This window comes from Phocoena phocoena, chromosome 20 (assembly GCF_963924675.1).
Source record: "Phocoena phocoena chromosome 20, mPhoPho1.1, whole genome shotgun sequence".
Lineage (NCBI taxonomy): Eukaryota > Metazoa > Chordata > Mammalia > Artiodactyla > Phocoenidae > Phocoena > Phocoena phocoena.
This window is the reverse complement of record NC_089238.1, coordinates 43,816,207-44,104,564: the sequence shown is the minus strand read 5'-3', so window position 1 is coordinate 44,104,564 and position 288,358 is coordinate 43,816,207. Positions and strand designations below refer to the sequence as shown.

At 45.4% G+C, this 288,358-nt stretch overlaps 1 protein-coding gene across 1 annotated transcript; it reads right to left on the bottom strand.

Annotated features, from left to right (window-relative positions):
• Positions 1-83,650: 83,650 nt before the first annotated feature.
• Positions 83,651-249,128, bottom strand: ZFHX3 (zinc finger homeobox 3). The gene is made up of 9 exons (XM_065898718.1): positions 246,440-249,128; positions 240,346-240,842; positions 186,016-186,247; positions 133,385-133,465; positions 106,336-106,469; positions 105,982-106,182; positions 96,059-96,161; positions 89,354-94,768; positions 83,651-85,408 (listed from the first exon to the last, which is right to left on the bottom strand). The coding sequence occupies exons 1-9, from the start codon at positions 249,126-249,128 to the stop codon at positions 83,772-83,774; spliced, it is 10,989 nt and encodes a 3,662-aa protein (XP_065754790.1). The 3' UTR covers positions 83,651-83,771.
• Positions 249,129-288,358: the final 39,230 nt, after the last annotated feature.

The following is a 288,358-nucleotide window of genomic DNA, read 5'->3' as shown; positions in this document are numbered from 1 at the left end:
AACCCTTAGCCAGACTCTTCAAGAAAAAAAGGGAGAAGACACAAATTAATAAAATTAGAAATGAAGAAGGAGAAATCACAACTGACACTGCAGAAATAAAAAAGATTATAAGAGGCTCCTACAGGCAACTATATGCCAATAAAATGGACAACCACGAAGAAATGGGCAAATTCTTGGAAAGGTACAATTTTCCAAGACTGAACCAGGAAGAATTAACAAATGTAAACAGACCCATCACAAGTAATGAAATTGAAACCATAATTAAAAATCTTCCAACTAACAAATCCAGGACCAGATGAGATGACACCAATCCTTCTCAAACTCTTCCAAAATATTGCAGAGGGAGAAAACTCCCAAATGTATTCTACGAAGCCACCATCACCCTGATACCAAAATCCAAAAAAGACATCACAAAAAAAGAAAATTATACACCAATATCAGTGATGAACATAGATGCAAAAGTCCTGAACAAAATACTAGCAAACAGAATCTGACAACATGTTAAAAGTGTCATACACCATGATTAAGTGGGATTTATCATAGGGATGCAAGGATTCTTCAGTATACGCAAATCAATCAATGTGATACACCACATTAAGAAATTAAGGAATAAAAACCATATGATCATCTATGTAGATGCAGAAAAAGCTTTTAAGAAAATTCAACACCCATTTATGATAAAAACTCTCCAGAAAGTGTGCACAGAGGAAACTTACCTCAACATAATAAAGGCCGTATATGACAAACCCACAGCAAGCATCATACACAATGGTGAAAAATTGAAAGCATTTCCACTAAGATCAGAAAAAAGACAAGAATGTCCACTCTCTCCACTATTATTTGACATAGTGTTGGAAGTCCTAGCCACAGCAGTCAGAGAAGAAAAAGAAGTAAAAAGAATACAAATTGGAAAAGAATAAGTAAAACTGTCACTGTTTGTAGATGACATGATACTATACATAGAAAATCCTAAAGGTGACACCAGAAAATTACTAGAGCTAAACAATGACTTTGGTAAAGTTACAGGATACAAAATTAATGCACAGAAATCTCTTGCATTCCTACACACTAACAACAAAGGATCAGACAGAGTAATTAAAGAAACAATCCCATTCAGCATTACAATAAAAAGAATAAAATACCTAGGAATAAACCTACCTAAGGAAGTAAAAGACCTGTAGTCAGAAAACTATAAAAAACTGATGAAATAAATCAAAGATGACATAAATAGATGGAGAAATATACCACATTCTTGGATTGGAAGGATCAGTACTGTTAAAATGACGATACTACCGAAAGCAATCTGCAGATTGACTGCAATCCCTATCAAATTACCAATGGCATTTTCCACAGAACTGGAACAAAAAAATCTTAAAACTTGTATGGAGACACAAAAGACCCCAAATAGCCAAAGCAATCTTGAGAAAGAAAAATGGATTTGGAGGAATCAGTCTCCTCAACTTCAAACTATACCAGAAAGCTGCAGTAATCAAAACAGTATGGTACTGGCACAAAAACAGAAATGTGGATCAGTGGTACAGGATAGAATGCCCAGAGATAAACCCACGCACATATGGTCACCTAATTTACAACAGAGGAGGCAAGAACATACAATGGAGAATAGACAGCCTCTTCAATAAGTGGTGGTGGGAAAACTGGACAGGTACATGTAAAAGAATGAAATTAGAACACTACCTAACACCATACACAAAAGTAAACTCCAGATGGATTAAAGACCTAAATGTAAGACTGGACACTATAAAACTCTTGGAGGATAACATAGGAAAAACACTCTTTGACATAAAGCACAGCAGGATCTTTTTTGACCCACCTCCTAGAGTAACGGAAATAAAAAGAAAAATAAACAAATGGGACTTAATGTAACTTAAAAGCTTTTGCACAGCAAAGGAAACCATAAAGAAGACAAAAAAGACAACCCTCAAATTGGGAGAAAATATTTGCAAATGAAACAACAGACAAAGGATTAGTCTCTAAAATATACAAACAGCTCATGGAGCTCAATATCAAAAAAACCAACAATCTAATTAAAAAATGAGTGGAAGACCTAAATAGACATTTCACCAAGGAAGACATACAGATGGCCAAGAACCACATGAAAAAATGCTCAACATCACTGATAATTAGAGAAATGCAAATCAAAACTACAATGAGGTATAACCTCACGCCTGCCAGAATGGCCATATCAGAAAATCTAGAAACAAAAAATGCTGGAAAGGGTGTGTTGAAAAGGGAACCCTCCTGCACTGTTGGTGGGAATGTAAATTGATACAACCACTATGGAAAACAGTATGGAGTTTCCTTAAAAAACTAAAAATAGAACTACCATATGACCCAACAATCCCACTACTGGGCATATACCCTAAGAAAACCATAATTCAAAAAGAGACATCTACCACAATGTTCATTGCAGCACTATTCACAATAGCCAGGACATGGAACCAACCTAAATGTCCATCGACAGATGAATGGACAAAGAAGATGTTGCACATATATACAATGGAATATTACTCAGCCATAAAAAGAAATGAAATTGAGTTATTTGTAGTGATATGGATGGACCTAGAGTCTGTCATACAGAGTGAAGTAAGTCAGAAAGAGAAAAACGAATACCATATGCTAACACATATATATGGAATCTTAAAAAAAAAAAATGGTACTGATGAACCTAGTTGCATGGCAGGGATAAAGATGTAGACATAAAGAATGGACTTGAGGACACAGGGTGGGAAGGGGAAGCTGGCGTGAAGTGAGAGTATCATGAACATATATACACTACTGAATGTAAAATAGGTAGTGAGAAGCAGCATCACAGCACAGGGAGATCAGCTCGGTGCTTTTCGATGACCTAGAGGGGTGGGATAGGGATGATGGGAGGGAGGCTCAAGAGGGAGGGGATATGAGGACATGTGTATACATATGGCTGATTCTCTTTGGTGTACAGGAGAAACTAATACAGTATTCTGAAGCAATTATACTCCAATAAAGATGTATTAAGAAGAAAGAGTAATTTAAAAAAGACAACAACAGAACAAAATGAAAAAAGAATAATTGTAGTAATTATGTTTTCCTGTGGCCTCAGCTGTCAGTGTCCTTGCCCCCACAGGGAGCCACAGCCAATCCCTGCCTCCCCAGGAAGTCCTCCAGTACTTCTAGGCAGGTCCCTGGATCTGCTGTGGGCACTCTGGGGCCAGCTCAGACTCTGACCTGGCCTTACTGCAGCATGTACTTGCCTCCAAAGTCCACAGCCTCAGTTGTGGGAACACTCGTTGTCCATTCAGATATTTCACAGATGCACGGTTTACCAAGCCGATTGTAGATTTAACAGGCTGCTCCTGAGGCTCCACAGAGAGATTTCCCTTTCTCCTCTTTGTTCGCACTGCCCCTGGAGCTCAGCTTTGGTTTTGGCCCCACCTCTGTGCTTTAGGTGGAAGGTTACGTTGTTTATTTGAGATTTTTCTCGGTTCCCGAGGTAAGATTGTATTGCTGTCAACGTCCCTCTTAGAACTGCTTTTGCTGTCTCCCACAGGTTCTGGACCATTGTGTTTTTGTTGTCACTTGTATCTAGGTATTTTTTGATTTCCTCTTTGATATCTTCAGTGATCCATTGACTATTTAGTAACATATTGTTTAGCCTGTATGTGTTTGTTTTTTACAGTTATTTTTTTCTTGTAGTTGATTTCTAATCTAGTAGCATTGATGTTGGAAAAGGTGCTTGATATGATTTCAGTTTTCTTACATTTACCGAGGCTTGTTTTGAGGCCCAAGATGTAATCAGTCCTGGAGAATGTTCTGTGTGCACTTGAGAAGAAAGTGTATTCTGCTGCTTTCGGATGGAATGCCCTATAAATATCAAGTCCATCTCTTATAATGTGTCATTTAAGGCCTGTGTTTCCTTATTGATTTTCTGTCTGGATGATCTGTCCATTGGTGTAAGTGGGGTGTTAAAATCCCCCACCATTTTTGTCCCCCACTGTCGATTTCCCCTTTTATGGCTGTTAGCATTTGCCTTATATATTGAAGTGCTCTTATGTTGGGTGCATATATATTTACAATTGTTATATCTTCTTCTTGGATTGATCCAAGTGTCCCTCCTCTCTTGTAACAGTCTTTATTTTAAAGTCTATTTTGTCTGATATAAGTATTGCTACTCTAGCTTTCTTTTGATTTCCATTTGCATGGAATATCTTTTTCTCTCCCTTCACTTTCAGTCTGTATGTGTCCCTGAGTCTGAAGTGGGTCTCTTGTAGATAACATATATACAGGTCTTGTTTTTGTATTCATGCACTCAGTCTTTGTCTTTTGTTTGGAGCATTTAATTCATTTACATTCTAGGTAATTATTGATGTGTATGTTCCTGTTGCCATTTTCTTAATTTTTTCGGATGAGCTTTTTCTGGTCTTTTCTTTTTCTTCCCTTCTTCTTTTGTTCTGTTATGGTTTGACTCTCTTTAGGGTTGTGTTTGAGTTGCTTTTTCTTTTTTGTTTGTGTATCTATTTAAGTTTTTGGTTTGCAGTTCCCTTGAGTTTAAATATAGCAGTCTGTATATGTACAATGTTGCTTTAAGTTGCTGTTCTCTTAAATTCAAATGCAGTTGCCATTTCCTGCATTTGTGCTCTCCTATTCTGATGGTTGCCTCTTTTGATATCATATTTGTGTGTGGATGATTTCCTCCTTTTACTGTATGTTTGCCTCTACCAGTGAGCTTTCCCCACCTAGAGAAGTTCCTTTAGTATTTGTTGTAAGGCTGGTTTGGTGGTGCTGAAGTCTCTTAGCTTTTGCTTGTCTGTAAAGCTTCTGATTTCTTCTTCAAATCTGAATGATAGCCTTACTGGGTAGAGTAGTCTTGTTTGTAGGTTTCCCTTTCATCACTTTAAATATATTGTGTCACTCCCTTCTGGCCTGCAGAGTTTCTGCTCAAAAATCAGCTGATAACCTTATAGGGATTCCCTTATATATTATTTGTTGCTTTTCCCTTGTTGCTTTTAATATGTTTTATGTATTAATTTTTTTCGTTATGTGTCTCAGGTTCCTCATTGGGTTTATCGTGTATGGGACTCTCTGTGCTTCCTGGACTTGGATGACTCTTTCCTTTTCCATGTTAGGGAAGTTTTTGGCTTAATCTCTTCAAATATTTTCTCAGGCCCTTTCCCTTTCTCTTCTTCTTCTGTGACCCCTATGATGCGAATGCTGGTGTGTTTAATGTCCCAAAGATCTCTTAAACTGTCCTCATTTCCTTTCATTCTTTTTTCTTTATTCTGCTCTGTGGGGATGATTTCCATAAATCTGTCTTCCAGCTCACTTATTCGTTCTTCTAGCTCAGTGATTCTGTTATTGATTCCTTCTAGCGTGTGTTTCATTTCGGTTATTTTGTTGGTCATCTCTGTTTGTTTGTTATTTAAATCTTCTAGCTCTTTGTTAAACATCTCTTGTATCTTCTCGGTCTATTCCTCCATTCCTTTTCTGAGATCTTGGATCATCTTTATTATCATTACTCTGAATTCTTTTTCAGGTAGATCGCTTATCTCCTCTTCATTTAGTTGTTCTTGTGCGTTTTTATCTTGTTTCTTCATCTGTAACATATTTCTCTGTCCTCTCATTTTATCTAACTTTCTGTGTTTGTGGTCTCCTTTCCACAGGCTACAGGATCGTAGTTCCTCTTGCTTCTAGTGTCTACCTCTTGGTGGGTGAGGTTGGTCCAGGGGACTGTGCAGTCTTCCTGGTGGGAGGCACTGGTGCTTGCCCTCTGGTGGGTAGAGCTGGGTCTTCTGCCTCTGGTGGGCAGGGCTGTGCCAAGGGGTGTGTTTTGCAGTGACTGTGAGCTCAGTATGACTTTTGGCAGCCTGTCTGCTGATGGATGGGACTGCGCTCCTATCATGTTGGTTGTTTGGCCTGAGGCATTCCAGCACTAGAACCTGCAGGCTGTTGGGTGGGTCTGGGTCTTGGTGCCAAAATTGGGACCTGTGGAAGAGCTGATGTCAATCAGTATTCCCTGGAGCCTCTCCTACCAGTGTCCTTGCCCCCAAAGTGAGCTGTAACTGACCCTCGCTTCCCCAGGAAACCCTCCAAGACCCCTAGGTAGGTCTAGCCCAGTTTTCTATGGAGATACTCCTTTGTGGTGGGTCTTTATGCACATGAGACCTTGTGTGTGTCCTTCAAGAGTGGAGTCTGTTTCCCCAAGCCCTGTGGAGCTCCTGCACTCCAGCCCTGCTGGCCTTCAAGGCTAAATGCTATGGAGGTTCTTCCTCTCAATACCAGACACTCAGACTGTCTTGGAGGGCTATTTTTATTTGAGAACGTCCCTGTGTAACTTGCATGGGTTTAACATTTTTTGGTGCAAGGGCTGTTTTTAGTATGGATATCTGCCACTTCTTTTCTCAGTGTATGCTGGCCATTATCCCCTTGATAAGGGGGTGTGACATGTTGTGGTGTCCAGAGCCTGTACTGGATATTGAGCAGGGCCTCCCATTTGCTCTGTGGTCGTCACTGACCTGGCAGGGACAGGGTGTGCTCCCTAGTTGCTGGAGTAGAAGCCCCCAGATTTGTTTCTTAGCTGTGTTTCTGATCTGCAGTACAAGGTAGGTGGGATTGGAGCCCTCCCACTGGGAGAGAAGCCACTGAGTATTCTTCCTCTGGAGGTGTTTACCTGTAAGTGTGCTCTGTTGTGTCCCCTTTCACCCGTTGTTTGAGCTCTCAGATTACACTGTTGTTGGCACTGCTCTCAGCCCCGTCTTAACTGTGAGTATGCCTGCAGTTGGCCCTGGCATCTCTCCGGCATAGCTCTCAACAGTCCACCAGTGTAGATCCGCTGAAGTCAGGTCCCAGGATTGCAATAATCATGGATCTGGACCTGCTATGGGCACTTTGGAGGCAGCTCAGACTCTGACCTGGCCCAATCCCCACGTGTACATGCCCACAAAGTCCACAGCTGCTAAAGCTAGATCTGTCTCAGCCGTGGGAGCACTCATTGTCCATTCAGATGTTCTGCAGGCGCTGAGTTTACAAAGCCCGTCTTAGGGGTGTGAATCCGCAGTTCACTCAGCCACAAGAGAGATTTCAGTCCTTCTTTCTTAGTTGCACCGCCCCTGGGGCTCAGCTGTGGTTTCAGTCCCACATGTGCTTGTGGGCCAGCCACAGGCGTCTGCTCCCGAGGGTGCTCCAGAGTGCATGAGCCTGCCTGAACAGGAGTGGGCAGAGTAGGTGGCGCCTGGGGGCATGTGAGCCTGCCCTGGGAGGGTGGGGGTGGAGAAGGCAGTAGCTGGGGGCTTGTGAGCGCCCCTGCCCCAGCGGAAGCCCTTCCTAATGCCCACAGAGGCAGGGGCTGGCGCGTGGGGAGAGAGCCTGCATTGGTGGCCTCGCCCTTTGTCTCTCAACAATGGCGCTTCACTTCTATGGCAGTCCAGGCTTCCTCCACGAGAATTCCCAGTTGTGGAGCTCCTCACTCCTGTCCTGTCAGGCTGTCTCCTTGCAGCCAACAGCAGTCCTCTCCCTGAGACTGCTCTCAAAATCCCACGTTCCAGCACCTAGCTCCCATCCGCGATGGTGGACACATGTCTCAGGCTGGGGCATGCAGAGCTGTGGCACAGACCCTCCTCTGTGTAGGTCTCACTCTGTCCTGCTTGCCATAGACTGGTCGCTGCACTCTCATCTGAGCCCCTGAAGCTCCCATTCTTCCCCAGCTGATCTCCATGCTGGTGATGGGACTCCCCTGGGTGTGGGAACCTCTCCTTCAGCTCCCTGCCAGGGGCACAGATCCTGTCCTGCTTCCTCTCTCTTTTCCCTTCTTTCTTTCATCCTACCCAGTTACATGGGGATCTTTCTTGTCCTTTTAGGTGCCTAAGGTCCTCTGTTAGTGTTCAGCAGGTGCTCTGTGAGAATTATTCTATTTGTAGATGTATTCCTGATGCATTTGTGGGGAGAAGTGAATTCCATGTCCTCCTACACCTCCACCATCTTGACTCTAGAAATGAATTTTCTAGAAGAAAAAACTATGATGAATTCCAGGTAACTGATTTCAGATGAGATCCTTAAGTAATAAAATACCATTAGGTTTAGTAGACTCACAAACATGAGACTACAAAGGACTCTGAGATAATAAGCAGATGACATCAGAAACAGAAATACTAGGCAAGACCATGACCTTGAATTTTGGTTAGGGGAAGAAGGTGAGGACATTCTAGACACTGAGGGCTACAACCGAGACAAATAGTAGCAAGACAAAACAGTTTTTAAAAATAATTCTGATGTATATTGGGAGGGACAGTAGTAAACTTACCATCAGGAAATAACAATTTCTAAGATTTTATTTGTTGCTTCTGATCTTGATCTAGTACTTGAGTTCTACGCTTCTGTTAAGGTGCTTAGTAAACCCCCACAATCAACCAAGGGCCAGGCTATGATAAGGGTTTCCATTTTAAACAGATTCAAGTAACATTGAACCAGAAAAAGAAATAAAGTTCATTTAAGGCACTGCTGTGTTTTTAGAAGGACCTGGGTTATGGTGGAAGAGCAGAGTAGCAGTAAAGAACAAAGGCTCAGATATCAAATAGACATCATTTCCTCCGCTTCCTTACTATGTGACTTTGGCTGGGGCTATGACTTCACCGATACGACCTTTGATAGACCTACAGTTAGCTTTAGTAGATATCACCAGTTTTCGAAAGCCGTTTTACTATCCTATACCCCCACCAGCAAAGTCTTAGAGTTCCAGTTCCTCCACACCCTCACCAGCATTCTGGTGAGTCTGTTTTATCCTTTATATTTAGCACTTTCTGTGTCCTCTTTAAGAAATATTTTATAACTCAGTGGCTTTATTTTAAAGTTTTTATCTTTAATTCACCAAAAATTTATTTTAATAAGAGATATGAGGTAAGGATCCAAGTCAGTTTTTTCCCAAGTGCTCTTTCACTTGTCCAAAAACGTTTCTTAAAGACTTCCTATTTTAAATGCCACCTTTAGGGAATTTCCAGTCACAATGACTTCTTAAGTTTATGATATGAAACGCTCCAACACTTGGCGATGTTCAATAAAATATTAAAGCATCAAAAGACAGAGGTAAGCTTCGAAACAAATCAATATCTCTGTGGACCAAACATAGAATAGAAAAGCAGAATGGTAAGTGGAGCTGAAGTCAATGTCCTTCTGTGTTGTGGGTTTAAAAAACAAAAGAGCAGTATTTGCCATGAGTGTAGCTCCTGTGAGATAAGGAGTACTTCAGGTGCTCCATCTGAACCAGGGATGTGAATCCCAGACGACAACGTGAATTGAGGGGCTGGAGTAAGCGATCTTTTCATGAAAGAAGTCTGGGGGGAAAAGTTTCTGGCCACTATGTTGGGCTGTGCCTTTCAGGAAAACTCAGGATACATTTGGAAGAAGATAAATTCTCATAACCAGAGCAGAACCAAGCTTCCTGTGAGCTTTGTGACAGCATCAGGGATGTTCCCCATATCAACTTCCTGGGGTAGAAATCCTAACATGCCGTTATCAGACATCATTCTCAGCTGGGGGATCAGGATTTGGGTGGAGGTAAACATAAGCCTACCTGATTAGGGATTGGATTGAACACTGAAAGAAGAGAGGTGGTGTGGAAATAAACCTCAAAATAGCTAAAAATTCCAAACAGAGGAACACGTTTACTCATCTGAAAGAAACCAACCAAATTAGCAATCACAATATGAATTCACTCTAAACAGAATTGATTTCTTAAGGTAAATATATTTAAGGTGCTCAAGGAGGTAAATAAGGAATAATTTCAATAAAAAACAAAAGATGAAGAATGAAGAAATCACTTCTAGAATGAAGACAACCACAAAGCATAAATACAAGAATGCAGTGAAGTGATTGTGAAACAACAGAAGGAAATAAAATATTGTTTATAATTAAAGAAGTAGAAGAAAAGAACTGGATGAAGATAACATTGAAAGGAACACAGAGTGAGTTAACATTCATAAAAGCAAATAGAAGATAGAAATGAGAAGATTAAACATTAAATAAAAATGAAAAATTAGTTTAAAAGAGTTTGAAGGAGAAAGAGGGAGATACAAGGTAAAGGAGTTCTAACACATGCATGACTGTAGTCCCAGATAAGAAAGCAAAAAGAAAATAGAACAAATATTTAAAGATATAATTTAAGAAACCTCTCAAAATGAAAGTTCTTAATCTATTTCGTATTGAGAGGGCCACACTCTTTATGTTGGACAAAATTGACCCAAAATGAATTTTATCCTAGTAAAGTTATCAGATTCCAAAAAATAATGAACGTGTCCTTCAGATAGTCAGGCATAAAGTTTATGTCACTTGTAAGGAGAAAAAATATCAGGCTTACATCAATGACTTAGGTTGTGTTCCCTGAGAAGCAGTTGCTAAGATGGAGTTAGGAGTGCAAATAACACCTTGGAAAGGAAGAGGAAGAAGCTCAACTGGGCAGGGAGAGAGAGGGGATTAGTCTATGATATTGACCTGACTGAGTCTTTGTCAGCCCTATGAGGGGCTCCAGAGCAAAGATCTCCTATTAGAGGATTCCTGCATTTGTCAGGCATTGGCTAGGCACTGGTACCACCACCTAGTCCAGTCATTGCTGGGAGTGCCCTGAGAAGAATATGCATTCAGCTACTGCTGCTTTGCTCAGTCATTCCCCAGGCACTGCGCTGGGAAAAGCATGACCTTGATTCAAAAGCTGAAGCAGACCCTGCTGAAATTAACAGCTGGCAGTTGTCAGCTGACCTCACTGGGCAGCAGATTCTTTCATAAACAAGAATCTGAGCAGTGCATCTCCATGCCCGCCACGGTTCACCTTTTGTATTATGCCCATGAAAAATACAAAGCAGCTCCCCCAGGGCTCCGGTGGGCCTCTATTCCTAAGGGGAAACTTAGAATAGGGAAATTAGCAGGATGAACTACAACCTCACTGTTACAAGTTGGTCTCAGTATTACAACGGGTACACATTGTCTCCAAATTTCACTTTCATTCTAAGTTCCTTTCACCTTCAGCTACCAGCTCTGCTTGTTTCACTGACTTGCCTGGTAGGGTGACCTCAAACAAATCCTCATTGCTGAGGGGCCTGGGTCCTTGCTAACCATACTCATCTCAGGCTAAGGATTGCCCTTGACAATTAAGTCACATTTGGGCAAGAAAATACCAAGAGATGCCCAATTGTGTCACCAGAATTTCACACATGTTCCTTTTTGCCCCACTGTGTAGCAGACACCCTATTTTCTTTTGTTGTTCAAGGGATCATTATCCCCTGACAAGGTGGTGACTCCTCTTACAAGGAGCCTAAAGTACTCATGTTGCAGCTGTAGCTTGTAGCTCCAGAATACCAATTTGAAGGAGTTCTTGCTATATCTCCTGATGAGAGTGTTCTCTCTTTGAGGACCAGGACCTCTAACTCTGTGGAGCCCAGATTTGTGGAGCTGGGAAACACAAGATCCCCTGGATTCGTGAAAAGTGATGGTAAGTGGGAGCCCCTCCTGCTTCCATTCTTTGTCTCCTGGATGCTGTGTCCTACTGAGGACACAGGCACCACATAAAGGTCTCTGATTCAGTGTGTATACCATGATCTAGAGGGTGACTCCCCATCCTTGAAGGGTATTGCCTTTGAGGTATTGCTTTAGCTTTACCATTCAGCAGTCTTTTCCAATGATCTATATTAGGTTGGCAGCTTCTAGATGGTACAATAAATGATACAAGAGGTGGATCCCATGGACCTACTTCTACACTCCCTTTATTGTAAAGTGGCTTCCCTGGCTGGATGCTATGTTGTGTGGGATTCCATGCCTATGGAATAGGTATTGCTTAAGCCCTTAGATAGTAGTGCTGACTGAGGCCCTGAGAGAAGTAAAGGCAAACCCACATGTGGAATAGGTATCATCAATTCCTATGAGAAAAAACAAAAACCAGCCCACCCTTCCAGGATGAAATGTACTCAACATTACATCCAGTGGCTGGTCACCATGTTGAAGGCTCAGTATTGGTGTCTGTTGCTTGCAACTTGCACATTTAGAGGCAACAGTAGCTATATCAGCCTTGGTTAGAGTCTGGGATGCTGGCCCCATGAATAGCCTCCATCTCTGCCACTCTGGTAACTTTATTCATAGGCCCATTGAACTGCATGGCTTATGACAAAAATGGAGTAATATTAACTCACCAAGTCATTTTGTTTACTTGGTGGTTTAATGCTCTTTCCATGATTGATGCTTCCTGATGAATGCTACTGTGTGATACAAAGATCTTTACACTTCATGTCTACTCTCATAGGCCTATCCATATGCCTTGTCCTAGGGCTCCTTGTCTTTCATTCTTACCTTTCAGATCCCTGACCAATAGGCCAGGCCATTAGTCACTGCCCATTAGTCCATACATATTCTTACCACAAGCCACTTCTTCCATACAGAGTGGATGACCACTGCCTGAAGCTCTGACCATTGGGAAGATTGTCTCTCTCCACTGTCTTTAAAGGTTGCCCTTGAATGAGGCTGTAATGCAACTACCATCCATTTTGGGCTTGAGTCTAACCATTAATTACCTCAAAGTTCAGGCTTTATCCACCTCCTTCACATGCTTTACATAGGTGTATTGTATATGGGTGTATTGGACATGGGTTGTACATATGCCATAGATATAAGCAAGGGAGGGCGCTGGTGAACTATAGTGGATGATATGGGGGTCTGGTCTACCTGCTCATGCAACTTAAGTGTATCCTTTGGTACTGCTCATGATTATCCTTTATGTCCTATTTATATCTTATAATGGATTACTAGTAGGCCAAGTTAACTTTATGACTTGGGTTCAGCAGTTCTGGATATACAGTCACTAGGTATCCTGTGGTCATATATTCGATCTGTCAGGTTCCAGTATCATGCCAGAAGGTGTTTTTTAAATATCATGTAATTTTATGCTACAGCAGTCATGGTTGCTCTAGGACCTCAGGGTCTACGTTGTGATTCTTCCCCTAGATCTTGCTACAAACACACTGCACCCTTTATCACAACTGATACCTACAACACCCTATGGTCTACTGGACTGTATGACTCAAGTGGCTGAGCCACTTGCACTACAGCCTGTACCTTCTACAGAGCTCTTTCCTGTTCCTGGACTCATTCAAAACTGGCAGCCTTCTTTATTACCTAATATGTGGGCCAGAGCACTATTTCTAGTCATAGAATATGTTACCTGTAGAACCTGAAAAGGTCTAATAGGCATTGTACTTCCTACAAAGAATGACAGCTTTTCCTTTTCCTTTCCAGCTTTTAAGACCTATTTCTTTCTCTCACCTAATTGCATCAGCTACTCTATAATACTGCAATATAATAGTGGTGAAAAGTGAACTGCTGAAAACTTCTTGGCTTGGTACATTTTTAGGGGGAAGAGTGGCTCTTTGATAATTAAAAATTTTTTTTCTTTTTCTGTGGTACTTAATCCATTTAGATTTGCTCTCTCCTCTGGAGGTACATTTTCATGATTTTTTCCTAAAAATTCATCTGTTTCAATAATATTTTAAATATATAGAGTTAAACAAAGTAATTTGCTTTATATTTCCTCTGAATCTGTTATTTCCCCATTGTTGTTCTTTCAGTTTATTGAGATACAATTGACATACAGTACTGCATATTTTAAGGTGTATAGCATAATGACTAATATTTATTATAAAATATTATTTCCCCATCCTAATTTTTATATTTATGATTTCTACCTTTTTTCTTGTTTAGACAACTTATTAGCTAAATGGTTTGTTGGTGCCCCCTAATTTCTTGAATTGGGAACTTGAACTTTTATTCTTCTTTGAATAACTTATAAATTAACATAAATATTTAAGGTTACATTTTTTTTTCTGAGCTCTGTGGTTATCCTATATGAACTGATATGTGCTCTTTTGTTATTTTTAAGAAAGAAATTGTGTAATTTTGGTTTTGATCTCCTTTTTGTTCCAAGAGTTGTTAAGAAAGTTGTAAAAATATCCTAGGGTGTTTTTCCCCTTTTGATCAGAGAATTTTATCTGTATTATTTCTATATCTTGGGATTTGTTGATTTTTTTTTTTTGAGGGCTTAATAACTTTTGTGAATGTTCCAAGATTCTTAAAAAGACAGTATAGTCACCTGAAACTTATATAATATTGTAAATAAACTATCCCTTAAGAAAAAAGAAAAAAGACTATATTATGTATGTATATATGTAGTATAAGTATAATATGTATATTGAATACACATTGAACATGAATATTACTGATTGTTAGATCTTCATTATGGGTGTATTAGTTATCTATTGCTATATAACAAATTACCACCAAATTTAACAGTATTAAACAACAAACATTTATTATTTCACAGTTTCTCTGGATCAGGAATCTAGGCACAGTTTGAGTCCTCTGGGTCAGGGTCTCTCACAAGACTGCAGTTAAGGTGTCAACCAAGACTGCAGTGATCTTAAGTCTCAACTGTGAGAGATCAGCTTCCAGCTTTACTTACCTGGCTATTATGAGGACTCAGGTCCTCATTGGCTATTGGCTAGAAATATCAGCGCCTTGCCACGTATGCCTCTCTACAGGACAAATTACAACATGGTAGTAGGTGTCCTCAGGGTGAGTGAGGGAAGAAGCAAGAGAGAGAATGACCAAGGTGGAAGCAAGAGTTCTTTTGTAGCTTAATCTCGGATGACATCATCACTTTGCCACATTCTTTTGGTTAGAAGAGGGTCACTAGGTACAGCCTACAATCAAAGGGAGGGGATTGCACAAGGGCATAAATATTACAAAGCAGGGATCATTGGGGACTATTTTAGAGGCTGTTTATTATAGTCTTCCTTATGTCCAGTGACTCCTGTCCTTCGCACATTCAAAATATATTCAGCCCCACTCCCAGATCCCCCAAAGTCTCACCAAGTTAAAGCATCAGCTCATAGTTCAGAACCTTATCATCAAATCACACCCTGTTGTAGATGAGGCTCTTCAGGCATATTTCTTTTTTTTTTTTAACATCTTTATTGGAGTATAATTGCTTTACAGTGGTATGTTAGTTTCTGCTTTATAACAAAGTGAATCAGCTATACATATACATATATCCGCATGTCTCTTCCCTCTTGCATCTCCCTCCCTCCCACCTTCCCTATCCCACCCCTCTAGGTGGTCACAAAGCACCGAGCTGATCTCCCTATGCTATGTGACTTCTTCCCACTAGCTATCTGTTCTACATTTGGTAGTGTATATATGTCCATGCCAGTCTCTCACTTTGTCCCAGCTTACCCTTCCCCCTCCCCGTGTCCTCAAGTCCATTCTCTACATCTGCATCTTTATTCCTGTCCTGCCCCTAGGTTCTTCAGAACCATTTTTTTTAAATCTTCCATATATATGTGTTAGCATACGGTATTTGTTTTTCTCTTTGTGACTTCCTTCACTCTGTATGACAGACTCTAGGTCCGTCCACCTCACTACAAATAACTCAATTTCGTTTCTTTTTATGGCTGAGTGATATTCCATTGTATATATGTGCCACATCTTCTTTATCCATTCATCTGTCGATGGACACTTAGGTTGCTTCCATGTCCTGGCTATCGTAAATAGAGCTGCAGTGAACATTGTGGTACATGACTCTTTTAGAATTATGGTTTTCTCAGGGTATATGCTGAGCAGTGGGATTGCTGGATCATTTGATAGTTCTATTTTTAGTTTTTTAAGGAACCTCCATACTGTTCTCCATAGTGGCTGAACCAATTTACATTCCCACCAACAGTCAGGCATATTTCATAAGTACAACTCTTACAGTTCCTCTCAATCTATAAAGTTCCTTCCCATCCACATGACACAATAGTGAGGGAGGCATAGGAAAACCACTATGGACATTTTTTGTTCAAAAAAGGGGGTTATGGGAGACACAAAAGAGTCTCTGGTCCATTGCAATTTTGAGATCCAGTTAGACCAATGTTGGAAGTTCCTTGATTAGGTCTCAAGACCTAATGATTCTCCATAGGTTTTGACTTTGCTCTCTGGGCTTCTTGGTTTCACCCTGAGAGTCATCCTTCCTTTTTCAAGAAAAGTACCACTGGTTACAGTCAAGAAGTTGTTTCAGTCTGCTTTTCCTGCCAGTAGAGTTTGGTGGTGGGGGGAAGGGTGGGTCTAATAGTCTCTTTTATTTCTTACTGTACTTTTCATTTGGTCCCTTTTAGATCAAGCTGGCCAAGTTCTTGCTGATAATAATTCTTGAAAAAAAGTGTGGGGCCCCTGTGAATATCATTAGGGTTCACTTCATTTAACAAAAGTCACAGCCAGAAAACTCTTCTAGATAAGCTCTTCTTTATCTCCTAGGAATCTGTAGGACAAAGCTCTTCAGCTTCCTAGAGATCCTATTGTTTGAGAGGATCGTGAAGCACACCGTTAATCTTTCTAAAAAGGCCCTTTGTGTGACTCTTCATAGTCCTCTGAAGGTACCACCTTTGATCTTTCATAGCCTAAGAAAGGTTTTTACATTCACACCTTGGTGTCACCTTTAGGCCAGGGCTCTCCTTGCAGTGCTACAGTATGAACTTTTCTTGGAGGCTATTTCTTAATGTTAGTTTCTTTTAAATCTGGGGAGGCTACAGTTTTCAAAACCATCAAGTTCTGATTCCTTAAAAAACGTTTTTTTAATTGTGGTAAAACACACTTAACAAAATACTATAGACTTGGTGGCTTAAAAAATAGAGATTTATTTTCTCACAGTTTTGGAGGATGGAAATCCAAGATCAGGGTGCCCACATAGTCAGATTCTGGTGAGAGCTCTCTTCTTGACTTTCAGATCCCAGCCTTCTTGCTGTGCCCTCACGTGGAAGAGAGAGTGCTCTGGTACTTCCTCTTCTTTTAAGGGTACCGGTTCTATCTGATTAGGGCTCCACATTTATGACCTCATTTAACCTTAGTCACCCCTTTAGAGGCCCTATTTCCAATTCACTTATATGAAAGGGTAGGGCTTCAACATATGAATTTGGGAAGGGGACACAATCCAGTCTATGACAGCCATATATGTGAGGGTTTATTTCTGGACTTTCTATTCCATTTCTTTGGTCTATATGTCTGGCTTTCTATTCTATTTCTTTGGTCTATATGTATGTCTTTATGTCTGTACCACAGTATTTTGATTACTATAGCTTTATAGTAAATTTTGAAATCATAAGTGTGAGTCCTCGAACTTTATTGTAGTATTTCAAGATTTTTTATAGCTAGTCTGAGTCCCATGAGATTCCATATGAATTTTAGGTTTCTTTTTCTCCAAAAAATCTTTGGGATTTTGATGAAATCTGTAGATCACTTTGACATCTTAAGAACATTGTCTTCCAATCTATGAGCTTGGGATGTGTTTCCATTTATTTATGTCTTCTTTAATTTCTATTTTTTTCTAGATATAAATGACATATAACATTGTGTAAATTCAAGGTATACATGCAATGACTTGATCTATGTATATATTGCAAAGTGACTACCACAATAAGGTAGTTAACACACCCATCACCCCACGTAGTTACCACTGTGTGTATGCGTGTGTAGTGAGAACTTTTAAGATTTACTCTCTTAGCCGTTTTCAAGTATATGGTATTGTGAACTATAGCCACCATGATGTACTAGATCCCCAGAACTTATAAATGGAAGTTTGTACCTTTTACAACCTTCAATCATTTTCCCTGCCCCTGGAAAACACCAGTCTGTTCTCTGTTTCTACGAGTTTGGTTCCTGTAGATTCTATACATGAGTGAGATTATGCAGTGTCTTTCTTTGTCTGATTTATTTCATCTAGCATAGTGGCCTCACATGGTAGGATTTCCTTCTGTTTTTGTTTTTTTTTTTTTAATAAATAAATTTATTTATTTATTTTTGGCTGCGTTGGGTCATCGTTGCTGTGTGCGGGGTTTCTCTAGTTGCGGCAAGTGGGGGCTACTTCATTGTGGTGCGTGGTCTTCTCATTGCGGTGGCTACTCTTGTTGCGGAGCATGGGCTCTAGGCGAGCAGGCTTCAGTAGTTGTGGCTCGCGGGCTCTAGAGTGCAGGCTCATTAGTTGTGGTGCACAGGCTTAGTTGCTCCGCAGTGTGTGGGATCTTCCCAGACCAGGGATTGAACCCATGTACCCTGCATTGGCAGGCGGATTTTTAACCACTGCACCACCAGGGATGTCCCTCCTTCTTTTTTATGACTGAATAATATTCCATTGTGTGTGTGTATCACATTTTCTTTATCCATTCATCTGTTGATGGACACAGGTTATTTCCATATCTTGCCTATTGTAAATAATACTGCAGTGAACATGGGGGTGCAAAATATCTCTTTGAGATAGTGATTATATTTCCTTCAGATAAATACCCAGATGCAGAATTGCTGGATCGTACGGTAGTCCTATTTTCAATTTTTTGAGCAAACTTCATACTTTTTTCCCATAGTTTCTGCACTAATTTACATTACCACCAACAGTGTACAAGGGTTCCCTTTTCTCCACATCCTCGTCAACACTTGTTATTTCTTGTCTTTTTGATAGTAGCCATTTTAAAGGTGTGAGGTGATATCTCCATGTGGTTTTGAGTTCCATTTCCCTCATGATTAGTAATGCTGAGAATCTTTTGATGTACCTGTTGTCCGTCTGTATATCTTCTTTTGAAGAATGTCTATTCAGGTCCTTTGCCCATTTCTAATCAGATTATTTGTTTCTTTGCTATTGAATTGTATGAGTTCTTTGTATATTTTGGATATTATCTTCTTATCAGATATATGGTTTGTAAATCTTTCCTCCCATTCTGTAGGTTTCCTTTTCATTTTGTTATTTCTTTTGCTGCACAAAGCCTTTTATTTTGATGTAGTCTCACTTGTTTACTTTTGCTTTTGTTGCTTGTGCTTTTGATGTTATGTCCAAACAATGATTGCCAAGACCAATGCTGAGGAACTTTTCCTCTGTGTTTTCTTCCGGGTGTTTTATGGTTTCAGGTCTTACATTTATGTCTTTAATCCATTGTGAGTTAATTTTTGTGAGCTCTATAAGATATGAGTCAAAGTTCTTTTATGTGTGAATATTCAGTTTTCCCAGTATCTTTACTGAAGCAGTTATCCTTTCCCCATTGAATATTCTTGGTTCCCTTGTCAATCATTAGTTGACCATATATACATGGGTTTATTTCTGGCTCTCAATTCTGTCTCATTGGTCTGTGTCTGTCTTTTTGCCAGTACTATGCTGTTTTGATTGCTGTAGCTTTGTAATATAGTTGGAAATCAGGAAGTATGATGCCTCCAGCTTTGTTCTTCTTAAGATTGCTTCAGCTATTTAGGATCTTTTGTAGTTCTGTATGAGTTTTAGGATTGGTTTTTCTATTTCTATGAAAAATGTCATTAGAATTTTCATAGGGATTGCATTGAATCTATAAATGGCTTTGGGTACTTTGGACATTTAAAAAATATTAATTCTTCCTCTCAATGAACATAGAGTATCTTTTCATTTATTTATGTCTACTTCAGTTGCTTTCCACAGTGTCTCATAGTTTTCAGGAAATTCTTTACTTTCAGCAACGTTTTGTAGTTTTCATTGTACAAGTGTTTAACCTCCTCGGTTAAGTTAATTGCCCGGTATTTTATTCTTTTTGATGCTATTGTAAATGGAATTGTTTTCTTAATTTCCTTTTCAAATTCTTCACTGTTAAACTGTGGAAACACAACTGGTTTTTGAGTATTGATTTGATATCCTTCTATTTTGCTGAATTTGTTTATTACTTCTAACAGTTTTTTTGGTGGAATATTTTGGGCTTTCTACATATATGATTATGTCTCCTGTGAACAGAAATACTTTTACTTCTGCCTTTTAAATCTGGATAGCTCTTATTTCTTTTTCTTGTTTAATTGCTCTGGCTACAACTTTCAGTACTATATTTAACAGAGGTGCCCAAAGCAGGCATTTTTGCTTTGTTCCTGATTTTAGAGGAAAATCTTTGTTTTCCATGATTGAGTATAATGTATGCTTTGGGTTTTTCATGCATGACTTTTATTATGTTGAGGTAGTTTCTTTCTGCTCCTAGTTTGCTGAATATTTTTTAACATTAAAAGGTGTTGAATTTTGTCAAATGTTTTTTCTGTATCAATTGAGATTATCATGTGGGTCTTTTCCCTTTATTCTGTTAATGTGGTATATTACATTAATCAGTTTTCATATTAAATTAGATTCCAGGAATAATTTCCACTTGGTCATGGGGTATATGCTGAATTAATATGCTGAATTAGGGTTGCTGGTATTTTGTTGAGGATTTTGCATCAGTGTTCATAGGGAACATTAGTTTTTAATTTTCTTGAAGTGCCCTTCTTTGGCTTTGGTATCAGGGCAATGTTGGCCTCTTAGAATGTGTTAGGACATGTTCCTTCCTCTTCCATTTTTTGTAAAAGTTTGAGAAGGATCGTATTAGATCTTTTTTAAAAGTGTGGATGAATTCACTGGTGAAGTAATCAGATAAAGGGCTTTTCTTTCTCTGGAGGTTTTGATTACTGATTGAATCTCCTTAATAGTTATAGGTCTATTCAGATATTCTATTTATTCATGACTTATTCTTGATAGGTTGTGTGTTTTTAAGAATTTGTCCTTTTCATTTAGGTTATCCAATATGTTGGCATCCAATTGTTCATAGTATTCTCTTATAATCCTTTTTATTTCTGTAGAATTGGTAGTGATATCCCCACATACATATCTGATTTTAGTCATTTGAATCTTCTCTCTCTCTCTCTTTTTATTACTCTCTCTAGCTAAAGGTTGGTCTATTTTGTTAGTCTCTTCAAAGGACCAACTTTTCAATGATTTTCTCTATTGTTTTTCTATTCTGTTTTGTTTATCTCTGTACTAATCTTTATTATTTCCCTCCTTCTGCTAGCTTTGGGTTTACTTTGTTCTTCTTTTTGTTCTCATTTAAGCCATAAAGTTAGGTTGTTGATTTGAGATCTTCTTTTTAAATATAAGTATTTATAGCTATCAATTACCTCCTTTAGCATTGCTTTCATTCTGTGACATAAATTTTGGTATGTTGTATTTGGGTTTTCATTCATTTCTAAGTATTTCATAATTTCCCTTGTAATTTCTTTTTTGACCCATTGGTTTTTTAAGAGTGTGTTGTTTAGTTTCCACAAATTTGTGAATTTTCCAGTTTTCCTTTGCCTACTGATTTCTAAATCTTCCTGTTGTGGTTAGAGAAGATACTTTCTATGATACCCATCTTCTGTCATTTTGTTATCAGTATGCCTTACAGGTATGTCATTCCTCATTTCCTCCATTACTGTCTTCTTTTGTGTATTTTTTTTAAGTAAAATTTCCTTCTCATTTCTTTCTGTATTCTATAGCTGTTTTATTTGTGGTTACCGTGGGAGTTACATTTAACATCCTTAAGTTATAACACTCTAATTTGAATTTATACCAGCCTAACTTCAATAACACACAAAAACTGTAGTCCTGGGGCTTCCCTGGTGGCGCAGTGGTTGAGGGTCCGCCTGCTGATGCAGGGGACACAGGTTCGTGCCCCAGTCTGGGAAGATCCCACGTGCCGCGGAGCAGCTAGGCCCGTGAGCCATGGCCGCTGAGCCTGCGTGTCCGGAGCCTGTGCTCCTCAACGGGAGAGGCCACAACAATGAGAGGCGTGCGTACCGCAAAAAAAAAAACAAAACTGTAGTCCTGTACAGCTTTGTCCCCACCTCCTTTCACTTCCTGGCGTTACAGTATTATATGTTTATATATTCTTTGAAAACATAGGCTAATAATTAATCGCGCATTAGTTTCTTAAACTGTGTAGAAGACAAAAAGTGGAGTTACAAACCAAAATTACAGTAATGCTAACTTGTAGACTAGTGACTGTTTTCTTAAAATAGATGAACTATTTTTGTCCTTTGTTTTAAATTAATTGAATAAAAAATTAATATTAAAAAGTATCAGTCTCTTACATAGAAAATAAAAAAGTGGAATTTCAAACCAAAGTTAAAATAATGCTAGATTTTGGGCTTCCCTGGTGGCGCAGTGGTTGAGAGTCCACCTGCCAATGCAGGGGACATGGGTTCGTGCCCCGGTCCGGGAAGATCCCACATGCTGCGGAGCAGCTAGACCCATGAGCCATGGCCGCTGAGCCTGCATGTCTGGAGCCTGTGCTCCGCAATGGGAGAGGCCACAACAGTGGGAGGCCCGTGTACAGCAAAAAAAAAATAATGCTAGATTTTGTAATTGCCTGTGTATTCACCATTATAGAGATATGTATTTCTTCATACTGCTTCATGTTTCTGTCTAGTGTCATTTCATTTAAAACTGAAAGAGTCCCTTTAGCATTTCTTGTAGGGCAGATTTAGTCGTAATAAACTCCCTATTGTTTATTTAGGAATGTCTTAATTTCTCTCTCACTTTTGAAGGACAGTTTTGCTGGACATAGGGTTCTTGGTTGACAGTTTTTTTCTTACAGACCTTTGAATATATCAGTCCTGGCCTCCAAAGTTTCTGATCATAAGTGTGCTTATAATCTTACTGAGGATCCTTTATGTGTGATGAGTTGCTTCTTTCTTGCTGCTTTCAAGATTTTCTCTTAGTCTTTGGATTTTAACAATTTGATTACATTGTGTCTTGCTCTGATCCTCTTTCAGTTTTTCCTACTTGGAGTTAGTTGAGCCTTTTGGGTGTTTATATTCATTTATTTCATCAAATTTGGGACATTTTCAACGTTAACTCTTCAAATACTTTCTCTGCCCCTTTCTCTGTCTTTTTTCCTTCTGGGACTCCTATCATGATAGTGTATGTTTTTCCAGTTGATGGTGTCCCACAGGTACCTTAAGCCATGTTCACTTTTCTTCAGCCATTTTTCTTTTCCTCATAGTCAATAATTTCAGCTGTCCTATCTTCAAGCTCACTGATTTCTGTGTTCTGCCTGTTCAGATCTGTTTTTGAATGCTTCTAGCGTATTCTTCATTTCAGTTATTGTACTTTGAAGCCCAGAGTTTCTTTTTCATTTCTTTTGCATTTTCTTTCTCTTCGTTGATAGTTCCGCTTTGTTCATATATCATTTTCTTGACTTTAAAATCTTTGTCTGGATTGAAGATGGTGGAAGAGCAAGACGCAGAGATCACCTTCCTCCCCACACATACATCAGGAATACATCTACTTGTGGAACAGCTCCTATAGAACACCTACTGAACGCTGGCAGAAGACCTCAGACCTCCCAAAAGGCAATAAACTCCCCACGTACCTGAGTAGGGCAAAAGAAAAAAGAAAAAACAGAGACAAAGAATAGGGATGGGACCTGCACCAGTGGGAGGGAGCTGTGAAGGAGGAAAGGTTTCCATACACAAGGAAGGCCAACCCTTCGTGGGCGGACACTGCGGGTGGCAGAATGGGGAAGCTTTGGAGCGATGGAGGAGAGCACAGCAACAGGGGTGCAGAGGGCAAAGCGGAGAGATACCCGCACAGAGGATCAGTGCCGACCAGCACTCACCAGCACCAGAGGCTTGTCTGCTCACCCGCTGGGGTGGGCGGGGGCTGGGAGCTGAGGCTCGGGCTTTGGAGGTCAGATCCCAGGGAGAGGACTGGGATTGGCTGCGTGAACACAGCCTGAAGGGGTTAGTGCTCCACGGCTAGCCGGGAGGGAGTCTGGAAAAATGTCTGGAACTGCCTAAGAGGCAAGAGACTTTTTCTTGCCTGTTTGTTTCCTGGTGCATGAGGAGAAGGGATTAAGAGTGCAGCTTAAAGGAGCTCCAGAGACGGGCGTGAGCTGCAGCTATCACCGTGGCCCCCAGAGATGGGCATGAGACACTAAGGCTGCTGCTGCCGCCACCAAGAAGCCTGTGTGCAAGCACAGGTCACTGTCCACACCTCCCCTCCCGGGAGCCTGTGTAGCCCGCCACTGCCAGGGTCCCGGGATCCAGGGACAACTTCCCCAGGAGACCACATGGCGGCCTCAGGCTGATGCAGCGTCACGCTGGCCTCTGCCGCCGCAGGCTCGCCCCACATCCATACCCCTCCCTCACCCCGGCCTGAGTGAGCCAGAGCCCCCGAAGCAGCTGCTCTTTTAATCCCGTCCTGTCTGAGCGAAGAACAGATGCCCTTAGGCGACATACACGCAGAGGCGGGTCCAAATCCAAAGCTGAACCCCGAGAGCTGTGCAAACAAAGAAGAGAAAGGGAAATTTCTCCCAGCAGCCTCAGGAGCAGTGGATTAAATCTCCACAATCAACTTGATGTACCCTGCCTCTGTGGAATACCTGAATAGACAACGAATCATCCCAAATTGAGGAGGTGGACTTAGGGAGCAAAGATATATTATTTTTTCCCCCTTTTCTCTTTTTGTGAGTATTTATGTGTATGCTCCTGTGTGTGATTTTGTCTGTATAGCTTTGCTTTCACCATTTGTCCTAGGGTTCTGTCTGTCCATTTTTTGTTGTTTTTTTTTTACTTAAAAAAAATTTTTTTAATAATTATTTTTTATTTTAATAACTTTATTTTATTTTACTTTATTTTATTTTATTTTATCCCCTTTCTTTCTTTTCTTTCTTTCTTATTTTTTCTCCCTTTTATTCTGAGCCATGTGGATGAAAGGCTCTTGGTGCTGCAGCCAGGAGTCAGTGCTTTGCCTCTGAGGTGGGAGAGCCAACTTCAGGACACTGGTCCACAAGAGACCTCCCAGATCCATGTAATATCAAATGGCGAAAACCTCCCAGAGATCTCCATCTCAACGCCAAGACCCAACTCCACTCAACGGCCAGCAAGCTACAGTGCTGGACACCCTATGCCAAACAACTAGCAAGACAGGAACACAGCCCCATCCATTAGCAGAGAGGCTGCCTAAAATCATAATAAGGCCACAGACACCCCAAAACACACCACCAGACGTGGACCTGCCCACCAGAAAGACAAGATCCAGCCTCATCCACCAGAACACAGGCACTAGTCCCCTCCACCAGGAAGCCTACACAACCCACTGAACCAACCTTAGCCACTGGGGACAGACACCAAAAACAACGGGAACTAAGAACCTGCAGCCTGTGAAAAGGAGACCCCAAACACAGTAAGTTAACCAAAATGAGAAGACAGAGAAACACACCGCAGATGAAGGAGCAAGGTAAAAACCCACCAGACATAATAAATGAAGAGGAAATAGGCAGTCTACCTGAAAAATAATTCAGAGTAATGATAGTAAAGATGATCCAAAATCTTGGAAATAGAATAGAGAAAATACAAAAATGTTTAACAAGGACCTTGAAGAATTAAAGAGCAAACAAACAATGATGAGCAACACAATAAATGAAATTTAAAATTCTCTAGAAGGGATCAATAGCAGAATAACTGAGGCAGAAGAACGGATAAGTGACCTGGAAAATAAAATAGTGGAAATAACTACGGCAGAGCAGAATAAAGAAAAAAGAATGAGAAGAACTGAGGACAGTCTCAGACACCTCTGGGACAACATTAAACGCACCAACATTCGAATTATAGGGGTCCCAGAAGAAGAAGAGAAAAGGAAAGGGACAGGAGAAAATATTTGAAGAGATTATAGTTGAAAACTTCCCTAATATGGGAAAGGAAATAGTTAATCAAGTCCAGGAAGCACAGAGAGTCCCATACAGGATAAATCCAAGGAGAAACATGCTAAGACACATATTAATCAAACTGTCAAAAATTAAATACAAAGAAAACATATTAAAAGCAGCAAGAGAAAAACAACAAATAACACACAAGGGAATCCCCATAAGGTTAACAGCTGATCTTTCAGCAGAAACTCTGCAAGCCAGAAGGGACTGGCAGGACATATTTAAAGTGATGAAGGAAAAAAACCTACAACCAAGATTACTCTACCCAGCAAGGATCCTATTCAGATTTGATGGAGAAATTAAAACCTTTACAGATAAGCAAAAGCTGAGAGAGTTCAGCACCACCAAACCAGCTTTACAACAAATGCTAATTACCTTAAATGTAAATGGATTAAATGCTCCCACCAAAAGACACAGACTGGCTGAATGGATACAAAAACAAGACCTGTATATATGCTGTCTACAAGAGAACCACTTCAGACCTAGGGACACATACAGACTGAAAGTGAGGGGATGGAAAAAGGTATTCCATGCAAATGGAAATCAAAAGAAAGCTCGAGTAGCAATTCTCATATCAGACAAAATAGACTTTAAAATAAAGTCTATTACAAGAGACAGAATCTTTGTCTGGTTAACCTGTCATCTTTGTCAGAGACAGTTTCTGTTGATTCAGTGGACAGTCTGTTGACTTAATTAAAAAGAGTCTTTCTGTTTCCCAGGGTTTGCTTTTTTTTTTTTAACCTCTTTATTGGGGTATAATTGCTTTACAATGGTGTGTTAGTTTCTGCTTTATAACAAAGTGAATCAGTTATACATATAACATATGTTCCCATATCTCTTCCCTCTTGCATCTCACTCCCTCCCACCCTCCCTATCCCACCCCTCCAGGCGGTCACAAAGCACCGAGCCAATATCCCTGTGCCATACGGCTGCTTCCTACTAGCTATCTACCTTACGTTTGTTAGTGTATATATGTCCATGCCTCTCTCTCGCCCTGTCACAGCTCACCCTTCCCCCTCCCCATATCCTCAAGTCCGTTCTCCAGTAGGTCTGTGTCTTTATTCCTGTCTTACCCCTAGGTTCTTCATGACATTTCTTTTCTTAAATTCCATATATATGTGTTAGCATACGGTATTTGTCTTTCTCTTTCTGACTTACTTCACTCTGTATGACAGACTCTAGGTCTATCCACCTCATTACAAATAGCCCAATTTCGTTTTTTTTTATGGCTGAGTAATATTCCATTGTATATATGTGCCACATTTTCTTTATCCATTCATCCGATGATGGGCACTTAGGTTGTTTCCATCTCCGGGCTATTGTAAATAGAGCTGCAGTGAACATTGTGGTACATGACTGTTTCTGAATTTTGGTTTTCTCAGGGTATATGCCCAGTAGTGGGATTGCTGGGTCATATGGTAGTTCTATTTGTAGTTTTTTAAGGAACCTCCATACTGTTCTCCATAGTGGCTGAACCAATTCACATTCCCACCAGCAGTGCAAGAGTGTTCCCTTTTCTCCACACCCTCTCCAGCATTTATTGTTTCTAGATTTTTTGATGATGGCCATTCTGACTGGTGTGAGATGATATCTCATTGTAGTTTTGATTTGCATTTCTCTAATGATTAATGATGTTGAGCATTCTTTCATGTGTTTGTTGGCAGTCTGTATATCTTCTTTGGAGAAATTTCTATTTAGGTCTTCTGCCCATTTTTGGATTGGGTTGTTTGGTTTTTTGTTATTGAGCTGCATGAGCTGCTTGTAAATTTTGGAGATTAATCCTTTGTCAGTTGCTTCATTTGCAAATATTTTCTCCCATTCTGAGGGTTGTCTTTTGGTCTTGTTTCTGGTTTCCTTTGCTGTGCAAAAGCTTTGAAGTTTCATTAGGTCCTATTTGTTTATTTTTGTTTTTATTTTCCATTTCTCTAGGAGGTGGGTCAAAAAGGATCTTGCTGTGATTTATGCCATAGAGTGTTCTGCCTATGTTTTCCTCTAAGAGTTTGATAGTTTCTGGCCTTACATTTAGGTCTTGAATCTATTTTGAGCTTATTTTTGTGTATGGTGTTAGGGAGTGATCTAATCTCATACTTCTACATGTAGCTGTCCAGTTTTCCCAGCACCACTTATTGAAGAGGCTGTCCTTTCTCCACTGTACATTCCTGCCTCCTTTATCAAAGATAAGGTGACCATATGTGCATGGTCACCTTATCTCTGAGCTTTCTATCCTGTTCCATTGATGTGTCTTTCTGTTTTTGTGCCAGTACCATACTGTCTTGATTACTGTAGCTTTGTAGTATAGTCTGAAATCAGGGAGCCTGATTGTGAAATTAGGGAGCCTGATTGTGAAATTGTGAAATTATTTGTTCTAGTTCTGTGAAAAATGCCAGTGGTAGTTTGATGGGGATTGCATTGAATCTATAGATTGCTTTGGGTAGTAGAGTCATTTTTACAATGTTGATTCTTCCAATCTAAGAACATGGTATATCTCTCCATCTATTTGTGTCATCTTTAATTTCTTTCATCAGTGTCTTATAATTTTCTGCATACAGGTCTTTTGTCTCCTTAGGTAGGTTTATTCATAGATATTTTATTCTTTTTGTTGCAGTGGTAAATGGGAGTGTCTTCTTGATTTCACTTTCAGATTTTTCATCATTAGTGTATAAGAATGCCAGAGATTTCTGTGCATTAATTTTGTATCCTGCTACTTTACCAAATTCATTGACTAGCTCTAGTAGTTTTCTGGTAGCATCTTTAGGATTCTCTATGTATAGTATCATGTCATCTGCAAACAGTGACAGCTTTACTTCTTCTTTTCCGATTTGGATTCCTTTTATTTCCTTTTCTTCTCTGATTGCTGTGGCTAAAACTTCCAAAACTATGTTGAATAAGAGTGGGTTGAGTGGGCAACCTTGTCTTGTTCCTGATCTTAGTGGAAATGCTTTCAGTTTTTCACCATTGAGGATGATGTTGGCTGTGGGCTTGTCATATATGGCCTTTATTATGTTAAGGAAAGTTGCCTCTATGCCTACTTTCTGCAGGGTTTTTATCATAAATGGGTGTTGAATTTTGTCAAAAGCTTTCTGTGTATCTATTGAGATGATCATATGGTTTTTCTCCTTCAATTTGTTTATATGGTTTATCACATTGATAGATTTGTTTATATTGAAGAATCCTTGCATTCCTGGAATAAAGCCAACTTGATCATGGTGTATGATCCTTTTAATGTGTTGTTGGCTTCTGTTTGCTAGTATTTTGTTGAGGATTTTTGCATCTATGTTCATCAGTGATATTGGCCTGTAGTTTTCTTTGTTTCCTACCTCTGTGTAAGCAATCAGCCTGAATTATAAACTTCATAAAATCCTCTCAAGGCTTTTCTGAGTCTGTACCTTTCCCTTGGTCTGTACAGTGACTTTCTAAATTCCCCTTTATATGTGGTTGCTCCTGAATATTCTAGTCGTTAAATGTCTGGCTCCACAAGGGGGGAGAGGCAAAAATGAAAGGGGGGAAATGGACCCACCCTTTATATCTCCTAGAAGCCACTTAGCTGAAAGGGATGGGCTTGCAGCAGTGGTAGTGAGGGTTGCAACAGTGGCTCCCCATCTCTTTGTCTATATCTTTGCAATCAGAAGCAGAAATCAGCAATCAGAGCATAGATCCTTGATACTGGAGGACAGGGTTTTTATTGCCTACATTGGCTCTGGCAAGTTACCTGCAAGCTGTTCCTTGAACATGTACATGGCTGCCTGCCACTGGTTTAGGGGGTGGGCAATGGGTAGCTGCTACTGAGCTAAGTGCTGAAATTGGCCTAAATTATTGTAATTTAGTGTCCAAGTCTTTCCATGGAAGCTGCAAGCCTTTTAATTGACTCCAGAGTTCCAAAATTTATATCAAGCAGATTCTTCCAGGACAAATGTTGTCTAGATATGGAGATGAATTCCTGGTGCTTCCTACTCCACCATCTTACCATAACTCTCCAGTTCTGATTCATTTTTGTTTAACTATTCTTCTTTACATCTATCTCTCTATTCTCTCATTTTTATTATAAACAGCAAGAAAAAATTAAGTAGTAATCTCAGCAGATTGTTTGGGAATCTCAGGTAGGTCACCCAGTTCATTCAACACATATCCTGCTTTCCATGTTAATGAAGGCAACAGTGTTGCTAAGCTTTCTGCCACTCATTAACAAGGATCCCTCTTTTTATAACCACTAACATGTTCTTCACTTCTTTTGTGCCCTTAATGGCAGCATCCTCAAAGTCCATATTTCTACTAAGAGTCTATTCAAGGCAATTTAAGCTTTCACTAACATGCTCCTCAAAACCTTTCCAGCCTCTGCCCACTGTCTGCTTCCAAAGCCAAGGCAGCACCCCAGTTCCACAGTTATGAAAATCTGTATTATTTATCTATTGCTATGTAACAGATTGTCCCAAAGCTGTGTCTTTTTAACAATCATTTATCATGCAGTTTTTGTGGGTGAGGAATCTGGTGTGGCTGAGCTAACTCCTCAGGCTCAGAAACTCTCATAAGGCTGCAATCAAATTGTTGGCTGCTGCTGCAGTCATCTTAAGGCTCAAATGTGGGAAGATCCACTTCCAAACTCACTCACATGCTGTTGGCAGGCCTCAGGTTCTCTCACTAGCTATTGGCTAGAAAGAATCAGCTCCTTGCCATGTGGGCCTCTGCAAAAAGCAGCTTACAGTGCAGCAGTTGGTGTCCCTCAGAGTAAGTGAGGGAGAAAGCAAGAGAGTGAATATGATGGAAGCTAGAATTATTTGTAATTAAATCTTGGAAATAATATCTCATCACTTTTGCCATATTCTTTTGGTTAGAAGAGAGTCACTAGGTCCAGCACACACTTAAGTGGAGAGGATTACACAGGGGCATCAATACCAGGAAGCAGGGATTATTGGGAGCTATTTTAGAGTCTGTTTACCTTTTTTTATTATAAAGTAGTCCTTTTACTTTAATCCTTTTTTGCTCTGAGTGCTTGTTTCCCACGATCTTCACCAGTAAGGTGTATAAGCAACTTTGGATGTAATATGTCAAGTTTTTATTTTAATTTCTTTTAGGAGAGGTTGTGCATATTTCGTGTAGCAGACTACTAATGAATAAATACCATTAGTAATTTATTTTTTCTGTTCATATCTTTGGGTAATTTTCTCTTGTGTTATTGTTTTTTAGATTGTTTTATTATTATTATCATTATTATTATTATTATATGAGGAAATTAGCCCCTTGTCTGTCTTGCGTGTGGTTAATATCTTTCTCACGTTGTCATTCATCTTTTGATTTTGTTCATGATGTTGGTGCCAAGTAGATTTTTTTAAAGTATTGTTGATTTACAATGTTGTGACAGTCTCTGTTGTACAGCACAGTGACTCAGTTATACACATGTATACCTTTTTTTTAAACATATTCTTTTCCATTATGGTTTATTTCAGGGATTGGATATAGTTCCATGTGCTGTACAGTAGGACCTTGTTGTTTATCCATTCTAAATGTAGTAGTTTGCATCTACTAACCCCAAACTGCCAGTCCATTCCTCTCCATCTCCCCGTCCCCCTCGGCAACCACAACTGTGTTCTCTATGTCTGTGAGTCTGTTTCTGTTTTGTAGATAGGGTCATTTGTGCCATATTTTAGATTCCGCATATAAGTGATATCATATGGTATTTGTCTTTCTCTTTCTGATTTACTTCACTTAATATGATAATCTCTAGTTGCATCCATGTTGCTGCAAATGGCATTATTTTGTTTTTTTATGGCTGAGTAGTATTCCATTGTATATATGTACCATATCTTCTTTATCCATTCATCTGTCGATGGACATTAGGTTGTTTCCATGTCTTGGCTATTGTGAATAGTGCTGCTATGAACATAGTGGTGCACATATCTTTTTGAATTATAGTTTGTCCAGGTATATGCCCAGGAATGGGATTGCTGGATCATATGGTAGTTCTATTTTTAGTTTTCTGAGGAACCTCCATACTGTTTTTCATAGTGACTGCACCAACTTACATCACCACCAACAGTATAAGAGGGTTTCCTTTTCTACACACCCTCTCCAGCATTTGTCATTTGTAGACTTTTTAATGATGGCTATTCTGACCAGTGTGAGGTGGTACCTCATTGTTGTTTTGATTTCCATTTCTCTAATAATTAGTGTTGTTGAGCATCTTTTCATGTGGCTCCTGGCCATCTGTATGTCTTCTTTGGAGCAATGTCTGTTTAGGTCTTCTGCCCATTTTTTGATTGGGTTGTTTGTGGGTTTTTTGTTGAGTTGTATGAGATATTTGTATATTTTGGAGATTAAGCCCTTGTCTGTGACATCATTTGCAAATATTTTCTCCCATCCTGTAGGTTGTATTTTTGGGGTTTTTTGTTTGTACATTTGTTTTTTATGGTTTGCTTTGCTGTGCAAAAGCTTGTAAGTTTGATTAAGTCCCACTTGTTTATTTTTGTTTTTATTTCTATTGCCTTGGGAGACTGACCTAAGAAAACGTTGCTTCAATTTATGTCAGAATGTTTTGCCTGTGTTCTCTTCTAGGAATTTTATGGTGTCATGTCTTATGTTTAAGTCTTTAAGCCATTTTGAGTTTATTTTTGTGCATGGTGTGAGGGTGTGTTTTAACTTCATTGACTTACATGCAACTGTCCAATTTTCCCAGCACCACTTGCTGAAGAGACTGTCTTTTTCCCATTTTATATTCTTACCTCCTTTGTTGAAGATTAATTGACCATAGGTGTGTGGGGTTATTTCTGGGCTCTCTATTGTTTTCTGTTGATCTGTATGTCTGTTTTTGTGCCAATACTATAATGTTTTGATTACTGTAGCTGTATAGTATTGTCTGAACTCTGGGAGTGTTATGCCTCCTGCTTTGTTTTTTTCCCCCTCAGTATTGCTTTGGCAATTCTGGGTCTTTCATAGTTCCATATAAATTTTTGGATTATTTGTTCTAGTTTTGTGAAAAATGTCATGGGTGATCTGATAGGGATTGCATTAAACCTGTAGACTGCTTTAGGTAGTATTTCTATTTTAATAATATTAATTCTTCTAATCCAAGAACTTGGGATATCTTTCCATTTATTTGAATCCTCTTTAATTTCCTTTATTAATGTTTTATAGTTCTCAATGTATAAGTCTCTCACCTCCTTGCTCAGGTTTATTCCTAAGTATTTTGTTCTTGTTGTTGCAATTTTTTTTTCTTTTTTTTTTTTTTTTTTTTTTGCAGTACGCGGGCCTCTCACTTCCGCGGCCTCTCCTGCTGCAGAGCACAGGCTCCAGACGCGCAGGCCCAGCGGCCATGGCTCACGGGCCCAGCCACTCCGCGGCATGTGGGATCATCCCACACGGGGGCACGAACCTGTGTCCCCCGCATCGGCAGGAGGACTCTCAACCACTGCGCCACCAGGGAAGCCCCATTGCAATTTTAAAAGGTATAGTTGTTTTTACATTCTCTTTCTGATATTTCTTTGTTAGTATAAAGAAATGCATCTGATTTCTGAATGTTAATTTTGTATCCTGCTACTTTGATAAATTCATTTATTATATCTAGTAGTTTTTGTGTGGAGTCCTTAGGGTTTTCTGTGTATAGTATTATGTCATCTGCATATAGTGACAGTTTTACCTCTTCTCTTCCAATTTGGATACCTTTTCCTGTATGATTTCCTTTTCTTGTCTGATTGCTGTGGCTAGGACTTCCAATACTATGTTGAATAGACGTGGTGAGAGTGGGCATTCTTGTCTTGTTCCAGATTTTAGTGGGAAGGCTTTCAGCTTTTCACCATTGAGTGTTATATTGGCTGTGGGTTTGTCATAAATGGCTTTTATTATGTTGAGATATGTTCCCTCTGTACCCACTTTGGTAAGAGTTTTTATCATGAATGGATGTTGAATTTCGTCAAATGCTTTTTCTACATCTATTGAGATGGTCATGTGATTTTTGACTTTTGTTAATGTGGTGTATTACATTGATTGATTTGTGTACATTGAACCATCCTTATGAACTTGGGATGAATCCCACCTGGTCATGATGTATGATCGTTTTTATGTGTTGTTGGATTTGGTTTGCTTATATTTTCTTGAGAATTTTTGCATCTATATTCATCAAAGATATTGGCCTATAATTTTCTTTTTTGGTGGTATCTTTGTCTGGTTTTGGTATCAGAGTGATAGTGGTTTTATAGAATGTCTTTGGGAGTGTTCCCTCCTCTTTGATCTTTTGGAAGAGTTTGAAAAGGATTGGTATAAGTTCTTCTTTGTATATTTGGTAGAATTTGCCTGTGAAGCCATCTGGTCCTGGATTTTTGTTTGTAGGGAGTTCTTTTTTTATTTATTTTTTATTACAGATTCTATTTCATTTCTAGTGATTGATCTGTTCAGATTATCTATTTCTTCTTGATTCAATTTTGGTGGGCTTATGTTTATAGAAAGTTGTCCATTTCTTTGAGGTTATCAAATTTGTTGGCATATAATTGTTCATAGTATCCTCTTATGATTTTTTAAAATTTCTATGGTATCAGTTGAGATTTCTCCTTTTTCATTTCTTATTTTGTTTATTTGGGTTGTCTTTCTATTCTTGTTGGTGACTTTGGCCAGAGGTTTGTCAAATTCATTTACCCTTTCAAAGAACCAGCTCTTGGTTTTATTGATTTTTTTCCTATTTTTAAAAATCTCTTTATAATATTTTTTCTCCCTGATTTTTATTATTTCCTTCTTTCTGCTGACTTTAGGTTTTGTTTGTTCTTCTTTTCCTAATTCTTTTTTAAATATAATTCAATGATTTTTACTTTATTTATAGAGTTGGCCAAAAGCTAAATGTTATTTTATTTTTTAAAAGTTTTTATTTAATATTGGAGTACAGTTGATTAACAGTGTTGTATTAGTTTCAGACACACAGCAAAGTGATTCAGCCACACATACACGTGTATCCACTCCTTTTCAAACTGCCCTCCCATTTAGGTCATCACATAATATTGAGCAGAGTTCCCTGTGTTATACAGTAGGTCCCCTTTGGTTATCCACCTTAAACATAGCAGTATGTACATGTCAATCCCTAACTCCCTAACTATGTAATTCTTTTAGGTGGTATGTTAGGTTGTTTATTTGAGATTTTTCTTGTTTTTTGAGGAAGGCCTGTATTGCTGTGAACTTCCCTCTTAAGAACTGCTTTTGCTGCATCCCATAGATTTTGTATGGTTGTGTTATCATTGTCTGTTGTCCCAAGGTACTTTTAAATTTCCTTTTTGACTTACTGGTTTTTTAGTAGCATTGTTTAGTCTCCATGTAATCATTTTTTTTTTTCTCATTTCTTTTTGTATGGTTGATTTCTACTTTCATGCCACTGTGGTCAGAGAAGATGCTTGAAATAATTTCTACACTCTTAAATTTGTTGAGGTTAGTTTTGTGCCCTAGGATGTGATCAATCCTAGAGAATGTTCCATGAAAAGAATGTGTATTCTGGTTTTTATTTTGGATGTGATGTCCTGAAAATATACAACTCTGTTGTATCACTTAGGATCTCTGTTGCCTTATTGATTTTCAGTCTAGAAAATCTGTCCACTGATGTGAGTGGGGTGTTAACATCTCCTAGTATTATTGTACTCCCATCAGTTTCTCCCTTTATGTCTGTTAGTATTTGTTTTATGTATTTGGGTGCTCCTATATTAGGTGCATATATGTTTACAAGTGTAAAACAGTCTTCTTGTATTGATTCTTTTACCATTATATAGTGTCCTTCTTTATCTTTCTTTAAGGCCTTTGTCTTATTTTATTGTTTTGATTCAGTATTTGTCATTTGTTTTAAATTTTTAAAATTTTTTAAACTTTTTATTTTATACTGGAGTATAGCTGATTAACAATGTTGTGATAGTTTCAGGTGCACAGCAAAGTGACTCAGCCATACATATATATGTATCCATTCTCCCCCAGACTCCCCTCCCATCCAGGCTGCCCCATAACATTGAGCATAGTTCCCTGTACTATACAGTAGTTCCTTGTTGGTTATCCTTTTTAACTCTAGCGGTGTGTACATGTCAATCCCAAACTCCCTAACTATCCCTTCCATTCACCGTTCCCCACCCCTGCCAGTAACCATAAGTTCATTCTCTAATTCTGTGTGTCCATTTCTGTTTTGTAAATACGTTCATTTGTATAATTTCTTTTTGGATTCTACATATAAGTGATGTCATATGATATTTCTCTTTCTCTGAATTACTTCACTCAGTATGATAATCTCTAGGTGCATCCATGTTGCTGCAAATGGCATTATTTCATTCTTTTTTTAAGGCTGAGTAATATTCCCTTGTATATATTTACCACATCTTTCTGCATTCCTCTGTAGATGGGCATTTAGGTTACTTTCATGTCTTGGTGGTTGTAAACAACACTGCAACGAACTTTGGGGTGCATGTATCCTTTCGGACCATGTTTTTCTCTGGATATATGCCCAGGAGTGGGATTGCAGGGCCATATGATAACTCTATTTTTATTTTTTAAAGGAACCTCCATACTGTTCTCCACAGTGGCTGTACCAATTTACATTCCCACCAACAGTGTAGGAGGAGTCCCTTCTCTCCACTCCCTCTCCAGCATTTATTGTTTGTGGATTTTTTGATGATAGCTATTTTGACTGGTGTGATGTGATATCTCACTGTAGTTTTGATTTGCATTTCTCTAATCATTAGTGATGTTGAGCATCTTTTCATGAGCTTCTTGGCCATCTGTATGTCTTTAGAGAAATGTCTATTTAGGTCTTTTGCCAATTTTTCGATTGGGCTTTTTGTTTTGATGATATTAAGCTGCATGAGCTGTTTGTAAATTTTGGAGACTAATCCCTTGTTGGTCACATCATTTGCAAATATTTTCTCCCTATCTGTGGGTTGTCTTTTCCTTTTATTTATGGTTTCTTTGCTGTGCAAAAGCTTTTGAGTTTTATTAGGTCCCATTTGTTTATTTTTCTTTTTATTTCCATTAATCTGGGAGACGGATCAGAAAAGATATGGCTGTGATTTGTGTCAGAGTGTTGTGCCTGTGTTTTCCTCTAGGAGTTTTATAGTGTCCAGTCTCACATTTAGGACTTTAACCCATCTTGAGGTTATTTTTGTGTATGGTGTTAAAGATAGTCTAATTTCAAAAACTAAAAATAAATAAATAAATAAAGGGCTTCCCTGGTGGTGCAATGGTTGAGAGTCTGCCTGTCAATGCAGGGGACGCGGGTTCGTGCCCCGGTCCGCAAGGCTCCCACGTGCCGCAGAGCGGCTGGGCTCGTGAGCCATGGCCGCTGAGCCTGTGCGTCCGGAGCCTATGCTCTGCAACAGGAGGGGCCACAACGGTGAGAGGCCTGCGTACCACAAAAAAAAAAAAAGGTCTAATTTCATTTTTTTTATATGTAGCTGTCCAGTTTTCTGAGCACCGTTTGTTGAAGAGACTGTCTTTCCGCCATTGTATAGTCTTGCCTCGTTTGTCATAGATTAATTGACCATAGGTGTGTGGGTTTATTTCTGGGCTTTCTATCCTTTTCCATTGATCTATAGTTATATTTTTGTGTGAGCACCATACTATTTTGATGACTGTAGCTTTGTAGTATAGTCTGAGGTCAGCGAGCCTGATTATTCCAGCTCCATTTTTCTTTCTCAAGATTGCTTTGGCTCTTCGGGGTCTTTTGTGTCTCCTTACAATTTTAAGATTTTTTGTTCTAGTTCTGTGAAAAATGCCATTGGTAATTTTATAGGGATTGCATTGAATCTGTAGATTGCCTTGGGTAGTATACTCAGTTTGACAATATTGATTCTTTCAATCCAGGAACATGGTATATCTTTCCATCTGTTTGTGTCATCTTCAATTTCTTCCATTAGCATCTTATACTTTTCGGAGTACAGTTCTTTTGTCTCCATAGGTAGGTTTATTCCTAGGCATTTTATTCTTTTTGATGCAATGGTAAATGGGATTGTTTCTTTAACTTCTCTTTCTGATCTTTCATTGTTAGTATATAGAAATGCAACAGATTTCTGTGTATTAATTTTTTAGCCTGCAACTTTACCAGATTCATTGATGAGCTCCAGTAGTTTTCTGGTAGCATCTTTAGGATTTTCTATGTATAGTATCATGTCATCTGCAAACAGTGATGGTTTAACTTCTTCTTTTCCAATTCCTTTTCATTCTTTTTCTTCTCTAATTGCCATAGCTAGGACTTCCAAAACTATGTTGAATAAAAGTGGTGATAGTGGGCATCCTTGTCTTATTCCTGATCTTAGAGGAAATGCTTTCAGCTTTCCACCTTTGAATATGAAGCTAACTGTAGGTTTGTCATATATGGCCTTTATTATGTTGAGGTAGATTCCCTCTATGCCCACTTTCTGGAGAGTTTTTATTATAAATGGGTGTTGCATTTTGTCAAAGCTTTTTCTGCATCTATTGAGATGATTATATGGTTTTTCTTCTTCAGTTTGTCCATGTGGTTTATCACACTGATTGATTTGAGGATACTGAAAAACCCTTGCATCCTTGGGATAAGCCCCACTTGATCATGGTGTATGATCCTTTTAATGTATTGTTAGATTCGAATTGCTAGTATCTTGTTGAGGATTTTTGCATCTATGTTCATTGGTGATATTGGTCTGTAATTTTCTTTTTTTGTAATATCTTTGTTGTGTCTATGGTATGGTATGATATCTATGTTATCAGGGTGATCATGGCCTCATAGAGTGAGTTTGGGAGTTTTCCTTCCTCTGCAATTTTTTGGAACAGTTTCAGAAGAATAGCTGTTAGCTCTTCCCTGTTTGATAGAATTCACCTGTGAAGCCATCAGGTCCTGGAGTTTTGTTTGTTGGGAGTTTTTTAATTACAGTTTCAATTTCAGTGCTTGTGATTGGTCTATTCATATTTTCTAATTCTTCCTGGTTCAATCTTGTGAGATTGTACTTTTCTAAGAATTTGTCCATTTCTTCCAGGTTGTCCATTTTATTGGCATATCGTTTCATATAGTAGTCTCTTATGATCCTTTGTATTTCTGTGGTGTCAGTTGTAAATTCTCCTTTTTCATTTCTAATTTTATTGATTTGAGTCCCTTACCTTTTTTTCTTTATGAGTCTGGCTAAAGGTTTATCAATTTCGTTTATCTTTTCAAAGAACCAGCTTTTAGTTTGATTGATCTTTGCTATTGTCTTCTTTGTCTCTATTTCATTTATTTCTGCTCTGATCTTTATGACTTGTTTCCTTCTGCTAACTTTGAGTTTTGTTTGTTCTTCTTTCTCTAGTTGGTTTAGGTGTAAGGTTAGGTTGTTTATTTGAGATTTTTATTTCCTGGTGTAAGATTGTATTGCTGTAAACTTCTCTCTTAGAACTGCTTTTGTTGTAGTCCATAGATGCTTTCATTTTCATTTGTCTCTAGGAACTTTTCGATTTCCTCTTTGATTTCTTCAGTGATCCATTGGTTGTTTAGTATCTTATTGTTTAGCTCCCACGTCTTTATATTTTTTATAGTTTTTTTTTTCTTGTAGTTTATTTCTAATCTCATCATATTGTGTTTGGAAAAGATGCTTGATATGATTTCAATTTTCTTAAATTTTCTGAGGCTCACTTTGTGGCCCAGGATGTGGTCAATCTTGGAGAATATTCTGTGTGCTGTTGAGAAGAATGTATTTTCTTCTGCTTTTGGATGGAGTGCCCTATAAATATCAATTAAGTCCATCTGGTCGAATGTGTCATTTAAGGCCAGTGTTTCCTTACTGATTTTCTGTCTGGATGGTGTGTCCATTGTTGCAAGTGGGGTGTTAAGGTCCCCCACTATTATTGTGTTACTATCGACTTCTCCCTTTATGGCTGTTAGTATTTGCCTTATATATTGAGGTGCTCCCATGTTCGGTGCATATATGTTTACAATTGTTATATCATCTTCTTGAATTGATTCCTTGATCATTATGTAGTGTCCTTATTAGTCTATTATAATAGTCTTTATTTTTAAGTCTATTTTGTCTGATATGAATATTGCTACTCCAGCTTTCTTTTAATTTCCATTTGCATGGAATACCTTCTTCTATCCCCTCACTTTCAGTCTGTATGTGTTCCTAGGTCTGAGGTGGGTCTCTTGTAGACAGCATATATACAGGTCTTGTTTTTGTATACATTCAGCCATTCTGTGTCTTTTGGTTGGTGCATTTAATCCATTTACATTTAAGGTAATTATTGATATGTGTGTTCCTATTGCCATTTTCTTATTTGTTTTGGGTTTGTTTTTGTAGCTCTGTTTTCCTTCCTTCCTCTTTTGTTCTCTTGTGGTTTGATGACCATCGTTAATGTTGTGTTTGGGTTGTTTTTTCTTTTTGTGTGTACCTATTGTAGTTTTTGGGTTTGCTGTTCCCATGAGGCTTTTACTTTTTATTTTTTAACATTTTTATTAGAATATAATTCCTTTACAATGGTGTGTTAGTTTCTGCTGTATAACAAAGTGAATCAGCTATACATATACATATATCCCCATATCCCCTCCCTTTTGCATCTCCCTCGCATCCTCCCTATCCCACCCCCTAGGAGGACAATAACCACCAAGCTGATCTTCCTGTGCTATGCAGCTGCTTCCCACTAGCTGTTACATATTTGATAGTGTATATATGTCCATGCGTCTCTCTCACTTCGACCCAGCTTACCCTTCCCCCTCCCTGTGTCCTCAAGTTCATTCTCCACATCTGCATCTAATTCCTGTCCTGCCCCTAGGTCTTCAGAGCCATTTTTTCTTTTTATTCTATATATATGTGTTAGCATATGGTATTTGTTTTTCCCTTTCTGACTTACTTCACTCTGTATAACAGTTTCTACGTCCATCCACTTCACTACAAATAACTGAATTTTGATTCTTTTTATGGCTGAGTAATACTCCATTGTATGTGCCACATCTTTATCCATTCATCTGTTGATGGATGCTTTGGTTGTTTCCATGTCCTGGCTATTGTAAATAGAGCTGCAACGAACATTGTGGTACATGACTCTTTTTGAATTATGGTTTTCTCAGGGTATATGCCCAGTAGTGGGATTGCTGGGTCGTATGGTAGTTCCATTTTTAGTTTCTTAAGGAACCTCCATACTGTTCTCCATAGTGGCTGTATCAATTGACATTCCCACCAACAGTGCAAGGCGGTTCCCTTTTCTCCACACCCTTTCCAGCATTTCTTGTTTGTAGATTTTTTTTTCTTTTTTTTTTTTGCGGTATGTGGGCCCCTCACTGTTGTGACCTCTCCCGTTGCGGAGCACAGGCTCCGGACGCGCAGGCCCAGCGGCCATGGCTCACGGGCCCAGCCGCTCGGCAGCACGCGGGATCCTCCCGGACCAGGGCACGAACCCACGCTCCCCGCATCGGCAGGCGGACTCTCAACCACTGCGCCACCAGGGAAGCCCTTGTTTGTAGATTTTTTGATGGTGGCCATTCTGACTGGAGTGAGGTGATACCTCATTGTACTTTTGATTTGCATTTCTCTAATGATTAATGATGTTGAACATTCTTTCATGTGTTTGTTGGCAATCTGTATATCTTCTTTGGAGAAATGTCTATTTAGGTCTTCTGCCTATTTTGTGATTGGGTTGTTTGTTTTTTGATATTGAGCTGCATGAGCTGCTTGTATATTTTGGAGATTAATCCTTTGTCAGTTGCTTCATTTGCAAATATTTTCTCCCATTCTGAGGGTTGTCTTTTCGTCTTGTTTATGGTTTCCTTTGCTGTTCCAAAGCTTTAGAATTCGTTAGGTTCCATTTTTTAATTTTTGTTTTTATTTCCATTTCTCTAGGAGGTGGGTCAAAAAGGATCTTGCTGTGATTTACGTCATAGAGTGTTTTCCCTACGTTTTCCTCTAAGAGTTTGATAGTGTCTGACCTTACATTTAAGTCTCTAATCCATTTTGAGTTTATTTTTGTGTATGGTGTTAGGCAGTGTTCTAATTTCATTCTTTTACATGTAGCTGTCCAGTTTTCACAACAGCACTTATGGAAGAGGCTGTCCCTTCTCCTTTGTGTATTCTTGCCTCCTTTATCAAGGATAAGGTGACTACATGTGCATGGGTTTATCTCTGGGCTTTCTATCCTGTTCCATTGCATTAATCTATATTTCTGTCTTTGTGCCAGTACCATACTGTTTTGATGACTATAGCTTTGTAGTATAGTCTGAAGTCAGGGAGCCTGATACCTCCAGCTCCATTTTTCTTTCTCAAGGTTGCTTTGGCTATTCAGTGTCTTTTGTGTTTCCATACCAATTCTGAAATTTTTTGTTCTAGTTCTGTGAAAAATGCCACTGGTAGTTTGATAGAGATTGCATTGAATCTATAGATTGCTTTGGGTAGTAGAGTCATTTTCACAACGTTGATTCTTCCAATCAAAGAACGTGGTGTATCTCTCCATCTCTTTGTATCATATTTAATTTCTTTCATCAGTGTCTTTTAGTTTTCTGCATACAGGACTTTTGTCTTCTTAGGTAGATTTATTCCTAGGTTTTTTATTCTTTTTGTTGCTATGGTAAATGAGAGTCTTTCCTTAATTTCTCTTTCAGATTATCATCATTAGCATATAGGAATGCAAGAGATTACTGTGCATTAATTTTGTATCCTGCTGCTTTACCAACTTCATTGATTAGTTCTAGTAGTTTTCTGGTAACATCTTTAGGATTCTCTGTGTATAGTATCATGTCATCTGCAAACAGTGATGGTTTTACTTCTTCTTTTCCGATATGGATTCCTTTTATTCCTTTTCCTTCTCTGATTGCTGTGGCTAAAACTTCCAAAACTATGTTGAATAATAGTGGTGAGAGTGGGCAAGCTTGTCTTTTTCCTGATCTTAGTGGAAATGGTTTCAGTTTTTCACCATTGACAACGATGTTGACTGTGGGTTTGTCATATATGGCCTTTATTATGTTGAGGTAAGTTTCCTCTATGCCTACTTCCTGGAGGGATTTTTTTGTTTGTTTTTGCGGTACATGGGCCTCTCACTGTTGTGGCCTCTCCTGTTGTGGAGCACAGGCTCTGGACGTGCAGGCTCAGCGGCCATGGCTCACGGGCCCAGCCGCTCTGCGGCACATGGGATCATCCCGGACCGGGGCACAAACCCACGTCCCCTGCATCAACAGGCGGACTCTCAACCACTGCGCCACCAGGGAAGCTCCCTGGACGGTTTTTATCATAAACGGATGTTGAATGTTTTCAAATGCTTTTTCTGCATCTATTGACATGATCATATGGTTTTTCTCCTTCACTTTGTTAATATGATGTATCACATTGATTGATTTGCATACAATAAAAATTCTTGCATTCCTGGGGTAAAACCCACTTGATGATGGCGTATGATCCTTTTAATGTGCTGTTGGATTCTGTTGGCTATTATTTTGTTGAGGATTTTTGCATCTATGTTCATTATTGATATTGGTCTGTAGTTTTCTTTTTTTGTGACATCTTTGTCTGGTTTCAGTATCAGGGTGATGGTGGCCTCGTAGAATGAGTTTGGGAGTGTTCCTTCCTCCACTATATTTTGGAAGAGTGAGAAGAATAGGTGTTAGCTCTTCTCTAAATGATTGATAGAATTCACCTGTGAAGCCATCTGGTCCTGGGCTTTTGTTTTTTGGAAGATGTTTAATCACAGTTTCAATTTCAGTGCTTGTGATTGGTCTGTTTATATTTTCTATTTCTTCCTGGTTCATTCTCGGAAGGTTATGCTTTTCTAAGAATTTGTCCATCTCTTCCAGCTTGTCCATTTTATTGGAATATAGTTGCTTGTAGTAATCTCTCATGATCCTTTGTATTTCTGCAGTGTCAGTTGTTACTTCTCCTTTTTCATTTCTAATTCTGTTGATTTGAGTCTTCTCTCTTTATTGATGAGTCTGGCTAATGGTTTATCAACTTTATTTATTGATCTTTGATATCATTTCCTTCATTTCTTTTTATCTCTGATCTTATCTGTATGATTTCTTTCCTTCTGCTAACTTTGTGGGTTTTTTGTTCTTCTTTCTCTAATTACTTTAGCTGTAAAGTTAGGTTGTTTATTTGAGATGTTTTTGGTTTCTTGCCATAGGATTGTATTGCTATAAACTTCCCTCTTAGTACTGCTTTTGCTGCATCCCACAGGTTTTGGGTCATCACGTTTTGTTGTTATTTATTTCTAGGTATATTTTGATTTCCTGTTTGATTTTTTCAGTGATCTCTTGGTTATTTAGTAGTGTATTGTCTACCCTCCATGTTTTTTTATTGTTTATAGCTTTTTTCCTATAATTGATATCTAGTCTCATAGCATTGTGGCCAGAAAAGATAATTGATATGATTTCATTTTTCTTAAATTTACCAAGGTTTTATTTGTGACCCAAGATATGATCTATTCTGGAGACTGTTCCATGAGTACTTGAGAAGAAAGTCTATTCTGTTTTTTTGGATGGAATGTCCTTTAAATATCAGTTAAGTCTATTTTGTTTACTGTATCATTTAAAGCTTGTGTTTCCTTATTTTCATTTTGGATTATCTGTCCATTGGTGAAAGTGGTGTGTTAAAGTCCCCTACTATGATTGTGTTACTGTCGATTTCCCCTTTTATGGTTGTTAGCATTTGCCTTATGTATTCAGGTGTTCCTATGTTGGGTGCATAAATATTTACAATTGTTGTATCTTCTTCTTGGATTGATCCCTTCATCATTATGTGGCGTCTTTATTTGTCTCTTATAATAGTCTTTATTTGAAAGTCTATGAGAAATGCTACTCCAGCTTTCTTTTGATTTCCATTTGCATGGAATATCTTTTTCCATCCCCTCACTTTCAGTCTATATATGTTTGTAGGTTTGAAGTGGGTCTGTTGTAGACAGCAAAGATACGGGTCTTGTTTTTGTATCCATTCAGCCAGTCTGTGTCTTTTGGTTGGAGCATTTAATCCATTTACATTTAAGTAGTTATTGATATATATGTTCCTATTACCATTTTCTTAATTGTTCTGTGTTTTTTATCGTAGGTCTTTTCCTTCTCTTGTGTTTCATGGCTAGTGAAGTTCCTTTGGCATTTGTTGAAAAGCTGGTTTGGTGGTGCTGAATTCTGTTAGCTTTTGCTTGTCTGTGAACGTTTTAATTTCTCCGTTAAATCTGAATAAGATCCTTGCTGGGTAATATTTGTTGTAGATTTTTCTCTTTGATCACTTTAAAAATGTCCTGCCACACCCTTCTGGCTTGCAGAGTTTCTGCTGACAAATCACCTGTTACTCTTATGGGGATTCCCTTGTATGTTATTTGTTGCTTTTCCCTTGCTTCTTTTAATATTTTTCTTTGTATTTAGTTTTTGATAGTTTGATTAATATGTGTCTTGGCGTGTTTCTCCTTGTATTTATCTGGTATGGGGTTCTCTGTGCTTCCTGCACTTGATTGACTATTTCCTTTCCCATAATAGGGAAGTTTTCAACTACAATCTCTTCAAATATTTTTTCAGTCCCTTTCTTTTTCTCTTCTTCTTCTGGGACCCCTATAATTTGAATGTTGGTGCATTTAATGTTGTCCCAGAGGTCTCTGAGACTGTCCTCAATTCTTTTTTTTTTTTAACATCTTATTGAAGTATAATTGCTTTGCAATGGTGCATTAGTTTCTACTGTGTAACAGTGATTCAGCTATACATATACATATATCCCTATATCTCCTCCCTCTAGCGTCTCCCTCCCACCCTCCCTATACCATCCCTCCCTATACCACAGGTGGTCACAAAGCACCGAGCTGATCTCCGTGTGCTATGTGGCTGCTTCCCCCTAACTATTTATTTTACATTTGGTAGTGTATATATGTCCATGCCGCTCTCTCACTTTGACCCAGCTTTCCCTTACCCCTCTCCATGTCCTCAAGTCCATTCTGTACATCTGCATCTTTATCATGTCTTGCCCCTAGGTTCTTCAGAACCATTTTTTTATTCCATATATATGTGTTAGCATATGGTATTAGTTTTTCTGAAACAGTGCCATTTACCATTGCAACAAAAAGAATAAAATACCTAGGAATAAACCCACCTAAGGAGACAATAGACCTGTATGCAGAAAACTGTAAGACACTGATTAAAGAAACTAAAGATGATACAAACAAATGGAGAGATATAGCATGTTCTTGGATTGGAAGAATCAACCTTGTGAAAATGACTGTACTACCCAAAGCAATCTTCACATTCACTGCAATCCCTATCAAAATACCAATGGCGTTTTTTATGGAACTGAGACAAAAAATTTCCGAATTTTCATGGAAACTCAATTCTTTTCATTCTTTTTTTTGTATTCTGCTCTGCGGTAGTTATTTCCACTATTTTATCTTCCAGGTCACTTATCCGTTCTTCTGCCTCAGTTATTCTGCTATTGATTCCTTCTAGAAAAGTTTATTTCATTTATTGTGTTGTTCATCATTGTTTGTTTGTTCTTTAATTCTTCGAAGTCCTTGTTAAACATTTCTTGTATTTTCTCTATTCTATTTCCAGGATTTTGGATCATCTTTACTGTCATTACTCTGAATTCTTTTTCAGCTCGACTGCCTGTTTCCTCTTCATTTGTTTGGTCTGGCGGGTTCTTACCTTGCTCCTTCATCTGCTGTGTATTTCCCTGTTTTCTTATTTTGCTTAACTTACTGCATTTGGGGTCTCCTTTTCGCAGGCTGCAGTTTCGTAGTTCCTGTTGTTTTTGGTGTCTGCCCCCAGTGGGTAAGGTTGGTTCAGTAGGTTGTGTAGGCTTCTTGGTGGAGGGGACTGACGTCTGTGTTCTGGTGGCTGAGGCTGGAACTTGTCTTTCTGTAGGGCCAGACTGCTTCCAGTGGTGTGTTTTGGGGTGTCTGTGAACTTATTATGATTTTAGGCAGCCTCTCTGCTAATGGGCGGGGTTGTGTTCCTGTATTGCTTGTTGTTTGTTATGGGGTGTCCAGCACTGTAACTCGCTGGTCATTGAGTGGAGCTGGGTCTTAGCGTTGAGATGGAGATCTCTGGGAGAGCTTTTGCCATTTGCTATTATGTGGGGCCGGGAGGTCTCTGGTGGTCCAGTGTCCTGAACTTGGCTTTCCCCTCCAAGAGGCTCAGGCCTGGCACCTGGTTGGAGCACCAAGACCCTGTCAGTCTCACGGCTGTGTTTTATGCCTGGATGGACATTGAGACTTTTACTGCTGTGGGTGTTGGGTTCCCTTTTTATTCCTAAACCTTTATGTCTTCTGGTCCCTTGAAGGCTGAAGCATAAGGAGGGGGTGAATTTCCTAAAGCAGAGGCTGGTGGAGGCTGTTTGGGCTGAGCAGGAGCTGGAGCTGCAGCTGGAGGAGGAGCAGGAGTGGGAGCTGGAGCTGGAGCTGGAGCTGGAGCTGGAGCTGGAGCTGGAGCTGGAGCCGGAGCCGGAGCTGGAGCTGGAGCTGGAGCCCGGATGGGAGCTTTAGCTGGCGTGAGAATATCTACTTCTGGTGTTGCGGCTGCCCCACAAGGTCACCGAATTTCCCAGGAGGTTTTGATATAGCAGTCTATATATGTACAAGGTTGTTTTAAGTTGCTAATCTCTTTCCTGCTTAGAGGAGTTCCTTTAGCATTTGTTGCAAAGCTGGTCTGGTGGTGGTGAATTCTCTTAGCTTTTGCTTGTCTGGAAAGCTTTTGATTTCTCTGTCGAATCCGAATGGGATTCTTGCTGGGTAGAATATTGTTGGTTGTAAGTTCTTCCCTTTCATCACTTTAAATATATCGTGCCACTCCCTTCTGGCTTACAGAGTTTCTGCTGAGAAATCAGCTCTTAACCTTATGGGAGTTCCCTTGTATGTTATTTGTCGTTTTTCCCTTGTCGCTTTTAATAATTATTCTTTGTCTTTAATTTTTGTCAATTTGATTACTATGTGTCTTGGCGTGTTTCTCCTTGAGTTTATCCTGCCTGGGACTCTCTGCACTTCCTGGACTTGGGTGCCTATTTCTTTTCCCATGTTAGGGAAGTTTTCAACTACAACATCTTCAAATATTCTCTCGGGTCGGTCCTTTCTCTCTCTTCTTCTGGGACCCCTATAATGCGAATGTTGGTGCGTTTAATGTTGTCCTAGAGGTCTCTTAGGCTGTCTTCATTTCTTTTCAATTTTTTTTTTTCTTTATTCTGTTCCATGTCAGTGATTTCCACTATTCTGTCTTCCAGGTCACTTATCCCTTCTTCTGCCTCAGTTATTCTGGTATTGATTCCTTCTAATGTATTTTTCATTGTAGTTATTGTATTGTTCATCTCTGTTCTTAATTCTTCTAGGTCTTTGTTAAACATTTCTTGCATCTTTTTGATCCTTGCCTCCATTCTTTTTCCAAGGTCCTGGATCATCTTCACTATCATTATTCTAAATTCTTTTTCTGGAAGGTGTTCAACTTCATTTAGTTGGTTTTCTGCAGTTTTATCTTGTTACTTCATCTGGGACATAACCCTCTGCCTTTTCATCTTGTCTATCTTTCTGTGATTGTGGTTTTCATTCTGCAGGTTGCAGGATTGTAGTTCTTCTTGCTTCTGCTGTCTGTCCTTTGGTGGATGAGGCTAAATAAGAGGCTTGTGCAAGTTTCCTCATGGGAGGGATTGGTGGGTAGAGCTGGGTGTTGCTTTGGTGGGCAGAGCTCAGTAAAACTTTAATCTGCTTGTCTGCTGATGGGTTGGGCTGTGTTCCCTCCCTGTTGGTTGTTTGGTCTGAGCCAACCCAGCACTGGAGCCTACAGGCTCTTTGGTGGGGCTAATTCCAGACTCCAGAAGGGCTCATGCCAATGAGTACTTCCCAGAACTTCTGCTGCCAGTGTGCTCGTCCTCCAGTGAGGCACAGCCACCCCCTGCCTCTGCAGGAGATCCTCCAACACTAGCAGGTTAGTCTGGTTCAGTCTCCTATGGGGTCAGTGCTCCTTCCCACTGGATCCTGGTGCACACAAGACTTTTTGTGTGTCCTCTAAGAGTGAAGTCTCTGTTTCCCCCAGTCCTGTTGAAGTCGTGCAATCAAATCCCACTGGCCTTCAAAGTCCGATTCTCTGGGGATTCCTCCTCCCGTTGCTGGAGCCCAGATTGGGAAGCCTGACGTGGGGCTCAGAACCTTCACTCCATTGGGTGGACTTCTGTGGTATAAGTGTTCTCCAGTTTGTGAGTCTCCCACCCAGTGGTTATGGGATTTGATTTTATCATGATTGCGCCCCTCTACCGTCTCATTGCGGCTTCTCCTTTGTCTTTGGATGTGGGGTATCTTATTTGGTGAGTTCCAGGGTCTTCCTGTTGATGATTGTTCAGCAGTTCGTTGTGATTCCAGTGCCCTCACAAGAAGGAGAAGCCCTTCATTTTAAAGTCTATTTTGTCTGATATGAGTATTGCAATGCCCACTTTCTTGTCATTTCCGTTTGCATGAGATATCTTTTTCCATCCCCTCACTTTGAATCTGTGTGTGTCCTAGGATTTTGTTTTTTTATCCAATCTGCTACTCTGTGTCATTTGATTGGAACATTCTGTCCATTGACATTTAAGGTAATTATTGATGCATCTGTATTTATTGCCATTTAAACGTTTTGTAGTTGAATCTGTGTTTCTTCTTTGTTCCTTTTTCTTTTTGCTTTTCTTTTTGTGGTTTGATGATTTTCTTTTATTTGATGCTTGTGTTGTCTTCTTTTTGGCTTTTGTGGATCTGTTGTATGTTTTTGATTTGTGGTTTCTCTGTTTTTCAAGTATATTAACCCCTTCCTATATCTGCTTGCTTTGGACTGATAGGGTCAAACACATTCTAAAAAAAACAAAGGAATCTACAGTTTCTTACTCTCCTTCCCCATATTTTATGATTTTCATGTCCTTTCACATCTTCATGTTTATCCTTTTGCAGTTCTTTGTGTTCTTCATCGCTTTCACAAATAGGTTTTTCTTTCTTTTTGATCTGTATGCTGGCTAATTTAAGTGATTTACTTTCCAGTTGTGATTTCCTGCTTCCTATATCTTCTTGCTTCTTTTCTATTTAGAGGAGAAATATTTCTTTCAATATTTCTTTTAGGGTAGTTTCAATATTTCTTTTAGGGTAGTTTTAGTATTGCCGTATTCTTTTACTTTTTTGCTTGTCTGAGAAATTCTTTATTTCTCCTCCTATTCTAAATGATAATCTTGCTTGTTAGAGTATTCTGTGTTGCAGATTTTTCCCTTTCAAGACTTAGAATACATCTTGCCACGCCCTTCTGGCCTGCAGCACTTCTGTAGAGAAATCAGATGACAGCCTTATGGGGGGTTCCCTTGTAATTAACTCTTTGTTTTTCTCTTGCTGCTTTTAGAATCCTCTCTTTAACTTTTGCCATTTTTATTATAATATGTCTTGTTATAGTTCCGTTTGGGTTCACCTTGTTTGGGACACTCTGTGCTTCCTGTATCTGGATATCTGTTTCCTTCTTTAGGTTTGGGAAGTTTTCCGCCATAATTTCTTCAAATATATTTTCAATCCCCTTTTCTCTTTCTTCTCCTTCTGGAACCCCTATTATGTGTATATTGGCATGCTTTATATAACCCCATAAGTCTCTTACATTGGTTTCATTGTTTTTATTTGATTTTCTGTCTGCTTTTTTTTTTTTTTTTTTTTGTGGTACATGGGCCTCTCACTTCTGTGGCCTCTTCCGTTGTGGAGCACCGGCTCCAGACGCACAGACTCAGCGGCCATGGCTCATGGGCCCAGCCGCTCCGCGGCATGTGGGATCCTCCCGGACCGGGGCACAAACCCATGTCCCCTGCATCAGCAGGCGGACCCTCAACCATTGCGCCACCAGGGAAGCCCTGTCTGCTTTTTTGATTGGGTAATTTCCATTATTGTATCTTCCAGATCACTTATACTTTCTTATGTATTATTCATTCTGCTATTTATTGCCTTTAGCTCAGCTTTCATCTTGGCAAATGAATTTTCTAAGTTTTCTTGGCTCCTCCTTATAGTTTCTAGTTCCTTTTCACACTAATGCATTTCTTTCAATAGCCTTTCTTAATTCCTTCAGTATCTTCATTACCTCTGTTTTGAACTTTGGTGTTTATTAGACTGAAGAGGTCTGTTTCACTGTTCCTTCAGTGGAATTCTCTTGGTCTTTTTTTTTTTTTGGCCATGTTGGATCTTTGTTGCTGCACGCAGGCTCTCTAGTTGCAATGAGTGGGGGCTACCCTTCGTTGTGGTGTGCAGGCTTCTCCTTGCGGTGGCTTCTCTTGTTGCGGAGCATGGGCTCTAGGCACGCGGGCTTCAGTAGTTGTGGCACGTGGGCTCAGTAGTTGTGGCGCACTGGCTTAGTTGCTCCACAGCATGTGGGATCTCCTGGACCAGGCTCGAACCCACGTCCCCTGCATTGGCCGGCGGATTCTTAACCACTGCGCCATCAGGGAAGTCCCTTTCTTGTTCTTTTAACTGGGAGTGGTTCCTTTGCTTCTTCATTTTGGTTTTATTTCTCTTCCTCTGTGAGTTTAGGAGAAATAATTATCTACTGTAGTTTTGGAGGGCTATTTATACGTGGGAATGTCTCTGTGTAGCTTGTGTGGGTTTAGTATTTTTTTGGTTTGTGAGCTGTTTTTGGTTTGGATGCTTGCCATCTCTTTCCTCAGCTTATGCTGGCTGTTATCCCCTTGATAGGGGGTGAGCAGGTGCACGGCGCATGCATGCTCCTGGGGAGGCAGGGGCAGTGGTTGCCACCCTGTCACAGGACCCTCGGTGGTGGAAGCATTCTGCACCCACCTGTGGAGTCTGAGATGGCATCAGTGCCTCATGCCTGCCCCTGGAACTCATGTAGGTGGTGCCCTGTTGCCTGAGAGAGGGCACAGAGAAAGAAGCTCCTATGGTGGTCCCGCTCCTCTCCTCCCACGACCCCCCACAATGGCGCCTTGCCTCTCTGGTGGGCCCAGCCACTTCCCTTACTCCCTCAGTCGTGCCACACCTCACCCTCACCCCTTCAGGCTGTCTCCAGGCAACCAACCCCAGTCCTCTCACTGGGTCTGACCTCCGAATCCCAAGCCTCAGCACCCAGCCCCCGTCCGCCTCAGCCGAGGAGCGTCTCAGGCTGGGGGGTGCCAGGCAGCAGCACCAACCATCTGCGCAGGTCTTTCTCTGCTTTGCCCTCTGCGGACTGGTTGCTGCAGTCTCCTCTGAGGCTCCGAAGCTCCCCCTCTGTCCTGGTTCATTTCCCTCCCAGTGAGTGGACTTCCCAGGGTGTGGAAAGCTTTCCTCTTTCATAGCTCCCTCCCAGGGGCATAGGTCCCATCCCGATTCCTCTCTTTTTTTTCCCTTTTTTCTTTTGTCCTACCCAGTTATGTGGAGATTTTCTTACCCTTTGGAAATCTGAGGTCTTCTGCCAGTGTTCAGTAGATGCTCCTTGAGAATCGATGCACATGTTGATGTATTTTTGATGTATTTGTGGGAGAAGGTTAGCTCCACGTCTTGCTCCTCTGCCATCTTGATCTAATCTATTCGCCAAGTAGATTTTTTTTTTATTTTTCAGGTAATCAAATCGATAAAGTAACTCTGTTTTAGTAGAATCATACCCTTGAAAGTGCAATCTATTCATGTTATTTCTTGGTAATTTATCTTTGGTATTTCACTATCGCCTTTTACTGGATAAATTTGAATCTTCTTATTCTGGCATATAAGATTTTTAAATTATCCCACTCCTACTTAACTTTTTTCCTTTTATCTGCTGAACAAACTCCTTTTGAAAGTCCCCCTGAAGTTCCATGTTCATGCACATCGGTGTTTTTGTCTGACTGCTTTACCTGGGCAGATACATAAAGGCAAGTCCTCTGTTAAAGGCAATTTTGTAAGCCCAGGGTCTTGTACAGTATCTGACATGCTTACTTTGTTGATTGAATAAATGATTGAGGTGACCAGAGAACAGTAGTTCAAAAACAAGCAAAGCATAACCATCATACTATTACCTGTTCTTTTCTTCTAATTTTCACGTTTTCCAAGAGGACAGCATAGTGTGCTGGGCAGTTTATAACTTTCACAGTTTCACAATGCCCATAGTTATCTGAACCAAAATGCTAAGCAAGTTTCTGTGGCAAAGAAAACCAGCAGCTGAAGAATTCATGTCCCAATCTCCCTGACAGCTAAGTGTGGCCAGGTGGTTAGGTTCTGGACGGTAGAATATAAGAGGTAGTAAGTACAACTTAATACTTTTAAAATGGAAGGAGCATGCCCTCCCCCACTTTTCTCCTTTCCTGCTGTGAGGACAGGAACTGGAGAAGCAATCCTACACTATATGATGGAAGCTGTGTGTTGAGAATAAGAAAGCAACAGGAGAGAAGGAGTCAGGGTATCTGAGACGATGGCGCCACCTTTTCAGCCCCACTGCTGCTCGTGCTTGGACTGTTACGTGACACAAAAAGTAACTGCTACCTTGTTTAAACCATTGTTATTTTGGCCTTTTTTACAGACATCATATTTGTATCCTAGGTAATACAGTGCGCTTGGGTATCACATCCCATTCCTGGGATCATTCCCTGCTAATCTTCTGTGACAAGTTGGTATCAGACGGTTAGGGAATTAGAAATGTGGAAAATGTGGATCAAGGAAATGGTAAGGATATAATAAAATTGAAGGAGGAAGAGGAGGAGAGAGAGGGAACAAGAGATAAATGTCAACTGAGTTCATTTTTTGAAAAGCCACTTGTGATGAGCTAAGCCTGCTCTCCATGACTATGGTATAGAGTCACTCAGGAACCTTTTGAGGACCAGACAGGGATACATGGCAAATGAACATCCCAGAAGGAGAAAATGAAAGGAAGATGGTATGAAATAATACAAGGAAACACACACTGAAAGAGCAGGCTGGGCTCTAGTCTGTGGCAGTAATTTAATGAGGCCTAAAGCCTATGATTGTTAAAATAAAACAGTCAAAAATACCAATGCAGGGGGGAAAGGGCAAAAGATACAGTCCTGGCAAAATGGACCCTGGACTCCCATTTCAGGCACCTGGTTCCCATTAATCTCTTATCCCAACAGACTCTTACAGAGCCTCCTGCCTCTCCCTAACCTTGCCTGAGCCAGTATGTAAATTAAACCAACAGCTTTAATCTTTATAACATTATAGCAGAAGGAATGAAGATAGTAAAAGTCTAGGATGGAGCCAGAGTCCATAGGATCCAAATATGTAGTAGCAGAATGCCCGAAGTAGGGAACCGGGACAAAAGAAAGAACTACCATAAAACCAGATTTTATTTCTTCTTTGAACCCCTATCTTCCCTTTACCCCTTTCCAAAATATGCATACATAGGTCACGTTAAGAAAACCCTTTCCAGTTGGCCTTTTTCCAAGACAAGGGTACAGCTGGGCCGAAGGGCCACATGTTGAAGTTATTAATATGCCTATGCCCTTCTCCCCCACCGAGTTTACTGATCAAAGGCCCTGCCAGAGCAGCAATGGATAGCCTCGAATAATGGGAACTGAAATTCTGCTGAAGAAACCAGCTTTGCCAAAACACACTACCTTTTAAAGTGAAACATTCCATGCACATATTAACCTGATTACAGAAAGGAAGGGGGATCCTTTTTCCTTCTGTACCCTGCTAATAATTTTCTGTCAAGTCTGATTTGGCTTTAGCTGCACTCCAAGTTCTTGTGATGTGCCCCGATCACCAGTAAACTAAAAACAGAAGGTGCTGCGCTAACTGAGACAGGATACTCTGTCCATGAATTCAGACGCTGCAGAATTCAGTTCCTTGCCAACAAGGAAGGCCAGTGAATTTGCAGTCTCTGACAACCAGCAGCCTGCCTCTGATTCACACAGTCGGCAAAGGAAACACATGGAGAAAATGGTGGAAATAATTAAGGGTTCTTAGAGTTAACAGAAGCATCAACTCATTACATGGGGCCCCTGCCTCCAAAGGGAGTAAACCATTGTGCTTATTAGAAAAAACAACCAGTAACAAAGCGTTTTAAAGTCTCAATCACTTCCAGCTCCAGGTTGAAGAACTGGTTAGGTAACAGAAAAGGGAAACAAACCAGATTTTAACAAAGCAATATCATTTTTCTGCCCGACAGACAAAAAGAAATGTTTTATTTTTATTTCACTGTATTCCAGGATAACCTGGTACCTGCACAGCTGAGAAAATTTTGTCCCCAGACAGGGTATCAGAGATCTCGATATTATGCAGCTGTCCAAATAGAGAGCCAGTCCATGAAGAGTCTGCACATGATGGTCACCTTTCTTTCAGACACATCAGAGGACAGTTCTTGTTGGAGGATAGTCAGATGCACTACATGGCTACTTTGGGAGCCTTAAGTACTAGAATGTGGCAGATTGCAAACTCTTTTTCATGTTTTTACAATCTCTCAAATTCCAAGCTCCTTTGCATACAGTTATAAACATAAAGAAACACACAGACTTCTCTGGGAAGAAATATGTCTTATAAGGAGGATCTCCTCTGTTGCTCTAGGCCTCATCTTTGCACGAACTAGAAGGTGTGGAGCAGTTGCCATATCCTTGAGAGGGTCCAGAAATGCCCCAGGCAAATAAGAAGTAAATAAAGGGCAGCAATGGTCTAAGCTAGTCATTTTCCATTTGTATTTGGCAACTATGAAAATTATTTGCTAATAAAGACCAAGGAAGATCCTTTTCAGTGATGTCCTGCAAGACTTCAGGCAGGTGTCCTGTCAAAACACGTTAAAAACTCAAGGAGATTTTATCTGAAGGGGCCACTGGATAAGCAAAGCTCTCCTGATATTCCACTGTCCCTAGTATACCTGCTGGCTTCCTTTTCTTTTTCTTTTTTTGATATGTTCTCCTATTGTGAAAGCTAAGAGATTAACCCAGAGTGGATGTCCTAGATGTCTTGCCTGGGTTTGGTGCTCCTATTGACAGCCCTCCGGCTATTTCCTAGAGTCCTGAAAGATCTGTTGCTTTATAGATTAGAATATCATATTAGCACTGGGGTTTACATTCTCTTCTTCTTGGGCAATCAGAGGAGGCCATATTCTAGATTGACACTGTTCATAATTTCTTACAGTTATGGTAGAAAAGACAAGAACATGGTGGTTACTTAAAAAATTTACACTTGACCTTTGAATCTCACTTGTATCTAAACAAGGAACGACCTCTGATGGAATTCACAAACCATATTAGTCAAGAATCTGCAGTGATTCACTTCTCGGCATTCAGTAAATAAGAACATGGCTTTAAAGTGCTGAGTCCAAACCTAAAACTGAATAAATTCCACCTATGGGATGCTTTGATCTGTGTGCTTATCTTTATAAATTTTAGCTGTAATGGTTATAATTAGATACCAAAATGTAGGAAATCATTTGTAAATTCTTGCTAGAGAATCACAGTTTCTTGTATGTTAATATAGGCAGTCTTTATATCTAATGGACCTTTAAATTAAGGTCATAAAAATTACTCTTTAAAAAGAAAGTTAAGAAGTGAAGTTTCAGAAGATATTTCCTTCAGTAGATTTCTTTCATTTATCTTTATCACACTATGCTATGGTATGTTTTACCAAAAGAACGTCTACCAAAAGGCTTGAGCAGCATGACTACCTTACTTGAACTTTTAACTGTAAAAATATATAGAAGAAGAAAAGTATATTCCTCAGTGTATTGTAAGGAAGGGTATTTATAACCAGTCACTGGAAGTGGGATCCCAAACCACATACTTGGAAGGAAGGGAGGAAGGAAAGAAGGAAGCAAGGGAGGGAGGGAGAGAAAGAGAAGATGGAGGGGGTAAGGGGAGAGAGGGAGGGGAGAGGAGAAGAAAGAAAAGAAAAAAAAACAGGCAAGCAAGCTGAGGAGTGTGTACCTGTAGTCCTCATCATAAAAGGATTTGATACAGCAAGCTGAGGAGGAGGCAAGAGATTGGAACTGGATGAAAACAAAAGATATCATAATGGGCCTTTAGGAAAGAGGATTAAGTGAAGTATTCTCAGCTATATCGGTTTTAACTATTGTATAAAATGTTCTTTCCTTCATATTCCTAGCATTAAAACATTACTGAAATTATTAAATTTTTACTAAATTACTAAACATATTACTAAATAGGAGCTTCCTTCTGATTGTCTCAATTTTTCCTCCTATGAGTATTGCCATCCAGAAAAGATTTTCTGAGTGTTTTCTAAAAAGCACATTGTAAGTCACTTATAGCAATCTGAAAGAACAAAACACTTTAAGAAAAACCTTGGAACTCTTTTTAAGTTCTATAAGTGTGCCAGCCACCTCATGATTCTGGGCACTTGTCACTGGATTTACTTTGCCATTATATCCAAGTGATATGGGTGGGAGTAAATTGTCAGGTTTATGGGAGAGAGATGCCTTCATCACCAGTAAACATCAAGATCAAACCCAAAGTAGGTCAGTGACACACTTTTAAGCCTCATCAAGTCACCTGTTTAGGTTCTGTTTTTCCCAGAACCATAGTGACTTTTTCATCACTAGTTTGTGATGAAACTCATTATGGTGTCACTGTACCAAAATACTTAAAACCAGGGATGTGAGCTGGTACTACACATCCCAAAGAGGTAAACAGTGGCTACAAAAGAAGCAGCATTTGCATCTAAATCTCTTCTTCACTGGAGTAAACCTGAGATGAACCCACTTTCTCGGCCCACTGTAATATTAGGCTCATTTAGTATAAGATGTAATTTTTCTTTTGTTGTTTGTTGTGTTTTAAATAACATTTAAAACACATTTTGTAAAAGTAATATACTTTGTATAAAATTCAAACAGTAAAAAGGAAATAAAATGAAAATTCAGTCTCTCCCATCTTTGACCTCCCAGTTCCTCAAAAGCAACCACTGTTACTGGTATCTTTTGAATCCATCAGAGATACTCATTGCACACACACACACACTCTTATACATTTATATGTATAAAATAAATATATTTGTTATTTATTTCTATATATAAACTCTAGTTTATTATGCAACCTGTATTGCATCTTGTATATGTAAAAATCCATTTTACTGTGGAAAACATACACATATTACAGAGAAGGGCTTAAAATACTTAAAAGTACAGTTTAACCGAATCATATAAAGGAAAAACTTATCACCCAGGTTAAGAAATAGAACCCCAGAACTCCAGAAACACCTTCCTGTTTCCACATGCCCCTTTCTCATCACCACCTTTAGAGTAGAGGTAACCACTGTCCTGGCTTTCATGGAAATTACATTCTTGCTTTTCTTTAAAGTTTTACTTTGTAAGTCTTGATCTATGAATAAAAGAGTTTCCGGTATGGGGTCTTCCCAAAAAGGGCTGCTAGAATAATGTTTTTGTACCATAAGCGAGTACCTGTTGGTGAGTTTCTTTAGGGTATACAAATAGGAGTGGAATTGCTGTGTCATATGTCATGCATATCTCTGTCTTTACTGTATAATGCCAGAGTGTTGTCCAATTTACAGCCCACATTAGTTTTTAAGAGTTTTCAAAATCAATATCAACACTCGGTATTGTCAGATTTTTAGCTAATCTTGTGGATATGTAATAGTATCACGTTGTGCTTTTAATCTGTATTCCCCTGATTACTGATGAGATTATCTTTTCAGATGTTAATCGGCCTTTTGAATTTCTTCTTTTGTGAAGTGCCTGTTGAGGTTTTCTGCCCATTTATCCACTTGTCTGTTGTTTTCTTAATGACTTTAGTAGGAGTTCTTTGTATATGGGAATACTAGTACTTTGTTTAGTTATACATGTTGCAAATGCTTTCTCCTCCTCTGTGGCTTACATTTCATATTGTACCTAGTGTCTTTTGATATGCTGAAGAAGTTCTTAATACAGTCAAATTTATCAGCATCTCCCTTTCTCATAAATGATTTTTTAAAAAGAAATTTCTACCCTAAGTTCATGAAAATATTCTTCTATATTATCCTCTAAAAATTTTATATTGTTTTGCTGAAAGAGATTTTAGGTCTATAATCCATCTGTAGAAAATGATGCTACAGAGGGGTCCAGATTCATATTTTTTCACCCATGGATACCCAGTTTTTCTAGTATCTTTTATTGAAAGGACCATTGTTACCCTACTGCTCTGAATGTTGTCATAAGTTAAGCATCCATATATGTGTGGGTCTATTTCTGGGCTCTCTATGTTGTTTGTCCATCTATGCATCTATTGACACTGTTTTAATTACTCTATTACAAGTCTTTATCTCTGATAGAACAAGATATTCTACGTGTTTATTCTTCAAGAGTGTTATGGTTCATTTTGGTCTTTTGTATTTCCATGTCTTAGACTGTTCAGGCTGCTATAAAAAAATTCCACAGACTGGGTAACTTACAAACAGAAACTTATTTCTCCCAGAAGTCCAAGATCAGGAGGCCACCACGGTCAGGGGAGGGCCCTCTTCCAGGTTGTAGACTTCTTGTTGTATCCACATGTGGCAAATGAGTGAACTAGCCCTCTGGAGCCTCTTTTATAAGGGTACTAATACGATTCATGAGGGCTCTGCTCTTATGACCTAATCACTTCCCAAAGACCCCCACTGGCTAATACCACCACCTTGGACATTAGGTTTTCCACCTATGAATATTGAGGGGAGACAAAGATTTAGACCATAACACAATATAAATTTTAGAATTAGCTTATTGAATTGGCTACAGTACAGCCTATTGAGTTTTTGATGGGTATGATATTGAACCATATACATCAAATTAGAGGGAATTGACAATTTTGATAAAGAAGAACAAAGTTAGAGGACTTACAGTACCTGATCTCAAGACTTACTAAGAAGCTATAGTAATCAAGACAATGCAGTGTCGATTTGGATAGATATAGAGATCAGTGATACAGAATAGAGTCCAGAAATAGTACCACACATATATGGTTAATTGATTTTCAATAAAGATGCAAAGGTAATTCAATGGAGGAATGACAGTCTTTCCAACAAATGGTACTGGAACAATTCAACATCTATATGCAAAAAAAAAAAAAAAAAAAAATAGAACCCCAAAACCCATGCTTCACATACTATACAAAAATAATAACTCAGAATGAATCATAGATTTAAATGTAAAATCTAAAATTCTAAGACTTCTAGAAGAAGATGTAGGAGAAAGTCTTTAAAAGTCTAAAGTGACCTTAGATTAGCACAGGTTTCTTGGATCACAGAAAGTACATACCACAGAAGAAAAATTGACAAATTGTCTTGAAATTTAAAGCTCTGGTCTTCAAAATACAATGTTAGTCAAATAAAAAGATGGATGGCAAATAAGCACATGAATAGATAGTCCAAGTTATTAGTCATAAGGGAAACACAAAATTGCAGTGAGATACCAGTTCACACATTTTAGAATGGTTGTAATTTAGAAAAACTGACACTACCAAGTACTAGTGAGTGTGCAAAGCAAGTGGAACTCCCATTGCTGATGGGAATGTAAATTGGTATTATCATTTTAGAAAACCGGCAGTGTATTAATTATCAATTTGCCACATAAATTATATACACTTAGCTGTTTAAAACAACACACGTGTGATATCAGAGTTTCTATGACTCAAGATTCTGGGCTGAGCTTTACTGAGTTCTCTGTTTAGGGTCTCTAACAAGACTGCAGTCAAGGTGTCAGTCATGCTTGGAGTCTCATCTGAGGCTCAAATGGGGAAAGATCTGATTTCAAGCTCATGTGGTTGTTGGCAGGATTTGATTCCTTGTGAGCCATCAGATTGAGAGCCTCAGTTCATTGTTGGCTGTTGGTTGCCCTCAGTTTCTTGCTAATGGGCTAATTCATATGACATCTTACTTCATCAGAACCAAGAAGAAAGAGAATAAATAGAGGAAGTCTGCTAGCAAGACAAAAGTTAAAATTTTATGTAATATAATCATGGAAGTGACATCCTTTCACTTTTGCCATATTCTATTGGTTAGAAGCAGGTTCCACCTACACTCAAGGGAATCGTATTACACAGGGCATAAATACTAGGAGGCTGGGATAATTGCCCGTGTCTTAGAGTCTGTCTACCAGAGGTATCTTCTTATAAAGTTATATTTTACATTTACCATATAGCCCAGCAATCCCATGCCTAGGTATTTACTCAAGAGAAAATAAAACATATGTCCACACAAAGATCTGCACATGAATGTTTATGGCAGCTTTATTAAAAATTGTCCCAAACTGGAAAAGACCCAAATATCCATCAGCTGGTGAATGGATAACTAAATCAGGGTATAGCCACACAGTGGAACACTATTCCATGAAAAAAAAAAGGAACTGTTGACATATTTAACAACATAAATGAATCTCCAAAGCCTTATCCTTTAGTGAAAGAAACCAGACACAAAAGGCTACCTACTGTATACTTCTGTTTATATTACATTCCTCTCTAAAAGGTAAAGCTATAGGGAAAGAAAACAGATCAGTGGTGCTTGAGATGGGGATTGGGAGAGGACTGACAACAAAGGAGGGAACTTTTCAGGGGTAATGGAAATATCCTATATGTTGATTTTTGGTGGTGATCCAACATATACATTTGTCAAAACTCATAAAACTGTACACCTAAAAAGGATGATTTTTACTGTGTGTAGATTATACCTCAGTAGATCTGACTTAAAACTAAGTCTGTAGTACTCGAGGATTTTTTTTTTGAAGGCACTAGAGTTTGAGGTTTGGCTAGTGGGTGTATATTATTTTGCTAACGAAGTTATGAAAATTAAAAACTTAAATGTTTGTTTCTCTTTCTGAATGCTGATTTTCTCCTCTATGGCAAGAATGCCTTCTCAATTTATAGACCATTTATTGAACTGATTGAACATTCAGCTCTTCCTGTGTCCTATTTTGAATATTGACTACAAATGCATAAATACATGAAACTTAAACAAAGAAATTAAAACCATTCTTAACACACAAAAGCCTAATGGGGATCAGTACTTTCACTTGCTTCATGGACAATACAAGAAGTATAAAGGATTTTAACTCCATTTACCCTCTTCTGACCTAAATGCTAATGTTGTGTATTTAAACTCTATGTATTTTAAAAAATTACACAGCTACTTTTTATACCATCAGTATTCATTTATTGTTATTATTAAGAAGTAATTGAGGGGGGACCTTGAAGATGGCGGAAGAGTAAGACGCGGAGATCGCCTTCCTCCCCACGGATACACCAGAAATACATCCACACGTGGAACAACTCCTACAGAACTCCTACTGAAGGCTGGCAGAAGACCTCAGACCTCCCAAAAGGCAAGAAACTCCCCACGTAACTGGGTAGGGCAAAAGAAAAAACAGAGACAAAAGAATAAGGACGGCACCTGCACCAGTGGGAGGGAGCTGTGAAGGAGGAAAAGTTTCCACACACTAGGAAGCCCCTCCGCGGGCGGAGACTGCGGGAGGCAGAGGGGGAAGTTTCGGGACTGCGGAGTAGTGCACAGCGACGGGTGCGGAGGGCAAAGCGGGGAGATTCCTGCACAGACGATCGGTGCCGACCGGCACTCACCAACCCGAGAGGCTTGTCTGCTCACCCGCCGGGGCGGGCGGGGCTGCGAGCTGAGGCTCGGGTTTCGGACAGAGCTCAGGGAGAGGACTGGGGTTGGCGGCTTGAACATAGCCTGAAGGGGTTAGTGCACCACGACTAGCCGGGAGGGAGTTCGGGGAAAAGCCTGCACTGGCCGAAGAGGCAAGAGACTTTTTCTTCCCTCTTTGTTTCCTGGTGCGCGAGGAGAGGGGTTTAAGAGCGCTGCTTAAAGGAACTCCAGAGACGGGCGCGAGCCGCGGCTGAGGGCGCGAGCCCCCGAGACGGGCGCGAGCCGCGGCTGAAAGCGCGAACCCCAGAGACGGGCGCGAGCCGCGGCTAAAAGCGCGAACCCCAGAGACGGGCGCGAGCCGCGGCTAAAACCGCGGAGCCCAGAGACGGGCGGGAGACGCTAAGGCTGCTGCTGCCGCCACCAAGGGGCCTGTGTGCGAGCACAGGTCCCTCTCCACACCCCTCTTCCGCGGAGCCTGTGCAGCCCGCCACTGCCAGGTTCCCGGGATCCAGGGACAACTTCCCCGGGACAGCGCACGGCGGGCCTCAGGCTGGTGCAACGTCACGCCGGCCTCTGCCGCATCGTCACGCCGCCTCTGCCGCCGCAGGCCCGCCCCGCACGCAGTGCCCCTCCTTCCCCCATCCCCCAACCCCCGGCCTGAGTGAGCCGGAGGCCCCGAATCAGCGGCTCCTTTAACCCCGTCCTGTCTGAGCGAAAAAACAGACGCCCTCCAGCGACCTACACGCAGAGGCAGGGCCAAATCCAAAGCTGAGCTCCTGTGAGCTGTGAGAACAAAGAAGAGAAAGGGAAATCTCTCCCAGCAGCCACAGAAGCAGCGGATTAAAGCTCCACAATCAACTTGATATACCCTGCATCTGTGGAATACCTGAATAGACAAGGAATGATCCCAAATTGAAGAGGTGGAATTTAGGAGCGAGATCTATGATTTTTTTCCCTTTTCCTCTTTTGGTGAATGTGTACGTGTATGCTTCTGTGTGACATCTAGTCTGTATACTCTAGCTCCCACCATTTGTCCTAGGGCTCTATCCGTCCATGACTTTTTTTTAAAAATTCCTTTTCTTAATAATTAAGTTTAATTGTAATAACTTTATTATACTTTACCTTCGTTCTTTCTTTCTTTCCTTCCTTCCCTCCCTCCTTTAGACAACGAATCACCCCAAACTGAGGAGGTGGTCTCAGGGAGCAGGATTTATGATTTTTCCCCCTTTACCTCTTTTTGTGAAGGTGTATGTGTATGCTTCTGTGTAAGATTTTCTCTGTATAGCTTTGCTTCCAACATTTGTCCTAAGGTTCTATCCATCCCTTTTTTTTTTTCTAAATATTTTTTAATTCAATAACTATATTATATTTTATTTTTACTGTATCATCTTTCTTTCTGTCTTTTTTTTCCTTCTTTCCCTCCTTCCTTCCTTCCTCCCTCCCTCCCTCCCTCCTTTCTTTCCTTCTTTGCTTCTTTCTTCCTTCCTTCCTTTCCTCCTTTCCCTCTTTCTTTACTCATACTTCTACTAATTCTCCCTACTTTTTCTCCCTTTTCTTCTGAGCTGTGTGGATGAAAGGCTCTTGGTGCTCCAGCCAGGAGTCAGGGCTCTGCCTCTGAGGTAGGAGAGCCAACTTCAGGACACTGGTCAACAAGAGACCTCCCAGCTCCACATAATATTAAACGGTGGAAATATCCCAGAGACCTCCATCTTAACACCAGCACCCAGCTTCACTCAACGACCAGCAAGCCACAGTGCTGGACAACCTATGCCAAACAACTAGCAAAACAGGAACACAACCCCACCCATTAGCAGAGAGGCTGCCTAAAATCATAATAAGGCCACAGACACCCCAAAACACACCACCAGACGTGAACCTGCCCACTAGAGAGACAAGATCCAGCCTCATCCAGCACAACACAGGCACTAGTCCCCTCCACCAGGAAGCCTACACAACCCACTGAAACAACCTTAGCCACTGGAGACAGACATCAAAAACAACGGGAACTACGAAAGTGCAGCCTGCAAAAAGGAGACCCCAAACACAGTAAGATAAGCAAAATGAGAAGACAAAAAAACACACAGCAGATGAAGGAGCAAGATAAAAACCCACCAGACCTAACAAATGAAGAGGAAATAGGCAATCTACCTGAAAAAGAATTCAGAATAATGATAGTAAGGATGATCCAAAATCTTGGAAGTAGAATGGACAAAATGCAAGAAACAGTTAACAAGGACCTACAAGAACTAAAGATGAAACAAGCAACGATGAACAATGCAATAAATGAAATTAAAATCACTCTAGATAGGATCAATAGCAGAATAACTGAGGCAGAAGAACGGATAAGTGACCTGGAAGATAAAGTAGTGGAAATAACTACTGCAGAGCAGAATAAAGAAAAAAGAATGAAAAGAACTGAGGACAGTCTCAGAGACCTCTGGGACAACATGAAACGCACCAACATTCGAATTATAGGGGTTCCAGAAGAAGAAGAAAGAAAGAAAGGGACTGAGAAAATATTTGAAGAGATTATAGTTGAAAACTTCCCTAATATGGGAAAGGAAATAGTTAATCAAGTCCAGGAAGCACAGAGGGTCCCATACAGGATAAATACAAGGAGAAACACGCCAAGACACATATTAATCAAACTGTCAAAAATTAAATACAAAGAAAGCATATTAAAAGCAGCAAGGGAAAAACAACAAATAACACACAAGGGAATCCCCATAAGGTTAACAGCTGATCTCTCAGCAGAAACCCTACAAGCCAGAAGGGAGTGGCAGGACATACTGAAAGTGATGAAGGAGAATAGCCTGAAACCAAGACTACTCTACCCAGCAAGGATCTCATTCACATTTGATGGAGAAAATAAAACCTTTACAGACAAGCAAAAGCTGAGAGAGTTCAGCACCACCAAACCAGCTTTACAACAAATGCTAAAGGAACTTCTCTAGACACGAAACACAAGAGAAGGAAATGACCTATAGTAGCGAACCCAAAACAATATATAAAATGGAAATAGGAACATACATATCGATAATTACCTTAAATGTAAATGGACTAAATGCTCCCACCAAAAGACACAGATTGGCTGAATGGATACAAAAACAAGACCCTTATATATGCTGTCTACAAGAGACCCACTTCAGAACTAGAGACACATACAGACTGAAAGTAAGGGGATGGAAAAAGATATTCCATGCAAATGGAAACCAAAAGAAAGCTGGAGTAGCAATTCTCATATCAGACAAAATAGACTTTAAAATAAGGACTATTAAAAGGGACAAAGAAGGACACTACATAATGATCAAGGGATCGATCCAAGAAGAAGATATAACAATTGTAAATATTTATGCACCCAACATAGGAGCACCTCAATACATAAGGCAAATACTAACAACCATAAAAGGGGAGATCAACAGTAACACATTCATAGTAGGGGACTTTAACACCCCACTTTCACCCATGGACAGATCATCCAAAATGAAAATAAATAAGGAAACACAAGCTTTAAATGATACATTAAACAAGATGGACTTAATTGATATTTATAGGACACTCCATCCAAAAACAACAGAATACACATTTTTCTCAAGTGCTCATGGAACATTCTCCAGGATAGATCATATCTTGGGTCACAAATCAAGCCTTGGTAAATTTAAGAAAACTGAAATTGTATCAAGTATCTTTTCCGACCACAACGCCATGAGACTAGATATCAATTACAGGAAAAGATCTGTAAAAAATACAAACACATGGAGGCTAAACAATACACTACTTAATAATGAAGTGATCACTGAAGAAATCAAAGAGGAAATAAAAAAATACCTAGAAACAAATGACAATGGAGACACAACGACCCAAAACCTATGGGATGCAGCAAAAGCAGTCCTAAGGGGGAAGTTTATAGCAATACAAGCCCACCTTAAGAAGCAGGAAACATCTCGAATAAACAACCTAACCTTGCACCTCAAGCAATTAGAGAAAGAAGAACAAAAAAACCCCAAAGCTAGCAGAAGGAAAGAAATCATAAAAATCAGATCAGAAATAAATGAAAAAGAAATGAAGGAAACAATAGCAAAGATCAATAAAACTAAAAGCTGGTTCTTTGAGAAGAGAAACAAAATAGATAAACCACTAGCCAGACTCATCAAGAAAAAAAGGGAGAAGACTCAAATCAATAGAATTAGAAATGAAAAAGGAGAAGTAACAACTGACACTGCAGAAATAAAAAAAATCATGAGAGATTACTACAAGCAACTCTATGCCAATAAAATGGACAATCTGGAAGAAATGGACAAATTCTTAGAAATGCACAACCTGCCAAGACTGAATCAGGAAGAAATAGAAAATATGAACAGACCAATCACAAGCACTGAAATTGAAACTGTGATTAAAAACCTTCCAACAAACAAAAGCCCAGGACCAGATGGCTTCACAGGTGAATTCTATCAAACGTTTAGAGAAGAGCTAACACCTATCCTTCTCAAACTCTTCCAAAATATAGCAGAGGGAGGAACACTCCCAAATTCCTTCTACGAAGCCACCATCACCTTGATACCAAAACCAGACAAGGATGTCACAAAGAAAGAAAACTACAGGCCAATATCACTGATGAACATAGATGCAAAAATCCTCAACAAAATACTAGCAAACAGAATCCAACAGCACATTAAAAGGATCATACACCATGATCAAGTGGGGTTTATTCCAGGAATGCAAGGATTCTTCAATATACGCAAATCTATCAATGTGATAAACCATATTAACAAATTGAAGGAGAAAAACCATATGATCATCTCAATAGATGCAGAGAAAGCTTTCGACAAAATTCAACACCCATTTATGATAAAAACCCTCCAGAAAGTAGGCATAGAGGGAACTTTCCTAAACATAATAAAAGCCATATATGACAAGCCCACAGCAAACATCATCCTCAATGGTGAAAAACTGAAAGCATTTCCACTAAGATCAGGAACAAGACAAGGTTGCCCACTCTCACCACTCTTGTTCAACATAGTTTTGGAAGTTTTAGCCACAGCAATCAGAGAAGAAAAGGAAATAAAAGGAATCCAAATCGGAAAAGAAGAAGTAAAGCTGTCACTGTTTGCAGATGACATGATACTATACATAGAGAATCCTAAAGATGCTACCAGAAAACTACTAGAGCTAATCAATGAATTTGGTAAAGTAGCAGGATACAAAATTAATGCACAGAAATCTCTGGCATTCCTATATACTAATGATGAAAAATCTGAAAGTGAAATCAAGAAAACACTCCCATTTACCATTGCAACAAAAAGAATAAAATATCTAGGAATAAACCTACCTAAGGATACGAAAGACCTGTATGCAGAAAATTATAAGACACTGATGAAAGAAATTAAAGATGATACAAATAGATGGAGAGATATACCATGTTCTTGGATGGGAAGAATCAACATTGTGAAAATGACTCTACTACCCAAAGCAATCTACAGATTCAATGCAATCCCTATCAAACTACCACTGGCATTTTTCACAGAACTAGAACAAAAAATTTCGCAATTTGTATGGAAACACAAAAGACCCCGAATAGCCAAAGCAATCTTTAGAACGAAAAAAGGAGCTGGAGGAATAAGGCTCCCTGACTTCAGACTATATTACAAAGCAACAGTAATCAAGACAGTATGGTACTGGCACAAAAACAGAAAGATAGATCAGTGGAACAGGATAGAAAGCCCAGAGATAAACCCACGCACATATGGACACCTCATCTTTGATAAAGGAGGCAGGAATGTACAGTGGAGAAAGGACAGCCTCTTCAATAAATGGTGCTGGGAAAACTGGACAGGTACATGTAAAAGTATGAGATTAGATCACTCCCTAACACCATACACAAAAATAAGCTCAAAATGGATTAAAGACCTAAATGTAAGGCCAGAAACTATCAAACTCTTAGAAGAAAACATAGGAAGAACACTCTATGACATAAATCACAGCAAGATCCTTTCTGACCCACCTCCTAGAGGAATGGAAATAAAAACAAAAATAAACAAATGGGACCTAATGAAACTTCAAAGCTTTTGCACAGCAAAGGAAACGATAACCAAGACCAAAAGACAACCCTCAGAATGGGAGAAAACATTTGCAAATGAAGCAACTGACAAAGGATTAATCTCCAAAATTTACAAGCAGCTCATGCAGCTCAATAACAAAAAAACAAACAACCCCATCCAAAAATGGGCAGAAGACCTAAATAGACATTTCTCCAAAGAAGATATACAGAATGCCAACAAACACATGAAAGAATGCTCAACATCATTAATCATTAGAGAAATGCAAATCAAAACTACAATGAGATATCATCTCACACCAGTCAGAATGGCCATCATCAAAAAATCTAGAAACAATAAATGCTGGAGAGGGTGTGGAGAAAAGGGGACACTCTTGCACTGCTGGTGGGAATGTGAATTGGTTCAGCCACTGTGGAGAACAGTATGGAGGTTCCTTAAAAAACTACAAATAGAATTACCATATGACCCAGCAATCCCACTACTTGGCATATACCCTGAGAAAACCAAAATTCAAAGAGAGTCATGTACCAAAATGTTCATTGCAGCTCTATTTACAATAGCCAGGACATGGAAACAACCTAAGCGCCCATCATCGGATGAATGGATAAAGAAGATGTGGCACATATACACAATGGAATATTACTCAGCCTTAAAAAGAAATGAAATTGAGCTATTTGTAATGAGATGGATAGACCTAGAATCTGTCATACAGAGTGAAGTAAGTCAGAAAGAAAAAGACAAATACCGCATGCTAACACATATATATGGAATTTAAGGGAAAAAAATGTCATGAAGAACCTAGGTGTAAGATAGGAATAAAGACGCAGACCTACTGGAGAACGGACTTAAGGATATGGGGAGGGGGAAGGGTGAGTTTTGACAGGGCGAGAGAGAGTCATGGACATATACACACTAACAAACGTAGTAAGGTAGATAGCTGGGGGGAAGCAGCCGCAAGGCACAGGGATATTAGCTCGGGGCTTTGTGACAGCCTGGAAGGGTGGGATGGGGAGAGTGGGAGGGAGGGAGACGCAAGAGGGAAGACATATGGGAACATATGTATATGTATAGCTGATTCACTTTGTTGTAAAGCAGAAACTAACACACGATTGTAAAGCAATTATACCCCAATAAAGATGTTTAAAAAAAAAAAAAAAAAAAAAAAAAAAAGAAGTAATTGACATACTTTTTAGGTGTGCAACATAATTGTTAGTTTTTAGGTGTGCAACATAATGATTTCATATATGGGTATATTGCAGAATGACTACCAGGGTAAGTTTAGTTAAAATCCATTACCACGCATTGTTACAGTTTTTTGTCTTGTGTAAGAACTTTTAAGATCTACTATCTTAGCAACTTTCAAATTTACAATACAGTATTGTTAACAGAACTATAGTCACCATGCTATACATTACACCCCTGGGACTTAATTATCTTCTAACTGGAAGATTGTACCTTTTGACCACCTTCACTCATTTCACCCACTCCTCCAGCCTCTAGCAACCACCAATCTGTTTGCTATATCTTTAAGTTTGGTTTTCTGATTCCACATATAAGTAGGATCTTATGATATTTGTCCTTCTTTGACTTATTTTACTTAGTATAATGCCCTAAAGGTTACCATCCATGTTGTTGCAAATAGCAGGATTTCCTTCTTTCTTATAGCTGTATAATATTCCATTGTATATATACATAACATTTTCGCTATCCATTCATCTGTTGATGGACATTTAGATTGTTTTCATGTCTTGGCTATTGTAAATAATGTTGCAGTGAATAGGGGATGCAGATATCTTTGTGAGATAGTGATTTCACTTCCTTTGGATTAATACCTAGAACTGGAATTGCTGAATCATATGGTAGTTATATTTTTAATTTTTTGAGGAACTTCTATACTGTTTTCCATAGTGGCTGCACCAATTTTTAAAAAACTTTTATTGGAGTATACTTGATTTACAGTGTTGTGTTAGTTTCAGGTGTAAGGCAAAGTGACTCAGTTATACATATACACATTCTTTTTCAGATTCTTTTCTCATATAGGTTATCACAGAATATTGAGTAGGGTTCCCTGTGATATACAGTAAGTCCTTGTTGATTATCTGTCTTATATATAGTAGTGTGTGTGTGTTAATCCCAAACTCCTGACTTTACCCTCCCCCCACATTTCCCCTTTGGTAATTTTGTTTTCGATATCTGAAAGTCTGTTTCTGTTTTGTAAATAAGTTCATTTGTATCATTTTTAAAAATTAGATTCCACATACGAGTGATGTCATATGATATTTTTCTTTCTCTGTCTGACTTACTTAGCATGATAATCTCTAGGTCCAGTCATGTTGCTACAAATGGCATTATTTCATTCTTTTTTATGGCTGAGTAATATTCCATTGTATATATGTACCACATCTTCTTTATCCATTCCTCTGTCGATGGACATTTAGGTTGCTTCCATGTCTTGGCTCTTGTAAATAATGCTGCAATGAACATTGAGGTGCATATATTATTTCTACTTATAGTTTTCTCCAGATATATGCCCAGGAGTGGGATTGCTGGATCATATGGTAGTTCTATTTTTAGGTTTTTAAGGAACCTCCATACTGTTCCCCATAATGGTTGTACCAATTTACATTCTCACTAACAATATAGGAAGGTTCTCTTTTCTCCACACCCTCTCCAGCATTTATTTTTTGTAGACTTCTTGACTGGTGTGAGGTGATACCTCTTTGTAGTTTTGATTTGCATTTCTCTGATACTGATGTTGAGCATCTTTTCATGTGCTTTTTGGCCATTTGTATGTCTTCTTTGGAGAAATGTCTATTTAGAGCTTCTGCCCATTTTCTGTTCAGGTTGTTTGGTTTTTTGACATAGAGCTGTGTGAGCTATTTGTATATTTTGGGCATAAATCCCTTGTCAGTCACTTCATCTGCAAATATTTTCTAGCATTCTGTGTTTTGTCTTCTCGTTTGCTTATGGCTTCTTTCACTGTGCAGAACCTTTTAAGTTTAATTAGGTCCCTTTTATTTTTGGTTTTATTTTCATCACTCTAGGAGGTGGGTCAGAAAAGATCTTGCTGCGATTTATGTCAAAGAGTGTTCTACCTATGTTTTCCTCTAAGAGTTGTATAGTGTCCAATTTACATTTAGGTCTTTAATCCACTTTGAGTTTATTATTGTGTATGGTGTTAGAGAATGTTCTAGTTTCATTCTTTTACATGTAGCTGTCCAGTTTTCCCAGCACCACTTATTGAAGAGACTGTCTTTTCTCCAGTGTATATTCTGGCCTCCTTTGTAATAGATTAATTGACCATAGGTGTGTGGTTTTATTTCTGGGCTTTTTATCCTGTTCCATTGATGTATATTTCTGTTTTTGTGCCAGTACCATACTGTCTTGATTACTGTAGCTTTGTAGTATAGTCTGAAGTCAGGGAGCCTGATTCCTCCAGCTGTATTTTTCTTTCTCAAGATTGCTTTGGCTATTTGAGATCTTTTGTGTTTCCATACAAATTTTAAAATTCTTTTGTTCTAGTTCTGTGAAAAATGCCATTGGTAATTTAATAAAGATTGCACTGAATCTGTAGATTGCCTTAAGTAGTATAGTCATTTTGACAGTATTGATTTTTGCAATTCAAGAACATGGTATATCTCTTCATCTTTTGGTGTCATCGATTTCTTATCTTACAGTTTTCAGAGTACAGGTCTTTTGCCTCCTTAGGTAGGTTTATTCCTAGGTATTTTATTCTTTTTGATGTGATGGTAAATGGGATTATTTCCTTAATTTGTCTTTATGATCTTTTGTTGTTAGTGTATAGCAATGCAAGAGATATCTGTGCATTAATTTTGTATCCTGCAACCTTACCGAATTCATTGATGAGCTCTAGTAGTTTCTGGTAGCATCTTTAGGATTTTCTATATAGTATAGTATCATGTCATCTGCCAACAACGACAGTTTGACTTCTTTTCCAGTTTGGATTCCTTCTATTTCATTTTCTTCTCTGATTGCCATGGCAAGGACTTCCAAAACTATGTTGAATGAAAGTGGCAAGCATGTGCATCCCTGTCTTGTTCCTCATCTTTGAGGAAATGCTTTCAGCTTTTCACTGTTGAGTATGATATTAGCTGTGGGTTTGTCATATATGGCCTTTATTATGTTGAGGTAGATTCCCTCTATACCCACTTTCTGGAGAGTTTTTATCATAAATTGGTGTTGAATTTTGTCAGAAGCTTTTTCTGCATCTACTAAGATGATCATGTGGTTTTTCTTCTTCAATTTGTTAACATGGTGTATCACACTGATTTGCAGATATTGAGGAATCCCTGCGCCCCTTGGGTAAATCCCACTTGATCATGGTGTATGATCCTTTTAATGTATTGTTGGATTTGGTTTGCTACTATTTTGTTGAGAATTTTTGTGTGTATGTTCATCAGTGATATTGCCCTGTAATTTTCTTTCTCTTATTTTGTGGTATCTTTGGTTTTGGTTATCAGGGTGATGGTGGCCTCATAGAGTGAGTTTGGGAGTGTTCCTTCCTCTGCAATTTTTGGAAGAGTTTCAGAAGGATAGGTGTTAACTCTTCTCTGAATGTTTGATAGAATTCACCTGTGAAGCCATCTGGTCCTGGACCTTTTGTTTGTTGGGAGTTTTTTAATCACAGTGTCAGTTTCAGTGCTTGTGAATGGTTTGTTCATATTTTCTATTTCTTCCTGGTTCAGTCTTGGAAGATTGTACCTTTCTAAGAATTTGTCCATTTCTTCTAGGTTGTCTGTTTTATTGGCATATGGTTGCTTGTAGCAGTCTCTTATGATCCTGTGTATTTCTGTGGTGTCCATTATAATTTCTCCTTTTCCATTCTAATCCTATTGATCTGAGTCCTCTCCCTTCTTTTCTTGATGAGTCTGGCTAAAGGTTTATGAATTTTGTTTATCTTCTTAAAGAACCAGCTTTTAGTTTCATTGATCTTTTCAGAAAAGAGACTGGACAGATATGATGAGATAGATGTCATCTAGTGAATGACATTAGTTAAGGCTTTAAATATAGAGGGAAAAGTACAGGGTGTGTTTGGAAGGTAGACTGGTGTTAGTGGAGCAGATTATCTGCAGATAAGCATAGTGGGAAGGGTACCCTGGAACAAATCTTGAGAATTTTGAAAGCAGGTAATGAGTTAACACTTAAGTTTTTCACTGATCATGGATGTATTATTATATTACCAATTTAAAGTAGGATCAAATTTCTACCAAAATAATAAACATAACAAACAAATATAAGTTGACTTTCACACGAATGACTAGTGTCTGCTGAGGCCAGATTTTTAGCATTCTTCTGTGTTACTTATAAGGTAAGCCCTTTGAATGCAATGAATTCATCTCAGACTGCCACACTTCCAAGTTATTGGATTTCCTTGAGCCACATTTAGTTAGCCTGAAAAATGGTCTGCGTGAAGGACGTCACTGAAATAAAAGTGTTTCTTTTTTACTTGAATTACCTTTATGAACAGTGATAACCCTTATATCAAGGGGGAAGAGCTGAAATAGTGTTTTACTGTCAGTCATACCTCTGCTTCATGGGCTGACTTACAACTTCAAAACCTAACAACTGGTTTTTCCATTCTATGTGGCATTATGGCAAGGCAAAAACTGGCCAGAATTATGCATTTACGTACATTTCTTTCACTGCTCATCACTGTGATTAAGCAAAAGGGTGAAGCAGTTTCAAACTTTGATCCTAAGAGTGAGTCAGCATCTGTCATGTTCAGGGAAGTGTGTTGGGGAAATCAGGCTCCTAAGTTAATCACACCTTTTGGGAAATTTCATAAGCATAGGTAGTGACTTAGAAAGGTATGCAGGACTCTTACCATATATATCTAAAAACTATATTTGACTTCTACTTTCAGCTGAGATGGAGCAATAGAGACCAGATGTACCTTTCCCAGCTGAAACAACTAAAAACACAAGACAAAATGTATTAAAGAATGGTTCTTGAGACACTGGACACTACACGGTGAAGAACAGTGATCCCTGAGAGATGAGAAACAAATAAGGTAAGCCCTTTAATTATCCCACCCTACTGCCTTAAAGAGAGTTTCCAGGTTACAACTTGGGGTGAGGAACCTAGGTGGAATCCAGCAGACTCCCTGAGCTGAGGAGATAAAGGTGAGTCTGCGGAAAGCAAGGCAGCTAGAATTTGCAGGACAGAGTACCAGAGAAGAGAGACCTCTGGAGATCTTCACAGGGTCCTCCATGATTATTCAGAAAAGTGCTGACCAGTGCATGCATCATGCATGTTAGGAAACTACTTGAGGCTGAGAAAGAACCAGCCCAAAAGGTAAGAGGGAACAGCACCTGATGCACATACAGGGTCAGAAAAAGTTCATGGAACATTTGAGTAGAGTTCTCAGAAGTTTTGTTCTTCAGTAATGGGGAATAATTAGCCCTTGGTTAGTGTGCTGGTCCTGCCCAACAAAACCTAAAAATAAGATATGAAGGGGTCAAACAGTTTTTAAGTAGCTTAAGCACATCCCAGAATAAACTGGAAATTTTTAGGAATACAAAAATATCCAGCCCTCAACAAGGTAAAATTCACAATAACTGGTATCCAATCAAAGATTAGTAGACTTTTAAAGAGGCAAGAAAACACAATTCATAATGAGGAAAATAATCAAACCAACCTAGAACTTACATAGATTAGCAGAGGATGACAGTAAAGCAGTTATTTTAACTGTATGTGATATGTTCAAAAATAAAGTGGAGACATGGAAGGTCAAAAATGAAACACACTCATTCCCTGTATGGGCTACCAAAAAAAAAAAAGAAGCACACAGAGTAAAGAGTGCCCTGCCTCTGAAAAAGAAACCTCACCAAACCAGAGCATCAGTAAGCTATGAGTTAACTTAAAATGGTCTAATACATATATAATTGGAATCCCTGAAGGTGAAGGGGAGAAGAAGTGAAGCAGACAGAAAAAAAAAAAAAAGATTTGAAGAAATAATGGTTGAAGGATTTCCGATTTTGACAAAAAGTAGTACCTCACAGATCCATGAAGCTCCACAGATCCCAAACACAAGAAACATAAATGAAACTACACCAAGGCACATCATAACATGATGTGATAAAACTAGTGATAAAGAGAAAAAATCTTAAAAGAGGAAAAAAGTACAGTAAAAAATAAGGATGGCAGCAGACTTCTTATTAGAAACAATTCGAATGAGACAACAGTGGAGCAACATCTTTACACTACTAAAAGAAGCAAGTTCAGCTGAATGCAAATCAGACTTTGAAAAGTATTCAAACAACATCAAACTTAGAACCATATAACAAAGAAATCAAAGGCAGGTACTGTATGATAATATCCTATCTACAGGCAATATGCCAAAACTTCATTTATATGTTATTATCCTCAGAGAAAAGGAAAAATGACTCACCAGTCATACTGCATAGCCTTTACCAGCCCTCTCATACCAGTATCAGCAATCTTATTTCCAGTACCATCACCGTTTCTGATTAAAAATGGAGACAGTTCACAGAGCCATAGCTTCCTAAAGCCTGTGTCACTGATGAGTTCATATATGCAGAGGCTATACTCAAGCCCTTTCTCTGGGCTAATGTAGTTTTTACTCAGTTGTTCCCATGCCTCTTCCTGATGTTTATTTTGCAGGTTACTAGAACAATAGTATTTTTAAAAGCTCTTCCCATGTTTTGGGGTAAAACGATCCTCTTGCTGCATTCCTTTGGTGATTTCCTCTTTCAATTTTGTTTCACGTACAATTCATTCACTCTCACAGTCTCATTTTAGATACTGCTGCTCCCAACCTGTGTATTCAAACCACCTCAAAACAGGCAATGGCAGTGAGCAGATTGTCACAACCTACTCCATTTACTCTATTATGTAAACCCAGACATTTAAGTGCTCACCCGCCAAGGCATGGTGAGGTAGGAATGTCTATTCTTGCAAACAAAAGCAAACTAAGCCATCCTTTTCTCTGACCAAATTAATCACTAGAAGTTGGACATGGGAAGACTGAAGCAGAGATTCAGTACAGTCCTCCTGTACAACTCATGAGCAGAAACACCCTGAAAAATCTCTACACCCTCTGAGATATGTACAGACAGGTAAACATCAGCTATAAACATATGGCAAAGGCTTGATGGGACTGACTTATATAACTTATGTAAGTCCCCAAACCCTCTGTGAAGTAAAGCAAGGGTTAGAAAGCTGTGATTCCAGGACTTCCCTGGTGGCGCAGTGGTTGAGAATCCGCCTGCCAATGCAGGGGACACGGGTTCGAGCCCTGGTCCAGGAAGTTCCCACATGCTGCAGAGCAACTAAGCCCATGCGCCACAACTACTGAGCCTGCACTCTAGAGCCCCTAAGCCACAACTACTGAGCCCACGTGCCACAACTACTGAAGCCCGTGTGCCTAGAGCCCATGCTTCATAACAAGAGAAGCCACTGCAATGAGAAGCCTGCACACAATGAAGAGTAGCCCCCGCTCACCACAACTAGAGAAAGCCCACGCGCAGCAACAGAGACCCAATGCAGCCAAAAATTAATTAATTAATTAATTTAAAAACAAAAAAAAAGCTGCGATTCCAAGAGACCTACAGCAAAGAAGTGGAGAGTTAATACTGACAATAATAGGAGCAATAGATATTCAATACTCAGTATGTACCAGAAAGTGTTTGAAACATTTTACAGATATTAACTTATTTAATCTTTAAAAGAAACCTGTGAAGCAGGTACCCTTATCCTCATGTTACAGTGGGAGTAATAATGCAATCCATGTTACAGTGGTGGAGCCCCGTCAGTCTGACTCGAGCCCACTCTCTTGACCACTCTCCTAATGCTGTGTGGGGAGAAGGAACACTGGACAGAGGCTGAATGCACGGTCAGTGCCTTCTCCCCTCACTCATTACCTCACTCTCCTGACCACCTGGGATCAATGTCACCTACTCTGCCTACTTTATAGATCATTTTGAGCAGCAAGAAGTAATTTTACAAAACTTCACAAAATATTTTAAGTGTCAAGCCAATAGAAAGCATTACAGAGGGGGTCTAAAAGACAGCAGCAATGCATAAGGGGGCTTTTGGAAAGAGCAGTGTGTTGCGCATAGGAAGGCAAGGCAGAGTGAGTGTCCAAAGCAGCTTTTGGTGTTACGGAAGCAGAGAATGTCTACTGATGCCTTTGTCACTTGCTACTCTTTGTTGTTTCTTAGCACTCATTTCTCAGGCCAAGGGATCTTGCCCCAAGAGTTAAACAGTTCATCTGAAAGCTTGCATTCTTATATTAATAAGGGATCCCTAAATTGGATTAAACAGTCTCTTTGGTCCATATAGATAAGAAATGAAGCAATCATAAAGGATAAAGAACAAATTTATTTTTCATCTGGAATTTAAAAACTCGAGAAGATAGCTTGAGAGGAATCTAAGCTAAATGATAAGACATTTAAAAAATATATGCCCCTAGTTAAGAAAAGAATGAAAGAGGGAAGGAGGAGAGGAAAAAAAGGAAGAAGGGAAGAAGGAAGGAAGGAAGGAAAGGAGGGAGGAGGGAAGGGAAGGAGGAAGGGAAATACCCACCATCTTTGCTGTGAAATAAAGGTAATGGAAAGCTTTGTCTATTATAATGGCCCTGAGAGCACTAATTTTGCAAGTTTTGCCAGAGCCTTGGCTGGTCCACCCCCAGCAGAAATGTACAGAGACTGAGCAAGCACATCTGTCCTACTGTAATTAAGGCTGCAGAGCAGCAGGTGCAAACTTCTCATCCTTCAGCTTGACTCTTAAACTGCTTGGGTTCTTGTAACTTAAAGTCAAAACTTGTTAAAAGTGAGATTTGTAAGGTCATTAGTCTATAACAGGAGCTAGGCACTCCAGACATTTCTTTAAATCAAAATTAGAAACAGCTACCCTACTAACACATATCAGCCAGCCGTACTAAGATGTTGCCGTTTCACATTTTCCGGCGGGCGGGGGGGAACTATTAATTCCAAGGAGACTAATAGCCACATGAACATGATATTGAAGCCAGACTGGAAGACTTCTTTTCCCTTTAGTATAAAGCTTTTTCAGTAACAGAAAGAGTCCCTTACCCAGCCCTCTCTCGATGTAATTTAGGTACTTATTTTCTTGTTAAAAATTTATCTTAAGAAGAATTTGAATTGTAGTCACCTTCTTCCAAAGAGCTGAAGCAGCAAAACCTTGCTGCAAAACTAGTTCCATTTAAAATATTTCAGTGTGATCCTGCCAGACCCTAAAATAATTATAGCCTAGAAAGGCAGATGTGGCTTTGGGTCTGAACAAGTTTTACCATACTGTACCTTTTCATGGGGTCAGAAGAAAGATCAGTGATATAAGTGTATGCCAAGAAAGGTAGAAGCCATCTGCTTCTGCAGGAACACCCAAAAGAAAGGTGCAATGCCTGGGGAAAGAGCAGGGTTTCATTAGGGACAGTGATACTACCTGTTTGGCATAGAGGTTCCAGCTACCAGTGAGGGAACCAACTTTTCCTTTCTGAGCTCTAGTAATGCCTGTACCAGTTGTAGAATTCTTTGAAATGTTGAGTTAATAGGGTCACTGCTGCTTCTTGAATGCCTGCTGCAGGAACTAAGAAAAAAGACTTGGTGGACAATGGCTGTCTAAGCCAATAGAAGAGGGTTTCAGAGCTCAACCTCTGGGGTAGAAAAGACCCCTGTTGGCTGAGGACAGATGCTGCAGACCTTGCAAGAACACAGCTAGCTTGCAGTGCCATCCAGGCCTACTGCTAGAGTTGTGTAAATTATTTATGGGCTTTGGCTATAAATTAGAGATGAATGGAAGGCCTTTGGGCCTGATCTTGAATGTACTATTAATGAATGTCATGCATTTTCTGCTGTAAGGGAGGGTTTTTGATAAGAGGACCAAGTCCTCTTGTATATAGGAATTACTAATGCTATTACTGTTTTGAAGACTGGTCTTATCTCAAATTCTGCTCTAACAGGGGTTTAAAAAATCCTTTGGTAGGAAAGGTAAATGTAGTCAATCATCCATTTAATTCAACTCACCTTTCATATCCTTCCGTCATAAACACTGGATCTAATTCCCATTTCAGAGAAGTTAAACTTACCTCTTTCCTCATCATCAGCAAAACTTCCTTGCTTGTGGTTGTCCCAGGTATCTAAAATTCTCATATAAACATTTGAATTAAAAGTAGAAATGCTATTAGGGCTCTTTGGGGCCAAACATCATCCAAGCTGTCAGGCTTACCCTTCTCAAATAAGCTAGTCAGCACCATCACCAAAACTTCCTGCACTTTCATGAGTACCAGGAGATACAAGGACACTTAGAATTACCAAAGAGCTTGTGTACCTCAGAATAAGTGTCCCTGGCCACACAACCTCAGATTACTGTTCAGACTTACACCTTGCCAGCCATCAACCTCTTTCTCACACATGTACACACAAACTCTGGTGACAGAAACAAGAACTTTTGCTCATATTTTTTTTAATGTATCACAATGAGCAGGAAACATACTTGATGAAATATTTTCAAAGGAGTATATTCAATTACCATCTACAATCAACTTAACTATGACAACAAAGTTTTTGTGACAAATTTTTTCAGTTTGAAAGTTCCATGTGGTTCTGTTAGTCTCCATGTATTTTGGTACAGTTCGAGATCAGCATTGTTACAGTAACAAAAAAGCTAACAAGACTACATTATAGAAAAACACCAAGAACATCATTTTTGGTTTCACTTGCTCTATTTTTTTTTTTGTTTTTTTTTTTTTTGTTTGTTTTTTTGTTTTTTTGTACACTGCAAAGGCTGTTCATATACCTCTTCACCTCAGGGTCACGTTCATGTATGCTTTCTTTCCTACCCAAACTTGCCCCCCTCCCCTCCGAAGAAAGTAAACAAACAAACAAAAAAACTAGTCAAAGCTTTGTTTCACAGTGGGCAGTATCTCAGCGCCAACAAACAACCAACTCAATTTATGCTTCTATTTAAAATGTTTTAATTTAATTTATTATTTAAAAAAAAATATATGTCCATGAACATCAAGTGCACTGGCTTGGGTCTCTGCCTCTCTCTCCTGCAACTTCCTGCCATGCCTGATAAGCTCAGGTTTAAACACGTGCTGTCTGTGTTACCTTATTTTCAATTGTGTAAAACTTTGGCCACATTCATCTCTTTAAATAGCTTTTAATTAAAAATAGAACTTCCTAAACTTTTCCGTGTGTGTGTGTGTGTGTGTGTGCACGCACGCATGTGTAGGTGTGTGAATGTGTTTCCTTCTTAAGTTTCTTTTTGGAGGATGGAGGAACTAACTCCCATTCTGTGGGCCCATTTGGTGCTATGACTGATTGGTGTCTGGCACCAACCCACACTGTGGAGATTCAGAAAAAAAACAACCAACCAAAAACACGAAGTATCAATGGAGGTGAAGAACTAATTCAAAAAGAAATTTGAGATATCCTATTCAGCTACGGACTATGCAGCAGACAGGAGTAAATTCTCCGAGTGGGACCGATCTAAACAGTCGAGCATTGTAGTGAATTCATGCTTTGTAAATGATACTGGTCACAGCCATGGTGGATGCCAGCCCACAGACATCTAACTAGCTCATGTTTGACCTCTAAGCTTTACCATCACCGACTGCTTTGCTACTTCTAGGTTAACGCTGAGAAGAATTTTTTTTTTGAATGAACGTATATGTGGGCGGTATACTTGTAGAGGAAAGCATTAAGCGTGCAACCCACTCCAGGTTGAAACACTCACATAACCCCACTGAGGAACACTGGTGGGTGGAAGCATGCTTAGTCAGTCTACCCAACCACCTTGCTATTGCCGAACACACCCACAGGTCGAGGCATGGCATAACAAAAACACTGACAGTCACTCTGCCTCACAGAGGGAGGATGGCATGGTAGCTCAAAAAAAAAAGAAAAGAAAAGAAATGAAAAAGAAAACACTTTGGGGAGGGGTGGCAAAATTACAAGGAAATGAACTTAAAGTTGAGGGGGGGAGGGAAAGGGATAGAAATTGCACTATTACCAAACAGTTACCATTTTTAAAAACAAAGTTTTCAGAAAAGACCTAGCAGAATTTGACAGATAAAACTAGTGTTAAATTGTTAATTGGTATCACATAGAGAACCAAAAACAAAAACAATTTTTTTCTATATGATACAGACACAGAGTAACATACAACAGTTAAATGGCAAAAAATATATATATATATATTTCATAGAGTTACAAACAAGATAAAATAATGGAAAACAAAAAACTGTACAACTTCAAAATTTAAAAATGTTCATCTCAAACACAGGGAGAAATACAAGAATTCTTGTTAAAAGAAATAGCTTGTTAAAACAGCAAATGTTTTGCGTACTTGTTTTTGACACCTTATGCTATGACTGGATACTGGTATGAATAGTTAGATGGTATTCTTTAGTACTTCTACTTAAAAAAAAAAAAATTAAAAAAGGAATTTGCACTGTGCATCAGTCAGCCTAGTTAGAAATATATACAACAGTTCAGGATCTACTCTTTCATTAAACTAAAAACAAATTCATAAAAATAAAATAGTCCCGGCTAAAAAAGAAAAAGAGAAAAAAAAGAAATTCATTTTCAGATCTTGGAATGCTCCAGTCTTTTTGCAAAGTCGATGAGTGGCTTCAGCACTGGGGAAGAAGCCCGAAAGGTGACCAGATGGAACCTGCATTCACAGTCTTCAAAGTTCCCTTTTGAAACATAAGGAAGAGAATGAAGGGGAGAAGGATTTCACACTTTCGGGGTAAGGGGAGATTTTTTTCTGTTGATGTTTGGCTATGAAGGTGAAACAGCAAAGCATCTATTTGTCTCCAAAATCTACCTTATAGCAGCACAAAGGTTTCCTTTCAAAGTTCAGACCGCTTTTTTAAGATGAGAAAGGGTGTATGTTGCGTTGTGTTGTGTGTTACAGGAATACGGATATTAACATAAACACAAGTGCCTCACACACAGTTCCTTTTTTGCTCTCTGTACGTACATTGCTATCTGCTTCTTTGTTGGCTGCGCTCTGGATCACTCGCTGCTCAGACTGCCTAACACAAGGACAAAAGTTTGAAGTAAAAAGTGTGTCTTTTGGTATATGGAATTGTCTTTAACAGCTGCCTCTCTGCTTGCAGAAGAAGCACGTAACAACCTGGGAATCTTCTGTTTTACTCTTTCTTTTATTAAACTAAGTCTTGTTTATTTAAATCAGAAACAAATTCTCAAGTAACAAGAACCCTTTCCCTTTTTTCTGCCTCAGCAGTGAAAGGGTGTGTCTTTGGATTTTATTTAAAGCATGAAATTTCTTTTTCTGAGAGAGGAAAGAAAACAAAACAAAAACACAGAAACCAAACCCCTAACCAAAAACTTTTTTAGAAAAGAAAAGCACACAGCCCAATTACACAAACTGAAACAAATGCTTTAGTTTAGGAAAAGAATATTTGAAGCATCTACCAAACAAGGAGGGGACAAAAAGGGTGAAAAGAAAAACCAAAGGAAGGATAAATAAAAAATAAATGTACAAGGCTAACAGACATAGGTAACTAGAATTATATGCCTTTAAAAAGTTTCAACTCCCCAACCAAAAATAATCTGTGAGGATCCTAATGACCCCTAGAACCCTTTGAAATTCTTTCTTTAGTTTTATAAAATAATTCTGCAGCTACCCTCTAAGAAACGAAGGCAGCTACCTTAAGTGGGAGATTATAGGGTGGGAGGAGGAAAGAGAAAGTGGAATTAAGGGACAAAGGGGAGAAAAGCTTAGGTGAATCAACGGATTGCAATCTATCTGCTAGGAATGAACAAGACAACATCAAGTGAGGAGCTGTCAGCTGGACCATACAAAAAGCTAAATGTACACAAAAGGGTTTTTTTTTTTTCCTTTTAAATCTACCATACTGCTTCAGTTCATTTCCAATGCAACAATCTACTCAACACCAAAAATGGTCATATCTATCATAAATACAGAAAGTCAGTTTTTAAAACTTATTTTTTTAAGCTACAAGTCCTCAACACTCTGTGTGTGGGTTGTTTTTTTTTTTTTTTTTTCTGAAAGTGGGAGTGCTTAACTTTTCCCCTTGAAATTGGCTTCGGCAGAAAAGCTATTCTTAAAATCCCCAGAAAGCTAAAGCAGTTCACATTGTTTTTCTCAAATACTTTCTGCCCGTTTTTAAATTAACAAAACAAATAATCTTTTCTGGAACGAAAACAAAAACCAAAAAAAAAAAAAAACCCCAAAAAAATAATATATATAAAACAATGATTCTGAAAACAGAACAAAGTGTGAGCCATTGACCTGAGAATAAAAAGACATTACATTTCTTTTTTTCTTTTAGCAAGCCATTGGTATCTGAATGCTAAGATAGCAAGAAATTTAAAACTGTAACAAGGTGGACTGCTTTCCCATACAGTGCATGCCGGGCTCCTCTGTGCTATCAACGTGGGGCATTTATTGAAAAGGGGCAAATATACAAGGGGTTTAAGCTCCAAAGACATAGGGAGGCCCTGTGGACTTGTTTCCCAGACCAATAGTACCTTCAAAAGGACACAATGTAACAGGGTTAAGTTTTTTCTTTTTTCTTTTTAATATTAGAAAAGAAAAGACAAGAATGTAAAATCACCGGCATAGATAGGTATATGGGAAAACAACCCACGCTTTTTCTTCCTTTTTTTTTCCTTTTTTTTTTTTTTTTTTTTTTTTTTTGGTTAGAAGCTTTGGAATTGCAGTTAGTCTATTTTTGAAATTGGTTTGTTATTAATTTTTTTATTTAAATTCATTTGTTTGTATTGTTCATCTTCAAAGCTTACAATCTGAAGGTGTCCGTTCCTACACTGGTCAGACCACTGTCCTTGGGGCAGCTGGGGTCTTTGGGACCCTCCACCGGGCTCGCCGGTCCGTCGGACTTTTGGCTGAGATCCGTGTCAGACTCCTCCGAATAGTCGTCTGTTGGCATCGAGGGCTGAACCCCTGAGGTGCTGCATGAACTTGAGGTAACCGTTGAAGATGAGGAGAGAGGAGGAAAAGAAGGGGGCTTCGCGGCCGAAGCCCGGGAGACCACTTGCGGCCAAGACTTCCTGGAGGCGTGGGGGGAAGCGGAGGACGAGGAGGGGGCGGCGGCTGACAGGGGAGGGGGGCTGTCGTTTGAGTGAGCGGCAGACTGCGAGGTAGATGCGGTGCTAGGATCGGGGAAGCAGGCAGAGTGAGGTAATAAACTAGGGTGCTCTTTGGCGTTTCTTGCTGCTCTCGTGATTGTTCTGTGTTTGTGCAAGGCCGACTCGAGATGTTGACTCAGAGCTTCCTCCCCACAGAGCGCGCTCTCGCACGCCAGGCAGTGGTACGAGCCGCCGCCACCACCGCCGCCGCTGCCGCCGCCGCCCGTGGGGACGTGAAGCACCATCTCTTGCAGGTTCACCACAGACTGGCCGAAGAAGCAGAGGGACTTCAGGTGGCTCCTCGCCGCCTCCTCGTCACTGAAGCCCGCCTGGCACTTGCGGCAGACCAACTTGTACTGCACCTTTGGAACAATGAAGGGGTCGTAGAGGGAGTCCGCACTTTTGCTTTCTGCTTCTGGCTCTTCGGGGGGTTTCGGCAGGAGGGGGGACACCTCACGGGGTGCGTTTTTCTGCTCTTCTGGTCTGGGGGATTCTTTGGCAGGGTCTTTGTCTGGGGAAGCAGCCCCCTGGGGGACTGGGGTTTGGCTTGCTTTGGGCTGCTGCACTTTTTGCTGCTGCTGCTGCTGCTGCCGCTGCTGCTGGATGGCCTCCTGCAGACTCTGCTGGTATTGCTGGTACTGCTGCAGTAGGGAGCCCGGGGACAGCCCCATCAGGGCCTGCGACAGCGCAGGGCTGTAGGGGAACAGGCCTTCCATGCCGTACATAGGCTGCAGGTACCCGCTCTGCAGGGCGCCGGGGATCTGGGGGGCGTAATAAGGAGAGAAGCCTGGTACAAAGTAAGGGAGGAACTGGCTCGTGAGCAACGCTGTGGGGTCCGAAGTCAAGGCTGCCTGCAGGGCCTGCAGCTGCGCAGGGTCCACTGCATACTCCATGGCGGGCAGAGGTGCTGAGATCGTGGCTGCGGCCGCCGTGGGGGCCTCTCCTTTCTCCTTCTTGGGGACGGGCAGGGGTTCCCCTTTCCCTTTGTGTGCCTTTTCCTTCTCCTTTCCCTTCTCACCATCTCTGTCCTTGCGTTGCTGTTGCTGCTGCTGCGGCGGGAGCTGCGGCGCGGGTGGCGGCTGGGCTGCTGGCGGCGGCGGCGGCTGCGCCTGCGGCGGCTGCGGTTGGGGACTTGGCAGAGGGGCCGTCGCCGCGGAGGCCTGTGCTGGCGTGGGGGAGCTCAGCGACGCTGAGGGTGGTTTATTTGGTAATCCAGACGTGGGGAGGCCGGGGGAAGGAACTGTTGTGCTGGGCAGACCCATCAAGTTCGGTTTAGGAGACGTTAAAGCTGAAAGGAGTGGAGACAGAGAAATCACGTGTCAGTCTGGGGTGCTGAGGCTAGTGCTAAAGATGTTTCACCTGTGTCACTGGCACAGGGTCTAAGAGCTCAAGGTTTGAACTTGGAGGATCCTGTTGATCCAACGGCTTTCCCGCCAGGCCCCGGTTGGGTAGCCTGTATTCTAATCCGGACCCAGCCCTGGGTCAGCTCCCATACCAGCTAAACAACTTCCAACACCTTCCTGCCCAACGTGCCACACCCATCCCACTCGGTCACGTTTTCTCTGCTGCGTTCCCAACTCTGCCCAAGGCAATTTAGTCTGGAGGCCCCCAGACAAGCTGCTGCCAGCCGGGACCCATCGGAACCGATGGCCTTCATCAAAAGCCCCACAGAAATAGTACAGTCAAGAGGCCCCACCAGAAGCTGTCTGCAGAAGACAGCAAAAGCAAGAAACCCGGCCAGACACCAAGACCACCTGAACAAACACAACAGGCTCTACACATGTGCCTCTCTGACCGCCACTGTTGAAGGTGAATGGATGTGTTAGGAGGGCACAGAGAGGAGGAGCAATGGGAAGAAATGGAAACAATCCATTCAAGGTAAACAGCGGCACTGCTTTGGCTCAGCTGATCTGCTTTAACAAATCTGCTGAAAAATGTAACCACCTAGGAATAGGATTCTGTAGTCCACTGGAAAAATGAGCATTTTCTTCTCCTGCCCCTCTCTGAATGACATACGGGAGGATTAGGACTGCAGATGTGTGAGAAAGCAGCCACAGGAAGAGGAGAAGAGCAATGTCAAAGTGCTGGCACCAGCAATTCCTAAGACATCACAACCTACCCCAGGCACCACTGCTTACGGGTGGCAGACCATGTCACCAGGCGCACGCAGGACATCCTCAGCCCCATCCTCAGTCACACTCAGGCCTAATCTACCACTACCTGTAAAGCCTTCACCCAGCCCCAGAGCCTGACCTCCTCCCTGAGCCATATCTCCTGGGTTAAATCTTTTGTTTCAGGGTGATGGAGGGCTGCTGCTGGTTCATGAAGACTAGCAAGGTAGCGGTGAAGGACAGCACTGACCACATCCAAGACACTAGATGGTATGCATCCCTCCTCTTCAGAGGACACCAAAATGTACTACTTTATCTGGACCACCTTCAGCAAGAAAGCTGGGGTGGGGTTCCAAACAAGTCACTGTCTTCATGAGAAAAAACACTCTGAAGCCCAAGCCAGGTGAAGACAATGTTGATTTCTAGCTCCAGTGGTGGTGCAGTATTCCCTGGGCTATCACGCTGCATTAAAAAAAAACCTCAGATTTCGGGTGAAGAGAACAAGGTTGCCTCACGTTGCCAGTCCCAGCAGAAACAGGCATTAACTTTTTCATAGCCAAGGAGGATGCCTCCCTCAGCATCACATAGTATCATTAATTGACTCTTCCAAAATGGCAGAAAGGGACCACTGAAATTAAGTCATCCAATTTCCTGAATGTACTTACGGGACTGAAATCAGAGGAGAAGATGTGTCTGACTTACTTAGAAAAACTCAGTAAAGGCTTGTTGGTTAAAGTGGCACAAAGCAGATTATGAATTCCAACTCGGGACATGGCTTTGTCTATTTCTAGGCAACAGGCTTGCTCCAAGTGTTAGGCTGGAGCTGTAGGCAGAGCCCAATGACCAGTGGGGGCAGAGAAGGAAGCGCCTATTGATCTCCCCATCCCTCTGGCATCAGGCTTCCAGAGAAGAACTGACTTCCTCTACCTTGAACTGACAGACAGTGCACAAGACAGCTTCAGTTTTAAGAAACATGTACTGAACGTCTGCTATTTACCAGGCTCTGCACTAGCCACGTGAGATAAAGTAGCTCAATACATTCTCACAATAATTCCGTGGCTTTGGTTTTCTTATCTGTAAGATCAGAACCACACAGGCCACTTCATCCCCCTGAGGCTGAGAGTCACGTACTCCTGGAGTCGGACTGACGAGGTATGGACTGTGGCTGACACACATCTGCCGTGTGATATCGGGCCTATTAGTTGACTGCTTGGAACCTCAGCTTTCCACAACAGATGGATGTAGGGTTTAAATGGAAGCTCATATGGAAAGAGCTTACCATCGGGCCTGACGTATTAAACACAAGTTCTTTCTTTCTTTCCTAATTCCAGATGCAGTGCTCCTGGGAGCTGCGGTACAGTCAGACGGTGGTAACTGGGGCGGGCCTGGCTGCTTTGAATGATTAAGAGCTGATCTGTCTTCCTACCTGGAGTCCACTCTAAGTGCTCAGAACCTGAGTAGCACTAAACATATACCTGTTGACTGACTGGCTCGTATTGGGTGCTGTGGAAGGAGTACATAGCACTGGGAGCCCGGCTCCTACCCTAGCTTGTTGAATGGTCTTGACCTCTCTGGGCCTCAGTTTTCTCATCTGTAAAACAAGGGGAATAGATCAGACATTTTGACTCTAATATTTTCACATTATTATGAAATGTTGGGCTTTCCCAAGCCCCTCTTCCAAGGTCCTGGGCTGCAAGTGAAGTTCAGTGCCCAGCCACTTTCCATAGTCTCTTTCTTGGCTTATGTCTAGCTGACTTTAACATCATTCTGTGACATTACTTGCCAACACATGTAAGCAACGACTTCTCCATCTTAATGCTTTCTTTTCTTGTTCTTCTCTTTGGATAAGAAACTGGGATCTGGAATGAGGTAGCCCTCACGTTCTGTAAAACACTGCTAAAATTATAAAACTTGGATTTAATTCAACCAGAAACCAGGGCTGCTCGGGGAAGCAGCAGAACCACTTCCACCCTGGGAAGAGGGCCATGTTTTGAAGGTAAGGAGGCACTCTGAGGGGCTCTCCTTTGGTGAATGTGTACTGGTCAACACAGGCTGTGGAGGGACCCGCTAACTTGTGCCTCAGTCTCACAGGATCCTGGAGGTGAAAGTCCAATTTAGGGAAGACAGCTGGATTCAGAGAAGACGGGTGAGGGCAGAGGAGGAGGAACAAGAGAGGTACACAGAAAGAACTGCGGCACTCCCTACGAAGTGGAAAAATAACTACCAAGTACGTGACTCTGAATTAGAAAGGGAAACGGGCAGAAGAAAACGAAGGGGTGTTACCATTAACATTTTTGTCTGTCTGGAGGACTAAAACATGTCAGTCATAATTCAGAACCACAGTGCCCAATACGAGTTCCTGGTCACTGCATTCCAGTACAAAGGCAGTCTATTTAGAAACCAGGGACTTCCCTGACGGTCCAGTGGTTAAGACTCCGAGCTTCCACTGCAGGGGGCACAGGTTCGATCCCTGGTCGGAGGACTAAAATCCCACGTGCCCCGTGATGCAGCCAAAAACCAACCAACCAACAAAAAACACCAACGTAACACTCTATTTCTGACTCGAAGAGAACCCCAGGAGTAAGGCTCTACCATATGAGAGCATCTTCCTGGTAGCATCTCTCCTGCCAGAGCACGTCTCTGAAGGTGGGACCACAGGGGAAGGCAAAGAGTTGACTTAAATTTTCTTGAACCAAAATGTTTTATATTTTCAACAGATATCGAGATGGGATCTGCATTTCCCCACAAGGACTGAATGGAAGGGTCTATAATGGAAACTGCTGTCTTGAAAATACCCCAGGATCTAGTACGCCAGAACCCTGAAGTTCATGCCTGTAACACACACCCTGCTGGTGTTACTGAACACCAGGCACGAGAATGGTTTCAGGAGACTGTTCCAACCACAAGATCCCCATCCTTGAACTGGCAAGTCAAAGAGTCGTGTACACTACAGCTCTAGGGAGACTCAGCGGAAGGGACCTGAGGTTTTATTGCTGTTAGAGAACTTGAAAAGGGAAGCTTCCTATCAGGCCAACACTCGGAGGTTTTGTGTGACAGCCATAGAAGAAGCGCTAATTGGGCGGCTATTTAATACTGGGAGAATCACCAAGAGCAGAACCCACCTGTGTTGGATGGAGTAAAGCCTGGCAAGGAGGGGCTGTTGAGGCCGGGGAGCAACATGGGAGGAATGCCCTGGATTGCCGGATATGCCGTAGGAAGGTTGAGAGCCTGAAGAGGGGCGTTGTCAAACATCCCTTGCTGCTGAGCTGCCAGTCCGAGGACCTCATTGGCCTTTTTAATCCGGTCCAACTCTTGTTGAGCCATCAACTGACGTACAGTGGCTGGGTCAAAGTATTCTTTCTCCTTGTCCAGCTGGCTTCCAATGGTGTCTTTAACTTTGGAGATATGCTGTTGGGAAAAGATATGGTCACGTACAGACAGCCGAGCGCTGTACTTGATGCCACACAAAGTGCACTCAGTTTTGGGTCCCTCGTAACTTGTTTGGTTTATACCAAAATGCTTGGCCATGCTTAACTTGGACTTCTTTTCTTTTGCCCGGGCATTCTGGAACCAGACCTGAACCACTCTCTTTGGCAGTCCAATGTCATTGCCCAGGACTTCACACTCTAGCATGGTGGGTGTCCTGTAGTCATTAAAGCATGACTTGAGGACCTTCAGCTGCAGGTTGGTCATCTGAGTGCGAAAACGTTTCTGCCCGGGCCTATCCCCACTGTCTCCAGATTTGCCTGCTGACCCACTTGCACCAGGGCTTGGGGAGCAGGGGTCTGCAAGGCTCGAGGTTTCACTGTAGTCCACTGTACCTTCATTGTCATATTCCTTGCTGTAAAAGCTCGGGGCTGGGCTGACCAGACCGGATGACAACCGATCTTCATACTCGGACATTGCCATCATGGCCGCTTTGGTCAACCCTTCACTGGGTGCGGAAGAGGATTTGGTTTCCGTTGCTATTCCCGTCGCACTGTCGTTATCCGCATTGCCCTCGTCTCCAGTAGTGGTGTCTGTGATCGCTGTGTTGACTGAGGAACAGTCGTCGTTGTCCAGCTTAGTTTGGTCAAAGTTTAGATTAACTGAGGACATGGAAGGGCTTTCAAAGTCTTCAATCCCTTCCACCTTGATGGAAGAGGGGCTAAGAAGAGTTCTAGGAGACAACTCCATGGTTTTGCTCACAGGTGAGAGGGGAACACCTTGGCCATCACTACTGCTTGGGGGTAGGTGGGAAAAGCTAGTTCCATCAAAAATATCTCCTTTCATCTGGAGTCCCCCGTCGCAGTCTAAGAGCATTGCAGACAGAGTTAGGTTGTAGCCGGCTCTCTTGGCTTCATGCCAATGACGGGACCGGATATGAGCCTCCAGGGCAGTCTTGGCTTTGAAGAGCGCTCTGCAAAAAGGGCATCTCCTGTGGGCCTGCGCTGGGCCCACAGCCCTGAACTGTCCTTTCCTTTCCCGGGCTCGGGTGTTCTGAAACCAGACTTGTACCACGCGTTTCTTCAGACCCACCTCATGCGCAATGTGATCCAACATCTTTCGAGTTGGATTGGAGTCCAAGAGATACTTTTGGTAGAGGATTTCTAGCTGTTCTGGTGTAATAGTTGTCCTCAAACGCTTGTCTCTCTGAGGTTCTTCTCCTCCCGTCCCACTGTCGTTTTCTCCAGGGCTGGCACTGGCCTTTTCCTCCAGCTTCCTCTTGAGAGTGTTCATTGTGGAGGTGGGAGTTGAAGGGGAAGTGGCCGAGCTTGCCGGAATCTGAGGTATGGCCCCAGAGAGCAGCTGGCTTGCCAGCAGTGGGTTACTCGGGTCAAACAGCATGAAAGGCATATCCAGTGACCTGTCCAAAAACTGGGGGTGGATGAACTGGTTCTGTGCGCTCAGAAAGTGAAGCTGCTGGTGCTCCTGCCAGTGCTCAAACGACGGGAACGCCAGCTTGCACTGCTCACACTGGTAGGGGATTAGCTGCGGAGGTAGGTTGGCCAGCTGCTGAGGAGTTGACGTGTGGAGGGGCTTAAGGGGCAGGTGGGAGAGCTGGGAGGGACTGGGGCTCGACTGGGCTAAGGGGCACTGAGGGGGGGGCACTTGGGGAGGAGGCTGGGGCAACGAAGCGGGGGGCGTCAGCTGCGGGAGCTTTTGCTGGGCTGCATTTGTCTTCTGCTCGGGCTGGTCTTGCTGCTGCAGCTCTGCCTTTGGTTGTCCTTGCTTTTCTTGGGTCTGGTTTGGCTGTGCACTGGGAGGTTCAGCCTGCTTTGGTTTCTCATCACTCGCCTCTGGTTTTGAACTGAAGGTGGCCAGTTCGTCAGCCTCTGATGTAAGCTGCAAGAAAGCAGTGGAAGCTGTACTGGCCGTTGGTGCTGGGGTGCTGTAAGCCTGGGAGGGCATCGGGGTGCTGCACGAGGAGCTGGTGGGTGTCAGGATTTCCATGGCATCCATGGAATCCTCGTTTTGGCTGTCATCCTGCCCCTCCTCGTCCTCATCCTTGTAACACAGCTTCTTCTGGTGCTTGATGAGATCAAAGATGCGCTGAAACACCAGGCTGCATTTTTTGCACTGGTAGTTCAAGTTGCTCGTTCGAATATACCTATCATTTGTAAGTTCCCGCCGCTCTCCATCTTTGCCCTCTCCCTGATTCTCGTAGTTTTTCCTGGCCTTCTGTCGGGCGTTTTGAAACCAGACCACTATGACTCGGGTTGGAAGGTTCAGTAAATTAGAGAGTTGCTCAAATTCATCATCCTTGGGGTAAGCGTTGGCGTCAAAGAAGTCCTGCAGGACCCTCAGCTGGTAGTCAGTAAATCTTGTTCTTGAAGACCTCTTGCTCCCCCAGTACTCCTGCTTCTGAGGTTCTGGTGAAGGGGGCCGAGAGTCGATCTTGAGCTCCTCCAGGCTGGTGATAGGAGGATTGCTGAAGTTGTAAGGGGAGTCCTTGTTACGCTGCCGCTCTTTGAAGAGAGTGTTTCTGAACCAGTGCTTGATCACTTTCTGGGGCAGCCCAGACTTGTCTGCCATCTCTTTGATCTGCTCTTCACTGGGGGAGTTGTTAATGTCAAAATACTGCCGCAAGACTCGCAGCTGGTCATCGGTGATCCTAGTGCGAGGCCTCTTGTTCTGCTGCTGGAGGAGACTTGGATTGAGCTGATGCTGGTAGAGCTGGGCCAGGTCCGCAGGCAGAGGCTCCACAGGTCCAAGCTGAGGGGGCAGCTGGGCCGGCAGGGTCTGCAGCGGCATCGTCTGCATCATCAGTGGTGAGAAGATGGGCAGCTCCATGGGCATGGAGAGCTGGGTCAGCGGCACGGATGGCTGGGCCGGTGCAATCGTGGGCGAGGTGATGGGTGGCGCTGACACGGGAATGGCTGGGGTGGAGGCCGGCGGGGGCGGCGCTGCCGGAAGCGGGGGCGGCGGCGGGGGTGGGGGCGGAGGCGGCGGCTCGGGGGTCTGAGGCCTCAAGGGGTACAGCTTGTCGTAGTGCTCTCGGTACTGTTTGGCAAATCTCTCCAGCTGTTTAAAGGGAAAGTAATTCTGGTGAACATGCTCCTGGTGACTCTTTAAAATCAAGATGTTCGAGAACAACTTGCCACAGGAGTCGCACTCGAGCTTTTCCGGATTCTCCCCCTGCTCGGTCTTCCCGTTCTTCTTCTGTACCTTCTGCTTGTTCTCGTTGTACTGAATGACCAGCTCAAAGCCGAAGTTCTCCAGCAAGGCCTTGGTGGCGTTCCCTCTGGCGTCCGAGGCGATGCGTGGAGGGAGCATGGAAGGCTCACAACTACCCCCTGGGGCCAGTTCTTTCTTCTCTTTGGCCTTCAAGGCATCAGGAAGTGACTCCTTTGGTCCCGAGTTGCCCTCTCCCCCCTCGGTACCATCCCTCTCTCTCTGGCTTTCTTTTTCCTTTTCTTTGATGACCAATTTGTTTTTCTTCTCGATGTGCTGGCTGGGCTGTAGGAGTGCAGAGTGACTCTGGGGCAGAGAGAGCTGGCTCTGCTGCTGCAGGACCTGCTGATGGCCCTGCTGCGGGACCTGAACCTGAGCCTTCAGCTCTTCCAGCAAGCCCGGGCCCGCCCCCGTCAGCGTCAGCGCCCCGCTCGTCCCTGGCAGGCTCACCTCGGGGCTGAGCTGGAACTCGGCGCTGGGGATGTAGAAGGGGAAGAGGAGATGCTGCTGCTGCTGCAGCTGCAGCAGGGTCTCCGTGGCCATGGGGAAGTGAGGAAGGAGGGTGGGGCTAAACAGCTGGGACTGGATCAGGGCCGCCTGCTGCTGCAGCTCCTGCTGCAGGTGAGCTTGAACTTGGGCCTGGGCCTGGGCCTGGGCCAGGGTCTGTGCTTGCTGCTGCTGCTGCCTGGACGTGATCATATCTGCCAGCTTCTTCCGATTGGCTTCCTTGGGCTCTGAAGGGGAAGCAGTGTTGGCACCGCTGGGATTCCCCAGGGGTGGCATGCCTACACTTTCAGCGGACACTTGGCTCAGTAAGCTGGAGCTTGGAGCAGTGCCAGCACTGCTTGGATTGGTGGTGGTAAAGGTGTTACTGCCACTGGTGCTCACAGGACTTGGGGTGGAGGAGCTCAGGGAGACACTGCTGCTGTTCCCGGTGCCATTGCTGCTGCCACTTGCAGCCTCCAGCTTGGCTGCCCGGGCCTTGGTTTGATGCAACACAGACCTCATATGGATCTCCAGCGTGGAACTCTGGCTATAGGCCACGTTACAAGTGTTACACTTGAAAGGTTTGTTGTCAGGGCTGCTGGTGGGTTCTGGCTGGCCAGCTGCCGATTCTTGAAGGGCTCTCTTCAACTTATGCAGGTGGGAGACAGAATTGTAGTGCACTAGCAGGATGTTCTTCTGAGTGAAAGATTCCTTGCAGACGGTACACTTGTAAGGGCGAGAAGGGTCTAGAAATTTTTCCATGGTGAAGTTGGGGCCTTTTCTGAAAGGGAGAGCTCTCTTTGGCTCTGAGCCCGAGTCTTCTTGTACCGACCCAGAGTCACTGCCCGTCGGGCTCTGTTTATCCTCCAAGTCACTCTCTTCTTCCTTGTCTTCCTCAACGATTATGGTATGGTCCTCGGCCAGGGTGGGGTCTCCCATTGCCAGGAGGTCTCCATTGGCCAGAAGGCCACCATAAAGCTGTTGGATGTCGGCCTCACTCAACTCCAGGTGGCTCGTCTCGAGGTGTTTTTTCAGAGCCTGGAAAGTTCGGAAACTGCGCTGACAGAGACAGCACATGGTGGCAGCTCTGATCACGTGGTACTGAGAGTGGAGCTGCAGCTTTTCCACGGTCTTGAAAGCTAGGCTGCACTGGTTGCAGCGGTACTTGTACACGTGGCGATCCGACACGGGCAGCTGAGGCCTCTTGGCGTGAACCTCGTTGAAGTGCGTCTGGAGAGTGGCGGAAGTTTTAAAAACCTGGTTGCACCCCTTCTTCCAGCACAGGAAGCCTGAATCTTCTCTCACAGAGCCTGGGTCAGCAGGAGAGGGTTTCACATCTCCACTGTGTTCGGTGCTGGCAGAGGGCAAGATGTTCTTTCCCAGATCATCTGAGGTTTCTGAAAAAAAAAACAAAAAAGCCCAATGATAAAGAAGGCTTAGAGCTGTCTACCCAGCAAGGCCTCATGAACAGCTCATGATGAGGGACATACCCAACCTGCAGACACACACACTCTCCACAGAGCCCCACACCGCTGAGAGCACGTGTTATACAAGCAGGTGCACAGGAACAGAGAGGAAGGAAAAAGGAAATACAAAAAGTCTCAACTGCTGGTAGGCCTATACCATAGCCCAAATCTGTCTTTTAAACAAACAATATTTGTTTGTTTCAATTTCTCAAGAACTGGCTTGAAGGGATACCCCCTTTGATCTGAATTATAGAATGGAGCTGAATTATAGAATATGTGAATTAATGCTGTCCTAGGCTGTGGGGAATTTGCAAGAACCGCTATCCACTGTAATATAAGAAATTTGGGGATATATATTTTTTTAGGCATTAAATTTCTTGTTATAATGTGACTTTGGACTGTCCTCTCTATTCAATAAGCAAAGAACATTCAAGTGGCCAATTATGAAAACACATTAAAACTTTTCTCTACAGTGAGATCATCACCCATAAATATTCTGACCCTTTTTTGGGTCAGCTGTATGCTGCCTAATATGGAAAAATCACAAGGGAGACACGGTGGGGCAGTAGTGTGGCGTAACTCTTCCCAGCTTAAACCTTAGCTGCTGACAAGGTGTCAAAGATGTAGGAGAGAGACTCATCATAAACAGAGGTCTAAGGCCCCATCCAGCTAGGACCCACCGTGGGGCACCAGCAGCAGCTATGCCTACAACAGTGTTCTTTCCAAATGCACCTCTCCGCTGCCTCCCATAAGGCGCTCCTGGAAGTCTCAGAGAAGAGCTCTGTGCAGAGATGACTGACAGCACCTAGAAGGACAACTAATCCAGTGCCCTGAGATCACCCATGTGCTCCACAGGTCCCTAATAATTAAGTCCTCAGAGAGGGTGTATTTGATGGCTTAGGGTGGTAAGTCATGGGTCTACTGGCTGACTCTCTGGTTAGTCACTTCCTCACTGTACAGTCTAAGGGGACAGGTGTCCACCAAAACCCCACTGGTTCTCACCTGGTTTTCTCACTTCAAACCATATGAAGTGTGTACACAAATACATGCCAAGAACCAGAGTATCAAGTAGCTGACAACGGTGCCCCTCATCCCCTGAAAAGTTACATTCAGCTTTTAGGAGTATCGTAAAGGATTCTTGGCACGCTTGCTCCATGAAAATTTTGGCCCCAGGTTTCATTTTGTTTACTCTTCTCAGGGGTCAAGAATAATGACACTAACCAGGCTGCTTTCCTGCCTCCTCCAAACTGGAGTTCCCGTCCCGATCTGGAACAGCCGCTGGGAGGAACAGGCTGCTGGGCATCACCATCTCAGGGGTAGTCACCTGAAGAGCAAGCGGTAGAGAAGCGAGGAGAGTCAAAGGGCGAGGAAAGAGACACAAAATAGGGAGATGTGTCAAAATTATTTAATAAGCAAAATTAGCCTTCACCAGTGTAAAGCTGGAGGTGTCACTTTTCATAGCTCACTGAAGATTCATGTTTATTAGACAAAGCTCACATCAGTCAAAAGCGTTTCTACGGTTACATTCTGGACATAATTAGCAGTGCACACTTGAAGAATAATCTTATTATTAATATTTTTCCTTTATGCAGAATTTTGACTTTGATCACTGACAATGTTTTGTCATGGGCTGTGAAACTTCTTGTGCAACCAATTAGGTAGATAAGTTGAAAGGCCCACCTTAAGCTGCTGAAAACATAATAAGGGCCCTAATTAAATCACACCTAGTAAAGTACACTGTAATCTTGAAGCAGGGAGCATTGTAGTACTGTTTTCAGAATGTATTCAGGCAAGAAGAGGAGGGGAATAAGAGCGAAGGAAAGGGTGAGAAGAAGAGAAGGGAACAAAAGGAAGGCTAAGGACACGCAGACACACTGGCAGATTTTTCCAGGAAACAACATTTTGTAACCCTTTACAAGCTGAGATCAAGTGCAAATGAGCATTTCTTATGACTCACTTCAGTCAGGGTTTCTCCTGGGGTCTTTGCCTGAGGTACACAGCATCAGAGGGGACTTCTGGCCAGTGTCCCAGCTGCAGAGCGTGCCCCGCACCCTACATTCTACAACAGGGCAGCCCCACCTTGGCCATGGCTGTTGTTTCCCAATACAGCAACTCCAGAATTAGCCTGGGTCAAAAGAGCTACAATTTAAGGTCAGATCTTTCGGCATTTATTTCTCCAGGCTTTCCTGCCATCTGGCCGCAAGCGTGTCCAAACAAGTTATCATCTGCCCTCCATTAACGTGATAGGAGGTTCTCAACATCCAACGTAAGGCTAAAAGGTTCTTCATTTAAGAAGAAGCAATATCCCTTTGCCTACTATAGGATGGGAAGGTAGTTGGCGATGATATTCCCAAATGAATTAGAAATCGTTCCCTGTTAGATGACAGCCTGAGAAGCAAACTGACCCTGAGGTTACAGTCACCACTAGCCTTTCTACATGGCGCGCAGCCCCACCTGGAGGCATTACTTTCCCATCAAACACAACTATTGAGATAGTATCTTCACTTGCTGTTACAAAGATTGGAACGCCTAGATTACTGTTCAAAATTAAATATTTAAAATAAATTACTATTAAATTTTTAACGGTTCGAGGATCCTGGCCTTGCTCAAAATCACTGCTGACGTGTCCACTAGAATCATCAGTGGTAGGTTCCACTCCTAGAGGAAACTCAGACAGCTGTCCCCATAAACCCAGAAAGGTAACTAACTCCTCAATACATTTCAGGGTGTTAGGATAATCTCAGCAACCCAGATGCCCGTAGGTGCAAAAATGAAGCAACAGGCACTACGGAGAAGGGCTCTGAGAAACCCTGCGTTTACGAAGAGCAGGTGCGTGGCAGGTGAATGTGACACAGAATCCCTGCTCTCACAGAATCTGCACCCTCACACAAAGCTCGCCAGCAGCTGCGTACGGCTAGCTGTGGATGAATAGTTCGGAACGGAGCGGAGATGGCCAAACTCATTCCATCTATTTTCTTTTTAATAGAAAGCATTTCTGACCAGTGTGGTTGGGGAGTCCAGCGGGAATCCAAGAAGTGAAAGGTCACCGATTAATTTATAGTCCTCAACCGAGGGGGAGCACGAGGTTGGGGGCAAGAGGGGGAGAAAGGGAAAGGAAAAAAGACTCCCCCGCACACCTCCTTTCTCAGCTGTAGCTGCAGGATCAGTCCTTTCCTGGGATCTTTAGGAATTATGAAAAATGAATCATGAGAAGTGAAAAAAAAAAAGCCCTACAGAGTAAAAAAGAATAAAATTATCTAACAGCTCAGCTGCACACCATTATAGAGAGCTGTGGGCTTTTTACACCCATTACAGTAAGGCAGACATCCCCTCTAACAGACTCGGTACGACGGATCAGTAATTGTTTTCATACACTTTAATTAGAAAAACTCAGATGGCTATGAATAATAATGGAAAAGAGAGACTTTTGCACTTGAAAGGTTGAAGTCAATCAAGTGTGAATGACGGCAAAAGAGAAAGAAAAAAAAAGACACCAATTCATCAGCCCTCTGTTGTCTCGCCGCGACTTTAATCATAATTCCTGATTGGGATTCAAGAAGGCAGTAAGCAGCGGTTCTTTGTCTGCCTTCACCTTCCATCAATTAACTCTCTCCAAAATATAATCATCAACCTCACATGCTCCTCTGCATCTTAATCTGGGCCCCCAAACCTGTAAGTCTTGCCTCATACGTGTTTACGTAATTACTTCTATCTACCTGCATCTCCTCATCTATAGTGTACCCAACCTCTCCCTGAAAACAAACAAAAAATGTTGGGTATATAAATTTTTTTTTTTTTTTTTTTTTTTTTTTTTTTTTTTTTTTTTTTTTTTGCTGTACGCGGGCCCCTCACTGTTGTGGCCTCTCCCGTTGCGGAGCACAGGCTCCGGACGCACAGGCTCAGCAGCCATGGCTCACGGGCCCAGCCGCTCCGCGGCATGTGGGATCCTCCCGGACCGGGGCACGAACCCGTGTCCCCTGTATCGGCAGGCGGACTCTCAACCACTGCGCCACCAGGGAAGCCCTGTAAAATCTTAATGGGCAAGAAATTCCCAGAAAGCAAAGAAGAAGACCCCTAAAGAGAATCCTAAGGATCTAGAAATTCTGGTGCGGTCTGTCTGCGCATGGGTCTGAAGAGAGAGGTTGCGATGGAAGCCTCTTTGCTGTGCAGGACGCTGGAGGGCCCCACGTCAGCTCTCGGACACTAATGTTCCCGTGTCCGTGTCCACTACTCCCTCTCCTACCAGCTTCTCAAGCTCATCACTCAAAGTTACCACGCTTTTTTGTAAAGAGCCAAAAATACGGTCCTGCCAATGGCTCACTGAGGAATTCTGCTCACGGAAGAAAATGAAAGTTGGCCAAAGGCTGAGTTCCTTCAATACTTGCCTTGGCACTCCTTGTTTCCCAATCATATCTGGCTGCCACACAGTGTGGAAGGTTGAGTCTATCCCAGCCAGCCTCTGATGGACGGCTGAAAGTCCGTGGGAAAGGTGGTCACTCAACAGTGCTGGGCAGAGTTCTGTAAAAACCTTCCCTTTCTCTAGGAGCGTCGGAGCATGCCAGTGTGTGAGAGGACAAAACCTGGCCACAGCGTCGTAAGCAGAGCCGCCCCAAACGTGTCCAAACCACAGAGACCCTCGGAGGACTAGATGTCGCCAGCAGCTCCCCTGTACCGACAGCGTACGCGGCATTACACATTCACTCTCTCTGCCCCAAATCCTCCCATCCACACACTCAAAAGCCAAACAAAAAGTTTTAGGTTTGGCCAGACAACAGTACACAATCAGTCTAAACACCTATACTTCCTACACTGACACCCACGTAGACTGATTCTTCCAATAATCTTACACCCATAAACACTGAGTATGTTAAGTTACATTCCCCCATAGTCTACTCATTAATGTATAGAGGGGACCTCAGACTACTAAAACAGACTTTTAACCAAAAGTCAAAGTTTTTCTGGTAAGAAAATTCAATTGCTTAGAGCCATTACTGCCTCAGAACTTGAGTCTCTCAAAGATCGGCGGCCATGACCACGCAAAGCAGCTCTGTGGTGACGATCTGGATACCACATGTGCATGTGCTCCTCTCAGCCATCGGAGCCAAGTCAAGCATGCAGAGTGACGGAAACGTAGGAAGAAAATATCATCCAAACAGGCGCAGTACCTTCCTAACAAGTAAACAAGTCTCACCTATAACAAGGGAAATGTGGAGTTCTGCTCTGATGCTGAAAACCTTCAAGTTCAAGCAATTCTCACATCTGACGACAGAAACAGAAGAGCTCCAAGCCGGTACGAAGAATCTTCACGCTTAAGCCATTCCAAAACAACTTAGTTGATGAGATGGAAGGGCCTCAAATGACTCTGCTCATCCATTCATTTGACCATCATTCCCTAAACTTTGTACAAGGTCCCCATGCTGCACGCTTGTGAGAGCAAGACCGGGTCCCTGTGTCCAAGAAGCTCACGTCCAGAATAATTAACCTTCTAGAGATCACAAACTCATTAGAAAATCTGATGAAAGTTGCAGCCTCCTAGAGAAAATACTTTGAAAACAAACTATCGTAGATAATTTCAGGAAATCACAGGCTCCCTCCAGGGAAATTCCGGGATTCAAGTTAATTGCCCTTGAACTACCAGGAAAGGTGACGTGGGTTTGTAAATACCTAGTTCCTACCTCCTGTTCAGTTCACCATTATTTTGGATTATGACTTAACGCCTTTCAAGTTTCTATGAGGTGAGTGGGCCCGAAAGCCCCAAGGACACACCTTATAAAACCCAGAGTCTTAGATGTGGGTCTGGTCCCCACTGTGACATCTGGGCGGGGCCGCTGATGTTGACTCTTTTTCGATAGGAGAAGCTAGAATTATAAGGAGCCCTCCCCACTCCTTGCTTTCTCTGGGTCATGGATATGAAATGGCCAAATACCACAACTTGAGCAGCCAAGGGGTATATACACTTTGCTACATTCTGAACGGGACTGCTCATGCAAATTCACCTCTCAAGGCCACCCTGTCTGAGGTTAGATCAATGCAACCAACAAGTTCCACATGCTGGAAAGCAAAGGTACTTTCTTAGAGCGAGTACTGAACTTGGTTTCTCTGAGACCTTCATCCCCACAGCCTTGGCATTGCTCGCCTGAGTAGAGCTTTCTGAAAGGCTCTCTATTCCAAGTGAAAGTACAGGTTTGCCAAAACCTAGACTCCCAAGGAGACTCAAATCCTTCATATTTCAGTAAAAAAATCAAGAGAATGAAGAACCTCAGGTGGAGGGAAAAAAAGAGGGAAAAAGCCTCAGACACAGGCCTTCCTGGCACAGACCTGGCCGGTCTCTACACCTTGTGAATGAGGCATTGGTCCTGTTCAAAAAACAAGCATGGAGTTAAAAGACAACCGCTTCCAGAACTGAGCATTCTAGCTAGTGGGGGACCCAAAGTCGACGGCGCCAGTGAGGGTCTGGCTGCTCACTTCCTCCCCTGACCTCGATGGCTGCCAGCTGGTCTCTGCACATCTGCAGCCAGCAGGCCCGGCAACTCACGGCAGCAGAGAGAGCTTCAGAGGTTTTTCCCTCCTTTCCTTTTACTACCTTCCAAATGTGCCAGGCTGGGCGCTGGACCATGGAGTTGAGAGGGCTGTTTCTCTCTTTGTCTCGTTTCCCTTCTAAAATGTCTTCCTATGTCGCTATCTTTTTTGTTGTTTTTTTTAAACCTAAAACCCAAGAGGAAGAATTGTAGGGCCATATTAACAATTCATATGGGCCAGAAACAAATGCAGCCCTGAACCAGATTTTAAAATCTAAGAATGAGAAAGACTGAAAAAGGAGGTAGGTGGGAGAACAGGAAACATATGAACAGTTCACACACACATGCACGTACACACACACACACACACACACACACACACACAGTGAGTGAGGGAGAAAAAAGCTGAGAAGGGGACTGAATTGGAGAGAAAAGCTTCATTAGACTTGGAGAGAGGCAAGCAGTGGCAGTATACCAAGGTCACTTTTAATTTAGACCATCTAATTGGCAAACAGGCTCCAAATGGCTATCACCTCACAGGGCTTGGAATTAATGAAGCCCGATTATTTTCATTACCCTCCTCTGAGATGGAGACAAAGTGAGAGCTGGTACCCAAGTGGGTGCCATAGCCTCAGGGCCGCTGGCCACCCGAGAGCCCCCAGTGCAGGGGGGCCAAGCAGCCAGCCTGATCTGGAGACTCGGATGCACAGGCACACGACGAGCAGAGACAGATGCTGACCGAAAACATCACAGGAGACAGACAGCTGGGGCGGGCTGGGGGTGGAGGGGACCTGCAGGCAGTGCAGGTCCAGGGGCAGCCAAGGGGAATCTGTGCGTGGACAAAACGTACAGAATAACTAAGGACTAGCAGAGGGAGTGAAGATGAAGGGCTAGAGAAAGAGGTGCTCCTGGGCTGCTCCAGAGCCAACCCCCTTCTCTGCCATGAGGTCATACTCTGTTAAGTGACTGGGGAACAAAGACAGTTTCCCCGTATTAGTGCTCCGGGATCCCAGTGGTGTGTCCTGCCACTTAGAAGGACAGTGATCAATTAGAATAATTTAAGACTACTGATATGCATTGTAGGTGGTCTTTCCCATTCTCATTTAGGGGCCAGAAACCTGTCCCCTATGCCCTCAACCCTCCTCGCCTAAAACTGTGAGACAAAGGAGGGCACGAGCAGCAGCTCCTATATCCCCACCACCAGTTCGGAATCTCGGACTTCTCGGTAAATAGGTGAGAATTCTATGGAACTGACATCGGGGGCGGGTCGCTCAGTTGGGTCTGGAGGGGCACTTGTCTCACCGCCTTGAGCTTTATAGATTTCCGTCTTTCCTATGACGTGTGTAAAGACACCGTTTGGAGCTCTGTTTCCAATAGGCCGAGCAGAATGAAGTGGTATGGGTGCAGTTTCCACAGCGGAGGGCCAGAGCTGCAATTGTTCCCAGTGGAGAATATTTTTCAAGCCCCTTCATCGGTAAAAAGAAGGGGGCCCATTGAAGACACAGATATGAGATGCAGAGCATAAGCAAGCAGCTGTTACCATAGCAACAGACATATTAGACACTGCAGGTTCCTGAAAGCTGTCTGATAAGGTATTATTAAATGAAGCCTCCTCAAAACACTCTCCATTTACAACTGAACGGAAAGGCATTGTACAGAAAGTAATCTATTTCCATTTATCAGGGTGGAATTTACTTTTAGAGAGACTGAAACCCAATTCAAGCCAGATCCTGGGACCTTGGACCCAAACAGCAAAAAGTATTTACCAGAATTTATAGCTTTAGATACCCTGGACATACCCCCTGTCTGCCAGGAGCTGTCTGTTTGGTGGATTTTGCCAGGCTTTCCTAGTTTGCAGCCAAAGGCAGTGAACTCAGTCAAACAATCTGGCAAGGAAGAAGATTCACTCCTCTCACTGCCATTCATCCTAGCCACTCAAGGATAAAGCAGACATAACTTTCTCCTCTTGGAGGATGAATGACTGAACACTGACCATTCCTTAATGATATGGTTTAGGAAATGGAGCTCTGATTTGAGGGGCATTTCTCAGAGTTTCCTGCTCTAGTTGGCCAGGAACAAACAGACGTATCGTCAGAAAGCCTAACCAATACTTTCCCTTGGCCAATTTTCTAATAAAATTGCTGTAAAATATCCTCCAGGGGCATGATTCTAACCACAGGTTCATTATAAACACTTAGTTGTAAAACAATTGCAAATTTCATATTAACACCAAACTTTTCAGAGGAAGGACAATGGCAACTATTTAATTTGTCAGGGCAGAGACCAAGATCAGCAGTCCAGTCCTCAAATAGCATGCTGGGCTCACCCCAAGGTATGGCCACGAACGCCCCTCTAACCCTGGTTGCTCATCTTTTCCTGCTGATGCTGCTAAAGGGTCGAGGTGGAATTGCTTCATTTAGCTCAATGCAAACCATCCTCATGACTTGGGAAACCAGTTCAATACTGACAGCCATGCAGTAACTCCATCTTCTCATGCAAAGACAGGGTACCAAATCATCCTTATATACGCCTTTAAATCAAGTGTAAAACCCTTATGATTACATTTCCCACAACTTTCAACTTTATTTCTGAATCCATTAACTTTCTCTTGTTGCTAGCAAATGAACTTCCTATAGTCAGCACATTTCCCACAATTGGCACATTTTTTTCAGAAATATTTAGAAAACATCTCCATTGTCTGCTCCGGGCAAATGAGGTAGGTACACAGGGGTTCCTGTACAAGGTGCCAAGCACAGCCCCTTTAGGGAGTGTGTTTCTCCTCCGTAATTATGTTCTTAGGGAGTCTTCTCAAATAGGGTTTATTAACCTGTTTCCATGGTTGGATTTTAGGGTATCCTTATGCTCTCTGGCACTGTGCACACAATTTTGCACATGGAGAATATTTGAAAGAGTTCTTAATAGTAGTTGTCACACTTTAGTTTGCACAGAATACCCAGTAAGGCTACTGAACCGTTTTCACCAGCGTCTCCAAAAAAAAGGTTGAGAATCACTGCTTGAGTGGGTAACACCCAGAAATATCTTAGGGATTGGTACCCAAGCAAACACAGCAGTAACATCCTCCTCTCAAAGACCCTGTTGATAAATGAAGAAGATTCATAATGACCGCCAGACTTGCTACTTTGAATGTACCATACTGTTGCTGTTATAAAAGTATGACAAACAATGGATATTTGAAATATAATTTGTATAGTAGTCCCTAGGGATGTATAAATGAAACTTACTGTCTGATGTAAACCAATCATACAGATTACTACAGGCTCACATTTCCTAGACCAGACTGATATTAAACAGGAGAAATAATCACCAGAGCAGAAGGACGATGTATTGAAAATGCCACCCTCCCCACATCTCTTCCTGTTTCTTCAGGCTCCCATGGTTCCAGGCCATCTGTGGGAAGTATGATGAGGCCTGAGGAAAATCCCCCTTGTTATTTCCAAGGCTGGAGAGAATTCCAGGGGAATTTGTAACAGAAACCCACCCATCCACAAAAGGAAGTTTCCACTTAGAACCTTTCAACGATGTTCACCAGTCTGTCTATTTGAAAATACCCATGGAAAGTGCATTTATACTTGAAATGAAACTCCTGCTAGGTCACCTTAGAGCTTGCCATTGGCTGCTAAGGTTCTCTTGATGCATCATCAAATGTACGTTCCTCACGACTAAACATCATTTACAATGTTATTCATTAATTTTGCGTAACCAAGTGGAATGGGAAATGCCTAGAGGTTATACGTCTGTGACCTGCATGGGAATCTTCACACGAAAAGGCAATCAAATTGACTTATTACTCCACTGTTGAAGGAAGTTAGAGGTGAGAATTTTTCTCTTTGGGGGTTTTTCCTCTAGTGATCAGGAAAGGGCTTTCCAGCAGCCCAAGCATACACAGAATGCAGGATATTGGTATCGCCTGTAGACGTTTGAAAAGTTTTCACATTACATTAGATTCAAATCCTTATACTACTCTTTTGGGCCATGTTTACAGTGGCCACTTAGAGCCATGCCCCGCAGGAGTAGCACCACCATGCTCAAAATGCAAAGCCCTCGTTCATGACTCGCCACGTGCTACCCAACTGAGCACCTTCCTGCTTTGAGAATGAAAGCATCCACTTGAAAAACTCCCACGTCACAGGGCTACATTCTGCGAGTTTGCCACTTGCAGGGGCATCAAGTCAGTTAACCTCTCTGAGCCTCAGTTTCCTCAGCCGTCAATGTAAACGTGTCAAACTTTTTAAATAAAACAGAGTGGTTGTGAGGATGAAATGAGACATAATGAATTTAAGAGCAACCTAGAAGATGACCTGCTCAGTAAAGGTTTGGAGAATCTGAATAACAACTTCTTCATGTAAATGGTTAGCTACTCTAGGCCTCTGCGTCCTGAGGGGAGAGAGGAATGATAAGGCATGTTGAGAAATGCATACGTATTCAGCCCTTTAGGCCACAGTCAGGCCAAGTCTAAGGTGAACAAAGGTCACAGAACTATCTTTGACATTTCCAACTCTGCACTGCCTCTCGCATCCAGCAACACAGCGTCCTGTCCATGTTGCTGCATCACCTTTGACCGCTGGGGAAAGAAAAGCCCCGCGGTCCTGCTCCCAGCTGCCTTACCGTCATGATGAGCTTCTCCACGCAGTCGGGCGCCACGCTGTGGAGGTGGGTGAGGTGCAGCTGGAGGTGGATCTTGTTGTTGAGCATGTCCTGGCACAGGGGGCAGCGGAGCATGGGCTGTACCGAGTGCTGCGTCATGGCGTGCACCCGCAGCCGGTTGACATCGGCGTTGCTGTACTTGCAGTAGGGACACTGGTACATCTGTGGGGAACACACAGCCACCCCTCCGGCTGAATCTTCAGTTCCCACCGCAACTGTGTCCGCCCCAAGCCCGCCCACCCGAGACTCCACTCCCCCCCTTCCCCCCAGTTATGTGAAACACTCCCCCACCAGCACAGCCCCTTCTGGCCTCACCTGCTCCGGTTTGGTCTCCTCTGATGTTTTTGGTCGCTTTGAAGAGAGAGGAGACTCTGAGCTACCTGGGAAGGAGATGCGTTTGGAGGTTGCAGGAGAATCTGTCAGCTCCTTCTCTGCTTGGCTTGATGATGCTGGAAGAAAAAGCAGAAGATGTAATACAGCAGCCAGACCAGGCCAGCTCCCAGAGGGTTTGCGTTGGGTGAAAATCAACATTCATTTATAGCACAGGATTTTCTTGAAACACCAAAATTAAAGTAGGATGAGCATCCGGACTGATTTATCAGGCATGCTAGAAAAGAAGCAAGTGTTTCTTTTTGTCCCCCATGAATTTCTGTCACTACACAACTTTAACAACTGAACACTAAGAAAAAAAGGTACAGAAATGGACTAAAAGGCTCTGAGTTGGATTAAGCTACATTCAGTCTATTCTGACCTCCCCCAATCAAGACACAATCTGCTGGCTTATGAGGGTGGGTGGGAAAGTCTCACCAATTGCTTTGCCAACCACGAGTCAACCCAAGTACCAGACACACTCTGCTTTCATGGATGTAATAGATGATGTGCTTCCAACTTTATCGTCACAGCTCTTGAAATCACAGCACAGCACAGCACAGCACAGCACAGGAGACATGATAAATGGGACGGACCCGAGAAAGGTTTACACGGATATCTGCATACAAATGCGTGCAAAAAATGTCAAGTGTGGCTTCAGCAACTTGCTTCTGGGGAAGAAGTAACTGAAGAGTGGAACTAGCTAGGGCGTGACTCCAACTTCTAATCGAGCCAGTGCTCCAGACACAAGAGTTTATTCGGAGTGGGTGGTTCAGAGGGAAAGTGTCCTCTCTGCTTGCCAGAAACATGCCCTCTGCACCCCACTCCACCAGAACAACAAAACACCAACGAGGACGAGAGTCACATAAGAGTGAAGCAGCAAGCAGTGAGCGTGGAAGTGTTGGCGGAAGGAGTTCTCTGAAGCATGGAAAGGGATCTGGAAGATTGTGATGAGAAAACAGCTGGGCTGAAAGGGTTTTAACAAGGATAAATAAGCAGGGCTCCTCCAGTATAAACACAAATCTCCAAATGGTCAGATGTGGTCATTCCAAAACCTGGTCAGTATCTTAAGGCTGGCTCTCTCACTTGTTTTGGACGGGAACTCCATTTTTCAGCATTTTGCTACAAGTGGTAAGAAGAAAAGTCCTGAAAATGGTAGTGAGACAGTACATACCCACTGCCCTCCCTACCTCACTGAAAAATCATTTGACTCAGCACTGAGGTCACTGGTTTAGAAAGCCTCATGTTTACTCTTTGGTCAAACTGTTTTCTGTCTCATCCAGCCTAGTTCCCTAGCGTGTGTTTCCAGCCTTGAAATCTGTTCTGACGTGGATACCCAAGATGCTGTCGTTACAGATGTGTGCTTTAATAAACAGTTGTAAAAAATCAATTTTATTCATTAAAATCGTAAGGCCACACAATAATTTTGGAAAATAAAAATGCAAAATGCAGGAAATATTCCAGGAAGTGGATGCTCTTCCCAGAATGCACATCTTCTGATCTTTAACCCCAGTATCTTGGTAACCTGGTCTACATAGGTTTGTAGAACATCTATTATTTAAAAAGTACAAGGACAAGCATATTACACACGGACCCCTCCTCCTCCCAGCACACATTCATAACAGTACTTTAATCTGTCTCGAATCGACTTCAAACCCATTTTCTTCTTAATGGGAGTTATTCATTTTCACTTGAAAGGTAATACATGACGGCTGGATATTTAATGTGATGGGCTGGCTGCCGATTAACTAGGTGCTGTATGTGACATTCTAGTCTGGTTCCCACGGCCCACTTCCCATCTCCCAGCCCCCCGCAGACCTGATCCCGCGAAACCTTGCGTCGCGGGTTTTAGACCTCGGAGTGTGATGGGCCCCCTGCCTGAACACTCCCACAATAGGAGTCTTTTAATTAATGTTTTGGGGATGTAAGATCTTCCTGCCCCCAGAAGGTTTCTTATTCTCCATCGTTTTTCATTTTTGCTTATTGGTTGTCTTCTATGTTAGCTCTTCTATAGCTTTTCAAAGGCATTCTAAAGATGGGGTGGGTGGAGACGTTAGATGATACTTCAGATGCTTATCTGGTAGAACCATCCTCCACCTTCCCCATTTCCACCTCCAATCTGTAGGATAGGTTAGGTTCAGGGCTTACAGTTAGGAAAGAGCTGCTCTCTGCTCCCCCTTCCCCTAGGGGCAAGCCAAGACGCAGATCCTATTCTAAACACCCATCCCCGTCTTTTTGTTAGTCTGCCTGACCTGAAACAACACTTGCTTTTACAGGACCGTGACACTGCCTTGTCAATGCCCTCAACCTGCCTGCTACCCACCCTCTTCAGAATGATTTTCAACCGTGCAGTTGCTCAGCAGTGTGGATGAACAAGCGCGGAGGCTGAGACCGCCCGACTCATCCACTCCCTGCAAAGCAAACCCAGTGTAACCCAGTGCAGCATTAGCGTCCTCACAGGACCGGAGTCCACCCTCGTCCTTCAAGGCTGAACGCATGATGAATGGTGACGAGGTTGCAGAGGTGAGAATTCTCGTTTCAGAAGCCACGATTCTTCCCCCCTGCATGGAGAGGGGGACTTCTATTACCTTTGTTTTGTTTTTCATACTCTCAAATTGCTCTGTAACTCTACAGCTTCCTTTGTGAGCTCAAGCTAAGGAGCTGTTCTAAAGTGTTTTAAAAAATAAAATCGTCACTTGCTCACTCATTCCTCTTTCTCTGGAGTAACACAGCAGCTCTGCTGTGATATGAAATACTGCATCCACTGGTGTAAAAACCTCCGGGGCTCATCTCCCTTCTATGTGGGGCAGTCTGCATTTTTATTAGATCAGATCTGTCTAGAAGTGGACATGAGCCACCTGCAGCTCGCTAGGCTTCTTTTCTAAAGATAAGGCCATGCCTTGCCTATATCGGAGTCTGTTAACACCCAGCTACAATCCCATTGTGCTTCCCTGGGTGATGTGAGGACTGCTCCAAAGAGTTAGGTTAACGAGGCTGACAGGCCCCTCCTAGCTTGACCCCAGACATTAAAACGTCAATCCCTATGAAAACATGGTACCAGAGATTTTATAAAATTTCTGTAGGTGGGTAAACAGTTGCGCAAGTTCTCCATCAGCGGGCTGGAAGAGGGTTCACTACTGACAATGACAGTCTAAGGTTTTCTCAAGCTTCTTCTCTCTGAACAACTTCAAAAGGGCCAGAGTCCCAAAATCAGTTCCTACTTTAGTTCTGTCACTAGCATACATTGTAGGCATAAGTAAATGACGTTGTACGAATACCAAGAGGGAAAGTACTGTGGTTTTCTTTTTTGAAGACTTTTCGAAACTCTGACTTAAATTCCAAGAGCAATGTCACAGTCTAGAAAACATTATTACTTTTTAAAATTAATTACTGATCAGTTTAAGGCCATTATGACGTCACAGTAGTGAAACACAAATAGATGCGCTCCAGAGACAAGCCATAGTTTAAACAGTGCCTGGAACCACTGGATTATACTGGTAACAACTTCAAGGGTAACTACCTGTAGTGGCTTTTACAATAATGACAAAATGAACTGGAAACAATCTAGATATTTTACAACAGGGCACGGTTAAGTAGACAATGGCACAGCCACTCTACTGAGTATTAGATGACATTACATATGATAGCTATGAAGCAATATGGGAAAATCCTTGAGAAGGTTCATCAGAAAAAAATAAGATAACATATGCATTAGAACATGATACAGCTTTGTAAAAAATAGGTATTAGGAAAAAAGACTGGAAGAAAATGACTGCTGTATTTAGGTGATTGGCATCACGGACCATCTCCCCATTCTCTACGTTTGTCATGTAGTTATATTATTTTTAATACTATAATTAAAGAGTTTAGCGTTTAAATTCAACTGTCCATGAAAAGGTTGATATTTGGATCCATACTGTGCAAAACATCAGGTGGTATTTTTACTTTGCTGGTTAAAGCAATTTTTCCTCCTTTTGGCAGCTATGCCACATGAAAATATGTGTTAAATCTCAATGAATCTTCCACAGGCAACATGCTGGGCTCCTGGCACTTCAAAGGGTTTAAAAACGTGGCAAGGAATCATGCGAGTGCCATCGATTACATACTCTGTAAAGCGAGGCAAGAGGGATACTGGGACAATATCGGGGAAATGCAGGGTCAAACCCCAAGCGCAGTCCGACAGGATGTTAGCTGCGGACTCCTCGCCACGCAAACTTTCTAAGGAGTGGACAAACACTTGCTCGACTTGTTAGAAGTTAAGGTTGCCCCACTGAACTCGCTGGTGAGGCACGAAAAGGACCGGCATGGCCTGGCTATGGAGTACAGAAAATTCGAAGTCAACTTTCTGGGCCAAAAGCCACCATTCCACCTTAAACTGTGATGGGTTGGTCACTATATCCGACGAATGCAAGTACTGAGAGGCAGACCTGATTCATGACTCTCCATTTCATTGTTCCTCTACATTCCAAGCAAAAGAAATTTCATTTCAAAGGGAAAGACACAGTAGTCAGTGCATGGCTTCCTCAGGAAAAACAAAAATCATTTCTGTGACATCAACTTCCAGATATCCTTTGTTTTTAACATATTTGCTTGGGGGTATTTAACCTCTAAAAATAATTACTTAAAAATTTACCCCTCTTGTCATATTAATTAGAGGGAGTAGGGAAGAGAAGAGAGCCAATATGAATTCATGCAAGTTTTGTTTACAATTTTCAAGAAGAGGTTTTATTATGTTCTAAACATATAGAATAATTAAAACAAGCCTAGTAAGGTTTCAGGTAAGAGGTGACTAACTGTAAAGAACAGGTTAAGGGGGCTTCCCTGGTGGCGCAGTGGTTACGAATACGTCTGCCAGTGCAGGGGACACAGGTTCAATCCCTGGTCCAGGAAGATCCCACATGCCACAGAGCAGCTAAGCCCGTGTGCCACAACTACTGAGCCTGCACTCTACAGCCTGCGAGCCACAACTACTGAGCCCACGTGCCACAACTACTAAAGCCCGTGCGCCTACAGCCCGTGCTCTGCAACAAGAGAAGCCACTGCCATGAGAAGCCCACGCGCCACAACAAAAAGTAGCCCCCGCTCGCCGCAATTAGAGAAAGCCCATGTGCTGCAACAAAGACCCAACGCAGCCAAAAATAAATAAATAAAAAGTAAATTAAAAAAAAGAAGAATAGGTAAGAACAGTATAATTTAGGGGGCTTATCAAGCGGTCAAGTATGGTAGAAACACAGTCTCTTTAACTTCACCTGATAAAACCACTTTTCCTAGAACAAATTCTCACCCAATCCCAATCCTCACTAATAGACTAAAATCTGACTCACTGAAATTTTGGTGACAGAAAACTTGAGAGCTGTACTTGCAATACCATGTACTGCCAGCAGACTTAATGCCAACACGTGCCTCATTTCTCACCTAGTGATGTGGTCACACAACTCTGAAGCGAGGGAAGGCAGGGAGTTGCTGCCTCCTGAAAAAGAAACCTGAAGAAAAATTGGAAGTGAAGTAGAAATGGAACCTTAAGGTACACAGTTTTTGGCTTTCCCTAATCATTTGCCAAGACATCAACTTGCCCTCCATGACAATCAAAAGTACTGGAAGTTTCAGTTCCATGAGCAAAACTGACTTTCTCATCACTCAACACACCATTGGTGCTGTTGGCATGGTGGACATTCTCTGCCACAGGCCCGCCTTTGGCCAGAGTCCTCCCTTGGGGAGATCCTGGGCATGCGCTGAGCTGTCCACGTTACTGGGAAGTTTCTTCTGCGTTTCTTCTCTTCATGGCATAGTGGCACTCGGAAGTGGTGTTCACCAAGATGCTGACCCCCCTTCCTTCTGGGGACCCCAAGGTGAGCCCACTGAAGGCCTGGGATGCTGCCTGACATGTCATCCTTGTGGAGCGGCCAAAGGCAGCCTCCAGCCCCACTTCTCAACCATCAGACTCTGAGCTAAAGTACCACTGACAGCCCCTCCATCTAAACTTCCATCTCCCAAACCAGCAACATAATGGAGGAGCCAATTAAATGATTATTAATTCATGCTACTTTCCGTAAGCCAGAGGTTCTCATCGCCTTGTGTTCCGTAAACCAGCTTGCCACCTGCCCCAGAAATTTACAGCCATCTTTTATCTCCATTGACTAAGGAGAAAAAAAAAAACGTTCACACAGCTCCATACTCAGTGCTTGAGTTGGGATAATGACCCCAGCACGATAGTCACAGAAGCTTCACCATATTGGAAAGTGGTCATTCAGCTCATAATGAAAATGAGATGAAAGGGGCAGTGAGCCCTCTCCATAGCCCCTTCCCCTCAGCTTCTCAGAGGCCCGACACTCCCCTCTAGAAAGCAGAAATGCACAGTTTCCAGAGGGTCAATCTGTGCTCTGGACTTGTGATCCTCTGTGATACTGTCACTGAATGTGGAGCTGCTCTTGGCATCTGCTTGCAATTCCCTCCCCAGAGGAGAGGCTAAGATTTCGTACTCGCCATCTCCTGCAGAGCTACTGCACTTCAGAAGCGGCCAGAGAGCTGGCTAAATTCTCTCCCTCCCTACGGAGAGAAACAGTTCCTTTAAAGGGTCTGCTCGGCTGCCAACTTGGTCGCTAAACATGCACGGCTCTGCCTCTCACCAAGCACTTAAAGATGATCAAAGAGGAATCGGGGAGTCTGTGCACGGCAAAGGCGCACCCAACGGGGTCTCTACACCCTTACACACCCAGAGTCCAGCCCCATGAGGGTAAGAACCTTCTATTCAAAACACAGTCCTGGTTTCAGTTAAGTGCAGGCTACACTGCTCCTGCATGTCTCTTGAAAGCATTTTAGAGAAGTACTCAAAAAGGAGAAGAACATGCCTAGGTAGGTAGAGCGAGACACACAGGCCTCATCCACTTACCAGACATGTCTTCCTGTTTCCATGAAGGATTTCAAAGAAAACTTGATTTATACTACAGATGGGTATTACTGATGCTCGGGGAATGGCTCATTATTTTTCTCCTCCAACTCAAAGATGAACCAGATAGGTCAGCACTTTGAAAATCCAGAAGCTCTTCAGTGTTGTTTCTGTTGTTGTTATTTGTTTGCTTTTTATTTGGAAATATAGATTCACAGGAAGTTGCAAGATTAGTACAGAGAGGTCCGTTTCCCCTTCACCTAGGTGTTTCTTTTTAACCAGGGTTTAGATAAAGATTGCTGGGTTTCTCAGATGGAGAGATATACCATGTTCTTGGAGTGGAAGGATCAACACTGTGAAAATGACTATAATACCCAAAGGAATCTACAGATTCAATGCAATCCCTATCAAACTACCAATGGCATTTTTCACAGAGCTAGAACAAAAGAATTTCACAATTTGTATGGAAACACAAAAGACCCCGAATAGCCAAAGCAATCTTGAGAAAGAAAAACGGAGCTGGAGGAATCAGGTTCCTGGACTACAGACTATACTACAAAGCTACAGTCATCAAGACAGTATGGCACTGGCACAAAAACAGAAATACAGATCAATGGAACAGGATAGAAAGCCCAGAGATAAACCCACATACATATGGTCACCTCATTTTTGATAAATGAGGCAAGAATGTACAATGGAGAAAAGACAGCCTCTTCAATAAGTGATGCTGGGAAAACTGGACAGCTACAGGTAAAAGAATGAAATCAGAACACTCCCTAACACCATACACACAAAAAAACTCAAAATGGATTAAAGACCTAAATGTAAGGCCAAGACACTACAAAACTCTTAGAGGAAAATACAGGCAGAACACTCTATGACATAAATCACAGCAAGACCTTTTTTGACCCATCTCCTAGAGAAATGGAAATGAAAACAAAAAAAAAGAAATGGGACCTAATGAAACTTAAAAGCTTTTGCACAGCAAAGGAAAATATAAACAAGACAAAAAGACAACCCTCAGAATGGGGGAAAATATTTGCAAACAAAGCAACAGACAAAGGATTAATCTCCAAAATATATAAGCAGCTCATGCAGCTAAATATCAGAAAAGCAAACAACCCAATCCAAAAATGGGCAGAAGACCTAAATAGACATTTCTCCAAAGAAGATACACAGATTGCCAACAAACACATGAAAGAATGCTCAACATCACTAATTATTAGAGAAATGCAAATCAAACCTACAATGAGGTATCACCTCACACCGGTCAGAATGGCCATCATCAAAAAATCTACAAACAATAAATGCTGGAGAGGGTATGGAGAAAAGGGAACCCTCTTGCACTGTTGGTGGGAATGTAAATTGATACAGCTACTGTGGAGAACAGTATGGAGGCTCCTTAAGAAACTAAAAATAGAACTACCATATGACCCAGCAATCCCCACTACTGGGCATATACCTTGAGAAAACCATAATTCAAAAAGAGTCATGTACCACAATGTTCACTGCAGCTCTATTTACAATAGCCAGGACATGGAAGCAACCTAAGTGTCCATCAACAGATGAATGGATAAAGATGATGTGGCACATATATATATAATGGAATATTACTCAGCCATGAAAAGAAGTGAAACTGAGTTATTTGTAGTCAGGGGGATGAACCCAGAATCTGTCATACAGAGTGAAGTAAGTCACAAAGAGAAAAACAAATACCGTATGCTAGCACATATATATGGAATCTAAAAAAAGAAAAATGGTTATGAAGAACCTAGGGGCAGGACAGGAATAGAGACACAGATGTAGAGAATGGACTTGAGGACACGGGGAGGGGGAAGGGTAAGCTGGGACCGAAGTGAAAGAGCGTCAAGGACATATATACACTACCAAATTTAAAATAGACAGCTAGTGGCAAGCAGCCACATAGCACAGGGAGATCCGTTTGGTGCTTTGTGACCACCTAGAGGGGTGGTATAGGGAGGGTGGGAGGGAGATGCAAGAGGGAGGAGACACGAGGATGTATGTATACGTATAGCTGATTCACTTTGTTATAAAGCAGAAACTAACACACCATTGTAAAGCAATTATACTCCAATAAAGATGTTTTAAAAAAAAAAATCCACCTTCCAATGCAGGAGATGCGAGTTCGATCCCTGGTCAGGGAACTAAGATCCCACATGCCACAGGAAAACTAAGCCCGTGCGCTACAACTAGAGAGGAGCCTGCAGGCCCAACAAAAGATCCCGCATGCCGCAACTAAGACCCGATGTAGCCGAAAATAAATAAAATAAAATAAAATAAAACAGGGAGTTTCATACAAAGCAGAAGGACAAGGACCTCCAGATAAGTGGAAAAATCTGGCAACCGGATCTTCATTCCTATGCAGTAGCCATGGGCTGGAGCCGATGCCCCGTGCCCTCTGGATTGCCCCACCCTCCCGATACTGGGCATTCCTTCATTCCGTCTGCCAGCCTCTATGTGTGACACTTAATTTGGGAGATGGGGCTCGAGGAGGAGACAGGAGCGAAAAGAAGAATCTTAGAAAGGGCAGACAGACTGAAGAGGAGGCTGAGGAAAAGGGAGTAGGAGAAGGAGAGGCATCCACAGGGGCCCAGAGGCTGGAAGCTGATCCCAGGAAGGCTGCCCCAGGAGGAGGCAGGGGCTGTCATCCCAAGAAGAATCAGTAGCTGAACCTGGGAAAGGAAATCCTTGTTTCATTGCCTGAGTTCATTGTCTGCTCCCTGACACAGAGCCCCTAAATCCCTTGAAATTTCCTGGGTGACAGGAGTATCTTTTGTTCCAATGAGGTGACTCTGAGTGGTCACCAGAAAGACCAAGCCGTGGTGAGAAGCTTGGGATCTTCATTCTCACCTCCCACCCTTCAGGAAGGGGAGGGGGTTGGAGACTGAGTTAATGATCCATCATCCCTACTTGATGAAGCCTCCATAAAAATCCCAAAATTTTTAAAAAGTCCAGGTTGGCACACCCTAACTCCGTGGGGACAGAAACTCCTGCGCTCAGGACCCTTCGAGACCTTGCCCTATGTATCTCTTCATCTGACTGCTCATCTGTTATCTTTTATCATACCATTCATTAAATCATAAGCTGGTAAAAAAAAAAAAAAACAGAACAAAAAAAGATTGCTGGGTTTTTGATCACTCTTCATCATGACCACATGTCTCCTCCTCTCCCACTCCTGCAATCCGGGATTCCATCAGCCAAGACCAGGACTCGTGCCTCTTCTACACACTTCTGTCTTTTAGGAAAGCTCAGTTCCTTCCTCACGCGGCGGGGGCTCAGGGCCTTGCCATCCGGTTAAAGGAGACGTAAGTCTCAAACTTCACGCACGTCACAGAGGTCAGAGCCCCAACATTCTCAAACTCAGCTGTGAGTCAGAAATCCCCTGGAAGGCTTGCTAACACACAGAAGGCAGGCCCCACCCTCCTAGCATAGGTCTGATTCAGAGAATCTGCATTTCCAGTGAGTTCCCAGGTGATGCCGGTGGTCTGACCACATTTTAAGAACCGCTGTCAGAGCCAAAGCTTTCTGTAATTGGTAGGAACCATACCACCTTGTGGCTGGACTAGAATTAAATAAGGGGGCCTGCAGGCGTGGGCGGATCTGGCCGTCCACTTTCAAATGACTCTTGCTGAAAATGCTATTCTCATCATCTACACTCGGGGACAAAAGCCAGGCCTGGTCTCAAAGCCCGATGTTTTCCCCCTCAGGCCAAAGGTGAAAGATTAAATATGGCTGTCCCTCAGGGAACCTTCCTGCTCTAAACCAACACAGACACATTTTCAAAGCCAGAAATTCAGAAGGAATAACCTCTACGTGTTCTGTTCGCAGTGTAATCCAGAATAATGACAGACTGCCTTGCTTATGAAAGTCTCGGTCTTTCCACGTGCCCTGGAGAACCTCTGTGAAAAGGACAAACACCTCTGGGCTCTTTCCACTTTGCAGGAAGAGGAAGCCTCTTTTTGGTGCTGGCTTCCCAGGTCTTGGCACCTGCAGGCCACACCAGCCCGAGGCGCCCTTTGCTTCGCCCCTGGGAAGAATGCAGAGACCCACACCGGCCCCTGTGCCCGCGAGTCGGCACTCTGGGAATGGGGGGTCAGGCCGTGCTTTCCCAGCGAGCGGCCAGGGTGCGACGGCGGGCCCATGCTGAGTGCTGGCTGCCGCTGCTTGTCTGCAGCTTCGGGGAAAAAAGTAGTGCTAAGTCCCACATCAGAGGCATCAATCTGTTGTACTAATTCCTTGTTGAAATATGCATAAGGCTGCTTAACTACACTGATTTGCGCTCCCAAAAGGCCATCCCGCAATTCAGTTTCAAGATACCTTACTCCCTCTGTGTCAGGTTTATGAATGAACCACCAGTCACAACAGAGCCACCAGCCACCACTTCGTTTAGACCAACATCAGCTGTCGGAGTACTCGTGACTTCTAAACGTTGGGCTGCCACCCTGAGCCTAGCTTGTGCCAGAAGCCAGGGACCAAAGGGGCCAAGACCCAATTCTTCACTTTGAGGTATCAAATCAGCCTGCCTGCCTGTGGCCTCTTGTCAGCTTCCCCAGAGTGTCCTGTCTTCCCCTGCAGAGCCCCTGAGCTGTGCACAGATGCCATCTGCAGCTGTGGTCACAGTGCCCGGTGAGGATGGGGCGCGGTTGGCGGGCACCTCGGAGTCTGCATTATCACTCTGCCCTCTGGCTTCATTACAGGATTGTGACAACCGTGGACTTGGAAAAAGCTAGAACAGGGAGAACCTTAGAGACACTTGAATTAACAGAAAAAAGTCCAGAGGTGCGAGATGTAGGTCAAAACAAGAGGTGATGTGGGTCATGCTGGGACCAGGTTGCAGTTAATTAACAGAAGCTCATCCATGAAATCCAATATTAATTAGGTTAGTCAGAGCCTCTGAGCCCCAACACAGCACAGACTCCCAGAGACTAGACTAGAAGGACACTCTTCCAGTTTTTCTTCCATTCCAAACCTATCTTCATAAGATACTTAACTAAATTTTAAGAGTCAAATGGAACTTGTGACAATAAAAACATACAATCTGGGTCCAGCATGGTGACAGACACAAAGAGCCCTGCCCTTCACTTCTCTGCAACCTTACAAATCAGCTCTTCCCACGACCCACCGAGGATTTCTCCTCGCTCATTCAGGTTAGCGGGAGTGTGAGAATCTGTAATGGGCGAGAAAAACGTCACTCAGGTCCCCGGAAGGGCTGGAAAATGGGAATGACTCTCCACTTTCCCCCTGCAGGTTTCAAGTACCAAGCAGAATGGAAAGGTCTCCTCTTGGAGTTTGGGAAGCACAGAGGGGAAGCCCCACACCGTGTAATGTTTACGTCAGCATTTCTCTCACCACCACGCTCCAAAGGCTGTGTTTGCTCACAGCCTGCAAAGGCCCAGGACGGCCCATGTGTGTGAAGGGGCGGGGGAGGCAGTTCGGGGGCACCACTCCTCCATAACTCCTGTGTTTCCCTGGCCAAGTTCTCTTTACACAGAGGCATCGCACCCCCTCCCCCCACTAAGGAACACAGCACATGGCTTGCAGGGCTGCCACAACCTGGCTCAAGTCCCAGCTGTGTGACCTTGAGCGTTTCAGTTGACTACACTGGACTTTCAGCTTCCATGTCTGTCAGCGGGAGGACCGCGTCTACTCACAGGGCTTCTGGGAGGCTAGCAAGAGAGATTAGGCACACGAAGCCCACCAGGGTCAAGCACACAGCGAGAGCTCAAACATTTGTTGCTATGGTTTCATTTTTAGAAGTGTCTCTGGGAAATAATACAGGTGCATGTGCGGCCGCGTAACCACAGAGTGAGGGGAGAGGCCTGGTTTCAAGGACACGCAAAGACACCCTAAATTTGCCTTTTCTGTAAATCAACGCGGAAGCATTCTACTCACCCCATGGGTTTAATATCTAAAGAGCAGAAAGTTGAATAACTTGCACTTGAAAGTGTTTATGGTTATGCTGTTTTACCAACTGATTGCTAATGAAACATCCAAACAGTATTAAGCACTTGCTAGATGCTAGCGATTACAAAAATGCATGCACATGGGGTTGGGGAGAGATGCAGAGGCAGAGCACAGGAGATTTTTAGGGAAATAAAAATCCTCTGTATGACATTATAGTGATGGTTCTATGTCATTATACACATGCCCAAGCCCACAGAATGCACATCAGGAGTGAATCGTGAGGTAAACTTTGGACTCTGGATGATTATGATGGATCAATGTAGGTTCATCATTGGTTAAAAAAAAAAAAGTACCATCCTGGTAGGTGATGTTGATCATGGGGGAGCTATGCGTGTCGGGGGCTGGGGAGCAGGGCAGAGGGTATAGGGGAAATCCCTGTGCCTCCCTCTCAAGTTCGTTGTAAACCTAAAACAGCTCTAAAAAAAAACCAGTCTTTTAAAAAAACAAAAACAAAAATGTATGAATGCCACATGGTCCTGACCATAAAGAGGTGACAATTCTGTTTGACAACTGGAGAAACAGGATCTTCAAGTCTTCTCCAATCTTTGTATAGTAAGAGAAAGCTACTAGGTCATGTGTTCTTCAGCTTTATAATCGGGGTGGGGCAGGGTGGGGGGGGCAGAGATATATCCCTGACCCAGAGGGCAAATTGCACTTTGATCACAAATCTGACACCTAGGCGTTCCATGAGTTTTAGTTCTCTAGCTGCTAGAGAAAGATAATGTTGGACCCAGGAAGAATGTGAGAGCCTAACAAAAGTGCTCTGACAGCCCCCCACCCCCAGAACGGCACCATAGTATTGTTTTAGACCCACGATCATGATTCTGATAACAGAGGTGCTTCCCCCAACAGCACAAAAGCTAAAACTGAAACAAAGCAAGAAGATTAACATGGCCGTGTAGCAAGAATAATATGCAAATCTGTAAGTTATTTTCTACAGCGATGAAAACTAATTTGCTCCTTAATCTACATTTTCACTGCTCTCTATCTATACCTGGATGATAATTCTCATTCCACTGTTACCATAGTTATATGATTGCATATAGCATCCTTTCTAGAAAGTGAGTTCCAATTACTTTTTTTTTGTATAACCCGTATCTGCATTAGATATCTGCACAAAAAATATTTGCTCAACTGATGTGGTGCCTATGTCTCTTATGACTTAAATATAAATTCTCAAGGCCAAGATGGCTGAATTACTGGAATTCGGGCAAGTCCAGATACACGCCATACCCTGTATCTATTTTTGCTTCTCAACATAAAAATAGTTCAGATGGTTTGTTTTCAATTGTGAGACAGAATTCCGCCTGCAGTGACTTAAGCAGCCAAGTTATACTGAAAGTGGCCTGGAACCAAAAGAGCGTGGGGAGTGGAAGTGGGGGAAGGGAACAAGTGGACTCTGGAAAAGCCGACTTAGCCACACACTTCCCATCTGTGTGTGAAAACGTAAAACCAAAAATGCATTCCGCTGGCAAGAACGGGAACCACAGAGGGGCCATGCAGGCCAGGCTACCAGCATTCCCTCACACATACCCTACTGCAAAGACAAATCTACCTTTGGGTGAGGTGGAGAGATGGAACCAAGTCCGAAAGGACACAGAATTAGGCCAAAATGATTTTCGTAGAGGCAGTGAATGGCCTGGTTTCCAGCAAACAACGGGGCTGGGACATGGAGAGCCACTCAGAGACGCCCTCATGAGTCTCCAAAGATTGATGTCCTCATCACCGGGTTCTGACAGCTCAGTGAGATGGGGCCCAGTGACAGTGGACCAGGTGAGAGCTTCGGTGTTCTGATGCCCCAGCAAGAAAGGCCGTGTGGTACTATCTAACCTTCACGGAAGAAGGCTAGGGGGCCCACGGGAACTCTGTCCAGGCTCCTGGCCCACGCTCTCTCCACCAGCCAGAGACCAGGAACATCCTCGCAAGCTATGAGCATTCTGGCCTCAGAAATTAATGTTTTCCAAGATTCTACACTACTGTACAACTGTCCCTCCTCCAATCATATTTTTAAGAAGTTCCAGAACTGCAAGAACACATTTAGTCCAAACCTGCCACTTGACAGATTGTGAAACTGAGGTCCAGAGACCAAGTTCGCGTGGCTTATCTCAGTGGCAGGACTGGGCCCTGAGCCCCGGGCTTCTGCCTTCTCATAGTGCAGAGTGCTTCCTCTCAGCACATGCCTTGTCTTGTCTTTATGGACTCAGTCCTTTCAAAAAAGTATTGTTTCAGCTCCTTTCCTTTCTCCAACACGGATTACATTTCAGGCACTCAGTTCCCCATACAATGGCATCGCTATTTATACAAAGCTGTAAACAACAGGGAGAAGAGGGGGAGGGGCTGGTAATAGATTTCCACCAGGATGTTCCTGACCTGCTTTTTTTCAACCTCAGTAATTAGAAAGGCGGTGGGTCTGCAGGAATTATTCATACGCAGCAAGAGCCATACACTATACATTTATGTTAAACATGTCAAACCCGATTGAAATCATGCCTGCCAGCACCATATTCCATAAACACACTTTTCCCTAACAGTTGCCCAGACCTTGCCGGCCCATTAAGACGTCCTTTAACAGCAGTCTTCCACAGATTCGGATCAGGCATGCTCCGCCGCACTAACTGCTGTGTGTTAGGTGAGCATCATGGATTTTAAAAAATTAATAAAGTAAAATCCCTTCAAGCTATTCCCCTTGAAAAGCAGTGCTCAAACTACAATTCCAAACCAAAATTTTACAAAAATACAAACATGGACGTCAGTTAGGGGTTTCTGAAGCATTATGTTGTCATTTTAAGTTGGAGCGTTGCCCCATCTTTGTTTGTTTTTTAAAATCCCAATATCCCCCAGGTCATCTTGTCTCAAATTAGCTTAACTAGACCCAGCCTAGTGCTCCGTGGCTAGAAACCATGGCAGCTACAGGATTTACATAACCATCTTGCTATGATTATTTGCCAAGGGTTCAATTTTTTCCCCTAATTATTGGTGATAAAGCATTACATTAATTGTATATCACTTAATTTATAGCAATTAATGATTGATTGGATAATCACTGCATTAATTATTGTTCAGTTGCTGACACTGGGGGCTCTTCAATCTACAACACACACTTTCAAATCCACACTGCTAAACGAGAACAAGCGATCGCTTTCACATTTTAAAAGAGAAAACCGCAAAGTTGGATGGTGGAAATGGCTGTGCATTAAGAAAGAGGCTTTGAATCAAAGACCCTTTCCACACCCTCTGGTGGCCCACAGGAGCACTTTACAGTTGCCTTGAGTCGACGTGACCCGAGGTGTCTACTAAGGACTCGTCCATGTGCCACCACGTCCCGTCATGGAACCCAGGCTGCGGCTGGTGGGGGTCACTTGTCTGTGTTCCAAGGCTCCCAGGGGCCAAGGTCATTGGCTAACTGGTGGGCTTCCTGATTCCAAATATAGAGAGTTCTTTCCACTTCACCAACCTGCTTTCAGACTGAGCATGACACTGCCTTACTACGAGTCATGTTCGTGGCTGACAGTCCCACTCGTTTCGAACATACAGGTGGCAGTCGTGTTACTGTTTTCCACTGCACAACTTTAGGAGGGTGCTGTTCTCTACACTCAGAATGGGGGTGAAAATGGGATCAAATGATTAGACTGAAAAAGTCCGTTCTTGGAGAGATGTATAATGAACTCCTAAGAGCTTGGGCTCTGTCCTAAGAGCACGTGGAAGAGCCAGTACGCAAAGCCGAACCTGCTCGTATGCCTTTTGGCAACTTGCTCGAGCTCTCCCAGGCTCCATTCACTTATCTACAAAATGGCGGGAGGGGGGGCAAGGGGGTGGTTCCTTCCGGTATCTATCTCATGGCACCGGGGGTGAGAATCAAGTGAAATAGTCGTATATAAAGCAGTGCTGCCCAACTCTTCTTCATATGGCAGCACACACAGAAAACCACAGCTAATTAGTACCAACAGATGAAGCTGCACTTGCCCCTGGCTGGAGCAGCCCCTGGCCTCCGCAGGCCAGCCCACGGGCTATGGAGATCGGTATCTGTGAGCATTCATGGCACGTTGGCTGGGCAGGACAGGTGTAATCTGGCACGCAGTTACAGCTCGATGTAGCCGGAATAATAACTGGAAAGTACAATGAGAGCTGCAGACACGTTCTTTCCAAGTTGGTTTTGCTCCTGCTGAGTATCTCTAGCTGCACTGGCCAATATGGTGGCTGCTAGCCACAGGCTACTGGACTTTAAATTCACTGAAATTAAGTAAAATTTCAAATCGAGCTCCTCAGTGATGCTAGCTACACGTCAAGTGCTGAATAGCCCCGTGCGGCTAGTGGCTGCTGTACTGAGCAGTGCAGGTGCAGAACATTTCTATCAGCACAGCACTGACCTACAGTAACACTGTGTGATGACCATGGGTGCTCCTGAAACACCCAGTAGAGGTGTACGCTCCCTGAAGGCAAGGCCGGTCATCTCAAGGAACTTGTGACCAGTGGAACTCTGCCCGCTGCCCCGCATGTGGCAGGGACCGGACCACCGACCATGGGATTGATGCTCTCTGCATCAAATCACTATCCTGCTGGCCTTGCTGCCGCTCGAGGTAAAGGACCTGACTCCTAAATAAAAGGAGCCCAAAGAGGGTCCACTGCCAACAGACGTAACAAAGGAAATCAGGATAACTAGGGCACCTACCAGGCACCAGTGGGGGACCACGGACACCTAAGGGGACAGGAGGAATCCCCAGTGACCAGCTTGCGGGATCTTGGTTCCCAGGCTGGAGGTCAGGCCCGAGCTCCTGTGGTGGGAGCTCCGAGTCTAAACCGCTAGACTAACGGAGAACCTCAGACCCCAGGGAATATTAATCGGAGTGAGTGCTCCCAGAGGTCCTCATCTCAGCACCGAGACCCAGCTCTACCTAACTGCCTACAAACTCCAGTGCCAGATGCCTGAGGCCAAAGAACCACTAAACAGGAATACAGCCCCACCCATCAAAAAGTAAATAAAATGACAAAAAATTATGTTACAAAGGAGCAAGATAAAAACCTACAAGACCAAATAAATGAAAATGAAATAGACAAACTACCTGAAAAAGAATTCAGAGTAATGAGAGTAAAGATGATCCAAAATCTTGGACAAAATGGAGAAAATACAAGAAATATTTAACAAGGATCTAGAAGAACTAAACAGCAAACAGTGAAGAACAACACAATAACTGAAATTAAAAATACTCTAGAAGGAATCAATAGCAGAATAACTGACGCAGAAGAAGGGAAAAGTGAGCCGGAAGATAAAGTGGTAGAAATAACTGCCAGGGAGCAGAATAAAGAAAAAAGAATGAAAAGAACTGAGGACAGTCTCTGCGCCTCTGGGACAGCATTACATGCACCAACATTCAAATTACAGGGGTCCCAGAAAAAGAAGAGAAAAAGAAAGGGACTGAGAAAGTATTTGAAGACATTATAGCTGAAAACTTCCCTAACATGGGAAAGGAAATAGTCAAGTCCAGAGAGTCCCATACAGGATAAACCCAAAGAGAAACACACCAAGACACATATTAAACAAACTGTCAAAAACTAAATACTAAGAAAAAATATTAAAAGCAGCAAGGGAAAAGCAGCAAGTAACATACAAGGGAATCCCCATAAAGTTAACAGCTGATCTTTCATCAGAAATTCAGCAAACCAGAAGGGAGTGGCAGGACATATTTAAAGTGATGAAAGGGAAAAACCTACAACCAAGATTACTCTATCCAGCACAGATCTCATTCAGATTCAACGGAGAAATGAAAAACTTTACAGACAAGCAAAAGCTAAGAGAATTCAGCACCAGCAAACCAGCTTTATATCAAATCCTAAAGGAACTTCTCTAGGCAGGAAACACAAGAGAAGGAAAGGACCTACAATAACAAACCCAAAACAATTAAGAAAATGGTAATAGGAACATACATATCGATAATAACCTTAGATGTAAATGGATTACAATGCTCCAACCCAAAGACATAGACTGGCTGAATGGATACAAAAACAAGACTTGTATACATGCTGTCTACAAGAGACCCACTTCAGACCTAGGGACACATACAGACTGAAAGTGAGGGGATGTAAAAATACATACCATGCATGTGGAAATAAGAAGAAAGCTGGAGTAGCAGTTTTCGTATCAGACAAAGCAGACTTTGAAATAAAGACTATTACAAGAGACAAAGAAGGACACTACATAATGATCAAGGGGTCACTACAAGAACAAGTTATAACAATGGTAAATATTTATGCACTCAACATAGGAGCACCTCAATACATAAGGCAAATGCTAACAGCCCTAAAAGGGGAAATGGACAGTAATACAATCATAGTAGGGGACTTTAACACCCCACTTTCACCAATGGACAGATCATCCAAAATGAAAATAAATAAGGAAACACAAGCTTTAAGTGACACATTAGACAAGATGAACTTAATTGATATTTATAGGACATTCTATCCAAAAACAACAGAATACACTTTCTTCTCAAGTGCTCATGGAACATTCTCCAGGATAGACCATATCTTGGGTCACAAATCAAGCCTTGGTAAATTTAAGAAAATTGAAATCGTATCAAGTATCTTTTCCAACCACAACGCTATAAGACTAGATAGCAATTACTGTAAAAAATACAAACACATGGAGGCTAAACAATACAGTACTAAATAACCAAGAGATCACTGAAGAAATCAAAGAGGAAATCAAAATATACCTAGAAACAAATGACAATGAAAACACAACAACCCAAAACCTATGGGATGCAGCAAAAGCAGTTCTAAGAGGGAAGGTTATAGCAATACAATCCTACCTCAAGAAACAAGAAACATCTCAAATAAACAACCTAACCTTACACCTAAAGCAATTAGAGAAAGAAGAACAAAATAAAACCCAAGGTTAGCAGAACAAAAGAAATCATAAAGATCAGATCAGGGCTTCCCTGGTGGCGCAGCAGTTGAGAGTCCGCCTGCTGATGCAGGGGACACGGGTTCGTGCCCCGGTCCGGGAAGATCCCACATGCCGCGGAGCAGCTAGGCCCGTGAGCCATGGCCGCTGAGCCTGAGTGTCCAGAGCCATGGCCACTGAGCCTGAGCGTCCAGAGCCTGTGCTCTGCAACGGGAGAGGCCACAACATTGAGAGGCCCGCGTACCGCAAAAAAAAAAAAAAAAAAAAAAAAAAAGATCAGATCAGAAATAAATGAAATAGAAACAAAGAAAACAATAGCAAAGATCAATAAAACTAAAAGCTGGTTCTTTGAGAAGATAAACAAAATGGATATACCATTAGCCAGACTCATCAAGAAAAAAAGGGAGAAGACTCAAATCAATAGAATTAGAAATGAGAAAGGAGAAGTAACAACTGACACTGCAGAAATACAAAGGATCATGAGAGATTACTACAAGCAACTATATGCCAATAAAATGGACAACCTGGAAGAAATGGACAAATTCTTAGAAAAGCACAACTTTCTGAGACTGAACCAGGAAGAAATAGAAAATATAAACAGACCAATCACAAGCACTGAAATTGAAATTGTGATTAAAAATCTTCCAACAAGGGATTCCCTGATGGCGCAGTGGTTGAGAGTCCGCCTGCCGATGCAGGGGATGCGGGTTCGTGCCCCGGTCCGGGAAGATCCCACGTGCCGCGGAGCTGCTGGGCCCGTGAGCCATGGCCGCTGAGCCTGCGTGTCCGGAGCCTGTGCTCCGCAACGGGAGAGGCCACAACAGTGAGAGGCCCGCGTACCACAAAAAAAAAAAAAAAAAAAAAATCTTCCAACAAACAAAAGCCCAGGACCAGATGGCTTCACAGGTGAATTCTATCAAACATTTAGAGAAGAGCTAACACCTATCCTTCTCAAACTCTTCCAAAATATAGCAGACGGAGGTACACTCCCAAACTCATTCAACGAGGCCACCATCACCCTGACACCAAAACCAGACAAAGATGTCACAAAAATAGAAAACTACAGGCCAATATCTCTGATGAACATAGATACAAAACTCCTCAACAAAATACTAGCAAACAGAATCCAACAGCACATTCACAGGATCATACACCATGATCAAGTGGGGTTTATCCCAGGAATGCAAGGATTCTTCAATATACACAAATCAATCAACGTGATACACCATATTAACAAAATGAAGGAGAAAAACCATATGGTCATCTCAACAGATGCAGAGAAAGCTTTCGACAAAATTCAACACCCATTTATGATAAAAACTCTCCAGAAAGTAGGCACAGAGGGAACCTACCTCAACACAATAAAGGCCATATATGACAAACCCACAGCCAACGTCGTTCTCAATGATGAAAAACTGGAACCATTTCCTCTAAGATCAGGAACAACACAAGGTTGCCCACCCTCACCACTATTATTCAACATAGTTTTGGAAGTTTTAGCCACAGCAATGAGAGAAGAAAAAGAAATTAAAGGAATCCAAATCGGAAAAGAAGAGGTAACACACTGTCACTGTTTGAGATGCCATGATACTAAACATGGAGAATCCTAAAGATGCTACCAGAAAACGACTAGAGCTAATCGGTGAATTTGGTAGAGTAGCAGGATACAAAATTAATGCAGAGATCTCTTGCATTCCTATACACTAATGATGAAAAATCTGAAAGAGAAATTAAGGAAACACTCCCAATTTACCATTTCAACAAAAAGAATAAAATACCTAGGAATAAACCTACCTAAGGAAACAAAAGACCTGTATGCAGAAAACTATAAGACACTGATGAAAGAAATTAAAGATGATACAAACAGATGGAGAGATATACCATGTTCTTGGACTGGAAGAATCAACACTGTGAAAATGACTCTACTACCCAAAGCAATCTACAGATTCAATGCAATCCCTATCAAACTACCAATGGCATTTTTCACAGAACTAGAACAAAAGAATTTCACAATTTGTATGGAAACACAAAAGACCTCGAATAGCCAAAGCAATCTTGAGAAAGAAAAACGGAGCTGAAGGAGTCAGGCTCCCTGACTTCAGACTATACTACAAAGCTACAGTCATCAAGACAGTATGGTACTGGCACAAAAACAGAAATATAGGTCAATGGAACAGGATAGAAAGCCCAGAGATAAACCCATGCACATATGGTCACCTTATCTTTGATAAAGGAGGCAAGAGTATACAATGGAGAAAAGATAGCCTCTTCAATAAGTGGTGCATGGATGGACAGCTATATGTAAAAGAATGAAATTAGAACACTCCCTAACACCATACACAAAAATAAACTCAAAATGGATTAAAGACCTAAATGTAAGGCCAGACACTATAAAACTCTTAGAGGAAAACATAGGCAGAACACTCTGTGACATAAATGACAGCAAGATCCTTTGTAACCCACCTCCTAGAGAAATGGAAATAAAAATAAACAAATGGAACCTAATGAAACTTAAAAGCTTTTGCACAGCAAAGGAAACCATAAACAAGACGAAAAGACAACCCTCAGAATGGGAGAAAATATTTGCAAATGAAGCAACTGACAAAGGATTAATGTCCAAAATTTACAAGCAGCTCATGTAGCTCAATATCAAAATAACAAACAACCCAATCCAAAAAATGGGCAGAAGACCTAAATAGACATTTCTCCAAAGAAGATATACAGATTGCCACCAAACACATGAAAGAATGCTCAACGTCATTAATCATTAGACAAATGCAAATCAAAACTACAATGAGATATCATCTCACACCGGTCAGAATGGCCATCATCAAAAAAATCTACAAACAAGAAATGCTGGAGAGGGTGTGGAGAAAACGAACTCTCCTACACTGTTGGTGGGAATGTAAATTGATACAGCCACTATGGAGAGTGGTACGAAGGTTCCTTAAAAGACTACAAATAGAACTACCATATGACCCAGGAATCCCACTACTGGGCATATACCCTGAGAAAACCATAATTCAAAAAGAGTCATATACCACAATGTTCACTGCAGCTCTATTTACAATAGCCAGGACATGGAAGCAACCTACGTTTCCATCGACAGATGAATGGATAAAGAAGATGTGGCACATATATACAATGGAATATTACTCAGCCATAAAAAGAAATGAAATTGAGTTATTTGTAGTGAGGTGGATGGACCTAGAGTCTGCCATACTGAGTGAAGGAAGTCACAAAGAGAAGAACAAATACCGTATGCTAACACATATATATGGAATCTAAAAAAAAAATGGTTCTGATGAACCGAGGGGCAGGACAGGAATAAAGATGCAGACGTGCAGAATGGACTTGAGGACACGGGGAGGGGGAAGGGTAAGCTGGGAGGAAGTGAGAGAGAGCATTGACATATATACATTACCAAATGTAAAATAGATAGCTAGTGGGAAGCAGCTGCATAGCACAGGGAGATCAGCTCGGTGCTTTGTGACCACCTAGAGGGGTGGGATAGGGAGGGTGGGGGGGAGGTTCAAGAGGGAGGAGATATGGGGATATATGTATATGTATAGCTGATTCACTTTGTTATACAGCAGGAACTAACACATCATTGTAAAGCAATTATACTCCAATAAAGATGTTTAAAAAAAGAATAAAATAAATGTTAGGAATGAATGAATGAATGAATGAGTAAATAAATAAATAAATAAATAAATGGAAACCAGGAATCCCATTCCAATGTAAAAATAAATAACAAAAAATATTTTAGTAAAGCTTATCCATTCTTGCACCAAACCCCAAAGTATATAATCAATAGCTGAGAAAATGCCAATTATCCAGGTCCATTTGAAATATTATTAATCTGCATCCTGAGCAGCCACTAATCAACAGAACAAATTGTGAAATCACTATTTATTTATTTGCCGGGAGGAAGCACTCCCCAACACGTTTAATCAGATAGGAACAGCTCAATTTAGGGAGTGAATGGAACAAACGCAGACATGTTTTATAAAATACTAAGGATCCCAAAGAAAGCTCAGGAGAGGTTGCTGGCACCTAAATCGATTCCAAGATCAAATCGGCCCAAGTACCTTAATAAAGGCTGTCATTACACACTCAGACAATATAGACAAAATTATGCTTCAGGTCAAAAGAGGATCGCTAGCAGAAGTCAGGGAAGAATTTTCCCCTCGCCCTTTGCTACTGTGAACTGGCAAGATGCATCTCTGAGTTATTCACTCCCCCCCTCTCTCTCATACAGATAAAGATTAAGTATGTTCCTTGAATGACTGAATGAGAACGTGGAGCCTTATTAAAGACACTGGATTTTTGGGGTGCTCACTTTAAGTCTTCATGTAGTCTCCTGACTGCCCGGCATGTCTGCCAGTGCTGTGAGGACACATTCCCACTGAATTATAAACACTTTGAAAGAGATTTAATTGAACCACCCCCAACAAAGCTTGCTGTAACCTGGTGTAAGGATTAGAGTAACACATACCAAGTGCCCGGCACAGAGCCTGGCACACAGTAAGAGCTCCGCAGACGGCTGCTACTTCTTGTTGTTCTCTCCGTGTCCTCAGCACACAGAATGCAGGACACGCGCCACGTGCCACCTGCACAATCCCATGAAATCCTTCTATGTTGGTCCCCTCAGCTGCTCAAAAACACTGCCTGGCAACAGTTTTACATTCAAATGGGAGGACCCGAAGAGAAACTGCCACTAGGTTTCCTCATTTTATTCAACTACACTGAAAACCAAACCAAAAAATCCCTCCTGATACAGAGTTACTATATGCCAGGCACTGTTCCAAGCTTCCCATATTCAAATAACCCTCACAGCAATGCCACGGAAGTGGGGGCTGTTCTTAATTCCCATCTCACGGGAGAAAACTGAGGCACGGAAAGGTACCTGCAGTGAGGTCTCAGAGCTAGTACATATAGCAGAGGCAGGATTAGAAACCAGGCACCTGTGGGCTTCCCTGGTGGCACAGTGGTTAAGAATCCGCCTGCCAGTGCAGGGAACACGGGTTCGAGCCCTGGTCCGGGAAGATCCCACATGCCACGGAGCAACTAAGCCCGTGTGTCACAACTACTGAACCCGTGTGCCACAACGACTGAAGCCCGCATGCCTAGAGCCCGTGCTCCGCAACGAGAAAAGCCACTGCAATGAGAAGCCCGTGCACCACAACGAAGCGCAGACCCCGCTCGCCACAACTAGAGAAAGCCCGCGTGCAGCAACGAAGACCCAAAGCAGCCAAAATATAAATAAATAAAATAAAATAAAAGAAAAGAAAAAGAAACCAGGCACCCAAATTGTGAAAACAAAGGACGGATTGGCCTGGAAGGTGACTCAGTCTTCAAACCGTGTCTGTGAAATCCTCTTCCCCAGCTCACTTCCTCCAGGCAGATGTGTATTTAAACACTGCTGCCTGCAAAGTCTGTTTAGATCTCGCCATCTTAATATTACAGCGAAGTCTGGGATCCTGATCCATGCGAAGCAACACAGGACAATCCTCCCCACACACTGAACGGCCTTCGAGCGCGGACCTCCATCCCCTACTCACTGGTCTCACCTTCCAGATCTTCCTAGGGAGCTAGCTCACCGTGGCCCTCAGTAGTAGCTCAAGCAAAGGCCTCTGGACACCACAGAGCCCAGTTCAAAAGGGGGCCATGAGCAGCACAGATGGTAAAATTCGTCCAGTGTGCCCGCCAGTCACTCAGCTACCAGGATGCCCAGGAAATGCAGGACAGCGACACATCACCTGCGGGGCCGGATCCCTACCAATACTTAGAAGCTGTTACACTCAAATTTCTCTTTTCTAGGCTGAACAGCCCCAATTTCTTTCAGTGTCTTCTCAGAGGCAGCATTTCTCAGCCTTCAGTCATTTTCATTGCTCTCCCCTAGCCTCTCTCCAAGATTCTGTATCTTGTTTAAATAGTAAAGGCCAACAGTGAACATGATTTAAGAACAGTCATGCCTGGAAAAGTAACAAAGGTCCAACCAGTATGGACTCCAGAAAGGAAATATTTCCTCAAAAAACAACAACAACAAAGTATTACAATATTAATAATGGAAGGCAGTAAGAATTCGGTTGACCAAATAAAATAAATTCTGTTGCTTGTCATATCATTTCCTCTAATTATAGTCGTGGTTTCTGGGAGACTTCTCTGTCCCAGTAAGTCTTCTCAGAAATGGCCCTGCTAGCACTGACATATATACACTACCAAACGTAAAATAGATAGCTAGTGGGAAGCAGCCACATAGCACAGGGAGATCAGCTCGGTGCTTTGTGACCACCTAGAGGGGTGGGATAGGGAGGGTGGGAGGGAGGGAGACACAAGAGGGAGGGGATGTGGGAACATATGTATACGTATAACTGATTCACTTTGTTATACAGCAGAAACTAACACAACATCGTAAAGCAATTATTCTCCAATAAAGATGTTAGAAAAAAAGACTTTGCTCCTCCTCAAAAAAGACCTAAGCTTTTCTTCTCAGTCTCAGCAATTCCTTCCCTTGATACAGAAATCCTATCATCTTGTGAGAAGGTCATTCGCCCCTTCTCTCAACACCAGCTTTTCCAGAAATAGCACTTCCTTTCCTGACTTCTTCAATTTCTCCTGCTTTTGGTAAGACATCCTCCTGCCTGGCTGTGCCGCCTGCCTCCGCTTTGAGGCCAAGGTAGGACACCATGAACACGCAGAGCTGCCCAGGCCCCCAAATGCAGGATGAAGCCCACCCTGCACTGCTGACTCCTTAGAGATTCAGGGGTGACACTGATCCAGTTCCACACAGCAGACCCCTCCATGGGGCTTGGGAGCAGGTGGGACAGGGCCCTGGACCTTCCATGGAGGAAGAATCGCATCAAGGGCAAAACAACAACGGGGAGGAGGTGCTAAAGAAATGTGACCTCAACACCAGCAGCCTCTAGGACAGGGCCAAACACCTGGATGCTCGCTCGATAAACAAGCTGGTTTGGGGGCCATTTCAAACAACTTAAAAAATTCCTTAATATAACATAATAGGAGAAGGAAGGTGACTAATGAAAAAAAGCGAAAATGAAGTCCATCTCCCACCGACACAGAAGCAGCCTAGCCGTTCTGGGTAGATTAAGGATGCTGCGGCCCCCTGACCTGTTGGCCTCACTCCGCCAGGGGAGAAACGCCGGGGGCCGGAGGGCAGCCACACAGCCTACCTATCCACTTGCTCTGGTCCTTCTCGCCTCCACTCTCCTGGTCTTTAGCAAGCTCCTCGGGGTCAGCAGCCGCTTCACCGGGCCCTTCAACATCTTCAATGGCTTCTTCTGAAAGAGAAGAAAAACCAAATGTCAAGGATTAAAAGTAGACAGAAGATGAAGGACTCTTGCCTCCTACTGCAAAGAAGTACCAACCACAAAACACAGGCAGCCAATGAGTGTCCCGCCTCCCCTCCCAGTGACCCCTGAGAGGCCGACCGCACTACGGACATGCGAGGTCTGGGTAAGCGGCGGGGGCTTTCCTTCCCCACTCGTTGGCGTGAGACCACAACTTGCTCTAGATGTGCAGAAACTAGGTATTTCCAGATGGGTTCTCAATGCCCCATTTGAGCTTTTCTCATTGAAAAGCCAATCCCGTTGAGGAAATAACTCCATCTGATTACCTGAAATCGCATGCAAGTCTTTTACACTTGCAAACGCAAAGAAGGAGCCACAGGTTTGCTTCTTGCCTAGCTCCTACCACGCTGCGAACTGGCATTGAACTAGACTAGACCCAATCTTTGACCCCTCATAAGGCCTCTCGGTGCCTGTGCACCTGCCAGACCGTGGCGGGAGGTTTCTACAGTCATTCATATTCTGAAGAGTCACAGGGTATCAGCGATATGATTTCATCAATGTGAAGAGGTCTAGAAAACAAACATCTGTGGGCACGCCAGGCATCCGTGGCGAGAAGCTAGATTTGTAGAGAAAGGGGAAAAAGTTTATATCAGAATCATACACCTCCCTTTGAAGTCATTCCATTCTTTACCCACCACTGGCTTAAAACGAACCAAGGAAATTCTCTCCAGCTCAGCACACAGTACTTTAGTGAAGGGAGAAGAATGGTCATTTCCAACATCAGGTTACTCACGACGTAAAATGCCACTTGCTTGCCGGAGTGGGAACGAAGAGGGTGAGATTCTCTGGATGCTGAGGGAAAGGAAGTGAGACGTTTCTCCCCTGATCTACCGGCCTCTGGATCACTATCTACAACATTCATTAAGAATGGGCTAAATGAATGAATAAGGCAGGCAAACCAAGGTGGGTTGATGATTAAATTATCAGGAGACTTTGAAGAGCTCAACTTCCTGAGTGTAGAGACACTGAAACCCAGCCACCCACGTCTGTCACCCGAGGCCAGCGCTAGACCAGATCCACGGGACCAGAGGTGATGGTCCAATCTAGGTCCATGAACTTGGAGTTACTCCAACATCGCCCTAGGTCCCTCTAGCCCCAACTCTACTTTTCAACATTTCAAGGTGTAATACCCTCTGACCCTCCAGAAAATAATTTCTAAATCTCATCTCACAAAGGAAGTAAAAAGAGTTCAAAGTAAATTGACCTCAGAGGGTATATAAAACACTTGAGGAAGAAAGTATCTATTTAGACCCAGATTTTCCTAACTCTTCCCCAAAAGACACTGGAAGACCAAGAGCTGGAAAACGGAACTAGGGATTAGGGAACATGTCTTCATTACCACCAAGAGGGGATGTATGAGGCAGTCATGGGGAACATGGGTGAGAGGAGATACTGCTTATTTTCCTCTCCAACTAAGAGCCTTCCACAAATAATTTCTATGTTGCCTTTCTGTCTCACTGCACAGTCAAGTTAACATCAAGTCTCCCCACGCCCACCCCTAGTTCAAACAGAGAAGAATCAGGCAACCTGGTTTGAAGTCAGTCAGATATACAGCACCATATTAACACGGTACATCCTTTAGTGGAGGAAAAAAATATATACGAGGTGTTAGTTGAGCTATAATAAGCAAGTTACACAATATGCTATACGTACTGTCTTAATTATGTCCAGGCAGGATGTTCAATGCACATCTTTAGGCTTTTGATAAAACTATTCAACACTGTAATTACAAAATCCATCTTTGAAAGGTTATACCAGCATTCAGTCAATCAATATCAAATTGGGTCTACCCAAAGTAGCCAGGTCTCTTAAAACATACTCAACTGCCCCAACATATCCTATGACACAAAATATCTGTATGTATCCATACATTAATCAAATGTGATTACACAAAGAGATGAGTCAACGGGCCCTCCTCTCCAGGACACACACACATTATCACCCTAGATGGAGAGTCTGACACCTACGAGACAGGGAACACCCTGATGCGATGAACAGTGTCTGAGGGCGCTGCTCTGCAGAGGACGGAAAAAACTTACCCACTGGGAGGCTAGCTCCAAGGCCGGTGCCTCTCTCCTATGTATTATGTGGGCTGCAGCCACCCAAGCCGAGAGTTAAGAACTCATGGTCATTCTGGCACTGACCTCAGTTCTTTGAACCTTCCTGAACAAAACTATCCAGAGACAGAGACTGAAGAATGAGCATATGATTCATGCAATGAGCAAGGAAACCGCACGGCCCGTTGTGACTATTCCCAGAGCCCTCGTCCTATGAGCCTAGTTGGGTCTTTGCTTTCTTCCCTCCCTGCCCTGCTATAAGCAGAAAAGTGAAGGCAGCTGAGCTCCAGTGAGAGGGCAGAGGATAGAGGCTGACTCAGGAACTTCTTTTGCTTCTCTCTTTTTCTCCTTTTTTTCTTAAAGATTTAAAAATAAAGTCCTCTTCTCTTTAAGTTTTTAGATTTAGTATTATCATTTATGATATATTAAACACCAAAAAGCTGTTATATGCCTTGTGGAAGAAGAAATGATTGAGAAACTCCTGGACAAGCCAGCTTCCTTCACAAGCAGATCAGTGTCCTCACCCCCAGCTAGAAAACCAGGTCCCCTTCAGCCAAGCAGGTGCTCCCCTGCAGTTCCACACGGGACCTACAGGTGTCGCCCTCTGCATGGCGAGGCCTGGAAGGGCAGCTAGCTGCAGGAGGCAGACACCGTCTGGGCCGCCTAACCTGAGCACGTGGAAATAATACACGTCTTCAAGTGAACTGTCTAGTCCCGGGGAAATAAAATAGGACAGTCATAAGCAGTTACACCATCTGTCTTGATACCATCATCATCAACAGCAAGAGGAAAAAAACAGCTCTTTAAAATGGATGAAAGCCCAGGCTGACAGTAACCAGAAAACTGTGAGCTCTGAATACCAATAAAGGTAGAGATACGATTCAAAAACAGAGATATAAACTATGAATTCGTCTGGACAGCTTGGGCCCACAGTGCTCTGTAGGTGGGGTATGTTTTATTGGTTCCCAAAGCCTCCTGTAACCTCACTAAGACCAGGGCCTTGGGCACCCACGGGCAGGGCCTGAGTCTCCCCACGCCAGAACACGTGGGAACCAGGGGCAGGATGGCATCCAGCTCTGAAACACTCTGAGCTCCCACGGCTGGTTAGGTGGCCCACGTCCCCTTTAGGAATGTAGATTTGATACCCACGCACTCACAGAGCACAGAGTAGAGGGGAGGCTTTCTCCCTGCCGACCACAGAATACATTTTCTCCCCCTGTGAAGTCAATGGCAACTGGCTGGGGTCATTACAGAAGTCTGGGGGTTTTTTTCCCCTATAATATCAGCTACTGACAGATGGTGGGAACAAGTGAAGACCTGATGGACGACAATCCGGTTTTATCTGGAAGATCCTGTTTTTCCCTCAGAAGACAAAGTGACTTCCCTTCCCCAAGACAGACAACAGCCACTGTGCCAGTTTTCAGGCCAAAAAAAAAAAAAATCAAAACCCTCTTCTCCCCAAAGAATTGAACACTATTTCAGAACCCAACCGGAACACACAAGGAATGCGTTCTCAGGGGCGCAGCCAGGGCCGGGGTGAGGAGGTCATCTCTGCTCCCCACGCCCGGCCGGTTCTAGCAGGAAGCAGCAGGGCCTGCACCTCTCCGGCCGAAGGTCTGTTCTTCAGGACACTCCAGACGAGGCGCCTCACACCACCCCCACCGCAGACGCCTGCTTCGTGGCTACACCCCACAGGAGCCCTCAAACTCGGGCACCCCTCCTGTTGGGCTATACTTTCATGGTAAAGGGTTAGGGAAATAGAAGCACATCTTGAATAATTGTGAAGTCTGGTGTCCCTTCTGCCTTCAACTTCCATGTAAAAGACCGGCTGAAGGCCTTTAAAAAATCTATTTCCGTCACCACCTCTTTTTTTTACAACTGCTTCTCCCATACAGCGCTCACTAGCACTCGCTCGTGTCTCCTGGTTAAGGGCAGAGCCCTCAGGTGTAAGAATTTCAGCAGATAATACAATTCTAAAAGGGAAGGGTTCCTAGGACAGCTTAGGTTTCGGGGGTGATGATACCACAGCTCCAGAAAATTTCCCTTCAGTCAAGGTGGTTTTGCTTACCCCAAACGCAAACTGTTCTCTTAACATACCTTACACTTAGCACGTTGGTGAAGGTGACTGCATGACTTCCCAATTTGTGGTGACGTCGGCTCCGGAAGGAGGTGTGTGCGCCAACTGGCAACCCCATAGGGATTTGCAATGATTTTTATGAACAACCTGGAAATTGGTCTGTGGAAGGAGCACGAGGCAGAAGCAAAAACAGAGGTGGCATCAGTGCAAAGTCAGCACCCGCCACCACCGCGCACACTCCGAGTGCGGCACCCAGAAAAAAACGCGACAGTTGCTAAAAAAGGATACTGTTCACCAAATAACTAGGGCTGAGGTCCGTGTCCGCTGGGCATACTTTACAAGTCACTTACAGACGTGAAGGAAGGGGAGTCCATCAGTGACTGAGATTAGTCCTAACTGTTCCTAACTCTTAACGGGATAATGTGGACTAAGTTAAACCTTCCCCCACACCTGGCAAAGCCCCCCCACTGGGCTTCGAGGGCAGAAATTTGGAAATTCTCCTAAGAACCAGGGTGTCCGTACCCAGGGCTCAGGCGACCGCGTTACTTAAATAATACGCCAGTCTGGGATCCCTGAAGAATGAAATTCTTCTTTCCCTTTTCTTTGCGGGGAGCAATGTTTGAGGGCGGGGGGCGGTAAGCTAAAGTGCGTTTGCCTGTCGGCAGGCTCAAGAGCTGAGAAACATTAGCTGTCATGAACCACAATCAAATCAGGTTTGAAATATTTAGCAGTGGCTTGGAAAATGCGGCAGTGCAGCTCTGACAGGCGAGATGTGCACAGACACCCACTTTCCATTATAATGGAAATATCAGGCCTGTTCTGAATATGTATAACCCAGAAAAATGTATTGATTTTTCATTCGGCATTAAAAAAAATGAAATAGCCTGCAGCTGTCAAAAGCCTTTTGTTAAAAGCTCATCTTTCCTGGAATGAGGTTTACCAGAAACAAGTTTTAATTGTGTATCGGACTTCTTCTTTGAAAAACAAAATAACAAATCTGCTTACTTTGAAGATAGGGTTAAAGCTCTTCCTTTCCCCATTTTCAACCTAATTAACCAAGGACAACCGCCCAAGTGGGCGGGAAAGGCCCGGCACACTCTGACCAGCAGGGACACGGAGGGTGGCGGCTACTTTTGCAGGAGCCTCCATGGTGGTGGCGGAGGGATTCCACGACCGTGTCTTGTTTCCTTGTTCCTGTAACTAGAGACTCACTGTAGGACACCTTGGCCTACATCGGCTGTCCTCTTGCAGTGCTGACCCTAACAACTGGAGAACGAAGGCCGAACAGTCCAGCTTGTCCAACCCTCTTGGCCTCTTGTTATCCATAGGAAACCTCTAATGGCTGGACGTACTTCTACAAAGTATGTATGCTTTACTTTGCAAATAGAGGTCAAATCAAATCCTACAATATGAAAGATGACAGCTAAGGTCTAGATCACTTATTTTGAATAAGATCCAGTGCATTAGAATTCTGCTACAAGAGTAACGTGTAACAGGATGTGATCTGCCATGGTGACAGAAAGACAGCTCTGCTGCCCCCAGCTCGTCACCCTAGTTCTCCTTCCCTCTCCAGGCCGCAGAGGGAGAGGTGAATGCGCTTGTGGCCACACCCACGGGGGTGGGCCGCTAACTGTGCTGGTCTCCCTCGTGACACTTTGGCAAGTGTGGTCTCACTGAACGGTGACTGCAGGTCCTATCAGTAGGTGACACTCCATGTGCTCTGGACTATACCGCAAACACACAGCGGCTCCCAGACTCAGGACGCAATAATTTACTCCGCAACATTCTCAAACACACTTTCTCACGTGTTAATGCCGCGGTTTTGCTCCACGGTGTCTTTCCAGCCCCGATGACGTGGCTGGAAACTGCCTGAGACGTAGCTTCGAGCCATTAGGTTTTCTGAGTGACACTACCACAGCCCCAGAAATTCTCCCTTAAATCAAGGTACTTTTTGCCTACCACAAATGCAAACTGTTCTTTTAACACACCAGTCCTCAGCCTTAGCATCTTGGTGGAGATGACTGCATGTTCTCACCATGCACATAAAATAGGGAACTTATACACCTCCCTGGGAGTCCTTTATGGGTAATCCTCTGAATATTATTTTTAATTGCTGGCAAACACTGCCCATTCCGTTTCCTACATCTGAACAGGGTATAGATTAATTGAAGAAATAGTCAAATCACAACATGAAGGGCCCAGGATCCGAGTCAACACTGGTGAGCGGAACACTATGAGATACAACTCTCACAGTCCCGGCAGGAATCCTTGCAGGGGTGAAGGATGAGGGCAGGAAGGTGGGGCACTGCTTTATGCATCAGAAGTGTAATATTTTCCTACCTTCTCAGGATAAGATGCCATTTCTTCCCCAGCAGACATGAGAACTCCAGTGCACTAACAGAGTCCAAGGCATTCGGTGAAAAGTATGCTGTCCAGGTAGATGACAGGCACTCTGACCTCCTGCACTCCCGCCTGCCTGGCCTCTCCAAACCCTCCCACAGGTCTGGGGCACAGAGCACGGGACAGGCAGAGGTGGGTCTCCCCCTCCAGGTCGCCCTCGTCTCCGGCGTTTCCCACTTCCTCACCCGTCTAAGCTCTCCACCAGGCCAGGCCATCTTGCTGGGGACTCTTCTCCACCAGCTGGAGTGAACGGTCAGGGGTTAGCCTGGTAGCCCCACAGGGATCTCCCCACCCCAGGGGATGTTTGTTTGTTTTTTAACGTGACCAAAGTGCTAACCAGCTGTTTGAAACATAACTGCCCTCTTGAAGATGTCATGCATAAAGAATTTCAGTCCTCTGAGAGGCAAGAGGGTGTGGGCGGGAGAGGAACAGGGGACTTGGAAAAGATCAGACCCACTCCCACCCTCCACTGACATGTTCTTTTCTCACGTGGATCCCTTCAGTGATCATTTTACCACAAGAATTCTTTTCACCGCTAGGTGTTCATTTACCAAATACACCTGGGGCCGCCATGCCTGGAGTTTCTGGACAGAGCGTGCGAGGCGGTGGAGGCCCGCCAGCCTCGCTGGCACGGGGCCGGGGCGAAGGCTCTGCAGGCACACGGGGCAAAGCCAGGAAAGTGAGGGGGGGCGGGGGGGGCGGGAAGCGGCCCCTCGCGCCCGCCATGCCCCTCTCTCCCGCCCCCACCCCACTGCCCCTGGCTTTGGCGCCAGGCTAAAAGAATCAACACTCTGAAGGCAAGGCCGGGTATTATTAAAATGACTAATTGGAGAATAGAGAACATTTATGCTTTTGTATATTTGAAGATCTTGCCACTGTTGATAGAAACAAGAAAAATGGGGCTTGTGCAGCCTGAGGGGGCCTGGGAAGCTGCAGCCGGTGTGCGCAGCCCTGCCGGAGAAAGAGCGGACCACGAGGCACGCCTGGGAGAGCCTCTGCATCTGCCTGCCGCTCAGCTCACCTCTGCCGTGAGCGTGGGCACCAGAGAGCGCTCTGCGGGTCCACAGCCCGCCTGGGCCTCCCGGAGAAAACCGCCCTGCTCTGAGCTGTCCTCCTGCGTGCCGTTTCTCCTCTTCCGGGCAAAGCCACTGGGTCATTTGAACAGCTTGTCAAAACCGTGCTAGAATTAAGGGGGTGGGTGGGGTCACGAGAGGAGAAAAAGGGAGGAAACACCTAGAGCCGGTATTGCAAACGGTTCCATTTATCTGTGTTCTCAGCAAAAGCACCTGGGCTGCCCCCTGCAGAAGTGCAGAAAGGATGAAAGCCAATGTGCGGTGACAAAGCACAACGGAAGGAAATATGTCGCTGACTCGCCTGGTGGCTATTCCCGGGAAGATTTTTTTTTTTTTTTTTTAAATAACTGAAAGATGGGAGTTCCAGTTTGTAAAATACAAACCCAAGCCCTGAAATGGTTTCAGAATCCACACTAAACCAGAAATCCAGCTATGTCCCAAGAATCTGAAGAGCACTGGGTTCAGCGGGGATTAATTCCCTTGGATTTCTACAAAGCCGTGATTGCTGCTACTTCCACACATGAAATGTAAAAAAGGCAAATTCCCCGAGCATGTTTGTAGCGGAGCGTGATGTGATTGTGTTGTCATTTATGGGAAATAATCGCAGGCCCATCTCTCCCCTTCCCCCCCCCCCCATTTTCCAGTCCAAATAACCATGAAAAATTACACTTCAATGTCAGGGCGACGACAAAGGAGGTGCGCTCTCTGGGAGCTCAGCGGATTTGCAGGGGTTTTTCCTTTCTTTGGACAAAAACTACCTTCAATTGTACTTCATTTAAATCGTGATCTAACAAATGCATTTTGACAAGTCCTTTTCTCTTTTTCTCCTTTCTTTCAAACAGTATTTTGCACAGTTTAACCTCACAGCAAACTGGAATGTTCTGGAAAGAAGAGGCGAGCAAAATAGAAGGTCCTTGAAACCAAGAAGGGTGGTTCCCCACTCCCCCATCCGTTAAAAACAAAGTCATGGAGAAAAGTACTGATTCTAACTCAGTGTGCTACTGAGAGAGAATGGAAGACACCAGAGAGTAAATGGTGACGTCTTAACGGCAGAATATTTGATGGGCAAAGGCGAAAAAGCCAGGGCAAGCAGAAGGAGGGTCCTGAAGGAGGAAGAATGGCCTCTTAAGTTTGCTCATCAGAATAAACCGCTTTGTGGATTTGAAAGCATCATCTAAGGTGTCTGGATGTACAGTCAGAACTGGGGGGTCACGACCACATGGGGGTGACGAAGGGAAGCCTCTCTGGTGGGGTACCGCTTCCCCCCTCGTCCCCCCTCCTCTACAGAAAGGGACGTTTTTCAACCCAACAGATCTGCCTGAAAGCTTTTTAGCATTCCAGGTGTGAGGACTGAGCAGTCCCTACAAGCATCCATCTTTCAGTAACACCCGGTTTGAAATAAACACTGCCAGGCTTCCATGGTTAGAGGGGAGAAGACAAGAGAGATAAACACACATGAGTGATAGAAAAAGTGTAAATTAAAAAAATTAACAGTTTCCATTAAAGAAGGCTGGTATCACCTTCCGAGTCAAAACTGACTGGGCTTGTCAGAGAGAGATCTTATGCTTAATGCAAAACAAAACAAAACAAAATCTATGATGTGTTCCCTAATTTATTTATTTTTACTCGGAAAATGTTGGAAGTACATAGATGAAAAAAAAAAGTCAAGGCAGGCCTATAAGTGTACTTAAGCATCTGTATACAAATGAAGGTGTATGGGAAATGAACGGGATGTACCAGAAGTGATATTAGATGATGGTGATTAGAACCTAATGGGTATAAGTGAAACCTTGTGGGAGGGCTCTGGTAACGGGAACGCCAATGCTGATGGACGCAATCTATACGGGAATGATAGCAAGGAGGGGGGTAGGGGGTGGCCGTGCAGACCCGAGGTGTCACAATGCGGGGGAGACACGATATGACAGCACCGAAGGGAAAGATGGAATATTTGGGGACAGGACATGCAAAAAAGCAAACTGAAAGAGAAACAGGTAAACATTCTGTAACAGGTAAACATTTCGCCAAATGATTAGCACTCAACAGAGAAAGATAAAATCATGACACCAGGGGTTTGAGTCACAGGACACACAAATGAGGGACTCGAGTTTCTAGCCCCTCTGTGGCCTCACTGATGGCCACACCGTCCAAAGGGTCTGTAGCCTATTAAGAAAAGAGCTTTGCCCTGTGAAGCACAGGGATGCATGCAGAAATATTAGTCCGCTCCCATCCATGGGCCGCAGTGTGAGGGGTGGCTGTCAATGAGCTTCATTCTGCATGATCATAGGCCACTTTATGCACAGCTGGTAAAACCAGCTGATTCATAAAAACAAAGCACAAACAAAGGCTTACACTCTCCAAACCAAATCTGGGAAACAGACATCAGGCTGACTTCAGGCAATGCTGTACCCAGAAAAGCACTGGCTAACCCTGCCCTCCCTTGGCCAGACCCAAGCTACACAAAGGTCACCGCAAACGTTAACAGCCTCACACATCCCAGAATGCAGCGCTAGAAACGCACATGAACCTGGTGGTGGCCCAGAGCAGTATTACACCTCCAAGCACGCTGGGGAGTCCTCAGGTGACTACCACGTGTTCACGTTCACCACCTGGTACAAGCGGCAAAGAACCTGCCTCTGACTCGAGCATTTACGGTCACACCCAAGACACTGAAGGATGCACCTTCACGTGGAGAGTCAAAAACTGGGCCAGTGCCCAAAACCATCAAGTCCCCAAATGCGGGCAGCAGAAGCAACATGTTTTACTTGACACTTCCTAGGAAACTGCAGAGAAAGTGAAGCAGGAAGCTGAGGTAAAGAGAAAACCCAAAGGCTTGTGTGTTCAAGAGCTTTCCCACATTAATGGTAGAAAGAGCAGATGGAATTGTGGTCATTTTTAACATGCACCTTATATAGCTCTTTTGTGCCCAAAGGGAGAAAGAAAATTCTTGGATCTTCTTCCGCCTTTTTAGAAACTTCCAAAGTTATGCCAATGGTTGAATATAAAGACTATATTTTAAAAATCTGGATCCTGTACAATGAAATGGTCCTTTTCTACGGTTTAACAAAATGATACCACCCCTCCCCGCCACCACACCTGCCCTCTCGCAGGGATCTCAGCTGCAGCAGCCCATCCTCAAACCTGCCAGAGCTGCTAACTGTATTTCAGTCTCGGCCTTAAGACCCTGTAAGCAACTATTCAGCTTTTCCTCCCATAAGGTGTTTCTTAGACCTAAGAACAGCCTGGTATCCTTTGAAAAGCAAAGCATCCATCACACACCCCCAAGTTTATCCTGCAATATATCTCAAGGCAAAAACAAAAAACAAAAAAACCACAGTCACAATCAAGGCAAACAAAGAACTGAAATTCTAGACTCACACCCATTCTCTTTAATGGTGGGAACATTTGTTAACAACTAAAACATGAAACCAAAGAGAAAGAAAATGTTGCCATGAAATGAGAAAGTCATCGAGGACCTGGGCAGAAAGCGCGATTCTGTGACAAAGAGTTGGTTCTTGGGACAGGTAGGAATAAGGGAGATATACAAGTTTGTAGCCCACATTTACATTTTAAAGAAACAACTTTGGAGGTTTAAGTTCTTCTGTGTGCACACCGCAACTGAGCAAAGTACCAGAAACCTCTCACAGGGAAATCCTTAAGTTAGAATCCTCCTCAAACTTTCAAAAGTGGACAATTTTTTCTAAGTGAATATGGACCCTAAGTAGAGCAGATAAGGAAAAGGAACCCTCACCAAGCAAAATTTTTTGCTTCATTTTGTAAGGCCACTATTTACAGCAAGAAAAGCAGTCAAATAAGCCAAAGGTGTGAATGAAAAGTAGCTAAAATGCAACGCAATATTAAAGATTAGATCGTCCAATGATTAGGAAGAAAAAGTGAATGATTCCTCACTTACGGAGCAACATCTTTAAACATAAGAAGGAGGAAGAGGGCTTCCCTGGTGGTGCAGTGGTTAAGAATCCGCCTGCCAATGGAGGGGACACGGGTTCGAGCCCTGGTCCAGGAAGAAGCCCTCAGACCACGTAACAACTAAGCCCATGCGCCACAACTACTGAGCCTGCGCTCTAGAGCCCACGAGCCACAACTACTGACCCACGTGCCACAACTACTGAAGCCCGTGTGCCTAGAGCCGGTGCTCCGCAACAAGAGAAGCCACCGCAGTGAGAAGCCCGCGCACCGCAACGAAGAGTCGCCCCCACTCGCCACAACTAGAGAAAGCCCGTGCGCAGCAACGAAGACCCAACACAGCCAAAAATAAATAAATTTAAAAAAAAAAAAAGGAGGAAGAGGAGGCGGAATAAAGAGGAGGATTTAGACAGTAACCAATGAGGTACTTTCCAAAAAAAAGAAAAAAAAAAAAAAACCCTAGGTAAGAGTGTATCTTAAATACACATTATGGCAGAAAAAATTCAATTTTTGAAAAGAGTCTGTGAACTGACTCAACTACTAAAACACTTTGGTGACAGGTTGGAAAGAACAGGAATTGTTCTAGGAGAAACGAAATGACAGAAACTGGGCCTTAAAGAAAAAGAAGTTGAAGAACGGAGACAAAAATGGGTCAATGGACTAAAAAATCGAGCTGTATAAAATTTAGCTTGATACAATTAAGGTAGTGAAATCAAAAATTTGTGTGCTTTGGAAATTCTAAAATGATATAAATGTAAATATATAAAATATAAAATAGGTAGGGTAGTCCAGACAAGGAGAAGGCATAAAAGCATGAACACGAGTAAAACAGATTTGGGAAAGAGAAATAATGGCTGTTTGCAGCAACCCGGTCATCAGAGGGATCTGCCTTTATTTTGAGAGATTTGGCGGAGCGGAAGCACCTCAATTCTACAAACTAGGAGACCAGGGCCTAAAGAAGGGAAGGGCTCCAAGGCCACACAGTGAGAAAGCCCAAAGGAGGGTCTCCAAAGGCGGCCAAGGGGCACCAGCCATGGAGGGAACAAGCGGTCATGGTGACACTCACGCAGGCAGACAAGCACTGAAAGGTGAGGCCTGGCACCCTGCTCCCTGGACGCGGGCTCCTCAGGAATCTTCCTCAATGAAAGCTGTGATATTGAGGCAAATGGATTCTAATAGTGGTACCATAGTTGTTCAAAGCGACTTCTGGTTTTGCTTTATATTTTGAGACAAAAGGCACAGCATGGATAAAAATGGCCTCACCCAAACCAAAATGAACCAAAAATCAGCCCCTAAGAACACAGATATGCATGCTTCTAAGCAAACAGTCCCCTGTTAACTTCCTGCCACTGGCAACGTGGTACCCAAAGGAAAACCATCACGTTAAAGACAGGACAAGCCTGCCTCTCTCCCTCTCCCTCTCATTCTCTCCCTCTCTCTCTCCACCCCCTGCCTCCACACTCTTTCCGGAAGAGGGGGAATCCCAGAAGTACTGCCCCCAAATGGCTTGGGGTGGTGCCCATTAGAGATACTCTGGATCCAGGGTGAGGTCCAAGGGGCTGCTGCAGCCCTGAATCCCTGCCACAGAGAACTAGCAAAAGCCAAGTAATTGCTTTTTCCCCTTCCATTAATAAGCTTTTCAGCAGAGGAAGAATTCAGCTTCCTGTAGTCAACAGACCCTTTTTTCCCTGCCTCTCCTCACTCCAAATAATCTAAAGTGACTGCAATTTCAGTCCCAGCTCTCCAGCATTCAGCTCCACTGGCCGAGGTCAGAGGGTGTCAAGTGAGGGCTCTCCATTTCTCTCTGCTCTGCCTTCACGCCACCCGTGCTTCTTTGTAACTGAGGCAACCTGCTACCCCAGGCCAGCCATTATGCGAATCACCAGCCCACTGCACACACTGACTTCAGTCAGGATTCCAGGAAATGTCTTTTCAGGCCCAGAAAACACTGGAGGAGAAGAAACTATCTCTTTGCTGTAAACAACTGATTAGTAATGACCAGCTTCAGAGGCTCTGGTGACTGAGCCACTAATTTCCTGGTACTGAGAAAATGCATCACAGTAGGACTTGCGTGTGCGTGCGTGTGTGTGTGTGGTGGTTAAAATCATGTGGCTGGTTATGTGGTTTTCAGTTTAGTTTTATGCAAATGGCTTTGGTTCCTAAATTCTTTCTTAAGATCGTGCTATGTCTTCCTGGAGCTGGTATCTTCAAGCCTGGCCTCGTGTAGAATCAGCTGCCGATGGAAGATGGCTCCACCCCCTCCTCTGCCTCATTTCCCAGATGAATGAAATGCGATTTCAATTAAGAAGGGCAGCACCAGAGCTCCCCCCTCTCCGTCTTCATGGAGATCTAAGCAGAGGGCGCAGACAGGACTGAAGGTGAACAAACAGACGAAAGGAGATGGATTGAACAAGAGAAAGAACAGGTGTGTGAACAGGTGCGCCACCCCCAGCCCCCAGCAGGTTCCCGTCCCTCAGGGTGAGGAAAAGACTGCGCTGCGGAATGCAAGAGGCTCCAAGCAGGGGAAACAGAGGCAGGTCTGGAAGGATGCTGCTCACTGGGCCTGCGGCCAGTGCCCAGGAGGCTCTGGAAGGGAAGGAAGGCAGGGGAGGTGCACCCAGGGAAGAACAGGAACACCTGGCCACCCACCCGCGCGCGCGCGCGCACACACACGTGGACACTCACTTCTGGCCGCAGCCGGGCCTGTGATGGGAATTTATCTCCCGCAATTATGTGCTCTTGTCCCCAGTCTCATCAGCACAGTGCAGCCAAGCCAATGAGAGGCCACCCGTAATGAAGTAATCACATGCACGGGACGGCCCGGCACCTGCCCACTGGCCCAGAATCGAGCTGACAGGGGCTCTCCGGCCTCCCCCAGCTCTCCACCCCACCCCCACCTGCATGTGCTCCCACACTCCACGTCAGGTCACCCCCATCCTGCCCCAGGAGCTTTCGGCCTGCATGACATTTTCTTTGACATAATCACAAGTGCCCTGAATGGAAAGAGAAGAAGGAAGGGACTAGCAAAGTGGGACTGAGAGGCACAAAAATGCCGGCTACCTTCCTCTTCTCCTGCCTGGGTAAAATCCTTCACTGCAAAGAACTTTATCGTGAGAACCAACAACAGGCACCTTGAAAGCCTCCATTTGCTAAGTCGTTATTATCTAATGATGGTAGTAGTACAGTCATCACTCAACTGAAGCAGATACTATTATTACCCTCATTTCACAGACGAGGAAACTGAGGCTCAGAGAGGTTAAAGTACTGGCAAAGGCCACAGAGCTGATGCCAAGGCCCGTGCTCTTAACTGGCTCCCTTTAGAGCTGCCATTGTGGGCTCCCCTGGAGAAGCTACGCTTCTGCTTGTGCCATCCGTGCACTCACCCGCCCATCGCACATCCATGGAGCACCTATTCTGGGCACTGAATACGGCTGTGAACAGGACAGGAGGAGTCCCTGCTCTCCAGGAGCAGGGGTAGGAAGAAGCCTGGGGACAAGATAGACAAAAAGCAGCTAGACAAGTGGACGTATTATGAGACACTGATGAGGGAGGATAAGAGAGCAGGGACAGGGGACAAAAGGAATCCCAGGGGTTATTTCATAGAGGAAGTTCAGAGAGGGAGACACTCAAACCCAGACCTGAAAGAAGTGAGGGTGTGAGCACAAGAGGCCTTCCAGGCTAAGAGGAACAGCAAGCGCAATGGCCCAAGGAGGGGGGCGGGCTGGGCTGCTGGAAGGATAGCGAGCACGGAGGCGGGAGGGGCTCAGAGATGAGCTCAGCTGGGTCTTGGGGGCAAGTTCCTGCAGGCCTTATCAGCCATCCTTGGGCCAGAGGCACTGCTAACATGTAGGTACTTGTGTGAAAATCGGAACAAGGGCTCCCCTTCCTCACCCCTCCCTCTGGGCAGATATAGCCCCGGACTTGCCGCCCTGTTTGTTAGGTCAGATCTGGGGTGGCCTGGGTCCTCGCTCAACCCCTTCAGCAGAGCAGGGTGCCGTGCACGTGGGGACAACCTACACAGCTTGCACAGTTGCCCTGGGAGCGCTTCCCAGGGGAAAGGCTACCGTATTTCTCGAAGTATGAGTACAAGTAATATATAAATGCAGAGACAGAAAAAATCTCCTTGAGCCTTTCCCTTTACTGGCGGGTGGGGAGGAGCAGACCTTGAGGTGATGAAACGCCAAGAGGAGAAAGGGAACATGGACCATCCTTTGATGCCGCAGCACGTGGACAGGCTAGACAGCCATACACCAGAAGTACCCACCAGACCACCAAGGTCCAAAGCTGTGAAGGTGAAGGGACAGCGCCAGGACGGGGTGAAGGACTCAAGGTGCAGAAGGGCTGCAGTTCCAACCTAGAAATTCATCCACCAACCATTCTGCACGTCCCTTCCCTGAAACCGTATTGCCCTTTCACACCAATGAATTTCAACACACTTTGCAAACTTAATAACCATCTAAAGCGACGTGACCTTGACAGGGCTGCTATTATAACACTAGCTCTTCTTAGGACAAGATGAATTTGGGTGGGGGCGGGGTGCGGGTGGGAGCTGTGCTGTTGCGGAAGAAAGTCCGCTCTCCTCACCACTACCTAAGAGGTGTCTCCCCCTAGCGACCACCACCGGCAACCACCCTCCACTGTCGGGGCTGGAGCCAGGTAGTCAGGCATCACCTGTCTCTTCAGGCTGCCTTTGGCCCCGATCCTCAGACCAGCCATCTCAAGGTACCCTGGGAGCATGAAGACAGAATCAGTAGTCAGGTCCTCAAGTGTTCTGGGCTTTGTTGTAAACATGAATGGGGGAATCCAGAGCAACTACAGGGTAGCTGGTCCACACACTGCTTCTATGGCCAGGAGACAAGAGGAGCCGATCTGGGCCAGAGGGAGAAAGGGAGGAAAACAAGAGAAGCGAACAGGGGGCAGGTGAAGGGGGCCACCTGGAAGAGCACCTTCCAGGCCTGCTGGGGATCCACGGGAGCACCTGGGAATGGACCAGAAAGGTAAGACCTGATGCCAGAGCAGGACATGAAGGCACACAGCAGGGGAGGGTGAGTGATGGGCCAGGAGCCCAAAGCCAGAAACTGGGAGGTGAATGGAACAGGATGCAAAACGGGGCCAAACCCATCACAGCTTAAAGCGAACACGAGCTCGGGATTCCAGTGACGGGAAGCCTGAGGACGAGGCTGGGTAAAGGGAGCTGCTGCCCTGTCCTCATTTCACTCCATTCAAGCCACCGGGAGAACTGTGTTTTGGGGAAGGGGCCAGAATAATTACTGGAGCCTTAACTTGGCCGCGGCCTTTCACAGCACACTTCCCAGAATAAACTGCCCCAAGACTTCATCCACCACCAAAAAAGGCAACTATAAAAACACTCAGGGCCAGCCCTTGTCTCACAGCAGCTCAGCCATCCTCCCCTCTGCTGGGGACGGGTGGCTGCGGGGGGCGGTTCGGGCCCCACACTAACTGCTCTCGCTGACGCCGTGCGGTACGGGGACCGTTCCCTGCGCTGAGCGGTTAGGAACTTCCCAAATCATTAACCTTTCTCGGAGTGCATTGTACTAGGAGGTGCTCCCTCTGCAGCCTGTTCAGGAGCCCTATTGATCTGCCGCGCACACTTGGTGCCTTCAAAGTTGTTTATGATCAATATGCAAATTGCCCATGGCATTGATCTAGTATTAATTTTCAATTAGGGAACCCACAAGGGGTCTCTGAGGGTCAATACCTAACAATGCAAAGGAAACTCCGCTGAGGAGTATTGGGCCTGATGCTGATAAAAGCTCCTCTAAGCCTTCTCAACAGCTCCAGGCCCTCGGGGCTGTCACCTTCGCTTGGGCTTATTTGGTTCCCTCCCAGGTCAGACCCCTTTGACCAGCACCCAGGCTGAATCTGTGGCTGCTGCCCTGCACCCCCCGCTTCCCTGCCCCCACCCGGTGCCACAGGGACACTCCCCGGCCCGCCAGTGCGTCCCGACGCCCGCCCTCTTCCTCGGATGACCCGGACGTGCCTCCACGCCTCCCCACGCCACGCCCAGCCCCGGGACCGCTCTCTCCCGCAGCTCCCCAACCGCACATACCTTCTTCCTCCCTCTCCCTCTCCCTCGTTTCTGCTTAATCACTGAACGTCACCTCGGCACGCTGCCACGGCTGGAGCTGGCGAGCCGCACGGTCCCCAGAAATCTCAGGCAGCCAGGCAGAGCCGCCAGGCTGCCAGGTTATGCTTGGCAAACAACCCACTGATGTCATTTCAAAAAACCAGGGGGAAGGAAAAAGGCACGGCTTCAAATCATCTGTTTCTCCTTTCTTTCTTTCCTCTAGCGAAATGTTTCTTCCTGGTGAAACACGGAGGCAGGGGGCTGGGGCAGGGTGGGGGGGATGTTAGTTACTTCACCGTTTGTTCACGGTTCCCAGAGGAGGCCACGGCCCACCCTCCAGGGGCTCAGGGCAGTGCGTGTGAGCCACTGAGGGGGGCTGTCCCTGGGGAGAGCGTGCCCAGCTGGGACCGGAGTGACCCGGGGACTCAGTCATTCCATCACGCCCCTAAGAGCCCCGAGAGACTCGCGTGGGAAAGCTTTGCAGCCAAAGGGGCTGCAAGAGAAAAGTGCGTCCCGCTCTCCTCCCAGCAGGTATGGGGGACGAGGCGGGCACAGCCGCGCTGCGGCCTGGGGCCCAGCCAGGACTCCATCGGCCTCCTCGGCCAGGGCTCTGAACGCTCCAGGCTCTCCTTCCTTGCTCCACTTGGAATAAACCCTCCAGAGTCTGAGGCTCTCTCACAGCCCATGATGCCCGCCTGAAGGCCCAACTCCGCCCCGAGTGGGGTGGCTGCCCGGCCACTTCCGGTAGCCAGCCAGGCTGCTGGCTTATGGGTGACATTAATTACCACGTTGCTCATTAATGGAGGAAACCTTTATTGGTGCCATTGATCAGCAGGCTTGTTAGCTGGCCTCCTAACCAATGGCGGATGTAACAAGCTCTCTTATTGGCATATCAATTAATGCAATCAATTCCTGGCCAGCGGCTGCCGTCCGCTCCCCAGGCTGTTCAGAGATAGGAGACAAAGCCACACCAGGCACCCCTTCACTCAGAGCTCCTGGTTCTCAACTCCCCTTCAGGTCGTCTCTCTGCCACTTGGGGCTCAGCTATCAAGACAACAAACAAACGAACAAAATCACACCTACCCCCGGCCTCCACTTTCATTCGAAAATCACCTTTCCATGTTCTCTGGTGACAAAAGTGCTGCTCTCCGTCCGGATACATAAGCTAGAAGGACAGGAGGGAGGGGCTGGGGACTGTCACAGCAAACAGGAGGACTGCAGGAATCAGGAGAAGTTTCTAGACTAGGCACCGACGATAGAGGCGATGGGGTCTCCAGGCTGGACACTGCACAATACTCCAGGCAATGATGGGACCAGCCTGAAAATACAAACCACCGTCATCCGCCCTCAGCACACCTGGGGAAGCCTCCCCAGACCCCCGGTCCGCAATCACACCTGCCGACCACACCTAACGGCACCCCACCTCACTCAGCGCCTCCAACGGACGGACTCTGTATGAAACCACTGCCTGCGCATCTTAAATCCCAAGCTCCAGGACGGAAAGGGCTTGTCACGTAGGAGCCACCGCCCCACCATCACCACCAGTAAATTTACACACACAAGTGGCATTCTGATGTTTGCTGAAATGTGCTCAATAAATCCTGTGAACAGCACTGGGATCACTGTCAAGTCACAGCTGGGGGAAAAAATTTCCCTGGGCAGCAACCTGTCTTCAGGTAGGTTGTTTTGGAAAAGGCTCCGGGATAGGGGTGTCAGGTGAATCCACAGAGCCACGGATTTAGAGCTGGACCTCACCGATGACTAGCAACCACCGGGGCATTTACGCCACTTCAAAGGGGATGAGCTGATGTGCCTATGGCTTTGGGAGAGTACATGGGGGATACCTGACCCCCCAAGACGTGCTTTAAAAGGATTAACTGGAGTTCACCTCAAAAGGGAGCAGCTTGAAATATTCTTCCAGATTTGTTTCTGAAAGCCAAAATTAAATTAAAAAGGGGAAGCAAATCACTATTCCACTCAGCGGTGCTAGTGCTATTAATAAGCTTTGCAAGCACAAACATTTAACTCAAGGAGAGAGGGTACAAGCTACAAGAAGTGGTGAAAAGCAGACGGGGGGTGAGGAAGAAAGCAGCTTTGGGTAGAGCAGTGACAGAGCACAGGAGGCCAACGAGGTCACACTGAGGGACATAATTCTCAGAGTTTGAAAGCATGGCTTGGGGCTTCTAGCATAAACAGTAGAAATATTTCCTCTCATTTATAAACATAAAGTGACATTTTTCCACGTGGACCAGCAGTTCTTCCATGCTCACAGGACAGAGGCGAGTCCTGAACAGACCAAGGCAGGGGCCAGAGAGAGATGCCCCAGCTGGGTGACACCCTCTCAGGATGGAGACTGACAGAGAGCAGAGAGGAGGGGCACGAGGCTGCAGAGCAAAGGCCGAGACCTCTTCCACCTGTAAAGCCACTCTTCACGTGGAGCAGAAGGCTGCATTCCACGTGGCAGCAGTCATCTGATTCAAGTGACAGGCGGACACCCAGACGAGGGGCCCTTCATCAGCCGTTCCACACCACAGTGAATTTTCTTCGGCAAGAACACCCTTAGGCTCTTCCAATGGCAAGAGTCCCAGTGTACTTCTAGGGTAGATGGTGTCCTGTAGTGCAAGGGTGCCCGAACTGTTCTCTGGGGGACCCCACGATGCTGCAAGGGTTCTGCAAATTCGGAATCTAGTTCCTTTTTAACTTGGTTATTAAGCTACTGGCTATTATTTATTTTTTTATTGGAGTATAATTGCTTTGCAATGGTGTGTTAGTTTCTGCCGTACAGTGAAGTGAATCAGCTACATGTATACATATATCCCCTCCCTCTTGGACCTCCCTCCCCCTCCCCGCAATCCCACCCATCCAGGTCATCACAGAGCACCAAGCCAAGCTCCCTGTGCTATACGGCAGGTTCCCACTAGCTATCTATTTTACACATGGTAGTGTATTTATGTCAAACCTAATCTTGCAATTCACCCTCCCCTCCCCTTCCCCCCCGTGTCCACACGTCCGTTCTCCACATCTACGTTTCTACTCCTGCCCTGCTCAATATCAAAAAAACCAACAACCCAATCAAAAAATGGGCGGAAGGGCTTCCCTGGTGGCGCAGTGGTTGAGAGTCCGCCTGCCGATGCAGGGGACACGGGTTCGTGCCCCGGTCCGGGAAGATCCCACATGCCACGGAGCGGCTGGGCCCGTGAGCCACGGCCGCTGAGCCTGCGCGTCCGGAGCCTGTGCTCCGCAACGGGAGAGGCCACAACGGTGAGAGGCCCGCGTACAGCAAAAAAAAAAAAAAAAAAAAAAAAAGGCAGAAGACCTAAATAGACATTTCACCAAAGGAGACATACAGATGGCCAAGAGGCACGTGAAAAGATGCTCAACGTCACTAATTATTAGAGAAATGCAAATCAAAACTACCACCTCACACTGGTCAGAATGGCCATCATCAAAAACTCTACTGGTTCTTATTAAACACTGTGATGATAAACACAGTCAAATGTGATGTGCGCCGAAGCACAACGCGCTGCAGGCCAGGGCACTAACTTGCGTGGCTAAGCGAACTCGTTGTCGTGTAGACCTCCGAGTAAAACAGCTTCTGCCATTTAGATTACCAGGCACACTGCTGAAAACCGTTACCATTTGGAACTATTCCTCCACACGAATGAAGATTTGTAAAATAATGGAACCAAAACAAACTACATAACAAAACAGAAGCTTAGTGCAGACTATTTAACTACCTTCCATAACTCTCAATTTTGATCAAAATGCTCATCGGCTCTGCTTTATTCTTGTTCGTTTGGTTTTTTTTGACACACAAATATTACAAATCTAAACTCCTAAAATAACTATAGTTATAAAGCTTTTTAAAAAAACATTATTCAGTGGGTTCAAATTAGTTTTCATTTTTTAAGAAAGGGGGCTCCACTAATAAAAGTTTACAAACCACTGTTCCATCTTACATATGATACTAGATCAACAGTGGAGGGCCCTCTTCAGAGAACCTCTCTGGGAAAGAATGCGGAAAACGTGACATTTCTAGTAAGAATTTAAAAACTCACAGCTCTGAGTTGATAACGCACTGTGATGTACATTTAACCCACTAGTCATACCACCCTGGCAGGAGAAAGATACTGCGGCAAAATGGAGCGAGCTACGCCTCGGTGTAAGATCATAGTTGACGTAAAAGTACCGTTTCGTGTCGTGTATTTTCTTTACAATAAAAACATAAAGGAGTAGAATGACCTCTTGATGACCTTCCATGGAAGCAAAAACCCAGTCCCTTTAAGAAAGGGCCATTTGCTTGGTCTGCAAGAGTGAGTGACCTGCTCAGAGAGGCAGCTGATAACCTAACCAGAAAGAAGCTTCCGTGGCAGTTCCCCCCCCACAAAGACAAGGGCTTAGGAGCTCTCTCTCTAAGAGAAGACTTGTCTGTTCATTTAGTTATTTGCCAAGTCATGAAACATATCCATTAGTTTGCACCTACCAAGTCCCAGACATTGTGGATCCAACTGGACAAGGAGACATTCCTGCCCTCATGGAACTTACCCTCCAGCAGACCTGCCTTGGGTGACAGAGGATGGCTGTGTTATGCCCCACCAGGTCACTGAACCTTCATGTCAACATGCATTCTGACAAGAAAATCACCTCTCTCTACTAAGGTTTCTGCTTGCTCACCAGAGGGACGGCAAGGTTGGCCAAGACTGGTGTAACTGGGCTCCCATGTTAGAGTCAAATTAGTTTGGCCATATTCAATACTCTCAGTGAACAGCCGGAATCTTGAAAGAATCAAACCCCACCTACTCCAAAAAGCCTCTTCGTCCCCAAGACTCTGATCCACACTTTCCTGAATCTTCACCTGGGTGATTTTGTATCAAGGTTCTTCCACACCAAACACAATAATAAATCAAATCTTATCAGAATTGAGCTATAAATCTGTGAAGACTCCAATAATTTCTAGCCAAGGGAATAACACCACAAAAGTACTTTTTAAACTAATTACTCAGATTCCAAAGTGCTGCCCTAATGAGCCTTCTTTCTGCCCAGAACTTACTAAGAGGAAAAGCTACCTTCTGGTGCAGTAATTACTGCTTTCCCCTTCAAACTTCTAACTGGAGATCGATGCTGCATTTTAAGACCCATTGATTTACAATTAGCCTGGCTTTCCTGCTAAAGTGTTTTTTAAGCAGAGTTTACTTTTATTTTATTTTGAAATCTCTGAGATCTGGTTCTTGGATTTTACATCCTCATGAGAGGGGACTGGAAGTCTCAAAGAGGAAGATACACATCAGAAGAGAGAGAAGTAGAGGGATGCAAATCAGATTCAGGAGAGTGGTAAGGGGGAAAGGGAAACTGGTGTGTTCACAGGATAAATTCAGAAGCAAAAATTAAAAAAAATTTTTTTTCTTTTTTTAAGCCAGAACTCAGACCAAATGGGAGGGAAAGAAGAAATCCAGAGAGAGGAAGCAGAAAGCAGGGTGGCAGGGAGAAAGAGCTAGGCACGCAGCCTAGTAAGCGTAGCTGGTGTCAGGGTGGCTGGAGCAGCTCTTTATTGCCTCTGCTGTTCATTAGCATCCTTGGGAAGAAAAAAAAAAGAAAGAAAGGAAAAGCTCTGTGCATCTTTGCAAAACAAAGCACTAGTTAAAAATAGTGCGTGCAGCAGGGACAGTGTGCTAACCTGAGGGTCCTGGCAGCTCCGGCATTTGCACAGTCTGTCCCATGAGGAGAGCAGAAGTAAGTGAAGCAATTACGAATTTCATGCTGATTGCTTCAAGCATGTTTTTCTACGCCATAAAGATGATAGCATAAAGGCTATGGCCTTGCTTCTCTGCCCCTCCCCTGCCTGGAGACTCCTGCCTTCTGTCTTTTAGGACTCTTTCTTTCCTCCACCTCCCATGGTTGAAGAATCAAGATGCTGGTTAGCTGGCCTGGCACCACTGGATGGAATCTGTCACTTCCGGGCCTAAAGAAACAGCGGTTGTGCCTCTCCCGGTCCCTGACCCAGAGCAGACCCAGAAGCGGAGACATAAGCTGAGCTGCATTTATCAAAGTCCCAAAGACAGAAGCCGAAGAAATGGGGAAATCGCCTGTGAGGCCTGGAGTTCAGGCTCTGTGGCCTCTGGGGGCCCTTCCTGCCACTCCATTCTGGGCTCTTCACTACTGCTAGCCCCCAAGAGTGACCGGCCAGAAGATGGTCCTGAGAGATGAAAGTGAAAAAGTAAAATTCCCAGCAACAATAAAAGGGGGGAAACAAAAGCTACTAACTTTTTGCTTTAAAAAAAATGTTATTTTATAGCAAGATTGTATAGGCCAATTTCAAAGACTAATACGAAAAAAAGTGCAATTAAACCCTTGAAAAACTGACAGATCAGCAAAACAAAACCACCCGGAGGAGAGCCCGATTGAGCCTCATTAAGAAAGAGTTCAGCCTGTTTTTAAAACCCTTCTTAACACTTAGCTGGGTACCTCCCAGCAGTGAGGGCTCCCAGTGCGGCTGGCATAATTAGTGTCAGAATGGAAAGGAAAGGAAAAAAAAAAAAAAAATCAACCTAGGAAATAGAAATTAAAACACAAATTTAAGGAGTAGGGGGAGGTCCAAATGGAAAAACCATCCCCAATTCCAACAACAAACTTCCATCAGTCCATCTGAGAGCAACAGGGAGATAGCAAAGTACTCCACCATACACAGAGATAAACATCCAATTAAACAGAGAAAGGGCTGGGGCAGAGTGAGAAGATTTATGCTGCAAACCTCCATCTTCAACCTCTCTCTCTTCCCCCCAAAATACATTCTACATTGTGGTCACATCAACTCCAGGAGGCTGGGTTAATGGCAGACGAACGACAAAACCGCACCGACCTCTACATCAATTATAAACCATCACGCCTGACAATGGGGAAAATGAGGTCTGGTGACAAATTTCTGCATCTTTAGCCATCAGGATCCCCCAAAGCTGGCGTGTGCACACATGTGTGACACGGTGCCTGCGCGAGAGTGCAAGGGAAAGCATTACATATGAAACCACTATCCTGGAATAAGGAGATACGGCGCTGAGATCCATTATAGAAGAGCAGGCCACTGCAGAAGGAATACTCTGGAGATAGCGAAGACGGCAGGGAGATGAAGCCATTTTATTAAATCAGGCAAATTCTAATTTATTCTGCAGAGACAGGGGAAAGAAAATGGATTCATTCTCAGCATATCCTCTGAGCCAGCTCCTATCACCTCAGCGGGGGGGGGGGGGCGGAGGAGGTACCAAGATTCATCTGGGAATCAAGGGAAGGTTTCTCCTTTAAAGAGCAAACGTGAAAATGTATCTGTTCCAACCGCTGCACCAGGAATACGGAAAATAATGCTTACGCCACAGAAACTTGGTGGTTTTTCTCTCTGGCTTTCTGATTATTCCAGCAGGTGAAGGGGCTTTCAAATTTGATTCACGGCAATATGAAATCAGAAAGGCAACCACAGCCGAGATAAGGTGCTGACGAGGACTGACAAAAGGAACTGTGGAACATCTCCCCCAGTGCTGAGCAACGCCACGTGCCAGCTCCCCACGGTGGGAACTTAACTGGCGATTTTCAAGTTGGAAAAAAAAGTGGGGGTGGGGGTGGGGGGAGAGAGACGCTGTGCACAAAAGCACCAAGCACGGAGGTTGCCTTTCATTAACAAAAGGCACTTGTGTTTAGGCTGCAATCAGAAAACCAAGGTTTTAATTAAACAATTACATAAAGTTAGTGTGGCTCCCCATACGGGCCAACACTTCCCCAGCGTCGTGGCGTTAGCTTGGCAACAAGCATTTAGAGCTCCGGCTGTTATGAAGGGGAAGAAACTCATGACACAGTGTACGTGTGACTATAAAGCTAGACCCTGGACCTGTCTGCCCGTGGGTTCCCTGCTTCGCTCTAGAACGAAGAAGCCGGTGAGACTGACACGAGCATCTGCGCTGGGCGGAACGACCGCAAGCCATCAGCAGCCTGGACGACCCCCGGCTGAACAGGTGAGATCACTCAAAGTGTCTGTGGGGCGTCATGGGGGCCTTCCGGTGCCCACAAGTGAAGAAGCGCCTCTCTACCAAAGCACAGGCCAGGTGCAGCTAGCTCACCGGCAGGCTCCTTTTAACTAGGAGGGATTCTCAGGGGCTTAGAAACCTTCAAACTCCCAAACCACTTCTGGGAGGGGAAAAACAGCAAACTACTTTTTCGCCCGGCGCTTTTACACTCCGGGGTCGTGGCTGCGCAGGCTGAGGGAAGGTGCATATGGGTCCCAGGGCCCAGATTCCCAGGGAAGACTGAGGTGTCGATGCTCCCTAAGCCCAGAGAAAAGTCCCCTGTGGCTCCCAGCCATCAACACTCTCCAAGGTCAAGAGCTGCGCGAACTAACCTAAAACTGGTTCTTCCAGCACCTGCAGGAGCCTTGAGAGAAAGGGTGGCCGCCTTCTGCCGGGTCCTGTGAATGAACAGCCTGGGCCTGGTAAGGGAGATTTCGCCAACGGCACGGGGCCTGGCTTAGAAGAACAGACGTGCAGACTGACCACTGTTCACGCCCTGCCTTAGCAGCTGATACGGGAACTCCACACTGGCACCTGCAGGCCATGCCTCAGACCGCACCTCCCCGGGAGCTCAGTGCAGCCAGTGTTCCAGAATTCCACCTTCCCCTGGCTTCCCAGCCTCCACTGTTTGGAAATGCTTCCAGCTCTGAAAATGGTTATGTCAAATGCTGAAGAATCCGAGATGGCCAGTCAGCTGACACTGATGGATGTCCTCAGACGTGCCCGGTGCGGGGCTATCTTCCGGGCCCTTCTCATCAAGTCATTGAAAGAAGCCTTAGTAACGGAGCCCATTATTGGCAAAATGCTCTACCCCATATAATACCCAAGGCTCACCGAATTACAGGGGAATCAGTACGCTCTGGGTTTCAGAATCCACCAACCCCATTTTGGTTTTTCAAGAACAGGGAAGTCTCCAGACTGCCTGCATAATGGAAAAATTAAAATAACAACAACTGTAACTAACCACACTTCATTTGAGGTTAAAACAAAAAGCTGAGGAGTTCTTTTTCCCCAGCTTTAGGCTACTGCCCTGCTAGGTTTTTAAAGAACGAGGAAATTTAGGATGACTCTCACGACTGGGTAACTGACTCATTCCATCAAAGCTGAGAAGCCAAGTCGCCTTCCAGAATCCTTCATTTTCCAGACAAAGGAAGGTCTTTCTTGCTGTTTGCATCACCTGATTGTGTGAACTGCCTAGGACGGCAGGGAAGGGGACCACAGCGCTTCAGCCTGAATGCAAGGCAGCCAATCAGAACTAATCTCTACCCTGGAATTAAATTCTGCCTCTGTTCCCTGATCTGGTGCCCAGTAGGGCTCAGGCAGGGCGGGAGTGGGCTCGCTTCCCTTTATTCCCACCCCAGCCTGTACCCCCAAAACGAACAGGGAACTTTCTGGGCAATGCCCTTCAACCCAATCAGCCACGGAGGAAATTATTTTAGAACAGTTCCAAAACTAAATCCAAAGCAACGAACTTCACTTTATGACTTATTTATTTCTTCCTTCACGAACAGAAGGTTAATATAAGAGCAACTCCTTGGCAAACCTTTAAGGGTAATTCAAGCGACACTGATGTGAATCAATGTTCCCTTTGTGAACACATTACTTGGCAGAAACTGGCTTTCTGTAACCCCCTTAAACCTAGCCGGCCACACGAGGAGGGGAAAAAAATGTCCTTCAAACAAAAGGATGAGGTGAAAATAAAGAGAGAGTCGACTGCACTTTATTCGCTTTCATAGAAGCAAATGGATCTGGTGCTTTTATACATTAATCAATCAATATCACTGACCGTACGTCAGCAGGGTAGCCAAGTTATGAATGACCTTTCTGGCAAAGAGGACACTTTTAACGCTTGTAAGACTGCTCATGGCTTAGCAACTTTCCGAATTTATGCCTGCGTGATTACCCCTTAGAGGCGAGTGGCCGTGAGTGCTGCGCTAAATATGGCAAGGTTTAGTCCTTTCCAATTTGTGCCGAGGAGAGGAGAGACGCGGACGCGCTGCCCCGTTTAGGCACCAGCTGCGGCAACCTGAGCGAGGCAGAGGGCAGAGGCGCGGGCAGCACGGCCCCTGACCGGCAGGCAGGTCTGGCTCCCCTTCCAGAAAGCTGGACGGGCCTCCCGCTCAGCTGCAGGCCAATCCCAGCAGGGCAGTTCCAGGGAGCTAATCTAGAAAGCTACGCCCAGCTCAGCTCCGGCCTCTGCCTGCTTCTCACGCTCGGCTCCCGAGGCCACCTCACTGGCAGGCAGGCAAGGCTGGCCACTCGGGGACCATTCCCAGGCTGCCCCCACGTGCTCTCTCCGCTGGCTTCTACCTGCACCCCTGCAAGCCCTCCACGTGCTGACTGGATGCCTCCAACCAGGCGAAATAACTTCACGTTTCCAAAAAGAGAACTAACTTGCACCTTAAGGTTGCTTTAAAAAAAAAAAAAAAAAAGCAATCCACAGAAAGGCATTTCTACCAAAAAGATGATGCTGACTTACTCTCCCTAGAAATATCCAACTCAGATGAATAAACAGTTGGACCAATCCTCTGTTTCTCCCTCTCACCAACTCAGCCATTCCCTCCATGTCCAGCAGGCAGGGGAGTTCTCTGCATTCCATTCCTTGTGGGTGGAAATGGGGCAAAGGCCTGTCTGTGGGTGTGGGTTTCCATGACAACCATCATCGGCTCAGTGAGGCCACATGGGGGCATGAGACGAAAGCCCACCGCCCATCACCACCTCAGCTGTCTTCCTGCGACTTCCCTTCTGCACTTGTGGTGGGAATCTTTGGAAATCTGCTGGTCCATCGACAAGGCTCCACTTTTTTCTGTCTCCCATTGAGGGAAATATAGACGCAGAGGGAAGTTAAAATAGAGCTTTAACGTCACGTGAATTGCAGCAGACAAGACCACAGGCTGAAGCTCCCCATCTTCCCGAGAACACAGGCAGAGTCCAGGGCAGGAGTGAGTTTTACCGACACCATTCTGCAGTCTACAGAGAGTTGCCCGGCCACACAAGAACCCGCAGGACACTGGTCAGGGACAGTTTGATTATGGCCACTTCCGGTCAGGGACATAAGAGCACATCTGTCTGGCTGCTGCTTGTTCACGGTCTTGAAGTCAGGAGAGTTTATTTCAGGAGGACCCAAGCCCAGAGGTGGGACCTGCTCCCAGACAAGAGGTTCAGAGGCCGGTGTACAGAAATGGGTGACAAATAACAACACCAACAAGGAGGAGAGAAGCTTACTTTTGCTAAGTTCACTCTTGTTTTCCCTTTTCATCACTTAATCAATATTAAAAACTCGTCCCTTTCCGCCTCCTTCATAATTTATAAACTTTTAAGTCACCTTTGGAGCTGCCACCTTGTGGGTCTCCCTGCCCCCGTAGGACAGCCTTTGGCTAAACCCTCGGTCACCCTTGCTTTTCAGATCTTTATCCAAGCCTGTCTGTTCCTCCGACATCTCTCAAGTTGCCTTTACAGCCTCGCAGTGTTTTCCCAAGTTACAAACCCCGCTTCCACCACTTTTCTTCACCTTCTTCTTACCTGGCCAACAGCAACTAGCCAGTGTACAGCTTGCTCTTCACGTTCCCATTCAAACGGCGCAAACCCACGTCCGGCTGGCAGACACCTACGTCCCCTGTGCTGTGAACATCTACATGGCTCTTCTGGAAGTGCCTTGGTACCTACTGGTCCCTCCAGCTACAGGGCTGTCTTGTCACAGACTGTTCGTCCTACAGCACCTCCCCCTTCTCCATATTTAAATCTCTCTATAGAGAGTAACTGCAGCAAAGATAAAGGGACGTTAGGTCTTTCCTCTAAGCATGTGGTGGAAACACTCACATTAGTAACAGAGCAAAGTGAACGTAAGCCCCAGGACGAGGGCAGGCAGCAACTCAGACGCAGACAGGCCCCCTCACTGTGGCTGAGCACAGCATGGCCACGCGGGCACCCCTGCAGCTCCAGACGAGAGAACGGGTCCCAAGTGGGACCTCAGGTTAGTCCTCTGAGTCTGTAAAACAAGACCATTCCCTACTCACATACACATTTCCTTACACCAGTGAATCCTTACACTTCAGGAATTTCAGTCTCACGAAAGCAAGAGAACAACGTGACACCCGTGAGGAAGCCCCAAATGCTTCCCTGCAAACCAGAGTCTGGGACTGGAAGATCACATCAGAGAAAAATCCTATCTGAAAAAAGTGAAGTCACCAAGGGGCAAAAGATGCAAGAACGCAAAGTCCATGTGTTTTAAAAATTTGGCACAAGAACAGATGTAACTAGTTTCTGTCTAGTTTTCTGTCTTTCACTCCTTGAAACAGTAAGCTCTATGAGGACAGGAATGTGTGACAAACTGCATACCAGGCAACCTACGGGGAAGTCCCATCACATCAGGTGGATGACTGACCTTGCAAATGGCTCCAGTGTCAGTGAGTCACATTGCTGGTGTCCATTAGGACCGCTAGTTCCAACAACTGTGGCCTAAATCAGATCCTGAATCAAGAATGAAAGCCATCGATCATCCACACGGCAAGCTTTTTGGAAATATCCAGACGCTACAGTTGAGGTCAGCGTCACCTCTCACCCACAACAAACGAGTGTTCCCACCGCCAGGGCCGGCTCTGCCCAATTCCACCAATGGCCCCGGTATCTCCATCCCTTGGCGGAGCCGTGTGCCCTGCGGGTCAAGGTCACAGTTATGCCATTCATGCTTGTTTGAAGCATGAAATGTGGAGCAGGGCTCCCACTGCCCTCGAGGGTAAAGGAAATGCCACCATGAAGATCCTGCGTGACTCCAGAGCAACGTGAGTAGAAGAAACAGACACGAAGCTTCTCCGAGCTCAACCCCCTCCTACAGGAAAGACATGGGTGTGTGAAAGCTGCAGACCAAAAAGATAATGCGACGCTTCCGGCCATGAGATGCCCTAGGAGGAGGGAGGAAAAAGGGAACAAAGAAATCATTGTGGACAGAAAAAAATGAAAATCTGGCAGGGCTCTATCCTAACAAATGATCCCCAAATGAAATGAGACTAACTTTTCTCCCTTGGCAAATGTACTATAGGCCAAGGCACAGCCGTTTTGGGGAGAGAGGAGGAGAGTGAGAGTGAATGAGAGACAGAAAGAATGTGCATCAGCTCTGTGCCAGACTTCATGTTAAGGATGAAACTTTTATGTATCTTCTCTCACTTAACTGTCACATGAGAATTACTGAGACAGACCCCAAATTGTGCCCGAGTGCCCCTTTTACAGATAAAACAACTGATGCTTTAGAGGTGTGCTATTGGGGGTCCCTGAAGTAGACACGCGGGACTTTTTGTATCCATGCAGTTTTTGGGGGGTGAGGGACCATCTTGTGTATCAGATTACCTGGAAAGGTCAAGAATCCCTGGATTATGTAACTTGACCGAAGTCAGCCAGCACAGAAAAGCCGGGATCTAAACTACCATGTGATTTTTAAATGGTCTCGAAACCAGGTCTGACCCTAAAGTCCCCCAAGGTTTGCTGCAAGAGAAAGGTTAGAGAACCTAGACGTTTCCTTGGAGTTGAGGAGATGCAGAAGCAGAGGACGTGGGCGCTGGGTCACAGCAGAAGGTCTGAGCACATTCACGGGGCTTTTTCACTCTAACCCAGAGGTTCTTCAAAGCGATTTCAGCTCTTGGAAACGTTCAGTGTACAAGAGCGACCTTTCTTCGTGGAACCCCCCCTAGTCCCCTCCTCCCTGTCTGCATCTTTGATACAAGCACAGACCCGCCGACCTGAAGCCCAGCTCTCCCTGAAGTCAGAAAATGACCTGGGGATGACAGGAGAAACATTAAATACCCAGATTCCCTAAATTACAGTCTTTCTGGAAGGAAGTTCTGCAGAATATGAATCGCCATTGTCTTTGGGGAGGGGGAAGTCCCATCCTTACAGGCTGTGGGATTTCCCAACCCCTCATACACATTGCCATTTTACAAACAGGAAGCATGTCTTGCTTTCCTTAGTTTGGAGGGTCTGGTTTGTCAAGTCTCACTAACCCAGCGTAAGACTATCCGGTCGGCGTCCTTAGCCCCAGCCCTAAATGTTCCGGAAACCTGTCATCTGTGACTCTGCTGAGAAAAGCACACCCTTAGTTCTACTCCACACAGCGAATGACAGCAGGGTAGCATGTTATGTGATAACCCTGAGTAGTTTCACTAAATTTAGAAAGACCAGAACTTCTTAAGCAGGGTCGGGGAAGGTCGAGAATAGCATCACCCAGATAAGAGAACAAAGGAAAGGTGCACTTTATCAAATGAGAGAGGCGCGTTCTGGGTCACCCTGAGTCGGAAGACACGTACTGGCTCTGGAGTGTGTCCCCCTTCTATCCAGAGGATGGAGAGACACACGGAAAACCTTTTGGAAGACAAAACACGCCCAGCTCTGAGGGCCGTAGGAGCAGTACTGTACGTAACGCTGCTGTGAGCTAGTGCCCCCTTGGAGCCAATGAGCAGGCAGCTCCACTCTTCCTCCATTTGTTGCTGATAGCAGTTTAAACCCGTAATCCACATTTGTTTCGGATGGACCATCTGTTTTTGCGCCTGTCATCATTTCCTGTCCAATTTCTAGCCAAGGTGAAAAGCAGCGGACCCAGGGAGAGTACGATCTTTCGCAGAAACGAAAGAGAAATGATGTACGTGACCAGGCACTTTTTTGTCAAGGTGGCAGCTTTCCTCTTCTGATGGTGCCCCCGGTCAGTGCACAAACCTGCTTAGGTGGCTCTTCTGGCGAGTTCTCACTAAAGGTCGCAAGGGGGTGAACGTTCAGAGACGCAGGAAAAAGACAGCAGCCGTGGGGACACAGCAGAGTAAGTGCGAGGGGCAGGGCAGGCTCAGAGCTGACCGCAGGACCCACAGGGATCCAGCAAGAGGACACTGGCTGAGCTGCTCGCCAGTGGCACCGATCCTGGACCGGGTGCCACGCAAGCAGCATAGGACGTGGTCCCTGCTCCACAGAGGTTTACAATTTTAGGGATGAACAGTCAGCAGATATTAAATAACCAGCCAGACAAGGCCGTCAAATCTTTTCGGAATATGAGATAAATAAACAGTACGTAATTATAATTATGTGTAAGACTCTGTGGTACAGATTAAGCAGTATATTCATTAAGAAAACTGGGAGATGAGGCCGATAAAGTGCTTTCAACGATAACTTCCCTTCCTACCCACACCTCCATCTTGATTTGCTCTCTCCTACTTATAGCGCCAGCACCCACCTAGGGACCCATGCCAGACACCATACAATCATCCTTAGCTGCTTTCTCTCCATGTCTCCCAGATGGAACTGCCTAAACAGAACTAAGTATCTCACTCGTACCACCATCCGCCCTCCCCAATTCCATTAGCACAGATCCTCACCTGTCACCACACATGAGCTTCACCTTCAAACCCTTCCATCTTCCACCCAGGAGCCAGTACTGCTTGCCTAAAACAGGGTGAGGTCACGTGACTCTGCTAAGTACAAGCATCTCGTGGTTCCCGGTTCCGAGAGGGAAGTCCAAACTCCCTCTCTCATGGAGAACGTGGGTCGCCCCAGTCCCCCTGGGGAATTACTTCCACCCTATCCACCGGCTCACACGCCACGCACTGGCCACAGAGAACATCCCATGCCCTTTACATGCTGGCATATCAGCAGTGTTCCGAGTCCGTGTCAGTGGTCTTTTTAGGAATCTTTTCCTGTTAGACAGTGAGCCCCCTTGGGCACAGAGCATGTCCCGTTCCCCTTCGGCTTCTCCGTCTCCTTTGCTCCACCAAGGGCTCACTAGACCTCTGTTCACCTAAGGAGTCAGGGAGACAGGGCCCTACTGTATGTACAGCCTTGAAGATGAAGGGAGGAATAAGCCCCTCCAGAAAGGAAGACAGGTAAGCATGGGGCAGGAATTCTAAGAATGGACAGGAGAAACAGCTGACCACAATTTGATGCAAGAAGAAGAAAAATGAGGAGGCCGTATTTCCACCAGAGCCAGTAAGAGGAAGGAGTGGAAGGTGAAGAGGAAAGAGGCTGTGCCTTCCGAGACATCCCAGGGCAAAGAGGGGCCTTCTCCCCTGCGCCCCTCAGAGACAGGGCAGAAGACGGAGAGTAAAGGAACAAGGACAGAGAACTGTATTCGATTTAGCAGAGAGGAAAGGAAAGCTCACCAAATGCCCTCACTAGGGCTTACGCTAAAGTACTGCGGGACCGGAGGAGGGAACCAGACACACCGCACGGCAGGGTGCACGCCAGAGGCCCCACGTTCCCTTCTGCGCTCTGCACTCGGATACCGACCCATCCTGCTGGAGCGTTCCACAACCAGAGGCCCACTTACATCCGAGCACACCGACGAGATCAAGAGGTGCTTGTTTTCCAAAAATAATGGAATTAGAAATGAATCAAGAGTTACCCTAGTCCCAACTTTCACATTCCTAAGACCCTGCTCTTCAGGCTCTGTCCAAGCTGACGCTTATCTTCCTTCTTATACTAGAACCACTTCTTTGGTTCCTTTCAGTGTTCCTCATTCACTCTACCATCAGGGGCATTTTTGAAAATTCTTTTCACTCTTTCAATATTCTGGATTGTCAAATTACTTAATCCTCTAGAAACTGGTAAATAATACATAAGCTTTAAAAATCAACTTTAATGACTATACTTCTTTCTTTTTGCCAAATATTTCTACCTATTGATTTTTTATTACCATACATTTTTCCAAATAATCCCATTTAAAAATTCAATTCCTTATTGAATACACTCAATGTATCCTTCCACTAGATTCTCATTAGTTACAAAGGGGAAAACAGTGACTTTACAATGGATAACTAATCACCGTAACTACTGACTCTTCACTAACATAACAAAGTAATCACTATCTGTCACCATATCTAACTGATCAAAGTTGACATCACCAATAAAGAGACAAATCGATACCATGTCCCTTCTGATACAATGTACTGGGAAGAACAACAACACTTTTTGGGAATTTCTACCAAAACGCGAAGCCTGATTCTAATCATAAGGAAACATCAGACACACTCAATTTGAGGACACTCTACAAATTAACTAACCTATACTCATCAAATACGTGGAGGCTGTAAAAGACAAAGGAAAGAATGAGAAACTGTTCTACATTACAAGACTTTAAAAAGAGATGGACATCCAAATACAACTTGTGATCTGGGATTTTTTTCATATAAATGGTATAACTGGGAAAATTTGAAGAAGATCTGTAGATTACCTAGTAGTTTTGTATCAGTGTTAATTTTTTGATTTTGACCATTTTTCTGTGGTTATGTAACTTGTTCTTAGGAAATATACATTAACATATTTGGAGATCAAATGGCACCATGTCTGAAATTTACTCTGAAATGGGCAGAAAAAAATTAAAATGTGTATACCTCCGTGTGTGTGTGTGTGTGTGTGTGTGTGTGTGTGTGTGTGTGTGTATCCGACCTACATAGGTATGTAGACAGTAAGTGTGTGTGAGAGAGCAAGAGAGCTTGAGAAAGCAAATGTGCTAAAATGTTAACATTTGGGGAATCTGGGTAAAGATATATGGGAATTCTTTTTACTCTTTACTTTTCTGTAAGTCTGCAATTACATCAAAATAAAAACATTTAAAAAGTCCAAATTGAGAGGTGGAGACAAGATGGCAGAGTAGAAGGACGTGAGCTCACCCGCTCTCACAAAAACACCAAAATCACAACTACCTGCTGAACAACCATGGACGAAACAAACCTACAAATTGAAAATAAAATACAGTAAGATTCCTAACATCTCTAGTCCAATTATATATATTTTTGTGTTAAGTATTGGCAATTATACACATTACTGCATAAATATTTTAGATTGTATGCAAATTTCATTTACTATTTGTTTTCAAGTTACTAATGAAAATGTTAAATAAAAACAAAACTTTCACCAGCATTTGCAGTTCCCCTCAACACATATAGCCCAGAAATCAATATATTATCCCTGCTTATTAGTCTTTCTTTTAGTCAGGGTTCAACACATGTGAACATTTCTCTTTAGGCTCAGAATCTGATAAGGAGGTTATGGAAAAGACAGTAGTTTTGATGTATTTGTTTTTAATATACCTATGATATTCACACTTGCAATCCTGTCTGTCTCTCAAAGGGGCAGATTGGCGTGGTGGAGGGGAGAGCGGAGGAAGCTAGATACAAATGATGGAAGGAAATGGGTCTACAGCTGGTGGTCCTTGCCCAGGGTCCTTTGTCTGGCTGAATGGCCTGGCTCCCTGGCCCCCGACCAAACTCCTGAACTCGCCCAGAAGGCCGAGAATCTTACTCTACCGGGAACAGGTTTGCTTGCTTCTTGGAGCTTCCCTAGTCGTTCAACCCAAGAATTCCCCACACCTCAGAAGGCCCAGGATCTTCAATTGCCCTGCCCTACTATCTAGTGATTACCACGGATCATCTTGAACTGTGTTAATCGTGTGTGTGTGTGCGTGTGTGTGTGTGTGTGTGTGTGTGTGTGAAATCCTCCCGAAGACAATAGGCAGGGGTCATTTCTCCTATTCTTTCACACTTTTCCACAGAAACTAGTGTTTACACTAACAGGGGCTTAAACAACTGAAAAGCTCAACACGCCCCAGTATTTCCAGAGTAAAAATGGGGGAAAGAATGGCCCCTGAGTCACCTTGAAACGATGCTTGGAGAGGATGTTGAATGTTACTGAAGTACATTTAAAGCCTCCAGAATATAAGTTTGCATCTGTACTATACAACTTCCCTTTGCAATGAGAATTGACGTACATTATTTCCTTTTATCTTATTAGTATGACGGGATTTGCTCTTGATGAATCCATAGCACTACAGTTACTCATCATCATTCCATCATCACTACAGGTTTATAGATTTTCCCCTTTATTACTCATCTTATTTTTTCCATCAAGTATATTTCATACACGAGATAGTAATTACCAACTTCTCTATTCCTTACACTTAAAGTTTGCCTTTTTTTCCCCGATCATAAAAGCAATAAGTGCCTCCTGTTGAAAATCCTGAAAATACAAAAAGTGTGAAGGAAGTAAAAATCGCCCACAATCAGTGATAACACCTCAATATATTTATATATACTTTAAAGGAAACTAGGACAATTATATATGATTTGGGGTCTTGCTTCCCTGTCTATTGAACTTTCTTTGATATCCTTAAATATTAATCAAGAACATTATTCCTAGTGGCTACCCAGATTTCCACCACATTTTCATAACAGTTGACTTAATCCCCTCCTTATCTTTTAAAAGATGTGTGGCAGAGGCTCCTATCTGCCTTCCTAATAACTGCTCTTCCTTGTGACAGAGCACTCCTTTTATTCGGGGCAGCAATACCCCCAGTTAAAATCTGCGTCTCCCAGTTTCTTCTGTGCCCACAGAGTGTCATGGGACCAAGTTCCAGCCAATGAGATGCAGGAGGAAGTAACTGGGTGATGCTTTGGGGAAAGCTTTTGGAAGAATCGAATTCAGGTGGTGCCTGTGCTTTCCCCTTCCCGCTTCCTCCCGCCCAGAGCACAGACGGAGCGGCCATCCTGAGACGATGAGGACAGCTGTGTGGAAAGATGGAAGGAAGCAGGGTCCCTGCTGGCCCTGTGCGGCCTTCACTCCTGCACTTGACTGCTCTCCTCCCAAGTCTGCTTGTGTGAGGGAAAATGAAGCCCCTAATTCATGTCAGCACTCTTGGGGTGCCTCCGCAACTCACAGCCGAATGCTGTGAGATCAAAGAAGAGATGTATTTTTGTTTCCCCACCTTCTGCCGTCTTCAGAGTCTACACAGCTTTGAAAATATGAGACTAAGACCTCACATACAAATTAGAAATTCTGTGGAATAGCCAGGTCTCTCCTCCTCTCATGGAGGGCTGCCTAAACTGTGGGTAAGAGCCTGCACGGAACGACATGGGCCTGCGTTTGTGCATTTCTACTGTTCACACAACCCCAGCTGACAGTGACCACGAAAGCTGCCCCTCACTGGTTCAAGTCACTCTCATAAGACAGTTCCAAAGTGACAGGCTGCTGCGCTGTCACTGGTACACTCTCCTGCCTGGACACAGCCTGCTGGGCACAACAGGTGCCTGCAAACCTAGGACAGTCTCTGGCTCTGGCTTTCCTTCTCAGAAGACACACTTGGTTTGGGAAGCCTTCCACCCAACACAGCTCCTCATGGAAGCCCGCAGACCCCAAGGGAACCTGTATGGAGCACGTGACAGCCCACACGGCCTGCCAGGGGCCGGGTCATTCACTCACGCTAGCGGCTGGGTCGAACCCTCCTCAGTGCGGTTTCTGCTTGGTTCGAGGAACCGGAGTCTCAGCCACCACTAGGAAAGCTGCTTCTCTACTGATGAACCACCCACCACCCAACAACGGCAGAGAAAGTACTGTAAAGCCTGAACGTCTCCCAGAACTTCAAGACTGGTATGTATTAAGGTTAAGTGAGCTACCTGCTTAAGTCAGGTTTAAGGAGATGACAGTGCTTTCATCCCACTGCTTTAAAAAAATGGCTGAAGTGTGCAAGTCCAATTTCCAGCCTGATGAGAACACAGGCGTGAACACAACTTCATCATTCCCAGGCCATGCAACATCCCACCTGGTCCAGGTGATGGGATTCCAAACAGTCATGCCTCCATGGGGTTTTCCAGTCACGGGGCGAGGGAAGACTGAGCTGAGGCCAGGGGTGACTCCAGTCCACACCCAGGTGATTTGGGACAATTCACTTTGAAACAAGCTTCTTTTATTGCCCTAAACGGAAAATTAGCCAACAGTCCCGTTCCTCTAGGATCCTACCTGCTCTGTTTCACCATCATGTATATAGGACAGTTTTCCTACCCCCAAAACTAAAGACTATTTTTATCCCAACTTTGCTGTTTCATAAAACACACACAGCCCCTCAGGGATTTTGACCTAAAGTAAGTCTTCAGAATATCCAGGTTCATACATTTCATTGTTATGATAAGGGGTAGAAGAATCTAGGCAAATTCTATTATTCTCTATAAATTTAGGCTTCTTTATAGCTAGAAATGGCTTGGGGATCCAGTCCATTTGAGAACCATGATAAAGTAAGACAAGAGTTGAAGCTTCCTCTCTCTCTCTCTTTAATGAACACCAAGAGCTCCCCATGGCAAGTGTCTGCTGGAGGGGGCCGGGAAGCTTGGGAGATGCCGGCCACGTTTCAGGGTTGTCACGGCATGCCCCGGTCAGACCACTGTCCCCAGCCATGCAGCCACTTCCTCCCCACGTGGGCCGTCCCCTTAGAGAGTTTATTAACCAAGTGCTTGGGGGTTTGTGTATATTTATATTACCTCCTCTTCTCTCCCCTCCGTTCTACCAGGGCACGTTGGGGGAAAAAGTTATGATAAACTTTAATAAAAACAAAATTAAAATGATTAAACCTTTCATATCCGTTAGAGATAATCTCTCTTCTGCTGGCTGGTCAAATCTGGAAGAAAACAAATGCAAACCATAGCCTGCTGCTGCTTTTCAACCCAGGTCCCCCCTCCCCGCCCAAAAGAAACAGACAGAAAAGGCTGCCTGTGGCCAAATTTTTAAAATAAATTAGATTTGTCCTCACACACGGCAGCCAGGTGCGGCTGAAACTTTCTTTCCAAATATCCATGATATATACCAACATCCTTCCCTCCAGGGCCCTTTCAATGCGAGCCTGACAATCCCAAAGGGACCAGGACCGCGAGCGGGCAGGAGTGACCCCCGTTATTGAAAAAGAATCACTCTTGCCCATTTTAAATTTACTTAGCCGTGTAATACTGCCTCATAGAAGGGAATGAAGGCCCTGCACCTGCACACCATCTACTGGAAATACACACACGCATACACACACACCCCAGTCTGCATTCCTGATTAAAGCAAGCCCAGGAAAAAACAGTATAGTAGGGCACAAATCTTCCTGGTCTTATGGGTTCTAAGGAAGTCTTCAGATCTGCCTGGGGTCTGGACACATGTCCACGGAGAGAAAAAATGGCTGCAGAATTAGGTCAGGCCTGTCTGTCAAAGGCTGGATAGACACGCAAGTCAGAGCGAGGTCATCAGCCACCCAGAACGGGATAATGACCTCTGGACACGCAGCACCAGGGAAACCAAGAGAACACAGGTGTTAGGGCACTGCACACTTTCTGGATTATGACACTAAGTAGTGAAAAGGAATTCTTGTCCAGGAAATACACATCACCCTCTGACACACCGAGACGCTGTGTGGAATGTGAACGCCTATCAGAAGGTAGAGGGCAGGAGGAGATGGAAGGTTATTACTTCGCTCTAGTCATTCTAACACATACCCTGGCCAGAGCCAGTTTCTCACTCTTCACATATGGTGTTTATGTTGTAGTAGAGACAGCTCATCCTCGAGTCTAAAGGACACGAGTCTGTCCTGTGCTTCACGCTTGCGTGATGACTCACCAGAAATGGATTTTGTTTTATGAAAAAACCGCTGACCCCTGGGCTAAACCAGAGAACTCCAAAGAGCTACTCTGATCCCAGAAAGTGGCTTCTAAGCAGTTCAAGGTCAACGTAGCCCCTTCCACTTGCGGTCATCCTGGCTCACAAGCACCCTGCAGAGACTGCACCCTGTGGTACCCCCTCTCCTCCCTGCCTGAGGGGCTCCTTTACTTGGGGGTGATGGGGAGGGAGACAATTCACATCTGTACGACAGTGGACATGCAAATCAAGTTTCCATGGTAACCAGAATAGTGGAAGTTGCACCGTCACTCCCCTGCTTTGACCTTTCCCATCTAGATGGGAGCAAATTCCAAATCCCCCTGCATCCTGCCAGGGTCCACAGGACCGGGCTGCTTGGACCACAGCTCCCAGCCCGCCAGCCCTCTGCCCGCTGCTCCTCCAATCAGCCGAGGGGCTGCGCACTTGCTGGGCCCTCTGTCAGGGCCGCTCCCGCTCAGCTCCGATGTCACCTGTCGCCTCCCCAGAGCGCCTTATATAACACCCTGCCCCGCCTGGCTCTATATTTATAGCACCTTGCACACCTGACATCATCTACTTGTTTATCTGCTGTCTGTCTCCCCCTTACTAGAGGGCAAAGTCCGGACTTTGCATTCTCTCCCTGCCGGCGGCTTTCCCAGAGCCTAGAGTGGCGTGTGGCCATACTAAGGACACGCCCATGCATGCAGGATTAAAGAGCTCCACTTCTGGACTCAAACCAGTCGCTTCTTCCCCTGCCGTGGTTCTCTTCTAAAGCAAGGCAGGGCTTCCCTGGTGGCGCAGTGGTTGAGAGTCCACCTGCCGGTGCAGGGGACATGGGTTCATGCCCCGGTCCGGGAAGATCCCACATGCCGCGGAGCGGCTGGGCCCGTGAGCCATGGCCGCTGAGCCTGCGCGTCCGGAGCCTGTGCTCCGCAATGGGAGAGGCCACAACAGTGAGAGGCCCGCGTACCGCAAAAAAAAAAAAAAAGAAGCAAGGCAAGTCAGATACTGTCTTTTCCCTACTTGTGCCTCATCTTCGCCTCTTCATTTCCAAACTCTTCAGCATTTCCCCATCCTCCTTATACCTTCTTGCCCTCCCTTTGTCAAAAATCACGGTCCCAATTTTGATTTTGTTCTAAATTTAACTGCCTACACAGACTTCATTGTTCTGTTAATAATTCAAGACCCACCAACCCAAATTCCAGCTCACATCCACCGCAATATCGGCATGAACATGTCTGGGGTGGACACAAGCTTGCCTGGTCCATGGCCGGGCCACACCCTCACCACTTAAGTGCCTCACACAGTTCCCGGTACAGACTCCCACCCAAGCCCACCGGGGCAGGGCTGCCCTCTCCATTCTGCGCGGTTTCTCAGTCCTTCTTGGGTTGACTCACACAAGAAAATCACGAAAGGGTTTTGAATATTAGGAAAACCGCGCGAACCATTTCCAGTTCTCGGAGAAAACCAAGGCTTAAACTCTGCTGGCTGGAGAGTCACAGATGACTGCTGCCCCTTCTCTCACCTGTCTGACGGGTTTCTCCATTTCTACCCTGAGAGGATCCGGCAGTGGATTATATTCCCTTCTGGATACGAAGAAGCCTGTCCCTGGGACAAAGCACTGCTCGTCCCTTGGATGAGGTCGGCAGCCCACAGGACGGAGGCAGGACACAACGGGAAGAGCGCTGCCCTGAGCCTCTGTCTACAGCAGCACCACCCATGAGAACGTCCCGAAGGACGTTCTTCCTTCTGTCTGCACTAACACGGCAGCTCCTAGTCACACGTGGCACTGAGCACACAGTCTGGAACGGGGGGAACCTGGAGACTTGAGACCTACGATGGCTGAGAAGCAGTGAACATGCCTTGCTTTACACTCTTGCAGAGGGAGGCCCTTCTGGAGGTCAGTCGTGAAACCTGCATCCCAGATTCGCATCTGGGAAAGATGAGGGTTGGGGAAGAGGATGTACCTGCCCTATGGACACATGTGAGGGGTGGGCCCGAAATGAAAAGGGTGCAAACTCACACCCTGGGGCCTTTATCCTGGAGGATTTGACACAGATAAGGTAAAAACCACATGGAGTCAGAGTCCTTCAGGCACTTCCGGCAACCGACAAAATGCTTTGGATGGAAGCCCAACCAATAGACACCATGTAGAATTCTCCAGCAAAGCAGGTCGTAGACGGCGGAGAGGTCTAGGGGGCGGGGGTGGGCACTCACTCCAGCCAGGCCAAAAACCAAACAGGGCCACTAAACACCATCCACAGATCTACAAGGGAGCTGTGCTTGTCCTTGAAAGCACCCGTGGGTGAGAGAGAGGAGTCGCTACTGCTATAGATCCTCCCACAAGAGCCTCATACGTGACAGCCTACTGGAGAACCCTCGACAAGGGCAAGGAGCAGTCCCCAGGAGCAGACTGCCAAGTTTCACAGGCACGAGACTATCCCTACATGGGGCTGGCTGTGCCCCTGGGGCCCATCCGTGGAAGGTTTGAGCAGAGGCTGTGTCAGGACAGGTGAGAAAAGCCTCCTGGTTCAACGAGCTCAGTGGGCACAGCACTCTGACCCCTTTCCTGATCTAACAAGGGGACTCCTCTGGAGTCCTCTGCCAAGAAGCTTGCTCTGTTTTTCTTCACAGGCCAAGGCCCTCACCGAGGACCAAGGGCTGGGAGCAGGAAGCTACGGAGGGACCAGCAGGTCCTGACAATGCTGCGGGAGGGCTGCGTCCAGGGTCTCACCACCGCCCTCCGCCTCTGAGCCCATCTCCACCTCCTGCCCTCCTTCCACATCCAAAAGGACCACAGATAAAGAAACAAGACACTGGCCTCAGAGGTCAGAGAGTCAATGTTACGGCCTGAAATGTGTTCCCCAAATTCATATGTTGAAGCTCTAACCCCCAACACCTCAGCTATGACTGTATTTGGAGAAAGATCTTTAAGGCAGTGAATAAGTTAAAAATGAGTGTTAGATTGGATTAGGGCCCACCCCGACTTATCCCTATAAGAAGAGGACATTATGACACACAGAGAGACACAGGGCTGAGCACAGAGCAAAGACCATGGAAGAAGAGAAGCAGCCGTCTGTATGCCAAGGAAAGTGGCCTCAGGAGAAACAAAACCTGCCAACACCTTGGACTTCCAGCCTCCAGAACTGGGAGTAAATTAAGTTCTGTTGTTTAAGGCACTCGGCCTATGGTATTTTGTTAGGGCAGCTCTAAACAAACTAAGGCAGTCTGAAAGGACAAACTCCGTCCTAAGTAGAGGATTTTAACCCAAGGAAAATGGTGAGAGCAAAGCACATAGATTCTTTTTGTGTCTTCATGAGAGGGCAACAGATCTGGATAAAACTGCGTTAAAACAACAGACAGGCCTGTTCCAAGAAAAATCACATACTGTCCAATTTTTAATATTCTAATTAGAGCAGAAGTCAAGGGTCTTTTAAAAGCAATAAATAGCTCTTTTTATTAACAAACACACAAAAGGTCTCAAGATATAGTCTTGAGGTATAAAACTATAAAAAAAAAAACTATACAAAGCCCTTTAACAACCACTCTGAAGGATACATCCTTACAAAGTCCTTCCCAACTCCCTCAGAACTGCTAATGGATTGGGCTAAAGTGGCAAAACCCAAAGTAAAAGCCTATTTGAAAACATATTTCTCCCATACTGAGAAAAACTGAGGGGGGAAAAAAAAAGCAAAAAGAGAAATGGGAAAGCAATAAAGAACACAGCCTACGCAGCCCGGCAGAAAGCAGGTGGCAGGTAGGCACCATATTCTTTAACACGGAAACCGAAGAGTTTTATGGCAAGTGCAGCCCAAACCCAGCCTGGACCTGCAGGATCCCAGGGAGGAACCCAAAGCCAGGGTAAGTGTGTCACGCGCCCTCAGAGCCGCCCAGCGCTGTCCGTCAGAACCTTCTGAACTGTTCTAGAAATCTGTTCTGTCCACCAAGGCAGCCATGAACCACATGTGACCAAGAAGCACTTCAAGTTTGGCTAGTATGACAAGAGAGACTGAATTTTAAATTTTTATTTAACCTTAATTAATTTAAACTTAAATAGCCACAGGGGGCTTGTGGCTGCCGTGCAGAACGGGCAGACAGACAATCTGGAGAAGCTTCCTTGCTGCTCTCAAGGGATCTAGAAACCCAACGGCCAGGGGACTCCGGACAGCACTTATTCTGATTTGGGAGGCCAGAAAGCTTTCCACTGCCAGTCAATGTTTGAAAAAATCATGTGGGACTATTATAATTCTCCTAATTGGGTCACAGTTTGAAGGGGCTTCTTCCTTAACATCTGTAACTCTGAGAAGAAGGCTTTGAGCTATTTCTGTAAGCAAAGAGACACACGCATGTTCTATTTCCCTGGCCCCCTGCCAAGGTCAGGAACAAGTTTAATATAACTAGCCCAAGAAATGGATTCTTTAGACATTCCTAAAGGCAAAACGAGCACAAATCTTCCTTTCTCTTGAAAAATTACATTTGGGCAACACAGGAGGCGTGAAGTGCTGGGATGAGGCTCTGCCCACGTGGCGGACGACAGTAGATGATGACCGCCCCATCCTGCTACCGCCATCCCCAACCCACATGAAATCCAGGTGCACAGCCCTAACCCCAGCCCAGCGCAAACACCGACTCACTGGCTAGCTACCCATGTTCCTCTGTCAAGATGCAAACTTTCAAGCTCCTTGGATACCCCTTTCAAAGGTGACTTGGCAGAAAAGTTTCACTGAAGTGATACTTGGTGTGTCATGACATTCTCTGTCTCCCTTGGGGATCCCTGTGTTTCTGGGCTCTCTGACATGCTCACAGCCCTAAAGGGGAGACCCCTAATGCTCACCCTCAATATCCCCCCTCCAGAAGGACCCCCAGTCTCTCCTAATTCCAGTTACCATCAGCAGGCGCCTTTTTTTCTTTTATCTTTTTGCTGTGCCCCTTGGTATCAGCCTCCCTGGAAGGGAGCAGCCACAGTGCCGCTACCTCTCAGAGTGGACAGCGCAGGGTGGCGATAAGGGCACACACCACTACCTACCCAAGGGGACAGCATGCAAGACAACTAGAGCCCCCAGCTGAGGACAGGGCTAACCGGGCAGGCAATGTCTAGCCATACATACAGCCCAATATATAGGCAATGTATGCTCCAGGGCTATATACTGAAATAAAACCAAAAATCCTCGACAGCTTTGAACCTCCCATGAAAATAAAGCAACTAGTAAATGGTGGATCCAGAGTATCAAAGGGCGAATAAATGATAATCATTGCAACTCAGGCTACTGCAGCCAGATCTCAGATAATTTCTAAAAGGTGGAATGTCTTGGTGCAGACGCTCGTCTCTTCTGGAGAAGACAGAAGGGAAACAGAGTAGGTGGGAGGTCGTAGACCCTGGACCCACTGCCCAAGGACTATCCTGGTGATGTCACATCCTCTCCAGAGGGACCCCTCCAGACCGGGGGCACGGGACAGCAGTGAACCAGCACCCCGCACGTGTCCGCCTTCCCACACACCAGGTCATTAGCACACTTTGCAGAGAGCAAGCAGAAAACCTTAATTGTCCTTAATTACCCAGTTCAAGAAAGCTCCTAGATAACGGCTCTTGGACTTCTTGCCTGGTATCCACGTCATTTCCCTGACTCTGGCTTCATTATATTCCTAGCTTAGAAGCAACAGCCTCTCCAAGATGCCTCTTCATAACAGACTCTGGCGTTTCAGGAAGACGGTGCCATCACTACAAAGCTGTTTCGTATGGAGAGACAGATCCTTAGCTTCTACACTGGCCTGGGGTGTGGGTGCCTGTGTGTGTGTGTGTGCATGCACGCCTAGGCATGCACACACGTGTGGGAGGAGGGGAGGACACACTAGCATATACGTAGAGGAAGGACTAAAACAAGGAATGTGTAATCAGAAGCCATCACAATTACAAATGTAAATGAACAGGCAACTGGCGCTGACCTTTGTAGATTGTTAGAGGACTAATTAAGGCAAATCAGGAACTCTGTTCCAACAAAAAAACAAGGCAGTATACACCCTAAGAAGTACTCCTGTGCTCTTCATGTAGATGCAAAATGCAAGCAAATCAGACAGTAATCAAACGACGTATACTTTATGTCGGCAAACGGAAAACTATCTCCATGAACAAAAGACAACCAAGGTTCACCCCTTGGTTTCTTGTGAGCAATTTTGCTAATAGCTCTGTCAATGAGCTCCACCACTATCTGAGCTCTTGCCATGCGCCTGACACTCTATTAGATCCCACCCATGAAACAGCCAGATATGCCAATTACAAACTATGCTTAGAATGGTTAGTTCAAAAGCTTTAAAAAAAATTAGAGTCAAAACTATACCCTATTCTGTAAACTCCATTTTTCATTTAACACTATTATATTCTCTTCTCATGTCGATACATAATGATGTCCCTTTATCTAAAAAAGCACACTGAAATTCACAATCCTATCCCAATAGTCCTTCATCAGGGAACGGATTTAAAACAGATAAAGTCCTATTTTCTCTACTCCTCCATGAGTGCTTAAATTTTCAGTCACCCCAATTTGTTCTGACATTCTTTTTACATTTAACTTTTCTAGCTAGAAATACTTTATCCTACTTTTTCCCAAACCCCATGGACAAGACACATAGTCAAAAGGAAAAAGGAAAGAGCGTAACTGTGCTGGCTTTATGAAAATAGTGCTTCAGAACTGGCCACAACGTATTTTAGTGCTATAAGAAAAATGACACTGAAATTGCATATAATTTAGCCATTTACCAAAAAAAAAAAATGCACTTCATATTCAGAGGGCAGCCTTATGCCAATTTTGAAAAATCAAAACAAAAACAAATGAGAAAGTGGAAAACAGGACATTTTCTTATTCTCTTAAACTGTATGAGTTAAGCAGAACTCCCTGGAAGTTGGTTCAAAACAATAACCCATCAAGTGAAGCCGGTGAGTGTTCCAGTAAAGGTTGTCACCAAAACCACATCATCACTTGGCCAGCTGTGTCTGCCTCCCTGACCCCAGGAATTCACTACCTTGAGCGCCAAAGACGTGTCAGTGAAGGAGGCCGCCGTCTTCCACTCCAAGCAAAATACTCCCCTAAACTCTGAATGAGCGCGCCCTCTGTAAACTGAGCTACCGTCCAGTTGCCCCGGATGCCTGGGCGGGCATATTATGCAGTGTACCCACACCAAGAGCTGAGAGGAGAGCAGCAGCTGTGCCCCCAACTCAAAGTCTCGCACATAGTAGGTGCTCAATGAAGAATCATTAAATTACTTCTGTGCAATGTTCAGAGGTTGACGTCTCCGTGAAAGAAGTAGTTAAGGCTAGGGTAAGAGAAACAGGAGGAGGAAAACGAGAGGAAGGCTGAGGACAGAAACACAAAGCACCTCTTGTCTTCTGGAAGCCCAGGGCACTGATAGAGTGAAATTAACTACAGTTTCACCCGGGAGCCAGAAATGCCTTTTTAATAAGCAAACAGGGAAGCTGATCCTACACACGATCCACCTACGAGAGCTTTCCATCTTTCAAGAGCTTCTGGTCAACTAAGGGGAAGCAAACAGCCGAAGCCAGCAACTGGGAGATATAACCCAGGGTGTGGCCACAACAACAGGCTTTCTCTTCCTTTATCTGTGTGTGGGGATGAAACAGAAAGGCTAAATCCCAACAAAGTCAGGAGAACACTTGCTCTTGCAGAAAATACACTCAAGCCACAAACTGAAAGACCAGGTCACACACAAAAAATGTGGGGATGCAGTGAACCTCATCTAGTTTGGTCACTTTCTTTTCTCTGAGATGTATAATTCCAAGACATGCTTTTTTAAATGGGAAGGCCGTGTGTGTGTGTGTGCGTGTGTGTGTGTGTGCACGCGTGCGTGCGCACATGTATGTCTGTAGCATGGACGAAGCCCATCACACTCGGTTAAAGACAATATAATACAGGACTCAGCCTGCCCACTGATGTAAGGGTGAAGCTTGCCCACAAGCAGGACCATGTAAGGGAGGGTGGACTTCTTATTAGCACATGGTCAGCAACCAAGCCTCAGTCCTTTGGTGCAGCAGGGCAGGACCTAGATGCTTTACGTCTGGTCATGAGGCCTCTCAAGGGGTTAGAGGGCCCATGGTGGGTGTAAGTCCTGGCCACTGCCACAAAGTTCTGAAGCGCAGAGGAGACCTTCACAATTTTTCCTTCTCTACACTTCCACGTGGGCTGGCAGGCTACGTGGTAAGCCTGACTGATTGGAAAACACGTGGGCTTAAGTTAACAAGTAAGATTTGAAGAAGTGATATTTCTGTCACCCACTGGGAAGAATCCATGGTAGAGCCCACTCCATCAGTCTCAGCAAGGGAAGCCCTGCCACCTGCAGAAGGCAACAGGAGACTGGGGTCTGAGGTCCTGGGCTCAGAGAAGGAAAGGAAGTTATTTCTGATGGCTTTTGTGTAAAGCTTTCTGGTATGTGGACAAGACAGGAGGAAAGAAAAGGAAGGAAAGGAGAGAGAACACCATCGTTTAACCAGATGATGACAGAATACCAGGAACGAAAACCCTAGACAGCGCCACCGTTTATACGCGGCTTACAGTCAGAACAGGCAGGGCTCCTGAAAGGTGCCCAAAGGTTCCCTGAGGCCGCCTTATGCTACATGAACGATGTCTCCAGCTGAAGATTAGTGACCCAATCCTTACGTTCCAGAGGAGAAAACTGGGAATACAGGCATACCTCAGAGATATTGCAGGTTCGGCTCCAGACCATTGCGATAAATCGAGTATTACAATAAAGCGAATCACACGAATTTTGTGGTTTCTCAGGGTGCATAAAAGTTACATTTACACTATACTGTAGTCTAGTAAGTGTTCAACAGCATTATGTCTAAAAAATGTACATACCTTAATTAAAAATACTTTATCGCTAGAAAATGTTAACCATCCTCTGAGCCTTCAGGGGGTTGTCATATTTTTTTGCTGGTGGAGGGTTTAAAATATTACGAGAATTGCCAGAACGTGACACAGAGACACAAAGTGAGCAAATGCTGTTGGAAGAATGGGGCCCACAGACTTGCTCCATGCAGGTCAGCCACAAACCTTCTATTTGGAAAAGAACGAAGCACGTGGAGCACAGTGAAACGAGGTATGCCTGTATTTTATAAAATCTGTGTTTACAAAACCTGAAGCTGATGACTTTCAATGTCTTAACTCTACTAGGCCCACCATGTCCCTTTTCTTGAAGACGTTCTTCCAAGAAGTTTTTAACAGTCAGTTCCCGGCGGGAGGGAAAAGGATATATTAAAATATATAAGATGAGTTATCTTAAATGAGTTTCTAAAACGGAACCGAGTTACTGTTAATGCCAATATGAGTATTGTCTAATAATCTGTCCCTTTTGTCATTAGTAAAGAGTATAAATAAACGTAGCTAGAGCGTATGAGTGGGAGGGGCGCAGGGTTGGGAGGGAGGTGGGTGGAGAGCAAAAACATGACTCCAGGCCAAAGACAATACAAAAGGATTTTGAAATACAGAAAGGAAGTCTATCATCTAGACTAAAGTTGCTCATACACTTTGGGAGGAGGAAAAAAAAAAACCCTAATACGCATTAAATGAGAGAAACCCAGAAGGCAATGGTGTAAGAAAGCAATTCCAGAGCGACTGCATAAATAGAAGTATTACATTATAAAACAGGGAACTGTTTGTTCCAGTCCATAGACCCCGGGTGAAATGGCAGCTGTACACTATTTAGTTTGGGGCACCTCATTAATAAAAAGGGAATTCTGAGCAGAGTGAAAGAAAGAATTGAGGGGCGAAAGGGACCAGCTTTTAGCAGAAGATTGAAACAATGACGTGTGCAGAGCTCGCAAAAAAAAAATTTTTAAACCCTGAAATAAATAGGTCTGAGTGTATTGGCAGAGGAAGGAGAATCCTGTGAAATGACTTAATAGCAGAATAATGGGGAATGGCAGGCTCAAACAGGCCAAAATGCCCCAGTGGGGAGCAGGGACTCCCACAGCCAGATGGCACTGGCACGTCTGTGGGTGCTGGGCCCCGTCCCTGGCTCACATGCAGAGCCATGGGGTCAGACACGAAGCACAAGCCCCAGAGATTAAGACTGAACTTTAACCCAAAGGGGCATTTACCATACACATGGAAGACACAGTCAGTCTTGCAGCGGCCTGGAGGTGACAAAAATCATCCTGGTACCCACACAGTACTTTCCCGAAGCAACATTTCAGACTGACTGCCGGGAGGACTGGCCCTTCCTCTGTGATAATCCTAGCAGGGGGGAAGCATTCTCCAATTTTGGTCTATCCCACCACTGAAGAATCCGGTTTCGTTTATATGGAAAAAGGGAGCAAAGCTACAGCCAGGTGACGGAGACAAGAGCCATGGGCAGAGGGGTCCATAAGGGCTCGGGAGGGATGTCTCCAGGAGGAAATGAAGCTAACAAAGACACTGATACAGCAGAGCCTTCGGAGATGAGAAAATGTCTACGCTGGCAGAGGGTCAGCCATGAATTAATCGTAGGTACCTAGAAAACCAGGGAAAACAAAAAAGTTGTACAAGAAGGTAAATGAAATGATAAAACTCGACATGGCTCAGCTGTGATTAATATTTATAGAGTCAGAATAATGAAAACACTGAATATTAATACACCCCCAAATTACTATTTAATCATAATGGAAGGTGAAGGGCGGGGAAGACTGAGTGTGCAGGGCGCTGGAGTGTGTGGGCGCCGTGTCTGTGTGTGTGTGTGTGTGAGAGAGTGTGTATGGACTATGGGAGGGTGTGTGTGTGAGTGCTAGGAGTGTGTGAGCTTGCACAATGGCATACCAGTAAAACCCCCATCTTCTGGAGTAGAAAGCCAACAGATAATGTGTACAACTTACCAAAAAAAAAAGTTTTTTAATCAAGAAATAGTAGAAGCTCGTTAAGAAATATGGAAATAAGTAACAAAAGGAACAATTAAACTTGAAAGGCGGTGCACTGGGGAATGGGACTGGCGGGGGCTATGCCATTTTTCACAGTAAGGTTTATATAACTTCTTGCCTTTAAAAACTTCATAAAAACGTGAATGATAATATTAGGATTAAAGTCCCCACATGGCCACGACACGTGAGAGGCCGAGAGGATGCGGCAGGCGATGGAGAGACCAAAAGGCCTGAGTCTGCAGCCCGGCTAGGTCATTCGACAGCATGCCATCGGAAGGAGAAAGAGGTCTGCAGGGGAAGTTGTGAGCCCAGCGTGTATGAGCTGGCGCCCGTGAGAGGTCCAGGAAGCTGTCTGAAGGGCACACGTGCCAACACCAGGAGACAAAGTTTCAAGAGGCTGGGAGCCAAGGGCCAGGCCTAGTGCCCAGGTGATGACGGCACGTAGGGCAGCCTGAGGGCCACGAGCCGGGGTGTGGGGCGGGGGCGTGGCGTGGGGGGTGGCGTGGAGGACAGTCCAGAGCAACAGGAGGACAGGAGAGAAACACGTCCAGGGAGGGGCGCTTCCAGAAGGGAATGGGCAGCAATTTCAAAGACCACAGAAAGAAAAAGACTCAGCACGTAGCCACTGGGCTCAGAAAATCCGAAGTCAGCGGTGACCTTCTCAAGGATGGTTTGATGACGGGAGGAAACGGGCTACGATAGGCTGACGTGTGAACAGGAGATGGACCAACACAGAGTGCTCTTTCAAGAATCTGAAGATGCTGTCGGAGAGAGAGAGTGGGACACAGGATTAAGGGAGGGCTTTAACCATAAATGGTTTTTAAAGAGACAGGTGACTGTCCTGTGCTCCCGACCAGAGAGAAAGGGACTGGAAGGCTAAAAAGATAAGAAAGAGGGGAGATTCTACTGAGCGAGGTCCCAGTGGGAGTGAGAGTCACACGGGGAAGGAAGGAGAAGGGGACGGCGGGTGAGAGGACAGGGTGGGAGGCGGAAGCGCGGGGTGAGCTCCCCTGGAAGGTCTCCACCCTCTTTGTGAAGTAACAGCCAGCACTGAGCCAGGAACAACTGGGTCGCTCGCTCTCCAATACAGTCGCAACATTTATAGCAAACACATGTTCCGATCTTCTCTGAAGTTCATTCTTACCGACCAGACTCGAGGTCACACACCGCCCATTCTCAATACCGAGCAAGACACAGCTTAGCGTTTGCTTTATGTCGATCTGAACCAAAAAACTGAATCTAGAGCGCGCTCCAGAAGAATGTGGGGAGAGGGGACAAAACATGGTCTGTTGGCTTTTGCTCCCTGGGCAGCGGCTTGTGACACCTGAAGAAAAGTGTGGTGCTAAGTTCCTTTAAAAAATGGGAAAAGCAACAATCCCTGCGTGTCCCTTCAGAACACCATGGTCAGCTGTGAGGCTGGTCATGGACGTGACGGCCAGCTGCACCGAGCCGAAGCCCTCGGGAGGCCACTGCCCGGGCGGCCGCGGGCCGCCCATGCCCACGAGACCACTCACCGGGGTCGGTGGAGGGGCACCTACGGATGGTGAAGATCTGCCCCAGGTCTTCATCCTCCTCCGGAAGGCCCTTCTGCAGCCGCTGCAGCTTGCGCAGGCTCTCGCTGCGCTGATGCTTCATGGAGCGCACGTGCTGGATGAGGTTGAGCTTGGCCTTGGTGGAGTAGTTGCACAGGATGCAGTGGTAGTAGCAGCTCTCGCCCTCCACGCCGCTCTCGTGCTGCTGCAGGTGCTACAGGGGCGAAAGAGAGGGACACGCCTCAGGTAAGCCACTCCAAGCCCACCATGCCCTGGCAGCAGCCCGAGGATCCCTTATGGGGGCTGCTTGGTTCTCCCAGCGGGTCCTTCCCCCGCAGCTCTGTGAGGACAGGGGAGCAAGCTGACCCTCGTTCCCGTCTCCCTCACACGTGTCAGAGTGCTGAAAACGCTGACGGGTCCGACCCTCCCAGTATAAAACTGGTCTTCCTGGCACAATAATTAAAGGTTCCTCCTTCCACTCTCCCAAGTGTCCTGCTTTATTTAGAACAGGGGTCGGCAAGCTATGGCCCACAGGCCAAATCCACCCTGCTGCCTATTTCTATAAATAGGGTTTTATGGGAACACAGCCACATCTGTTAATTTGTGTATTGTCTACGGCTGCTCTCTCAACACCAGAGCTCCATAGTTGCGATAGAGACTGTTTGGCCTGCAAAGCCTAAAATCTTATTATTATCTGGCCCCTTACGGAAAAAGTGACCAGCCCCTGTTTCAGGGGATGGCCCACATAGTCACCTTACCTGTACAGAATCTCAGGTAACACAGAGGCAAAGCTGCCGTTTGGCTACTTCACAAGGAAGCTGACTCAAGTTTTTGTATTTAGAACTACAGACTATTAGGAGAACCCAAAATTAGGTTTTCCCCTGGCTTAAAAAAAAAAAAAAGACAGAAAAGTAAACTTCTCCAGAAGAGTTTCCCTGTCAACACCTCAAGGTCATTTGGCTTAGTGCTCAGATGGTCAAAATTACAGTCGGTGTTGTGTTTGTGTCAACACAGTACTCTGATTTCAGAACACGGAAGCCCCAGAGCTGGCAGAAAGCAGGCACACACAGGACTAAAGTCCGGGGTACAAGACAGTGGAGGCCATGGACCCAGTTAGCAGACCCCAGACTTCTGCATTTAGGAGAAGGCTTCAAGGTTATCCAAGCACAACGTTCACATCCTTTCGGGGCCTCTTTGAGAATATGCTGAAAGCTATGGACCCTTTTTATTAGCAATTAGGGAATTGACACGCTCCTGGTATAGGAAGGCCGCCTCCTTCATTTCAAATGATTCATTTTAGGGGAAGAGGGAACCTTTCTATTGGGTACACATAAAGCAGGAGAAACAATTCCAAAAAGTTTAAGTGGTTGACCCAAGGTAACCCAGCTAGTTAGTGGGAGAGAGAACTAGAAGCTGGGTCTCACATCCCCCAGCATCCTTTTGGAGGAGGAAATTCAGATCATGTATTTTATGGGCTCATGTTTCCACCTGTCCTTCCTTCCTCCTCCTCACCCTCAGCACCACCTCTAATCCCCAGAGCCTGGCCCAAGGGACTAACTACACAGAGCACACGATAAATGCCTCGGCACTTCTTTGTCCGGCCCCTCTCATTTCTGCCCACACTTGTTCTATTTGATGCCCATGCCTGATAACTGTTTCTGGTCCTCCTTGGTTATCTTTCTCGTCCACGTTATGCGGTGAGACACTCAGAAAGCACAAGAGTCAGAACGTCCTGCACTCTGCCTCATACTGAAAATACCACAGTGGCCCTAGCAGCACTTCCCATTGGACGACATGGCTCTGAGGCTCACGTGCTCATATGCACACATCTTACGTTCACGGAAAAAGTGTGAACATTCCAGAAGCACGTTTGGACCTTGCTGGAAGAGGAAATAGGAACGCAACAATAGAGTGCTGTAGAAAAACTACACTACTGTAATCACTTTTGCTCTGGGGCCAACTTGCAGATAACAGAGTGAAGGGCTTCACCGGTACCAAGAGAGAACAATCCCTTCTGTCCTCGAAATGGGTGATGTAACACACTCAAGTGCAGAGCCTTGGAACAAAGCAATATCCTCCCTCCCTGCCCCGACCCCGTAATAGCTGCCCTAGAACACTCACAACCAGAAGGAGTCTGAAGAACTAGCAAGCTCAGTGTTAACTGTCAAATTATAACAACTGAAAATATAAAGCGACTTTTCTTGAAATAAATTGGAGCTGATTTTTTTTTTAATCGTTTATCTTCAATTTACTGCCTCTGACATAAGGCTCCGTACAGAGGGTTTCAGGAGAATGGAAAGCACCAAAGCAAGGTTTTCTGGAGGCTGCAACCTTGGGAAGGAGGAGAGTCTGATGGGCTAGGTGGAAAGGAAAATGATGAGCCCGTCCATGTTCCTTCTCCCCGACTTCTCCACAGGGGCCCCCGAAAGCCAAAAACTGCACCAGGATATTCCTGGGAGCAAGGGTTTGGCTTGGGATTGAGTAAGAGGAAACTTGTACAGGAGCCAGACACTGCTGCCTTGGATCACTAAGACCAAAAGAATGACATTTATTAAAGTTTCAACAAAAACTGACTGAATGAAAGATAACAGGGAAAATACCCATGGCATCTACAGCAGTAAGTTCTGTCGAGGGGTTTTGGTGGTATCATAAACTATGAAATCAGAGCAAGTACCATTAAAGCCCTAACCCCAAATTCTCATTACTTTCCCATGAAACAGGACTTCCTTGCACTAAAGCTCTGAATCTTAAACATAAAATTTTAATATGGATGTGAGGGTTCTTTTCCAAACAGCTGGGGTTTCTAGTCTCTGAGCCAGAAGAGACGATAACATGGCCAAAAAGTGTTGGATGGGAGTTGTCAGATGTCAGATGTATTTTGTCCTCAAATCCGTGGGTTCCTGGGTGACAGGGCTGTATAAACCCTGAACTAAAATAAACATGATACTGGGGACTCCTGTTTAAAAAATAATTGTATAAGGATGATGTCCCCAAACCACTACACTTGACTCATGGTGGCCAGCGGCAATCTCTACTGCCACCAGGAATTCTTCCGTCTGCCATGTGAGAACCATTTTGGAAGGGAAATGGTTACATGCTACAAATGGTAGAGAAAAGAATAAAAGGAAATGCGGAAAACAGAGCCACGGCCTTTCCCACTGATCCCAGTGCAGGGAACATTTAGGGTCCTCTCTCAGAGACTTGCACAGAAACGTGATTCAAACTTCCAAGCTTGCTTTTGCACTCCAAGTTCATTCTCCAAGACATACACACAAAAATCCAGAATAAACTATTTCTCCATCCTAGGAAACACCTGCTTATAAAGGTTATACCCAACCCAAACTTCCACTCACAACTGGAGTCTCTTGAGGTCTACCTGCATGTGACAGCTCCTGTTCTCACCACATCTCGTAAGCTCGGTACTTCTCAGGCTGTCCCATCTCCAGCAAACGGGGGCCCAAAGCGAGCAGCAGCGTCCTGGGTCCTGACTTCTATGACCTCCACACCATCTGGTCATTTCCCAGGCCTTGAGTGGGTCAATGCCCTGACGTTGTTGGCCAGGCACCCTCTCCCTCCCAAGATGCCCTGGCCCATCCCCAGAATTCCACCCTTGGAACCTGCCTAATAAGACACAGCAGGAGGGGATGGGGCTGCAGAGGCCAACGAGGACTCCACGGGGCAAGCCAGTCAGCCAAGGACATGCTTTCCCTGCAGAAGAGAGTAGATGTTTTCATTCGGAGAAAGAGGGAGAATGATTTTTCCTGTCCCAGCTAATTAGAATACCGTCAATTGGGATCACAATGTATTTAATTAAATTCACTGTAATATATGGAGAATCCACCAAGGCACAAATCCCAGTGGAAGACTCAGCAGAGGAGCTGTCTGCCTCCTTTCAGAGTTCTTGCTCTCCTCTGCAGGCAGGAAATTCTTCTCCCACGCAGAGACTGGACTCCCCCAACACTCTCCCCCTCACAAAGGGTGCCCATCCTTGGGAAGGAGGACCCAGGTCTTGTTTGCCTTTTCCCATTTATTTCTTTACTCTGTGCTCAAGACTCTTAACTGTTCACCTCTATCAGGTCAGGTGTGTAGTTGAAAAAAGAAAACAGAGCAATAACTTCAACTGTGGTTAGTGTGCTACCCGTGGACCCAAAGAAAACTGGCCACTGAGCCCATCAGGCGGGGTTTGGTTTTGGTTCAATTCTAAGCATCTACAACACATGAGACACTATGTAAACACACGCGCGCGCACACACACACACACACACATATAGACTATGCCCTACCCTAGGGCATGACCCTGCAGGTAACAAGGCAGTGATGGTGGTGACTTGGCAGACAGGCCAAGGGACATAAGGAGGGCACCCCTTTAGTGTGAATACCATTGTGAGAATACACCCTCCAGCTGGACCGGTGAAAATCACTGGCTCACTCAAGAAAAGTCAACACCTACCTACCAATGAATAATGAAGAAGCAGGACCAACTAGTAAATCAAGAAAGGGAGAACTACCCAGCTAAAGAAGACTGGCAACCGAGGTCCAACCAAAGTCACTCGGCCCAGCCAGCCTCTCCTATAACCTCGAACACTGAACCACCTAGGGTTTCCTTGTTTTCCCCCAATCTCACTGCTGTTTTTTAAAGCGCCTGCAAAACGCCGGGTTATATGAACTGCAAGGGTACCGTTGTTTCCACCAAAAGAAACTTCTACGCGTGGCAAGAGGATTCATTTCCTGGAAGCTCAGAGAAGTACGAGGACCCACAAGAAGGGAATAAGTATCCAGTGTGACTCATAAATGGAAACAGAGAAAGAGCCCAACAAACTCCAACTTCTCCAACTGACCGCTATGTGGCAGAAAACACACTGTCCTCACAGCAATCGAGTAGGAGCTGGATTCGCACACACTAGGTGGGCAGCACCTGTGCTGGAAATGAGCAAGTGGGGCTCCCTCGCACTGGTCAGGGGCCTTTCCTGTGCATCTGTCTGATCCTGTCGGAGCATTTATAGTTTAAAATGCTAGTCCTGTCCTGGTTTAGCTGGCAGGCGACACTTCCTGTGCGCCTGACACGGAAACATCCAATGTCCCACGTCTTCCCCTCTGGGTCTGGTTCCGAGGGAAGAACTTGGAAAAGAAAAGACCTCAATACAACAAGAGGCGCCTTGAATAACAGGCCTGGCACGTGAGGCCGAGTGCAAAAAGCAAATTGATAATTAAAAAAGAAAGGAAAGGCGCCAGCCCACGTTATTTGTGGGATCCCACCCCATTGACATGTTGGGCTCGTCCACCCTGGCCAACGAATGAAAGTCAAAGAGACAAAAAGAGGGCTCTTGTTAGAAAATAATTCATCGTGAAAATCAAAAAAATGTGTTCCTGTTACTTGTTTCCCAGGAAGACTAACCAAGTTCTGTCAGAGGACATCGATTTCTATAAATCTGGAGGGGCCCCGGCTCCCTCCTCCTCAACAATAGGAAACTTCTAACATCTGGTTCTTCATGCATGGAATGCAAAATATTGATCAGGCTTTGTCAAAGCCTCCCCTTTAAAGGAGAAATGGACAAAGTACACTCTGACACACACACACACCCACACTCACAAATGAAAACACACGATTCACAAATGAAGGTTCCTCGGGAAATAATAACTGCTACAATGAACACACAAACGCCCAGCCCGCTCACCACATTCCCCCATGGGTACAACGCAACTGTACTTGGAGGACAAAGCAAACGCTGAAGCTCCCTGATGGGGTAAAGCAGCTCCCAGGCATCCCTCGGGGCAAGTGGCAGACCAGACACCTCCTGCATCACAGAGAAGAAGCCCCACGGCGGGCGTCCAAAAAGGCCCCTGACACACCTGTGGTGCTCGGAAGTGCAACCCGGCACGGGCAGGTAGAAGAGCCTCTCAATCCATAAAACAGAGGTCCCCAATGGAACAGGCTGCTGTTGCATCAGGCCTCTGGAGGGAAAAAACTTAACCACAGCAAACCCGGGGCTTGGGGTAGGACTATGAAAGTCTCACCAACACTTCCAGTGAGAAGAAACAGGAAGATGAGGGTCCAGAGTGAATCTGCTAATTACCCAGCAAGATGAAATAAGGAAGAAGTAAGCAGGTGTTAATTCACCATCACACCCGTGCACGGCATTTACTGCTGAGGAAGCACCTTCACACCTTTAATTTTCTCATGACACCCCGACGTGGGCAGCGTTTGGCTCCTTTCCTTGGAGAAACCCAGAGCTCCAAGAAGTCATGTGACTCCTTGCCCCCAAGGTCCCACAGAGCATGGAAGAAACGCGACTGGAACCCAGGGCTGGAGGCCAGGTCCACAGTTGTCCAGCTACACTGCAATGACCATGGGGTGCTGGAACACGAGACTCCCCAGACCCGGGTATTCACTTTGAATGCCTAAAAAAGAAATTGTTTCAGGTGTAATGCAATCCAGAATGGGGGTGGTTAATTTTTTTAATCAGGGGTTGTGTTACAGTTCCAAATTTAATGTCGCATTCTTAGGAAAGCTTCCGGAAGGTCAACCTAAATATATATGTATTCTCTGTTTCATGTTGGCTTTTCACCCACTCATGCCCTCATCCTCGGCACCTGTTAATTTAGTCCTATTTCACGGCAGGAGCCCAGCAGACGGCGTTAAGATATAAGCCCCAACCACCATTTACAAGAGAACGTGAAAGGAAGTAAAAATATTCCCTTAGATCAATCCATTTGCGTTGCTCTGACCTATTTTCCAGTTTCTAGGCCAGTCTCCTCACGCCCTGGAACAAGCCATGACTGTTTGCTCTCAGCACCCGAGCTCCAAGGCCACAGTCAAGACTTTCTAACCCTGCCTCTCTTCGCTGGCACGAATGATATTTCCTCATTCAAAAGTCTCAAGATGAATGTTCCTTGAGAGAAGTATAGTAAATTCTAGAAAAAAAACAAAAGCATAAATCTGCAATCTATAGGTTGTAGCGGCCTTGGCTTTGAACTCTTTTCTAGAAAAGTCCAAGCATGGACTCTTGCAGAATGTTGATGCCATCCCTAACAGATTTCGTTTCCCTCTGTTGGGAAACCTCCAGAAAGGAGTGTGGCATAACTATACATAAAGAGGAAGCTGATAACGGGTATAGGAGTCCTCCCTAAGGAAAGGGCCCATCGGAGCCTGAGGTCTCAAGCCAAACAAGGGCTAGTTTCCACGACGGTCAAATGAGCATCTACGTAAACTTGGAAGCAACGGAGGTATGTGGTGGGGAAGACAATCAAGCGGGTCCCACAAGGCTAACATCAAACTGACTAATCCTCCAGGAACTACCCACAGCTCCCTGGATCTGAAGATCAGCCCTTCACTAAGGGCACGGGCAACAGTGAGTCCATTAAGATGTCCTTCTTCCCTCACGCTCCTTTCCAGCTCTCACAGGTGTAAGTCCCCACACACAACAAAGGCCGCCATATATATGCTACTCAAGCTGGTCCTCATTCAGCTCCATGTCACACTGCTGTCATAACGGTGGTTTAAGGCGAACTCTGGATTAGGGCAGGCCAGGGAAAACCCTCCCTCTGTGCTACCTTCAGCAAATTACACGCACGGGGTGGGCCTCAGGTGCCCCACCTGCAATGCTGGAACAATAACAGAGCCCCCTCATAGCACCACTGGGAGAGGTCAGTGTTCAATACAGCGCCTGATGCGTGGTGTGCCTTCATAATCGACGAGACCATTATTATTACCACCGTTATCTTTCAAACTAGTTAAGCTTTTGGGATTCGGAATAGAAATGAATGTCTACTGAATTTACCAATTTGACACATCCCTCCTTATGACCAAACTATCCCGCCCCCTCCCTGGGAACCACCACCCCACACCACCCCCCAGGGCCAAAGAAGAATCCCTTGTTGACAATAAAGAAACTGCGACGCACAGAAATGATAAAATAGAGGGGAAACTGCACACACACGGGCCCGACTTCTTCCTTACAAGAGGTGCTTAGTTTTTATTTTAAGTCCCTCGCTCAAGTGGTGCAGCTGGTGCAGGCAGAGCCAGGATCACACCCCAGGTCCATGTCCTTGCCACGGAACCCCATCTGTTCTCTCTGGATCTCTCTGCCCATGAGGTGTCAATACATAATGAAAATCAGAACCCTTGCTCTTTTATCACATCTGCCAACATCCCAGGTGAGAACCAGGAAAGGAGAACTTTGCTGGAAAGGCTGCAGACATGGCGCTGATTCCCCAAATCCGCTCTGAAGGATTTGCTTATTTGTATCTCCAACCCCACGACAGTCAACACAGCAGGAAAAACATACTTGTCGGGTGGTCAAAACAGGTGCATTACTTCATCTGTAAAATATAGATGTTTATACTTGCCCTGTCTTCCTTGGAGGCAATTTTAAAAACCACATGAGCAAACAAATGTGAAGATCACTCAGAAGGTATGAAGGACGACCTGAATATCTGGCACAGGCATCATCTCTTTACCTCGAGACCAGATTTTGCTTCCTCTCCTCTGATTGGCAGGTACACCACCGTGGGCTTGCTGGTTAATGATGCAGATGTGTTCCAGCTCAGCGGTCCTCTAACTGGAGCGTGCATCAGAAGCACCCGGGGGGGTGCGTCATGCCGCAGAGTTTCGGGCCCACCCCAGGGGTTTCTGATTCACCGGGTCTGGGGTAAGGATGGAGAATTTGCACTTCTAACCATCTTCCTGGCGGGATGCTGACGCTCCTGGTCTGGGATCACCCTCTGAGAACAGCTGCTTTGGACAGCAACTGCCACAGAACAGAGACCTAAGTCAGAATACATGGAGACATTCCCCTGTAAAAAGGAAAATTTCCAAGGCCTAACATTTCCGAACGGCCCGCCTTTTCCCAAAGAGTATTTCAGATTCTAGAGAACTGCACTCGATAAATCACGCAATGCCTGCACACAAGAATTTACCCCTTCAATGAAAAAGTCACTCGGAAGCAGCTGCCTGCTACTGGCCTGCTCCAGATACTTCATAAAAGTCGGAACTGGCTCTATTCATCTTCCTCTCCCCTTTCGCACCTGCAGTCTAAAATTTCGTGGGGCTGTGGCTGAAAGCGTGACTCTTGATGGCGAGGCGTGAGGCATCACTTTTTCCTCGCGAGCCCTGCACCCTGCTGAGTGCACCTGTCCAGATGTCTTGCTGGAACCGAGCCCACGGGAGAGCTTCCACCAAATATGAGAAAAATAAAACGGTCTTTACAATTCCTCCCACGCTCTTGAACTTTCTGGCTGCCGCTGAGAGCATGAATTTGGTGCTCAAACCTGGAGGCTTCCCTTGAGCTCCCACGGTCTGCTGACAAATACCCTCATCACCTTCATTATGAGAGAAGAACACGGGCCGCCAGCATGAGATGGGCCGGGGGCAGTGAGCACACACACGGCTGATTTCTTCCTCATAAGAGGGGCTTAATTTTTTTTTTTTTTTTTTTTTGCGGTACGCGGGCCTCTCACTGTTGTGGCCTCTCCCGTTGCGGAGCACAGGCTCCGGACGCGCAGGCTCAGCGGCCACGGCTCACGGGCCCAGCCGCTCCGCGGCATGTGGGATCCTTCCGGACCGGGGCACGAACCCGCGTCCCCTGCATCGGCCGGCGGACTCTCAACCACTGCGCCACCAGGGAAGCCCGGGGGCTTAATTTTTATTTCATTTTTTTCCCTTGAAACAGAAAATGGGAAAGTGACCAGGCACGAGAGAAAAATTCCCTCTAAACAAATGCCTTTGATGTCACTCATTCTGGCTGCTAAGACATTTCACCCTTTCTCCTTAAATTATGTGGATTTTGTGGAAGGTTGAGGAAGATAAGTTACACTTGTGGGAGGGGGACAAGGGACCGAGAGAGGAAAGAGAAAAATGCTGCTTTGAGGAAGTGGAGCTGAGAGACCAGGAGACGGCTGGCGGCAGAGTGGACGGCCACGTGGTGAGACGGGACACAGTTTTGCGAAAGATGACACGGCTAGTTTCTCTGCCCTGCTTTCAGGTTTCCACCCCCCCCATAAATAAGCCAGACAAACACCCTGTACACTAGGTTTTGCTCTCCTTCCCCCTCTTTTTAAGTCTCATTAAAAGCCGATATTGTTCGCCCTCAAGATGGAGAGTTCAGCATGGATTTTACTGAACGTTAAATCAACCAGCAAGCGTAGCCAGCAAACTCTGTGGCACTTTAACTTTAAATAATGCAATAATTATTGAATTTCCTTTTTATAACTGAAGTGCTGGAATGTAAACAATGGGGCTGTAATTGCAGGAAGGGGGGATCAATAGAGGCAATCGTTTTCAGCCATGTTAATTGTAAATACAATTGCTCCAAGATGTCAGACTTGTTCTCCCTGCTCCCAGAATCATCCTAACGGATGACAGAGTCCAACTTTCCCATTACAGCTGTTCGTTCCTTTAAGAGGTTCTCAATCAGGTCTGATCAATCTGTCAAGATAATGCATGGAGTAAGTAAGACTCTTCCAAACACAGGCTCCCAATCAATAGCCCGAACCAGCTTAATGAGGTGGGGCTAAGGCCCAGAGGGAGGTAACAGCCCCCCGCTTGCACCTAGGTCTGGCAGGCTGGCTTCCTCGCATGGCCCTGATAAACAGATCAGCCCTTAATGAGGACATTAGTTATGCATGCTTCAGCAAGCAGCAAGGCACCCGTCCCTGGGGACAGACGGACAGAAAACAAAATAGATTAACAGAAAACAATATGGTGCCAAATTAGGTCCAACTGAAGACTTTTCCCTCCTTCTCCTGCTTTTCTTAATTGTCCAGCAGAGTGGAGGACATCAATTAATCATTCCTATGGGTGTGAGCTCGAAGCATGGGAGCATCCGTTGAGCTGGGGGATCTCTGGGTGTCTGCCCGTTTCCCGTGGGCCCTCATCCCCTCCACCCCGTTTCCAGACTACAAGAGGGGCCTCTCACAGAAGGAGAGAAGGGAGACCAGGCTGAATCTTGATTCCTGACAGCCACAATGGGGGGCCACGGACTGACGCCGGACAAGAACAAATCTGCTACTCTTCACAGGCGATGCCAGTGTTTGAGATCGAGTTTTGGTCCTGAGAATGGGTGAGCCCTCACAGACAAGGAGGAGGAAAGTCAAGAGTCTAGAATCCCAGGGCTTTCCCGGTGGCGCAGAGGTTAAGAATCCGCCTGCCAACGCAGGGGACACGGGTTTGAGCCCCGGCCTGGGAAGATCCCACATGCTGCGGAGCAACTAAGCCAGTGCACCACAACTACTGAGCCTGAGCTCTGGAGCCCGTGAGCCACAACTACTGAGCCCACCCACCTAGAGCCCGTGCTCCGCAACAAGAGAAGCCGCCGCCGTGAGAAGCCCGTGTTCCTCAACGAAGGGTAGCCCCTGCTCGCCACAACTAGAGAAAGCCTGTGCGCAGCAACAAAGACCCAATGCATCCAAAGATAAAAAAATTAATTAAAGAAAAAAGAGTCTAGAATCCCACTTCACCTGTCCCAGCATCTTTGCAATTGGCACAGGCTCTGCAGGAGTTTGAATTCCCACGAGGATAACCTGGAGGGTTCCTGGGGAGTCTGGAGAGCCATCTTTTCTCCCTTGGAGGGCACTGTGTGTCTGCACCCTTGCTCCTGCTATGACTGGCTAGGGAGACAGCCCACTGGGGAAGTCCTTAAGAAAGGGCCATGTAAAGGAACATTCCACCAAGAATACAGCAGTACCTCTTCCCAGTGGCTGCAGGGCTTAGATAGAGCAGGGGTTCCCAAAGTGTGGCCCCTGGACCAACAGCGTCAGCACTTCGTAGGAACCCTTCAGACCCTGTCCAGGTCTGCGGGAGCCTCGAGGGTGCAGGCCGAGCTCATCTGATGCTTCCGATGCAAGCTCATTTGACAACCACCATCTTAGAGGATGAGTAAGTTAGCAAGTTGGTCCTTTCTGGATCAGAAACAGTTCAGTGCCCAAGATATACCTATAAAACCTCTATTTTCCCTGAGGTTTGGATCAGGGCCCACCACCCATCTGCTCCAGAATGCAAGACCTCTGGGAATAATGAAACCAAAGGAATGAGACCCATCTGAAAACTCCATTTTATTAGTGGGAAAAGATCACGGAGTGGGTCACACTACTGAATTTCAAAAGTTAACCGTTTCATATTGTGAATGAAGTAAAATGAGAATAACAGTCTTTTTAAAGGTCTGCGGAGGAGCAGAATAAAAGGAAATAAATATACAGCTAGAGAGAGCAGATCTCTCCTTTGTGCAAAGTCCCGGCTCCCAGGCCACTCCTTCTCCGAAGCCCTTCCCAGCCCCCAGCTCCACCTCTCCCTCCTCTGGGCCGGCAAACCGCCAGGAGCATGGTCCACACTGTAGTCATCCCACTGTGTTTCAAACCGCTGCTCCTCTACCACACTGTCGACAGCAGCTCACAGGTGGGGAGAACTTTCTACCTCCGTACCGCTCAGTGCTCTCAACCCACAGCAGGTACTGAAAGATGGCCGGCTGAAAGTCTAAACAAACAATCTCCTCTAAGGCTCCACTGTGGCTCTCAGTCTTCAGCTGGCCACTCAAGACCTAGCTGAGTCCAATTCCCTCCCTCCATCTCAGATTTCAATCCTCCACTCCACGCCACACCCCACACACAACTAGACGGCTGGCAGTCGTCACCCTCATCCACCAACCCTCATCCTTCTGGTCCCGGCGCCTCTCCTGCTTGGAAACTCTCCCCAACACCCTCTCCACCTGCTAAAGGGCTGCACAGCCACCGGAGCAGGCAGATAGCACCTCGGCCTGAAGTCTTTCCCCATCACACCTGAGCCAGAACCCCATCTCCTCGCCTCTGGGATGTCAGAGCACAGGTGACCCCACCCAAGCCCACCGTGAGTCATTCTTCCCTGGACTTCCACACGGGGCTCTGCAGTCCTTGGTGACCCAGACGGGACGCTGGGGCTGAGGGAATAAATATGTTTGCTAATATACGCTGCTCGTTTAAATAAGGGTTTTTGGCAGGAGATAATGACTATAAATGGCTGCATTTAGTGACTTCATTATTTCAGTATATGGATCACAAAAGGGCTGTCCTCCCTCCAAATCAGTCAAATGCCTCCCAGCCAGAGGCCAGCTCAGTCGGTCACTGTCATTCTATCCTCCATTTCGTCTACACCCCTAGCCGTATTTACATGGGTTTAATATCGCTATCCTCTTTTACGAGAGCTCTTTTACTATTAAACTGACAAATAACTGCAAGACTTGGAGATACTGAGAAACAGCTAGAATGTCTAGACGATCACAGAAACCGCGAGTAGAGAGCACAGAGCGCAGATGCCTCCCAGGGGGAGTAACTTGGCCATGAGAACTCCGAGGATGAGTTCACAAGTGTCCACTGCGCCTCTGTAGATAAAAACAACTTAGTACATAGTTTAGTTCTAAACATAAGATCCTACGAGAGACAACGGAGTGAGGTGACAGTGCTCAAACATCTGGAAGGAGGTGGCCGAGTGAGCACCCCCAGAATGCACGACGGGGCAGCCAGACTGTCTCCAGATTTGAAGAATCAGAATAAGGACTTTTTTTTTTTTTTTTAAAACATACACATACATCTTTACTTTCTTCCCGAGTTTCCTGTCCTCCTATATGCTGAGAACTGCTGCTATCTGGACCCCAAGGAACTGGTTACGTCTTACACGTTCATCAATTTTCAAGTTCTGGGACCTGCGAGGAGGGAACCATTCTCCACACGGGCTCAGAAGCTGAACGCTTAGCTGTGCCCCCCTCCCCTCCCAGTTTATGCCCAACCTCTGGGCTCGTCAGCCTGCTGACTGGCTGGTCTCACTTACAACAGACCCTCCCCAGGGTCTTCCAAGCAACTTGGTCCAGAGATGCCATCTCCCAGTTCTGCTCTCAACCTCCCAACAGAATGTGGCTGTGAGGGCAGTCAGTGAGATATATTTTTTTAACCGTATTTTTAAATGGTGAAATACACGGAGGGTTTTCATCAACCAGCCCACACTAACCAACGCATCCTTTCCCCATTTTCATCCAAGTTCACTCTGGTCCGGCAGGTCCAAGAACCACTGTGAGGTGGGAAGGACCCAGAGTAGAAGACCTGCTGGAGGCACAGTTTCATCCTGGACAGACCGATGGTTTACAAAACCTGCTGGAGAACCGTGAGGGATCTTCCTCAGTGAAATCCAAGTTTCAGAAAACTGCATCTGTAAGACTGGAAACTGGGGAAATTTCTTTGAGCAGCATGATGGGGTTTGAGGTGGGGCTAGAGGATGTTGGAGAAAGGCAGGACCAGGGAGAGGATGGCTGAAATCCTGCCAGCCCTGGGGCACCAGGATGCTCTGGCACGCACTGTGCATGTTAGTAGGGACCGTGTGACTGGGGCACGGTGACATCTGGACAGAAACCGGCCTGCAGCTGCTTCCCGGAGCTACAGTATTAAGATATGGCCACTCATTCCCACCTGAATTTGTTAGGTGGCAGCTTTGTGGAATCTCAAATCCAGGAGGCTACTCTGTATTCATACAGAATATAGATACTTTTTTTTAGCAGGTGCTTTAAAGGCTGAGAGTATTAAAATACAGATTTTTCAATGACCTTTCCAGATTACTCTATGATAACATGAGGCCAGAGGAACCAACAGCCGGTCTGGTTTCTGGTGACACATATTTTTACGGCGGTCTTTCTTCCACCTTTGGACTCATTCATTTCCCGTTTGTCTATCCACATTCCTGCTTCCTGTTTCCCTCACGACAATGAGAGAGACTATAAATCTTCTCTAAACGTTGTTTCCGTCATTCTCTGTAGGTGAGAAAGGTCCTCCACTAGAGCATCTTTTCACCCTCTCCTCTACTGCACCACACCCACCTCCAGCCAGCTCTGCTGTCTACTGACTCAGTCTCTCAGTGGCTGCTCAGGCGCACGTGCGTGTGTGTGTGCGTGCGTGTGTGTGACACTGGGTCACGCCACTCCCTCCCGTGCATACTTCCCTCCCAGCTCAGCCAAACCCTACTTCCCTTTCTGAGCATCACATCTCCGCCCCTCTTTCTGTCCACGGTGATTCTTTCTCCTCTGAACTCAAAGCCTCCATCTCACAGCACGTCTGAAACCCTGAGCGACGGTTATCAGCTTTACGTACGTGGCACATTCCCCAAGAGACTGGAAGGCTCCCGAGGGCAGGGACCGTGTGTCCCCGTACTGGGCGCACAGCAGTCAGGTCATTCCGCAGCGAGAACACAGGCTTAGGAGTTGGGAGCCACGCGAGGGAGAGGGGGCTCTGACACCGCGCTCCCTCCTCAAGTGTAACGTGGAATAAGGTTGCCACACGATGCGGGGCCGTGAGGATCCAGAGAGTAAATCAATGTGAATGTACTTCATAAATGGTCAGGCAGGATTAAAAGAAAAAACGTTGGGTGATGAGAATCGGTTGGAGGGGGCACCTGAAGACTCAGCAAGCCTTCCCCACCATCTGATTTCATTGGGGTCCTAAGTCTAGACAACGACGAATTAATTACTGGATCACCCGTTCACTTACCTCGCTAATGAAATCATCGGTTCTGCCGGGGAGAAACCGGTTAGGAGGACTGGCTAGCCCCTGGGTGTGAGTCCCACTGGTGCCAGCTGCATTCCCAGCGCCAACATGACTCACGAGATGACACGAATCGCCAGTGGGCTTTGTTACTATGTGACCTTCAGCAAGTCACCCTTTCCCGCTTCGGTGATGAAATCTGGATGGCAACACGAAGAACCTACTTCATAGCGTTTCGGTGAGGAACGACGATGTCGCACGGCCTGTAATGACTGGGAAGCACTCTGTCTCTGTGGAGAGCTGTGTTACTTAACATTTAGAATAATGCCCACTGTTTCGGGTTGAGAAAGCATCCAGATTTTAGCTAAACTGAAGGCTGAACATATCCGTTAGTGAGCAGTGTCCTTCCCGTAGAAACACTGAAAGCCACTCAGTCTACTGAACAAAATGACTAGCAGTACATTAGCAGGAAGCTGATGCAGGTTTAGTTACCATGAAACCAGGGTCATTGCATCCTGATAAGCAACTTCTTAAGATCACAGAAATACACCACAGCCGACAGAGCTGACAACTGCATTTTTAAGGGTGGATTGGGGCGAGAATAATTTGTTAGTCCACAATTTTCCCAGAATTCATAAAAATACAGCCTCTTAAAAGACATATTTCTAAAATCTAGACCAGCTGTCGGCCAACTTTTTCTCTAAATATCTGGACAGTAAATATTTTAGGCTGAGGGCCATCTGGTCTCTGTCACCACTGCCTAACCCTGCCACCAGAGCACAGAAGCAATGATGGACTGTGTTCCAATAAAACTTTATTTATAAAAACAAATAACTGGCTGGATTTTTTCCATCTAGTAGCCATGTGCTAAACCCGGACGTAAAACCTTGAGAAAAATTTACCCAATCATTCAGAATATCAGTGAAGAGGGGAGGACGGACACACACACACACACACACACACACACACACACACACACATATACACACACATACTTTGTTAATCAAAATAAGTTCCTTGCAACTTGTCAAAACTCAGTAAGAGCCAGACATGCAAACTTGTTATAAAAGTAAACTGTTTCAAACTGAAGGTCAATAGTAATTCAAGTACCATTTAACTCGGAATTATGAAATCACTCCAGAACAGTTAAGCTTCATCCTTGTGTTCAGGCGTTCGAACGTAAGAACTTGCGTGTAAATGTGCTCTGTAGTTGGCGGCACCCCTTCTCAAGTTCCACATCTCAGTCTATAACCACCGTGAACAATGCCGCATGAGAGTTAAGGTTATACATTTATTCAGAGCTAAACAATACCTGTAACTGATTCAACTTTTAACCAACCTAATGACGGAATTACTAATGACAATAAAAATGTAGGTGTCCTCTGTGCCCTCTAGCAGATGAAAGAATCCATGTTTAAAGAGCCAGGGAGCAAAACGAAAAGGTGAAAACTTAGGTCATGATGGCTCCTGTGTATCACCCTGCACACCACACTTCTCTTTCCTAAGCATCTCTTAAAAGGAGAAAGCCAGCAATGATTCTGACATCCAACAATGAGTGATCAAGGAGTCTTGGTTTAGAGAAATAAAATATTTAAACATTCTCTCAATAACACCGTCTATGTTTATACAGCCCTATAGAGACTTCAAAGGGTTTGGTCCTTCATTAGTTCAACTGATTCCCCCAACTACCTTGTGAAATTAAGGGGATACAGATGCCTTTCTTCACTGTCTTGTGGACAGAGGAGAGAGTTAAGTCGAAGATGTCAAACTGGCAGCAACTGGGGAGACTGTGGGTATGAGCTGCAAAATTCTCAGAGTTTTAAAAAATTCTTGATTCACGACTAACACTTTAAAATCTGTGACTTTCCCATGCAGCTGAGATTTTCAGACTCTGTTTTACAATTATCTGGATAAGATGGGGCAGGTGCTGTCCAACCAGCACTAGCACCCATGTCTGATGCCTGCACGGCCCCCGTGGGCACCTGGGTTGGTCTCCACTGGGCTGTGCCAAGTGTAAAAGAGAATGGGACTTGTGAGTGGGGGCCACGCACGTCGACCCCGGGTCTTCTCATCCTGGATTGGCGTTGGTGACGCCGCACTGTGCTACACTGTGAATAACCCAGTGCAAAGACCCCCCTGAAAACCAGCACCTCTGCTGGAGCAGCAGACCACAAAACCGAAGGCGAAAAGCTGAGCTACACCACGCTCGGGCGATAAGGGTGCTCGGGACGAATGTGGCTTCGTGAGGGAAGCCAACTTAGTTCTGCCACAGGAGTTAATATTTGCTAATTAGTAGGAAAAGGTAAAATTAATGAGGACATTAACATAGCTATTTAAAAACAGCTCCATGTTCCTCCCATTGTAACACATGGAACTATCAGGAAGTAATTGAGGGAAAAGGACACTGTCAATTCTCAATTAACTGCATGAATGAAGTGCTCAGTGACACGGATAATCCAAGTCATTTACATTTGGATTTAGAAAGTAACATCTTTTTCCCTCGGAAAACTTACCTTCCTAATCACGGCTTGCCGAATGTGATGGAGGAATCAGTTTACCTTCTCTGCCAGAGAAAAAAGCTGCTTGGGAGACTACAGAAACTGCCAGGAATTTCAGACCTGCCACAGATAACCCCAGGCAGATGGAAGAGTGGTGGTCCGATATGGTAGCCATTAGCCGCTTGTGATGACACACATTTGAATTAATTTCAATAAAATTTAAAGTTCCATTCCTCAGCCACACAGGCCACGTTTCAAGTGCTCATAGCCACACGTGGCTAGTGGCTACCACGTGAGAGAACATATAGAACACTTCCATCGTCCTGGAAGTTTCCAAGGACAGCACTGAATTCTAGGTGGAGGATAACCTCTTCCTTCATGGATTAAAGAGAAAGTTGGGGGAAGGGAGATGCTATGCTGGCACCTTGACAGAAACAAAAGGGAACTGTAACACTTGACTCTCTCAGCTAGTTTAATTTCAAGCCCAATAATGTAGACTCTTGTCTAGGGAATAACACACAAAAATAAGCATTCCATTCTAAGTAAAATGAGGCTTTTTTTAATTAACAAGGCAGAAAAACGGGTGGATAAAAGGTGAGGCAGGAAAGCCTGGTTTTGAGCAAACATTTGCCATCTGTACCTACACCTAGTGTGGCCACGCAGCTAAAGGTAAACAAGAGGGAGATGGCCACCCCGCGGGGCCCGCCCGAGTAGCTGCCACCGGGAGCAGCGTCGGACCCAGTGTCACTTCACATCCTCATTAATTATCTTGAAAGGAGAGGGTTAGTAAACAGCAAGTTAATTAAATTCTCCGATGATGCTAATTTGGGAGGCTTTCGTATGACTGGCAAGGGCAGAGGCAATATAAAAGGGACCTGGATAGGTGAGAAGTCTGAGTGGAAAATAGAATTAAGCGCCGGCTAAACAAACACCGCTCTAAATAGGTCTTATGGAAGAGCCAAAATGTGTCCAAAAAGGAATCTGGAAAATTGACGCACTAAAATGAAAAAGGTTTGCAATGTCTAAGGCATACAAGCAGAACAGGAGTAAAAGAAGGCTTTTTACAGATGTTTAATACAAACGTTTACGTGCCCTTAGAAGGAGGTCTGGGAGGAACACCAACTGCTCACAGTCGCTGCCCTTGAGAGGCGTGGCCACAGAGAACAGGAGGCGGGGAAGGGCCTTCCACTTTAACTCCACATTCTTTAAAACTGATGACTCATTTTTCAAACAAGCACGTAGGATGCGTTATTTAGTTGTTTTCTGTTTGGTTTTTTAAAAAAACTTCTTAGTTTGAAATAATTTTAGATGGACAGAAGAGCAGGATAGTACAGAGTTCCCACGTGTCCTCACCTAGCTTCCCCTGCTGTTAACATCTGGTGTCCTAACATCTGGGACGTTTGTCAAAACCAAGAAACAGACGTTGGTACGATACTGTTACCGAAGAATAGACTTTATGTATTTACATCGTTTTTCCACTCACGCCCTTTTTCTGTGCCAGGTTCCAAAGCAGGATCCCACACAGAGTTTAGATGTTAATCTCCAATCTGTGCCAGTTCCTTGGTCTCTGGTGACCTCGTCACCTTTGAAGAGTGCTGGTCAGGTGTCTGTAGAGCATCCCTCAATTTTGATTTGTCAGATGTTTTCTCAAGATTTGACTGAGGTTACTGCATCGCATGGTGGGGGCGGGGGCGGGGGAGGATATGGCCATCAACGTGACTAATCACTGGTCAGGTTAACCTTCATCACTCAGAGAAGGTGATCCTGCCAGGCTCCTCCATTGGCAAGTTACTTTCTTTCCCTTTCCATACTTGATTCACCAGAAGTGAGTCGCTAAGTCCAGCCCACAGTCAAGAGGAGGGGAATGAAGCTCCACCTTCTGGTTACTATGCTGTTAAATAAGATTAAAATATCCCTTAAAAGAGATCACCTTCTCTTCATGCAAACAGAAGTATCTAAGGAAGATGTCTGTCTAGAAGGTCAGAGTTGTCGTCTTTGTTTTCAATACGTGGATTGTCAACAACACAGACAGACAAATGTCCACAACTGCAGAGCCCTCACTCTATGACAGGCAGCGTCCTGCCCACTTAGATATATTAACTCATTTAGTCCTCAGAACAGCCTGATGAAAGTGAGGCTGCAACATTATACTGACCGACTCCAAATTACAAGTGGGGAAACATGGCACAAAGAGGGTCAGTCGCTTGCTCCTGTTAACACAGTTATTAAATGGTGGGGCAGGATTCGAACTCTGGCCTCCTGGCTCTAGACATCATGCTGTCTAGACAGCTCTCTGTGATCCTGCTTCTCAGTATACAACTCCCAAATTTCAGGACAGTCAAATGCAGCAGCAAAGTGTAATTCATGGAGAAGAGTGACTTGGGGAAAGATGTCAAGACCCAAATGGGGACTTCCCTGGTCGTGCAGTGGTTAAGAATCCACCTCCCAATGCAGGGGACATGGGCTTGAGCCCTGGTCCGGGAAGACCGCAGATGCCGCAGAGCAACTAAGCCCGTGCACCACAACTACAGAGCCTGTGCTCTAGAGCCTGTGAGCCACAACTACTGAGCCCACGTGCCACAGCTACTGAGCCCACGTGCCACAGCTACTGAGCCCGTGAGCCACAACTACTGAGCCCGCCTGCCTAGAGCCCGTGTTCCGCAATAAGAGAAGCCATTGCAATGAGAAGCACGCACACCACAACGAAGAGTAGCCCCCGCTCGCCACAACTAGAGAAAGCCCGCATGCAACAACAAAGACCCAATGCAGCCAAAAATAAATAAATGAATGAATAAATTAATTAATTAATTTTTAAAAAAGACCCAAATGGAACAGAGGCTTCTCTGGAGAGAAGCACACCCACAGTGGCATTCCTAGGATCAACACTGCAGGGCTAAGTAGGCCCAACAAAACCAAGACGCTCTGGGGCGGGGGGTGGGGGCAGGGTTTCAACAGAAGACAGTCCTCCTTTACTTTTAGAGAGAGGCAGGGAATACAGGACACCTGAGCTCGTCAAACGACCTCTCCGTCCATGGGCATAAAAGACGCTCAAAATCCATGGACCACAATGCTTACTGATATCCCAGCCCATGTGTCACAGACACCAGCTTGGAACTGTCTCCCGCAATAACAATGACTAGTCCTACGCTTCTGAGGGTTCACTGTAACACCCTCAGAAGACACTTCTGGAGTCAGCAACAGAGCACAGAGGTCAAGGCTGGAGCAAGCCTGTCTGGCTGGGGAGAGAGAGGATATAAGACAGAAAGAGACCAACCGCCCAGACGGGGGAAGACACTTGGCCCATGACCTGTCCCATCTGCAACGTGGGCTTGTTTAATCGCAACCATTAACTCTTTGATATACTGACATCAGAAAGCAACAAGGAAACGAGCTGTTTCTAGAAAAACAAGAAAGGAACCAGGAACGTGTGGGCAGCTGCCGCCTTCCCCAGTAGCCCACGTTACTCAGTTCCCACGCTGAACTTTACCATTATCCTTCGCCACAGAGAAAAACGATGAAGAATCAAGCAGGGAGCGATGAATGTCCCTTTCCTGGATGCCCGCTCCACACCACTGTCCTCTCTAAATATCCCGTTCATTTCTCCTCCATTTAACTCTTGCTTGTACTGTTCTCCAATTGTTTCACCTGCAAAAATGTGCCTTTAAAATGCCACTAATACAGAACTATGTCAATTCTAACACCACCCCGATCCCACCTCACAAGTGGACAGAGGGCAGGTCTTCTGTCAATACCTAGAATTACAGAACAGGGAACAGAAGGTACAGCCTCTGGTGCTTGTCTCCATGTAAGTTTCCCAGATCAGCGCAGTCGGCCTCTGTTTAAACACATCCATCGAGCTAGGTCTTAAGAGGAAAAGAGAAACACCTCCCCTCAAGACGGAGTCTCAGTGTGCATTTTAAAAGCGCCTAGACATATTTTATTAAATGCGGAGGAGTGCTGGGACTTCCCTGGTGGCGCAGTGGATAAGACTCCACGCTTCCAATGCAGGGGGCCTGGGTTCCACCCCTGATCAGGGAACTAGATCCCACGTGCCACAACTAAGGAGGTGGCGAGCTGCAACTAAGGAGCCCGCCTGCTGCAACTGAGACCTGGTGCAACCAAATAAACAAATAAAACAAATGCAGAGGAGTGCTGTGAACAGCGGATATCTGAATGCCTACTATGTGCCAGGCACAGTTCTCAGGGCTGTTCAAAAAAGAAAAAAGACATTCATCACCAGCCACCCTAGAGGTAACTGCATAACATTTCAACGTATTCTTTCTCATGCATTTCAAGGTTTTACCTCAGTCGGAAACAATAAAATAATATTCAAGAGGGGTACATTTCCCAGTTTTTCATGGCACCAAAACCTGAAACTTATGGACTGGAGCATGATGTGTGGCAAAAAACCTAAAATCACTTAAGCAGATATTTGTAAGCGCCTAGAAAAGTAATGAATCGCTAGAAGTAAACATACGTTCAACTGTATTTACAAAACAGAAATGGACTCACAGACTTAGAGAATAATCTTATGGTTACCGGTGGGGGAAGGGTGGAGGGATGGGATAGTTAGGGAGTTTGGGACTGACATGTACGCGCTGCTATATTTAAAAAGGATAACCAACAAGGACCTACTGTACAGCACAGGGAACTCTGCTCAATGTTACGTGGCAGCCTGGATGGGGGGGGAGTCTGGGGGGAGAACGGACACATGTGTATGGACGGCTGAGTCGCTCTGCTCTGCACCTGAAACTATCACGACACTGTTAATCGGCTCTACTCCAATATAAAATAAAAAGTTAAAAAATAAATTAAAAAATAAACACACGTTCACCAAGTGCAGAACAAGAGGCTAATATCTTTCTTTCCTTAACTCTCCCCTTTATTTCCCCCCCAAACAATACCACGACTGCTCTTATTACTAATACTGAACTGGTGGATCAGCAAATTATTAGAGATTAATGACATCTGATTTTGTCTCCCCTGATATCCTTGTGAACAATCTGGAAACAGGAGGATCTGGTTCTAGTATGGTAGGTAGTATGGTAGTATTTACTATGCTGAAAGGACATGAATGTGGCTGAAAGGACACTGATCCTGAATGAAAGTCCACCTGGAGGAAAATGTCTACAGGACAACACAGTGGTCTCACTGGACCTCTCTTGTCTAACAGTTCCAGTAAGGTGCGAATAGAGACAGAAGTCCTGCCTATCAAAAAAAACGCCACAACCATGAGTCTAAAAGTCATAGAGAACAATAAACAGGTGAAATTTAAAACACTTTAAAAAGATGATTGATGAAAATCATAATACTTTAATACTAGGCAGTACAAAACTAAAGTAATTAAAACAGTCCTGTATGGGCCCAAGTTAAGGCAAATTAATGAAACAAAAGAAAGTGTAGGAACGGATCCAAATAAGAATTTAGTGTGCGATATGGTGGCATGTGTAAGCGCTGCAGGAAAGGATGGGTGGGTTGCATAGTAAGTGGGGCTGGGGAGGATAACTAATTGAGAAAAAAATAAACATGGAGGGATCCATGCCTCACAACATACACCAAAATAAACTCCAGATGGATTACGGAGTTTAGTGTCAAAACATGAAACCATAGAAGAACTAACAGCGAACATAAGTGAACACGATCTTGGCAGGGGAAAGGGATTTCTAAGCTTAACAAAGGGGAAGGAAGCAGAAATGAAAAGACTTCACTACATAAAAATTTGTAACTTGGGAATCTCAAAACACATAAACAGTAAAAGATAATGATAAATGGACGGATGAAACTGTAACAGAGAACAAACACGTGTTTAGCAGTTTTTATACAGAAAGAGCTCTTCTAATTTGTTTATTTACAAGATATATTTACCAAAATATTATTTATAATAGTAAAATACTGGAAACAACATGAATGTTAAGTGGAGCGACATCTAAATAAATCACGGCGTCTTCATGCAGTGGTGCCCTGTGCACTTATTATCATGCAGTATAAACACATTTAGTGACATCAGAAAAAATCAAACATCGTTAAGTTAAAAGCCAGTTACAAGATACAGCATCGTTCAAATTCTAAAAAATAATAATATCCCATCTGTACAGAAAAGGCTAAAATTACATATGCCAAAATGTTTAAAATTAAAACCATCTTTGGGTGGTGAGATTAGGGATGAGTTTCTCTTCTGTGCTTCTCTGCATTTCTAGAAGTTTTTTTTTAAAAAAAACAATAGACAAGAAATACTTTTGAACTAAAAAATAAAAATAAATAAATGAAAAAATATATATACACAGAAAGAGGACAACTTTACAGTCACATTTCCAGCTATTATACACACGGGACGGTGGCCAGCACTGAGACAACACAATCAACAGGATGAAGGAAAACAGCAATAAATGTCAAGTCCTGTCCTCAGGTTTAGGGGACAGAGAGGCCTGGTTTAATTGTCAACTCCGTGAAAACAAAAACCCTGCTCATTTCAGGGGACCACAAGTTCCACAGAAGCCAAGGGTTTGATTTGGTTTCTTAATAAAAGAACAGAAAGTTAGTGATTCGGTGTCTATACCAAGGAAGGAGAGAGACTCTGTAACCAACCAGTGAGGTTCAACCAAGAAGACCACATCCCACAATAAGCATCGTCACCCAGGAGACGCATCCACAGGCAAACACGTCAGAGGCGGGTGACAGGGATGATAAGGACCTTGGAAACCATTTCATAGGAAAAATTAGAAACACCAGAGATGTGTACTCAGTTGAATGGAAAGGGACACGCACAGGGACAAGTGACAAAAAGAGGTGGGAGCACAAAGCTAAACTACAGCACCTTCACGCCGGGTTGCCCTGTACAAAAAAATCAAGTGACAGAGAAATATTTAGGGGTATCAAAGAAGCACACATGGCAAAGTTTAAAGCAGCCTGTTACGTAATGCACACAGTATCATTTACGTTCTACAATGAATAACAGCAGGAAGATGCTCTTTTGGGAGTGGAACAAGAAACAACTGTCTCTACCCTTGCAGGCAACCAAGTAGACAGTATCGCAACAGAAAGGATTCTAACAATTCGGGGTGCCCCTAGACTCCTGTATGTAAAGAAAGTGGAAACACTCTGAGAACTCGATGACTACTGATTAGAGGTATTTCTCGAGGCTATTCCTTCATCAGGGTCAGTACTTCCTAAATGCGCTTCAAGGACCAGGAGCTTGTCAGAAACATAGATCCCTCGTCTTTCCCCAGCCCAGACTCAGAGTCAAACTCATAGGCAAAACTCCAGAAACTGTACTTTAAAGGATTCACCAGCCGATTCTCATGCACGATCAGGTTCAGAAACCCTTGGAAAGGGGACATCTTTAATAGGTTTTTAAGAAATATCTTGTTTTTTAAGGCAATATTGAAAGAAACAAAAGAAGTCAAAATCACCAAATTCTGTCACTAAGATGAACATTTCTGGCCAATATCCATCTTGACCATCTCTAATCTATATGCAGAATACATCACAATTTCACATAAATGGAATAACCTATATATGTAACATTTTTATACTATGTTGAGACCATTTTCCAACTAAAGGATACATACGCACCACCGTTTTTAACAGCTGCATAGTAACGCACAGCAGGAACTTGCAGTAATGATTGTGCGGTCCAAATGACCGCTTTACCAACTTAAAAAGAAAAGAAAAGAAAAAAACCCTTGAATTAAACAACGCTGTAATGAGGAGCATTTCAAACATATCAACGACCATAAGTCGGAGTGCCTCATAAGAGACTAAGGCCGCTTTACATTTGGATACACATCGGCAGAAAATCACACTCAACTACATGCTCACCAACAGGACACAGTGGCCCCTGGATTCCCTCACAATTAGCAAGATGATAAACATTTAAGGGGAAGACTGCCAGTCTATGAGGAACCTGCGGAGCAGTTTCCCCAAATGGAAGAGGACGACCTTCTTAAGTTTTAAAGAAAATCCAACAAAGATCAGGAGAAAACCTCCTTGCAGAACGCACAGGCATTCTTCGCCTCTTCACTCCACAGCCCAGTTCTGAAGTACATACCCGGCCCTCTCCTACTCCCCCCACACCCAGCACCGGGCTCCGACACAGGAAGGTAACAGGGCGACAACCAGCAGAGCCTCCAGGAGATGCGGTTTCTAGGGACTTGGACGAGCCCGTAACAGAAGTGAGACCGGTTACTTCCCTCCAGGACTCCATGGCCCAAATGCATCCAGCTTCTCTTTCCTTCAGAAGGCACGAGGCATTGCTGGAGAAGCAGGAGATACAGGGGGCTCTTCCAGGAGACCATGGGGCAGTAGACAGAGGGGGACAGAGAGCTGAGGGGGTTTGGGCTACACAGGTGTGACCTGAGAAAGGCCTTAGAAAAATCATCAGAGGGAGTCTCGCTGTCATTTGGATTTAGGACTACCCTCAACCCCTGATCAAGGCATCTGAATACCAAGGTGACAGGCATGACAGAGACAGCTGATGTGGCCTGGCTTCCCCTGAATGCTACCATGCTGCAAATGGCCACCATGTGGCAAAAGGAGGCAAGGCGTCTTGAAGAAAAGGGCCAAGGCAGAGAGAAGCCAGTGTATCTAGATTGGCTCTTGTGTGCTTGTGATTCATGCCGGTTCCAGGCCCTGGGAAGCTGGTAGGGCCTTGTCCTAAGGAAGAAGATAGGCCTCTGCCGGTTTCCTAGCAACCCTTGCAGGCAGCAGGCAGCATGCAGGGGAAAATTTAAATGGCCACAGGCACAGATGCAAAACTGAAGCAGGCCCAGCTCCCAGTTAGGCGTGGCAGGACCCAGGGCCCCTGGCAACTAGCCCCCAAACCAAGCTCCACCGAAAGGCATTTGGGGTACCACCTACGGAAGAGGTCTCACTTCCTTCTCCTTGGCCCTGCAGCACCTGCAGAACACATTCACACCGGCGACCTCACACCCTGCCACCGTGGGATAGAAACAGCAGACTTCCTTTCCACATTTCAGGGGTGTGAAAACCAGAAGGGCACACCCCATTGTCCTTAGAACTTTAATCCCAGGCAGTGATATCCAAGGCACCCACGTCTTGACTCTTCTCTTTGCACCCCAATTCTTTCCTCTGCAGTTACTTTCACAAGCCCGCTCCATTTGGCATCACCCTCTGCTAAACAGGCTTAGTTCCCCCTCATCTCCCAACCGTGGCACCAGCTCGGGCCCACCTGTTCCAGACATAGGACCTTCCCTTTGTGTACTTTCAACCGTTCCTTCTCTACCAGCCTAAGTTCACCACATTCTACTCAACCCATTATGCCAACGAAAGCCAAGTGGGAGGAGTGATGACTGACATGAGGACTTAGCCTAACTCTACAGCACGTATAGGAAAGGGCCAACATCTGGGCCAGCCCTGGAGTCACAGCAAGGAGGTCCATCAGGTCGTCACCTTCAACAAAGGGACTGGAGTAAAAGCTAGTGCCAGAGAAGCACGGGCGCAGCCAAGCACACTTTACGGCACATACGGCCATAGCACACTGTTACTCCAGGTGCTTTTCCATTACCTGGTCTTCATCTATGAAATTATCTTGTGTGATCAGATATTAATCATAAGAAATTTGCTTTCAATTGCTACGTGCTGTACTGTTTTTGGAACTCCTTCACATCTCTCAGAATATCCAATCCTAGTAACTCTGGGAGGCAAACAGGTCCATTTTACAGATGCTATTAAGGTACCTGGGCAGGGTCCGAGGCTGGTACATGCCAGAGCTAGGAACAAACCAGAATCCCACTCCCCAATCCAGCTTCCTGCTCTGTCCATACCAAGTCCCTTAGGTATGAGTATTAAGCCCATATATGGTAAAGACACTGTAAGGACTGATGAAATTAGGAGTATCTAAGGCACTATATCATCCATAAACATTACAGCAAATATATACACATTATGTGTGTGTATTTATATGTATATCTATTTATATGTTACATACATATATGTAACTGGCATCCATTATCTATCCATCCATCTATCCATCCATCTGTCCATCCATCTGGGTATCAGGGATGGAAGGGATATACTGTATCCTTGGTACAGGCAAACTCCTCACTTCATTTACAAAATCAAGTCTTTTGTCAATGATTTTTCTAGGGTGCCCATTTCTATGGCCCTGATTTAGGCCGGGCAGTCAGTCTCGGGCTGTTTTAGACACGCAATAAGAAGAAGCACCGGCACACCCAGGAATTAACACTATCCCACAGCCAGCAACACTGCTTCCCAGATCTCTGTCCTGGTCTCATCCATCTCAAGTCCCTTCTCCCTGGTAGTAGATGAAGTGGGAGCTAATGAAAAACCTAAGGAAATCAGCACCGCTAAGAAAATGCCAATACTCATTCGAAATCAACATAAACAGTCGACTGTTTCTATCCTAGTTTGAATTGCCTCGTCCTTTCTGGAATACCTCCCAGGCAGGATCATGTCCTTACGTTCCATATAACGCCTGCTTCACGATGCTATTACTCATTAAGTGTCAAAATAATAATTATCCCAGATGGCGAATTCACAAGTGGGTTAGTCATCAGCGCTAACAGGGCTGGATCCCACTTGCCCTGGGCACTCAAGTTCAGCCTCAGAATGTTCTGAAACAGACTGTTCCTTCTTCTGGTTGGTTATTTATTGTGTAACATCGGGAGGCTCCCATTTTCTCCTTTAGAGTTGGTTTCAATAGGTTAAACCTCTTGGAAGCCACATAAGACGATCTTCACTTTGCAGCTCGTAACAAAAAACTGTTGATAGAATGACTTTAGATTTGACCAGGCCCTGAACTCAACTCTCCAACCCAAGGTGTCTCATATGAAGGCATCTCCAAAGCAACACGACAGTAGCTTCCTAGGAGTGTTTCAAGAAAATTACCTCTGCTTTCCTACAAGGGTAGTCACTGCTGGGAAAACTATGGTGGAGGTAAGAACCAAAGAGCTCCTAACCAACACTTGTTTTATTCCTGACTCTGCTCCCTCCGTGAGAAGCAAACAGTTACAACGGCTGATGGGTTTTGCCATAAGTTGTTTCAAGTTAGCGGAGGGGATGTCGCTTCGGTTCCACCAAGTTGCACTGGGTATTCTCAGGTAGAATGGGGGGCGGGGGGTGGGCAGCGATGCAGCAGACTGTGGGCTGCAGCCAGAGGGTGTAACTACAATGCCAGCCTTAAAAAGCCAACAGGCTGTTGAATGCCAAGCCTGCAATATTAATTTGCATATGACATCAATTTTGCTGTCAGTGTGTTAATGTGTGATTAATTCTGTCATGGGTTAGAGCAAGGAGAATTAGTTAATTGTCAGAAACCCTTCTCATTCACTCTCTCATTCATCCCCCGCCTTCCTCGAACGTCCCTTTTTTTTCTCTTCTTATTAAACTAACCTCCTGGGCTTTCTTCCTTGGGGTACTTCTTTCCTGCAGGATTTTAATCCCATCTCCTCCTACCCTTTCTATAAATGCATTTTCAGAAGTGAGAACACAGATGGGTTGGGTACCACCCTCCCCCCACCCCCCAGCAAGTCTGAACTCTGTCCAGGAAGTAGCGGGGGTGGTTTGGGAAGGTCTTACAACAGGGACACACAGATCCCATTCATGTTCGTGGTCCATTGCCAATGCCGGCGATACCTGTATGCATTGTACAATCCGCTGTTTGTGTGCTATGCAAATAACCTGTGGGGCTGGGACAAGCTGGAATGTGGAGTGAACACAAAGCCATTGCTGTGCTATAGAAATGGGTCAGTCGCTGCCCATTTTCTCCGGCTGCCCAGCGCCTGGCCGGCTTCTTCCTTCTGAGCAAGCCTCGGCCACCATCAATGCAGCTCCGAGTTCAGCTTGGTCACTGCGAGTCCCGTGCATTTTTACTCAACCATTATTCCTTCAGCTAGCTAGCTAGACCTTAAAAAAAAAAAAAAAAAAAAAAAGGCCAAAAAAAGAATCTCGGGGGACTTCCCTGGCCATCCATTGTTAAAGAATCCACCTTCCAATGCAGGGGGCATGGGTTCGAGCCCTGGTCAGGGAACTAAGATCTCACATGCCGCGGGGCAACTAAGTCCACAAGCCACAACTGCTGAGCTCGCACGCCTCAACGAGAGAGCCTGCGTGCCGCAAACTACAGAGCCCACGCACTCTGGGGCCCGTGCACCACAACTAGAGACGAGCCCCCGCGCTGCAACAAAGAACCCGCACACCACAACGAAAGATCCCGCACGCCTCAACGAAGATCCCACGTGCTGCAATTAAGACCCGACGCAGCCAAAAGGAAATAAATAAATAAATAAATAAAATATTTTAAAAAAAGAATCTCGGGGCTCCTAACTCTGTAAAGGGCAAGAGAGTCCTAGAGCCCAGGGGTGTCAGAAAATTTCATGGTGTATGAGCATGTCACAGGTCAGATTGAACAGCTCCAACCACGGTGGCAATGGCGAGGACACACAGCGCTGGTGAAGGATGGATGTTCTGAGGATGCCGGTCCCCACCTGTGCCAAAATACAGCCCACAACTCTTACCCCCTTCCTGGGTCCTTCTGTTACCTTCCGCAACACCTTGAGTTGCCTTGATTTTTGAAGAACTAAAACTGAGGAAGAAGGAAGAAAGGACCCAAAGCAAATTCGCGGATACCCTCATCTGCAACGCTACCATCACCCAGGATTCTTCTCATTTGCAGGCTGAGAAACCAACTATCACCTTGTGGCCCGATCCATCCCAGACCAATTTTCTAGGGCGCTGGAAGGGGCACCAGCCACGGGCGGGCAGGGATCACAAGTTTTACATCTGGAAGACAAGAATGAAATGAAAAGACGCACAGGCTCCCACTCCCAAGCAAGCTACAGAATACATGTCAGGTTATTGAAATGGGCCCTAAATTTGTGTCTGAAAGCATGTTTCCAACTGTTACCATATAAACAGATGACTACAGTACAGAGGAGGCAGGTAACCAAGACCTATGTACCTGTTGCAAGCAATATTTTATGATCTTTTCACAAAGCACAGGGCTCATTTTAAAGGCTGGAAGCCACTGTTGTTGTTTTTTTTAATTTGGAAAAAAACATCGATTGGAACTTTCTGATTAGCAAGGAGTAATGTTCTTATGGGCCACGATGCTTATAATGCCTTGTCATTTTACTTCACATATACTCTTACAGCTAAACTCTAACTAGATGTTGGACAGGGACCAAGTATAATTTCTCATGATAACCAACTAAACAGTGCTCCTAAGCGGTCTCTCTCTCTCTCTCATACACACACACACACACACACACACACACACACACACACACGCACTCCCTCTTCCTGTCTCTCTCACTCCATCCCACCCTCTTACTCACTTCCTTCCCCAAGTAATAAAAGCCAGATAAATCCATGGAGGCGGCAAAAGAAGGGATCTCGGCAGCAACTGTACTTTCCAAACACTTGTTTGTATTACAACTTTTGAAAAACAAATTAAGATCTAGAATCCATCAAAAAAAAAAAAACTTTTCCCAGCCCTCATGGAAGTTACTGGAGAAATCAATGAGCTGCAAGTGTCTGTGATCAACAAGAATTTGGGTCCCTTCTTCCTTTTCAGATTATCTGTAGCTCAAACTGCTTTAATATGGGCATTATTCGCACGTGAAACTGGAATTACTCAGCACGTGGGAAATAGGTCCCGACCACCCATGGCCATTAAAGACCCCATGACATATTTCTAAGTCAGCCAAAATGCAACACAGACAGCAGGCCCAGCAGTTGCTGGATTCAGAGGAGGAATGATTTCATGCCCCTTGTGGACAAAGCAGAAACCAATGTTCCTACTTCTGGTCCATCTTTAAGGCCTATCGATGATGCCATCCCGGCCAACCACCTCCAGGCACAACACATCCCATCTCAAAGTGGCTAATTCTAACTTTTCTGAGCACTGACATTCCACAGACGAGGCATCGCCAAGGAGTCAGCTCCTCCAGGCTATTTAATTTTAAAGGAAAGTCTCAAATGAGAAGAGATCAGAAGCTGGAAAATAGGGTGTTAAGAACAGTGAGCCAGGGCTTCCCTGGTGGCGCAGTGGTTGAGAGTCCGCCTGCCGATGCAGGGGACGCGGGTTCGTGCCCCGGTCCGGGAAGATCCCACATGCCGCGGAGCGGCTGGGCCCGTGAGCCATGGCCGCTGAGCCTGCGCGTCCGGAGTGTGTGCTCCTCAATGGGAGAGGCCACAACAGTAAGAGGCCCGCGTACCGCGAGAACAGTGAGCTGGAGCAGAGTCCTAGTACAGGGTTTCTGGACTATTCTCACTGGAGAATTGCCTCTTAAAACCTACTTCAATATTTCTCCCCTTAGTTTCACTTTGGGGAGCTGAACATTCAGAATCTTCCATTCCTTTCCTGCACAAATGGCGAGTCTTCCTCTTTCCTCTCTACATCTTAATCATCCTTACCTTCCTTCTTCCTCAACTTCTCAATCTGCATCAATCATTTCCTTAAAAAGCCTTGTGGAATCATTTCTCCAGGGAAACACCTGCTGTGGGTAATGCTCCCTTGCCCTCCTGGTTTGCTCTCTTATCTAGAATGAGTCAGTTCTTCTCCAGGTGCTGGGGGTGGGGTGAGGTGACACGCTTCACAAAAGGAGGAGCAGAGCTGCACAGGAACTTTGGGGAGACGCTCAGCCATCAATGCATCCGATAGAAATACCCTGTGATTTGGTACCAAAGGCAGTGGTGGCCTTCCTGGCGCCCCGGAAGGCCAGCAGCATGGCGCTGGGGCTCCCAGCAGGGCCCGTGCACAGCCCGCCCGCCTGCCCTCCAAGCCGCCCGGGGTAGCTGCGAAAGGCTTTCCACGCCAGGCACACTCCCAGCACTGCGCGCTCCGCAGCGCTCTCTCCCCCACCAAAAACCCCGAGGCCTCCGGAGTGTAGAGTAACCACAAGCCTTTCAGTGGCTCATGTATTTACAAACTGAGGCATGTCGAAATCAAAGGGGATACCACATGACATAATTCGCATTAAAATGTCAACAGGCTGACAATTTATAGAGTCAATCCACGGAAGGTGGGGAGGACTAAGACTTAGTAATTGTTTAATTCCTGCTGAAACCCACGGCTGCTGTGCCTTCTGGGGGCCTCGAGCCGGCGCAGCACCCCATGGGGATGGCACCACGCCAAGGCCAGGGGACAGGTTTAACCATTTAGGGTGCTCCACGCTGAGAGAGAGAGAGGGAAAGGAAAGGACTTCAGTGAAACATGGCAGGAGAGGGCGTCGGAGGCACGAGAGCGTGTCCTTCCACAAAGTGGCTCAGGGTGGTTCCAAAGAGGGAAAGGTCCCCTCTGCTGTACCCCTGCCCCCTTCACGCCCCCTTTATTTCCCACATGTCCAGAAGCTGGAGATCTGAATGCATGCAAAAGGCCCACCAGCCTCGGTTTCCTGGCTGCCCTGAAGCAGCGACCTGCTCACCAAGCAGCTTGAAGAAGGGGGTGGGGGAGGGAGGGAGGGAGGGAGGGAGGGAGGGCGGCAGCATCTGTACCTCGATTACACCAGCCTCCAACCTCCGGTGCCCCACCTCCCGAAGAAGCAAGAGCCACGTCATGACCCAGACCAGACCCCTGCTCACAGAAAACCACCCTGGAAGTTTCTTCCACCTCTTCCGCCATCCCTACCAATAACACTGTTCTGACCCATAGCTCATAAAATACAAATTCTCAGTGCCTATTTCAGACTCTCAGCATTCCCCACTCCCAGGTATGGTTGCTCTTAGACTTCTGAAAATGGTCTCACTTGAGTTACTTCAAATGTACTGACTGTTAGTGGGGAAGGGTCCACCTAGGGGCCTGGGGCTGGGGGATGGAACCTGGAGTTTAACGAAGCTTTTTGGCGGGGGTGGGGGGGGTGGGGGGGTTTTGATCAATGCACTCAACTGCACCCTGAGCTCTGAGACACCTTTTAACTTCTCATCATGACACACGAGAGACACACTGAGAAGAGAGAAGTATTAAGAAGACTATCTGGTGGGACTTCCCTGGTGGCGCAGTGGTTGCAAGTCTGCCTGCCGACGCGGGGGACACGGGTTCGTGTCCCAGTCCTGGAAGATCCCACATGCCGCGGAGCAGCTGGGCCCGTGAGCCATGGCCGCTGAGCCTGCGCGTCCGGAGCCTGTGCTCCGCAACGGGAGAGGCCACAGCAGTGAGAGACCCACGTACCGCAAAAAAAAAAAAAAAAAAAAGAAGACTATCTGGCAAAGCTTACGGCTAATGATCATTATCTTTAGCTACAAAAAAAACATGTTCCAAAAAGGTGGCTTGGCTCTGTGGGACCCGCCCCCGAGGACGCCCAGGGCCACGTGGGCTGTAGCAGGGCTCTCCACACAAGCTCACTGTCTGTGTATAAACAGTAACACCTCGTTCTCTCTTCTACCTCATTAGCTGAAACACATTAAAACAAGTGTGCACTGGGAGCAGAAAATGAGACTGTTAAACCAAGCTGATATAATCCTCATCAGCTGTGGGAAATGAGAGCGCATCAATTATGCTGAATCAACTACAGTCACAGGGATGCGCTGGGCTCCGAGACCCCCAACGTGAAAAGGGGGAGACGATGAAAAGAAAGCGTCACTTAGAATATATATATACACATATATATTATATAACATACTTCACACCCACTCCCCTTACGGACACAGCTTCCTGTCCACTCTTCATATTACTCCATGAGAGAGGAGTGGTCTCTGATAAAGTACTCCTTTAAGATTCTTCTTAAAAATCTTTGCCAAACTATTTAGAATTGGAGGAGAACAAAGAAAACAAAAGTAAATTTATTTTTTAAATTGGGGGTGGGTGGGCGGGGAGGGTAATGAACTCTGTGTGATCTATGCTTATAGACAGGCTTTCTAAGTCCAAAGTATATCTGGAAGACAACGTAAGTCCTAACACCCAAAAGGACCAGGACACAAGGTGCGAAAGCCCTAACGCCCAAAATGACCAGGACACGCTTCAAACCTGAAATAGCTAGGAAGACAACAGTAAGTCAAGCTCTCCAGCAACAAAACCAAACTAGCGTTTGCCTTCACCTGCCACCGTCAACTGGGAGAAACCGCTCAGTGTCGATAACATGTAGAAATGCCCATAAAACCTACCAGGAAAGAAAACAAAGATAATGCCTGTACGCTTCCAAAATAAGGAAGGTTATGATTATACTGAAGATAAATGACAGAATCGTTACCCACATCCGAGTGTGTGAGAAATGCAAAAGACTCGCATACGATAGTTGTAAAATGTAAAATTTCACCCAAGGAGTAATAGTTGTGTGGCATAACGATGCCCCACATCCTGCACATCAGAATATCATGGTTAGTGGTAATAAGCACATGTGAAGTGAGTGTTGCTATGCAAAACGTCCTTTTGCATTTCCTCATCTGTGTCCAAATGTGCAGCCTTAGCATGTTACTGCCGTTGATTTGCATTTCATTCCGTAGGTGTTTCCAAACGTCAACGGTGGATACATTCCTTACAGGCCTCTGGACACCAGCGTGAAACTTACATTGCCCGAAACGCAGTCCTCAAGAGTAGCCATTAGATTCACCATTCGAATGACAGAAAGCTGCTCTGTTTCCCAAGTATACTTGCCAGATCCGCTCATGCTGATCTAATCATCAGGCAGGCAATGAACTTGGTGAGATTTTTCTGTCGCACATCGTTTCAGATGTTAAAGATTGTTTCACATTAAGTCTTGTTTCTTTCAAATCAAGGAGGGAGGCCTCTCTTCCCACTTACTGACTCAGAGCTGTAATCAGAGATCCCAGGTTTAGCCATTTAGTTCATAAAACCAAAAAAAAAAAAAAAAAAAAAAAATCAGCTTTCAAAAGAGGTGGGGTAGGGAGAAAACATCCATAACTTGAGTAGCCAAGGAGATTAACTTCCAATGTACAAATAAAGGAATGCACAGTTTAAAGAAAATAAGTTTCAGCTGAAGAAAAATTTTGGAATATTGTAAATTAATGGATAACAAACAGTTGCCATGGAAACGTTTTACGTACTTGACTGCAGGTGTTCGCTACAGTGAATGTAAACACTGAAAGAAGAGTCCCAAGGCAATGTTAAGCCATCCATGCCACCAACACTGTGGTTTTCAACATAAATGAATTCACTTAGGCAAGGTGGGTAAGGCAGCTTTGCAGCTCTGGCTAATACTTCATTTGTGTTCAGAGGCTGTTCCCCCTTTACGATAGTCTGTGGCATTGCCAAGGTTACAAAACGTAAACAGGCACAAATACAAGACATTAAAGAGACGCCAAAGCCAAATACATTCCCGTTTAACTAGAATGTAACCTTCACTTTTCAATCTTTGCCCTCCATGCTGTGCATTTCTGGATTATAATTTCTTTAGAGTGAACCTGCATTAGCTTTAATCAGAAAATAATGTATATAAGGGAAGGGGAAAAACAGAGACTACAGTTCTGAGTATGCCGTGTACTCTGAACCAGTTTCCAAGCCTCAATTCTTACTTGCACCTAGTTTTGGTCACGCCAGGGAAATATGGGTGTACTGGGGCTTGCGGGGTAGGCCTGCTTAAAAAAATCAAGCTCTGAAGTCCCCAAGGTCCCCCAGGTTAGGCAGGACAACACTATAAAATCATGTCGGTAAAAGTAACTTCACTGCTCTTTCCTCTCACAGCTGAAGACCTGTTAGGCACGTCACAGAGAAGGAGTCAAAGAAGGAGTAGCCAAAATCAAGCTGGACTTGGATCACTTTCTAACTTTCCTAAGTACTTCACTAGATCACTTCTCGCTGCATTACATAGAAGAGGCTGATGTATTCCCTTAAAAAAAAAAAAATCCTGCAGACACACACTCTTAGTGTTGAAAGGGAACCTAGTGGTCCCTCCCAGCCCCTCATTCCTCCGATGGGACCACAGCTGACTGACCGAGGTTAAATTATTGCCCAAAGTCTTCACTACACATTGGTCACATCGCTCAAGGGAAATTCTTTCTCCCTCCTGCAAACCAAAAAACCCCACCAGCCTTTCTGTCCCCTAAACAAAAAGTGTGCCAAGTTCAAAACTGATGAAAACCAAATTATAAAGTAACTTCAATTACGTGGTCTACGTAAGACAACAGAAAATCTAACGCAGGAAAGTGGCACTGTTAGAGAAGAGCAAATTGTTCTGTGCCGTGTGCCGACTGCACTGCAGGCACGTCCCAGGTAGGATCACATTTAATTGGCTCAATAGTCCTACCAGGCAGGTCGTTTCAGGAGCCCGTTTCACAGTGGAAGAACACAGAGGGATTACGTTTCACGTCCAAAGCCACACATCTGTGAAGGGCAGGAGCTAAGATTCAAACGCAGGCAGCCTGACACCAGGAAGCCTCTCCCTCTTTAAAACCCCAAGAGCTACCTGGCTTTCCCCTAAGATACACAGGCAGCCTATCTTGAAGTTTTCTAGCGCCTGGCATCTAGTGAGCATCTGAAACTTCTGGAATGACCAACAGCCTCTTCAATTCCCACTGCCTCTCCTGCAGTGGTTGGAGACCTCTCAGTTGGGGAGGGTTTCTGCCTCCAGCGAAATATATGCACTTGCCTGAAAAAGAGAGAAGTATCTGGGCCCAACCTTCAGAGACACAACAGAACATCTGCGTGGGAGCAGAGGGGAGGACAGTGTGGGTGGAGAAGACACCTCACAGTGAACCTGCAGCTTCCACGTGTGGACTTCAGAGTAGAAATACCACCTAACCATCAGGTTTTAGAATTCTACACTCATGTTATATTATGAAAATGTTCAGTAATAGGGAAGAATTGAAAAAAAATCGTAGAGTAGACACTTATCTATCACCCAGATGCTAAAATACTTTGCTATATATATATATATATATGTACACACACACACATTAGTCTGTATATATATTAGTTTGTATATGTATATGTACATATATATGTACATATATATTAGCTTGCTATATATAAATATAATATCCATTTATCAATGAAGCTTCCATTTTTGATGCATTTCAAAGTTAACTGCAGACAAATACTTTGCACCACTCCCCCAGCCCCCACAAATACTTTAGCACACATGGTGTTAACTATAGTTCAATATTTGTTTATGGGGTGCTTTTAAAAAATATTTTGTATTATTTTAACCGATTATTTGAGCAGACTTCCTTACTAATACAATACTGAAGAGGCCCCAATTCCAGTGTGTTACTAGTATGAAATGTGTGGGTCACAATGATTTCTTCTGAGAAGTTATAGTGACCACCACAGTGCATGAAAGGAAGCACCAGTTACAAAAATCAGTTTAGAATTACGGCCTCGGGTTTAGTATGTAGAAGAGATGAATCTGCCTTTGTCCGCTGTCCAGCTTGCCCGTCTATGTGATCATTCCCTCTTCAAAGCTTGCCCAAACAAACTCCAGCTTCCCTCCTTCCAGGAGGTCTGTTCTGATCTAACCAACTGGCTGTGATTTCTCTGTCCCTCTAACTCCTTCCAGACTTGGATAACTTTGGCACCGATCAACCCTTCTTTGTATCCTGCGTGACAATGTTTTTCAAACTGCAGTTCCTGATCCTTCAGTGCAGTGGTTCTGAACCTGGAGCTATTAGAAACCCACAGTCTGGGAAATCAGAATCTCTGAGGGTTGGGCCAGGCAGGCCCCTCCTCCCTGGGTAGAGAGTCATTGCATTGGTGAATCATAAAAAAAAAAGGAATAGGATAGAAAAGAAAGTATCAGAATGCAGCACATGTAGTAAGGATAAAATGATTTTGTAAGACTTTTGTTTCAGCTATATATATAAAATATCTCTCTATATGTATGTGCTAGGTCACCAATTAAAACGTATCTCTTTTTGTATTCTAGTCAACAAAGTTTACAAAGTTTAAGAGCACAGCCCTAAAGAAGCCAGTATTAAAGGTGTTTAGAACTTCCCTGGTGGCGCAGTGGTTGAGAATCCGCCTGCCGATGCAGGGGACACGGGTTCAAGCCCTGGTCTGGGAAGATGCCACATGCCGCGGAGCAACTGGGCCCGTGAGCCACAGTTACTGAGCCTGCACGTCTGGAGCCCGTGCTCCGCAACAAGAGAGGCCGTGATGGTGAGAGGCCCGCGCACAGCGATGAAGAGTGGCCCCCACTTGCCGCAACTAGAGAAAGCCCTCGCACAGAAACGAAGACCCAACACAGCCAAAATAAATAAATTTATTTTTTAAAAAAAGGTGTTCATAGATGTGCAGCTTGAACGTGGGGCAGGAGGAGAGAAGGAGATTGGAGCTCCTCTCTTACTGGGAATACATTCTGCCAAGTGGTTCTCCTGGAGAAAACCAGATATGGGGCTAACCAGCATCATTTAGACACAAAGAGCTGGAGGGTGAACAGAGAAGATTCTAAGGAAACAGAAGGAGTAGACTTTTCAGGACTGAACCTAATCTTTAAGTTTCTGTATTTAAGATTTTTGTCTTTGGTATCAAATCTTCAATTGACACTGACTGACTATCTAATACCTGCAGGACTGGGAAGGATACAAAGTTGGATAAGACTAAACAAATCCTGCTGTAAAGGGTCTTGTAATTGAGTAGAGGAGAAAGACCACTGTAAAAATAGACTATCATAGGAAGTAGGAGGAAAGTGTCATCACTTTTTCTACCTCAACATCAATCTCTATGACTGCTGAGTGAAAAGAGGTGTGATTTGAGCTGGAAGAGTTTAGGGACACAGAGCCAAGGCCAGCTGCATGTAGGAATTTTCAAAATACTTGGACACAAGCTGCCCAACAGTCCCAGGACTGTTTCTCAGTGGGTCAGTACAGAAAAAAGCTGTACAGAATTGATGGTAAATAACATGGTCATAAACAGCTCTGGAAAGCTCTGGTCCACACATGACGTCCAGTTTGCTCTGACATGTGCTTCTGGACTCTGAATTATGTGAAGCCAAGCGTTCAGACTACACTGCTATACTAGATCCTAGAGCGGAGGAGAAACCGCGGGCACGTTCTGCTAGTACGTTTGTCATTCAGTAAGTATTTACTGAGCTTGGTGTCAGACACTGTTCTAAATGCCAGGGATATAGCCATTAATAAGGCCACCGAGGTAGCCGATCTTTTGGTAGACAAATAAATAAATGAACGAATAAGAAGAATACATAGTAACTGTCAATGCAGAGAAGTAAACTCAGATGGAGCTACTCTCGGTAACTAGTTGAGAGTGGGTGGTCAGGGGAAGCCTCTCTGAGGACTAGAGCTGGATGTCGAGGTCAAGGAAGCACATTCCAGACAGTGGAACCCCAAGTGCAAAGGCCCAGCAGGAGGTACCCAGCTTGGCCCACTGAAGGAACAGTCAGGAGGCCAGTGCGGCAGAAGTGTCATGGGAAGGGGAGGGGGTGTTATAAGATGAGGTTGGTATGGTGGGTGGAGTCCAGGTCACAAGGAGGTTTGTTAGCCAAGGTAGAAAGGTTGGCTTCTATTTTAAGTGGGATGGAAAGCCACTGTTGGGTCTTTGCAGGGGAGTGATATGACCTGATTTTCCTCTTCATGAAATCACTGCATGGAGAGTGGATTCTAAGGGGCAAGAGGAGCGGCCAGGAGAGAGCTGACACAGTGAGAGACAACGGGGAAGGTGGCAGAAACATACCTTGAAGGTGGGGTCAGCAGGATGTAGTGATGATTTGGCTGCAGGGGAGTGAAAGGAGGAGGTGGCCACGATAACTCCCAGCTGTCAGGCTTGAGCAAATGGTAGACTGACATGGCCCCGACCAAGGGAGCCCGGGGGAGAAAGGGGCTTGGGAGTCACATGGCCAGCAAGACTTCTCTTCAGGCCATGCTGAGTCTGAGGAGTCAACTGTCAGACATTCAGCAGAAGGGCCCAGTACAGAGGCAGATAAAAGGAGAGCCCAGGCTTCAAGACCGTGATTCCAGTGTCACCAGAAGGGAGATGTTGTTTAAAAGCTGAACATGACACTTGGGGAGAATTACAAACAGAAAAAAGAAGAGGGCCTGCGCCAAGCCCTGGGGACTCTAGCATTTACTGTGAGTAACAAGCCAGCGAGGGGACCAAGGAGACGGGCCAGAGAGGGACAAGACAAACCAGAAGACTGGTGTCACAGAAGCCAGGGGGGGACACTGTGACTTCACTCACAGGCGGGCATGACCAAGGGAGGCCAAGGGGACGTCAGCAAACAGAACTCAGTCATCACGGCCTTGGGCGGGTGGCAATACCCCCAACTAGGAACTATGCAGCTTCTGCAGGCACAGGCTGCCAGCCTGCGGCCCAGGACCACCAGCGATGGTGCACAGCGCCCCCAGGCCGCCTGCAGAAAGCAGAGCCTTGCATCCTGTCTGTTCCACTCATATCCCTGAGCAGGGAGGAAACAAAATCACCACCTCCCTCCTGCTTCCTGACACCCCTCCCCCACCTCCAAGAACCCTGTGGTTGTTCCATCTGTGAGTTTTTCGATTTCACTAACCAAATCACAGGTGTTCTAGGCTTCTTCACCATCTGACATCAAAATGGTCCCTTTCAAACACTCTTCTGCTGCATTCATCACAAACAAACTTGCTTGCAGGAAAGACAAGGAAGCAAAGGGAAAGAAACTGGTGACCATCTCTGGGTGTCTGCTTGTCTTGTGTCGTGGTGCATTCTCGAGAGATGAACACTGGTTAAGGCAGCTGACATTCTGAAGAGGTTTACAAACCAGGTGGAGAAACAAACTAACAACGTGAGACAAGAGACGAGCCTGGTGGCAAATGGTGTGACATGCACTCAGGGCAGGGACACCATCTGTGGCTGCTGTAGCGGGGGAGAGCTTTCTGGAAAACCAGGGATGTGTCACAAGAGCATAAAGGTGAGGCCGGAAATATGCTCTTCCTTAAAGTCTGATAAAAAGGACATTTCCAGTGGGGCCCAAAGCCTATCTCGGCGATGTAGATCCAAATTACAAAGAAACGAGCATTTACAGTGACATCTGTTGGATTAATTGGCTGTGTAATTAGTCTCCCCTCAGCGGAGCTGGGCTTTGTTGCTGCTGTCTGAGACTTCCCCAGGTGAGATTTTATTCCAAATGCCATGTACAAAGAGGAATAAAGAGCAGACCAGGCAAAGGAGAAAAGCATGTGACAGTGTTTGTGGGAGGCACTGAGAACGCGGAAGGCGTGTCTCGGTGACTTTTGGGGTCCTCTGGGTGCTAGAACGTCAGAGGGGAAAAAGTCAGAGAGGAAGAATGACCCAAGAACTCGCCACCTCAGAACAAACCCACAGATGCCCCGAGCCTGAACTCTGGATAAACTCAAAGTGGCGAAGGCCCGGAAATGCAAACGATCGCAGCAAGATGACGGAGATGGAGAGGTGGGATACGGATTCAAAGTTGGACACGACGAGACTGGACTACTTTACAGAACTCTTGTCCCTGGAGAAATGGTTTGGTCTTCCCACACTGGCAGCTGTGGCCATCACTACCAGAAACCCAGACTGGACAAAAAAATAATAATAATGAAAAATGCTTGGATCCTAATCTGAGAACCAGAAGTGAAAGAAACACACACAAGCAGATGCCTCCGGCCAAATCGCTCCCCACAGCGCTTCCTAAACCACAGCTGGCTGCAGAGTCACACTCACTGACTCATGTCTAGGACACTGAGGAAATCACAGTCCTGGGACCCACGCCTCCTGGCTTGGCTGACTGGAAGAACCTAGGAATGCTCCCCAGGCTCCATCATCTTTAATGATTTTAGAAAGCGAGAGAGCTGGTGGGAGAAGGGAAATACAGAAATGGGAAGGCCGAGCAGAGGTGGGAAGGTTACCCTGAAAACCACCCTGGCATGGGGGTGACCATCTGGGGTGACCCTTTATCTCCCGCCACACATACGCGGAGTGCCGGAGAAACATGCGATGCTCATCAGAGAACCTTCCTGGCCCACGATACTCAAAGGTTCACGAAGAGTCAGGAACTCAAATGAGTCCTATTTTAAATCAGCAAAACATGTTCTAAAGAGAGACGGGGTCATGCCACCAGGACAGTCTCTGCCGTAAATAAAATCAAAGCCTCTCCTAGATCTCCAGGAGCACCGACATCCACATCTCATCTGCAGGTTCTCTGCAGGGACCCAGCCCTCCCTCGCAAGGGCCAAAGGGAACCCGGGAGCAAACACCAAATCCCAACATTATTGCTCCCACTGTCCCAAAAGCCCTAAGATACATTAACATAAAAGCCAAAAAGAGGAACTGAGTACAGTCCACATGTGTGCGCAAGACCACAAGACCAACCCCCAGCCTGGGGACACCGGTGCTCCTCCAACAGTTAAGGGGGACAGAATCCTGCTGGAAAAGCCTTGAGGTCATTTGGGATTCTGTCCTCCCTACTTGTCACAGGAGGGCAGGTATCAGCAAGGCTGTGGTTGGTTGTGGGATCTTTCCAGATTTTTGGCTGGAAGAAGAGAGAAAGGAAGTAAGGGTAGACCAGAAAAAAGTTCCAGCCCCACACAGGTATGACCTGTGTGCCACAGGTTTTGGGAAAGTGATTTTCTCCTAACTCAGAACTACACCTGGTGTCTGCTCACGTCGCCCTGGGCACTCTTCCAAAAGGACGAAGATTCAGACGCAAGATCAACGTGAAAAGGCAGACAGACAGATGCAGGGACTGGGGTCCCTGTCACAGAGCACAGACGCTGGAGGTAAAACACACTCCCAGCGCATGCCACTCACTATGAGCTCCCTACACAAAAGATGTTTTTAAGTAACGTGTTACAAGACTTATCAGCCCGAGTCAAAAATCCTACTTCAGGGCTCAGCACAAAATCAGACTCAATAAATGCCGTTGACCCAGAGGGAGAAATCCCCTTCCCATTTATTGGTGTCCCATAGACCAAACCAGGGAATGGCGTCCTAAGTGCTGGGGTCCAAACCAGCAGCAGGAGAGCAAATCAAGGTGACAGGTGCAGGGACACTCCCATCCCAGAACCAGGGGTCCCAGGGCCCTGTCTTCCGTAGGAAAAGAAGGACAACCTGGTATGATACGTCACCCAGGGAAGTCCAGAGGTTGGCTCAGAAGCGGCTATAAGGGCCCAACAATCCTCAAGAAGGAGCCTGTGGTCAGAGAGAGAAAGAGAAGACTCAACGGAGACAGCAAGGACATGAGAAATCCTCCCCGCAATTCCAAAACACAGGCTGACCCAGCAAACGAAATGGTGGTTAAAACTGTTGACCTAAGAGACCAGATATGCTTTGGAGGCCCTCGTCCTGGGACTGGGAACCTGCCCTGCTAATTAACATGTTACAACTCAAATACTATCAGTAGATAAACATTTCTAACCTTCTAACTAGTCTCCCTCTTACAAAATGAGGATACAGACCCTAGAGAAGGTTCCTTAATCATTCTTGATGATTAGTCCTGATTCAAACCCACTTTCAGCGTCTCCTCGGAGAGTCCTACCTGTGGAAGGGCAGAGCCGTGCCATCGACAACAGCCGATGCTCAAGGGCTGTGAATTTCTACCACTTACATACAAATAACAATGTTGGTAGGACACTAGGAAAGAATTTCTTCACCATCCAGAGGAAGAGTTACCAGAGATAACACAGGACGCCCAGGTAAACGTGAATTTCAGATAAGTAAATATAATTATATTTTATGGTGCATACTTATAACAAAAAATTACTTGTTGTCTGTCTGAAATTTACATTCGACTGGGTACTTCACAGTTTTATTTGCTAAATTTGGCAACTTGACCCTGAGGTCCCTGCTGTGGGATTTTCAGTCCTCCTCAGGGTCACCAGCCTGATGTTGCTGGTTTCAATAACCTCCAACATCTCTGTGAGCAACAGATTTTTTTTTTTGTCTTTTAACATTTTTAACGTTCACCCTACAACATGGCTGCTTAAAAAAAAAAAGTGCTGGAAACCTAATTTTATTAAATATTAAAGTATTAAATGACTCAGTTAGCGCTACCGAAAGGGTTTTCATAGCAACAGCCTTTCCCACCCTGCACCTAAATAGCATTTAGCGTTTCAAGTTATGTTGAAAAAGGAATGAAGACTATGGTTCAGGTGTATTATGTAATTCTTTAAAAACTCTTGCCTTCTGACAGTGTTCCTGACAATGCGTAATTGTTCCCTTACAATTTCCCTTTCAAAACAAAAAACCAGAAACACCTGTTGGGGCTAAATGTATGCAAATTTGTCCTTTTAGTCCAAGCCCTGAGCAAGTTGAAAGGACTCAAAATTGGGTTTAGGTCTTTGCCCCCTGCTAGCTGGCACCGCTTTCCCCCAGACAGGGTTTACCTGGAGCAACTGTAACACACAGGATTATTCTGGAATGTGGAGGCAATGGAATACTTGCAGCAAAATTCTTAGGGTTACAGACCACCCTAAGACGGCAGGTGGCATTCGTGCAAAGAACTCCACAAGTAGTATGGCTTACTCCTCTCCACGGGGCTGGGCTGGAGGGGATGGATACTTTGTGAGACTTTTCTTTCCCAAGAAGGCCTAGGGCTTTGAGCTTAAGGATTTCTGGGGCGGGGAAGAGCCGACGTGGTAGGGTTTCAAGTATTTCGACAAAGCGGTAGTTACTAGATTTTCTGAAATTAGACGACCCCGCTCCTGAGTCGGGGCCATGGCACACCTTCTCCGGAATCCAAAAGACTTGTCACCAGTAGCTGAAAACAGCTCCTCCTGGAAATAAGCGGACACAGCCACACTATCCCCCTGCTATCCAAGTAAGAGCTTCAGAAAAGGGAAATTCTCAGACTTTCAGTATTTGTTCTCTGTCTTATTTATAAAAAAAAAAAAAGGAAAGAAAGAGGTGAGACCCACAGTCTCCACTAAGAAACAATAAAAAATTTGGTCCCTCTCTCAAGCCCCCTTCTCTCCTGGAGACTCCCTCATCCCAGTGTATTTGAGATGAAGGTAATTAATCTAAGAAATTTCACCCTGGGGAATGCACCAGAGAGGAAGGGGAAAAGGAGAGAGGAAGAAATCTCATCCACAGGGCTTTACATGCCTGGAAAAGAGAACCGCCTGTGTGTTCCCTCTTCTTGCGTCTCAGTGCTTTCGACAAGCAATACTCCGGAAATATGCGTGGACTGACCCAAATCTGCAAAGTATTCGGGAGGTGCTCTGTAAGATCTACAGACGGGGGATGATACACAGGGCTTTTCACACAAGCAAGGAAAGAATGGCTATTTAAGAATCTGTTGGACAACCAACCATCCAATTTGAAAGAGAACATGGTCCTAAATCACACAACACACAAAAACAGAGTCCTACAATGTACCATATACAAAATACATTCCCCCAAACTTAAAGTCTTAAACAGGGGGAGAAAGTATTGAAGAAACTATCAGTCAAGTGGTGCCCACCTGCCTGGGTTTGAAGACCCACTCCAACGACACTCACTAGCTGGTGACTTGTAACGCCCTCTGCCTCGGGTTCCCCCATTTGAAAACAGGTGGGTCAAGAGAAGAGTAGATCAATTAATCCTGCAAAGCAGGTATGACAGATAGTACCTGCTTGCGATAAGTGTCACCTGTTGTGAGCATAGGAGCTAGCTATTACTGTTATTATTTTATAACATTAGCAGCGAGAGAGAGCCTCCCTGGAAAAAGAGAAGAGTAAGAAGGATAAAGAAACAGACATGCACGTTGGACAACATACAAACGAAAAAGTTTCTGTAGGCTGAAGCACATCGTAAGCTAAGAGAAAGATGAATAAAAGACTCGGAGAAATTTCTGCAGCCTCCACGGCACAGTAGGGACCACTGGCCCTGATAAACCAAGAGCTCTTGCAAACCAATCACAAAAAAGACCAAAGCCCCCAAATGAATGAATGAACTGAATGAATGAATGAATACAGGGCAAAGGCTAGGAAAAGGAAAGCCACTAAAGAAATTCAAACAACCCCAATAAAGATGTTAAAAAAAAAAAAAGAAATTCAAACAGCCAAGGGACTTTGCTGGTGGTCCAGCAGTTAAGACTCCGGGCTCCCAATGCAAGGGGCCCAGGTTAGATCCCTGGTCAGGGAACTAGATGCCACATGCCGCAACTAAAGATCCCGCATGCCACAACGATGATCCCACGTGCCACAACTAACACCCGGCACAGCCAAATAAATAAACATTCTTTAAAAATTCAGGACGGGCTTCCCTGGTGGCGCATTGGTTGAGAATCGCCTGCCAATGCAGGGGACACGGGTTTGAGCCCTGGTCTGGGAGGATCCCACATACCACAGAGCAACTAGGCCTGTGTGCCACAACTACTGAGTCCACGCGCCTAGAGCCCTGCTCTGCAACAGGAGAAGCCACCGCAATAAGAAGCCCGCACACCGTAACGAAGCGTAGCCCCTGCTAGCCGCAACTAGAGAAAGCCCACCGGCAGCAATGAAGACCCAACGCAGCCAAAAATAAATAAATAAATTTATTTTAAAAAAAAATTCAGGACTTCCCTAGTGGCTCAGTGGTTAAGAATCCGCCTGCCAATGCAGGGGACACGGGTTCGAACCCTGGTCCAGGAAGATCCCACATGCCGTGGAGCAACTAAGCCTGTGCGCCACAACTCTGAGCCTGCACTCTACAGCCCACGAGCCACAACTACTGAGCCCACGAGCCACAACTACTGAGCCCACGCGCCTAGAGCCCGTGCTCCGCAACAAGAGAAGCCACCGCAGTGAGAAGCCCACTCACCGCAACGAAGAGTAGCCCTCACTCGCCACATCTAGAGAAAGCCCGCGCACAGCAACGAAGACCCAATGCAGCAAAAATAAATAAATAAGTATTAAAAGGAAAAAATTCAAACAGCCAATAAATGCATGAAAAACGTTCACCCTATCTAACAATTAAAGAGACCCACATTGGAACAAATTCGCCAACCGGATGAAAACAAAAAAAATAACGTAGTGTCGGTCACCATGCAGGCGTTTGAGCATCACCTAATATAGGGAGGGGACAAAATGTTCTTAATAAAACTTGAAATGTTTAAAATAGTTAAAATACTTAAAACTTAATAATATTTAAAATGTTCTTAACAATGTGAATAATATTCTGACAGGGTCTTCTTTCTGAAGGGCCATTAGAAAGTACTCTATCGACGGGCATGACACCCTGGAACCCAGCAGGCCCACTTCTTGGAACAGCTCAAGTGTAGAGAGATGTGTGAACACAGCTGTTCCCTACACCTCACTGTCTGTAAGATCAAAACTGCAGATAACATAAATGTACATCAGCGAGGACCTGGTCAATAAATGGAAAACTATGTAGCCACTAAAAAGAGTGAGCTAGATCGATACGTAATAACCTGAAATGATTTTCGGGATAAAAAGCTATATGAGGAAAGCAAGGCAAAAGCACAGCATGTGTCTATAAGGATTTCTTAAGTGAACAGTATGTATGTGTATACACATGCACACATTATTTCTATCAGTATAAGCACAGGGGAAAAAAAACCAAAAGGAGCTAATCTAAATAACAGTGATTTGCTTCTGGAGAGTAGAAAAAGGACTTCCATTTTAAAAAGTACTGAAAAATACTTAAAGATATAATTGTGTTATGCAAAAAGAAAGAAAGAAAAATATGTTGTCATATGATGGGGTTTAGGCTGATGATTATTTTCTCATACTTCCCTGGATTTTTCAAATTTTCTACAGTGAACACACATTACTCATACTAATAATTTCTACCATAAAAATAAGGAAGCCACATTTTATTATTAGCTTACACTTGAGGTAAACATGGGATGCCAGTCTTGAAGAAATAATTAAGAATACAATAATAATCTAAAGGGGTCTGATCAGTTCTTTACCATCCACAAAAAGGATGCAGGGGAAAAAAAAAAAGAGAAAATAAAAATACTAAAAGCATTTGGAAAAAAGGGGAAAGTGTTACGGTTAATGGTTATGAAACTGGTTTTTCAACAGGCAGCATATTTACTACTGGACTTTAAAAAAAACAGGCTCATCTAATAAGATTTCAATTCCATTATCTGGTATCTAAAGCAGGGAGCCAAAAGGTAACAACGACCCAACCTTCTTGACACGAAGGTGTGTACAACCCAGTAACCTGAGGGATCTAGGCAAAGCTTGTGCTTAAAGCCGTCAGCTGAACGAATGTGTTGAGTGAAATGACACCCACTAGAGGGATTCAGGTGAGGGGGGGTGGGATAGTTTTGGAGGGAGGGCAAGACTGCACTGAGGTGCCGATCTTTCACACTGCACCCATTGGCCACACGTTCCTATATCATATGTTGGCCATAATCCATACAGCAGTGAAGGATTAAATCTGTCCCAACACGAGCCCTGCCTCCAAAAAAGATTTGACTTTTCAACCTTCTCAGAGTCCCCTTGAAGTTATCACGTTGCCAGAAACACCGCCAGAGCCACCCCCACCCCCGACACCGGGCTCTCCAGTGGTGACCATGGGGCCCATGTGCATGCAGTCTCCCAGCCCAGCCCCAGAAGCTCCCCATCCCACGAGCCCAGCCATCAAGTGAGGGAAAAGAACTTCAGACACCCAGCTGCTCCAGGAGATGGAGGGCATGAAGGCGAAATGTGCTCAAATTTACCAAAGCGTCTGGCCTTTCACACCTTCTAAATCAACCACAGGAAAACATTCCCTGCCTTTCATTTTTGGTTGAAAGCACCAAGGTATGGAGAGAAGAAGGCATAAGTATGCACTTAAAAAAAATAGTCGACCTAATGAGAAAGCAAGGTTTGAGGAAACTGGCTCCAGAGTGACGATGGAAACCAGATGGCACCTGTACCAGGGCTTCAAACATGAAGCCACATCAGGGTGGAGAGGACGAGGAGGGAGGAGGGAGGAGGGAGGAGGGAGGAGGGAGGAGGGAGGAGGGAAGAGGGACAGCTTTTCGCTTTCCAAGCAACACAAAGGCTGCCGGTCACCATCTGTGGGCATGAAGCGTGCAGATGTGTGCCTAAGACCCCCACCCCGTGCACCCATAAAGGAGCATGAAGAATGCAAATTGCAAACCAAACCTCTGACTTGTTGTACATCTTCCAATCTGTCCATCCATCCTATGGTGAATTTATTGCCCTGCTGGGAGAGTGAACCCCGTCAGGGAAAGAACTGAGAAGATGGATGCTAAAGTAATGCAGTCTGACAGAGGGTTTCTTCCTTCATTCTACCTCGAGTAATCCCAACAGCATGGCAAGCATCAAAGCCCACTATGTGGAGAATTTGGGTGAGTATCGTTCAGTCAGTTGGTGCCATACTCTACCTCCTACTGGAAACCGAATAGATCTGGCATCTCCCCCTCGGTTTGCCTAGCTGGCCTGATGCAGCTCACATGGGGCCCAGACCCAACCCTGTGGTAGACAACCTTCTTTGTGTATAATTTAAGATTAATATGAAACTTTTGGGCTGGGCCCAATCAAAGAAAACTCAGCTGGGAACTGTTTGAGTAATAGATTCTGGTGGGGTCTTAATCTCTCTGCTCAAGTTGATGGATTTCCATCCCAATGACTCTCAGGTGAAGAAAAACATCAAAGTGAAAAACAGATTCTAATAGTTGGCAGGTGTGCACTGATCTCCAACTGCCCTTTCTGCACCCTCCTCCCCCAAGCGGAAAACACTACAAATTTCAGAGAGCTCACCAGGGAAGCCACACAGCAGGCAAGTCCAGATAAACACAGAAGAGCTCCCACTAGCTCTGAACCCACAAAGTGACTCAGGATCTGCGCTAGCATGGAGGAGAGGGGAGGGCAGTCGCTAGCAGTACCTGCTGCCCCCCTATTTAAGACAAGCAAGAACACCCCGCATCTCTGTGTGGGGGAGGAGTGGGAGATTGGGGCCTGGGAGCAGGTCCTCTAGGAGAAGAGTGAAACATCTATGTGGGAAAGCAGTAAGGTGAGGAATTCCCGTTCTGGAGCTCAAGCCCTAATGCGAGACGAGTACCTTTCCCACAACACTTCGGCTCAGATGAATCACTATAGGCAAAAAACCAAGAGCTCAGCCTCTAAGCCTGACTGGGGCCCCTGGCCTTCCCGCTGTGTCTGTGTCAATCTATCACAGTGCCCATAACGGCAGCTGTGAGGGTCTGGACATACGACCACTGGGGGCTGGACCAGAGCCACGGCTATTTAAGACCCAATAAAAAGACTCAAGGAATTTAATCACGAGCACTTCAGAAAAGTAACCTGGGAGCAAAGAAAAAAGGAAACGGCTTCCATCTGACGCCTGGGGCTCCCCAGCTGACCCCCACTTTCCTTCACTTCCAGGAGGCAGGGAGGAAGAATTCGATGAACGTTAACCTCGATCTAAAAATTGCTCTCACACAATAAGCCAAACTAGACAATTCCAGCCAGCCAGAAGAGAGAGTATCGCTAGTTTCTCCTTTTCGCAGGTTAGCCCAACCCTCTCGTGTCCAGATTAGGAATTATCTCATGCTTTCAGACAGCTCAGTCCTAATCCAGCAACGTACGTGCCAGGATTTATGACACCAAGAGAAATGACTCTGGACCAGTGTGTGGTCCAAGGACAGACTGGAAAGCCACACTTCTGCTTGCATCTCCCGAGACCGCTGCTCTGTCTCCTTCAGCATGCCAAAGGAAGAGGAAGGCAAAGAGAGGCTGGGAGTCCGACGAGGAAGTCGGATGCATCACGACCACTTGAGCAGATGCAACAGAAAGCAAGTGTGGGTCTCTCCCCGACCGATCGTGAGTAATTTGCCAGGGGACCAAGATGGGGTGGGTGGCGTGGGAGTGGGGCGGGGGTTAGGGTCGGCCTTGGGGAAGGGGTTAGTGCGGGGGGCCGTGTGTGAGAAGCCGGGTGCCCTCCCGGGTCAGCAGCATCTGGAGCTGTTTCTCTAGCAGACAGTAAAGAACTCGATTATATCCAGTTAACTGTGCTCTAAACCGATTATGCATGTGCTGGGCTAATGGATTACATTAGCAAGAGGAAAAATAACATGCAATCAATCTCCATTTACCACAGGCCACACCAGGGCCTAGAGAAAAACTGACTCTCAAACACCTCCAAGCCCCACCCCAAATCCGAGGACTCACAAGACCCTGTGAGAGGGACCCCCCTCGGGGGCAAGAGGAGTTTATCTCAGCCACGCTGTAGGACAGAAAGGCCCGGGGCAGGCACTGAGATGCTGAGTTTCTGGGTCACATCCAGGAGTGGGTGGGAGAACTCCCCACCCCCACAGCAGAGTCACGGGGACACTCGTTACCCAATGAGACCAGACTGACGACCTTCGGCTCCTGACACGGGGGATTCGGCCCCGAATGTGGGTGGAGGTCACCCCTAAGATGTGCCAGCCAAACGCACTGCCTGGGCACCTCCCCTCTGAGCGCTGGCTCCCACATTCTACCCTGCATCCCGATACTCACGCTATATATATATATATATATATATATATATATATATAAAATGAGGAAACTAAGGCAGGGGATGAGCATCCAGAGCTAGTACAGCAAAGCACAGACGGAAACACTCAAACCGCTTCCCTCACGTCCGCCCTGGAAACCACCACAGCCCGACCCTCTAGGTGTGACCAGTGCACGAGGTCCGGGAACCAAAAAGGTATGTACTTAGCGAATCCTCCAGGTTCCAGGCCCTTCAGAAGCAAATCCAAGGGCTGGTCCACTCTTACTGGAGACCACAGCATGAAGAGCTAATCACCAACCCACACGTTTTATCATCTGAAAGGCAATGTTCTTCCTCAGATGGAAGAGGCCAGCTTCGTGCCACCTCTAAACAACCTCCATCAAAGCTGCATACCACCTTCCAGGGCCACACCGGGTCCTCTGTACTAACTGCACTCAGTTGGGTCCTTCAGAAACTCTTTTTTTCACCGGTTTCTCCATCGGGTTTTCCTGACCACACCGGCACCACCCTGTGGCCAATGAAAACCTCCGATTTAAACCGATGGCGAGGAGGGTGGCACACGGTGAAGCCATCCAGGGAGGGTCCTGCTCACAGAGGGCAAGGGGTGAGGGTGACGGGTGCCCAGACCCTCCCCTCTGCAACGCTTGAGCCCATCGTGCCAGAGTCAGCAGCCAATTCCAGAACATTCTATTCCCACTACCTCATGCCTGCTTTCTCCTCCTTTCCCTAAAATGGTCTCTCATCCATGTTACCCAGGTCTCTTGACAAGCTGAGACGAGCAATGGTAAAATGAATCACACTTATCAATCTCGGCAGAGGCCGACATGGGGAGAGGATGAGAGTCTTCCTTACTTGGAGTCTCCATTTAAAATCACCATGAGCAGAAAGGGGATGAAAGTAGCTCAGGGTCAGGAGAAACCTGGCGCTCGCTGGCCCAAAGATGTGGGAAACGGTGTGAAAGGAAAGAAGAGAGACTGACAATAATAACAGGGAGGGAAACGGAAAGAGAGGGAGAGGGCGTGGAAGGGACGTAGAGGGAGGCTGGGCAGATTTATGGCGGTTTGTACCTGATTGTTCATACTAAAGCCATTATGAGATGATTAGAGAAAAAGGTGAGGCTTTAAGTCCAGTGAAAATCAATAGAAGCGTCTGGAGCAATTCTGCCATGCCAGTGAAAGGACTATTTACAGTAGCCGAGCACCTCCTCCTTGCTACTGTCTGCGGACTGAGAGAAAGAATGGAGGGGGCAGGGAGGGGTGAGGAAGGAGGGACGGGAAGGAAGGAAGAAGCAGGGAGGACAGAGTAAGAGGAGGAGGACGGGAGAAGCCCGGCAAGAAGAAGGAAAATGTAAACATGAGGAAGAGAAAGGAGGAGTAGAACACGGGAAGCAGAGCGAAAAAGAACAAAGGGGCCCCTCACCCGACCCTGTTTATCCCCATAGCATTTACTACCTTCTAGCCTACCATCTAATTTATCCATTGCGTTCATCATCCATCCCCCCGCCCCCGAAAAGAACGGGAGCTCTAGGAGGGCAGGGACGTTTTGTCTACCTCGTGCATGGATGTAGGCCCATAACAGGGCCTGGTACATGGTTGGGGATTAATGTGTACCTGTTGAATAAATGAATGAATGAACAAACGAACGAACAAATAAACAAAGAACCCCAGGGGGCATCCGGGGAGGAGAGACTAAAAAAGGGGGAATAACCAGATGGAAAAGGAGAACAGAAAGCCTGCAGGAGAGAGGGGAAACACGGGAGAACAATGGCAAAGCCAGAACTAGGGAAATGGCAAATGTGGGGTAGGAAAAAAAGTCAGTTCTAAAGACAGTGGGAGGGTAAAGGAAACGATGTACAGTATCGGGCCGCTGGAAACACAACCTGCCCCCCAAATGAGGCACCCCACACACACAGACCCTGCAGTTCCCAGCTGAAGCCCACCACCAGGCGGCCAGCTCCCCTCCCCATGCCAGGGCGCCAGCCAGCCCCCAGCCCCTCTGTGTGTGTCCGCCCCCAGCCCTCCCCGTCACCCAGCGATCCAAAGCACTCCCTTCCAGAGACAGCCTGGGCCTTACCTTGTATAGCTTCAGGCTGGCCTCGTGCCTGGAGTTGACCGTGTGTAGCCGCAGCTTCTCCAAGCTATTGGTGTAATAGTCGCAGGCGTTGCACTTGAGGTGGACAGGGTTGCCGATGGCCACGCACTTGAGCCGCCACTCGTTGGCTTTGCCGCCCTCCTTGATGTGGGCCACCAGCTGGTACTTCTGCACGTGCTTGTCTGTCTTGCAGTGCAGCTGGAAGTTGGCCTTGAGCTGGGTGTTGTAGCGGCAGAGCTTGCACTGGTACGAGTCCCCCATCACGGCCTTCCACTCGTCCTCGGGGAGGCTGCGCTCCACGTTCGTGTGCAGCCCCAGCAGGTCCAGGGTGTCCGTGGTGAACTTGTTGCACACGGCACACTGGAAGAGCTTCAGCGACGGGTCGTTGGTCTGGATGAAGCTCTCGCCCAGGTTCATCAGCTCCTCTGACACCAGCTGCCCGCCCCCGAGCCGCATGTCTAGGGGGATCTCACCGCCCACTGCAGGGAAGGAGAGGGGCAGAGAATCAGAGGCCAGGCTCACGGCGGCAGCCCTAAGTGAGGCACCATCGGCCCTCCCCCACCCTCCACCCAGGTTCCAGTAGAAAAAAGATCCCATTTCAAGCACCGCAAGGTGCTACTAACCGGGAAAAACTACAACAAAAATCAATTTGATGTGTTCGCATCTTTCCCATGGACATTCTGAAATGTGTGGAAGGCTGTATGTTTGTTTGTTTGTTTCTTCTTTTGGAAAAGAACGCCTAGAACCACTTAATCGCTTGAATATTTCAATTCAGCTCCTCGCTCAGACCCAAGAAAAGACAGAAATAAAAGCATCGTTCACTGGACATAACAGAATCTGAAACTCCCGTCCCTGAAATGTTGGAGATGAGTTATAGCTGCATTCTAAGACAGCACGCCTTCATGGTGAATCGGAAGTGGGCGCAGAATTTACCTCAAGCGGTGCTATCTAACAGGAACTTTCTGCGAAGATGGAAACATGTTGTATCGGCACTGTCCAATGTGGAAACCACTAGCCACGTGTAGCTACTGGACAACTGAAATATGGCTAAGGTATAACTGAAGAACTGAATTTTTAGGTTTTTTTATTTTCAATTCATTTACACTTAGGTTAGTGGCTACTGTATTGGACAGCACAGCTCTAAATCTGAGATTTCGGGAATGGTCTCCCTATTCCTTGTCACACCCCACTGGTCAGTAGCCTACCTGCCTGTCAGTGGCGCTGGCTCCTCCCACACCTCCCCAAGATACGATCATTTCCGTTCCATGAGCCCCCTACATGGGACATGTCGCATTCTCCTTTGGCGTATTTCAGCCACATACAGAGTCACGTGTTGGCCGGTGTCCCCATCAGGGTGTAGCCTCTTTAGGACAAGGGTCCAGTCTTCTCCTTGCTGAACCTCTAGAGGGTACACAGGCCCCTGCTCAGAGGCTCAAATGCCTGATGTGCCAGACAAGGTAAAAAGCAGCCAAAATGTTACAGGTTTGGGAAGTTGGATCAATATGGACAGTGAAACGCAGAGGTCCGCTCACAGCCCTGAAAAAAAGGGCCTGAGGAAGCTGTGCTCCTCCCTCTCCACCCCCGCTCTCTTTCAGTCCATCACTGCCCTGCGTAAACCAGGGACCGGCTCTCATTCACCAGCGGTAAACTAATACTTTGAGCTCTTATTTATACCACGGGAAAGGCCTGGAAAGAGCAGCCTTCCCTCCATTACCTAGAAGCGAACAGTCAAGCAGAACGCTGAGCTTCGGCTTCTGTTTTTTGCCTCTCCCCTAAACATACGCACGCTTGAGCTATTACGTCTGCCCCTGTCACTCCCCAACTGATATTTAAACTTGACCTACATGTGGCTGGGCTGAGGTTATTTTTTTTTTTTTAATGACTGATTAGAATCCAAGTTAGTGGCTAATCAAGGAAAATACGTTATTATTAAAAAAAAAAAAAAAGATTTTCTTATTTATGCTACACAAGGCACTTCAAGCGAGCAGCTCAGTACAGGCTTGCCTGAGCAGAGTAGCCGCATCTGAAGCCTGTGGACAGTCCAGCAAGACACAGAAATCTTTTGCGCACGCATGTCAGAAGACTGGGGAAGCTTTCTGCTTGTCTTCTCTCTTGCCATCTCCCCTGGTGAGAGGAGCCATAACCGTGACACTCTTTTTAGGACAAGAGAGAAAAAGAGATAGGGGAAAAAAGCCTAAAAGCTCCATCCGTCGACGGGGACGAAGGCCAGACAGCATCCATGAAACATATGCGGTGTTCAGTGAAAGCAGAAACTACCCGGAGGGTAGGACAAGGAACAAACACATATTTGTTTCTGATGCCGACCACCTGAAGGATCAGGTCTTTCCCACTTTTTAAATTTAACCTCAGCACGTCCATATCGCTCTAAAGAGAAATGCAGCTGGCACCTGCTGGAGGCCTGAGCGAAAATGAGAAGTCCTCGGAACACGCAGAGGAAACAGGTCCCTGTTGCCATCCCAAGCTCTTAAAATGAAATGCAAATCAAAGACAGAAGCAGAGAAGCAGTGAGATGTGGGCGACAGGCAAGCCAAAACTCCCTTGAGAACTATACCCTGGAGAGACACCCCCTAGGGCTTGGAATCCTACAAATCCATAGGGCTGCAAGGAACTAATTCAGCCGCCGAGAAATAGAGGAACCTCACCCAATTCACAGGCAGGTGGGAGGAGAGCGCCCACAATGAGAACTTAGCGGGTGCCTACTCACGAATCATGCCGGACAGATGGCCTTGGAGAGGAATGGGCCCCATGTCCCCACACACCTGACTTTAAGGCTGGAAGTTGACACCCTGGCACCTGAGTCCCGCCCACGAGCACACCCTCAGAGAGGCAGAGGGATTAAAAGACACCTTCTACAATCAAAAGCAGAATCAGGGCTTCCCTGGTGGCGCAGTGGTTGGGAGTCCGCCTGCCGATGCAGGGGATGCGGGTTCGTGCCCCGGTCTGGGAAGATCCCACGTGCCGCAGAGCGGCTGGGCCCGTGAGCCACGGCCGCTGAGCCTGCGCGTCCGGAGCCTGTGCTCCGCAACGGGAGAGGCCACGGCAGTGAGTGGCCCGCGTACCGAAAAAACGCACACAAAAAAATAAAAGCAGAATCAGAGGCGCTCTTAAAGCTCATGTAGGTGTCCTGTGGCTGGCTGGCTACTAGGGAAGCTTGTAGACGCCTTGGCAAGCTACCCATTTTTCGGTGCTGTGCTCAACTGTAGTCCAAAGGAATGTCTGGGAGGATGTTCATCTGGCCTCAAGCCTAATATCTGGTCTACAAATGGAGGCAAATTCAACCAGACCAGACCGAGGGTGCGGAACTTTTCCCTGAAGGCCTCTGGGAAGAAAGCATCCCCAGATCAGCATCTGTCTGATAACAGGAAGGAGAAGTTTCTGTCAAAGGCAGTATGAGAACATCAACTGTGTAAGCAAGAGTGTAGCTCACAAACACTACCTCCCCGCAGTAGAGCCCAGTAATACCTAATAACGCCCACAGCCTTCTCACAAGCAGCCTACGGAAGAATCAGTTGAGCTGCAGACAGAACTGAAAGTTACGCTCTTTTCATTTGCATACGTTGGCTTCTACAGAGGTCGTGCGACTTAAATTGTGGGTCCAAGTGGATACGTCCTATCATACCCACGCCGGCTTCCAGCATAAAGTATTTGTCACCCTCACTCCACCTCGACGGCTCTTGTGGCTTAAGGCAGGCACAGGAGGTCTCCAGAGACTCACCTCGGCTGACAAGCAGCGACCCTGGAAACTCAGGGCCCTCCTTGGCTACCTGGATGAGGTCTTCAGAAGGGAGCACTCTATTACTCCATCCTCTTTAAGAAATAAAGTCTGGATCCTCTATGTATGTGCACCTGCCATCTGCCCGGAACGCACGATGCCCCGCAGACTCACAGACAGCAGGTGGTAAAAGCGAACTATTTCTCTACCACTCAAGTCAAGCCTTAGTCAGGATTACTGGTTCTCAAGGTAATTAAAAAGTCTGCGTTGTGACCCAGTATGAACCCATCCATTTTCTGTGTCTTCATTCCACTTACGTTATCTTTGATTTACTCCAAGATCTGCCTCCCCAAGAGTTTAAATCTCTAGACGAGAAAACCCCAATTCCCATAGGCTTTAGAAAGTGAAAAGTCTTCGAGTACTGAAGCCACTCCCAGGTGTGCATCCCCTGTGGTTCACTCTGGGGACGAATAAGATGACTGATCCCTATGCATCCATGATGACTGACCAGTGGGTAAAACATCTGCAAATTGTTTGGTAAGAAAAGATCAACAGGTCCATGTTCCAAAACAGAAAACAAGATTAAAGTAGCAAGGATTCAAATTTAAATGCATGGTAGGAACAACACATTAAATGCTGTGAGATATCACTCAGCAGCAGCGATTAGCACTGCAACACACACAAATAAAGACGTGCCTACTGGGCAGGTTTAGCCCTCTGGCATGAACCTAAGCCATCCTAGGATAAAGGCACTTGCTCACGCCTTGTTGCCGAGAACAACTCACTCCCATGTCAGGAAGGGTATCCTGTTTCATTCAGGACATCACTGCTGGTCTCAAGAGGTTAGCAGGATCAGGGAATGAAGACCAGGCAGTGCGTGTCCGAGGCACACGTAGTTGGGGCAGGAGGGGCCCAACCATCACACTGGTCCTCACGAAGCTGGTTTGTACATTTTCTTGCTGTAGAAGCTCTCCCCCAGAAATGGTCATGATTCTTTGTACATAAAGAGTCATGGCTTCTGCAGCAACACGGATGGACCTAGAGATTGTCATACTGAGTGAAGTAAGTCAGACACAGAAAGACAAATATATGGTATCGCCTATATGTGGAATCTAAGGAAAAGGTACAAATGAACTTATTTACAAAACAGAAGTAGAGTCACGGGTGTAGACCACAAACTTACGGTTACCAGGGGGTGCGGGGGTGGGGGGGGGTAGGAAGGGATAAGCTGGGAGATTGCGATGGACGTATACACACTACTATATATAAAATAGGTAACTAATAAAGACCTAGTATATAGCACAGGGAACTCTACTCAATACTCTGTCAATGGGAAAAGAATCTTAAAAAAGAAAAGAGTGAACATGTGTACAACTGATTCACTTTGCTGTACGCCTGAAACTAACACAACACTGTAAATCAACTATACTCCAATAAAAAACATTTTTAAAAATTAAACAGAAATAGAGTCACGGCTTTTGGCATTCAAATCCCATCCTCTTGGTCCCGTTCTAGCTCTATTAAGCCAATGGTAAAACGGCCAACCCATGTCTTCTAACATGGAGCCATGTTCTCCATGGTAACAGAGGCTCCGTTAACCGGGATCTGATATTAAAACTGGGCTTTCTTTAATTTACAATTTTAGAATTTAGTCATCTCTCATCTATCACACCACTCCTCACGGTGCCCCAGGGTCATCTAATTCCCAACTATACTGATCACTGGCGACTCATGCAAAGTAAGAAAGAGAAAGAACCCGTCTCTTTCATCGAGGTCCTGGTGAAAACACTGGAGAGCTCTGAGAAACGTTATCTGGGTGGCTCCCAGTCAGCTCGGAACCAGCCTTGGCTTATTTAAATAAGGCACACTACGGTTTCCAGTTCCTCTTCCGGAGATGACTGTCCCTACTTAAAACTCCAGCTACCGTTTCCTGTACATTTCGATAAATATTTAACGGAACCCCAAAGTTTAGGGGAATCGTGGCAATTTTTCAAATCGAGAAAGGGACAGAGAAAGGGGGAACGGGAACAGAAGGGAGAGTTGACCCGAAGCCAAAAACTAGAGGAAACGCTTAAATTCTAATCCCGGCCCGTGGAGCCGGAGTGTAACCATGTCCCCGTTGAAGGCGAACCGCCTTCCACAGGATCATGCAGAGTTCAAGGGATTCTTGAGGCAAAGACGTGAGGGCTGGGCGCTCAAGGTGAGCACAGAACAACTCTCGAGAAAACAAAGACCCCCCCAGATCCACAGGCTCCGCCAAGTCAACGCGACCTCGGCCCACTCGCAGCTTCCCCCGCTCTAACTCCCATCCTCGGGACAGACACACACGGAGCCGAGCCTCACCTAGAGCGGGCGTCACGGCGGCCACGGGCCCGGCGGGATCCAGCTGGAAGCCGCCCATCACGAACTGGGCGTCCGGGGCCGCGCTGTCCACCTTCAGGCCGGGCAGGCCCATGTTCTGGGCCAGGTAGTACTGGTAGAGCTCGGCCTCGGCGGCCGCGGGCAGGCCGAGCCCCAGGTGGCGGCTGTGCTGCATCTGCGTCACGTTCTGCTGCAGCAGCACCACGTTGTGCATGTGCTTCTCGCTCGTCATGTGGATGCGGAGGTTCCTGGCCACGCTGGTCTCGTAGTCGCACACCTCGCACCGCCAGGTGGGCTTGGCTTTCGGTTTGGTGGGCGAGGGGGCCCCGCAGGAGCCGCCGATGCTGGCGGCGGCGGCGGCGGCGGCGGCCGCGTGGCCGAAGACCTGCTCGGCGCCCCCGTTCTGCAGGCTCTGCATGTTGTTCAGGTGCTTGTCGGACTGCATGTGAATGCTGAGGTTGCCTTTGGTGGTCGTGGAGTAGTTACACACCTCGCAGCGGAAGGGCTTGTAGCCACACGTGTAGCTCTCGCCTCGGGCCAGCCGAGGGTGGGGCTGCCCGCTCTTGCAGTAGACGCAGGAGCCCCCCGGCTCCGGGTGCTTCTCCTTCATGTGCGCCTCCAGCGTCTGCTGGTACTTGTAGTGCCAGTTGCACTTGGGGCACTTGAGTGTCTTGCACGAGTTGCGAGAATGCATCATAGTCATGTGGCCGCCCAGCGAGCGGGAGGAACCCAGGACCGTGTCGCATTTGGGGCACTCCACGCCACTCCCCGAGGGGCACTCCCCCACCCCAAGCTCGCAGAGGGAGCCAGCGTGCTGGTGATGGGGGACGAAGCCCCCGTCGTCCCCCTCTGTGCTTTCATTTGGTTCTGGTGCTGTGGCATTGTCTTTATTGGCACTTTCATCAGCAAAGTCCAGCCTCCTGCCGCCCTCTGCCACGTTGGCCCTGACGCCCTCACCGTTAAAGCTTAAACGATTCCTCCTGTTCGCACCATCAAAGACAACAAAGGAAGAAGCGGAATTAGAACTAGTAGAAGCTGCGCCCCTCGACAGGGTCTGGAGCACAGTAGGCATTAAGGGGGAGTTAGAAATGCTTTGGTTTGAGAGAGCAAGGTCCTTTTTGCTGCCACTACCTGCTGCGGCCCCAGACTCCCCGGGGGGCCTGTCCTCCAGCTCCTCGTCCAACTCGCTTGGAAAGAGCCCTTTGCAGCCCTCGTCCTCGTCGTCCTCGTCGTCCTCGTCGTCGTCCTCGTCCTCCACCTCCTCCTCGTCCTCGTCCTCCTCCTCTTCGGCCTCCTCCTCGGCCGGCTCCGCCTTCTCGGAGAAGCAATCCGGATCGCCCACTTCTTGCTTCTCTCCTTCTGCTGCCCCAGAGTCCTTGCCCTCTGAGGATTTGGTAGGACTGGAGGCCAGAGGCCCCAGGGGGACTGAGGTAATGGGGGTCTTCAGGACCGAGCTGGTGAGCCCGCCAAGGTTCAAGAGGGCGCCGGGGGTCAAGATACCAGCCTGGGGCTGCTCGGGGCCGGCGGCAGGGCCGGCTGGGAGAGCCTCCTCCCCTTCCATTCGAATGCCACTAAATTTACCATAAAAACTGTGTCCGGGGCCTATGAGGTTAGCGGTGGAAACTAAAGGGAGTTGAAAGTTTTTGTTTTTTGGTTCCAGAAAACTTACAAGGGGTTCCTTGTCTTTGCCGATCCCTTGGATGATAGCGGAGATGTTCTTGTTGCTAAGAAGTTTCCGCTCATCTTCACTCAGGGTCATTCGATGGTCGTGCACTGCATGGGTCACAAACGAACGGACGTACCCGAAGGAGAGTTTGCACAAGAAACACATCAGGATGGGCTTCCTCTTGCCATAGAGCACGAAGCCATCGAATCTGGACAGGTCCACATTGTTGGGAACATCTTTGGATACGCAGGAGCTCTTGGCAGAGCCGTCACTGTTCAGGTAATCCTTGTTGCTTTTGTGTCGCACGTCAAACACGCGGAAGCTGTGCAGGACGGGGCTGAGCCCCGTCAGGGCTGAGGTATTCGGGAAAGCCTGGTCTGGGCCCTCAAACCATTTCCCGAAGGATGAGGCTATGTGGAAAGTGTTGATGATCTGTGGGTAGACGGGCGCAGCGCAGGAAGGGTCCCCCGGCTTGCCCGCCGAGGCGGGGAGAGAGTTCAGGAAGAGCGACGGGAGGGGCCCGCTGCCGCCCGCACCCACGCCCCCGCCCGGGGTCAGCTGGCTCAGGCTCTCGACGATGTACGCCGAGCCGTCCGGCTGGTACACGATCTCCCCGGCCAGGTTCTCCACGTCACTCTCCTCGTCCCCCTCCTCACTGCTGTCGCTCCCGCTCTCCTCCCTCAGGGGCGGCGGGGGGCGCGCGCCGGGGCAGTGATGCTCCATGTAGGTCTGGAGGCTGGCGAAGGAGGCCAAGCACTCGTTGCAGCTGACCTCCTTGCCGGCGGGCTCGGCAGCGGGCCCGGCCGGGGCGGTGCTCTCCGCGAGGCGCTCATTGAAGGGGGCCCTCAGGCCGTCCAGGGGCCCGTGGTTCTCGCTTGTGGACTGCTCCATGCTACTGGGTTTGTCGGGGAGGTGGGTGCTGTTGAGTTCAGTCCATTGCTGGTGCTGAGGGACACCGCACCCATTGTCCTTCCCCGAGACGACAGGCGAGTCACAGCCTTCCATGGTAAGGCCTGCGTGGAGCTTTCATTGCACCCAGTACGGATCGGACCTGAAGGGTGGAGGCAAGGGGGAGAGGAGGGAGAGAGGGGGAAGAGAGAGAGAAAGGAAAGAGGTTAGGAGGGCCGAGGCTAAGGTCCCACACAGAGCGCCCTAACAGGCTTCTGTCCACACCCACAACAGAGACCGCAGGGCAGTGGGGACCCCGGCCGTCGCCCCACCCCGTCGAGGCGCAGAGGGTGGGCAGCACCCCTGGGTGTCACGGCCAGGTTGCGTGGCAGAAGCGGGGGTGGAGGTGCGGGGAAAGGGCATCAGGGGAATCCCTCTTCGTCTTCAGACCGTTGGCAGCTCTACCCCTGGAGACCGGTTCGAATCTGGGTTCTTTGCAAGCACAGCGTCAGAGTCGGGGCCGGGCGATGAGCCACAGGGGAGGAGGAGGACGGCGTCAGCTCGCCAGGCCCCGCCGAGGACACAGAACAGCGGCCCCGCCGCACGCAGATGGCAGCACAAAGCCACGCCGGCTGCCCGCACTGTCTGGGGGCCAGGGGGACGCCGGGGACGGACAGACAGGAGGAGGAAGACTTTGCAGCCCTCGCGGAAGAATCATGAGCCTGGGAGAGGATACGCCATTTGATTTAGAGGCGAAGCTGTGCCGTCGCTCTTACCCGATTTCTAGTTTGAGAAGTTCACGGCAAAGTGTTGAGGACTACAGGGCTCGAGGGCAAGCGTGCAGGCCTGGACAAGCTCTGCGAAGCCCCCAAAAGGGCCCACGGCTGCATTCAGCCTCTCCGAGCCTGGGAAACATCGTCCCATTTTACAAGCAGTAAAACTGAGGGCCTAAATCTAAAAACGAGGCCAGTGCCATCCGGGCGCTGAGAAAGGCGATCTCCCAATTCCCATCCCCTCCCTACAACCCACGGAACACCCTTGCTCGTGACTCAGCTGGTTTCAGACTCAAAATATGTAGGTGCAAAACGTGAGCTTGATGTTTCTAAGAAGAACCGCCCCGACTCTCAACGGGCCGACTTCCCCGCCAGCGGAGAGGATCTCGCCCTGCCTGGATGAGCCCGTTCACCACTGGCTGGGTGGTTTCTGCTGTCAAGGATCTTCGCGGCGAGCCGAGATGGCAGCTGGGCTCCGCCAGCCCCCGTTCCACACCTGCCTCTTAGTTATTAGTCGCTACCCAAAGCAGCTGTCCTTCAGCCCTGGGGCTTTTCCGTTTCCGACTCCAAAGTGCCACTAAGTTGAATTTGCCCTCTGAGACCTCGCGTCCCCGGGGAGGGAGACATCAGATCACCCGCCACCGCTCTGCTCCTGTGGCAGACGAGTATTTCTTCCATCCGGCCCCGCTCCAACAGGCAACTCAGCGCCTCGCAGGGCCCTGAGCATTCGCTGCAAATCCCAGGCCACCCTCCCGCCACACCTCCTTCCAGGAGAACACCTGGCTGCGTCTCCACCCACCGTCTCATTCACCCACAGTGGATGAAGGTTTTGGCTGGGTTTGGCCTCCCTCCCCACCAACCCCCATCTTCCCACTCTTTTTTCATTGCTTGATTCTCGACCGCACAGTGAGTGAATAGCTCCCCCTCGGGAAAAGACGGGGAAGGCAGGTTTACCAGAAGTCTCAGGAGAAATAACTTTCTGGAAGGACGTGTCACGTTTTGTTTAAAACACACAAACACACACCACCTCTCAGCATATAACCTCAAACTCCATTACAAGGTTCCGTGTGCCTGAGAAAAGACGTATTGACTTTAAACAAAGATAACCACACCAAACCAAACAGCAAGTGCAATGAGACTTCCTCGCAAGGCCCAGCTGGGATACAGGTGAGAATCCAGGGTGGCTCTTCCTAAGGACGCACATAATTGGCTGGATGACATCTGATTGACAGCTCAGGCCAAAAAGGTTGGCAGGCCTGAAGGGGCGGGAGGGTTAACAGCCCGATCATAAAATCAATGTCATAAATGCTTGGTAAGTTACAGGAACATGCGGGAAGGGGAGGCCACGACTGATAAAGGGGAACAGCTTTGATGCTTCACCAGGGACTTGTGTATCGACAGCAAAGCCAATCTCCTCTCCAGCCTGGACTGGGCTAAGAAACCTGCAAGCATTTACCAATTAATTGGTGGGCTTTTCTTGCTCTGCTCTCTTCTTCTTCCTCCTCCACAAATCATCCAGCTAAGGGACTGGGACTTCTAAAAACTCACCTAACTTTGTTTTCTATTTCTCAGCAAAAGGTGTCAAGAAAAGATGACCTTATAGGCAACGACAGATGTGCCCGTCGTGGTGACGCTAGCCCCATGAGAGGGGACACACAGGGGACCACTCATTTGCAGGGGCAACAGCCCACTGAGATGCTGGTGGGAAAGAAGGATCCCACTCTGGACCTCAGGCACCAGTTCTGGGCTTCCTTTCAACGCTTGCTGGCCAGGGCAATCAGAAGCTCTTACAACTCTGCTAAGTCATGTGTGGTTCAGGGCCAGTGAGCTCACCCAGTGAGCCTGTGAGAAGCGCAGACTCTCAGATCAGAATCCGCATTTTTAATACAAATGCCCAGAGGATGTGCATTATTAAAGCTTGAGTGAGACACTCTCTATTTTACAACATCTTCACCAGACCACCAGCTCCTCCATGCCTGGGGCCTGCACTGCTAGGTAACCAGGCAGGGTCAGTCTTGGGCTCACCCACCAGTCCCTGGGAAGCGCAGGGATGGGGGTGGACAACAGGGGACCAGAGCACAGAGATGAAGAAATCTCTTAGCCCTGCCCCATCCTTCAGCTCCAGAACCTCAGGCCCTCTCCCACTCTCCTGCCCGCCCGGCCGGCAGCTCCTTTCACTCTGTTTATCAGCTAGTCAATAAGAAAAAGATAGTTCTTACTTAAGGAGGCAGAAGTCAACTCAGCAGGTCGATCGGCACTCTGTCTGTAAACACGGTTTCCCGTAAAATCAATGATCTTCAGTTACGGACGGCAGCCTGGGAATCCAGCGGGTCCCGGTGCTCTCATAGCCCCCATACGTGCGGCTCTGCCCACCCCGCCACACTCCTCCAGTACCTCCAGGGCCAGCACACACAGCACAAACCCTCAACCCCTCCTGCAGCCTGCTTCCCTCCAGCCATTTACACCCCAAAATCCCCTTTAAACACAGACGTGCTCTACTCATGACCACCAGTGTTGTACTCAGCAAGGATATTTTGTGTGTGTGTGGTTTTAAGAATTCAGTTAGATTTCAACTGAGCACACCTCTCCAGTAAGAGAGTTAAAGGGAAGATACGGGAGGGATCTAGCCTCACACTCCACTGAGCGCCTCCCTCTGCCCTGTGAGAAGGCATCTTGCACAGAAAAGTTCTAACATCTTCATCGGGAGCCCCCTGCTCTTGCTTCTCTCACAAGTTATAGCTTCCTTGGAACCTATCTGTAAAGCCCCTGCATCTTTGCCAATATCGGTCTTTATTTTTCAAAGATGGTTTAAAATTATAAAACTCCACCCTGTTATACTGGGCGCCACGCCCCCCCCCACCCCCCATCTCCCTCTTTCAACTGAGAAGATGTGATGTGACAGCTTTATCCCATTCCCTTAAGGAGACAGAACCCGGCTCCACGCAACAGTTACAGGGAAGCTGGGGTGGGAGGTGCAGTTACTTGGAAGGGGAGGGGGCTCCACTGATGCGCCAGCTCCTGGAGAATTAAACATGAACGGTCGCACTCTGTAATTTTAAATTGTTAATTAGCACAGGGTTAATTAGGCGGTCCTTTCACAAGAGGCAGTTTGGCAGAAAACCAAGAAAGGAAACAAAGGGGAAGAAAAAAACAAAGAGAGAGCAGAGACAGCGAGAAACTGTTGCCCCCCCCCCCCCCTCGTGAATAACCCATGCAGCATCGCCAGAGAGAAGCAAACCGGAGGGCTCCCGGGGACTCCCTAGTCGGCTGGAGGGGGATTCCATGAGCACCGCGATTTGGCAGTGGGTATCAAAAGCCTCAAAAATGCACATGCCCTTTGACTCAGCAATTCCCCCATTCCAGGAAACAATCCAAGATATGCAAAGAGATATAAGATTATTCATCAGTGTTCATAACAGAAAAAAAAAAGATGGAAATAATGTGGCGAAACAAGGTACTCTCTAAATAAATTACACCGCATAGCATTCCATAGGATGTTAAAAAATGGCATTTTTAAAAGAAACTAGTTACGGGCGTGGGAAAATGATCCCACAGGATGCTGAGTGAACAAAGCTTATATAGGTCTGCATATGGAAATACATGAGATTTCTATCAAAAAATTTTACAACGGTAATTGCTAGGGGATGAGGTTATGGGCTACTTCATTTCCTCCTTCGCGCCTTTATTTCCCAAGGCTTTTTAAAATGAAAATCATCTTAAGGGAAGTCATCACTTCCTGTGTGTGGCATCATGGTAAGGCCTGTGGGTTCAACGCCACCTCAATGCTCGTAACATTCCATGAGATGGGTGCTATTTTTTTTTAATTTTTGTTTTGATGTGCACCATTGTTAGCCTTTATGGAATTTGTTACAATATTGCTTCTGTTTTATGTTTTGGCTTTTTTGGCTGTGAGGCATGTGGGATCTTAGCTCCCCGACCAGGGATTGAACCTGCACCCCCTGCACTGGAAAGTGAAGTCTTAACCACTGGACCACCAGAGAAGTCCTGAGTGAGATGGGCGCTATTTTTATCCCCATTTTGAAGAAGGGAAAACTGAGGTTGCTCAAGTTATGCAGCCTAAATGACAAAACCGTAGTCTGGCTGTGGAGTCTGTGTGCTTTGCCACTCTGCTGTGTTTTTCTGTAGTGTCTGTCTCTCAAGGAGAACTTCAGAACATCGGACATTTACATTCAATCTTTAGGTACCAGGGACTGTTCTAAAATCATGGGCTATCAGGACTAATATGTAACGGAACACTGCCAGTTCATACACATGCCCCTTTTTTTTTTTTTTTGCTCGGGAGTGGCGGGGGAGAAGAGTTCAAAATGGACTCTCTTACTTGGATATCTTCATACAGGAGAGAAGGGGATAAAAGTTCTTTGCTGTTGCAAAGAACTGTACGGTAGGCCCATTATCCTGACTTCTTTTAAGAAAAAAAAAAGGCAGATTCCAGAAACTATAAATCTAGAAATGTATTCATTAATTCATACATTAACTGAACATTTACTGCACACCTATTATGTGCCTGATGCCAGAGAATCAACAATAGACAGGTCTCAGCTTACATTCTTGTGGGGAAAAGACTGCAAACAAATAAATACAATGTTAAATGTGAAAAAGCACTCAGAAGTAATATAAAACAAGAGAAGGGGAAGGAGTGATGTGTGTCATCATTTTGGATAAAGTAAATATAAATATATATATTAAATTTAAAAGGATATGTTATAGATTATATACTGCAAGTTCCTCACAGTTTGAGAAGAGTCGACAGTTGCTGAATAGCATCTGGGGAGAAAAAAGTCCTGAGGAATTAGCAATTAGCTGTAGGTTCGGTAAGAAAATTCACATAAAATAAACTGAAAAGCAGCTTCACTTAGATTCAATGATCTGAGAAACGCAGTAGAGGGTACTTTTTGATTTTAATAACGTATCCCAAAGTTTATCATTTCTTTGTATCTAGGGTAGCAAAATGTCTTATGAAGTCTGCCTGATTTTAAAGCTGGAGGATGCCGTTACCTAAAGTACCCACTCAGGGAATTCCCTGGTAGTCCAGTGATTAAGACTCTGCGCTCCCACTACGGGGGGCACGAGGTTCGATCCCTGGTTGGGGTAAGATGCTGCATGCCACGCAGCGTGGGGGGGTGGGGGATATATAGTACCCACTCAAAGGTCAATGTGCCTGGGGACATGCCTTAATTCCTGCCTTATCCCTGGTTCCCTTCACTTAAATCAACAACCTGAGGGGCAGAGGAGACCAAGCACATACACCAATTTGCAAAGTAAATAAAGTCGAGAGGACTGACTAATATGCTAATTAGTGGAATCAGGACTTAAAAAAAAAACTCTCCATAAGTTGGAACAACAGGCTGAAACGATAAAGAAGAAGAAATTCTGAAAGGATAAATAGGAAGCCTTGTATTTCAGTTCAGGCAAGCAGTAAAACCAACAGAGAAAGGAAGAGACTGGGATTAACAGTAGTTCATGCAAAGAAACCCTGGAGGTGTTACTTCACTACAAATTCAGTGGCAGCCCAAAGCTGACATGGTGACCAAAGACATAAATGTGGCCTCTGGGCTACAGGGGGGTACCTCTACCTGTTCCAACTCAGCAGGATCACAGCCCCATCATTTTCTCTGCCTGCATGAAGAATGTTATGAGCCACGTGGGGAAATCTCGTTAAGAGGGGCACTGACAACTGAATCGTGTCTTGACCACGTGAATCGTGGCTTGACCACGATCAGCTCAAGAGCAAAGAAAAGAGAGGTCCCCATTGCAGGGCAAGACAACTGTCCTAAACCATGCGAAGGCCCGCCTGCCACGTACGCTGAGGATTAGTCCCGAGTCTTCTACTTAGCTTCAGGGTTTAACTAGGAGTAATGAGGGGGAATTTATTAAAAATTAAGAGTTCGACTCAATATAAATGAAAATCTTTCTCTAGATTATCAAAGCTCCCAATGGAATGTTGACTCTGGTTTCATGAATGGAGAAAAAAGACATTTTGCCATGGCCCGAGGTTCCATCAGGCAGCCTCTTGGGTCCTTTGAAATGTGAAGATTCTATTCATTCCAAGTGATCCATCGGGTTGCTCAGTCAGCTTTATCAGCTTTAACCTCCTCCTCTGTGATCCCACAGTGTTTTGCATATGGCGACACACTGCAGCTCTGAGGTTATCTCACTGCTGTAATTATACGTTGACTGGTCTGTTCCTGCCACTAGGCTGAGAGCAGCTTGAGAGTAGGTTCCATGTCTCATTCATCTCTGTACTGTCCACATCCAAGATGTAATAGATGCTTAAAAAAACCATGGGGAAAATTAAGGCATTAGGAGAAATGATAACACTTTGAGAGGGGAAAAAAAAAAAGATGATCCCTGTACACATTCTTTCTTTTCCTCTTAGTTGAAGAAGTGTGTGGTGTAACCATTCTCCTCTAAATAGAACCAGGTCTCCTTGTAGAACTGGCTGGTTCTTGGGCTGGGGCAGGGAGAGTGCAGGATGAGCGTGGAGCATCTTTCTGAGCCAGAACATAAGAAAGTGCTCTAAGAATGAAGAGAGTGTGACCAAAGAACCCAGGAGCAGGTTGCAGGGGCTCTCACTGCCTGAACCTCGGACAATTTGAGCAAGAAAGTTACACGAGGGTAAAGAACTATAACCCAATGTGTAACGTAAGAATCCATGATTCCATACTTTTATAAATTAAAAAAAAAGTGGGAGAAGGGAGAGTTCTTGCTTAGGGTGGAAATCCAACTAACAAATGCAGAGGGAATTACGGATTTAGAAAAACACCATTTGGTAACCATCATCTAATAACCCATTCAGGAAAGAATCGATGGATACTAAAACCGGTGGATGAAAGTTTGAGTAGTTCCAGAATATTTACACAGTCTCAAAGTACCTCCCCACAAGACACTTATTAACTACAGAAGAAGAAACAGTGACTTTACAGTGGAGAAACCTGGCAGACATCACCTTCCTTCACCATGTGATCAAAGCTAGGATCACCAGGAATGAGACAAAGAGCCATCCTGTGCCTCCTGAGAGGATACACTGAGAAGAACACAACACCCCTTCCCTGACATGCCTGCCAGAAATGCAAAACCTGAGTCTAATCATGGAGGGGGCATCAGGCAAATCCAAGCTGGGGACAGTCTACAAAATGTCCTAGGCTCCTACTGAGCCCGCCTGCCACAACTGCTGAAGCCCGCGCGCCTAGAGCCCGTGCTCTGCAACAAGGGAAGTCAACGCAATGAGAAGCACGAAGAGTAGCCCCCGCTCGCCACAACTAGAGAAAGCCCGCGCGCAGCACCAAAGACCCAACGCAGCCATAAATAAATAGATAAATAAAAATAGATCTATTCAAAAAACATGTCCTAGGCTCTTCAGAAATGTCAGTCAGGAGGCAGAAAGACAGATTAAAGGGGACTAAAGAGACGTGACCAATGAACATAACGAAGAATCTGGGTTCTCTTTCCCTATAAAGGGTACAATTGGGACAACTTGCAAAATCTGATAAAGATCTGTAGGTTGGGTAATAGTAGTAGATGAATGTTCACTTCCTAATTCTGATAACTGCAGTATGGTTATATAAGAGAATATCTTTGTTTTTAAGACATAGACACTGATACATTTAGAGGTGAAGGGGCATGATGTCTTGATTTTCCAACTGCTTAGAAAAAGAAGTGTGAGAGCGTGTGTCTGTACAGACCTGCGTAAATACAAACATACAAACAGAACTTAGAAAATGCTAACTTGGGTGGGGGGGTCTGGAGGAAAGGTAGGTTAGAATTCTTTGTCCTATTACTATAACTTTCTTGTACATCTGAAATTATATCAAAAGAAAAAGAAAAAAGAAATTGTCTAGTGCAGGAATACATGTTGAACCTCCCAAAATACTTATGAACAGCCAACCCAGCCCGATTCCCTACCCTTGTCTTCATTTGAAATCCATTCCTGGCACAGCTTCATGAAAGGAGGGAGGCTGCGAGGCTGGACGGGGAGGTGCAGACAGACAGACAGAGAAAACTGGTCTTCCCTTCCTTCAGCCGAGAGGTCCTAGATAGAGACCCCTGGTTGGAGGAGGCAAACGGCCATTCTAAGCCAGGCGGAATTTCAAGTAACACACACTGTAAGATATTTCCTAAGACACCCGTGACCCTGATTCAGGACAGATTTCCCTAACTTGGTGAAAAGCAATTCTAAATATAATGGCAGGGGCAGCCACCACAGAAAAGAACCCCAGCAACCTACAGAGGGTGGGCTTTGCTTAACCTAGACTTAAAACACATTAGCGAAATACACAACAATGAATAAACTATCCCCTTGGCCTCAAAAAAAAAAAAAAAAAAAAAGCCAAGGGCAACCTAGATTCTGAGATAAGTAGAAGCCTCATTCAAGGGGCAAAGAACTAATACCCTCGTCTGTTTAGCTTGGAAGCCACTGAAGAACCACATCTAATTCCATTCTGTGCTTTATCCAATAACTGTATTTGTATACTGCTGCTGCATATAAGTCAGTAAGTGTTAAACCATACATAGGTGAGATTCCACCCTCTTGGTAGCAATTTCCCAGTAGCCTTAAGAATTATTCTGTTACTATGGCGAGCTCAGAAAACACACACATGCTGGAACAGGTCTCTTGTGTTGCAGGAGGACCATTGCCCGGAAGGCCCAGAGAATTGTCCAGGCCCTGGGCTTCGTGTTTGCTAATAAGTGCATCTGTGCTCTTTCCAGCGTGAACATAAATCAGCCTGGAAGTGAAAACTGCTAGCTCAGTCCATTCTGCAGGGAATCCACGACTACCGTGATTATGCTGGCTCCATGGACTCGTGGAGGGGAAGAGGAGGGAGTCGTGAGATCATAAGCAGAGCCAGGTCTAGGAGCCCAGGCTGTGGGTGTTGGGAGGGATGAGCTGGTATTTAGGGGAAGAGAATGTGTTACTATACACATGGACACACTCACAGTTCAAAAACAACCAAACCCATGAATACAGTAATAAAAAGTGAAATGACTCAGCTATTACTTAATTCTCTGCATTTTTCTTAAAAAAAAAAAAAAAGGATTTGGGGCAGTTTAATCAGCTATCCCAACACTTAGGTACTTACTTCAGTGTCTACTCTGAGGCCTCTCTACCACATCCAGAGGACTGCAGGCCAGCATCCTTTGTCCATCTCTGGCCTGAATGGTTCTCTCCTGACCTGGATTTATGTACCATAACACATGGATCCCCACCCCCCTCCCAGATGTGAAGCAGCCCCTCCTTCAACTGCCCCTCCTACCTGACAGGTGCGTACCTCAGCCCCTCCATCCTCGCCCATCCCTCAGTGCTTTCCCCACTGAACTGGATACCTTCCCCCACTGAGTGTACTACTTCAGTGCCTTCTCCTGCCAGCACCCAAAACTTTTCATCTCTGATTTCCTAAAAATCCCTCTTAACAGATCCCATTTCTGATCTCTCTTGTTTTTCCTACTGCGCTGTGGAGCAAAAGCTAGGAAATGATGTAAAATGTACCATCTGGCCCGTTACAGCTTCATTCTGGCATCTCATGATGTTAGACTTCTTTTAAATAATTTCTTCTTACTAAAGGAGTATGAACTCGGTATTTTAAAAATTGGGGGGTATGTGCAGAAAAGCTCAATAGCTGAAATAAAAATCACCTACAATCCCAACAGCCAGAGAGCCACTGGGAGGTAGAAAATTTTTAGGTTTTTTTCTCCTATGTATCGATAGTTAACACATCTTTACCAACCTCAGATCGCACTGCTCCTTAAGCGGACTGCCCCTTTAACTTAATTTAGGCATTAAACTGTTCCCATGTCATGAAACATTCTTCGTAAGTTAGAATTAATGGGTGCATACGTACTGCATCCTGTGGACATAGCATAATTTCACTAAGCTCTATTACTGGACATTTAGGTAATCCCTAATATTTTGCTGTTAACGCTGCAATAAACTCTCATAAATCTTTGTGCATATATAATAACACAATAATAAAAATAAGTAGCAGCTCTATTACTACCCTCTTAGTAGGGCCAGGCATGGTTCTAAGCACTTTTTAAATAGACATCATTTCATTTGATGGTTCAACAGCCCACTTTACAGATGAGGAAACTGAGGGTTAGAGGGTTAAATACCTTATACAAGTCACATACTAGCTAAGTCAGCCTTTGAAAGCAGGTAAGCCTTCCTTCCTACTTTAAAACCTAGGCTTTCACCCATAACATTCCATCTCTATTTCCTTAGGATGTATTTCTGGAAGTGTAACTGCTGGCTCAAAAGCTAGGAATATTTCAGGCTCCCCGGCATAGGCCAAATGGCCCTCTAGGAAAGCCTTTCCAACTCACGCTCACTGGCACACGAGCCTCCATTTTCCTGCACCCTCATCAATAGTGGGTATTATTTTGTTAAAAAAAAAAAAAAGTAAATTTGGCAGGCAAGAAACGGCATCTCATTTTAACATACCTTTTTTGCTAGTAGGAGAGAACCCACCTGCAGATACTGATTGGCAATTTCGATTTCTTTTGTGAATTGCCTGTTACTTCTGCGGCAGGGGTGTGTTGCCCCTTCCATGATGGTTAATAAGAGGGCTTCATAGGGTTTTACTGGCCAACCCTCCCACTCGACTGGCCGCCGTATTCCACTCCCGCACGAGCTCCTGAAATGGAAGCCTGACCACTCACACCGCCAGGCACACAGTGCGGCTCCGTCCTTCCCTTGGATCTCAACTCCTTTAAGCGAGTGGACTGTGCCCATGGCTCCACTTCCCTGACTCTAATCTTCTAAAGCCAGCTCTGTGTGCGTAGCGGGAGCTAGACCGCCTCACATCAACAGTTCTCGAGCTCTGCTGTGCAACGCACCCGGCCACAGAGCTGAGCGAAGATACACACAGACACCGGGCCCCACCCCAGAATACAGGCTCAGGCTCTCTGGAGGGGGCGCCGGACACTGCTTCGGGGGGTCAGAGGCCCCATGCCTCCAAGATTCGGCCCTCTCTCCGAGGTCACCAATGCCCTTCTTGGGGTAACCAATAGTTGCTCCGCTTTTCCTCTCGTACTCTTCAATCTCCCCTGCATTCAAAACTGACTGTCCCCTTGAAATCTTCTCCCCCCTTCACTTCTCTGACATGGTTTTCTGGCTCTCCTCCTACCTCTCCAACCTCTACCCTGCCTGCGCCTCTTCCCATCCCTTCAGCCCTCCATGGACGCACTTTTCCAGTTATTCGATAAAATTCCCTATTACATTAACCCACAGAAGTCTCTCCTCTCTGTTCTATAGTATTGAACCACCGTCATTCTTTCTTCCCCCCGGCTCTCTGCTCTTATCTCTGTACCTCAACTACCTTAACTACTTCTGTGGTTTCAATTACTGAAATTACGAGTTGACTCCCAAAACAAAAATTTCCATTCCTGACTTATCGCTTGCATATGCATCTCATACTTTCAGCAGACCACAAGATGTCTGCAAGCGGCTAGCCTTCCGTCACTCCACACTCAGCGTGGCTCGACATGTCCAAGTGGAACTGCCCCTCACTGAACGCCCTGGGCTCCCCAGGTGGAACTCTCGGTACCATCTCTGATTCCAGAACACAGAAAGGGAAGATCACTCTAGCCTTCCCGCTGTCATATTCGCCCAGTGCCTGTCCCATGCGAGACACAGCTGATGTGCATATTCAAACCGATGCTCTCCAGACTGGTCTTAAAACACTCTAAAATCGACCACCACACAATCAATCAGCTCTCTCACTTCCCCGACAGCACCGTCTCCTCCCCATCATCACGTTCTTGCCTCTGTTTCTGCAGCCCCAGGCCCCGTGGACGTTCTCTCTCTTCCTCAACATTTATCCAAACCTCGGACGTCCTTTAAGAAGCACAAGCTCCAGTTCCACGGAGGCAACAGACGCCCCTCCTGTCACTCAAACCCACAAAACTCTCTCCTCTCTGAGCTCCGACAGTAATCACCACCACGCTGACGCTAAAACATTCCCTCCTTGCTTCCGCTTGGTTACTTTTATCTCTACAAATGGACGATAAGCTGCTTGAAGGCAAACATCTGCTTGTAATTCTGTTCGTCTCCTAGCCCAGCGCTAAGCACGTAGGATGGATAAAACACTTGATGGAGTTTTCACTTAATTAACCCATGATTAGCTTGATCGGAAAGAGCACTCTCTCTTTCTAGGACACATCTTAAACAACATCAGTGGGAGCGTGTTGATCTGAACGTTACATATAATTGATCACCGAAGACCCATTCGTCCTAATTCTGAGGCTCAGGTACGACACCTGGGTATCTCAGTATTTTGTGGTTTATTATTTCCTATTCCAAATATCCGAAAGTTCTGAAGTCTGCAGAGGCGGCCCTCATTCCAGCCACCTTAAATAGTCAACGAAACAGAAATCCAAGAAGCCAAGCAAGTCCCTAAATATGATTCTGGGTTTCAAGGGGAGAGTGAGGGGAATCAGGTATGGACAAGGTTTCTGCCTCACGGAAAGAGCTATCAGCGCTAGGCTCACTACGGTAAGCGGTTCTTACGAAGTAGTTCTTGGTCAGCAGAACATTTCATTTGAATAGCAGGAGAAGCTGCGGGGGTTCAAGCTGCACAGACCCAAGAGAAACTCAGTTGAGCACTCTCTCTGTTTGCACTTGCTATTTCCAGGATGCAGGGAGAAGCGGCCACGGGCCTTAAGCTTTCTTTTGTATAGATCTGATCTAGGCGAGAACAAATGAATAACCTGTTAGCTGCTTTTCTCTGGTCCTGTGGCAGCACCTGGGAAACCCCATCCAACCTTCCCGGATAGAGGAACTCCTGCTCTCCGCTAACTCTGCCACCTGTCGTTCAGGGATGATCGGGAAGCCTGGGAAGGGTGAGGGGAGAGGTGGCCTTGGGGAAGGACAGTCTCCCTCAGCGCGCATCTCCAAAATGACTCTCTGAGAAAGGAGTGTGTTTTCCTCCCGGCCGGAAGAATGCCACATGGCGGGCTCGCCATCAGCAGCGCACTCTGGCACAAGGCTCCGGAGTTGGCACCATGACAAGACAAACAAGGGTTGCCCTTCGAAGGCAATTAATGGGGCAACACACACACACACACACACACACACACACACACACACACACACACGGCCTCTCACCAGTGCAGGCACAGCCAGGTCTTCAGATCTTCCCTGGCTCGTTAGCATAAACAGCTTCTCAAGCAGCAGGGAGCAACAGGCACCACTAAATAAAGCGGGAATGGAGGCTGTACAGCCCAGCCGTTGGCAAGTGCACCAAGGGGGATGGGGAGCCAGCGCGCGGGGTCTTCCCCAGGCCCCAGGAAGGGGGCGCCCTGGCTGACACCTTCTAGGTGCTGTGCAGCCAGCATCTCCCTAGCTCCCTAGTTGGAAAGTACACTGTAGATGGCAATTCCATCACAGAATTTCCTCCTCAACAGCTTCATTTTACTCAACTGAAGGTCTGAGAAGCACACTTCCTACTGGGTAGTCCTTAAATCCTAGAGGCCTAAGGAGTCATTTTACATTTCAGTTCCCTTCCTCATGGCAAAGTGGAACAGCAGTCATGGTGACCGTGGAGGACTTCAAGACGGACTAAAGAGGGTACAGATCCTGTTCGCCCTCTGAGTGTGTGTGAAGGACTTCCAAATTCCAAAGCTTAAATAGCCAACTAGGTGTTGGCTGGGTGGGTGTGCGGGTTGCAGGTGCGCCGGGAGGGAAACTTAATTACGTGTCCTACTCTTCACAGTCCCCTCTCCATCCCGCGTGGCAACTAGGAAGCCAATCCTTCGCACCGTTACTTTTAATCAAGAAAAACAGGTTGAGACATATTTACCACTGGCCACTTCAAAGAGTGGTCCTGGGAATTAGGCAAAACGACAAAGGAAAAATTCTTCTTCAAGTGCAAGGATCCAAGCGTTTGCACTTCCTCAACCCTCCAGAAGCCACCCGAAGAACCAAGTGACTGAGGGTAACAAAGACACCCTCACAGACTCAGCACAAATGGCCCAGGTGGTCTTTCTCCTCTTGCTGCTCCAAACGCTGCTTTGGGGTCAATAGCTGCTGTGAAGAACCACCAAGGCCACGTTAAATAGGACTTGAATTAATTATGCTTGAAAGTCTCTTATCCAAGCACTGCTAAGACCAAACAATTGAGTCTGGGAATGAGTGTGGTTACATGTTTTTCCTTAATGGCTTCCTGAACACCCTGGTTAGGTCTGATCCCGGGGGGGGGGGGGGGGGGGGGGGGGGGGCGGGGCAGGGATTGCCAGTTCAAGTCATAAAAAGTGATCAGTGTAGATCAAGACCCTGTGCTAAGTGTCTAAGATCAGAGAAGAGAAACCTATCGGTGCAAACACACAAACATCATTTTCACACAAAATGAAAAATGCACGTTAACATCGAGAACTTCAGCTTACTTCTGAAGTGGCACCCTCTCTCCTCTCACCCCTACAGTTCGGCTCTTCCCACCAAAACTTCCAGGCCGCAGCCCTAATCCTGGACAGCGCCAGAACGAGAGCAAGCTGGCGGAAACTGTTTCTGCAGCTCCGAAAGATCGCAGCGTTAAGCCACGCTGAGATTGGGGGAATGCAACCTGGCCGGTTAACGGGGCCAATTTCTTCGGCCACAATAATAAAGAGGCTACTAGGGTTCTGGCCCCATTGCTCTTAGCTTTAAATTCCTGTGAATCATTCTTAGCCAAAACCTCCCTGGCTGCTCTAATGATTTTTATCCATTCACACAACAGATGTTCATTGAGTGCCTACAATATACACAGCATCCCTCCTATCAATACAGACTCCTACTAGCTTGCTCTCATTAGAGTTCAGACACGCAAAATAAGAACCTGGACGGCGGCGACCATCCAGGGCAGGGTGCTAGCAGGGAGAGACGCAGAACTTCACGTGCTCCTGAATTCACGGTATCAACACAGTTATCCAGGTTACCACTCCCCCCGTTCCAGAGCCTTCCTGCTCTAAGGCCAGAATCTGTCCTTCTATTAATCAGATGTGGCCAGTGAGGACCTCGGATGTCCACTGCATTTAGAAACATGGCTCAACTACTGCAACGCACGGTTTGGCGAGTTGTGCCACTACCCTGAGCCCCTATGGTGCTGGCCCACCACAGTGCTCACACCTGGGTCCACCCCTACCACAACCCCCAGCCGTGCTCATCGCTCTCAAGGGTCTCACCTTCAACCTGCGTGGGAGTCAGTGGTCCATGTTGGAGATGGACCATTTCCTGATGGCTCAGGAAGAAGGTATGCTGTCCCCCAAATAACTTATGAAAAAATGCCAGAACCACTGAACCGGCCTTCACCTAAGCATTTCTTCTTCTTGGATGTTGTCAAGTTGACAAGACATGGTGCGATTTCACTTCTACTGGCTCCTCTCAGGTGATCCAACAGGTTCCCTCATCCTCACCCGCCCTGAGCATCCCCCACCCTGGTGTCTCTGGCCTCAGTTCCTCTTTAGGCTGGAGCCGGTGACCTGAGAGGCTCCGCGCACACACACACAGAAGTAGCCGAATGTTTCAGAGGCAGCGTTCACCCTCCCCCAGCCCTATCCGGAGGTGCTGGAGCAGGCCTGTCCCCACACTCCAGCTTCCACACAACCAAACATCACCCTCCGACAGAGCCTCGTGTTCACGACATGGTCCTGAAAGTTCCAGGGAATAACGCAGGGGCGGGGGGGGGGGGGGGGTCTGATTCTTAATGGGCTGATAATTGAAGCCTAAAGTCTAGGAATTAAAATGAACCAGCTTTGAGAAGCCTGTTTACCAACTTTAACTCGGCTTCGAGTTGTCCCCCCACAACCATGTGGTTTCCTATCACAGGTCAGTGGAAGAAGCTGAAATTTCTGTATTTCCTTTGGTGTCTGTCTTGGGTGGGGCGGGTGGGGAGAGAGAAAAGCAAAAGCCACCCTCATGTGTGCCCATCACAGAGCAATTCTACTGACCTCACATAAAGGGCAGGGAAAACCTGCGCACAGTTTTAAACCATCCCCACCCAAAGGGTCGGGGAGAGAGTTCAGGGCAAGGAGGGAAAGAGAAGGGAGAAGAAAAAGACCGGGAATTTTCCTTTTCTTTTTTTTTTTTTAAAGGGAATCTTTCCTAAACATTCACTCGCCAGCCCTTCTGCCTCCGGGATGGAAAGTGTTACTCAGCTGCAAGGCCTCTTGCTAATTGTGGGTTTTTATTTTTATTTCCTATTACCCTCTCGCACGCCTGATGAGATTATTTTACCGGAACTGACACAGCTGGAAGCAGCAGGCATACGTGGAGCCTCTGAGGAGGTGATGCAATTTCATTTTCATTGATCAGAAATCAGCAGGGCAGTAAGTGATGGGAAATTCCATTAGAAGAAAACTTGCAAGCCATGAGCCTCAACTTCCTCGCCACACCCAGGAGCCCCCAGGGTTCTTGCCTTCCTCTGGACTAGGTCTGCACAGAGCAGAGGCTTGGAAGCGCCCTCCTCCACGTGGGAATGAAAGCATCAAGGCCGCGCTACTGGCCCGAGAGGGTGTCTGGCTGGGAGAGGAACGCCGGCAGGACTCGTTCAACCAACAAGGGCACCGCAGTTCTCTGCGGATGAGAGAGAAGTCATCCAGGGACCCAGAATAGGAGCCCTCAAAACCACGCCCCACAGCCCCTCAAAACCAATACTTAACGGCTCCCTTTCCAAGTGTCACAAACAAGGAAAGAGGAGGCCACTAGCAATCGTTGTAAATATGTCTCCCAACCACTCGTAGAGATGCTCCTGAAGGCACTTACCATGTATTTATTGAGCACCTACTGTGTGCCAGGGGCTCAACAAGCACAGACTCAGATCCTCCCCTAATGCTGCTGGAGGAACATCCTTCTCTCTCCTGGACAATCAAGGAAGCAGAGGTCCTGGGAGGTAAGGGACCAATGACCTACTGAGGGTTAGCACAGCCTCCCTGACAGCAAAGGCAGGCTGCGTGAGAGCCAGCGAGAGAACTCGCCCACTCACGCGTGAGTCTCAGGATGAAGCACATCTGATTGCCTAGCCTGCTTTTCTCCAGGTAGAGCAGACGACTGACTGATACATCCACCTCTGTCACCCTACACATCTCAACAACAGCGATTCTTGCGTCCAAGGCTGGAACCAGAGGTGAACTCTTCAGAATGCGTAGAATGGCTACTGTTTTAGCAGTTAACACCCCCTCCCCCAACTGTCTGCCCAGCAAATACTGCTTCACTCACCAAGGGAAAAAAATAGCAAGGGGCTACTCAAAAAGACAAGTTCTACCGAAAAACAAAAACAAAACAATCATCAGCCCGGCGGCTCACCAGACCTCCTCCTTTGGCCATTCTGCCGTATAAAATGTGAATCAGAGAAGGACCAGGCCACACTCACAAAATTAATACTGTTCCAAACAACTGTTCACCACTAAAATGGGAAAAAAAATGGAAATGCATAAGTGAGGACAATATGTCAAATCAAAATCTATCAGTAGGTTTTTTTCGAGCACCTAAGCTGTGGCTCTACAAAGCAGAGACTACATAAGACAGGGACCCTGGGTGAATGAGCTTGCAGAGAGGTCACAGTCACATGAGAATACCCAGCACACATTTATTCACAATGCTTACAAGAATATACAATACAACATGATAGCATAAATTGAGGCCAGGGCAAGAGAAGAAACAAAAAACAACAGTGGAGGAAACTTTGAGCCAAAAATGAAGCTTAAAACGCATACAATAATAACCAACACACTGAGCCATAAATGTGGCTCTAAGCTTTCTGAAAGTCCAGAAGGAAAACATAATGGCCTTGTTGAAGGTACATGAGTCACAACGTCCAAGAGAAAAAGAACAACAAGCCCATCGCTCAGGATTGTTTAGCATCAACAATTTCCCAATTACAAAAATTGGGATAAGGACTAGGTAGCAGGCAGAACCTTCGAGGAGGTCGTAATAAGGAGGCTTCGGCTTCAGGTCATTCAGTCTCACTGCCTCTTCCCCCCACCCCGGTACGCAGGCCTCTCACTGCCGTGGCCTCTCCCTCTGCGGAGCACAGGCTCCGAACGCACAGGCTCAGCAGCCATGGCTCCCGGGCCCAGCCGCTCCGCGGCACGTGGGATCTTCCCGGACCAGGGCACACACCCGTGTCCCCTGCATCGGCGGGCGGACTCTCAACCACTGCGCCACCAGGGAAGCCCCTCACTGCCTCTTTTGATGGACAAGAATAATGACCCCAGAGAGTGCTGGTGGTTTATCCAAGGTCAGATAGCTGGTCAGTGGCAGACCTAGAAATAGGAACTGGGTATCTTCACACCACACTGACAGTGCCCCTTTCTACCACACGTAGCTACTCCCCAACATCCTTCAAAATCCATGGGCTGGTTTTGGGGGCACACGTGAGGCTACAGTTGGGGGCGAGGGGGCCGAATTACATTAAGAGACCTAAGAACCAGACACCTAAATGTACTAGGTAGACCTCATTTGTTAGACCATTCTAACAAACCAACTGTAAAAAGCCATTCTGGGGACAATCAGGTAAGTTTGAACAGCAGTTTGGGATTTGCCGATGTCAAGAATGTGTTAATTTTGTTACGTTGACATAATATTATCACCTAAGGAAATAATGAAGCATCATGATATCTTTCACTAGCTCTAAAATCAAAGCCAATGAACAAAAAGATGAAACAAATCCAACAAAAAGTGAATTGTTGTCAAGTCTAAGTGATGGGGTTCATCATATTATTTTGTTTATATAATACACTTTTTTTTTTTTCTTTTAAAAAAGGAAGTTCTGTCTTTACCCAGTTCAGGAGCACCTTCTGAAAAAAGAACTGCACTGGCCGGAGCCAAGCGTCTCAGCCTCGAGTTGACACATTCATGGCAGGCTAAGCCTTTTTTCAAGGAAATAGGAATTGTTCTTTCTTTACAAGAGCTAAAGGACTTCCAAAGAAGTACTTTAGGCCCCAGCTCCCTCTGAATCTTGTTCAAAACTCGCCATTTGCTGACCCCACCCTTACTCCTACCCTTAGAAGGTACGAGGCACCATCCTGCCACTAATACACGAAGAGATGATATGCATCGTGCTCTGGGCACAGTCCCCGACACGTTTATACATGGCAACTATCACTATCATTACTGGGCAAAAATGAGCCCAATGCAACAGCCTAAGATTACACAAGAGCTTGATTTAGAGCATGGGGTCAAACTCTGATTAAGAGAAACACATCCACTGTTAAGTTAAAAGCCTCCACTGGTTGATTTAGCGGGTTAAAAAGTAATTTTAAACATTTCCAGTGAATTTACTCCCTGGCGATGTTTACCAACCATTGTTTTTGAGCTCACTGTCTTTCATCTCAGTATGAATGTTTTATATAAGTCACCTTAATTGCTTTGTAAAGTCTGAACTGAGCTGGTTCCCACTGGGATGGCTCTCTTGCGCTCATCTTCAAGGAGGATGACCCAATGATAAGTGGGCTTCTTGCCATATGTGGGCCCACACACATCCATCACCATGCTACAGCTTCCTGGGAAGTACTCTTTGCAAAGAACTCTTTCATAGTAGCATTAGCATTTAACGCAGAAAACAGTCACACCCAGCACCAACTTCCCCAGGAACAAGTAACAATGCTTCTTTGCTTTATATGGCGGTTTATACATTTTCAAACACTCTTATATTCATTTCTCATTTGACCACCAACAATCCTGTCTTGTTAAGTGGACAGACTAGGAACCATAATTCAGATGTTACAGGCTTAAAAAGATTCTAGAACATCAGAGCAACTACTATGAGTCATTCTTTCCCAAGGTCACCAGCTGGTTAGTAGCAAATCAGGAACCAGGATCCATTCTCCAGTTTCTACTCCAGTGTTCTTTTCTCTATGAAGACATCACTTCCTGAAAAAGAACCGTCTTTCCAAACCCTTCAGAGATCACATTTCATCTTCTAAATGAGAAAAAAATCTGAGTACACCAAACACCCAAAAAAAGATATTTCACTGCTCTGCTCACATCTAAAAAGCAGAGTTATAAATAACACCAAATACTGGGTCGCTCCACACAGCCAAGAACCTTGATGCAAGGCATTAAGTCTTAAAATTTTACACTGAATGTGACTCCCTCTAAAACATTCTCTACCACATAGACAATATTACTGCCCGAAAGTCTGACCACATGGCTCAAAAAGCTATTTGTGAAAAGAGCAAAGTAAAAAAGCTGTCAACATCTAGGAGCTCCTCGTGAATGAGGTCGAACTTAGAAGAGCTAGCATCAACGCAGGGTTCGAGTTAAGACCAGTGGGGTAATGCAAAGGGTGATTTGGGCCACAGTATTACTTCATTATAACCCAATCAAAGGTCACAAATCTACATAAAACTAAAAATGGGGGTTTCATCCCCATCATGAATGTTGCTTATTCTGTAGGTAAGGGCCATCTGGTCTACCCTCTGCCTCCGTCATAGTGGAGCCCTTTGAGCTACAGTCCCTATCATAATGGAAAGTAGTGGAACTTTGGTCAACTTAACCACTGCCCACCCTCTAAGCCTAACTGATCTAACTGACACCTTAGGAAGAACATTACGCTTAAAATAAAACTTTCCAACTTGTGCAACCAAGGTAGTCTGGGCAAAGAGAGATTGAGGACAGAAGTGGGTGGCCCAGAATACAAGACAGTGATGGGGATCCCCTGACATCCCAACTGGAGAGAGGGTGACCTGGTAGGGTGGGGTCAGGAGGGAAAGCTTGCTTAAGCTATGGCCCTGGGTAGACTCTTCAACTACGTCAAGAGGGCCACTCCCACCAACCTCCCACCATTACTCACTGGGGCCATTCTCTCACCTGCACAGGCCTACCTACTCACCGCCATCTGTGGGCTCAGCCCTGCTCATCAAGCCTGTGGCTGGATACCACAGTCATGCCTTGCTATTACTACCCTGGGCCTCACCAGACAGAGTCTACAGCCTTACATCTTGCTGCCCAGACTCTATGGTCTGGCTTCCTGACCCTCTCTTATATGGGTTCTTTTCTGCTTGGGACTTGAATCTCATGACCTGGAATCCCATACACCTGCAACCCTCTTGTCTATACCTACCTACACTTCTCCAAGCTCAGCCCACAGCCCTTGCCTTCATCACGTACCTACTGGCCTCCTCCCCATCTGATAAACTTCCATTCCTGGATCCTCTTGGGTAACCATGAGGGATAAGGAAGCCAGAGGCTGCAGCCTGGTGAGAAGGGCAGGAAGGTGAGAGCTGCCGAAGCAATTCGCCCTCCCTCTGGTCCAGCTATTACCACCTCTTCCTCCCCCACTCCCCAGCGACTCCATGAAACTCACCAACTTTTAAAACTGACTCCTAGATGTAGTAGCTGGCTTCTCACTAGAGGTCACGGTCACTCAGGTTGAACAGCACCTGTGTTGTCTGGTCTATAAAGACCCCTACGAAAGCCTGCACTAAAATTGGGCCAAAGGGGTTAAGTTGCTGGATATGGTGTGCAAGCTCACCTCCCTCCCAGCTTCATTTATACTCATTTTATATATGTATACATACACACATATATATAATATATACGCACACATACATACGCGTACACACATATACGTCTTTCTCATTTAAAGCAAAACAAAATATAGCAGTTACAAGAGAAAAACGACATAGAAAGTCAACACACACACACAAACCACCATCACCCCCACTGCTGCTACCAAGATCTTGTCCTGAAAGTGTCTGGATGACTGTCACTTACCACTACCTAACCCTTAACTACAGGCTAGGTCTGGGGACTGCATCCCAGCTGCTCCCTAGAGCTAAGTATCCTTGTTGCCTTTGTTTCGTCAGGAGAAAAGGGAGATGTAAACATGAACCAGACAAGAGACAGGAGATAGTCAGTGACAGTGACATAATCTAAAGTGGCACCAAAATCCATCTCCAGCATTCTGTCATCTTATGATCAACGATTTCACTTCAGACACTCATTGTCCGGAGGAACCTGAATCCTAGAACTAGATGTCCCCAAGTAAGCGGCTTCTCTCTAAAAGTAAAATGTGGTACACAAAGCAAAGCGCTCAAAGCGTCCCAGGAATGCCTGTTACATAAGGGCGTCAGCACTGCAGTCCTCAGTTCCGTCGTGGGAAGGGTGGGGTGGAGTAGAGAGGACCACTAGACATAGCCAAGGCAGGGAAGAATCAGGATTTTAGCTCTTAACATTCAAATTCCCGAGTCACAGTTGAAACCCCACTGCTATAATTGTTTTATACACTGTCTACACACACACACACACACACACACACACACACACACAAGATGCCTTTTAAAAGTTGCATTAGCTTCCCTGTTTAAAACCCTTCCTTCTGTTGGGCACCTTGAGATAAAAGCTGTGTTTGACTCCCTGGCCGGCCTTCAAATTCTGGCACTCGCTTGGGCTGGAACCAGAACAGTCTTCCATCCAACCAGGGAAGGCACAGGCCCTGCCAGCAGAGCAGGGGTTAATGGAAGCTGACCGCAGCACAGTTGTTAAGGTAATCAATACCGCTGAGATACTAAAGCAGCATAAGCCACAGTATTGATTGCCAAGCAGATGATAAAACTGTTTATTATGATAATTGCAGGGTCCCTGCAAGATGCTCCCAGTGCTTCCTAAAGCTGTTTACAAAACTAATAAAGATTTGCCATTTCAAGATCTTCCATTTTAACCACCCCTCCTCCCCCAAACTTCCACCCCTGGCCCATCACCAAAAGGCAGACCTCACCCCCAGGCTATGAACATGTTCCTCCCTGGGTGTGTCATGACTCTCGGGGGCCTCTGAGGAAAGGGCTCACCTTCCACACCCTCACCCTGCCCCCAACTTCAGGAAAGGGAAGCAGGAAGCACAGCCGACTAGACACTCAGGGCGTTAAGATTTCCTCCTCAGAGCCCGCCATGTGATAATTATGGGTTTTACTGATGGAGGGGGCTGCTCCGGGCTACTTGAGCTAACATCCATTTGTTACAGCATATTTAAGAAACCACACCACCTTGGTTTGTAATTAAAACTTCTCTGGAGAACCTGGTGGCCTTGGAACTAACTGAACACAGTCAAATGCTGACTCTAGAATGCGTTTCTGCCAACACAACTCAGGGGTGCCTTTGGCTACTGCGCTGGGCTCACGACTCGAGCTCTGTCACGCCCAGTGCAAGAGCTTCATTTAATTGACAGTGGAATTAACACCTTGGTTATAAACACGACCATCTGCCTTGAGACCCAAGTCTTTGGATTAATAGCACTCTTGATGATGACAGTGATAGTATTTTCACATGCTGTGATATCACTTTCAAGATGAACTAGATGAATGTGGAAATGTTTCTCGACAGAAGTAAGCATCTCACAGACAGCATTAATGCTCTTCAAACCGTTCTAGGGAAAACTCACTGGGTCCTGAGAATAAGTATGGTAGCTTCAGGATGCAAAGCTTGCAAATATACTAGAAGTGTGTTTTCAGAGAGTGCAAGAAGAAAAAAAGGAACCCAAGTTTTGAGAAGAAGCCAGTAGCCATTCCATTAGCAATGGAAGCCCCCCTTTCTCACTCAGCCCTGAATAATGCTGGCTCAGTCCATAGGGACCACCAGGATTTTACCCTTAACAGAATGTGACTGGACTTGGCCTTCAAAACCACATTTGCAACTTAGGGGCACTGCTCTGAGAGTTGATGAGCCAAAGAAAGATGATTTGGAGGCAGCTTCTTTCTTTTCAATCAAAGCACAGAGAAATCATTAACCAATGCTCCTGCCTTGACCTTGCACCACGACCTCAGCTTAGGTACTGAAGCCCTGACCCTCCTTATTCTCTCCCGAGTCAGCTGCCCCCAGCAGCTCTGGGAGATCACTGCCCACGGAGCCTGCCTGTGTGCGGACACATGCACGATTTAATTCTGTGGACCAGTAGAGACAGGCAGCTCCTCTGTAGACACCTGTCTGCTCCGCTACTCACAATCACACAGAAATCAGGAGACTGGGGCCAATTTTATGTACAGTATTATCCCCTTGCCAAAGACCTTGCCATGAACTCACAGATACCACAGCATGGCTGGAGGGGATGCACCGAGATTAGTTTAACCTGGTTACCCGCTCTTACAGGAACTGCTTGGCAACCAGAAATGGTAGGAGGAAATCTGGGACTTCCCTGTTACTGAGTTTCATGAACGATACACTCCTAGGCAAAGCGGCAGAGGACAGTCATCAACTACTAACTCCCAGCTAGATGCCCTGCTCACACACCAAATGCCCATGGCGCCCGTGTTCACAAACACATCCCTGGATTTGATACCAAGAGAAAGTTGAATATTAAGTGTGACTAATTCTGCTGTTACCTTTTAACCTCACTCACACACATAAGTTGCACTCTCAACAAAAACTTCAACAAAAAAATACACCCTCGGAATGATATGGTCCACACTTGGAAACCCGCCCACAATGGCCAGCCAAGCCCGCCTAAGTGCTAAGAACCATTTAGGAGCATTGTAAACCATCAGGGCCATTAGTTCTAATTTGACCTCAACAAAATAAATCAACCCACTAGGAACAAATTTAGAAGCTTTCCAGAGTCAAGTTCCCAAACCCTGAAAGGCTCACAAGCACAATCCATGGAAGGGAACAAATGGCTAGCCTCCGGGCTACTCTCCCCACTCCTACCTCCCCTGTAGTTCACGGATGACAGCATGCTCACCTGGGACCGGGACTCTGGATCCTCCTCAACCCACTGGATCAGAAAGCTGTGACTACTGATGTCTAAGGGATTCACTCTTTTCCTTCCTTTGAGTTCATATCAGATATGATTTTCCATCCGTGCTGCACTAAATGTCCTCTTTCAAGGCATGTGGACATTCAGATTTATTTTCAAGATATCCTGATTGGCTTTCAACTATGCTGATTCTCAGCTCTGGGTCAGAGTTCACCCAGCCTTTTTATCTTTCAGTAGGCAGGTATCACGTATATCAAGAACTGTGATCCCCCACCACATTAATACATGTGTCAACACAATAAGTAATTTCTCAAAAAAAAACTTTTAACCACAGCACACACCCTAAATTTAAATTGCAAAATCGTCCTAATTTTTCATCTTTATTCTTCCCTGGTATTTACTTACTGCAATTTTTTTTAATACTGATGGCACTGCCTTCACGAAGAAACGGAAAGTAAAACTATGGCACCACTGAACTCCACTAGCCAATGGGAGAAGAAAGTTAAGAACATGTTTGCTCGAGAGGCAGGCAGTCCACAACCCTTCAGTTGTTAAAATATTAAGAGTGAGCGAGCACGTCACGGACGGCCTCTGCCTGCCCGGGAGCTCAGCGGCTCCGGCATCCTGCGCTCCAGGGGTCCCGGGTCCCGGAGGGCCTGATAAGGGTTGCGTCTCACGCCGCCGCCGCCGCAGGGAGGCGGGAGGCGGGAGGCGGGAGGCGGCGCAGGGCCCCTGACCTCCGCCCTCCGAACAAGGCGCACACTTTTGGCACCGCTGGTAGTCATGGCCTCTGCGAGGAGCGCGCTCAGGGAGCGGCTGCTGGCCCCCTGCCCTGTGGCTCAGGTGCCGTCCTAGGCCAGGCCTGCGCTCCCGGCCCCGATCCCCTTGCTCGCACTGCAAGTGAAGGGGGAAAGGCCCCCTGACCCCGGCCGGAGGGAATGAAGGGTCACTCACGCGGGTCTGTCTCACCGACCACGGCTCCTCACCGCCAAAGGTCTGTTGGTGGCACTTTGGGGCCCAATTTTCATGCTACCAGTGTTTTATCAGTAGTTCATTGTAGTATTGTAAGAAAAAGCAATGACGAAAATTTGTTAATAAGCGAGATCTCCAGAATGTTGGTTTCTATTGCTCTGATCTCAGTGGGGCCTTCATGGAATAATTGGGGCTGCGGTAGACAGGCCTGAAAGAAGACATAATTAAGATCCTCATGGAAGCTTGCAGCCCAGAAAACCCTTTTCTACCTGCCCCCAACATGTCTTAGGCAACAGTAACACTTTCTTGTTCTGACCATGTCTCAGATGCAAATAAAAGTCACTAGTCTTCCTTTCAAAAACAAAAAAAACCACCATATCATCATTTCCACTCATCTTCACAGGACAGAAGGAAGAATTAATAGCGAGATATTGGCAAAACAAGTCAGCAGTAACAGCAGAACCAGGACACAGCACATGCGCTGTATAAACCAAGAGTCTGGATTACTAAAAGCTGAGTAATCCTTTCCAGCTCCACCCAGCATGAGTTTCCAGGTATCAAATTATATGTTAATTACACAAATGTGAAGTTATATGAGGGGAAGTGGTGTTAGTCAGCACCCAGTGGGTGGAAGTTCAGTAAAATAGTTTTGTAAGGCATGTTTCACACGCAGGCAGGCCGGGGGCTCTCCAGGCCCAGTAAGAGAAGAGGAATCACACCGCAGAGGCCTAGGTTCCACCTCCAAACCTTCGGGGGACAGAGCTTCCAGAGCCCATTCAATACACCCCACCCCCCCGACAGGAGAACTTTCCTAACTTACAAAATACCCGGGGTTCTTTTCCTCTCCTTTTCCTCTTTTCCTCTCTGCGTATTTGTTATACAAATCAAAACATGCTGGGGCTCCTGGTCCAGGAAGATCCCACATGCCGCAGAGCAACTAAGCCCGTGCGCCACAACTACTGAGCCTGTGCTCTAGAGCCCGCGAGCCACAACTACTGAGCCCACGTGCCACAACTACCATAGCCCGCGTGCCTAGAGCCTGTTTTCTGCAACGAGAGAAGCCACCGCAATGAGAAGCCTGCGCACCACAACAAAGAGTAGCCCGCGCGCAGCAATGAAGACCCAATGCAGCCAAAAATAAATTAATTAATTTAAAAAAAAAGACTTTGGAAATAAAAGAAGGAATAATAAAATTATTAAAAAAAAAAAAAAAACATGCTGGGGCTCATTTCAGACTCAGCCAATCCAAAGAGGGGCACACAGCCCTGACCACAATAGTGTAGGGGGCGGCAGTGCCACTCAAGGTGATGGAGGGGCCCACGTGACACCTCCCAGCACCCACTGTCCTTCGACTATTTCGGAGGGTCATGATGGCACAGCGTCCTCCAGGGTCCTGGCAGTACCACAGCCTCTGATGCTGGGGAGACACCTCGTACCTGCAGTGAGACTGAACATGGAGTTCTGAAACTGCTCCGAAGCCCAGGACTCGGGCTGCAAGCCCTTTATTAACGTAACACATGGTGCCCCTGCCTGCCAGGTGCCCACCAACCGCATACTGATCTGGCCCTAATTTGAAGCGGGGGAGCTACGGTGAAGTCCAGGCCTGTCCCCACCAGTGAAGGGCTGAACAGACGACTGGAATGGAGCACTAAGGACCGTGCCACAGCTGCTGAGGAAATTTAGAGATCCACTCACGAGGAGCTGAACACTCTATTCTTTCCACTTCTCACGTCAAATGATTTTTATCTAATGCTACACCCCACAAGCAGCTATCAGAGAGGCTCGAAACTAACACCTTGAAGTGGGTCAATGACAAAAAAATAAATAAAAATCCCTATACATAGTACAGTACAGTACAGTACAGTACAGTATAGTATACAACAGGCTATAAGCATATGCCCTGGGCTGGCATTCCAGCACAGAGGCCATTGAGAAGCTGCAAATTCTTAACCTACTTTGGGTTCATCGTACCTATAATGGGTGTAGAGATCATATTTGCCCCATATGGTTGTAAGGATTAATAAGACACTGAAGTATTTAGCACAGTAAATGCTTAATATGTTTTAGTTATTAATCTTTATACACACACACAGAGTGTGCATAAAATTGTTTCATTCGCATAAAATCTAACAGAGACTGCATCCTCATTTTTAAGGTTCAGAGAAGCAGGGAGACTCACCCATAGTTTCACATCTCATGAGAAAGCCATGCTGGCCTGTGAAACAAACACTCACACTTCTGGACTGGTGTCTTTCACACCATTATTTTCCAGCGTGTCCTACAAGCACCACTGGCCACAGGCTAGGTGATGCGTGGGTGAACATTTTCAATTTGAATCGTCACCTACTTAATGTTTATTTGAGCCAATACAACTAGCCCAAACCTGTGATTCTTCTGATATCACTGCTTGGGATGATGGCTAGAGCAGGTATTTATGGTTTTAATAGGGGAATCCATGAAAAGAAAAATTTCTAAGCAAATAATGTAATACAGGTAGTAAAAAGACATAACAAAAAGGACACTCCACATTTGGGGAGCTCTCTTTTAGGCCCTACTTCCCCTCTTAGAGGCTGTGTGTGGCTGAACCAATCTCTCTAACAGAGTCAAGCATTAAAAGTCAGCGGCGGGGGCTTCCCTGGTGGCGCAGTGGTTGAGAGTCCGCCTGCCGATGCAGGGGACACGGGTTCGTGCCCCGGTCCGGGAGGATCCCACATGCCGCGGAGCGGCTGGGCCCGTGAGCCATGGCCGCTGAGCCTGCGCGTCCGGAGCCTGTGCTCCGCAACGGGAGAGGCCACAACAGTGAGAGGCCCGCGTACCGCAAAAAAAAAAAGCCAGCGGCGGGCACATCCTGGTTTCCCCTGTGTATCTATCTTGCCCTCTCTAAAGCACAGCCTCTCAATGAAAGGGCTGCACCTTCCTCCAGGCTTTCTGAGGAAGGTTGTGAGAAGGGTTATCAGCCTCCGTGACCCCTTTAGTCAGCCATGGCTCTTCTCCCTCTCCCATTCCCCCCCCCACCCCCCAGCAAGGACCCTGCAGCCTGGAGCTGGTCCCCAGTCTTCCCCCTTAATGCCTTTTTCCTTGTACAGCTATCACAAGAGGGCTGTTTAGTGAGAGGACCTCAGGCTGACCTTTGCTGACAGGCTCCAAGCTCCCTCTGTAAACTGATCTAATGTGAGGCCGGGTAATTAGCTACCAAGTAGTAATTGCAGCTTCTAACTATGCTGGACCAAGACTGCAAAAATTCCCCCAGGGGATGGGGTGGGGGGCTGCTGGGGACCCCAACCCACACAGAGGCATCTGCTCACAGCCAAAAGGAGGGACTCAGCAACATTTCTGAGGGAGGCCAGCACTTTTCCAGGTTGTAATTAAAAGTGGGGCCCGGGGAAGGAGACAGCTACAAAAGGAAATCAGTAAATAAAGAAGAGGGGTGAAGAAAGAAATCCTTGGCTTGCCTGGAAGAGCCCATTCAGGAAAGCACCAGCTCTGGAGGCAGATGGCCCTGCACAAGAAACTTTCATTTCAGCCGCAGAAGGAACACAGCAAGTAGCCTTAACGAGGCAGCAAAAAGAAATGCAAAAAGGAAGGATGCACGAGGGCAGCTCCGCCGCTGGCTGGCACGCACTCACTCCCACAAGCGCACCCCTCAAACTTAGAATCTTTAGGTGCCCCCCTCAAACTGAAGAATATTCAAGGTGCCAGGCTGGTAGCCTGCCCTAAGGGTTCTGCGTGATCATGTGCTCAGATTTGGTAATTCAACCAGACCTGTCCAACGGGCCGACCCCACTAGCAGCCTGCAAGTGTATGTAACGTGTTTCAGACTAGCGTGCAGAGTCCCCACCGAGAACTCAAGAGGCAGCATGTCCATGGACAGCGGACTGCCCTTACTGTGACTCTAAAAATAAACCTAACTGCACAAAAGACACCATGGTCAGAAAGACTGAAAAAGTGTCCCGCCTTCCTATACACCAGGACAGTAAGACACCCGACAGCACAAAAATGAAGGAAACCCTTTATTTTCCAACTCCACCCCATCCCCATATCCTCTATCTGCTCTGTACGAAAAAAGCCACATCACTGAACTGCTGTTGCCCGTGATACCTCCTGGACCTCTTTCCTCAGCAGAGGCAGCGACTTCACGGGGCACCGCAGCTCTTCCGTGTGGACTAGACTTTCTGCCGATCTGAGTTACGTCACAGGCTTCCACAAACTTCATTTCCTCTGACCCTGCACCGCCTCACCCCCCAGTAGATTCAAGGCGGTACAGACTCTCCGAGTTGAAACCAGTGACAAAAACCAGGGTAGCAGCAGCCCACTGCACCAATTCACCCTCCATTTCCTTCTCCAAACAATTAATACACTTAATAACTCCGACCCCAGCGACAGACTCAAGACACCCCTCTATTAACCCCTCCCCGCGCCAAGCAGTGAGTCTCCACCAGAATTCTGCTGTTCCCTATGACTTAACCATTCTTCAATCCACAACAAGGACTTCTCGCCACACTGTGGTTTTGTTCTCTTAATCTTTTATGAGGAACCTTATCAAAAGCTTTTAGAAAATACCAGTGAATTTTGCCTACCAGGTCATCTTTATTATTTTAAAATTCCTCATGAAGAAATTACAAACCTTAACGTCGTAAATGAATATTTAAGACAGCATGCACTTAGGCACGCAAGTCGGACTCAGGTTACATTTAAGTCGCTGTATTACCTCCCTTTTTAGAAAGATTCTTGTCTGGCTGTTTAGTAAGGAAAGATGCCCCTCCCCAACTCCCAGGTGTGGGATTCCCCCACAGACCTTCTGGACCTGCTGAAACAGAGTATGTACTGAGTACCAAAAGGATATATAGTGCAGAACACAGCTTCAAACCAAGGAATAAAATGCACTGAGTCGAGGAAGGCCTGGATGTGGCAGCCCATCCCGTCTCCACCTTCCCTACCTTTCCCCAGGTGCATGGAGGTAAGCAGCACGGTTCTCTCCATCACAGCTGGTCCACAAAGGGAGCCAGCGACAGCTTCTAGACGTTGACACCATTTATGCTCCCTCCTTACACCTGTTTGTTGTTGCTATTATTCCTGATTAGCACTCTGCCCACAAACTCAGCCCTGAACGTAGGGGCAGCTTTCCCCATGATGGAGCAGTTATAGATGCACAAGGGCCAAGGGGTGTTTCCTGGTCACCTCAAATTATTTTCTTGGCAAGTTTAAAGGTAAATCATCTAATCAAATACACATCTCTTCAAGAGTTGCCTTTGAGCAGGGTTCAAAAGCTGCAGCGCAATTCTGGAATCCCTGTCGGAAACCCTTTTCCACTGAGTAACAGAGAGAGCGCTAAGGTAATTCACATTTACGCCGCCTCGTGTTCCTGATCACCAGGGAAATCCTCAGCCTTACTGCACACACATCAGCTTCTAACATCACATCTAATCACCAAAAATGTAGGCAAGGTCCTATGGCTAGATGAGACGGGCCTCCCTCTTCTCCATAACATAATGGTGAAATGGACAAGTCCAGAAAGTAGTCTATAGGGTCCAGAGTGCCGGGTAATTCTTTATCCTTGAGGAAGACCACCAGTGTCAGTCAAGTCATAACTGGATGTCTAGTAAAAGGGTTGGGCTGCCCCGACTCTCCTCCAACCTCAGCCCGTCCTCGCCAACGTGGGGCCCCCAGAGGACGGAATGGGAACTGCGGGTCCAGGCACTCCATTACAGCAAGACGCAGTTCAGCCTGGACTTAATGAGCTCTTGCAAGGAAACAGGAAGTCTATAAAGTAATTTAAATAACTTCCAGTCCTGAAATAAAGGAAATTAAACCACTGGCACAAACCTCTCTGATGGACACCTTTTCTGACCCTCCGACCGCACTCACAAATACAGCTGTCATATTCTTCTCCCCAAGGCCAGCCCCCATATTCCTCTCACGTGAAACACACAGAGGCTACCGGTCAGCCTTCAGAGCTCTCCAAAATTCTGCGGAAACTGTAGGCGAGGGATGAGGCGTGCTGTGCGGCAAAAACACAAGAATCAGCCCCCAACCCCACGTGCCGTCCTGATGCTCCTGAGCTGCATGGCCTTGGGTGAATCACACAACTTCTCAGGGGCCTCAGCCGCTCACCAGCAAATACCAGGAATGTCTTGGTCAGCGTAAGGGACTTCCGAGATTGTTAAGAGGGTCAGTGGGCACATCTGAGAACAGGGCAAACTGAAAACGCAAATAAACACCGATATTATTCCAGCCACCAGAGCCCTAGGCTCCGGAATTTCTCAATTTTCTGTTCAAGGGCCCTGTGCTATCCTTGCCTTCCTCTATCACTATGCATATTTATTCACAGGTTCTTCTGCTTCTCCTGTGCCCTTAACTGTACGTAATCCTTTGTGTGGATAATTATTAGTCCAACTAGACATGGTTTCCTGGCAGGCAAGGACTGTGGCTTTTTACCTTCTGCAAACAGTGTGTGCAGACCACCAGCCAGCACCACACAGGTTCTCAATAAAGAGTAGGAGTCGACAGCCCACACGGTTACCCATTCATTCTCAAGCACCAGTACGCTAACAACTATCCGTCGACTCTCTATGAAAAGAGACCAACCCAGTGAAAGACTCGGGACTGGCTGTGAGTCTACAAGAGGGGTGTGGGTTTTGGTCCCCCCTCTCCGCGCAGAAATGGCCCCGACTTCTCACTTTTACAGGCACTGTCCCCCGTGAAATGCAAACCTCAGTCACTGTGGCAGCTTCACCGGGTAAATCTAAGCTGCCGGATGCTAGAAACTGTTTCTGGCCACAGAGTTAAGTTTACTTTATTGATAATAATCAGGCAGATACGGACTGGTTTGACCAGTACTCTGGATGCAGGATCACAAGAAAGACAAACTTAAAAGCAGCTTAAGGTCATTCTCGTTTTGCGAGCCCTCTAGATATTACTACTGACAACTGGGATGGTGAACCCTAGACCCCTCAGCTGGTAAAAGCCAATAGCGAGGCTGGACATTCCTTGTCAGCGAGAAGGCCTCCCGGGCTCCCTCCGCGCAGGAGGACAAGACCTGGTGCTACAGAAAGAGAACTGTTGGGCCCTGCTCCAGAAGGGACCCTCCCCAACCATGCTGAGACAGGAAATCACCAACAGGAATCTAGCTTTGCTTTACATAAAGGCACAGTTTCACAAACAGGCTGTATGTGGAACTGCTCTGGGACTCCCGTCCACGACTGGGGGGTAAGATCTTAATACCACCGAAGAATTAATCGGTGCTGTCTCGCCTTGGGCCTGTGTAAATGGGAACGATGGGATTCAGAGGGTCCAGAGGTTCGTGTCTTCCCTCAAAGGTCTCACCATTGAGCAAGAGCCCTGTACCCTGGAGGGCTGCTCCGGGCCTTGAGTAATCATCCTCCCCCACCTCCCCGAGGGCTTGCCACGGTTAAGGCCCATAGCCTCTGCGCATCTCACGGCACTCAGGCCTCCCCAGGTACTTGGGGCGACTCGTTCTCCCGGCCACAGCATCTGTCTCATCCCTTCACAGTCTGACCACAGCCAGGAGGACACAGTCTAAACGAATTTCTGCCTAGGACGGGTTCACCCCTAAAGCAAACACGGATAGTCTCCCGTGGCATTAGTCACAGTGCTCCCAAATGAAGCCAGACTTGACTTTCCCCAAAGTTCACTGACCGAGAGCCAAAACCAGCATATCTCTGGGTCTCCCTTGTTTAGCCATCCTTCATCTAAATCCCTCATCTAAAATGGGAGCTGCATATGTAATTTTAAATTTCCTAGTAGCCATGTTTAAAAAAAGGGGAAAAAACAAGTAAAATTCATTGAAATATGTCTTATTTAATACCAGTATGTCTAAAATAGCATTTCCAGGGATTTCCCTGGCGGTCTAGTGGTTAGGACCCCGCGATTCCACCGAAGGGGGCACGGGTTCAATCCCTGGTTGGGGAACTAAGATCCCGCAAGCCGTGTGGTACAGCCAAAAATAAATAAATTAAATAAAATAAAATATTTCCAGTGCAATCCATCTAAACGTTACTAAGCTATCTCCCCCCTTGTTCTCATACTAATAAGCCTTGCGAACCTGTGTGTGTTTACTTACAGCACAGCTCAACGCAGATCAGTCACAACTCAAGTGCCTGGTGGCTACCATACTGCAGGAATCTCAAAAGCATCGCCATCCTCTGCTGATGAGAACCTAAAACAGAAGTCTAGTCTGGCCTCACTGTAATAATTCATACTTGTTTTTCCCAGTCACAGACTTCACAGAACTCACCCCTACTCAAGATTCTTTCCCACGGCATTTACAATTACATTTGGGTGACATGTCAAGAAGTTTAAGCTGGCTGGGACTGGAGTGAACAGATTTTCAAGGAATCGTGTACAACTTATCTGGTCAATCAGATCTTCTCTCCAGGGCTTGTCCACCATTCAAGTAAACCCCTGGGGTTCCCTAATTTAAAATCCTTGTAACCCTGTAACTTGCAAATTCACCATCTTCCCGGTGATGTGTATTTAACTCTTTGGTGCCCACATCGAGGGCTCCCTGTCCTTGTTGAGGTGTTCTCCGCTAGGACAGACCCCACTTCCAACTGAAGATCACACTGAATTATTTCTGCCCTGGTTGCACAAGATGTGTATACACCATAGATACAAAATTATGCAGAATCATCGACTGAGGGCATGTCTGTGGAATCCTAAGGCATAAATAGGCACAGGACAAATCCACGGGTTTGGGAATTGCCTGTAAACAGAAGGAAAATTTTCCACAGAAGATAAAACGTTGAGGCTGTGTTCTCAGCAACTGTTAACCCTGTTAACCAGAAAACTTGGGAACAGATCTATGCAGTCCAGGAGTGTCACAGAGCTACTTTAAGTACCATAGCTCAGAGGTGACGCATCTGTCCTGAGCGCTGTGCCCCAACAGGGCGCCCAGCCTGCGTGGATTCTCATCATGATGCAAAGTCAGGTCTGGGCCAGCACGCCTCCCAGTGCCAGGGCTGGAACGGAGGGTGGGGAGGGGGTCCCACTGAGCCACCAGACGCACTGCCCCCGCAGCGACTTCCCTGCATTTGCATCCGCCCTATCCAGAGGGGTAGAGGGTTTGATCCAGAAAGCACTGCTAGAAAGCTAAAGATTCTTTGCAGGCTCATCCATCCAGATTCAGCTCTCAGAGTAGGATCACCAGGAGAAAACTGAAACATACAGAAAACAGTTCACTTCTGGCTCGCTGCTCTGGCTTCGGGCAAGAGAAGGTGCACGTGAAGCTTGGGAGGAAGGACTGGAACGGCAGAGGCCGGGACTTGTTCCAGGAGCCCCCAGGGGACGAGCCTGGCTCCTGAACCTGGAAACGCAGAGGGCTGCTCTCCAACAGGTGGAGGGCTCCCCCTCTAAGCCAGGCAGGAGGAAACAGGGGAACGCTCTCTGTCAGCGCTGCTCTTGGCATCCTCCCACCCCCAAGGGTCTCTCAACCTGTCCACCCCAAGGCCCTGGGAAGAGCAGCAGGGGACGAGCACGCGGGGAGAGGAAGGAAGGAGGCGGCTCTTCTTGGCAAGCTGATGGGTGTGAGTGGTGAGCATTAATTAAAAAGCCATCCGGGAACAATGGTCTTTTCATATTTGGAGCCTGTTCTGCACAAAGCTCAGCTTGTTCTAGGGGGAGGTCTCTGCTTTGGGTTTTTTTTTCTTACTCATTTCCTAGGGCTGTGGCAATGTCTGGCACCCAAGCTCAACCCACTGGAGTGTCCCTTACCCAGAGGGGGTGCCAGGCAGACCTCCGTGACTCCAGAGGTGGTGGCATTCAGACACAAAAAGGGGCAGCCTCGGAGGGCTCTTCTGTTTTGACCCACGGGCTCCGAGAGAGCTCCCGGGCGTTCCCCCAAATAGCTGCCTAACCCACGGAAACACACACTGGACTTTTCATCGGCCAAACACTCATTTCCCTCTCAAATTACGCTAGACATGCCACAACCAGCAGACGTGGGATGAGGAGTCATGGGTCTACAGACTGGCCAACAGACACTTCAAGGCTTCAGTGTAAGAAGACGGTGAACGGACATGAGATCGTGTAATGAGACTACCCACCCCATTTCAACCTACTCCACTCAACCTCACAGACTATCCTTAAGAAAAGCAGTTCTTAAACAAGGGTTAGGAATGGGGGTAGGAGCTAACTCTGAGCGTCTAAGACGTCCTGACACTTTGAAAGACCACCTCCACTCTCAGTCCTTACAACTCCCGGTGGGCAGGCCCCTCTGATCTCACCTCCTGGTATTCACAGCCTTGTGTAGCCCCCTCCCCTTCGGTGTGGGCTGTGCACAGTGACGTACCTCTAACCAACAGGCTACCAAGAGGTCACATCCAAGATGAGGTTACGGAGACACTGTAGCTTCTGTCTTCCGTACCCTCCATGCTCTCCCTAACAGAAGCCAAGTGCCACGTTGTGTGCTGCTCTAAGGAGAGGCCCATGTGGCCAGAAACTGAGGGCATCCCCTAGCCAACAAGAATAGAGGCCCCCAATCCAACACGAGGAACTGAATCCTGTCACCAAACACACTAATGAGCTCAGACACAGGTCCTTCCCCAGCCGAGCCTTCAGATGACAGTGTAGCCCTGGTGGACATTTTCACGGCAGCCTCGCAAGAGATCTGGAGGCACAGGGTCCGGCTAAGCCACACCCAGATTTCTGAGCCACAGAAACTGTGAGATAATAACTATTTGTTGTCTTAAGCCACTAAGTTCAGGGGTAATTTGTTATGCAGCAGTAGATGACGAATACATCCTCCATGTTACAAATGAAAAAGGCGAAAGTTTTGGCCAGTATGTGGCAGAGCTGGGATTCTCACTTAGGCTCGACTGATCCTCTACAGGCACTTTCCCCTCACCACGCAGCTTCAGCTATCAAGCTCACTTTTGGGCCCACGGAGCTAGGAAATGACAATACTCACTGGGCCTCTCCATCCCCACAGATGACACATACATACCTAAAACACATGCTTTAATATAAAAAGACACGGGATTCGTTCAGAATGCAGATCTGAAAGCACAGTGAAGAGAGGAGCTAACGTAACCTTCTCCTTTTACAGATAAAGAAACTGAGACTCACAGTCATAACGCAGCAGAGATGGAACTTGAATGCTGGTCAAGATGGCATGTGACTCTTAGGGATCTGGGAAACTTCAGCCCAAACATACTGAACATACTTCTGATTTGCTGGCTAGGAAAAGTCATCAGAAACCCTGGTCTTCTCTTTTTGGCACCACTGTTAACATTCTGTGGCAGCTGGTCCCCACTTGACATTTCCCCTCTAACCTGGAAGCTTCTCCTATGCATATCCCCCAAAGTCCTTCCACACAGTGATGGGTCACAACAGGTAGACCGTCTGCCCCTTGGTTAACGTAGGAGTTGAAAATCCTCATCCTCAGCTCACACTGAAGTGCAATCTAAGTGTACTTTGAAATTCTGCGATACATCAGGAAGACAACGCAACATTTCAGTCAAGAAAGCTGAATAGGCAGAGGTGTTCTTGCATCTCTAGGAGGACTCCACAAGCTTGCACATCACTGACTAAGACTTCCACTATTTTTACAAACACATACTCTAGACACTTACAGTTAAGATCATAAATAATTAAGACAAAGTAGCCTAAGGACATTTTGTGAAGTATTATTGCTGACTTTTAAAAAATCAGGCTTTTGCTAATTCGCAAGATTGAATAATCTCCAAAATATTTCTAGACATAGCCACAGACCAGTAGAATTCAAGTGATCCTACATTCTCACCAACTTTTAGACATATGTATTTTTTATTACGAAAGTAACAGATATTCACTACTCAGGATTCAGAAAACCAAGTATTAAAAGTAGCCTGTACTTCTACCACCTGGATGTAACCACTCAAGTTAATATTGCTATAGGTATCCTTCAATCTCTCCCTTATGCATATTTTTAAAATTAAATTGAAGTCCTATAGTACACACAGCCTCCTTTCATGTAATTTAACATCACTGTTTTCCCACATTCCTAACCGTGAGACAGGAGCTTTAAAAAAACCACGTAAGAATCTGACATATGGATGCACCATAGTTTAAGTCAATCCCCTGTGAGAGATGTAGATGGTTGCTATTTTTCAGTATTATAAATGTCTGTAATGAAAATCTTTATTTACAAATTCCTCTTGCACAATTGGTGATTTCTTTATTATGCATGAAGGTACTGGATCACCAGTCCTATTCTAGACATTAGGGATAAATTTGTGAAAAAACAAAGATCTCTGCTTCTTGTGAAGCTTGTATTCTAGCAGGGGAGACAATCAAGGGTAATAAACTTAAAAATTATTTAAGTTTAATTTTAAAAATTATTTTAATAATACTAAATAGCACTATTTAGTATTTTATTAGGCAAAATAGGCTATGGCAGAAAAGATAGGACAGAGTAAGAAGAATCAGTAATTCATGGTGAGACAAGCTACAAATTTAAATAAATCTTATTTTAAAGCCTTCTGACATACACTGCCAAACTACCCTCCAGAAAGGGCACACCGATTTTTCCACTCCCTCACCATAACAGGGCATTTGCTCTATAAAAAAAATCTCGGTTGAAAAAAACCAAGAAAGCTCAATCTTGCTAGTAAACAAATAAGTTAAACCAATGAGCTATCATTTGGTTCTTCAAACGGGCAATCTGAATACATTCTTTATATAAGTTGTCCATTTAGTATTCTTTGCTCATTTTTCTCTTATCTTTTTCTATCATTGATTTTAAGAGCTCTTTATATATTAAGGATATTTAGGACAAACTTTGTCAATTACATGTGTCATCAATATCTTTTCCCAGTTTGTCATATGCCTGTAAATCAGTCTTTTCCGTTACGATTTCTTCACCAGAAGAGTCAGGCCTAATATCCCTCCCTGCCCCCTATTCAGATTAATATTCACCTATACTTTCTTCCAG

Bases quoted from the DNA above. Each gene is read 5' to 3' on its own strand.
- ZFHX3 (XM_065898718.1), bottom strand. From the start codon at position 249,128: ATGGAAGGCTGTGACTCGCCTGTCGTCTCGGGGAAGGACAATGGGTGC. The intron at 133,466-186,015 runs GTGAGTGGTCTC...CTTCTCTTTCAG, and splicing joins GTGCCCCTCCACCGACCCCG to AAGAAGCCATTGAAGATGTT. The intron at 106,183-106,335 runs GTGAGGCCAGAA...TGTTCCCCACAG, and splicing joins AGGAGACCAAACCGGAGCAG to ATGTACCAGTGTCCCTACTG.